General features: G+C 40.2%; 1 protein-coding gene across 1 annotated transcript; it reads right to left on the reverse strand.

The window, feature by feature from the left end:
* Positions 1-1,030: 1,030 nt before the first annotated feature.
* OTOF (otoferlin) lies at positions 1,031-215,186 on the reverse strand. Its single transcript, XM_058164751.1, has 47 exons — positions 215,108-215,186; positions 197,492-197,550; positions 156,324-156,412; positions 119,859-119,958; positions 111,572-111,753; positions 85,510-85,586; positions 82,952-83,078; positions 79,714-79,768; positions 78,227-78,358; positions 76,281-76,343; positions 73,573-73,657; positions 71,218-71,377; positions 69,136-69,322; positions 67,824-68,010; positions 66,508-66,731; positions 65,149-65,257; positions 64,493-64,676; positions 63,086-63,206; positions 62,450-62,550; positions 61,001-61,091; positions 59,343-59,459; positions 58,564-58,716; positions 57,137-57,326; positions 56,141-56,265; positions 54,367-54,501; positions 53,405-53,566; positions 51,287-51,406; positions 50,275-50,436; positions 42,016-42,178; positions 40,796-40,926; positions 32,743-32,772; positions 29,122-29,250; positions 28,076-28,078; positions 27,259-27,325; positions 26,363-26,490; positions 17,017-17,151; positions 16,030-16,167; positions 14,510-14,637; positions 13,986-14,156; positions 13,116-13,276; positions 12,321-12,463; positions 10,830-10,918; positions 8,924-9,022; positions 4,914-5,155; positions 4,318-4,496; positions 2,898-2,998; positions 1,031-1,238 (listed from the first exon to the last, which is right to left on the reverse strand). The coding sequence occupies exons 1-47, from the start codon at positions 215,184-215,186 to the stop codon at positions 1,058-1,060; spliced, it is 5,994 nt and encodes a 1,997-aa protein (XP_058020734.1). The 3' UTR covers positions 1,031-1,057.
* Between the last annotated feature and the right edge of the window lie 16,702 nt (positions 215,187-231,888).

The following is a 231,888-nucleotide window of genomic DNA, read 5'->3' on the forward strand; positions in this document are numbered from 1 at the left end:
AAAAAATGATTTAAAAAAAAAAATTAGTTGCATTCATGGAGTATAATTGTGTACACAAGTGCATATCCAAGCAACATTTCTGTAATGATTCCAGGATGCTTTTAAAGCATTGAATGTTTCAAGATTGAGCAAGAACTGCCTGCTCTTTTTATTTAATAATTAGGTTTTGAAATGTGTCAGTTTTAGTTTATTTGGGTATAACGTGCACCTCACAACAAATTTAAAGAAGGAACCAAAATGAGGAAAATAATAATCTACCTATAAACTGAACCCATAGCTTGGGGCCATTGCAGTTCACACTCTTACCACTACATTACACACTCCGACAAAACAAAATGCTTTGCTTCTTTCGTTGTCTGAAGCTAGGACGTTGCTAGCTATTTTCATGCAAAACCTTGGGAGGGCAAGCCTTCCCACTTTCCATTGCAATAAACTGTCACATGGTCAGAGGAGCAGAGGGCAATCTCTTTTCATAGTAAGGAGAAATTGCAGCATCAGATTCCAAGAAAATATGCCAAGATTTCTTAAGTAGCTGATCACTCCAAATATAATATGAAAAGGGATCCTTCGAAATTTCAGCTTTTTGGGGAGACACACTTTGTGATATCAGCAAAGGAAGAAAACAATAAAAAACAGAAAAGAAGGGAGAGATGGAATAAATGCAATCCACACAAAATGGAATCCTGGTTGTCAAGGTAATTCCATTTAAGATTAATTCATTCATGGAAGACACTGAAATTTAGGCAACAACAAATAAATGTGGGAGGGGAGGCATTAAGTTGTTGAAGAGACTGAAGGACACTGCTGAAAAAAAGAACTTACAGCAAACCTTGGAAGGGAGACAATTCTTCCTTTTTCAAGTCACAAAGCAACAATAAAGGAATTCTGGATCTGACTCCTGCTTTCAAAATCCAAAATCCAAAAAAGAAAAAAGAAAAGAAAAGAAAAAAAAGAAAAGAAAAAGAAAAGGTCCAGAAATACATAAGGAACCTACTAAACAGTAATGAAAGGCTGTTTCTGACAGTCAGGTCAGAAATGGGAGAACAGGGCAGCTGTCTCATGCTCCCAGAAGCTTCTTGACCATATAACCAGGCATGGAATAAAGGAAAAGGGCCACCATGATGAGAAGTAGAAGAGCCAGGACAATCTTGATAATGAGCCATTTGTAACGGGTACAAATGAGATATCTGATAGACTTGAGTGGGTTCAGAAACCAGATGAAGGATGTGTCTGGGCGACTGAAAAGGAAAAAAGAATAAATATTCAACTGTTGTCTACAACATACCATCCCAAGAACCCCCACTGTTCCATAGCAAATTTGCTTCTTTAAATATGTCAAAGCTACCAAAATAAGCAAGATTTGGCACCTTCTCATTTATCCTATTGTTGGCCTGATGGCGCAAGAAAATTCTTGATGAGAGGCTAAATCAAACACAACAACAAGCCTTGTTCATCACCCACCAAATACTTGACAAATCCTTTTGTATCAGTTAAGGTAAGGTACAAGGGTTAGAAACCTATCCAGACCTTGATGGCCACTATTCATTAATAACAAGCTAACAAAAAAGGTTTTATCTTTTGCAATCTTGCTTCAGAAGCCCCAGTAAAACAGCTTGTCATCCATAAATCCTTGACAGGATGTTGGGATGCATTTTTCCTAACACAAGACTCAGCCATTTGGAAGAGTGTACTAGGTTTACTCCTCAGCTTTTGGAGGGATTTTTGTGAGCTAGAGGCTTTCTGAATTTCCTTTTCTCCTCACCAAGAATTTTATTTTCTTGGATGTTTAGGACTTGAATGTTCAGTTCCATGGCTTGTTTTCAAGCCTAAAATTCCAATCTGCAACGATCTGATACAATCATCCAGAAAACTATCTCTGAACGTGCCACAACTACTCAGTCAACGACATTAGCAAACCCTCATATGTTTGGATAGAAGAACATGCATTCTACCTTGGGGAATGGCAGCATTATAATTTGCAAGCGACCTACCATCCTCACTTCAGCCAGCCTACATTTACAATGGACTTATTGTGGCATAAAATGATACTGTAAGCATGAATAGGTGGAAAAACAGAAATACCCTGGGCAAAGAAGGAAGCCTACTCAGGCCCCGAGAAGTTTCTTGACCAGATAGCCAGGCATAGAGTAAAGGAAGAGGCCAATCATAAGGAGCAAGAGAACGAGGAGAAGGATTTTCAGTAGAAGCCAACGATAGGTATGCCAGATAAAGTAGCGGATGGACTTGAGAGGGTTCAGGAACCAGATGAAGCTGGTATCTGGGCGGCTAGGGCAGGGTGGGGCAAGGAGAAGAGAGAGGCCAACAACATATAAGTAAGAGAAAAACAGGAAAACTGAATGGAGTCATGGGGAAGGACGGGTGATGACAGTAAAAAGGTAAAGGTTCCCCTCATACATATGTGCTAGTCGTTCCCGACTCTAGGGGGCGGTGCTCATCTCTGTTTCAAAGCCAAAGAGCCAGCACTGTCAGAAGACGTCTCCGTGGTCATATGGTCAGCATGACTCAACGCCAAAGGTGCACGGAACGCTGTTACCTTCCCACCAAAGGTGGTCTCTATTTTTCTACTTGCATTTTTTATGTGTTTTCGAACTGCTAGGTTGGCAGAAGCTGGGACAAGTAACCGGAGCTCACCCCATTACGCGGCACTAGGGATTTGAACCGCTGAACTGCCGACCTTTAGATCAACAAGCTCAGCGTCTTACCCATTAAGCCACTGCGTCCTTGTGATGACAGAGGCAGTCTAATTTTGCTTTCTGCCATAGTACCGTGTGTTTATAAACTCTCCCATGGCCTCCCCAATTCAGTATCCACACAGGATACAGGGTATCAGTCTGCTTGGATATCCCTGCTCCCATCATCCTTTCCCATGCACTCACTTGGGTTTTTCCAATGGGTCTGGCTCATTACGAGCCAATCCAGCTGGACATTTCTCAGCTTCCTCAGCTGTCAGCAAATGAAGCTCAGCTTCCACTTTACCCTGCAGGGGGATGAAAAGATCACAGCGAATGAACAAGGCTATGCTTTTAGATAAGATAAAGGTACAGGTGAACTCATTTGTATGATAAGAAGGATATTGTGTAGATATTTGTAGAAAGTATGGAAATGATCTTGATGGAAATATTTATTATGTATTTGTTTATAAAATCAAAGATACATGGGGAGAGGGGGGAGTCGGGGGGAAGGTTTGTTATTAATCAATCACCTCTGTTGCTCTGTTCCCCTACCAGGGCCCCCAAGCTGACTGGCAAAGCCATGTCTTTAGGCCCTTATGAAAAGATAAGAAGGTTGGGGCCAACCTCACATATTTGTTAAAATAGCCTAGCTCTATTACTAAAGCTACAAAGGGTAAACATCTCTTAAATCCACAAGCAACAATAGCAATAGCACTTAGACTTATATATCACTTCAAAGTACTTCACAGTCCTCTCTAAGTGGTTTGGAGTGTCAGCATGTTTCCCCCAACAATCTGGGTCTTCATTTTACCAATCTGGATGGAAGGTTGAATCAACCTTGAGCCGGTGAGATTTGAACTGCTGGCAGCCGGCAGTCAGAAGAAGTAGCCTGCAGTACTACATTTAACCACTATGCTACCACGGCTCTTATGAAAGCATTCATAAGTGGCTCACACACCTGCCTAATTCACAGAAATATAATATATCATATATTATTTATAATCACAGAATTATAATTACAGAAAGGGGAGGAGGTACAGCACAATGACACTTGTAAAAATCTGTTATTATAGCCCATCTCAATAAAATTAGCTTTATCCTTCCCGTGGAGAATAGGTCTGGTCTACCTAATAGCACTGACATCAAATCTTGCAAGTCTTATTATGCACCTCCAGCCCTTTCTTATATTTTTCTGAATTAGGAAATATGTTAGCCACTTACAAACGCTGTTTATTGTGGACTAAAGGTATTTTTACCATTTGTCGCTTTGGTAATAGAGCAAGTATGTCTCCAGCAAGCTCATCTCTCTACCATATTCATCCCTAACACCTACCCATCAATATGAAGAATTGGAAGGAAGCACTGAGCTATTATTATAAAGCCACACAATCCAAGGAATACTCCATAGGAATGCTATTCTATGTGAGTTGTCCTTACTTATAAGTTATTGCTTAGCCCATAATTTCCTTACAGTCTTTCTGGGCCTGTTTAGGGACTTTCCCTTTCACTTCTACAATCTAAAATAATATTTTTCCAATTGTCTTGGCTTTAGGTTTTCTCATTTCTCTCTCTCTCTCTCTCTCTCCTTTAAACAGCAATGCTAGGTCTCCCGCATTAACATTACCGTCATCTCCATTTCATCGTTCTCATTTCGAGCCAAAAAGGGCCACCAGCCCTTCACCCTCTTCTGCTTGAAGATAGAGATCATGGGCACCTCTATTTCACCAGTTCCCAGCTCCATGCTGCACTGCTTCGCTGTCTTAGCACCACGCGGGAAGCGGTTCAAGTCAAGCTCAATGCCTCCTATGGGAGTATGAAGAGAAGGGAAGAATATTGATGATTCCTTTAGCTTTGAGACAAGGGCTGCTAGAGATAAATCAGAATATGAAAATCTTCTATGTTTCTTTGGCTCAACTTTTAAGTTGAAAAGGAACATGGGATTTATAAGGCCCGCTTCTATTTTTATAGGAACATTCCAAAATACTAAAATTAATGAGTCTCAGATTAATGTATGTCATCTTCATTTTAATTGGTGCAATTTGATAAAACAAACTACTGATGACATCCCCACAGTCTTAAACTCTGCTTGTTACTTTTTCCTGAGAGGATTATCCATCATCCCCTATGCCAGCCCATCTTCAGTTTCAGTTGTATTTCTAATCCAGGAACATCTGCCTTCCAGAAGTTAAATCTGATCAGCAATCAAGGCCTCTGACATACCAAGGAAATCATCAGCAGAAAAATGATCAGCATCCCACACTTGTAATGTGAGTCGGGCTGGAATCTTGTATTCCGTTTCATCCCAGGAGAACATAGACTCTTTCTTAGAAATAACAATCTTTTCTTCAGCTGCAAGGTAGTCGAAAGGAAAGATGTAGCGCCAGTTGAAATTGCCCTCTCCTGTCAGTGAGTGGTAGTGGACATCAGTATCCTGTTTGTCTTCTTGCTGGCCCTTCAGCCACCTGCATGAAGAAAAACAAGGAAGTTGATCAGAAGAACGGATGAGATTGGAAATAAAACCAGGCATATCATTGAATGATTGAGTTCATTCTGGGTGAACTCAATCAGCAGTGGAGAGGGATGGCAAAATATCATTTGGGAAGATGGAAAGCTTTGTTTGCAGGGAGATGGAAGATACCATGAGGATGTGGCGTGAATCTACTTCTAATTTAGCACCTTCTCTATGGGTTGGACTGCAAGTCTCATCATCCACAGCCAGCAGGATAATGGCAATGACTAATGCAAACCAAATATTTTTAAAAGGAACCAGTGTAATATAGATATAATTTTAGTGAAAGAACAGATGAGCCATAAAGGAAGAAAAAAAAATCATACTCATGATTAAATGGAAAGTGCAAGAAAGAAATTCAGAAAATGTTGATATAGAGTAGCATTCCTGTAATCTCTGAAGTGGCCTATCTCACAGAGACAAAACAGACTGAGGAATAACCGATTAAAAAGTCTTCTGCTTGAGTGTGACTCCATGTTGTAAGTAACAAAAAGTAGTAGCAAAGACCTCAAAATGCAGCAATCTTTAGAAGTCCAAGTGACCCAGGGGGTACTTTGAATTACTCTGAATGAAGGCAGTCAAATTGTTATTTCACAAAATGACCGCATTGCTTAATGTGAAAGTGATTTTTAAAAATATGTTAAGTAGAATTCACACCTATTCTAAAAGATTTGGAATTGTTCTGTTAAGCAGAGAATGGAAATAGAAAGGAAGTATTTTCCGTAATTTTTCTTTCTCTTGGGTTGTCAAGAGAATGCACATGTCAAGAACATTTCCCATTAGAATTCAAGGAACAACATTCATTTGGGGATACCAGAAGTGTTCATATTTTAATTATGAAACAACCTTGCCTTTCTATACAAACAACACTCTGAACCTCCAAATAAATTCTTGGAAGCTAAAAATAATCATTTTTCAGCTTTGGCCTTGAAATGTTGTCTTTATTACCAGTGTTGAGTTTATGATGGTTTTCAGAAATGACAGTCAAACATCAGGAAATTCTGCCATGATACCAAAATTATTTCATAGATTTCCCCAGGAGTTTCATGCTGAGCATTTGCATGATTCTGCTTGATACAGCTGAAAACAGACCATGTCCTCTGTGAGGCTGATTGTTCCATTGTGGTGAGATTATTTTGCACAAATAAGAGGCTTTGCCTGACATGTCCCCAAATGATTGTCCAAAATGCTCTTCCCATCCTCCAAAGCATGCAATAGAGAAGCAAGCCGTCCTTGTTCAATGCTCCCATCCGCACAATCTCCTTGCCAAGCCAGGCCTCTGCCTTTTGACTGAGAATTGTGGTTCACAAAAAGCAGAACACTCACACTAACACTTCAATTTCCGAAAGCATGCAGAAAGGCAGAAGACAAGAACACTCCACATTCAGTCAGAAATATATATATATATATATAGCTTAGACCGGGTGGTTTGGCAGAAGTGCATCTAACTGGGAAAGTGTAAAAGTACATCTGTGAAATGTTAGGCTGTATCTTGAATGGAAGTCACGTGATTCCCCTGCTCTCTAACAATCAAATCACTGCACCATCATGAATCCCACCAGCAGAAATCTTCATAATGTTCTGCTGTACAACAGCCGACTGGGCTTTTCTATTATTCCAACGTCTGGAGGCCACATGGCATTGGGCTATGCAAATATGGAAGAGAAAATCCAAAATTACTAAGAGGAATGTTTTTTAAGTAGAAAAAAAATCTAAATAGGAATGAGTACTCCTCAAAACCCAATACTGTTTTGTGTTGTATTCGTCAAGAAAAAAAAGACCAGTATTCTCCCTCCAGGATCAGCTCATGAATTGCTTCTGAGTTACTTAGATACACAATTTATATTAAACCACTATCTGGATGCTTGTGCTTTGTTATGAAATTATGTGATCGGGCTTAAAGCCTGAAAATGTAGAATGTGTAACTCTGTAGCATCAGGGTGTGTTAATATAAGGTAATTGGAATAGAGGGGAAAGGGGAGTAGAATGTCCCAGCCCGCAGGCCAGATGAGTCATGTGCTGGCCATGCCCATGCCCGGTTTAGTGAAAACGTAGAATCAGAGTGTCTTAATATAAGAAGTCAACTGGCAGTTGGAACAGAGTTCTTTTCAGGTGGGGAGGGGGAGTAGAACGTCTAACTCCTTAGCATCAGAGTGTGTGAATATAATACTGTATATGAAATACTAATGATCTGGTCATTTCAAAAAAATCTTTCTTACCGAGCACCTAGAAGCCAAGAGGAACATACGTGCCAAATTTCAAGTTTGTAGGCTTTACCGTTCTGGAGATTTCGAGATGAGTGAGTGGTATTTGGCTTTTATATATACAGAAGATTTGCTTGGCTAACAGAAACATTTTGGATATGCCCACTTAGTTTTCTGCTATTGTTTTAGATGTTTCTGATCACTTGCCTTTTCCTATGAAGGTATCTCATAGCTGTTGAAACTAATGATCAATCTATCCCAGGATTGTTTGTCTCACTGGCATTAGCTTATCAGACAGACAGATCTCATACTTCTTCTAGGCTTCTCCCTCCTTCCTCTTTGACATCTCTTTGATTAATTCCTTTGATCATGGCTTGCAAGGGATTGTGTATCCAGTGTTTCCTACTGGCTCAGGCTTAAGTATGACTGAATGTGCATGTGCACTAGAGTACTGACAGTTCCACATATATATGTATAAAAATGTCCCTCTTGATGATCCATAAATAGAAGAACGGGGTTATATAACAAAAAGATGTCCAGTTGTTTTCTTCTCTGTATATGCCACTGATTGCTTTATCATTATGAGATTCTTTGTTTTCCTTCTACTCAGCATATCATGTGTTCATCAGTGTTCTGGTCAAACCAGTGAAACTATGCTAAAGCTCCCACGTCACATAAGAGAGATTGGCATGTGCCTAATAAAATAACTCAAGGGGTTCCTTATGTAGAGACCATCAAACAGTTTCATTTTTTAAGCAGGAGTTACTCTATGATGCACAGATTTTCCAATTACTTGTTCACATTTTTAAGCATGTACATGATGTAGTTGGATGTATGAAACGATAATTGTAAAGAGACTATTCATAGATGGGAAACAAAAGAAGTCAAAACAACAAAAATACCTTTAGATGGTCCAGAATGCTCCTAGTTCACCATAGACTTTATTTTGCTAGGGGAAATTGCTTTGAAAGCAGTTCTTTGGCTCTACCAATACTTGTACTTCCCTACTTTATGAAGAAGTATTGGTAGAGCTCATGGAACTTTATAGAGTTCTTTATGGAAAACTAGGAAAGTACACTAGGCAGATCTAAATGGTGGCACCTCCAACACAGGAATTACAAAGGATCAAAAGTAAACTTCTCTGTGCTTTCTCTTGCTCAAATAGTCCTGCCTCTTGGATGGGCTGAGTAATAAATCTTGGTCAATAACTCCTTATCATGTCTGACTTCATCATCTTCAGGATAACCTCACTGATGTTCTCAGGAATTGCCAAAAGCTCATACCGAGCTATCACGCACAGCAGACAGTGGCACACAAGTACAAAAACATACAAAACATAAGAAAGGGGCAGGACAGAGAAGCAAAGTATCCATTACTGCTGCCTGCACAGAGCAGATGCTTTGCCTATGAAACAATCAGCCATCATCTGCAGAGACCTGAGAGCCAAGCGGCACCAAAATCACAGAAAGCTCACACACAGAATACCCAACTGGCCTTGAGGGGCCGCATGTACGTACCCCCGGACAAAAATGTCACTGGATTTCTCGCCAGTGAAGTAATCATCGTCCTCCAGGACTACCTCATCAGTGTTCCAGATTATTACTCTAAGTTCATATCTGGCAAGGAGGAAGGAAGGGAGACAGGGGTGAGCAGAGGAGAGGAAGGATGGAGGTGGATCTTGAGGGTATAAGGTTGCCAAGAAAAATAACGTGCATATACTTTTAAGACATCCACCCCCACCCAGGAAGATTTGAACTGCTTGAACAAGACCATTATATCTTGGGCTTGTTTAGTTTCCTCTGGGATTCCTCAAATTCAAAGTGCCCCCTACTTCTCCAAAGAAACAGCAGATATCCTTTCAATCCAAATTTGCTTTTATTGACTAATCACAGGCCACTATATGTTTGGCAACATAGTTAGAGAGTTTGCTATTAAATAAGCTTATGTTAGTCAGAATAGGGTGGGCACCAAATGACATCCTTTTGATTTTGTCCATAACCCACCCTCTAACAAGGTAAGGTTCAAATTCCCATGCCTTGACCCAATCTGTTTTATTTTTGAGATGTTGTTCCAAAACAGTGTAATTTCCCACCAAAGTTTAAGGTGGGCATCTGGGAGAAAAAATAATTCTTATTAACACTGCTTCCTTATTAATCTGTACAGAAGTAACTGTAACATCATTAGTAATAATGATGTTCTGCGTGTATACATATACTATATATATATATATATATATATATATATATATATATATATATGTATGTATGTATGTATGTATGTATGTATGTATGTATGTATGTATGTATGTATGTATGTATATGTATATAATATAAGACTTTTGTATGTACATTATATATATATATATATATATATATATATATATATATATATATATATATATATATATATATATATATATATATATATATGTATATATATAAGACTTTTGAGTAGTCAACTTGGATAATCAACTCAAGAAGTGCCCAAGAATTCCCATCCAAAATCTCTCTAAGGTAGCATCTTGCTTCCAACAGTAGCAACCAGATGCTCATAGATAACCCATCAAGAAAAGCCTGAAGACAACTGCTCTCTGCTATCATCAAAAATGGTGATAGATGATGAATTTCACTATTCTCTCTTATTTAGGATTATCCATGCCTCCAAAACATTTAGAATAAATTGTTTATTCATTTGCAATTCATGAATCAAATGCAATTCATAAATCAGTGACCATGTTTAGCTTTCCGCATAAACTAAAAAAAGTGTGGCTTAATTTTAATAAAGGATTCATTAAAGCAGGGGTCTCCAACCTTGGTAACTTTAAGACTTGTGGACTTCAACTCCCAGAATTCCTCAGCCAACAAAGCTTAAAGTCTTAAAGTTGCCAAGGATGGAGACCCCTGCATTAAAGCATTGTCTTCTTTTTTTCTGGCTCACGAGGAAGCTTGAACAAAGATTGGAGCCACTTTAATAGATAGAAGAAAAGGCTGAACTTATACATGTGAAGCATGACAATCAATCTGTCTTGTTCCAACAGAAAAGTCATCTCCAAAGACTGTGCAGAACTTCACATCTGAATTCAAAGCAGTGCTTTGAGTTATAGGCAGGGATTCATAGTGCATGTGTAGTAATTCCTTAAACCAAATTGATCTTTTCCTGGGAAATGCATCTTTTCCTACAGAATCAGTTTTTAAAAATGCTATAAACATGTTTTTCTCTATCTATTCAATTATATATAAAAACACTGATAATTACAATTTTATCTTTTCTCTCTCTCTCCTATTTCTCAGTTCCAGTCATACATTACTCATCCTTTTGCACCTGGAGGATGTCTTGTTTCTCCAGCATGCACTGACCCCATCAGACTTAGGACTTTCCAAGTAGAATCCCACCCCCCTCACCCAAACTAGGGCAAGGCATTACTTCTTTGGTTTCCGTGGTGAGATGTCAATGGCAGGGCCTGGTGCCGGCATGTCCATCGGGAACATGTCCACCCATAACTCCAGCCGTCCCTGCAATATTGGAAAGACCCAGTTATTGGTTCCTGATGCCGCCATGGTTAACTTCTTACCACTGGATTCCATTTTCAGGCTTCCACTGCTTCTTTGTTTATCTTCTCTATTATAAACCCCTGTTCATCCCAATATTTTATAAACACAAGATTAGCCAGGTTTGAATTGTCCATTTTGAATTATGGACAGTGGAACTCTTCTTTGAAGTACATCAACTCAACTCAAAGGGAACATCCCTCCTTCATTGCTTTCTCAGTCCAGTGTAATTAGCTTTCAGAGATACATTGCTTCAGAACATAGAGGCTCTAATAAGTAAGTCACTCATATTCTACCAATCTATTCAATCAATTGGTGGCTCATGGAACACATGTGTTCTTTCAGAGAAACTTGTTACCGTAACCAAGTTCACACTCCTAATTTCCACCTTCTTGCCACTGAACAGTTGTCATATTAATACACTAATAAGCTAAACAGTGGACTCTCCTTCTGCCCAACTGATTAAAGCTGGGAAAACTGTTTCTCTAAACCAGGGGTGTCAAATTGGCAGCTGGATGTATCACACGGAGGCCACGCCCACCCCAGCTCCACGAATGGGGAAAACATTGCAAAATGTCAGGTGACAGCTAAGTGACACAGCGAGTTTGACACCCGTGCTCTAAAGGGTTACTAAGCTCTTTTACCTCTCAGCATCAAAATGAAAAGAACAAGAAGGAATAGTAGCTGTGCCAAGTAGGACTGAAGACATTTCCAGCCTACAGAATGATGTCTTTTGTATCTCTAAGGAAAAAGCTATCAAGAACTATGCCATCCAAAAGTTGATGGTAGTGCACTTTAAGATAGCTCTGAAGTGAATAACTTCAATTCCTATCCAAGCTTTGTGTAAAGCTTCCCTAATGTGTTAGCTATGCAGGATGAAGAACTGCTCCCATTTAAATCTAAAAGGACTGTACACCTCCTCCTAGGTTCAGGCCTCCAAGTCCTATGTTGTGACCAACCCTAAAGCCCATCAAAGGAGACAGTTTTATTGGATCAGTTCCTAATATTGACTCTATACATTTCATTTACAAATGAAAAAAAAGAAAGAAAGAAAGGACTCCTCTACAACCAGTGTGGACTTCTACTCATAAAAGATTATAACGGTAAACTCTTTCCAAAGCTTTTTAGAAACGCCCTTTAAATGTTGAGTATCACAACATCTTAGGACTGTCTCAACAATGATCTGATCAGACTCAGAGGTATTAAGAAATGTCATAAGTTTATGCAAGAAAGGTCTTTAGCGTAATGCTTAGACTTTATAAGAAAGAGTATAAGACACAAACAGAAGTTATAGCAGAATGCAGATACAATTGAGGTGCTAGGCCAATAGAACACTGCATGGGGAGACAACAATATTGCTAAGTACCTGTTCAATGCCTGGCTTGTCTGGGTTCAGCAATGGCCTTGTTTCCACATGCTCAGGCACTAATTTGCAGCCCACACGGGGGATTTCTTCCCAGTGGTGCAACACAGTCAGTGCCAGATGCTCATCTGTCTGCTTTTTCTGACCTGCAAGCATGGAGAACACAGCAAAGACTCGAGGCAATGAAAGAATGCAACCAAGGTTGGTTCTGTTATTTATTTATGCCTTCCTCATCCATACAGATGCTGGGCAGGGTACAAGTTCAAAAACCAAGTCACCCCATGAAAGCCAAACACAATTAAATATACCACAATAAAGGATTATATTTGAAAAAGTGTGTTTGAATAATGGGGTCCAAGTAGAATGAAAGTAATCCAAATTTTGGGTTAAGATTAATGAAAAGTTTTCACATGCATCTTCTGAAAATTAAATAAATTAGTAAAATGTTGCTTGTATTGAATAACTTAATTTTATTTATTAATCACCGAAGGAGAAAGAAGATAAAGTGAGTAACAGAAAGTTGCCTTATCTCTTTCCTTCATAACTCAAGCTACTGCATAGTCTCATTCTTGATTTAACATTTCTCTAATAATTGTGGACATTTTCAAGTATATCTTTACAGCCACAAGAGTGAAGATTTTGATTTTTGGAAGATAAACCTTTAATTCTCAGGATTCTGAATCTATGTTTACTTCTAAAGTCAATCTTTTTACAGTATAATAACACAATTTGGTTATAAAATAATACAAGGTTATGCTTCATAAACTCATACATCATGCCTTGATTTTCAGCACTTACCATTTTCATCCTCTACTTCAGTGGGGCCGGTGAAGACTCGATTGGTTACCTTCACTCTGCCTCCAGGGCCATAGTGGGGACCATCAACTTTTCCTTCTTTACAAAGCTTGAATAGGATTTGGGTAGGCTTTTGGGGGTCTCGCCACGTATTATATCCATGGCTGTGGAGAGAAAGATTGTCGGATCAAGTCCTCAGGTCTGTAAATTTGTAATCCCGCCTTTAACAGATGCTCTTTTAAAATCAGGATGCTGTTTTATAAGATTGCATTAATAAGTGGAAGAATGATTTATGACCATAGAAGTATTTCTTGATATACAAATAAAACCAAGATCTCACCTTAAATAAGTCTGGATCTGAAACACTATTCTCACTTGCACTTCTCACTACTTACCTTAGCTGACTACACATGATAGACAAAGGGGATACAGCTAATGCTTTCAACATGCAAAGCAAGTGCTTTATCTGTTGAAGTAGGGCATATGTGCCAAAATCCTATTAGATTTTAGACAGAATTTTTTTCTGTCTCTTCTATCTATCATGAGCAGTCAGTGTTGGATTAATAAGACTAACAGTATGACTTGATGAAAAGAACTTCCTTTATTCCTAAAAACATTATACGTTTGTTTCTTAAAATACTCAAACTCACATGGCAGTCTGATCAATAAGACTTCCTAAGACATAGGCAGGTTTGAAAGTCAAAGATGTGATTTATATCTTTCCAAAAATACAAATTTAATAATATTTTCTTATTAAAAGGTAGGTCCATAATTTGGGTGAGAAAGGGCTAGCTTTTGGGAGCCTCATTAGAACATTATTTTAACATTATTATTTTAACATTTTAAAATAATGAGAAAATTAACAATTCTTACAGAGCATAGTTCCAAGAAATGCCACATGTTGCTCTATGCTTGCTGTAATACCGGTTCTCCAGATCTATTTTTGTCTCACCAATCAGATCATCCGAGCCCACCAAGTCCCAATCATAAATAGCCACCGTCAACATGGATTCCATAGGGAATGTAGCCTCAATGTCAAAGGATCTATAGGGGAGGAAACAGAAACAACGGTAAATGGGATCAACTTTTCCATGAAATGGAGAGTTTTATGCAGAAACCTAAAAGACATCCTTTGGCTATTTTGAAGAAAATTTGTTCCTGAGGTATGCTTATGGCTAAAATGAGCAACAAAATGTAGAACTAAAAACAAAAACTTGGAGAATTCAGGGCTGCACTAAAGTTAGTTCATTAAACTCATGCCATTGCACATGTGCTCCTATTTTTCACGGTAGCATCTAGTAACTTGTTTTTTTTAAGTACACAAATAACATCTAAATGCCTTAACTGGCTTCCATGTAATCCTGTAGTATTTAACACTCATTCTGATTCACTCTTACTTTCCAAATACTGGGTTCAGCTGTTTAGAGATGTAATTCTCCTTGTCTTTGATATCTGTCTTTCCCAGTTTGATGACAACATAAGGGTCAGCTTTGCCATTGATGTCAGCAGGATGCAAATCAGTAGCCTGGAAGGGAAGTCAACCAACAATCAAGAGAAAAAGACTTTTAAGTGGTGGTACTTCCTATATGGCAGGAACTCCCCAAAGTGGTCAATATCAACCCTCAAGGGTTGATGGGACTATCCATTACTGTTGTGGTTGTTGTTATTTGTAGTATTTATTAAATCAGTATTTATCTAATTATATTCATATAATAAACGTTTGTGGATTAATGAACAATCTGAAACTTCACGAGGGAGCCGATGAACTGAAAAGTTTGGGATACTTTGCTCTAAAGGAACTTTTCTCAGAAAGTTTTACCTACTACTTTTAGTGTTACAAAAAGACATTTTTTAGTCTCTCAAACATATTAAATTTAGAGTTTTTAAAACCTAATTGCTTTACTGCTATTTTTAATTGTGATTTTATGCTGTTTTCATTACTCATGATAATTGCTGGTCCTGATTTTCATGTTTACTGCTTTAATAATGCATTGTCACTGAGTACACATCAGTTTGGTTTTTGGGTGATCTAGAAATTAAATCAAGTGTTAAGCTGACAAAGCAATCCTGATAGGGACACAAGGAGTTCTTCTACCTCTTTGGCTGGCCATTAGATGGAATATTTTGGGTTTCTCAAGAAGTATAGAAGTTAGAAAACAGAGGCCTAGAAAAAGTGAGTGCTGGGAAAGGAAAATCCTTAACAGTCAAACGTACCAGACTTTAGGGCACATCTGCTCTAGAATTGGAACTTCAAAATTTTGCCACCAATCAGAACATCCCTCTCTTTAGTTGGCCCAATAACCAGCTAGAACATGAACCCCACTAACAGAGCAAACATGTGTATAGGGGCCAGCAAAATAGCATACATTTATTACTCCTAAATCCTAATAGCATACATTTATTAGTCCTAGGGCCCTTTTTATTAATTTCCTTCTTCTCTCTACCACCCCCCCTCCAATTCCAATCTTATAACAATCTTAAGTATTTTCCTAATTATTCAGGGAAAGGCATAGCAACAAATCATTTTTCCTAAAATGTGGGGAGTCAGTACTCAATAACAAAGAGCAAACCAATGCTGAGACTTTCTAGATAACACATGGAAGTCCAAACAGAGGTGGGCGGCATATGAATTAACAACCAGTTCGCCCAGCACCAAAAATGTGAGCCTTCCGCACCTGCGTTTTGCTTGCACGCATGCACACAGCTTAAAAAACGCAACTAAATAGGACAGCATAGCACCAGGGTGTGTGGGCTGGCCCACCTGCAGGTTGCAACTACCAGTTTGCCCGAACTGGTCTTGACTGGGAGCAGCCCACCCCTGAGTCCAAACCTTCAGAAGAGGAAAAGTTCACCGCTCAGAGCTGGAATGGATCTGAGAACAAAATGACCTTGAAAGATGTATCTCACTTGCTCTCACCCTCACAATGTAGACCCGGACCAACACATTGATGGGATCATTGTTTGGAATTCCTTGGAACATGCCAAATGTAGGGTCATATCCAGCCTCCTTGGTGATATCATCGGGAAGAGGCACTTTATAAACACACAGGGACCCCTGGGAATGAGAAGACATAATTTTAGCCCAATTAAAAGTCCATCTAGGTTTGGACAGAGAAGGCAAGAAGTTACTAAGTTCTCTTTCCCCATCTTCTGGCAACAGCACCAGGCCCTTCTGACACTTTAAAGTTTAAACAATATAGTAGAATCAAAGTTTTTGTGACTCTAATGGAATTACATCACACTTGGGGATATTTTAAACTAAAAAAAAGATGAAATGTAATAAATAAGTAATTTGCAAAAACGTACGATTTCCACAGGAGAGCTGTATTTAAGGAGACATTATTTTTTCAGCTGTTGGAATGGTGACAAAATATTTACCTACTCAGCAAAATAGTGGGAAAAAAATATTCCTTAGTGCTAAACTAGCGTCATGACAATGAGCACATATTGCATATTTTGTTTTTGCAATCTGCAAATGCTGTGATGCAAGTTTGACTGATGGGGGTACTGGGAATGATTAGAGCAATTCCAAACAATTCTTTTATTGGCCATTTTTTCCTCTAGTGTAGACGAGAGAAATCACGCTTTTCTCTGCCCAAAGCAAATGCGAGAAGGGATGCACTGTGTATATATGGGAGAAGAAATAGCATTTCAAAGACTTGTTCTTTTCTTTAATTTGGATTAACATTCCTGATTTATCTATCTGTCTTTTCACTCATTCCATTAATCTTGCTAAATTCCCTTTATCCTTCTTTTAAAACAAGACCAGTTTAACTGAACACATTCTCTTTTCCAAGTCAAAAGAGGATTGAAATAAGTTCCTTTCTTTGCCTCTCTGGCTTGCCAATTAGTCTACCAGGATTAATGAAATTGGAAGTAAGTTTAAGTGGAATTTCACGCTCACTTTGAATCTTCCCACAATGCGATCTTCATCTGCAGAATTGTCGTCATCATCTCCAATCTTCCCACGAAGGAGGTTAAAAGTATGCAGCCAGTCCTCAAAATTATCAAACTCTGTCTCCAGTTCTTTGTGATACACCTAAGATAGTATGGAGCAAATAACATAATTTGGGCCTCTGGCTATTATGATCATATATTTTGACTTATTCAGAAGCAATAGTACTTATTGGTCAAAATTAAGATATTTTGCTAACACAGGAGGCATGATGCACAGACATGCAGGTTTTGGTATGTTCGGGTCTTTTCCCGTGTAAGATTGGAAGTATTTAGGCAATGTTTTGATGAGATCTCACTCATCATCTTCAGGCTTTGGCTTTGTTCTTATGTGAGCAAAGTGTTTACTCACGTAAGAACTTTGCTCACATAAGAACAAAGCCAAAGCCTGAAGATGATGAGTGAGATCTCATCGAAACATTGTCTAAATACTTCCAATCTTACACGGGAAAAGACCAATATATATATATATATATATATATATGTGTGTGTGTGTGTGTGTGTGTGTGTGTGTGTGTATATATATATAAAGAGAGAGAGAGAGAGAGAGAGAGAGGGAGAGAGAGAGAGAGAGAGAGAGAGAACATCTGTAAGCATACAGGAACAAAACCACCCAAATTGATGAGATCTCTTTGACCTATTTCTTTTCTCACCAGTCTGAAAGCCATAAATATTTTTATCATCATTTATGACGCAAAATATAATTGTTGCCACAAGTTTTATTTCATTTCATTTGTATCTTCTTTTCTCCCATTCTTATCGCTGATGAATAGCACCTACACAATACAGAATTCCACTATGATACTGCAGGTGTGCGTGTGTGTATTTTATTTTGCAAAAACACACTTCCTCATAAATAAAATAAAAGAATAGTGAAGCAAAGAATGTGAAAAGCTTTTAAAATGAGGTCAGCTTATTTAATCATTGCAGTACAAGTACACTGACAATCTATATTCAGTTTGGTAGCCTTTAGATGTATTTATAATTGTTGTCATCTTCAACCAGCATGACCTATCAGAACATCTGGAAAAGAAGCCTGAAAGGAAGTGAAGAAATGGATGAATAAAAGGAACTGCAACCAATTTTGCATATGATTGAAATCTCCCCAGAACTGAGATAGTTTTAGATTTAGTTTTAGAAGAAGTTTGTCATGTACCACTGAATCAAAAGCTTTACAGAAGTCTGTGTAAATTGCATCTATTGCTTTGCTTTGATCAAGATTTGTAGTCCATATGTTTTTGCAGTGAAAAAGTTGTAAATTACAGGATAATTTTTTTCTGAAACCAAATTGTTTATTAGAGAGTAGGTTGTTTGTTTCTAGGTGGAGGGTGATGGATTGGTTGATGATTGATTCCATTACTTTGCAGGTGACGCAGAATAAAGAAATTGGTCTGTAATTTTCAATAGGCTCCTTTTTTGAAGACAGGGATGACCGTGGCTAGTGACCATAGTTTGGGAAGGGAGCTGGTCCTGAAAGATTTTTCAAAGATTATGCTTAGGGGTTCTGCTACATTAGTGGAAAGTTTTTTTTAAAGAAGTATGCACATAGACCATCAGGTCCAATAGAGTATAGGTGGGAGGTTAGGTTGACATTCTTTTTCTTCAGAATTTCTGACTGTGGAATGGTAGATTTACTAGAAGACTCCTCTCTCTATGTAATGGCAGTTTTATCTCTTTTAAAATATCTTGTTCCAAGAGGACATTCAAAGGGGAAAAATATGCTCTCTCTCAGCCTGTCAACTAAGTATCACAAGGAAATAATATGGTACATAATAGACTTTTCCTTTATTTTGAAATTTTAGGAAAAGAATTAACTTATGTTGTTTGATTATATTTTTATCCTTGTAAGTGCTAGTGATGGTACTTCTGATGCAGTAATTCTAATAACACCAAGTCATGTACTGTTTTCATTTTAAGAACATGGCCATGTAATCTGGAATTTAAAAGGGTAGGCAGAAATATAAACAGCAATGAGTGATCCAGAGGTTCCCGTGTTGCATTATTGAATGATACATGAAGGAAGTTTATGGGAAATGCCTTGTCCTGAGCCACTTAGCTCAGTGCTATCTGTACTGACTCATAGCAAGTCTCCAGGATTTCGGAAGAGGGCCTTTCTCAACTAATAAATAGCAATAGCAATATCACTTAGCACTTATCTAAGCATGGCACTTAGACTTATATACCACTTCATGGTGCTTTAGAATAGAATAGAATAGAATAGAATAGAATAGAATAGAATAGAATAGAATAGAATAGAATTTTATTGGCCAAGTGTGATTGGACACACAAGGAATTTGTCTTGGTGCGTATGCTCTCAGTGTACATAAAAGAAAAGATACGTTCATCAAAGTACAACATTTACAACACAATTGATAGTCAATTTACAGCCCTCTCTAAGCGCTTTACAGAGTCAGCATATTTCCCCCAACAATCTGGCTATTCATTTTACCGACCTCAGAAGGATGGAAGGCTGAGTCAACCTTGAACCAGTCAGGATTGAATTGCCGAACTGCTGGCAGCCGGTGATCAGCAGAAGTACCCTGCAGTTCTGCACTCTAACCACTGGGCCACTGTGGCTCATAAAGGAGAGTATTTTTAGCTCAGGGTTGAAATAAAGGGTTCTTGGTGCTCTCTGAGCTTGGTTATTTTCTTGCAGATGTTTCATTACTCGAAACTGGTAACAATTGGTGACTAGTCCTGTATGTCATTAGCAGTGATGATGTTACCAATTTTGGATAACGAAACATCTGCAAGAAAACAACCAAGCACAGAGAGCACCAAGGACCCCTCTTTCTCAACTCTCTGGAGATGGAAAGAGATAGTTTTTAAAATCTTTTAAAATTTTTAATCCTTTAGAATGTGCATTAGATTAGAATTAGAAAAGACCTTTTTTTTAATAAAAAGTTTTATTTTAACATTCATATCCAATAACATATTTAATGTACCATCATATATAATTAATCGGACCTGTCCAGTCACCACCCCCTTCCTTTAACTCTCTTTCCTTCTCTACCTTCTTCTACTTTCCACGACCATCCTCCCCTTCTCTTATCTACATCCTCTCCTCCTTCCTCCCTACTCCTTTCTTCTCCCTCTTCTATCCCTCTTCCTTCCTTTCCTCTTCCTCCTCTTTTCTTTCCTACCTCCTTCTCTCTTCTACTTCCTTCCTTCCCATCATTCTGAAATGGTAGCCAGGCAGCTCCGATCTTACATTGATTATACATCTTCAATCATCTCTGTACATTAACCATCAATCCATTTTCTACCTCATCCCCCCTCCCTTTCCCTTCCCCTCCCTCCCTCCCTCCCACACCCAGAACTGAATACAGGGTATAAAACTAACAATCAAAAATTAAAATATAACACAAATCATAATCCATAATCACTCCTTAAAATCTCGACTCCCCGATCTCAGAAATTTCCAGTTGAGTTTGTATTTGTTCTTCATTAAAGTACATAGTTTTTAATATCCAACCTTCATCAATCAGTACCAAAACAACGTTCCATCTTCCAATATTCACCAAGGATTCTTCTGAAATGTCTTTCTTCCTTAAGCAGTCTCTCAAGAATAGTTCATATTTCCAACTTAATATCTTACATTTTACTGTCCAACCTCCAAAGATAAACAATAATCCATCTTTTCATATCTTTGGCATCATTTACATACATCAAATCAGATTACAAATATTATTGTTAATCCTATATTATCTCCACAATATATCAATTGTAATAATTAAAATCTTCACTTTACCTTACTTATATCAAATATTATTAAAATTACACCTATAACTTATCCAAAATATATCAGTTATAACAATTAAATTCTAGTTAACCATATAACAACATTACATCCATCTCTCAAATATAATATTTAATCCAAATTAAATTTTACTATCTACCCTCCAAAATTAAACAATATTCCATCTTCCTATTCTTTTATACCTCAAATATATCAAATAGTACCCCTAAAATTACACATTTATATCCAAAATAAATCATTTACAAAAATTAACCATAATCATATATAATAAAATTAAACATTCCCCTTATCTTCTATCTTACACATTTTCCACCATCTATTCACCATTCAACTTAACATCTATTGATAAAGGGTTCCCAATCTTTAATACATTAGTGTAGAAATCTAGTGCTTTATAAACCGTATTAAGAAAATACTTTCTTCCTTTATAATTCACTGTTAAGCCAGCTGGAATCTCCCCTCTAAAATATATCTGATGTTTCTTAAGCTCATCCACTAAAAAGGCAAATTCTTTTCTCTTTCTTAACATTTTAGGAGGAATTTCCTTCATCATTATTATATCTTGTCCTAGTATTTGAAATTTATTTTTATAAAATGCTTGCAAAATTCCATACCTAATCTTCTTATTTGTAAAATAAATAACCACATCTCTCGGTAAACACTTCTGCCTTGCCAACCAAGAATTAACACGATAAATTTTTTCAATATTAACTTCAAAATCTTCTGGTTCCACTCCATCTATCTGAGCAAAGGCCTGAATAAAAATCTCTTTCAAATTTTCTTCCTTACATTCTTTTAATCCTCTCACCCTTATAGCATATTCCATTAATTTATATTGTAATATAACCCTTTCTTCATCTGCCCTATCTACCTTAACCTGAATATCATCTATTTTATTTTCTAAATTCAAATTAATTTGAACTTCATCTATTTTCCTTTGCAAATCTAAATTAATTTGGTTAATTTCTTCCAGTCTTTCCTCTGTTTGAATACTAGATAGCAATAATGGGTTAATTGATTCCTTTAATTTTTTCATCTCCCTCCTCTGTTCTTCCACCATATCTTTAAAATCCAATATTTCTTTCTCCATTTCATCAAATTTTTGATCTATTTCTGAAAGATGAACCTCCATAAGCTCCTGTAAAAAATTCCTTAAGCCATCTTTAATATCTTCTTTCAATTTCTGTATCTGAAGTGAGGAAATTTCCAGTATTTTAGAAGTAGTTAAATCTCTTTGCTTGAAAGCCATTTTTAAACTAAGTAATACCAAGAAGGAAAGAAAAAAAAAGAAAAAGAAAAAGAAAAAAGAAAAATTCAATAAACTTTTCTTCTTAAACACTGTAATAAAAAGATAAAAAAGGATAAAAAATAAAAAATAAAAATTCCATTTAAAAAAATATATTGTTATATTCTTCTTAAAGGTTCCACGCCAGCAATTGTAATAAGCATTTCCTTAACTTTCACTTCCAATATACAAAACACCATTTACTTGCAATACACAAAATGCCATTTCCTTTCATCATCTCCAATCTTGACTACGAATACATTCTCTATCAGGGAGTTAAAATCTTGTTACAATCAAATGCTAACGCTCCAGTTTTCAGCTCTGTCCACGTTAGAGTCCTTCAGTAATCCATTTCAGTCGCGGAGATGGACGCTGCGTTTTGTTCTGCCATTTGGCAGAAGCGTTCTGGATTCTGGAGCTTTTTTTCGGGCTATAGAAGGAGCGTTCCCATCAAGCCACCAGGAATCTTCCTGGTGCTTTCCTGGGGGCTCTACTTCAGCCCGAATGCTCACCTCTCCCTCTTTGCCCGAGGGAAGAGATTTCCAAGTCGCTTGACAGCAGATTAACGCTGTCTAAGTGGCTCTACAGAATCACACGGAACTGGCGGTCTGAGATAGCCTGCCATTAACGAAGCGGAGCCACCCGGAAGTCCCAGTTTTCAGAAAAGACCTTTTTTAACGACCTTAATAAAACAATTGCAAAATTTATTTGGCAGGGGAAAAAAACTAGAATAAAAATGAAATCTCTACAAGATATGAAGAGCAGAGGAGGATTTGGATTGCCAAATTGGGAACTATATTATAGTACAGCAACACTAGTTTGGTTAAAAGATTGGATCAATTTAAAGAATAAAAGAATACTAGCCATAGAAGGCCATGACCTACAGAGAGGATGGCATGCCTTCCTGTGGGAAACAGGCCACATGAAACAACAATATTTCCACAGACATCTGATTAGAGATTCCTTAATAAACAATTGGATTAAAGTTAAAAAGAAACACTATATAAAAATCCCAATTTGGCTATCCACAATGGAAGCGATGATTCACCCAAATAATTTAGATTTGAATAAAATGCTAAAATACAAAGATCTATTAGATATTTATGGAAAATTAAAAACATTACAGGACCTCCAAGAACAAGGACTATGAGTTGACTGGTGGGCTTACCTTCAATTACAAAATCGATACAAACAAGATATAAAAGTATATGGAATATATCTTAAACTACAACAATTAGATAAAATTTTACTAGGGCCAGACAAAATATATATACCCCAAATTTATAAATATTTGCTGGAAGTAGAATTGGAAGAAGTAGTGAAAGGATGTATGATTGCATGGTGTCAAAATATTGGACATAATATAAATTTATCAGACTGGGAAAACACATGGAACCGAAATTATAAATTAACAAAATGAGCAGCATATAAAGAAAATGCATATAAAATGTTCTACTGGTGGCACCTACCCCCTTCGAGATTAGCGAAAATGTATCCCAAAATGAGCCCCATATGCTGGAAATGTAAAAATAAAGAGGGAACATATTACCATATGTGGTGGTCCTGCCCCGAATCCTGTAAATATTGGTTAAAAATTAAAGAGTGGCTACAGGAAATCACGAATGAACAATTGGATCTAGAACCGGAACTCTTTTTATTGGGGATTTTCAAAAAAAAATATGTGAAGAGTATAAAATATTTTATATTACACATATTAACTGCTGCTAGGATGGTTTGCGCTCAATGTTGGAAACAGCCATGTATACCTACACAGAAACTTGTTATACAAAAGGTCATGAACTGCGCAGAAATGGACAAACTAACGCTGAGTTTAAAAGATAAAGAGACATCTGTATTTTATAATATATGGGAACAGTGGTGTAAATGGATAGAAAGGAGATAGACAAGGATATTTAGTTACTAAGTATAAACAATAGATAAAACAAGAACACAAATACATACAATTTAATGTCTGTAATTATAGCACGGATTATTGTTATAAGAAAAACACCATAAATAGCTGTTAAGTGATGTAACCTTTTCTTTTTTTCCCTATGTTTTTAATGTAAAAAAAGTTTAATAAAATATATTTTTTTAAAAAAAGAATGCGCATTAGGGCTGGCCAGCTCTACAAGTGGAATATTATGGGCATCTTAAAGCACTCCACTTTATACTTAATGACATTCTGCAAGCCACATGGCATAAATTCTGGCCCTGCTCCCCTTTGGTGATGGTATAGCATCACAGGCATGCTCTTATTAGAGCAAAGGGATTATAAAAGGACCACTGATGAAGCCCATGATAAGAGGTGCCTATCCATTGTGCATGCACTGCTACATTTCAGCACACTTAGAATAAAGGGAGGTTTGCCGGCTAATTGTTAATTATTCTGATAGTATTAGAGGCAAACTGGCCTCTCCCAGAACACACGAGCTGAATTCTGAATGGTGCTTCACTTTGGATTCTTGTAGAGTTCCCCTTCATTTCAAAAGGACTTGAACAGAAAAAAAAATACAAAGCTAAAACATTACAGTTGAATGAAATGCTTTTCATTTAATTAGGATTAGGAATGGGAAATGCTCACCTTCATCTCGTCAATCTTCTGCTTGTTCTTCCTTTCAGGGGCATCGGGCTGTGGCTGCTGCTGTTTTTTCTTCTTGTCCTCTTTGGATAATTTGACTTTGTCTTTGGTCTTTCCTTGGGCTTTTGAGCCTTTCATAGGAGAGTCATCAAGTCTCATTTCTGAGCTCCCAGAGAAGAGCAGCAGATATGGATGGCAAGAATAAGAAGTTTGTGATAAGGAAGGCATGAGATAAAAAACAAAAAAAAATCAGCGAATGGCATGCATGAAAGCTGACAGAAAAATTAGTTAGTCAAAAGTAAAGTTTGCAATATTGATCTAGCTTCCAGCACTGAAATAATCATGCAAGCAAGCACCTTGTGCTGGTTATGAATATTCAGTGTATTCTTGGGGCCCTGTGGTTTCTTATTGGACAGACATTTCATTACCTGAACTGATAAGTATCATAAATAATTGAGTTGAAGTGAATGGATTTACAGAGGTAAAATGAGGAGCCAGATTGTTGGGGGCAGTTTGGCTATTATATGGGGGGGGGGATACTTTTTCATATTTTCTACTAATTTAAGCAGCGTTTTTCTATAAACTCCCATGAGCTCCCATATACTCCTCAGAGGAAATCTTTATATATCCTCATAAGGCTATTGTCCTTCTGTACAGTTTCTTGTGTACTTACTTGAGCACCATATATCATTCTAAATATAGGGACTTGCTAAATATTACTATGTATTGGTCTTTAATTGTTCTGTAACAGACAACCAATCAACAGGTGAGATGCTTCCTTATTAAAAGTACTGCAGTGAAAAGAATGTTTTTCCTGCTTATTGTTTGAGTTTTCTTTGTAAGGGACGAATCACAAGATCTCCTCTCCTGTTTCTTTGTCTTCCTACTTTTCAAAGATTTACCTTCAGTGGTGTCCATCTCTTCCTTCTCCTCGGCTTCTGCTGCAGCTGCCTCTTGCTGCCGAAGTAGCTAGAAAAATGAAAGTTAGCCAATGGGTGGTTAAATGTAGCATAATTTATCTTTCAACACATGGAGGGTAATCATTCATCAGATTACAGAAATACAGAGAAAGGTGAATTCAGATGCAATACTTCCTATGGCACGACAAAAATCATATCATCTCCAGACTTGGAGAGACCTATGTTTTTAATGTAAAAAAAGTTTAATAAAATATATTTTTTTAAAAAAAGAATGCGCATTAGGGCTGGCCAGCTCTACAAGTGGAATATTATGGGCATCTTAAAGCGCTCCACTTTATACTTAATGACATTCTGCAAGCCACATGGCATAAATTCTGGTCCTGCTCCCCTTTGGTGATGGTATAGCATCACAGGTATGCTCTTTATAGAGCAAAGGGATTATAAAAGGACCACTGATGAAGCCCATGATAAGAGGTGCCTATCCATTGTGCATGCACTGCTACATTTCAGCACACTTAGAATAAAGGGAGGTTTGCCTGCTAATTGTTAATTATTCTGATAGTATTAGAGGCAAACTGGCCTCTCCCAGAACACACGAGCTGAATTCTGAATGGTGCTTCACTTTGGATTCTTGTAGAGTTCCCCTTCATTTCAAAAGGACTTGAACAGAAAAAAAAATACAAAGCTAAAACATTACAGTTGAATGAAATGCTTTTCATTTAATTAGGATTAGGAATGGGAAGAGCTCACCTTCATCTCGTCAATCTTCTGCTTGTTCTTCCTTTCAGGGGCATCGGGCTGTGGCTGCTGCTGTTTTTTCTTCTTGTCCTCTTTGGATAATTTGACTTTGTCTTTGGTCTTTCCTTGGGCTTTTGAGCCTTTCATAGGAGAGTCATCAAGTCTCATCTCTGAGCTCCCAGAGAAGAGCAGCAGATATGGATGGCAAGAATAAGAAGTTTGTGATAAGGAAGGCATGAGATAAAAAACAAAAAAAATCAGCGAATGGCATGCATGAAAGCTGACAGAAAAATTAGTTAATCAAAAGTAAAGTTTGCAATATTGATCTAGCTTCCAGTGCTGAAATAATCATGCAAGCAAGCACCTTGTGCTGGTTATGAATATTCAGTGTATTCTTGGGGCCCTGTGGTTTCTTATTGGAGAGACATTTCATTACCTGAACTGATAAGTATCATAAATAATTGAGTTGAAGTGAATGGATTTACAGAGGTAAAATGAGGAGCCAGATTGTTGGGGGCAGTTTGGTTGTTATATGGGGGGGGATACTTTTTCATATTTTCTACTAATTTAAGCAGCGTTTTTCTATAAACTCTCATGAGCTCCCATATACTCCTCAGAGGAAATCTTTATATATCCTCATAAGGCTATTGTCCTTCTGTACAGTTTCTTGTGTACTTACTTGAGCACCATATATCATTCTAAATATAGGGACTTGCTAAATATTACTATGTATTGGTCTTTAATTGTTCTGTAACAGACAACCAATCAACAGGTGAGATGCTTCCTTATTAAAAGTACTGCAGTGAAAAGAATGTTTTTCCTGCTTATTGTTTGAGTTTTCTTTGTAAGGGATGAATCACAAGATCTCCTCTCCTGTTTCTTTGTCTTCCTACTTTTCAAAGATTTACCTTCAGTGGTGTCCATCTCTTCCTTCTCCTCGGCTTCTGCTGCAGCTGCCTCTTGCTGCCGAAGTAGCTAGAAAAATGAAAGTTAGCCAATGGGTGGTTAAATGTAGCATAATTTATCTTTCAACACATGGAGGGTAATCATTCATCAGATTACAGAAATACAGAGAAAGGTGAATTCAAATGCAATACTTCCTATGGCACGACAAAATTATATTATGTACCTTTGAAGAGGAAAAGGGGCATTAAGTATGTTTGTAAAGAAGATTGGAAGTATTTCTTTTTTTCTTTCTCAATTTGTACTGTTCCCATCATTTTTAGCTTTATTTTTTTCCTTCTTTTTAATTTGTTCATGTTCAACTTGTAACTTTGCAAAAATATTATTTAATTAAAAATTACACATATGCACATATACATATATGTATACATATACATACACGCACATATACAGCACATATATACAAATTTGTATCTGTAGGTCTTTGGTTATTTGGGTTTTCTCCCACGTAAAATTTCTCCCACGAAAGCTGTTCCCGACTTAATTTTCCCTCTCTGGTTGAGAGAGCAGGGGAAAGAGCAGGGGGGAGAAAGGTAGATTCCCTTAGGGGCTTTGTTTTTGTTATGCAAAGTCCTGGAAGGTCGAGTCCCTTCGAATCCCTCCTATCTCCATTATCCAGCAGGAAATTATCCTTGCAACAGCAGGAAAAGAGGAAGGTGTCCAAGTTCTGCTAACAATTGATTTCTTTTTGTGGATTTATAAGCAGGCGGAAGAAGCATGAGTGAATAATTACTGGTTTGCAAGTATTGTTGATTTCCTGACTTCCTCCTCTTTTTAAAGAGAGAAAAATTATTCTTTTTTTTTCCTTCTCTTAAAATGGCGTTTTAGACTAATAGACCAGCCTTGCTGCGAAATCGAAACTGAATGGAGACATCATCTTATTGTGTGGGATTCTGGTTTATTGGATTATATTACGTTATTTAAGTATTTCATAAGGGGATTTTTGGCAAGAACTTTGTTATGAAGGTTCTTTCAGAAGAATGGATTCGTGACTTTATACAGGATTATACAGAAAGAATGTATTTAATTACTCAAAAATACGAACTGAAACAGGATTTAAATGCAATGGATGAAGATATGATCGTGAATAAACAAGTTGATGTGAAGAAGTTTCCTTTAAATAGTTCGGATGAAATGTCAGAATTTGTGCTACAGGAGGCTGTCTCCCGAACTGAAAAAACTTATAGGTTTAATGTTTATCAAGAATTCCCTCTTTGGATTGATGGAATATATGGTAGTATTTTGTGGATCTTTGAACGTAAGGATTTACTAGGCAATATTGTGACTGACTTTTCAAAAGGCAACTGGATTTTGTTTTTCCTTGAAGAAATTTTGCTTCTCATGAAATAAGCTACTTCAGTTCATGGGTACTACAATAATATGATAAAGATTCAGATAGTTCTTCAGAATGTAGACTATGAAATCTGGAGGAAAGGGACATAATGCAATAATTTCTTTCCTAAGGAAAGAATAGTAGAAACATACCATAACCAATCTAATCTAAAAAGAAAAAAAGACTGCTTTGGGATTGTTTTTAACAATGCCTTAAAATAAATAAATTTGGAAAGGCTAAGTAAATCTCATAATCAGGAATATGGAGGTGGATTATTTTGTATGCTTTGTCCATGAAAAATGTGAGACAGGATCTCACATAGTCTTTCATTTCAGTAAGATAATATTGCCAGATGAATTACTAGATACTTCTGAGATCTTTGTTTTCTGATGTCTAAAAGAGTTCAGGGCCTACAGGCCATAATTTAAATGAGAACATTCTGAATATTTGTCCTGCTTGCCAGTGAGTTGCCCACCTTCATAGTTTCAATGGAAGCAAAATATTTGGACCACCAGTCTAGCATGCTCTCATCAGGCTCCTCATCCTCAATTTCTTCTGCATTTCCTTTCTTCTTCTTCTTCTTCTTCTCCTTCTCTTCTTCTGACTGTAGGATAGTAGAAAAGAAGTGAGAGATAGTTATGAAATGGAACATAAATTTCTGCCAAAGACTCTAGAAAGAGACATATTCAATCAAGAGAGAAAAACCCAGACACTTTGATTTTTATATCTAGTATAAAAGACTAGGTATTTGGATTTATACTGGATTTTGACGAGGATGGACTAAATTTGAATAGCTACTGTAACTCTTGGTATTGAAATTTTATAATGTGTTGTATTGTATCTTGAATAGAATATTTTTGAAAGAGTTTATGTAAGGAAGACCTGGGGGGGGAAATTATATGGTTATAGAAGCTATAAGGGAGATATTTTATGAATTGGATTGGTTTTTTATGTTTTAGTTGGTTTTAAATACTTTAGGATTAATTTGTTTTATTGATTTATATATTTTGTTATTTTTAATTCTTAATTTTCTTATTTTATATATATATATATATATATATATATATATATATATATATATATATATATATATATATATATATATATATATATATATATATATATATATATATTCTTCTTGAAGGATTGGTTGTGTTAGGAGGAAGTCAGAGCTAGAAAGGGAAAATTGGTATAATAGTTTTGGGGGAAAATTTTCTTAGCATATGTTTGTTTTATTTTTAACTATACCTTGTGCTTCATCCGGGAAGTCAGGGGGGAGGGGGGAGGGTTTAGTGAAGGGAGGGGGGTTGGGGGGAAAAAGGGGGGGAATTTTTTTTTGTAAAACGTTTTGAATAATAAAAAAAAAATTCTCCCACGTAAAATACATATAGATACAAACCTATTTATAAAAAGGAATTTGGGCCATGGCAGCAGACACTGCAATAAATCAGTTTATTTTTAACTGATTTATTGCAGTGCCTGCTGCCATGGCCCAAAATCATTTTTATATTTGTGTTTGGTTCTATATTTATTTATTTTATTTATTTATTTTGTCACACAGTATATATAAGCATAAGCATTAAATAATTATACAGTATATAAACATATATATGAGTATGTAATAACTATATTAATTGGATATAACGAAAGGAAACAATAGGACAGGAACAGTAGGCACATTTGTGCTCTTATTTTATTTTTTATTTTTTTATTTATTTATTTTGTCACAACAATATATGTAGGAATCATACAAAAGATTATATAGTATATAAACACATATATGAGTAAATATAAGGAGGTATGAGCATATATATAGGAAGAAGAAAAGAAAAACAATAGGACAGGAACGGTAGGTACGTTTGTGCGCTTATTTATTTATTTATTTATTTATTTTGTCACAACAATATATGTAGGAATCATACAAAAGATTATATAGTATATAAACATATATGGGTAAATATAAGGAGGTATAAACATATATATAGAAAGAAGAAAAGAAAAACAATAGGACAGGAACGGTAGGCACGTTTGTGCGCTTATGCACGCCCCTTATGGTCCTCTTAGGAATGGGGTGAGGTCAATAGTAGAAAGTTTTTGGATAAAGCTTTTAGGATTATGGGAAGAGACCACAGAGTCAGGTAAAGTGTTCCAAGCACTGATGATTCTGTTACAGAAGTCATATTTTCTGCAATCTAGATTAAAGCGGTTGACATTAAGTTTAAATCTATTAGTTGCTCTAGTATTATTGCAATTAAAACTGAAGTAGTCTTTAACCGGAAGGACATTACAATAGATGATTCTATGAGTTAAACTTAGGTCTTGTTGAAGGCGACGGAGTTCCAAGTTTTCTAAGCCTAGGATTTCAAGTCTGGTGGGATAAGGTATTTTATTGTTTTCAGAGGAATGGAGAACTCTTCTTGTAAAATATTTCTGGACACGTTCAATTGTATTGATGTCAGAGATGTGGTGAGGGTTCCAAACAGGCGAGCTGTATTCTAGAATTGGTCTAGCAAATGTTTTATATGCTCTGGATGTTTTATATGCTCTGCACGGCCCTTACAGACCGCTTAGGAATGGGATGAGGTCAGTGGTAGATAGTTTTTGGTTGAAGCTTTGTGGATTTTGGGAAGAGACCACAGAGTCAAGTAGTGTATTCCAAGCATTAACAATTCTGTTACAGAAGTCATATTTTCTGCAATCTAGATTAAAGCGGTTGACATTAAGTTTAAATCTATTAGTTGCTCTAGTATTATTGCAATTAAAACTGAAGTAGTCTTTAACCGGAAGGACATTACAATAGATGATTCTATGAGTTAAACTTAGGTCTTGTTGAAGGCGACGGAGTTCCAAGTTTTCTAAGCCTAGGATTTCAAGTCTGGTGGGATAAGGTATTTTATTGTTTTCAGAGGAATGGAGAACTCTTCTTGTAAAATATTTCTGGACACGTTCAATTGTATTGATGTCAGAGATGTGGTGAGGGTTCCAAACAGGCGAGCTGTATTCTAGAATTGGTCTAGCAAATGTTTTATATGCTCTGGATGTTTTATATGCTCTGCACGGCCCTTACAGACCGCTTAGGAATGGGATGAGGTCAGTGGTAGATAGTTTTTGGTTGAAGCTTTGTGGATTTTGGGAAGAGACCACAGAGTCAAGTAGTGTATTCCAAGCATTAACAACTCTATTACTGAAGTCATATTTTCTGCAATCAAGATTGGAGCGGTTAACATTAAGCTTAAATCTATTGTGTGCTTGTGTATTGTTGCAATTGAAGCTGAAGTAGTCTTCGACAGAAAGGACATTGTAATACATCATTCTATGAGTTAAACTCAGGTCATGTTGAAGGCGGTGTAGTTCTATATTTTCTAAACCCAGGATTTCAAGTCTGGTGGCATAAGGTATTTTGTATTCGGAGGAGTGGAGAACTCTTCTTGCAAAATATTTCTGGACACGTTCAATTGTATTGATGTCAGAAATGTGGTATGGGTTCCAAACAGTCAAGCTGTATTCAAGAATTCAAGAAATAAAAAAAGTAGCTATATCTCCCAAACATTTTTTCATTACACTAAAGCTGCAATTTATGATATAAGTTGAGAATTTCAAGTCTCTCTCTCTCTGTGTTTGTGTGTGCATTTGTTTGTGTGTACACTGCACAATAGCTATCAATTTGAGATACCTCTCTCTCTCTCTCTCTCTCTCTCTCTCTCTCTCTCTCTCTCTGTCTGTGTGTGTGTGTGTGTATAAGAACAAGGGACTTTGGGCAAAAACTTCCCCAAATCTTGAGGAAGCATAGTGAGAATCTATCAGTCTCAAATATTCACTGGTCTATTTTCATTATATGTATAGGCCTTCCAAGAATGGAACAATTTCAGCTTACTCCCTGAATTTAAGAAAATACTGTTACTATAAATCAGGGGTCTCCAACCTTGGCAACTTTAAGACTTGTGAACTTCAACTCCCAGAATTCCTCAGCCAGCAAGCTGGGAGTTGAAGTCCACAAGTCTTAAAGTTGCCAAGGTTGGAGACCCCTTCTATAAATTGTTTCCAGATGCCAGAGAAGATATTTTAGTGGACACATTGAAGCACAGCTGTCACTTACCACATCCACCTTCACAACAGCATCGGAATTCTGTCATTAGAGAAAGGAATGGGGAAAAACAAGGGAGAGTTAATACAATGAAGGAGAGTTCTTGCTATCTGCAGTGTACCTACTTGGACATGGGGCACAGCATCTCTGAGCAATGGAGGAAGCCCAAGCACATATCTGATACCAAACAAAAAAGGAAGGTAACGCACAGCCCAAATCAATGGAAGGAATGTTACAGATGGATGAAGAAGTTTAGAGTGCTGTTCTGTCCAGATTTTTTTTTACTAGGTCTCAAATTCATACATGCAGAATAGCTAATAGCAAATTGATTTTATTTTTATGCTTTATGTAGGATCATCAATTCATAAATCTTTTATGGCACATATAGGCAAACACTGGACCACAGATTCTCTGAAATTCTTTACCACTTGTTCTTCAGGTCCCTTGAATAGTCTTCTCCATTTGATGCCCTTCAGACGTTTTGGAACAACAGCAATTCTTCTTACCGTGATTAGGAAGTCTCTGAGTTCTGGCTTCAACACATCTGGAGGGCACCTGGTTGGGGAAAGCTATCCTGCCCCTCTCCCGCCCCTCTATTTTCTTATCATCCAGCTGTTCATCATCCACTGGGCAAAACACGCCAAACTCAAAAACACTCTGTCAGGAAGACACTCATTTTGAAAGTATGTACTGTTTCAATGCTTGCCAAAATGTTTGATTTGAAAAGCATAAAGCAAGCACTCTTCCCAGTAGGACTTTTGAAGAAGGCTCCCAAGGGGTAATATGGAAATCAAAGGTCATTCTGGGGGATGGGAAGATCTGTATTGCACAAAAGTCTTGCAAGGGGATTTAATGTTCATGAAAGTGAAAAAGAAAAAGAAAAGTTCCTCTGGTAAAGGAAATCATAAACTAGGAAAGCACATGGAGATGATCTATATGTCATACTTAATATGTCAGGACTAACAGAATACACACCCTTCCCTAAATACCAGAATAAAATTGGCTTGTCAATTCCCCCCCCCTCCCCACTTCATGCACTACATTTGTTTAAAAAAAATATGAGCATCTTTACTAATAGGTAAGCAGGAAGATCAGGCATTTCCAAGGGCGATAAACATTCTTTAAATATAATTCATGCCCACATAACACTTCGATTTAAAAAAAAACAAACCTTTGGAGAAGCCAAAGTGTCATAAATCAACAAAGGGGAAGAAGCCCAACTTTTTTGGCCCGATAGACACATTTATCATTTTGAGAACATATTGTGGGAATGCTTGCAAAGAGGCTGCTGAGATGATGGGCTTAACCAACCTGCACTCTTAAACCAGGATGCTCAATCATACTTGCTGGCCTTGGTTTTTTTCTAGACAGGTAGAGTTTTCCAAACAATATTCCATACACAGCCATCCATTATACATTTAGTCCTATAGATTTCACTTGGCTAGGAAACTCCTTTGATGGCTGGCACATCAGTTACTACTTGCTCAGAAAGCCAGTGGTTTTGAGTCCCTGACATGAATAGCAAAAAGGAGAAAAATTCAGAGAGGAAATCATTCCCTTCCATCAATTAAAAAGAATTTGCTATGCTTCAAGGCATATTCAGAACAATCTAAATTGTTTCAGACAGAGTGGTTCAGGAATTGGGACTCAAAGTTTCCTTGACTACTATAATTAAAATGCTTTTTGTCTTGTGGATCAGACCTAGTCCGCATTTCTTCAATTAATCTTGAGATAGGTTAATGAGATTATACAAAAGCAATCTTCTGAATGCTTTACTTGTCTTTCCAGATTTTTTCTCTGAAATGGAGCTTCCCACACTTTCAACTCAGTTCCCAAGACATGAGAACATGCATTTGTATTCTGCCTTTTAACGGAATGCAACAGACCAACATGTTTTTTTCATATATTCCTCTGACTAGACTCTATGGAACATGGAAGCTTTGAGCCCCTACTTTTGCCTCATTTTCAGCTGCCAGATAAACAAGACTACCTGGAGTCTTCACAAATTCTTTAATTCCCAGCACTGCTTGTACAGAATTATAGAATAACAGAGTTGGAAGGGACCCTGGAAATCTTCTAGTCCAACCCCTGCTTAAGCAGGAGATCCTATACCATTTCAGAGAAATGGTTGTCCAAACTCTTCTTGAAAACCTCCAATGATGGAGCATCTACAGTACAACTTCTGGAGGCAAGCCATTCCACTGACAATTCTAACTGTCAGGAAACTTCTCCTTAGTTCTATGTTTCTTTGTTAAGTTTCCATCCATTACTTCTTGCCTTGCCATCAGATGCTTTGGAGAATAGCTTGACTCCCTCTTTTTTGTGGCAGCCCCTTAAATATTAGAAAACTGCTATCATGTCTCCCCTAGTCCTTCTTTTCATTAATCTAGATCAGGGCTGTCAAACCTGCATCATCAAGGCATCATCACATGACATATCGGGACTTTCCTCCCCTTTGCTAAACTGAGCATGGGTGTGGCCAGCGCATGACACATCCGGCCTGCAGGCTGCGAGTTTGACAGCCCTGATCTAGATATACCCAATCCCTGCAGCCATTCTTTATATGTTTGGGTCTCCAGTCCCCTAAATCGTTCAGATTGAACGATCAGACAGGATTCCAGAAACATCTGGTAAAAAGAAAGGAGGAGGCTTATGCCTATATATTAATAGAAACTGGTGTCAAGATTTTAATATAATTTACAAATTCTGTGACAACAATTTAGAGACTCTAATTATCAACTGCAAACCTTACTATTCGCCTCGTGAATTTTCCTCATTTCTTCTAATTGCTGTTTATGTCCCACCACAAGCCTGTGTAAACAAGGCATTACGAACTCTAGCTGACCAAATCATGGAGGCTGAAGCCAAACACCCTGATTCACTGGCCATTGTTTTGGGAGATCTAAACAAGGCAAACTTAAGGAAAGAGCTACCAAAATACTTTCAGCATGTCAATTGTCCCACCAGAGGCAAGAATACTCTAGACCATTGCTACACAACACTAAAAGATGCCTATCGGTCTTTACCACGTGCAGCTCTGATCATTGCATGATTCACCTTGTACCTGCTTACAGGCAAAGACTTAAAGCCACAAAACCAATAATTAAATCAGTGAAAACCTGGACGGAGGAATCAGAATTAAAGCTACAGGCATGTTTTGACTGCACTGATTGGAATATTTTTAAAGATACCTCGGCAGACCTGCATGAACTCACAGATACTGTAACATCATATGTCAGCTTCTGTGAAGACCTATGTGTACCTACAAGGAACTTGCGAATACACAGTAACAACAAACCTTGGTTTACACCTAAACTTAAGCAGCTACGACATTCCAAAGAGGAAGCCTACAGAAAAGGTGATAAAATGCTGTACAATCAGGCCAGAAATGCACTAACAAGGGAGATAAGAGCAGCAAAAAGAAGCTACTCTGAAAAGCTAAAGAATCAGTTTTCAGCAAATGAACCAGCAAACATGTGGAAAACTCTTAAAAATATCACCGGCTATGGCAAACCTCCTTCCCAGGCTGAAGGTAATCAACAACTGGCAGATGACCTGAATGAGTTTTACTGCAGGTTTGAAAGGAAACTACAGCCACCTATCTCCACAACCCCATCTCAGACACACCAACAACAGCCAAGCCTCCTACAACTGACCCCATTTCATTGGGTTCACAACCCCTAGTGATCACAGAAAAGGAAGTGCAGGACCTATTTCACAGACAAAAGCCAGGAAAAGCTCCAGGCCCAGACAAGATAACTCCTTCTTGCTTAAAAGTCTGTGCTGACCAATTGGCCCCATCTTCACCCATATTTTCAATAAATCACTAGAGATGTGTTATGTTCCTTCTGCTTCAAACGCTCTACCATCATCCCAGTGCCAAGAAGCCCACCATCAAGGAACTGAATGACTACAGACCAGTTGCTCTAACATCTGTAGTCATGAAAACCTTTGAAAGGCTAGTGCTTTCCTACCTGAAAACCATCACGGATCCGCTGTTAGACCCTTGCAATTTGCATACCGAGCAAATAGATCAACAGATGATGCTGTTAATATGGCTCTGCACTACATCCTACAACATCTTGAGTCTCCAAAGACCTATGCAAGGGTCCTTTTTGTAGACTTTAGTTCAGCATTCAATACCATCATTCCAGAAATTCTTCTAACTAAGCTAAACCAGCTACAGGTACCGGAACAGACTTGTAAGTGGATCACAAGCTTCCTAACAAACAGGAAGCAGCAGGTGAAGCTAAGCAAGATCACATCAAATACCTGTACAATTAGCACAGGGCCCCCCCAAGGCTGTGTGCTCTCCCCACTTCTCTTCTCTCTGTATACCAATGACTGCATCTCCAATGATCCATCTGTTAAGCTACTGAAGTTCGCAGATGACACAACAGTGATTGGTCTCATTCGAGACAATGATGAATCCGCATATAGACGAGAGGTCGAACGACTAGCCTTGTGGTGCAACCAAAACAATCTGGAACTGAACACACTCAAAACCGTAGAAATGGTGGTAGACTTTAGGAGAAACCCTTCCATACTTCCACCTCTCACAATACTTGACAACACAGTATCAACAGTAGAAACCTTCAAATTTCTGGGTTCTATCATATCGCAAGATCTCAAATGGACAGCTAACATCAAAACATCATTAAAAAAGGACAACAAAGAATGTTCTTTCTGCGCCAACTCAGTAAGCTCAAACTGCCCAAGGAGCTGCTGATCCAATTCTACAGAGGAATTATTGAGTCTGTCATTTGCACCTCTATAACTGTCTGGTTCGGTTCTGCAACCCAACAAGAAAACACAGACTTCAGAGGATAATTAGAACTGCAGAAAAAATAATTGCTACCAACCTGCCTTCCATTGAGGACCTGTATACTGCACGAATCAAGAAGAGGGCCGTGAAAATATTTGCAGATCCCTCGCATCCTGGACATAAACTGTTTCAACTCCTACCCTCAAAACGACGCTATAGAGCACTGCACACCAGAACAACTAGACACAAGAACAGTTTTTTCCCGAAGGCCATCACTCTGCTAAACAAATAAGTCCCTCAACACTGTCAGACTATTTACTGAATCTGCACTACTATTAATCGTTTCATAGTTCCCATCACCAATCTCTTTCCACTTATGACTGTATGACTATAACTTGTTGCTGGCAATCCTTATGATTTATATTGATATATTGACCATCAATTGTGTTGTAAATGTTGTACCTTGATGAACGTATCTTTTCTTTTATGTACACTGAGAGCATATGCACCAAGACAAATTCCTTGTGTGTCCAATCACACTTGGCCAATAAAAATTCTAAATTCTATTCTAAACATCTTTGTTGATCTTTTCTATACTCTTTCAAGAGCACATCTTTTTTATGTTGTGGCAACCAAAACTGGATGCAGTATTCCTAGTGTGGTCTTACCAAGGCAGTATAAAGTGGTACTAACTCTTCACATGGTCTTGATACTATCCTTCTGTTGATGCGTTGATGTATTTGGAAACTGATTGCTAATTTTCCCAACTAAGATAATTAATATTAATTACATATTTGCTTTTGTTATTCATCTTAAAATAAAAACAAAAACATCCAAATTGTACATACTAAATCTAAATGGGGTTTGTTATTAAACATATTTTAAGTGGAATTGGAACATTTTGTGTGTCGTTACTGGATCTCAATTCATCAGAATGCACCTTTTGGTCTGTGGTGGATATACAGTATATTTGGAGATATTCTTGAGTCATGTTTCTGGAGCACATCTGGTAACAGTTCTGAGTTCAAAATAGTGGGTTCAATTGTTCAAAGCTCTAAATAAAAATCTTTGTGTTTTGAAATTTGGTCTGAACATTTTGTTCTATGTTGTTTTGAGCACTGTAATGTTCCCTGATTGAACTGTATTTTTTTAATTAACCCCCACTTCCCAATAAGTGAAGGATGGAGTGAAGTGCAGATGAGGAGATGTACATGCACAAAAATATCCCTTTGACATAACAAATAAATGAAGACTACTGCTTGCCTGGAAGTTAAATGTACTGCTATTTCTAAAATTGTTGCTATGAGGAGAGGTACTCTGATTTCTTTCTCAGATACTCTCTCATATGGAAAGCGTGCCCTGTGCATTTGAGTATGAGACAGAACTCTTCTTTTTCATTTTTTCCAATTGTCACATGCAAGAAGAATCATGCTTCATTGAGTTTCAGGTAGATTGTCAAAGCTAGAAAATGGCTTATTCTAATAGGGGGAATGAACCACTCACAGGTAAGAAAGAGAGAACTTGAAAAGAAAACTGCTACCCAACAGTTTTTCATAACAACATTGTTTTCTTCCATTAAAAAATAGGGAAGAAAAACTTAAGGATCACTTAAGGATGTGTTTGGGGAGCGGGAGGGGAGGCAGACTTCAATTGTGTATTATTTCCCAGGAATTCTAAGTATACAGTGTGTCATCTATATGAAAAAAAGGGTGTGGTTTGTATGCAGTATCTTTGGCCATTTCTGTAACTCCCCCGAGACTTCATAAGGGCTAGAGCTGCTCTCCATCTCAAAAAGGTACCCTTGCTTAAGAGTATAAGCCAGAGGTCTTCAAACTTGGCAGCTTTAAGGCTTGTGGACTTCAACTCCCAGAATTCTCCAGCCAACCTTAAAGCTGCCAAGTTTGGGGGCCCCTGGTATAAGCAAACAAAACACAACTGATGAATTAATATAGCAACAATTCAGAGGAACATGCACGAGATCACCACTCTTGAGAATCAGAGACCGCAGCAAGATACAACCAAAAGAATGGATCCCGTATGCAGACAACACCCTCATAATAAAAAAAAGAACAACTATAAAAAAAATATCAACATTTTCAAGGGAATAAAATTCACAAGGGAAGAAGAAAACAATGGCAAATTAGAAATGTGAATCTATTGAAAAACAATCCATACTAACCAGGTACTCCATTACCAAAATAACAATCCAGCTTTCCATAACAGGAGCTGGAGAAGACATTATTCAGATAAGTACAAAGACATCACAGTAACCCAGAACACCAGTAAAAAACAACAACAACACCAGACCAACTATACAACATCTCCCAACTAAATCGATATCCACACCTCTTTATCAAAAAGTGCTTGACTTTCAAACTGCTGCATTGCAACCAATGCAAGCAACAAAAAGGATAACCTACGTACATCAAAACTATCTCAGAAACTATCAATAGATTGTTATATCTACAAAGCATCACCACAGCACACAAATCACTGTGGTCAGCGATGGGTTTTACTACTGGTTCTGTGGGTGTGGCTTAGTGGGCGTGGCATGGCTTGATGGGCATGGCAGGGGAAGATTACTGCAAAATCCCGATTCCCTCCCGATCAGCTGGGACTCAGAAGGCAGAGAATAGATGGGGGTGGGGCCAGTCAGAGGTAGTATTTACTGGTTCTCTGAACTACTCAAAATTTCTGCTACCGGTTCTTCAAAACTGGTCAGAACCTGCTGAAACCCACCTCTGACTGTGGCATACAAATCAACTAAAGCCTCTAAATCATTTTAAGTAAACCAAAAGACCAGGCCTAGTAGCCCATGAAGAAAAATACAGAAGTGGTCTACAACAGGGGTCTCCAAACTTGGCAACTTTAAGACTTGTAGCATGGCTGGCTGAGGAATTCTGGGTATTGAAGTCTACAAGTCTTGAGACCTCTGATCTACAACATACAGTGTAAAGACTGTAACAGACTGTAGAACAGATAGGCAGAAGGCAGAGTGCATCCATGAATATCAACTACCAGTAGTAGTCAGAAGACATTATAAAAACTCCTTACTCTCACAACACATGGACAGACCCAGCCATAGTTTCTGGGAATTTGCTGAGTGTAAACTGAGCTGTAAATTACCCATAGTAATTTTCCAACAAGGACATGAGCAGAAGAAGAAAAACAAAAGACAGATGAAAAGGAGAAAACCCAGACTTCATTACTTGCATGAAAGACTGATCAGAGATTCAATCTTTTGGGTGCCATGCATCAAACCCTTTAGGACTTCTGTAACTCATCCTTGATCCCTCTTACCGCTTCCAACTTCACCATGGTCTCCATCTTCTTGATGGGAACCTCTGGCTCCATGTTAACCACAATTTCACCTGTGGGGTGAGAGTAGGGCCCCCCATTTGCAAGAGTCACATAGGCGTTCATAAGTTTAGCTGGACAGAAAATAAACAAATAGGGGAAAAATAGAGAGTGCATAATAGGCACAGGCAGGAAAGAGAAAGAGAGAGAAAGAGGGCACAGATTTATGAAATACTTTAGCATGGAAGTTGTCTGAAGATGAGATAAAGTACATAACATTGAAGAATGAAAACCTGGTTGAAAAAATGTAGAAGAAATTGTGGAGGTTTAAAAGAGAAAAAACACCTCACAATATTAAGGAGCACACACAAATATTGAATATATGGGGTCACTTTGATGGACTCATCTATCACCATTAGCTAATTTTTTGAATTCTGCTGCGTTTATCACTTGGCCAAATATTGGAATAAATTAAGTATAGCCATTATCAATAGTGCCACATATGAGATGGAGGAAGCAAAGACACAGATACACAGCATCTTCATTTCTTAAAGATAACATAAGGATGACTCTCCTAACATACTAACACTTAAAACTTTAAATAACAAAATATAATTAAATGTTCCCATAATCTGCTGTGTCTGAACAAATAAATTATATTATGTTTTGCTATTAGAGACCAATTCACATAATACGCTTAAGACAATATCTCCTAACACTCTGAATTTGCTCAATGCTATTTCAACTAAGATTAGAGTGTTGACTGAACTCATCGAGAAATCTTACCTGTTGTGAGATTTGCACATAGTCTCTTCACTATCTTGCTATCTTCATAAATCACATTTTGCCATTCACCCTCACATTTCCCATTTTCTTCTGTGCCAACAAACTATCATCTGGATTCCTTGGTGCTCTTTGAGCTTGGTTGTTTTCTTGTAGACATTTCATTACTAAGCTAGGTAACCTCATCATTACCAGTGGAATGCATTAATGAGGTTATCTAGTTTGCTAAGGAAACATCTGTAAGAAAACAACCATGCTCAGAGAGCACCAAGGACTCCACAGTTGAACCCTGAGCTACAAATATTATCTTCTATTGGTATCACATGGATACTTAGAATGTATTAATAAGTCACACTCTTGGCCAATGAGGACAACCAGCTCAACTATTGACCTTCTCCTGCCATCTATTCCCATAGCATGAAATCTTCTTCATTCCCTACCTGCTGTGCTCCAGTGCTGAGTCTTCTTATCTGGAGGTCTATAGATGAACTTCCGTAAGGAATTGACAGCATGGCTTCCCACAAGGGTGTAACGCCCAAAGGCACGGCAGTCCACCACACGAATATTGAGGGGTGGATGCAGGAGTTCATTTTCAGGCAGATCCTGAAAAGAAAAATAAATACAAGTCATACCATTTTGATCAGGTTCCGGTATTTAAGAAAAAGGCACAGAGGAAACGTAAGTGTGTTTTAAATAAAGTCTATGGATTTATCAAGCTTACTATATTGTCTATATCACTAAAATAGGCATCCTGAATGCTCCCCAGAAGTTTCGGATTTCAATTCCTATTAGTTCTAGCTAGCATGGTCAATGCCAGCAGGATGAGTGAGTTGCCTAAACATCTGGAGAACTTCAGCCTGCTAACCTTGGCTAACGCTCACTTACAATAGCTCTTAGGATTTTCAGTTTTTTCCATATATGTGTGTGTGTGTGTGTGTGTGTGTGTTTGTTTTCGTAGGTTTTCATAGGTATAGGTATTTAGCATATTTGGATCTTTTCCCATGTAATTGTACCCTATGACCATCATTTGTGTTGTAAATATTGCACCTTGATGAAGGTATCTTTTCTTTTGTGTACACTGAGAGCGTATGCACCAAGACAAATTCCTTGTGCGTCCAATCACACTTGGCCAATAAATTCTATTCTATTCTATTCTATTCTATTCTATTCTATTCTATTCTATTCTATTCTATTCTATTCTATTCTATTCTATTCTATTCTAAGGTTGAGAGTATTTTTGTGACGTTTCGATGAGATCTCACTCATCATCTTCAGGCTGGTGCTTTCGGCTTCATGCTTGTGCGAGCAAAGCGTGGTCCGAGCTGCCGTCTCTCTATAAATATTGGTGGGGAGGTGGGGAGTGTTGCTGTAAGCGGGTTGGTTGGCTCTATGGTTGCATTTTGATTGGTAGATGGAGTGGGTGTTTGCAGATTAGTCGACTGTTTTGTAGCATCCTGTGTGGGTGTGGCCCTAGTTGTGTGCCTTTTGTGTTGTAATGACCTGGTTAATGGGCTATGTGGAAACATCCTGAGTTCTGGGACATCAAAGGATAAAATCAGCAAAATTCTCCACAAACACAACATCAAGACAGCCTTCTGCACAGATCAAAAAATAGCCAACATCTTAAGAAACCCCAAAGACAAGATCCAGCTAGAAAACCAAGGAGTCTATGAAATACCATGCAAAATCTGGCCAGCCACATACATTTGACAAACTAATAGGAGAATAAATGCACGCATTGCAGAACACAAGAACACAGTCAGAAAAGAAGAAAAAACCTCCTCCCTTTTCCAGCACCTTAAAACCACAGGACATGAAATTGATTTTGAAGGAACCAAATTAATCTCCAAAACTGAACACTACAACAAGAGAATAATTATGGAAGCCATCGAAATAGAGAAACATCCCCACAACATGAACAAACATGATGACACCTCCCACCTACCAGACATCTGGAAACTAGCCTTAGTCAACAAACGAGTCCCAGCCACAAAAATTGACACCGGAACCAGGATAACACACGATGCCACCACCAATCATCCTCACCAGATTAAAACCCAAACCCATTCCACAGACAAAACACAACCACCATCCAGAAGCCAGACCATGCTGGCACCACCGGCTGCTGTGCCCCCCTCCGATCCCCACACAAAGCAAGCTGACACACACCAGGAACGCATGACAAGACCTTGGGCTCGGAGCCAAACCAAAACTCGGGATGCTGCATCACAGCCATCTGCTCAGGACATCACATAACAGAACTCCAGAGGCCACAACACCAAAGCTCAGGACATTACAACACCGCCCTGAGTCATAATAATAATAATAATAATAATAATAATAATAATAATAATAATAATAATAATAATAATAATAATAATAATAATAATAATAACCTACCACCCAGGATGCTATACAGCACAAGACTCAGGAGGTCACATTCCCAGAACTCAGGACATTTCCAGGAAGCCCATTACCACCGCAGGAGGTCACATTCCCAGAACTCAGGATGTTTCCACACAGCCCATTAACCAGGTCATTACAACACAAAAGACTAATGGGCACACAACTAGGGCCACAACCACACAGGATGCTATGAAACAACCAACTAATCTGCAAATACCCACTCCATCTACCAATTAAGATGCAACCACACAGCCAACCAACCTGCTTACAGCAACACTCCCCATCTCCCCACCAGTATTTATAGAGAGACGGCAGCTCCAATCACTCTTTGCTCACACAAGCACGAAGCCGAAAGCACCAGCCTGAAGATGATGAGTGAGACCTTGTCGAAACGTCGCCAAGATACTCTCAACATTACACAGGAAAAGACCTGAATATGCCAAGACCTATGTATGTGTGTGTGTGTGTGTGTGTGTGTGTGTGTGTGTGTATGTGTGTGTGTATTTGTAACAAAAATGATAAAATTTGGAATAGTCCAAATTCACAACATAATTGGACTTTTTAATGAGAATAGTGAAGGAAAAACACCAGACTTTTTAGGAGATAAACCACAGCAGCAGAATAGGACTATCTGTAGACTGATGCTATGGAGGCTGCTCTGACAAAGGAGTAGGGGTGAGAGAAGAAGGTTGAGGAAGATGGTAGATACCAGAGGGTAACAGGATAAAAATCTCCGGAGAAAATACCTGCTGAATTAACCTGATCAGGCCTGTACAAACAAACTCCCTCACCCTTTTACATTGCCTGACCTTGATTCAACAAGCTATTGAGGCACAAAAGAGACCTGGTTCCTTAAACTGGGAAATCTTCCTCAGAGGCATTAAAACAGTCATTATTGTGACTATTGTTGAGAAAGCAGAAGAGAAAGCTTCAGACTGCTACTTCTGAAGAGTTTACCTCTTTGGTTAAGTATGTTATTTTGAATGTTGAGTTCTTAGTTTGGATTGCTGAAAAACTCTAAAACTCTGTTCTCATTTCTAAACCCAGTTCCTGAATGCTTAAGGGACTGGGAAGAATAAGTTTCAATAGATCCTCTACAGAAGTGGGCTTCACAGAATTTAACAACTGGTTCGCCCCAGCACGGAAAATGTGAGCGCATGTGTGTGGCATGCATGCACATGGCTTGAAAAACACAGCTAAACAGGATGGCATAGCACTGGGGAGAGGGGGCAGGCCCACCTGTAGGTCACAACTACCGGTTCACCCAAACCAGTATGAACCGGCTGAATCCCACCCCGATTTCCTCTAAATCTTTGGAAAGTCCATTGTTTGTTTTCTGGTTCTCATTAGCCAGCTCTCCTCTTTTTTATGTACAAGAATCTCTGCCAGAGTGAGCTAAAATACTTTCAAACAGAATTTTGGGGATATTCAAACAGCTATCAAGAGAGGTCATCTTGTCATAGCTAACCCATATCTAACCTGGTTGAGTTGTTGATCAGCTGATCAAGTGTTTTGCCCTACGCTGAATGATACAATCTATGCCAAATATGAAGTTTGCCAAATTTTCACAAGAATTTGACATTTAGGATATGACTACACTGACTTAGATCAAATCTAAGATTTAATTATGACATCTAAATTTGGGGTGGGATGGGGAACTATTTGTTGCTGAAGGATGTGAAAGCTATTACTGTAAGATTAATGCTCCAAGACATAAAATGCATTTCTGAATCTTTTCTTTTATATATAACTGCCATTTTTAAGTATAAATATTTGCATACCACTTCTGGCAGTAAAATTATAATCAGATTCTGCATTAACAGCAAAACTCTATGCATGACTTAAGTAAATGTAAAACCTACTTATTTCTAAGGGGCCTTTGCCAGGTATGTAAAAGTAAGACTGCAGCCAAGGAGGATCAGATTCTGTGCCAAAGATGTCTATTGAATGATCAGTGTGAGCTCTGTATACAGCTGAATCTGCAACTCATCAAAACATTTTCTGCTTCCAAGACCACTTAACCAGTCTTTAGTAAATAGGTATGGGTCAGACTGATATCTGGTTAGTCTTAACATTGTTATTGCCTTGGGCATGGTTAGGCCACCAATGTCTTATGAGAAATGTACTCATATTTTTAATCTGATTTTCCCCCTACATTGTTTCAGTATTGTCAAATAAATATGTGATATCCTTGAATTACAAGTATTTTACTGTCCAGGGAGTGAGAGTGAGGGTTACACAAATGTTATACTTTTTCAATGTCATTTCACTATGGGAAAATCTTAGGAAAGATTGCAAGAGCACATGTATTCCTCATAGTCTAACATTTCAGCCTCATGGCATTTAGTATGCTCACATTACAGCAATAACACTTAGATTTATATACCGCTTCACAGTGCTTTACAGCCCTCTCTAAGCGGTTTACAGAGTTAGCATATTGCCCCCAACTATCTGTGTCCTCATTTTACCGACCTTGGAAGGATGGAAGGCTGAGTCAACCTTGAGCCTGGTGAGATTGACAAACTTCTCCTAAAACTAAAATCCTACGGCATCTCTGGACCCCTCCACAATTGGATAACAGTGTTCCTGTCTAACAGACAACAAGTAGTCAAAACAGGCAGTGCCATATCAAATCCTGTTCCTGTCAATAGCGGCGTTCCCCAAGGCAGAGTTCTTGGACCAACACTCTTTATATTATACATTAATGATCTCTGTGACCATATTAAAAGTAATTGTGTTCTCTTCGCTGACAATATCAAAATATTTAACACTACCAACAATACAGCTACCCTTCAAAAAGACCTTGACTTTGTGTCAGAATTGTCTAAAACCTGGCAACTCCAAATCTCAACCAGCAAATGCTCTGTCTTACACATTGGAAAAAAGAATCTAAACACTAAATACAAATTCAATGGACATTACCTTACAGATGACCCCCACCCTGTTAAAGACCTTGGAGTTTTCATATCCAATGATCTAAGTGCCAAAGCCCACAGCAACTACATCGCAAAAAAGGCTTTAAGAGTTGTAAACCTAATCTTACGTAGCTTCTTCTACAGAAAAACTACACTGCTAACCAGAGCTTATAAAACATTTGCTAGACAAATTCTTAAATACAGCTTGCCTGTCTGGAACCCATACCACATTTCAGACATCAATACAATTGAACATGTTCAGAAATATTTTACAAGAAGAGTTCTCCATTCCTCTGAATACAACAAAATACCTTATGCCACCAGACTTGAAATCTTGAATTTAGAAAACTTAGAACTCTGCCGCCTTCAACATGACCTGAGTTTAACTCATAGAATCATCTATTACAATGTCCTTCCTGTCAAAGACTACTTCAGCTTCAATTGCAACAATACACGAGCACACAATAGATTTAAGCTTAATGTTAACCATTCCAATCTTGATTGCAGAAAATATGACTTCTGTAACAGAGTTATTAGTACTTGGAACACACTACCTGACTCTGTGGTCTCTTCTCAAAATCCCCAAAGCTTTAACCAAAAACTATCTACTATTGACCTCACCCCATTCCTAAGAAGTCTATAAGGGGTGTGCATAAGAGCACAAACGTGCCTACCATTCTTGTCCTATTGTTTACTTTCATTATATCCAATTAATATAGTTATCACATACTTATGCTCATATATATAATATAATATAACAACAGAGTTGGAAGGGACCTTGGAGGCCTTCTAGTCCAACCCCCTGCCCAGGCAGGAAACCCTACACCATCTCAGTCAGATGGTTATCCAACATTTTCTGAAAAATTTCCAGTGTTGGAGCATTCACAACTTCTGCAGGCAAGTCGTTCCACTTATTAATTGTTCTAACTGTCAGGAAATTTCTCCTTAGTTCTAAATTGCTTTTTTCCTTGATCAGTTTCCACCCATTGCTTCTTGTTCTACCCTCAGGTGCTTTGGAGAACAGCCCGACTCCCTCTTCTTTGTAGCAACCACTGAGATATTGGAACACTGCTATCATGTCTCCCCTAGTCCTTCTTTTTATTATTTATTTTATTTATTTATTATTTAGACTTTTATACCACCCTTCTCCCAAAGGACTCAGGGCGATGTACAGCCAAGTTAAAAATATACAATATACAATATTAAAAAAACAAATTAAAATAACATATTATATAATGGCCAAAAAATTTAAAAGTTTAAATATAAAACCATCAAATTGACCCCAATAAAACACAGTACCCCAATTTAAAATATTAAAATTAAAATTTTAGAATTTTAAAATTAAGAGTTAAAAATTAAGCCAGTCCCGCTTGGATGAACAAGTACGTTTTCAATTCATGGCGAAAGGTCCGAAGATCAGGTAGTTGACGCAAACCAGGGGGAATTCATTCCAGAGGGTAGGTGCTCCTATAGAGAAGGCCCTTCCCCTTCTTCTGTGTGAGCGTACGGGTCGGTGGGAGGCATAGGGTAACAGCAGGCGGTCCCGTAAGTATCGGGCCCTAAGCCATGGAGCACTTTAAAGGTGGTAACCAACACCTTGAAGCGCACCTGAAAGACCACAGGTAGCCAGTGCAAACTGCGCAGGAGTGTTACCCGGGAGCAGCGTGTGGCTCCCTCAATCACCCGCGCAGCTGCATTCTGGACTAACTGCAGCCTCCGAGTGCACTTCAGGGGTAGCCCCATGTAGAGAGCATTACAATAATCCAGACGGGAAGTGACTAGAGCGTGAGTGACCGTGCATAAGGCATCCCGGTCAAGAAAGGGGCGCAACTGGCGAATCAGGCGAACCTGGTAAAAAGCTCTCCTGGAGACGGCCGCCAAATGATCTTCAAACGACAGCCGTCCATCCAGGAGAACGCCCAAGTTGCGCACCCTTTCTGATGGGGCCAGTGACTCGCCCCCAACAGTCAGCTGCGGTTGCAGCTGACTGTACCGGGGTGCCAGAATCCACAGCCACTCCGTCTTGGATGGATTGAGCCTGAGTCTGTTTCTCCCCATCCAGACCCGTATGGCTTCCAGGCACCGGGACAGCACTTCAACAGCTTCGTTGGGGTGGCCCGGGGTGGAGAAGTACAGCTGAGTGTCATCAGCGTACAGCTGGTAACTCACCCCAAAGCCACTGATGACCTCGCCCAATGGCTTCATATAGATGTTGAACAGGAGAGGCGAGAGAATCGACCCCTGAGGCACACCACAGGTGAGGGGCCTCACAGTCGATCTCTGCCCTCCTGTCAACACCGTCTGCGACCGGTCAGAGAGATAGGAGGAGAACCACCGATAAACAGTGCCTCTCACTCCCAAACTCTCCAACTGGTGCAGCAGGATACCATGGTCGATGGTATCGAAAGCCACTGAGAGATCGAACAGGACCAGGGCAGAGGAACAACCCCTATCCCTGGCCCTCCAGAGGTCATCCACCAACGCGACCAAAGCTGTCTCAGTGCTATATCCGGACCGGAAGCCGGACTGGAATGGGTCCAGATAGACAGCTTCATCCGGGGAAGCTGCCATTCCACCACACTCTCTACAACCTTCGCCAGAAAGCGAAGGTTGGAGACTGGACGATAATTACCCAAAACAGCTGGGTCCTAGACATACCCAGTTCCTGCAACCGTTCTTCATATGTTTTAGCCTCCAGTCCCCTAATCATCTTTGTTGCTCTTCTCTGCACTCTTTCTAGAGTCTCAACATCTTTTTTACATCGTGGCGACCAAAACTGGATGCAATATTCCAAGTGTGGCCTTACCAAGGCATTATAAAGTGGCACTAACACTTCACATATGCTTATATATTATATAGTTACTTTCATGCTTATGCTTATATATACTGTTGTGACAAATAAAATAAATAAATAAATGAATGAATAAATAAAGATTCGATCTGCCAAATTGCAGGCAGCCGGCAGTCAGCAGAAGTAGCCTGCAGTACTGCATTCTAACCACTGTGCTACCACAGCTGATAGAACATAATTTTACATGCATGGATGCAAATAATAATACAGTATATATTGGACCCCCTCAAAGTTTTAGAACTTTGTGGTTAGAATGGAGAACAGGGCCAGTATATGGTGGGAAGGAAGCCCTGGGAAAGGATAAGGATAAGGATAAGGATAAGGAGATGGACAGGACACAGGATTTCTATCTTTCCATGAGTATCAGTTGGGAGAATGCAAGAGTGGGAGTAGTAACCCATCTCATTGTGGGCATCCAAAATGATATCTACACAATGCTGGATTAGATTTTTGTTGTGATCCATCGGACCTGTCCTTTCAATTCCCTTCTTCCTTATGCTTCTTCCACGAAGACAGGAAAAACTCACCACTTCAAACCATTTGACCAAAGTGCTGAAATTGGGATTTTTCTTATAATTTTGGATTAGGGAAGACTGGACCCCTCTTCCAGCACATTCAATGTCCACTCGAGGTCTATCCACCTGGGCCAAGTTCACTCTCTTCAGGTCTCTCAATCCCCAGAACAAGATCTAGAAGGAAGTTGGATCAGAGATTAAAAAGAGGCGTCTGTTATAGTTGGGCAATTGGAAACACAAAAAAGGGTAAAGAAGCCAAGGATGCAAACAACGCAAATGCAATTAACATAAATGTTTAAGAAATATAAGAAGACAACATAAGAAATATTGCCAGGAAGCTTAAGAAGCCCCTTAAGAAACTTAACATCTAATGGATCAATTTCATCATAATGAACACTGTTGGCCTAAAACTCCTGCATGCATTGAAAGGAAAACCTCCATTTACTTTAGTTATAAAATAAGGGCTGAAATGTTAAAGGTTTCAAAAAACATTCTAAATTGTTGAAATTCTTGCTCTGATATTTGACTCACAGCTAAATTACTATTCATAAGTTTCTCATGATGCTTTTTTTCATGATTGTATATATGTAATTATATCTTCTCTCATTTTGTTTTATTTCTTGTAAAATAAAACAAAAGGCTTCATGTGGGGACATACAGTGTATATACAAAAATCTAGACAAACACAAACATACAGAAGATTGTGAATCTGTGCCCAGTAATCAACTCTGCTTTTGAAGATAAAGCCCAGAGATGTCTTCGTTCCACATAATACCTCTGACAGTTCACAAAGCCACTTAGAATTGCCTTATACGGGAGATGTACAGGATAAAAATTAATTAATTAAATAAATAAATAAATAAATAAATAAATAAATAAATAAATAAATAAATAAATAAAAGAAACAATTTTCCAAAGGGAACCACCAGTTTAGTGAGGGTGCCTATAGTATGGTCCGCTATGTGGATTTTGTGCTAAAGAGGTACTTACAAACTCCAGTAATTGTCAAAAGAATTCATATTACCTCTACTCGGTATTTGCTCAGAATGGGGCGAATCCCCAGAGGGACAGGCAAGATGGGACCCCGATCCATATCTGTGGGCCCATCGATGGGAGGCAGATCTGATTTCCCAGCGGGTCCAATCTGGAAGATATGATATGAGAGAGATTCTATTTTTTTAGCGTCTTAATCTTTGCAAGCATGATGCATCGTCTGTTGAGAAGGTAGCTTTTCATTTATAAGTTTCCTATGATTTGGGAGTCTAGACTATCTCTTACACACACACAAACACACACAGAGAGAGAGACATACACAAATACACACACACTTCTGTTCTAGGGAAATTACATTAATGCTTCTTGCTTCATTTCTAGCTAATTTAGAAAATCCAATTACGACATTTTATCTGGGACTTAAAGAAGTTAATTGAAGGATGAAAAGGACTGGTAACAAGCAATGGCATAGCTGTTACGGGAGGGGGAGGGGAAGAACAAATGATACAAAATAAAAGAAACAAGTGATAAACAATGTGGGATGCAAATAGATCCTTTGGCTAAGAGACACAAAGGCATAACAAACAAGTATTTTGTTCGATCTTAACAGCCCTAGACAATTTGAGAAGCATCTTCATTTGTAGCACAAATGATTGGTGACTGCCACAAGATCTGCCTTTCTCATTATAAGGAAGCTAAGAAAAGGGATATGAGAGAGGGACAGAGGAAGAGAGAAATAGGCAGATCCATGAAACAAACCCTAGTCTCAAGTAAAAAAGATGGAAAAGCAAATGTCCATTTTTAGAAATGAAATAACATTTCATATTTATAAGATCCTGTCCTATGAGGGTTCCATCTGTAGGGCTTATTCTATGCCAGGGGTCTCCAACCTCGGCAACTTTAAGACTGGCTGAGGAATTCTGGGAGTTGAAGTCCACAAGTCTTGAAGTTGCCAAGGTTGGAGACCCCTGCTCTATGCAATCCATCTGCAGAAAAGTTGGAGTTATCTTGATAGCAAGTATTACTTAGTTATTTTGCCTCTTGTTCTTTCACAAATGCCCTATTTCAGGGGTAGTCAACCTTTTTATACCTACCGCCCACTTCTGTATCTCTGTTAGTAGTAAAATTTTCTAACCGCCCACCGGTTCAACAGTAATGTGCCGTGTATCGTCATCTGCGCATGCCTCTCACACAGCATGGATTGGGTTTGGGGGCCCCCACTGGCTACCACCTCTGCTTGTCTGTTACAGCTGGGTGGTGTGGGGGGAGATGCACAAGCTATTCTGTGACAAGGCTCTTTTGTTTGCGGTCGCACTATAGCACCATTTAGTTTTACTTATGTTACGTGAACTAATCTTATGTGCGAGCATTGCAAATATTTTCAGAAATTTAAATTGTCACGGGGAAATGAAAATGTTTTTAAATAATGCTATTAAATTTTTTTTAAAAGTCAATTAAATTTAAAAAAGGAAAGTGCTTCAGTATCAGACAAAACCTCTAACGCCCACCATGAAAGCTGGAACGCCCACTAGTGGGCAGTAGGGACCAGGCTGACTACCACTGCCCTATTTTATCCAGAGAGACAAGTAAGTGGCTTTTGTTGTCCAAATCCACCATATTTTTAACTGAGATGAGAGGGCTAGGAAAGAATATGAAACACCACCAATAAATATCTCAGATAGGGCAGGGTACAACTTCCATTTGATTTTGGGTCCTATGCTCTTCCCTCAGCCAGAATGTTTTACACCCCAAGATTAACTCTGAAACAAATGAATTTATCTAATGAGGTTTCAAGCCCAGTGATAACAGAATAACAGAGTTGGAAGGGACCTGGAAGGTCATCTAGTCCAACCCCTTAAGCCCGATAGTATCCGTTTGTAACAGTGGTGTTTCAAAATTTTTTACTAGCGGTTCTGTGGGTGTGGCTTGGTGGGTTTGGCAAGGGAAGGATACTGCAAAATCCCCATTTCCTCCCAATCAACTGGGACTTGAGAGGCAGAGAATAGATGGGGGCGGGGCCAGTCAGAAGTTTTACTACTGGTTTTCCAAACTACTCAAAATTTCCACTACCGGTTCTCCAGAACTGGTCAGAACCTGCTGAAACCCACGTCTGATTTGTACTCTAAAATACCACACTTCATTCCATTACCTGAAGGAGTTCAAAGGCAGCCAGCAGGTCTCCAGCAGTTGAGTTACCCCGGTAGATCTGGTAATATTCCAACTGAGGCGGGAAACGTGGAGGGCAATATTCCTCATCTGACATCTTTACCACAGGTTTGGCAAATGTTCGCCCCATGAAGTCAGCCTTCCCCTAAAAAGATACAGAAATCACCATCCTAATCCTTCCCAGGGTCTCCAAAGGGCCACTCCTGAGTGCCTACCGGTTGAAAATTTTGTTCAAAAGATCAAGGCAAAGGCTATTACATCTTGATCTCCAAGGGGAAAAAAAACAGTTGATGAAAAGTTCAGGATTAAAGTAGCCAGACAAGATACTCTTTTCATCTCAGCCTCAAAAATAAATGCTTACTATTTATCTAGGAGAAATGCATATGAGGACCGCAGTGCAAGAGTGATGCTGTTTTTCATTGATGAACATTTTTAGACATACAGCAAGATCCTGGACCTGGAGTGGTGCAGCAGCCTAGAGGTGGAACTCTCACCTTACAATCAGGAGGCTGTGAGTTCAATTCTAGGTAGAGGCAGATATTTCTCTCTCTGGGTACAATGAGAATATATCTGCGGAATAAATCTCCACATTGGCGATAAGAAGGGCATCCGGCCAGTAAACACTCTGCTAGCACCATTTAGTTACCCAGACTCTACCCCACAAGGGATTATGAGGCTCTCAAAAGAAGCAAGATCCTGGCCTGAACCTGCTGCTAACTATCTAGTTTAGTTGTCTAAGAGCAATATATTACATTATATTAAGAAATGTATAATGATAATATATAATAATTGTGAATATATAATGATAATCCTGAGGGATATCAGGAGACATTCTTATTGGGGGCTTCTGAATTTATACAATACCTGTAAATAAAAAAGAACCTCTGTCTCATTTTATGGATTATGGGGACCCAATTGCCTCACTGGGCCTCAGTTTTCTCTTACCACTGTATCTTGGTCATAGATTTCAATGACAATAATGGGAGGGTCATCCCGCATCTCATGTGCTTCCCCATACAGCTCAACATTGTCAAACACCAGCAGTTGGTCCCAGGTAGGACAAAGTGTTTCGTTCAAGACCTGGAGGATGGAGATAGCAAAGAATTAAAGAGGTCCAATATCTCTTCTTCATCTCAACAAACCTTATTTTGGCTTCCATTTTACAGGATGGGTTTTTGTTTGTTAATATAAAGCAGAGATCATTCACTTTGTTTTGAATTTGAAATTTAAGGTTATTATATACCAAGCTCAGTATTCTGATCCCTTTTTCAATCAGACTTTTTTTTGGTTCACAGACAAATTGTTTTCTGTGGCCGTATCTTAATTATGGAATTCTTTCTCTAGAGAAATACAAAAGGCTTTCATAATGAGCATATCACAATACACTGAAAACATATTTACTCAAGGACACCATGTATAATTAGCTTTAATTATATGGGGAAACATCTGTAAGGAACAAAGATGTCAAACGGTCCAAAGAGAATTGAAAATGCTTGTTATGCATGGAATATTTACTGACTAGAAAACAAGTAGACAAAGAAAAAGGGGAAAGAATAGAGAAAATTGAGAAAAAGTCTTGGAACATTTTGTTGTTGTAAATATATTGTTGCTTTTTACTGTTATTTTAGATACTTTTGCATGTATAAGCGCATGCATACATAGACATATATCTTATGGCAACTCACAGTAACTATGAATTTTTATTATTTATTTATTCATTCAGCAAACTTATATGACTGTCCACTTACCATAATAACAACAATGACAACAAATACATAAGTAAGATAAAAGAAGAACACTGAGTCACTATAACAAATGCCTTATCATATATTCCACACACTCCCCCACATCACAGCAGATTCCATTCACAACTGGGGAACAAGGCAGGTCTTTTGGGTTGTCTGAATCTCTTTGAGGAGGGTATTCCATGAAGGAGGTGCTATTTCCTTGACCCAACCAGATGACATTGCTTTAGCAAAATGACACAATGAATCTACTGTGCTGAATCTAGTAGAACAGTCAAAAACCACCAGGAATATTATGGTGAAATAGGAATGGCATGCAATGCTGTATCAGAGTTGTCAATGCCGAGTGCACCATGAAACAGGGCTTCTGATTTTCATCATAGAGCAGAAGAAAGATTACATGAGAAATTATGTACAAAGAAAGAATTAGTCCTAAATTATTTATGGATTTAGAAGGATGAATGAATACAATGTTTTTATTATTTTAAAATGTTTTTAGTGTTTTAATTGTAATATATTTTTTTGAACTGTAAGCCACCCAGATTCACTGATTGAAATGGGCAGCTATAGAAATTGAATGAATGAATGAACGAACTCCCCCCAATGAATATATAGCCAATAACATGGAACAGCATCTGACACACATGTTCTGCACACCATCAGGAAACTACCAAGCAAAGGCACTCTGAAATTCTGGCAGACTGTAGTGTTGCATGGTTGCAAGAAATGTTTTGATCACACCCTTGAAGGTACCATCTCAACGTTTTTACCTTGCAGACATCCATGAAAAATTACTTAAAACAGAATTTGTACACCTTGCACTTTCCAGATGCCTCCATTATTCTAGATAGCACAGCTGTCATGTGTCTCAAATGGAGTTTATAGGAATTGTAACCCAGAATACCCGGAGGACAAAGAGTGGGAAAGGCTGACCTGCAACAACACTTCTTGAGTTCAGGCAGCTGATATCTTACCTCGGTGCATTGGCTTTGAGTGATGAAGAAAACCCTGGCAAAAGGGTCAGAAAGGCCACTGCTGTCTGCAGCAAACAAGCTCCTGGCCTGGTACATATGGGCTCGGAGCTGGAAGACTTGTTTCTCTGTGATGGAAAGGACAAAGATTATTCATTACAGAATAATGCAGAATTAGATTTGGGGGAAAAGAAAAATAATGAATGCATTTTGCAATAGGCCTTTGGCTTGTACCTGGGTCCCATTTTCAGAATTAATACCTAAAAAATCAGGCACTTTAATAACACTGACTATGTAGTCTGAGGGACGTGGTGGCTCAGTGGCTGAGCTTGTCGATCGAAAGGTCGGCAGTTCAGCGGTTCGAATCCCTAGTGCCGCGTAATGGGGTGAGCTCCCATTACTTGTCCCAGCTTCTGCCAACCTAGCAGTTCGAAAGCACGTAAAAAAATCAAATAGAAAAATAGGGACCACCTTTGGTGGGAAGGTAACAGCGTTCCGTGAGCCTTTGGCATTTAGTCATGCCGGCCACATGACCACGGAGATGACTTTAGACAGCGCTGGTTCTTCAGCTTTGAAACAGAGATGAGCACCGCCCCTAGAGTTGGGAACAACTAGCACATAAGTGTGAGGGGAATCTTTACTGTTACCTATACGTTCTCAGATATAGCCTATATTAAGCAGAGTGCCATCATTTTACTGTACATGACAAATTATGGTAGAAATGCAACAGAATACTGGAAGATGGTGCTGTGAAGTGCCAAAAAACATTGTCCCACATTCACTTAATCTAGCCTATCATTCAAGTAACATCGAAGCAGCTAATGACAAAATGAGATCCATCCCAGGGACCTCTTGAGTCTGGAACTGCTGGGGGGAACATCATTTTACTTCAGAAAATGTGTTCTAACAGATCTTCTTCCCCATTGTGTGAGAGAAGAAATCCTGTGCCTTGTGTCCCCACTCCCCATCCCACCGAAAACAAAGGGGATGTTTTCTTACTAGTATAGAGGAGGCTGATGGGTGGGAAAGTTAGGAGACTTTGTCCCGCAGGAAGTTTCTTCTCCTCAAAGCCACAGGGTAGACCACTGAGGAAATCCTTCCTCTGTTTATTGAGCCCTAGCCACAAATAAATTTCCATTTTGGCTTGTACAGTCCAGCCGGCTGGCCCAAATCCCCGTTTCCCAGGTAACTGAAAAAAGATGAGCCAAGGAAGAGAAAGATTTAACAGGTTGTGTTTTCATCATTCTATCAGAATCGTTCCCATTTATTTCTATTTTTGAGTTCTAAAACTCATAAAGTTATCACAAACACTACTATTTAATCCACAGTTTAAAAAAATACTTGCAAACCATTAAATCTACAACTGGCTGGAAATGATTGGAGCTGTAATCCAAGAATACCGGATTGATTTTTTTTTTAAAAAAATGCCTTCCACTCAATTAAGTATGTTTTAACATTTTGGGTTTATCAAATTTATATATTGTTTCAATGACTAAAATATTCTGGATTTGGAAAAACACAAATATCCAATTTTAAAACATTTTTTTTTTAACATATGGATCAGGCTTTGCCTTCCCTGCTGAATGCTGAACCAGCCTGTTGTAGCAGAAATAACTTGGATCTGTTCTTCTGAATTGCGGCAACAAACTGCAAAGTCTATGGCAGGGGTGTCAAACTCGACTTCATTGAGGGCCACATCAGGGTTGTATTTGACCTTGGAGGGCCAGCATGGGCCTCCCCAGAGTGAGCATGGCCAGCTCAGTGTCACATGTGTCAGGATGCCTGTGGTGGCCTGAGTGTTCTGCCAGTGAAAACGGGCTTTCGAGCTCCATTTTTGGCTGTGACAGCCTCCTGCACACCTCTGCCAGTGAAAATGGAGCTTATGAGGGACATGGGTGACCCCCAAAACACCACGGGCCGGTCTTTTGCTGTTTCCAGGGCAGCTCCTGGGCCTTGAGTTTGAGACCCCTGGTCTATGGAACGTTGCCTCTTTCTTTCTTTCTTTCTTTCTTTCTTTCTTTCTTTCTTTCTTTCTTTCCTTCCTTCCTTCCTTCCTTCCTTCCTTCCTTCCTTCCTTCCTTCCTTCCCTCCCTCCCTCCCTCCTTTCTTTCTTTCTTTCTTTGATATTTTTCTCAAGTTCCTAACATATTACACAATGAAGCTCTCAGCAATTCTGAGTTGTGAAAAGTTTCAGCTGAAATTCTGTTTCATACAACTGTGTTGAAAGCACAGGGCCACTTCTGCCCTTGTTGCCTTCAGACTACAGACAAGGGGGATCTGTGAATAAGGAGGATCATGATATCCTGGCAAATTTATATCCCTCGGCTATTTTTTTTCCCCACACATGCGTCTCATATCCTTCTTCTTCCCCCATCTATCGTAGAAAACGAAATGTTAGTCAGATAGAGACAAACACGCTAAGTTACCTTGAGGAAAACTGTCTTCACTTTTCCACAGTCTTTGCCTGTTTCCTCATCCACAATGGAATAGAGGATATCCTTGGAGGGGATGCGGGCATAGGCTATGCGCTTGCCGTTGCTCATCATCCAGATGAAGATCTCAGGAATGCTGTGCTGAGGCTGAAAATGACAGGCAGAAAGGAGAAAGATAGGGATTGTTGGGTATGATGAACCAAGCACCTACCCTTCATTGAACCCATTTCTTTACCCATTTCAACTGTGAATATGGGACCCTGCTAGAGATCCAAAACATTTGGGAATTGCTACTTTCCTTGTTCTGAGATGGATTTCCCACTCAGCCACCCAACCATCCCTTCGGCTTCTTTCACATGTAAATTGCTTTGCCTGGGATCACAACCTAAAAGGTTCCAAATGATCACTCTACCACTTGCTGCTTCTTATACAACAAAAACCTAGGTCAGAACCAAAGAAGCTTCTTGGGTGAGAAGAGCAAAAAAACAAAATTCAGCTGACTTTGGAAAAGCACTTTCAGGATAACCATGAGAAGGATGCCTGAGAATCTCCATAGACACTTAGATCTTCCTTCCTTCCAGCTGTCCCCATAACACGGAAGTTGCACCATCAAATCTGCAGCTATTTCCTTCCTTGATTGAAACAAAAACAGTACTGCAAGGAGCAGGCCTCTGTATGCACCTGCAGACTTAAATAATCCTTGACACCCAGGTTTAGTTAAGGTGTACATACAAAGGGGGATAAAATTATGAACGAATGAAACGTAGTCTCACCTCATCTGCAAGGAACCGCAGCTTTTGTAGGAAGTTTTGGGATTGCTTCAACTTGTCCCTGATAGTGGTCTTCTTCACCTGAGATCTCATGGTCTTAGCTTGCTGGCCCATCGTTTCCTGTATAGCAAAAGAAGAAGCAGAGAAAAAGAAATGAGGTTGAAAGACAAGAAAAAAGGCTGCAAGAATATGCATTCAGAAGTGGGTACACCTAATGTACCTGGCACACAAGACATCTGTATAAGCTAAAAAGGAATAGGACAAGAAAATCCTGCTGCTGATGTTACCTAGTCTGGTAATGAAATGTTCAGAAACTAAATTGAAAAACTTGGAGAGCAAACCACTGCCAAAATCTAATGTACCTGTGCCTACTTCTGACCACATGTAAACAATAGAGTTCTATTTTATATTCTTTATTAATATCTAAACTATCCTTAGGTTATTCTAACAGAAAAAGGTTTTAAGATTTATACAATCCAAACAGAAACCAGAGTACATGCTTAAGGAATATAATCCATGTTTTTACAGTGTATTCCTAAACATGGTTTTGCTCCATGAGCTTAATAAGACCATATTTGAGGCTTAGAATTTTCCATGATTCAGAAAGCAGCAGCATTGGTGCCTAAAATTGCTCACTGGAATACGACTGCAAAAAGGACATTGGACAGAAGTGTTCTTAATGGCTTCTCTTTATTTGCCAAATGGGCATTTTTACTCTTTATCTGGACTTTGGTGGATGAAATTGCTGATATTCTCTTTGAGTTAAAAAAGCAGATATCTAGGGTCCAAAAGTGATAACTTGCAATACTTGGGAAGTGTGAGCCTGTGGATCTCAAGAACACGGATTCAATTTTCTCCTAGGCCAGTTTTGCCATCTATAAGGTTTTCCCTGGTTAGTTAAAACTTCTGAGAAGAGGATTCATTGTGAGATGGGGGAGAGATTGTCTGCCTTGAAAGAGGTACCAGTAGGTTTCCCTTTACAATAGTCCAGCCCTGGACCCAGTGAATTAGGAGAAGTACCATATTTTTTTCCCCATTTTCCCTTCTTGGGTAAATCTGTGAAGGTGATAATAAAGCAATTTTCAGAGAACCCCAGAAAAAGTTTACTTGCCCGTAGACAGTCTGGATTCAAGGCTGGGTTCAGTTAGAAATTACACTGTTTGCCTGCATGGATAACCTATCACTGAAGTAGAGTTTAAAGAGTGATCCATCTTTGTCCTACATTTGTCAGTGGCCATCAGAACTGTTGACCATGATATCCTTTCAGGTTACCTGAAGATACTGCAAGCAACATTTTACGGTGATGGTGTTCATCACTGTGTGGATAATCCCAGCTGATAATTATGAGGGAGGATAGAGTGGGTTCTCAGGCCCTTCAATGTAGCTTCCTGGTCTATTTTATTCAATATTTATACGAGGAGGCTATCCAATGATTCTGGGTAAGGTACCATATATATGTGGATGATGCCCAGTTGTTATAAAACACCATGATTCAAATGAATCATTTATTAGAATCTCTAACCCAGTGTCTTGACAATGCACTATGAAATTTTGAAATGCACTACAAAGAAAGATTAATGAACAAACAAACGAATGAAAGAAAGAAAGAGGGGGAGGGAGGGAGGGAGGGAGGGAGGGAGGAAGGAAGGAAGGGTGCTCACCAGTTCTCGCATGCAGGATTTCAGCCTTTCCCGGTCCAGACGTGTCCTGGAGGAGTGGTTGTGATCTTTGTTGGAGAGAGACACAAATCTCCTGTGGAAAGAGGATATTGTGAAAAAGAGAGAATTGTGACCACAAAATTCAATCCTCAAACTTTTATCCTTTAATATTTGATTATTGAATAGAAAAGGGGAATCTCGCCAAATTTACTGGTGATAGAAGATGAGGGGTGTTAAGGGGGTGCATGACTAGTAAATAGAAATAAACAGGAGATGTGGAATGGGATACATACAGTACATCTTCCTTTCTGCTCTTTATCTTTCTTGGAATTTCCCTGTTTTCCCAAATGCAAGGCTGTAGTTATTATGCACCAAGGTAGCATCTACTTGTGCTCTTAGAAAACCTTGAAAATATTTTGTATTCCATAATATAAACATGCTTAATTAGGGCTTAATTAGACAATAATTTCCGTATTTTTTAGAGAGGGTCTTTTAAATAAAACTAATTTTGAAGTGGTACAATACTTTCAACATTTCAGAATGTGGTACTTAAAGCTAAAACTGAAGAGAAAGAGAGAAAGGAGAGATTAAATTTCTCTAAAGAGCCCAAATAACAAGCCATTGTTACAAGAAACACATGAAAGATGCAGTAGGTATCTTTCCTTCTTCAAGTAAATAAGTTTTAAAGCTGTGGACAATTAATTAATATTCTAGAATTTCCAGTGGGAAGCAACAGTATACAGAGCATTGGTAGTCTTTTGTTTTAGAAGCCAATATGCCTAACTGACTAACAATTCTATGTACCAGTAATTGCCAAAAGCCTTTTGACTAGATTAACAGAAATGTATAGAATGGATAGATGGATGGACAGATGGATGGATGGATGGATGGAAACTGACCACATGGACTCAAATTGCAAAGAGGCTGACTGGAACCTTGATAGGAAGGAATGATTTGGAGAAGATGAATTAAAATTCATAGATGGTTCATTGTTTGAATCCATCAAAACAAGACCAATCCAGATAATACATATTGATTTTATTACCATTAAAAAAAGTAAAAGAAAAAATTCCCCTGTCTAGTCGTGTCTGATTCTACAGTAGATAGTGGTGCTTATCACCATTTCTTAGCCAAGGAAGCCAGCATTGTCCGAAAACAATTTCCATGGTTACGAGACCACCATGACTATATGCCGAGGCACATGGAACACTATTAACCTTCCTACTGAAGTGGTACCTATTTATCTACTTGCATTTGCAGGCTTTCAACCTGGTGGGTGGGCAGGAGCTGAGGTAAATAATGGGAGCTCACTTCGCCGCTTGGTGCTCGGGTCTTGAACCAGGGCTGCCAGCTGAAAAAAGCTCAGCATCTTTAACCGCTGAGCCATCGTGGCCTAATTCCTTGGGAAGAAAGGTAGCTTCATTAGCACCCCCAATTCCCTTTCCTACTTACAGACATCCACTGCTCAGTTCTTCCAGCACTCCTCGGAGGCGGCGCTCTGGGTGCGGTTTTTCAGTCTTGATCATCTCATGTACATCATTGAGGCCTTCTTCCTAAAGGAACAGAAGTGTTTTTTCATTAGGCAAAGCTACAATGGGAAATTTGCACCTGTAATTCCGGAAGGTTGACTCAGCCTTCCATCCTTTATAAGGTAGGTAAAATGAGGACCCAGATAGTTGGGGGCAATAAGTTGACTTTGTATATAATATACAAATGGATGAAGACTATTGCTTGACATAGTGTAAGCCGCCCTGAGTCTTCGGAGAAGGGCGGGATATAAATGCAAATTAAAAAAAAGCATTTTGAGTGGTGGAGCTCTTGCCTCACAATCTGTGTGAGTTCAATTCTAGGTAGAGGCAGATATTGCTCTCTCTTGGCACAATGAGAATATATCTGCTGAACAAAACTCCGCATTGGCAACAGGGAGGGAATCCAGCAGTAAACACTCAGCTCCATTCAGTTACTCAGACTCCAACCCAAAAGGGATTATGGGGTCATTAAAAGGAGATAATGATGATTCCAGAGGCACTAAATTCCAATCCACCCCCATCTTCCTCTCATCCTCCTATTTCCCTTGCAGGAACTCACCAGCTTGTCTGCAATCTTATCAATGATATTTGAATTGTACAGACGTCGCCTCTGGTCCTGCCACCAACTCTTGATATAAATACAAGGCTTCTTGTCAAAATACGGTAAGTGAAAATAGTTCCTATAATAGCAGGAGAAAGAGTGACATACTTTCATTCAGTAACAGAATAGAGCCACGGTGGCGCAGCGGTTAGAGTGCAGTACTGCAGGCTACTTCAGCTGATCACTGGCTGCCAGCAATTTGGCAGATCGAACCTCACCAGGCTCAAGGTTGACTCAGCCTTTCAGCCTTCCAGCCTTCCACGGTGGGTAAAATGAGGACCCAGATTGTTGGAGGTAATATGCTGACTCTGTAAACCGCTTAGAGAGGGCTGTAAAGCACTATGAAGTGGTATATAAGTCTAAATGCTAGTGCTAGTACTAGAATAGCTCCCCCACCACTTTGTTAGTATTTTTCACTAATACTGGTAGTCCTCAACTTACAACATTTCATTTAGAGACTGTTCAGAGTTACAACAACACTGAAAAAAAGTGCCTTATGACTATTTTTGTTGTAGCATCCTCATGGTCATGTGACCAAAATTCAGACACTTGCCACTGACTCATATTTATGATGGTTGTAGTGCCTGGGGGTGGTGGTCATGTGATCAACTTTTGTGGTCTTCTGACAAGCAAAATGAATGGGGAAGCCAGATTCAGTTAACAACCGTGTTACTAACTTAACAACTGCAGCGATTCACTTAACAACTGTGGCAAGAAATATTGTAAAATGGGGCAAAACTCACTTAACAAATGTCTCTCTTAGTAACAGAAATTTGGGGCTCAGTTGTGGTTGTAAGTCAAAGACAAAGGATTACTGTACCTCATGAGCTACATGGAAACTGAGACAAAATATTCCAAGATCAGGTTTTTTACTAATGGAAATGGAAATGCAATAGTGACAAAGGCTTAGCACAAAAGTCTTTTGGGTTTTACCATCCCTGCTATATGGTACTGAAGATGGGGAAATGCAGTATCATTTGCCCCATCTCTGAATCAAAGAAAAGAAAACCCATGAATATATAGCTTAAAGAGCTGCGGTGGCGCAGTGGTTACAATGAAATACTACAGGCTACTTCTGCTGATCACCGGCTGCCAGAAGTTTGTTGTTCGGGTCTCACCAGGTTCAAGGTTGACTCAGCCTTTCAGCCTTCCAGCCTTCCAAGGTGGGTAAAATGAGGAACCAGTTTGTTGGGGGCAATATGCTGATCCTGTAAACTGCTTAGAGAGGGCTGTAAAGCACTGTAAAGTGGTATATAAGCCTAAGTGCTATTGCTATTGCTATTGACACCTAACCAAAGATCTATAGTCTTCCTCTTTTTAAGTAAATGTCCTTTCATATTAACAAGACCGGCCAAGCTCACTTGCCTGTCAGTAATCAATGGTTTCAGGGCTGGAGAAGTAGAGACTGAGAAAAATTCCCCGTCGATACTGGCCTCCTCATCACTGTCGTTCTGTAGCAGCTCAGATTCCTCCTCATTGCCATCCTCACCATCTTTCTTCTTCTTGATGGTGGGCCTGGACATGCCATCAATTTCATTGCCATAATTGCCTTAGGAAAAAGAAAAAGGAATCAGATTCTGTAGGATGAAGAATGGAAAGATTACACCATTTATTAGAACAACCAAGCCTATGGAGATTCTCAGTCATCCAGGTCATGGTTGTCCCAAAGGTGCTTTTCAAGAGAAAACTGGACTTTCTGGTTTTGTTTTGTTTTTTGAAGATGTTTCATTTCCCACCCAAGAACCTTCCAGTTGCCTCTTGAAAAAGCACCTTGTAGATAGCAATTCTTATTAAGGCATTACTATTGGGAAAAAAGTAGAAGTACATGTACTTAAGTTCTGTCTATTGAAGGTCAAATAGAAAGATGTGATTTTTGCATTGTTCATAATTTTACAATTATGCAAGGTCACCCTTCATGTTCAGACAGCTGGAAAAGCCAGTTCATACTTTCAATTCTGCTTGTATGGCATCGCAGAAAGCAAATCACCCCTACCCAATGCTTTAAAAAATTCTTCACAAACCTATTGTGACCTCAAAATTAATTGGTTTGTCTCCGTTCTTTCTGTCAATCATGGTAGCCTCCAGGAAGGATCCAAAGAGAAAAAACTCCTCCATCTTGCCTGTGCAGCTCTGTGGGATGGGGTGGGATATAAACACAGCAGGTTTTATGATTATGGTGAAGGACTTCAACCCAGGAAGGTGACATATTTATTTAGCTCATTGGTTAATATCATAGGTAGGAAATATGGAATCAGGGGCAGCAATAGGTCTGCAAATAATCCCTTTGATGCCCACCAATTGAAACAGGCAGTCCACCATAGGAGACATATTGTGCAGACACAAGTTCCTCCTAAGCAGGCATTTTATAATAGTATATATAGTATTACAACAATTATAATACTATATATTTATATAATTATAACAGCCTTCGGTCTGACCTAAGCATACTGCACAAAATTATCTGCTACAATGTCCTACTTGTCAATGACTACTTCAGTTTCAACCGCAATAATACACGAGTACACAATAGATACAAACTTAAGGTAAACCGCTCTAATTTGATGCAACTCAATTGCAGAAAATAAGACTTCAGTAACAGAGTGGTCAATGCCTGGAATGCAATACCTGACTCTGTGGTTACATCCCCAAACCCCCATAACTTTAACCTTAGACTGTCTACTGTTGACCTCACCCCATTCCTAACAGGTCTGTAAGGGTTGTGCATAAGTGCACCAATGTGCCTACCGTCCTGTCCTAATGTCCCCTTTTATTTGTATCCTTATCCTGTATTCATAATCATGTTTATACTTATATCTGTTATCTTACATGTTTGACAAGTAAATAAGTAAATAAAAAACAATTCTCAGCATTTTAAAGGAGTTCACCAACTCCAAAAGGTTACCTAGTAAGTTCTTTTCTTATTTGGTGGCATAGGAACGTATCAGAGATTTTGTATACACAAAGCATGCAATTTAGCAGTCAATTATTATTATTATTTTTTAAACCAATAAACTATGACTAACTGGGAATTGAGTTTAGGTCTGTGAATTCAGAGGAATCAGACCTGGAACCCCAGACATACAGCAACTCTTGGCGATATTACTGAAACACAACTCTGTTGTTTTCTTAGATCTTCTTCAACATGACAGGTCTCGGTTCACACTGAAAAACAGAGCTATTTGCAATAAAGAATTTTTTTTATTTTTTTTTTTACATTTATATCCCGCCCTTCTCCGAAGACTCAGGGCGGCTTACAGTGTGTAAGGCAATAAATAAAGAATGGACTAAAATCTATTGAAAGGAGGCTTCCCCACTAACTGTGACTGCGTGATATCCTGAGAACATAAGATATTGTAGTTATTACAACATAGGAAACATACCTCAGTGACAGGAGTTGCTAATTCAACTTGAACTTCTGTGGAACTGGTGATGTCAGGGTTGCTGGTATCCAAGATCTCTACCGCTAGACCAAGAAGCAGACGGGCTCGGAAGGAGACCCCTTCACCCAGGCCTTCATTCAAGTCCTGATGCTCATCCATCAGTGTATAGTTGCGGGTGGACCCATACATGTTTACCCAGGCAGGACCAAATGTGGGCAAGAAACCTTGCAGAGATAAGCAGAATTGGATAAATGTTCATACTGAAACAGCTTTTAACAATTCAGTTGGTTCATTTGCAACACATATTGCCATAATTGTTCTAGTACTGGCATCAACAGAAGACTAATGTCCTGTAGGTCTTCTAGCTATCTATGCTCCTCCACTATTGTTTCCTCTAGCCTTTGCAATCCTTTCTTCTTTTGGATTTTAAAAGAGGAGTTGATCTTGGTAATTTTCTGTTGCTGTATTCCCAGACCTGTCATTTACTATTTACTTAAGCCAAGTAGTTTCATTTCTTTTCCAGAATAGCAGAGTTGGACAGGACTTTGGAGGTCTTCGAATCCAACCCTCTGCTCAAGCAGGAAACTTGAGAAATGGTTTTTTAATCTTATCTTCAAAACCTCCAGTGTTAGTGAGCACCCACAATTTCTGGAGGAAGCTGTTCGGTATTAATTGTTCTATCAGAAAATTTCTCCTTAGTTCTAGGTTGCTTCTCTCCTTGATTAGTTTCCATCTATTGCTTCTTGTTCTACCCTCAGGTGCTTTGGAGAATAACTTGACTCCCTCTTCTTTGTGGCAGCCCCTGAGATCTTTGAACACTGCTATCTTGTCTCCCCTAGTCCTTCTTTTCATTAAACTAGACATACTCAGTTCCTGCAACTGTTCTTCTGTTTTAGCCTTCAGTCTTCTAATCATTTTCTTGCCTCTTCTCTTTATAGAATTGCAACATCTTTTTATATTGTGGCAACCAGAACTGGATGCAATATTCCAAGTGTGGCCTTGCCAAGGTATTATAAAGTGGTATTAACATTTCATGTGATCTTGTTGAAGGCAGTTCACCTGGACAAGGAAATGTTGTCAGAAGAGATACATTGCCAGGCTATTAGCATTGAGGGGTGCAGAGTGAGGAAGCCATGGTGGCCAAACCCACTAAATCTTTTTAAAATGCATTCTATTATAAGATATTTATGAACCTTTGTTGTAAATAGAAAAATATAACTAGATTTGGGGACAACTCATCAGAAAATGAAAAATAGGAACAAAACCATTAAGCAGGCAAATAAATAGAGGCGTCTGAATTTCTGCATCCTCCTTACCTTTGTCTCCTTCATTGGAGATCTTCCTCAGATCAATGAAATGGGTTCCAATAGCCACATCGTTGACCTTGTCAGAATCTCGGATCTGGACCTTGATCCTTTTGCAGAGAGGGGGAAACATCTCTGCAAAAACAATCTGTTCATTCCAAACAGGTTCATAGCTGCTCTTCTGAACAGACGTTTTCCCCTGGGCCATGGACATAAGATTGAAAGAATGTCAGAACTTGATGGATTAAGGCATCCATATTCTTAACGTTCTCCTACTGCTGCTCTTTCAAGATTGGTATAATTGGTATTATGGCATCTCTAAACAAGGAGGCTCTATAAAGATTTTTTTTTAGATTACAAACCCCTCACATCCTGGACATAAACTGTTTCAATTCCTACCCTCAAAACGACGCTATAGAGCACTGCACACCAGAACAACTAGACACAAGAACAGTTTTTCCCCGAAGGCCATCACTCTGCTAAACTAATAATTCCATCAACACTGTCAGACTATTTACTAAATCTGCACTACTATTAATCTTCTCATCGTTCCCATCACCCATCTCCTTCCACTTATGACTGTATGACTGTAACTTTGTTGCTTGTATCCTTACGATTTATATTTATATTGATTGTTTCCTGATTGCTTAATTGTAGCCTATGACTATCATTAAGTGTTGTAAGTGTTGCACCTTGATGAAAGTATCTTTTCTTTTATGTACACTGAGGGCATATGCACCAAGACTAACTCCTTGTGTGTCCAATCACACTTGGCCAATAAAAATTCTATTCTATTCTATTCTATTCTATTCTATTCTATTCTATTCTATTCTATTCTATTCTATTCTATTCTATTCAATTCAATTCGATTATCATTACTATTCCTTTGGCAAATGAAGAGATCTGCATGTGTAGATTCCCTTGTATTCTTGTAATAGCTTAGAAGCAAATTATTTCACACCTTCAAATGCTGACAACTTATTTTGAGACTAAATTTAAATCTGCTTTCCACAACTGTGCTGTTAGTTTGTTTCAGGTCAATTCGCATAATACCTCATCCAGCATGATCTCTGTTAAATATGTTTGGAGCGCATCAGGTTGGGAAAGGCTGCTCTAAGATACTCAGACTGAATGAAACTCCTGACTATGATTAGTTACATTTTGGTCCCTGCTAAAAATGCCAGTTCCTATGCTACATGATAACATAAATGTATTTATTTATTTATCAAATTTATCTATTTTTATTTATTTATCAAATTTATATAAAATAAACATGAATGGCTGTGAGACTTGATCCATCAAGGTCTCACTGGATATCGCATACCTTCTGTCCAGCAAAAAACACTTGGACGTAAGGATCCACCAGGTCTTTGTTTTCCCCAATGAGGGCTTTCTTCACATTGGCCATGATGCTTGTGTTCATGCGTGGAAGCCCCTCTGCCCGATAAATCTTAATGTAGAAGCGAGCCCATTGCCTTTCTGAAGGAACTCCATCTGGAAGCAGTAGGTTCCTGCAAGACACAGTAAACCAGGGATGAATGAAGACTACTAATTATATTCAAAGCAGTACTTCAGGCGGTCTAGTGGGCTTTCTCCATCAAGGAACCAGACTAAAACTATAACCTAGTTAAGAGTGTCATGAAAAGTGGGTGTGGGTCAAGACAAGCAATCTGTATACCGGAGGTGGGTTTCAGCAGGTTCTGACCAGTTCTAGAGAACTGGTAGCGGAAATTTTGAGTAGTTCAGAGAACTGGTAGTAAAAATTCTGACTGGCCGTGCCCCCATCTATTTTCTGTCTCCCAAGTCCCAGCTGATTGGGACGAAATGGGGATTTTGCAGTAACCTTCCCCTGTCACACCCATCAAGCCACACCCACAGAACCGATAGTAAAATTTTTTGAAACCCACCACTGCTGTACACCACAGAGCAAAAGTGTGTAAGAACAGGAAAGGTAACCCATGGTACCTTAGTTCCATCTTGCCTTAGTTCCTTCTTGATAGCCATGATACTGCCAGAATTGAGTTGCAAATTGTTGAAACAACATTAGAATGATTCTCTTTGATTATACTGCAGGAGCAGTTAACCAAGTTTTTAGCAGTTTTGCTGAAGATTTTTTTTTAAAAAAAAATAATCTAATAGTTTTTACTGTACAGATTTTCCTCGACTAACGACCACAATTGAGTCCAAAATTTCTGTTGCTAAGTGAGACAGTGGTTAAGTGAATTTTGCCCCATTTTATGACCTTGCTTGCCGTTTTATGACCTTTCTTTGTGTCTCTGATCACATGACCATGGGGATGCTACAAATGGCCGTAAGTGTGAAAAATGGTCATAAGTCAATTTTTTTCAGTGCCCTTTGAAGAGCCGCTAAACAAACTGTTGTAAGTCAGGTACTACTTGTATCTCTAAAATTTCAAAATTCCCCCTGAAACAAAAAAGAGAAATAAACAGTAAGCCCACCTCACCTCTGTTAATCATGTTCTGTTATTTCCTTACCATTTTGTCATGGCTAAAATTTTAATAATGATGATGGTGGTCACTCTCAGCTATGAAAAGGATTCTCCCCCTGTGCTAGAGGGGAATTTTTTTTACATAGAAGACATGAAGGAATATTTCTTAAAGTTGTTTCAACCTAGTTCAATTGCTCCTTGATTTTTAATCTTGGGAGGTTTACTTTGCTGTCTTGGTGTCAAAAGGGCAGGTTCTCAGGGCCTTAAAAGTAATATTTTCATAGTACAGATTTTCCCAGGTCCTCTTTTTTTTTTATTTAAGGTTATTTGCAAAAATCTGTCCCGCTATTTCACCAGCCTATATAAATCACAGAAACAAACAGAAAAATATGTTTAAAAAAACGTAAGTAAATTAATACAAAACTGCATGGCCAAAATAGAGCCGAGGTGGCACAGTGGTTAGAATGCAGTACTGTAGGCTACTTCAGCTGACTGCTAGCTGCAGTTCAGCAGATCGAATCTCACCAGGCTCAAGGCTGACTCAGACTTCCATCCTTCCAAGGTGGGTAAAATGAGGACCCAGATTGTTGGGGGCAATATGTTGACTCTGTAAAACCGCTTAGAGAGGGCTGTAAAAGCACTATGAAGCAGTATATAAGTGCTATTGTTATTGATATATGATATTTGAGACTGAGAATGCAAAAATCACATAAAATAAAGAAACAAATATTACAAAAGAAGGGTGGCTTTCTTGGTCGAGAGCACCCTAGAAAAGATGAAGCCAATAGATCAGTGGGGGATGACTTTGAGGAGAGACAAGGTGAGCATTTTTCCTTCTCTTAAGTTGTCAAACAGCAAACAAGATGCAGAACCCATCCAAAGTTGCCCTGGAAGAAACCATGATTGTTTAATAACATGGGGTGAAACCAATCCTGCCCAGCATCTCCTACTTCTCACCCTTCAATATCATCCTCATCTGTCTCATTAGCTTTGTGTGGTGTCTTTATATTATCTCCTTTGCCCACCACTGCAATGTCAACCTTGACGTAGCCTTTCAGCCCAGCTGTGATGTCCTCTGGGTCGGACAAGATGGCCCACTTGTGATAGAACTGATGCTCTGCAAGGAAAGGAGAAGAAAGAATTATGAGTAAGTTTGGGGCCTTTGGACAAGACTAACACCATATTTGCTGCAAAAATGCATGTCTGAAATAGAACTATAGAGGACAGCAGCATTTGCAGAATAACATTTTTTTTAAAAATCTAGTTTTATATTCCATCATATGAATGTGGTTTCCTCCAAAAGTATTGACTAGTTAAATGTAATATACAGTGTTTGGATGAATAAACTAGAATAAACATTTTAAAAGTGGAAAGCAATGCTTCTGAGAGTCCTATGGCCATGCTGGAGGGGAAGGGAGGCCACAAGAATTATACTTTTGCTGTGGTCTCACAGCTAGCTGGGACATTGATGACAGGCTACGTTAGAAGCGGATGGATCTTGTCATACTGTCAGCAGAAACTGGGATATTTAATAGCTCCCGGGAGTTCGGAACCTGGGAAACTGCACAGAAATGAGTTCTTGACAAACCATAATCTTTGAAAAAGCTTTCACGATCAGTTCCCTTCCCAAACTTTGGTCACTAGCCATGGTCATCCCAGCCTTCAAAAAAGGAGACCCCAGCCTAGTTGAAAATTACAGACCAATCTCTCTATGTTGCGTCACCTGCAAAGTAATGGAATCTATCATCAACCAATCCATTACCCTCCACCTAGAAACAAACAACCTACTCTCTAATAAACAATTTGGTTTCAGAAAAAAATTATCATGTAATTTACAACTTCTTCACTGCAAAAACATATGGACTACAAATCTTGATCAAGGCAAAGCAATAGATGCAATTTACATAGACTTCTGTAAAGCTTTTGGCTCAGTGGTACATGATAAACTTCTCCTAAAACTAAAATCCTACGGCATCTCAGGACCCCTTTACAATTGGATAACAGCTTTCCTGTCAAATAGACAACAAGTGGTCAAAATTGGCAATGCTCTATCAAATCCTGTTCCTGTCAAAAGTGGCGTTCCCCAAGGCAGCGTTCTTGGACCAACACTCTTCATATTATACATTAATGATCTCTGTGACCATATTAAAAGTAATTGTGTTCTCTTTGCTGACGATGTCAAACTATTTAACCACCAACAATACAGCTACCCTTCAAAAAGACCTTGACTTTGTATTCGAGTGGTCAAAAACTTGGCAACTCCAAATCTCAACCAGCAAATGCTCTGTCTTACACATTGGAAAAACGAACCTAAACACTAAGTACAAGCTTGATGAACATTACCTTACAGATGACCCCCATCCTGTTAAAGACCTTGGAGTTTTCATATCCAATGATCTAAGTGCTAAAGCCCACTGCAACTACATCGCAAAAAAGGCTTTAAGAGTTGTAAACGTAATCTTGCGTAGCTTCTTTTCCAAAAACACTACACTACTAACCAGAGCACATAAAACATTTGCTAGACCAATTCTTGAATACAGCTCAACTGTCTGGAACCCTCACCACATCTCTGACATCAATACAATTGAACGTGTCCAGAAATATTTTACAAGAAGAGTTCTCCACTCCTCCGAATACAACAAAATACCTTATCCCACCAGACTTGAAATTCTGGGTTTAGAAAACTTAGAACTCCGCCGCCTTTGACATGACCTGAGTTTAACTCATAGAATCATCTATTACAATGTCCTTCCTATCGAAGACTACTTCAGCTTCAATTGCAACAATACACAAGCACACAATAGATTTAAACTTAATGTTAACCTCTCCAATCTTGATTGCAGAAAATATGACTTCAGTAACAGAGTTGTTAATACTTGGAACTTACTACCTGACTCTGTGGTCTCTTCCCAAAATTCCCAAAGCTTCAACCAAAAACTGTCTACTATTGAGCTCACCCCATTCCCAAGAGGTCTATAAGGGGCATGCATAAGAGCACCAGCGTGCCTACCGTTCCTGTCCTATTGTTTCCTTTCATTATATTCAATTAATATAGTTATTACATACTTATGCTTATATATATGCTTATGTATTGTATAATTATTTCATGCTTATGCTTATATGTATTGTGAGACAAAATAAATAAATAAAAATAAAAAAAAAAATAAATAAAAATAAAGTGCCTCCCAAGCAAAATTTCCAAGACCAGAAAAAGCCAGAGGCTTCCTCTTATACAACTCTTTTTTCCACTAATCATCATTATCTTCATCATCATCATCATCGTCATCATCATCATCATCATGTATTACACACCTGGCTGGGTGTACACGGTTCCCACATCCATTTTGAAAGAACCCACCAAGGTTCCACTGCGGAGGATGTTCTTGGAGTGAATCACCTATAGGTTAACAAAACAGAGGTAATTTCAGGCACAAAGAGGACCACAGGATTGCCAAGAAATCTGCCTTGGAGTTAGAAACCACCTCCAGAATGCCTGTGGAATGAGCTCCCCAGGGAGATTTCTCTGCTTCCTCCTTAAGGCCCCCATCAGTGTAAAGCAAAGACCTTTCTTATTTTTCTGAGTGTCTGAGTATCTTTTAAATGGAATTTTTAAATATTTAACATATTCTAAAGAGAGAGAGAGAGAGTAAATAGAATAGAATTCTTTATTGACCAAGTGTGATTAGACACACAAGGAATTTGTCTTGGTGCATACGCTCTCAGTGTACACAAAAGAAAAGATACATTCGTCAAGAATCAGAAGGTACAACACTTAATGATAGTCATAGGGTACAAATAAGCAATCAAATTATATTAGGAAACAGTCAATATAAATTGTAAGGATGCAAGTAGCAAGGTTACAGTCATAAAGTCATAAGTGGGAGGAGATGGGTGATAGGAACAATGAGAAGATTAATAGTAGTGCAGACTTAGTAACTAGTTTGACAGTGTTGAGGGAATTATTTGTTTAGCAGAGTGATGGCGTTCAGGAAAAAACTGTTCTTGTGTCTAGTTGTTCTGGTGTGCGGTGCTTTATTTTGGCGGTAGGAATTGAAACAGTTTATATCTAGGATGTGAGGGGTTTGCAATTATTTTCACAGCCCTCTTTTTGACTCGTGCAGTATACAGGTCCTCAATGGAAGGCAGGTTGGTAGTAATTGTTTTTTCTGCTGTTTTAATAAGTGTCAGTAAAGCGTTAGCCCTGAAACCATTTTGCAAATCTTCAGGACTGCCACAGCAAGGCCGGTTGCAGCTGTGGGAACATGAAGGGGGAGATAGAAATAGCTGGGAGGAAAGTGTAACCAAAATAACATTCTTCCCCGTGGGAGTTAAGGACGTCCCCACCAGGTTTTGGAAGGCATGGACCAAAGACAGCTGGAGGAGGACTGTGATCTGATTGCACCATGTGATGGAGGCGTGACCTGAGGGGCTTGAACTTTGGGTTTTGATTTGGGTGGGGAAAACCTTGGGTCCTTCAGAGTCAGGTTTTCACTAGCTGTGCCAAGATGGCATTCCTAATAAAATTTTACTTTGAGGAAACTCCAGATCTCAGAGTTTTGCTTTTGTTGGGTCTGTTACTTGGAACCCTGAAAGTTTTAATCACTAAAGTCATGTGGCTAAATAAGGTAACTGTGGTTGGGATTATATTTTCCCCCCTAGTTTTCCCTATTTTAATCAATTGATTGAATGTTGATTCTATTCTATTCAATTCCGTTCCGTTCTGTTCTATTCTGTTCTGTTCCATTCGGGGTTGGTTTTACTTACCTTTACTACCGGTTCGCAGCGGGATTGTGTTTGCGCATTCACTTCGCTTTATGATGACATCCAGGTGGGTGGGCGGAGCCTCCCCCGGTTTTACTACCAGTTCACAAGAACCAGACTCAACCAGGGGCAACCCACCACTGGTTCCATTCCATTCCATTCCATTCCATTCCTCTCCACTTTCCTCCACTCCACTCCACCCGCTCCATTCCATTCCATTCCACTCTATTTCCTTGACTGAATATTTACACTGCCCACTGCCAAGTGTTCAAAACATAACTAAGTAAATAAATTATATAAAATAAATTATATGCATTTGCGAAACACTAAAATACAATCCTATTAATGTCAGCAAAGGATGTATTTCCCCAGGTGAAATGGTAATGACTCCAAGGCTGCATGTATTGCAGGCTACCAAAAAAGATAATTTCTCTAATTCTGTTAAATTATTCAGATTAAGCAAATGCTCACATTACTCTAGGGGCCACATTTCCCTCTACTTGTTTATCCTTTATTCTCTTTTTGCTAGTCTCAGGAGAGGAGCAAAGATGTTGCAGCTACACATATCTTACTAAAAAGATTTGTCATTTGAGTGCAATAATTTCAATTTACTAGTTTTACTAAATGTTCAAGACATTTACCGCTGTGCGGTAAAAATGTGATTCTAATAAATAACACCTTCAGCCATTCTACCAGGAGTATCTACAGACTGTCTGTGTTAAAAAAAAAAAGTCAAGATGGCGGCCACAATCATACAATTGAAGCCCTGGTTCTTCTGATAGGTGAACATTAATGTAAATTGAAAGGCAGTAACAATACGAGGCAATGGCAAACTATTGCTACCCACAAAGTGAGACGAATAGCAATAGCATTTAAACTTATACAGTATGCTGCTCCACAGTGCTTTACAGCATTTTCTGAGTGGTTTACAAAGTCAGCATATTGCCCCCAAAAGTCTGGGTCCTCATTTTACTGACTTCGGAAAGATAGGAGGCTGAGTCAACCTTGAACTGGTCAGGATCAAGTTCCTGGCAGTTGGCAGAGTTAGCCTACAATACTGCATTCTCACCACTGTGCTGCCAGGGCTCAATATGTAAGTCACCAGGTTACAAGCTCAGCTCAAATGATCGGTACCTTCCCCATTATTTATCCATATCTACTCTAGCTGCACCTCTGGATGTCATCTTTCTAAGTGGGAATACTTTCTTCTTCAGTTATGCTTCAGAGACTATTCCAACTGAGAGGTAAACAGTGCTCACCGATAATTTGACGATTTTATCAAACATGACATCTGGGGGAATGTGAAAGTCAAAGACAAAATACTGAAATAGAAAAAGAGAGAGAGAGAGAGAGAGAGAATTAAAAGGGTCACCAAGGTCCTTTATAGTAAAAAGATCAGTAATAAAGAATCAAATGAAAATAGTAAGTCATTTTGTTCTCTCCAGATATATTTCATTACAGTTTCATTGTTTAAAAAAATATGAACATTGGATATTTAGTCTGGCCTTTAGACAGACTAGAAGCACTGGTAGAACAAATCTAGGGATGGGATGCTAATTTGAGAAAGACATAAATATTCCCTATGTCAAGGCAGCCTCAGAGTTTTTCCTCAAAAAATGTCTGCGATGATTCTCAGTCCTCCAGGTCATAGTTGTCTCAAAGCTGGTTTTTCAAAAGGCAGCTGGACTGTTTTTTTTCCCTCTCAACAGAACCTATCCTTCCATCCTCCCACCATCCAGTCTCCAGTCAGTACCTATCCTTCCATCCCCTTGCCATCAGAACTGATGAAGTTTTTTGGATGAGAAGCAAAATGTTTACTACTTCTTCCTCAAAAAACAATCCAGTTGCCTTTTGAAAAAGCACCTTCGAGACTGGGGGGAAATGGTGAGGCTAAATAAATGTTTGTGGTACTTCTAAGCAATGAAAAAGCATGTTAATGTGAAAAAGCATGCTAATAACCCAAGAATCAAAATTAAATGAAAACAATTTTACCATTTCGTTAATGGAATTATAAATTCTTTATTTTGTGAATTGTAACCTCCTAAAATTATTATTATACTAGAAATCCAAACATTTCTCAACCAGTGGGTCCGTTCAAAATTTTGTAAGCATATCATGGGCATGAATGATTGGTTTAAGGCAGGGGTCTGTAAACTTGGCTCTTTTAAGACTTGTGGACTTCAACTCCCAGAGTTCAACTCTCTGGGAGTTGAAGTCCATAAGTCTTAAAAGAGCCAAGTTTGCAGACCCCTGGTTTAAGGTAATATAATCACTTACCAGAGGGAAAACTAATGATTTTCTCTCAAATTTGCCATCTCAACATTTTCTCTAGACAGATGAGGATATTTCCAGATTGTTACAGTCTAGTCCCCACTCCTCATCCCTATTATTTTTATTTGCTAAGAATGCTTTGGGCATACTGAACCCACAGATTATGTTGGAAACCCCAGTGCCATATAGTTCTTAAATTTTTAAATGAAAATTAGTAACATAGATAAAAAGGTAGCATCCTTGAGGGGTAGATGAAAATAAAAATCCAGCAATGCCCTAATTTTTTATTTATTTATTTATTTATTTAGTCACAACAGTATATATAAGCATAAGCATAAGCATGAAAATAACTATATATTATATAAGCATATATATATATATATAAGCATAAGTATGTAATAACTATATTAATTGGATATAATGAAAGGAAACAATAGGACAGGAAGGGTAGGTACGTTTGTGCTCTTATGAACGCCCCTTACAGACCTCTTAGGAATGGGGTGATGTCAATAGTAGACAGTTTTTGGTTAAAGCTTTGGGGATTTTGAGAAGAGACCACAGAGTCTGCCACTGGTGATAAGTAGGAAGAGCAGAAGCTTTAGCCTTGATCACATGATGTACACATTTACCTATTATCCTATCCAGTGGTGCTCTCCCTTCCCACTAATCAATTTGTTGATTTAAAGTCATAAACACGCTTATATTGGGATTTTTTCCAAGTACTGACTAAGATGCTTCAGTTCTGTGGTCTTTGTGTTAGTTTTCCCTGCCTATAAAGATAGGCAGCCCTTCAGCACTCCTGCAAAAATCAGTTTCCAAGCCTCATTGATAGCTAAGAGGAACCACTTTTTCCATATTTGTTGGGTTTTTCCTCTAACCTAAATATCCATTAAGAAGGAAATGACAGGTCAGTTGTTAGAGGTAGTGAGCTAACCTCATTATAGTAGGGGCAATTGGTTGATTCCTTCATGGAGGTGTACTTCTTCTCATCTCCCACCTCCACACACACTACAGGATCCATGTTGAGCCCCACCAGCTGCCGTGCTTCAATTACTGTGATGCTGACCTGGTGAGAGAAGAAAAAGAAACACATTGTTAGATTCATTCCCAAGGATCCATCATCTTCCTTCTACTTGTCTCTACTCATTTTCTTCCTAAAAGGAGCTATGTGCTACCTATGGGTGCTTTGCAAAAACCAGAAAGGTTTGTCAATCTGCAGTACCTTGAAAACCTTCAGAAGTTGTAGGTCACTGGAGGTTTTTATCAAAAGACTGGACACACACCTGTCTGAAATGGTATAGGGTCTCCTGCTTGAGCTGGGGTTGGACTAGAAGACCTCCAAGATCCCTTTCAGCTCTATTCTATTATTAAATGTCAATTAGCAGCAGAATGGAGAATATCGCTGCTTCACATAATATAATAAGAGTTGCAGTGGCGCAGTGGTTAGAGTACTGCAGGCTACTTCTGCTGATCACTGGCTGCCTACAGTTCGGCAGTTTGAATCTCACCAGCTCAAAGTTGACTCAGCCTTCCATCCTGCCAAGATCGGTAAAATGAGGACCCAGATTGTTGGGGGCAATAGGCTGACTCTGTAAACTGCTTAGAGAGGGCTGTAAAGCACTGTGAAGCGGTATATAAGTCTAAATGCTATTGCTATATACTATGTTAACTTAAATACTAAATACTATCTATTATATCCTCATACTATGTTAAATTGTAAGTTTATGGCAAGTTTATGCTTCAGAATATTTTTTTTTGTCACAACAGTATACACAAACATTGTCATAAATAAAAACAAGATATCATGAAAGAAATATATGTATATATAAGTAAAAACATGCAACAACTATGTTAATTTGCTATAATGAAGGGAACAATAGGACAGGAACGGTAGGCACTTTGTGCTCTTATGCACGCCCCTTATAGTCCTCTTAGGAATGGGGTGAGGTCAATAGTAGACAGTTTTTAGTTGAGGATTTTGGGATTTTGAATAGAGACTATGGAGTCAGGTAATGAGTTCCAAGCGTTAACAACTCTGTTACAGAAGTCATATTTTCTGCAATCAAGTTTGAAGCGGTTGACATTAAGTTTAAATCTATTGTTTGCTCTTGAACCAAAGCAATTACATTGATTTAATCAAGCAGGGATCTACTAAGCATGGCTTAAGCATGCTGCAATAGCACAACTTGCTTCTGAGTTGTGCTAATTGCACTAATATCACTTTCCCCCACCTGATGTGCCTTCAACAACTCCTGCTTTGGGACGTGTAAGATGCCATGAAACGTACCAATTGGTGAAAGGTGGCAATAAGGATGAATAGATATTCATGATGATGGTTAATTGGAGAAGGATTGTGGTGGTGGAGACTTTGGACTCCCATATTACTCCCATAGCACAAATGAGAGACTGGAACCATCTCACCTGGTAGTCCATCGGTCTTCCTGCACTGGGCTCCATTTTAATATCTGGCTTGGATCTTAAAAAGACCATGATAACAGAGAAAGATAATAATAACAATGACATAATAAATAACAATGTAATATTTAGTCCTTTGTGTTTATTTTATATTTATTTATTTTATTTATTTATTTATTTTATCACATTTATATACTGCCCTATCTCCCTAGGGACTCAGGGCGGTTCACAGGCGAGTAAAAAATACATATAAATACAGACTAAAATACAATTAAAAAACTTATTCTACATAGCCGAATTATTAAAAACAATATAAATAATAAAACCCATTAAAAACCAGTATAAATTTAAAATCTAATCCAGTCCTGCGCAGATGAATAAGTGTGTTTTAAGCTCGCGACGGAAGGTTCGGAGGTCCGGAAGTTGACGAAGTCCTGGGGGGAGTTCGTTCCAGAGGGTGGGAGCCCCCACAGAGAAGGCCCTTCCCCTGGGTGTCGCCAGACGGCACTGCCTAGCTGACGGCATCCTGAGGAGTCCCTCTGTGAGAGCGCACGGGTCGGTGAGAGGTATTCGGTAGCAGTAGGCGGTCCCGTAAGTAACCCGGCCCTATGCCATGGAGCGCTTTAAAGATGGTTACCAACACCTTGAAGCGCACCCGGAAGGCCACAGGTAGCCAGTGCAGTCTGCGCAGGATAGGTGTCACACGGGAGCCACGAGGGGCTCCCTCTATCACCCGCGCAGCCGCATTCTGAACTAACTGAAGCCTCCGGATGCCCCTCAAGGGGAGCCCCATGTAGAGAGCATTGCAGTAATCCAGACGAGACGTCACGAGGGTGTGAGTGACCGTGCATAAGGCATCCCGGTCTAGAAAGGCGCAACTGGCGCACCAGGCGAACCTGGTAAAAGCTCTCCTGGAGACGGCCGTCAAATGATCTTCAAAAGACAGCCGCTCATCCAGGAGGACGCCCAAGTTGCGCACCTCTCCATCGGGGCCAATGACTCGCCCCAACAGTCAGCCGTGGACTCAGCTGACTGTACCGGGATGCCGCATCCACAGCCACTCTGTCTTGGAGGGATTGAGCTTGAGCCTGTTTCTCCCCATCCAGACCCGCACGGCTTCCAAACACCGGGACAGCACTTGATAGCTTCGTTGGGGTGGCCCGTGTGAAAAGTACAGCTGGGTGTCATCAGCGTACAGCTGGTACCTCACACGAAGCCACTGATGATCTCACCCAGCGGCTTCATATAGATGTTGAACAGAAGGGGCGAGAGAATCGACCCCGCGGCACCCACAAGTGAGGCGCCTCGGGCCGACCTCTGCCCCCTGTCAACACCGTCTGCGACCGATCGGAGAGATAGGAGGAGAACCACCGATAAACGGTGCCTCCCACTCCCAATCCTCCAACCGGCGCAGCAGGATACCATGGTCGATGGTATCAAAAGCCGCTGAGAGGTCTAATAGGACCAGGGCAGAGGAACAACCCCTATCCCTGGCCCTCCAGAGATCATCCACCAACGCGACCAAAGCCGTCTCAGTGCTGTAACCGGCCGGAAACCGGACTGAACGGGTCTAGATAGACAGTTTCATCCAGGTGTAGGGGAAACTGATATGCCACCATACTCTCTACAACCTTCGCCGCTTAAGGTTGAGACCGGACGATAATTACCTAAAACAGCCGGGTCCAGGAAGGCTTCTTGAGGAGGGCCTCACCACCGCCTCTTTCAAGGCGGCCGGAAAGACTCCCTCCAACAAGGAGGCGCCAGAATCGCCTGAGCCAGCCTCGTGTCACCTCCTGAGTGGCCAGCACCAACCAGGAGGGGCACGGGTCCAGTAAACACGTGGTGGCATTCACCCTCCCCAACAACCTGTCCATGTCCTCGGGAGCCACAGGGTCAAACTCATCCCAAACAATGTCACCAAGGCCACCCTCAGACGCCCCATCTGAATCGCCGCAATTTTGGTCCAGACCGTCCCGAAGCTGAACGATTTTATCGTATAGATAACCGTTAAACTCCTCAGCACGTCCCTGTAACGGGTCATCCCGCTCCCCCTGGTGAAGGAGGGAACGAGTCACCCGAAACAGGGCGGCTGGGCGGTTATCTGCCGACGCAATGAGGGAGGAGGCGTAGCAACGCCTCGCTTCCCTCAGTGCCACTAGGTAGGTCCTATTATAGGACCTAACTAGTGTCCGATCAGCCTCTGAACGGCTAGACCTCCAGGAACTCTCTAGGCGTCTTCTCCGGCGTTTCATCCCCCTCAGCTCCTCGGAGAACCAAGGAGCCGGTTGGGATCTACGCCGGGTCAGAGGCCGCAAAGGCACGACACGGTCTAAAGCCCCAGCCGCAGCCCGTTCCCAGGCTGCGGCTAGTTCCTCGGCCGTGCCGTGAGCCAGACCCTCAGGAAACGGCCCAAGCTCCGTCCGGAACCTCTCCGGGTCCATCAGGCGCCTGGGACGGAACCAACGTAGTGGTTCCGTCTCCCTGCGGTGTTGAGTGGCGGTCAGAAAGTCCAGGCGAAGGAGAGAGTGATCTGACCATGACAAAGGTTCTGTGACTACATCTCTCAAGTCCAGATCCTTCAACCACTGACCAGAGATAAAAATCAGGTCCAGTGTGCCTCCCCCGATGTGAGTGGGGCCATCCACTACTTGAGTCAGGTCCAAGGCCGTCATGGAAGCCATGAACTCCCGAGCTGCTGTTGATGACGAACCGGAAGATATAATGTGTGGTTGGCTTCATTGTGGGTTAGCACAATCTATCTCTCATGACATGCAAATGGTGGCTTATAGTTTAGCACTATGAATACACCAGGCCAAAATCCTAACACCAACCAGAAGGAGTAATAAATGTGATGAGTCACACTGAACTTTAAGTAAAAGGTTATAAAATGTAGTTATTTGTTAATAAAGGCAGAATACAAATAAATAAAATATTTTAATAGGTTAATATTTTGCCTCTAATGTTAAGTGCCACATTTCTCACTTTTTTTCTCACACCTTTTTTACATCCTGACATGTCTAGATCTGATCTCCACTTTCTGAGTTGTCTTTCAGTGGTGAAATGCAGCTGATTCTATATGGATCGTACGACCTGGTAGCACTAGTAGTGAGAGGCTCCACCCACCTGCCTGGATGTAATCATGTCCTATTTTGACCCGCGCATGCGTGGAGGAGGCACTTGTGCTCACATTTGTGAACCAGTAGTGAAAGTAAGTGAATACCACCCCTGGTTGTCTTGTACTCACCTCTTATTAGACACATTGGTGGTCACAGCTGTGACTGATGCCAGGGAGATGGTATCTGGATCCAGGCCACCTCCAAGCCGTATTGCTTTACGGTCCAGATCTTCTGCTTCCAAGATAGCTGGTTGATCTGTCCAGGAAAGACAAGTCATAGTTAAAACTTTTGATTTGACTATAACACAAAACTTTTAACAATGGGCATCTTTCAAGAAGGGTGAGAGAAACCTGAAAAAGTATGGTGATCTGGGATCCAGTCATGGTATAATTTAGAACTGGCACTATTAAAAGTGCCTGGATGAGCATTCTCCAAACTGGATCTTCCAGATAGGTGAATCTCAGCTCTCAGAATTCACCAGCTAGCAAGGCAACGGGTGAAAATTCATACTTCTAGAACCGTGATGGCGAACCTATGGCATGGGTGTCAGAGGTGGCACACAGAGCCCTCTCTGTGGTCACGCATGCCTTCGCCAGCTGCTCTTTCGGTTTTTCTGGTGCACATATGTGCACTGGCCAGCTGGTCTTCACACATACCAGAGCACCAGAAACCTGAAGACCAGCTGACCAGCATGCGCATGCGCATCAGCCAGCTAGTCTTTGGGTTTACGGCACTCTGGTGCTTCGGCGCATGCACATGTGCACATATTCCATTTTGGGCACTCAGTGCCAAAAAGGTTTGCCATCACTGTTCTAGAGGATTCCAAGTTAAGGTGAATTGATCTAGATTGTTTTGTTTAAAAGCCATTTGCACCACATTCTCAGAGAAGTGTAGAGGCAGCAAGATATGCAATCATGAATGACAGTTTTGATACATACATGGAAGAGTCAAAAGGTACATGCGTCTTGGCCAGGCAACTGATCTAGAAATCCAATATTATGGAACATTCTTTGCTGGAAGAACAGATGGTTCCTATCCTATTGGCATTCTTTGAACTAACCAAAGCAGTGCTTTTACTGTTGGCAAAGTTTAAAATATTGAGCACTTATAAAGTTTTTGATTGTTTACTGGGGAGTTTGATAATGAAATGTTGCATTTTTTCTTGTTTATATAAGATTCCATTGTCTCCTGTCTGGAGTCCTTTTGGTTGCAACAGGCTGTATACATATTGTAAATCAGTTACTCATTCAACCAACCAGCCAACCAACCAACCAACCAACCAACCAACCAACCAACCAACCAACATGTAAACAAGTAAATATAGGAAACTGGCTTTCCTAAAATGAAATGAGCCCAGAGTTATTTGAATTCAAAGGAGTACCCATCTCTTGCACCTAGTCTGAAATTACAAATTTGCAGTCTCAGGGTATAAGCTAAATCAGCTACAGGTACCTGAACAGACTTGTAAGTTGATCACAAGCTTTCTAACAAACAGGAAGCAGCAGGTGAAGCTAAGCAGGATCACATCAGATACCTGTACAATTAGCACAGGGCCCCCCCCAAGGCTGTGAGCTCTCCCCACTTCTCTTCTATCCATATACCAATGACTGCATCTCCAACAATCCATCTACTGAAGTTCGCAGATGACACAACAGTGATCGGTCTCATTCGAGACAATGATGAATCCGCATACAGATGGGAGGTCGAACGACTAGCCTCGTGGTGCGACCGAAACAATCTGGAACTGAACACACTCAAAACCGTAGAAATGGTGGTAGACTTTAGGAGAAACCCTTCCACACTTCCACTTCTCACAATACTAGACAATACAGTATCAACAGTAGAAACCTTTAAATTTCTAGGCTCTACCATATCACAAGATCTAAAATGGACAGCTAACATCAAAAACATCATCAAAAAAGGACAACAAAGAATGTTCTTTCTACGCCAACTCAGAAAGCTCAAACTGTCCAAGGAGCTGCTGATCCAGTTCTACAGAGGAATTATTGAGTCTGTCATTTGCACCTCTATAACTGGCTGGTTCGGTTCTGCAACCCAACAAGAAAAACACAGACTTCAGAGGATAATTAGAACTGCAGAAAAAATAATTGCTACCACTCTGCCTTCCATTGAGGACCTGTAAACTGCATGAATCAAGAAGAGGGCCGTGAAAATATTTACAGATCCCTCACATCATGGACATAAACTGTTTCAACTCCTACCCTCAAAACGACACTATAGAGCACTACACACCAGAACAACTAGACACAAGAACAGTTTTTCCCCGAACGCCATCACTCTGCTAAACAAATAATTCCCTCAACACTGTCAAACTATTTACTAAATCTGTACTACTATTAATCTTCTCATCGTCCCCATCACCCATCTCCTTCCACTTATGACTGTATGACTGTAACTTTGTTGCTGGCAATCCTTATGATTTATATTGATATTGATTGTTTCCTGATTGTTTATTTGTACCCTATGGCTATCATTAAGTGTTGTACCTTATGATTCTTGACGAATGTATCTTTTCCTTTATGTACACTGAGAGCATATGCACCAAGACAAATTCCTTGTGTGTCCAATCATACTTGGCCAATAAAAATTCTATTCTATTCTATTCTAACAGGATTTTAGTAGTTCACTGGTTTGATTGAAGTTTAGGTGGTGAGCACATGCACACCTTGCTTTCGGTGATGATCATCTTTTGAGGGACGTGTTTTGCCCAACTTCATGGCTGAAAAGACTCCTCTTCCAGCTCTGTAAGCAAAGTAGAAACATTATGAACATCATCTCAGAACATAAGCCAAAAAGGGGGATCTCTTCTCCAAGAAGCAGTTGAGAGACAAACTGAGGAGAAAGACAAATAAAGGAAATAGTGAGGGAAAGGAAACAAGAAAAATATGAGTAAATGCATTACTCCTGCTTAGAATTTGTTGCAGTTTGGATTAAATCACTGAAAAGTAGTCTCAGGAAAATATAAATATATTTGATTCTTATTGAGAAGTTTTCATCCAACCAGTTTTACAAGACACACAATGGATGTTCTCTAAGCATGAGATATATTTATTGGAACTAGCAGGTATTTCAGACATATGCCATGTCCATAGTATACCCAGAGCTTCAAATGGACTGCCATTATTCAAATTGTATTGGCATGAATCTTCCTGCCCTTTAGCCATTGTGGAATCCTTGGTGTTCTCTGAGCTAGGTTTTTTGTGTGTAGATGTTACGCAAGTAGGTAGTATCCGTTATAGTGAGTGTGGGATTTGCTCCTTGTAATTTGCCCTGCCTGTGTTGGTGGGTGTGGCTTTCTCCTTGTTAGTTAACTACATAAACAAGAAGCAAACCCCATTCACAATGGCATTGATGATGTTACCTAGTTGGGTAATGAATGTCTACAAACAACCAATCAAGCTCCAAGGGCACCAAGGACTCCACAGTTCAGTCTTGAATCAGAATCAGAATAGAGCTGGAAGGGACCTTGGAGGTCTTCTAGTCCAGCCCCCTCCTCACGTAAGAGAACCTTCTATTGGACCGTTAGCCATTATTTTCCAGCTGTGCATCATCTGCATCTTGACCTCTTGAAGTATGTAGGGATCCACAAAAGCTGTAAGGCTATCACCCATTATCCTCCCCTAACTATAGTCCAAAGGTGGGGGGAAGTTAGGATTCAAACTTATTTGAGGATGAAGTCAGAAGATTTTAAGGCAAGAGGTACTTGAGTTAACATAACATAACATAACATCAGAGTTGGAAGGGACCTTGGAGGCCTTCTAGTCCAACCCCCTGCCCAGGCAGGAAACCCTACACCATCTCAGTCAGATGGTTATCCAACATTTTCTTAAAAATTTCCAGTGTTGGAGCATTCACAACTTCTGAAGGCAAGTCGTTCCACTTATTAATTGTTCTAACTGTCAGGAAATTTCTCCTTAGTTCTAAGTTGCTGAGTTATTCTTTAAACTCTTCCAACTCCAAAAATGGCCCCTCCCCCAAAAAACAGAGTAGATTTTTTTAGCTTCATTAGTTCTCGGGGATGGAAAACAGGGCTAATGCTTTTGGAAAACAGACAATTTTGGTTGTCAGCCAAGTTAGGAAAGCTGTGCAATTGGCTGGAAAGGGAGGGAGGGAAGGAGGAAGGGAGGAAGGAAGGAAGGACATTATTATTTTAAATCAAGCTTCCTCAGTCTGCTGCCTTCTATGTTGGCCATAACATATATAATCCATGGCAATTTTGCCATGAAAGAAAGTGGACATGAAATAATGGTTTTAAATTACAAGGATGTAGATTTTGGTTGGACATCTGGAAAAAAAATCTTAACAGTAAAAAATATTTTAACTGTGGAACAGACTGCCTTGGAAAGCAATATACTCCCCTTCGCTACAGTGTTCAGACAGAAGCTGAATCTGTTGAGGATGCTATAATAGTAGATTGTGGCATTATGCAACAGATTTAACTAATTGATTTCCTCAGCTCTTCCTTTCCTTACCTTGTAGGATTCTATGAAAAGAAAGTCCTGTTTATACCAAGGATTGGCAGGCTGCAGGTGCATGCAACTCCTTCTTCCCATTTCTTTGATGGTTATTTTTATTGTTATTGTTGCAATATGACCATGCACCAAAAAAAGTTCATTTCTGAAGGTAATTAAACAATTCACTTGACAAAGACTTTGGGCAGGTCTAATCCGCCTTAAATGTCACAAAAACTAAACAAACAAAACAGATCCCCAAATACCAATGAAATAAATTACACACACCAATGAAACTGTTCTATTTGTCCTTAAGTCACCGTTCTGGGTATTGTATTCCATGGCTACCCAAAACAATGCCAAATGCATTATTTGTTATGCAATGGGATCCATATACATGTCATTTTACAACTGACAGGCAGGGCTAGGCTCTCTCCAGAAAACTTTAGATTCTGAAAAGTGGAGTACTAAAGAAAAGAGGGGAGAGAAAAGCAAGGGCAGTAGGGAATGTGAAAACAAAATGAATTTCTGATGTTTAGACTTGGATCTTCTCATAGCTTCATGTTTGGAAGAAAACCTAGTAAACCTAATGGGCCTTTCACAAAGAAAAGTGCCATCAGGAATTAAACCAAAGGTTTTGTAGAAAAAAAAATGACATCAAGTATGTCTTCTAAAACTTAACATAAGGGATAACCAGGAAGATATGACTAGTTTTCGGGGATTCTATTACTGTAGTATATTAAGCAATTTTCAAGAGCTTTCCTAAGGCAGCCAGCTAGAGCACAATGAAATGCTAATTAATTAATTAATTATTAACATTCCTTTGAAACGTGAGAACATGGAAGGGGACCATTGGCCTGAATGCAATGGAAGTGATGGGTTGGGGACGCCGTTGGGTGAGCAGCAAAGAAAGGATGGGAAGGTACAATGGGATTCCAGAGGCAAAGCAAGTAGTAGAAGGCAGATTGTCACTGAGTCGGGTATTTCGAATCTCAGGTTATCGGACAACATCTATTAAAAGCAATAGCGAAACTCCGCTCTTAAAAGCGAAACTCCTTTCTTATAATTCCCAAGAGCTAAATGTAGAAGGTAATAGCTAACAGACAGACTATAATTACAATCTGCTCCTGGAATCGTCACACAGATATGAACTAAACTCAGAAAACCCCTATATTACAGTGGTCCTTATTAAGACCATATTCAACAATTTGTTTGACATTATCTGTTTGTTCGACATTGCTTGATAAAAACATTATCTTCTACACACAGGGAGCATGAAAAAGGCAGGCAAAACAGCCACTCTGTGCATTAAAGGGTGTACCAGCCAAATGCCCATCAGAGTCATTTTTTCAGAGTGATGGGCTTTACTGAAGATAAAATATATATCTAGCATCATAGATTTCGGAATAGCATGTAACATTATTTGGAACAGCAGGATCAGCTAAGCACTGTCACGGACATCATTCTCTTTAAATAGTGCCTTTGGCATACTCTTTGTATCCCCCCTGTTTTTAAAAATATAAAATGCATTTCCCCCATGCAAGTACACTTGCTTATGATCTTGTTCTAGGGTGACATCTCAAATATCCCAATAGATACTCTCCAACCCACTCATAGCAAAAACATTCCTAAAAACCTTTCAGAGATTGAAATCAAAGCAACTACTCACCTGTTCCAGGTAAAGTAGAATCAGACTTCTTTACTTGTATCTCACAATTACAATCACAAAAAGAGGGGGGGAGGGTAGTTTGAAAGGGGCAGGAAGTTACTGAGATGGGGAAAAGAGTTCCTGGTCCATTTCCTGCTCCTATACCATTTTGGGATGATTGCGTCATTGAACTCAGGCCCAGTTGCCCTCCATTTTCAGACACCACCAAAAAATAACAGCACGGAGGGGAAGGAATGGCGTAGTTAGGAAGCCAGCTGTGTTAGCAGAGAATTGATACCATCCCCTTCATGAATATTGGATGACAACACCTGAGACAGCTTGGCAAAGGCTGAATAGCAGCCATTCCAGATTTCCAGCCATGTTTTTTTTCTCCTCACAGGGCCCAAAATCATGGCCTTAGAAGAGATTTCCATGATTTAGTAACTTAGTTTGGGAGCCATTGCTTTTTAGGTCTCTGGTCTTTTTATCAATTTGCTCCATTATGCTTAAATAGATGTTTAGAAAGTACATGCTAAATTTTTGTTAAAAATCTAATCTGAGCTCTGGATTCATGCTTGGTGAAAAAAGAGCCACAAGCCTGCCAACTGTGGCTTCTTCCCTAATTCCATATGAATTTTAAGCATGGGTCTGATTATGGCTTGGAAATGAATTATTCACAGTTAAATCTGCCTTTCTAACATCAAGAAACGTTTTGAAGTAAAGAAATTATCCTAGAAAGGTCATCTATCTTGTGGTCAAAGATGAAGGAGAGATTAAAATTTAGGGCTGGTTCATAGGTTTCTAAGCTAAATAACTCGTTCACTTCTGGGTAGTTTATGAATCAGCCACTACTTGAGATGGAACAAAATCCCCAAATTCAGTGAAGATTAAGGTGGTTGGAAAGAACTTGTTCTTGGAAAGCCATTGCCAGTTAGAATGAACAATGGAAAAATATTTGATCTTGAACCTTCTTTGGATGTAGAACGCTTGCCTTATGGTGACCTTGGGAATGGAAAATGTTTACCAACTGTAGTCTACCATATTAAACTTAAAGACACAGAGGGACCCTCCCTTGGGGGTTTTCTCTGGGAAAAATGCTTGGGAAAGAGTTACGTTTTTCATCTCTTGCCAAGTTGTAGAAAGGACTGGTCAAAAAGGAGCCCTAGTGGCGCAATAGTTAGAATTGCAGTATTGCAGGCGAATTCTGCCAAAAGCCTGGAGTTTGTTCCTGACTGGCTCAAGCTTGACTCAGCCTTACATCCTTCCAAGGTTAGTAAAATGAGAACCCAGATTGTTGTGGACAATATGCTGACATTAGTCAAATGCTCAGAGAGTGTTGTAAAGTACTATGGGACAGTATATAAGTCTAGGTGCTATGTTATTGCTATAATCACATTGTCCTATCTTGACCATCTAGGTCAAATTTTAGAAAAAGAGTCATTTGATCTAGTGTGATTTTACTTGGAATAGAAAGGCATTTGGAGGGATCAAGTATTCAATCAGTCCATCAGTGGAAACTGCTATTGTATTGTGCAAAGTTGGAAAAAAAATCCCCAGTATCCATTTGTTATGAAATGTGCCCACATATAAATTAGGTAAGTAGATGGGTAGAAATGTAGGCAGGCAGATAGACAACTAGGAGTAATTGATAAGTTGAATAGAGAATCAGATAAAGATAATTTTGAGAATGGGAACAAATTAAAGCAAACATCAGCATTTCAGAGGATTTGGAAAACAAAGTGGTACTTTTTGTGACTTGGACAGTTAGCAGACTCAATCACATTTGAATAATTTTGATCCAGAGCTCACACATCCATTGTGTCCAACCAAGAACACCTATATGCTTTGCCTTGTCTTTTTATTGTGCCTTATAAATATGAAAGTTTATTATCCAATGAAACATGGTATTGGTATTCTAAAAAGCCCTCGTGACTTAGCTATGTTGTCAGAGCTGGAGCTCCCAGGTGAACAGGGACATGGTCTAATGGCTCCATTGTTGAGGTGGGCATTTTTATCCTCCTTCTCCTGACATTTGTATTTTTGCTTTTATGTTATTTATTAATAAGGGTTTTTTATATCACACATTTTTTGTTTTTATTTATTGTTCTTATTGATTTTTGTTCACTGCCAAGAATTTGTTGCCTTTGGTGAGATCGGCGGCTATATAAATTTGATTAATAAAAAAAGAATAAATGAAATGAAGCATACTGGACATATACCAGCCTTACACCTAGGTTCTGCTTCTTTGTTCTTAAAAATATGGCCTCATTATTGAACCCCCTTCTTTGCTGATAGTTATGAAGGTAACAGAATTCTATTTCAAGATGCTGTTCCCATTTCTGACCATTAACTAATGACAGAAGAAGCTGCAGAACAGAGTTTAGATGAAAGAGAGGCAGAGATTACGACAAAGAAACCTACTTTTTGTCCTTCGTCTTGCTGAAATGGGTGCGCAGAGCCAGGCAAGAAGCAAAAAGCCAAAATTTAAATAAAAAGTTAATTAAAAAACTAGCAGATATTTATAAGATAATATCAATAGAACAGCCACAAGCTTTATACATTTAAATCCCATTTTTCTTTCTTCAGGAATGTACACATTATTCTTTCAATAAGTAAAGGAGGTAAAGTTGAGTGGAAAGAATGATTATATATTGTAACCCCAAAATCTTATCTAAGCCTACAGGATATGAATTATGAAAATCCTGATGGCTGTAGATCATGGGAAAGACATAGGATTAGGGAGTGTTTCATTGGTTCCAGTTTTTGACCATGTGTATTTCTGCAGCTCAGCTCTTAAAACCCTAGTCCTCTCTCCAGAGAGTTATGCTGTGGTGATAATGGCAATATACATTTTCTTGCTACGCTCCTGAAAATGATACGACAAGTTGCAGTTTCTGTTTTTAATCTACTTCCCTAGAAATACTGTAAATCTAATTGAACCCATAGGACCTTGCTTGAGTAATCTGTGATATTACAAAGCACAGAAGCCTCCATACCAAAAACGATAAGGAAAGATGAATTCTGGTCTAGAAGGCATAATAATGAATTCTGGAGAGGGATTCTAACCACATGATAACTTCTACAGTGGGCTCCCTTTGAAGCTTCTGTTCCTTTTGTTTTAAAATTATGATTTTTTTGAATTTGATGAGTATAACACACAAAGTATGCATTGCTTTTTATTTTGTCCAAGTATAGAATCTACTTTAGAGAATTGGCAAAGAAAAATTGAGGCAGCTCATTATTCATCAAATGGAGCTGCAGAGAACAACGTTTTGAAAATTTGGGGGAAAGCTCACTGACCCACAAACTGGGAGACTACAAATCCTATGGAGGTTCTAAGAATTTAGTAACAATATTAACTATGCCAGAGTAATCAGTTATTCAAATATTGGTCAGGAACTGTAAACAAGGGTGTTCAACATTAGAGACACGGACATGCATTCTGTCATCGATTGGTTATGGTGTTTTCTGAGTATCTCTAAAATTGTCACCCAATTGTAATCTTAAACACAACCAAACTTTTAAAAACTACCAACTCTACTGACAGTGTGCCAAGGATTTGTTTTGAACTCACAACAGAGCTGTGATAAACCCAGAATACATCTAGAATGGTGGGACCAGAGTCAGAACACTTCCACTAAAATCAGTACAATCTGTTTCAAATTTGAAAAGGATCACCTTGAGACTTGAAATGTTTCAAATGAAAAACATTTTGCACAACCCAACTCAAGATGTACACCACCACCACAACTATCACCATCACCTTGCTGAGCATTAACAAAACCTTCACGTTGTCCATAGTAAACAAAGCATCCCAAATAGGGATGGGCCTTGAGCTAACTGCAAAGCCCAGAAGCCAATAATACATTTGCTAATTGGTCTCAGTCAGTGGTGGGATTTAAATAATTTAACAAGCGGTTCTCTGCCCTAATGATTTCTTCCAACAACCAGTTTGCCAACCGGCAAAGTTAACAATCGGTTCTCCCGAAGTGGTGCGACCTGGCTGAATCCCACCACTGGTCTCAGTCCATATGTACAGTCCATATGTCCTGACGTGGTTGATTTGAAAAGTTTGGCTTTTCTTCTATCAAAGCACTCACTGACATTAATTAGCCTGAAAAACGAAATCCTCGGTCTATGGAGATCACTATGAAACTAAAGCATTGTAGCTGAGGATGAGGTATTTAAGCTGAGAATTATTAGAGGAAAAGAATAGAAAGTATTAAGCTACCTGAATGGCAAATGGTGATGCTTTTTCTCTTTTCCTTTAATTTTATCTCTGAAAGTACAAATACGATTCAGAAACAATCAAGTGATTAAGAAACTATTTGCTTGAATGCAACAAGAAAAAATAACTTTCTATATGAAACTTTTGAAAGTTCCTTCTATTACTTACTTCTATTACTAGGCAAAAACATTTTTCTTGGAAAACCACAGCAAATGCACACATAGCAGATAGAAAGAGAAATACAAACATGTGAGAGGTATTACTTAAAAAAAACAAACCCCAAAAACAAAACCCATGGAGAATTATTTAAATTTGACTTCAAAATCAAAAAGTTTCTTAAGGTTAAGGTTAGGATTAGAAACATTTAATCTGGAACATCCAATTACAATTCTACGGCCATCTGTTTTCAACATCCTTTACAAGACATTAGCTCAGGCCTTTGACAAGAGCTATTTCTCTCCTTCCTTGGAACCTTGGGTCTCAGAAAGTACACGAGAATGGGGGAAAAAAAGGATAGAAAATTGGGATGTCATAGAAAGAAGGGGTCCCAAGCCACTTTGGCTCCAGCCCTATCCATAGCTTGTTTCAGCTCTATCTGTCGTGCAAATCATGCAAAACAAATTGTCTTCTGCTTTCAGACATCCAAGGTTTTAAAAAGAGCAGAGAAATGGCTCTTGCTGACCTTAAGATAGTCAGAAATTCATAATATAACTGAAATTCAAATAGCCATTTTATTTATTTATTTATTTATTTAATCATATTTATATACCATCAATGGAGTCCTTCAAATATATTCCAGTTTACCCCTGAGAATCAAAGTAGACCTCAATATAACTTTCACTTGGAAGGAAAACAGGAAGATCTCCAAAGGTCTCCAAAGCCTGCTTGATTTTAGATCTCATTAAAGGAGGAGCAGAGGAGCAGCACACACACACACACACACACACACACACACACACACACACACACACACACACATGCACAGACACACACAGAGAGAGAATGCACACACTAAAAAAAAAGGAAAGGAATTGCAGTTGAAGGGCCAACATGTACCTGGAGTTTTTGTGGTCATCCCTGTTGCACAAGAGAAGAAAGCCGGGGGAAAATACCAAAGTCGAGAGAGTTAACAGGCTATTGCAATAAGCTATATTCTACCTACCAGGAACCAATTCCTTGAGGATTCAAGAGTACATCTTCCTGCATAAGTTTTATAACAGGAACACTCAGCAGTGTAAACTAAGGGCTGGGTGGGGGGTGGTATTCCAGTCAACCTCTTGCCTGATGGACAGGACCCAGGTGGCAATCCTCAAAAGCTCTAAAGCTGGCCTCTAAAATAAGATCTTGAAGTGTAAATAATCACTTTCTGTACACATAAGAAACTTTTCAGAATCACAGCCTTTTGTTGCTCTTGCATGGTTACCCATATGGAGTTACTTATAATTTTCTAATTATTACTGTATTGATATGTTCAGAAAAACTCTAATCTCAGCTGTAGTTTTAGGAACACAGGAATAATCCCAAACTTTTTGATCAATTCTGGAATTGAGACTGGCATGAATAAAACCCCTTTTCAAAACATCGTACTGATTCTTAATATACCTGGCTACAGATTTGTACCCATTATGGTTCTTTTTCTGGAATCCTGACAGTTTGCTGGAATAGGGCACAGAAGAAAAGGAGAGAGAGAAAAAAACACCCAATTAGGATAAATGAAATTGGCAACAATAGTCATGAGAGCATTTTGCATGCAAAATGGACAAATGCTTTTGCTTCCTATAACTTATTTATCCAAATGGGGTTCTCTACAATTCAGTCAAGATTCATTTGGGAACATGGTGGACCAACTTCCATGATCATAGAAAGCCTACAGAAATATCCACAAATTCAGCTCAAGTTGATGAGAAAAACAAATATCAGGAAAAGAGCTTTTCATGGCCACTTAGAACCTTCCACTGGAAGAATGCCCTTCCTGATGGGCACTTCTAGAAAACTCCATAAACACAGATTATTACTTGGATGGTATAATTATCACAGCTGAAAATACATTCAATTTTATGAAAACTGATCCAGATCAGTTATAACAACCTAAGGTAATGATTTGAATTGATGTTTTTATTATCTTAACTTAATTATGCAACTCCAGCAGACAACAGAATTTAAAAGAGTAAGGAGGATGTTTGTCACCTTTAGAATAAATAATTGTACCTGTGCATAATTTTTCTCATTACTTCTGGTAGCTTAAGCAGTTTAAAAAGCCAATGAAAAGAACAAAAGGACAGACCAAAACATTGTCTTGGTAGCCAGTCAGTTACCTCCCAAATCAATAATTGCTGAGATATGAGAGGCTGTATAGGAGAGAATCAATGGATGGGAGACGTCTTTAACTCTTTCTTTCTACTATTACTATCCCTGGCAAATTCTTGATTATCCTTGGCAAATTTCTTTTCCCTGAATGTTTTCTCCCATTCAAATTTTGTCTTTCAGGTCCTAATTAGTGAAAGTGAAAATCTTTGCTATGTGCTATGGGATGTGGTATAAAAATATGTAAATCACTAGGAAGGAAGGATTAACCCTCCCCTTCCCATTCATTTTCTCATTATTCCTACAAGGCTTATTACAAGTAGATTTAGTCTAGAAGGACAATGTGAGGTTCTTCAATCTTTTGCCAATGCATGAAAACAAAGTAAATTGATTTTAAAAATGCTCAGAATCCTCTTCATTGATTAATTGCACCCTGAATTACAAAAAATAAACAAGCATGTCTTCCAGAGATAGTTCTGAGAGGGTCATGAATAATCAATTGGAGGAGAGACTATGCAGGTCACTTTATGTGCTCTGTTTTGTTTGATCTTTATTTTGAATTATAGGAGAAAGATGGCAGATTCCTGTCTTTTTCTGTTGCAAGGTGATTTTAACTAGGCAATTGGTGGGAGTGAAATAAGCTAACTTCATCATTCATGATTGTTTCTGTGATAATATAGGCAGATTTTCACAAATAATTTTATTTTTATCAAACCGATTCACAGTATAAACGCCATGCACACACAAATAGAAGTACAGAAAAAAGAAAATATATTAAAATTGGTATTAAACTGACAGCAGCCATATTGAACACAGAAGCCATGCAATAACAGCAACAAAAGTATGTTGTTGTCTTTCCCAAGCCTTGGAAAAGGAAACCTTTTAAGCCAAGGACTATTTTGTGTGTCTTCTGCTTATCCTCTAGTTTGCCTTCTATGGGGTATCTTTGATTAAATTCAGCACCATGGACAGAGCTTCAGAAGATAAGAGATTGGCAAGCACCAAATGTATACCAAGTGATGGCTGCATTATAAACTTGCCCAAGGAAAGAAAACATGAATAATTCAATTGGGCCAGATTGTTTTATGCTCCAGAGCTACATCCTACCTATTAATTTTTAAAAATAAACATAGATCAGGTATCATGTCCTGCTGCTGACATTTTATTGTCCTAAACATTTTACTATCCTAAAACATAAAAGAGGCCAGACATGATAAGTAAAGAAAGGAATATTGGCGGTTAGGCAGCAAAGTTTATCTTGAAATATTAATATATAAGACACGCTGGGTTGGCCCCGTTGCAAGCCTAGCCCCATGTCAAACAGGCTTAAATACAAGGAGGCCAATTTGAACACACAGGCTGTTAGGGGATTTGCCTGCACAACTGTGCCCATGACAACCCAGCTTTCTACTGAAAGAAGATTAATCGAAGGAAAGTTCAGCAAATTCTAACCTCCTTTGGGGTTTATGGATAACCTGTGCCTGTTCTCAGGAAGAGGTTCATTTTTTCTTTAGTTTTAAATATAAAGTTCTACCAAGGTATATCATCAAAGAAGATAATGGATGGTTTGGGCCACTGAAAGATAACCTTTATTAGTAACTAAAATATAGTCCTCCCTGTAAAGTCACAAATGGTTTTATAGGCCTATTAAAATGTGAATGGATATTTATTAAATTTCTTTATTATTTCTTCATTCTTTATTATAAACTACAGAACCACAATATTTTAACAAGCTGAAAATTCAGGTCTGAGATGATGGCATTTATAGACAGGGAAACACACATTCAAAGATTCTTCATAGTGTCTAATTCCAGCTAGGTTTCAATATAAAATATATTAAATATATTATTCATATTATAACCCTCTCCCCAAACCAGTAAATGTTGGAATTCTAAATTTCAATAATTTTCTCTACAAAATAGCTCTCACAAATAGAGTTCATTCATTTTCTTCTTACTGGAACTTGGGCTCATTTTCCCTAGTCCTGTCTGGTAGATATCCTTTCATCATAAAATTACCAGGGATCACTCAAAATTGCCAAATGGTGTGATATTTTTGAACTGATGAAAAAGGAAGTTATTCTTCATAAGCTCCATAATTAAGACACTAATGACTATCAGCTTGAACAACTTTAAAAGAGAAACATATTAAAATAAGGTTATAGGTGGATGGTAGTGATGGAAACTATATCTTATCTCAAAAACAGGAATAGGAGAAGAGACAAGAGGTTATGCAGAATGCAGCCCAATGTTTATTTTGCATTTTATGATTATCTGTAAAACAGATTTGTTTGTTTTATTTCTGATGGTGTTCTTTCAATAAGATAAAGATTAGAAAAATGTACAGTGCTGAACTTCTGCTAAAGAGAGCTGCTTCATAAACAGTCAAGAAAACGTAACTAGTTGTCTTTTTTCAAATTTCATGCATTGCTGCACACATCATATTTACCCTTCACAATGTTCGGCATCTTCATCCAGGCTATTCCATTTATAGACATGAATACAGAATACATGCAATTAAAACAAATTGCTCATTTGGTTAAAAAGAGAAAATATTTAATTGCTTACATATGAAAAAGAGCCACACTGAGACAGATGGATCATCACACCAACATGCTGCCATTACCCATGTAAAAGGCCCACCGTATTTTAGCTGCATTCATGCAATCTGTTCAACTTGATTACTGAATTATGATATGGGTTCACACAGTCTCTGGAACAATAGTTAAGTCAAAAGGGATGAGTTTACACCATTCACCAAGGGCTGATTCTCATGTTTCCCTACTCACATCATAGCCATGATCATGACCACGATCCAATAACAATTTCTGTATGCTGTATCCTAATGAGGTTGCTTTGGTCTCATCTACAGGCCATGACAGAAGGAGACAGAAGGAGAAATGAAGCTGGGGGAATCCATCAGTAGCTTTTCTTAACTTGTCCTGCCTTAAAATACTAGGAACATCATTTGTCACTGGCCTGATTCCAGTGGCAAAATAGGGCTAAGCAAGTAGGGAGAAGAATTTTGTAATGGATGTTGTCTGAATAGTGCACAACAGAAAAATCATTTTGTACACTAAACATGAATAGAAAGTAATTGGAAGATTTGAACGGATTTTTAAGTTCCATGATAAAATCCTTCCCTTGATATGTTATTTTTCCATAGGCAGGAGGCACTCAGGATGGGGGAGGATTCCTCTGAATAATAATTTTTCACATTTATGAAATAATTTAGCCCAAGAAATATATTGCCACTAGGATTCCTTGGAGAAAATAGCAGAGTACCAATCTAATGACAATTATTGTGTAGACCTAAGCTTAGTTGTTTGAAAGCAAGCATTTTTTCACCCATTCTTTGCATACAGAAAGCTTCTTGTGGGTGCCAGTTCAGCCCAGGTTATTTTGTTGGGTTTTGTCTTGTGAAGCTGCAAACACGATTAACACAATTATCAGATCAATTAAAGAATAAGAAGATGCGTTCACACAATGTACTTAAAAATAAGAAGTTAATTTGTTAGATTTTTGTGGCTCTGAATGTGGTGCAAATCTCACTTATTTGTTGTTTAATGTCTTATGTGAACTCCAGTAACCAATCTCAGTAAACAAGTTAAACAAGCTCAGTCCAAGACAATCTAACTTAATATGGGACTTGGTCATATATGGTTCCCACCCTAATAAAGACCGACTTACTCTGATTTTTCTTGATGAGTCTGTGATGCTGGTGGATTTGAGATTTCTTTAAACTTTTAGCTAAGCTATAATTATATATGTTATCTGCTACCCATTTACCTTTCAATTATTACTTATGTTATGTTATTCTGATGTTATTCTGAATTTATGGGATGGTGTTTCTTGTTTTGTTCTGAGGTTTTGGAGCGGGGAGGGGGGATTCTTGTACTGCAATCTATTATCAGAGGATTTTTATCTAGAAAAAGGTCCTAAAAACCCAAATAAAAGAAAGTCCTTGACTTATGACTGCTATTTACTGATTTGATTTGATTGCCCCCCCCCAACCTCAAGGCGATTCGGGGTGGTTTACATTAAAAGTAATAAAAACATAAAAATAAATATTTCTGATACAAATAAAAGTACAAATTACAATAAAAAAGATGGGGAGGGAGCAGTGGGGAAATTCAATTTTTTTTACTACTGGTTCTGTGGGCATGGCTTGGTGGGTGTGGTGTGGCTTGGTAGGGCATGACAGGGGAAGGATACTGCAATGTCTCCATTCCCACCCTACTCTGGAGCCAGCCTGTTTTTGCCCGTTCTCTGAACTACTCAAAATTTCCGATGCCGGTTCTTCAGAACCTGTCAGAACCTGCTGGCTTTCATCCCTGGGAGGGAGAGAAGGAGCAGGATTTCAGCAAGGTTGAGTTGCATGAGATTTTATGACTTTTTTTTTGATAAGGTTGTTACGTGAATCACTGCACTTGACTTCGCTGGTCAGAAGTTGCACAAGTGAAGCCACCAGATTGAAATGGACCTTGTTAAGTACATTATGGGAATAAAGTCATTCTGCAGCGCATGCCTGTCATGTACCCGGTTCCCATTTGGAACACAGATGAATTCTAAAACAATTCTCGTAGCTAGGAAGCATTGAATCCATCCGCCTTTGAGTGAAGCCTGGCATGTGTGCTATTTCGCTCTCTTGTTGTTTCCCTTCTATTCATTCCATCCCTGACCTTAAGATAGCCAACTTCCATTTAAAAAAACAGAACCCTATCAGAATTCTTTTTAGCCTTGTTTATTTGTTGAGAAAGAATGGGATGGGATGGAAGGGGGGATCCTTAAGAATTTACATAGTTTCAAGGAACTTTGTCTGCAGCCATCCACAAGGGGAATAGAAGTTGGTTCAGTCTGCCCTTTCTGGACCACCTCTCTAAGTACACAAACAACAGTTTCATTGTGGGAGAATGATGAGAAAGAGACCCTAAGGGTGAGGTTGTCTGTTCTTAAATCAGAATTGTATGCAGACATTTGCCTTGACTCCAGAAACAAATAAACATCATCTGCAAAAGGTTAAACCAAAGCTGGGAATGTAGCGTTTTGTTTGGAAGGGACATAAATAGTGTTTTTCTTTATATTTTTGTTTAGCTTCTGTAAGTTTATTTCCTGTGTTATCTCCGATGAATGAATTGAGTCCCCTCTCTGATTTCCCAGTTTAGGCTTTCCTGCCCTTAAGCCAGTGATGGCTAACCTTTTCCGGAATGAGTGCCCAAAGCACGCATGTGCGTGCGCGAATGCTTGGACGCATGCCTGAACCCCCAAAATGCAATGTGTGTTTGGCCCCTGCACATGTCCCCCCACATGTGCCCCGCCCCCATGCATGCACACATGACCTCCACATATACCCCACCCCACGCATGCACATGCGGCCCCACGCACACACCATGCTCACCATACATGCATGGCAGAGATCCAATGACCAGCTGGCCGGTGGGAGGAATGCGCGCCTGTGTGGCAGAGCTGAACTGGAGCGACAGCTCACGTGCTTACAGAGAGGGCGCTGTATGCCAACTGTGGCACACGTGTCTTAGGTTCGCCATCACGGCCTTAGGCTTACTGTTATGTTTCTGGTAGAACTTCTCTTGAGCTTGGACCCAAACTGAATAGTTCACTTCTTTCATGAATATTTTTCTGGTTTGCATGTAATTCACCCCAACCAAAACTTAGTGCTCCTTGATTGACCAACATAAAATCTGCTACCATTCTCTCTTAGTGGATTACTACCTACTAGTTACCTACCTAATCTGTATCATCAAGAGGTACCAGAGCAAGCCTCACCTACTGTCAGGCTCAAAAAAAACAAGAAAAGATTAGAAGAGGTTCTTCTAATCTAAGGAGTTTCCTATATTGTTCCTCCCACATAGACAGAAATCTTGCCAAAGAATTACTTACACTATTTCAAGGAAATACTTACACTATTTCAACATATACTTTCAGAATTTCTAAAGAGGAGCTGCTCTTTTTTCCCCGAACTCCCTAAACCTCTTTGCTTTTTGCTCCCTTGGAATGCAATCCCTTCCTGCTGGGAATTCAGATTAAATTTCTCTACATCTACTTACCATGACATCATATTGCATCATGCATGCTCTTTGGGAAGGTTTACATAGAGTTCAGCAAAAGCACACCAGAAATTTCTGCAATTATGCCCTGTTCTCATAAATAAGCCATTCAGGAAAGAAAACTACAAGTGTCTTTTTTTTTCTGTTTCTGAGATTGATTTTTTTTAAAATTTGTATTTATATCCCGCCCTTCTCCGAAGACTCAGGGCGGCTCACACTATGTTAGCAATAGTCTTCATCCTATTTGTATATTATATACAAAGTCAACTTATTGCCCCCAACAATCTGGGTCCTCATTTTACCTACCTTATAAAGGATGGAAGGCTGAGTCAACCTTGGGCCTGGTGGGACTAGAACCTGCGGTAATTGCAGGCAGCTGTGTTAATAACAGACTGTTTTACCAGTCTGAGCCACAGAGGCCCCTTAATTAATTAATTTCAGTTCAGGTGTTACTCCAAAGTAACTCTTGAGCATCTCACAATATAATAAGCAATAAAAATACAATACAGAACAAAGTAAGTTGGGATTCTTTCAACCAGCAAGGGAATTTATGAGAATTCCCTGGCTACTGTAGGTTTGCAGAATAAAAACCCAGAGAATGACTTAAATTAATATTTAAGGCAATTGCAAATGATATAAGATTACTGGAGTTTTCTTGTGGGGGGGGACACTTTGCCTCTAAGAAATCTTTCTTCAGCACAACACCCCATACTTGAGTCACTCCCAGGCATAGCTGAGCTTCATACCTGGCATTCAAAGACCCTTGGCTGATGGTATCTCCCTCACCCAGCAGTTCATCATCACTATGGTAATACAATTCATCATCTTCTTGCCTAGAATATAATGAGGGTCAAGAATACAAGAACTGTTTGTATATTATGCGGTTTTTTTAGGCACCAAGGATTGTTGTTGAGAGCAGGAACAGCAATTCTAGGATGAATGATAAATGAATGGGATAGATAAATAGCATGTCTGGGCAAATTCCCCATGAATGGGTGAAGGGTGAGAAGGCATAATGTAAGTTAATGATGTATCACTGATACATTGAGTGTCCCTCTGATTTCCCAGTTTAGGCTTTCCTGCCCTTAAGCCAGTGATGGCTAACCTTTTCCGGAATGAGTGCCCAAAGCACGCATGTGCGTGCGCGAATGCTTGGACGCATGCCTGAACCCCCAAAATGCAATGTGTGTTTGGCCCCTGCACATGTCCCCCCACATGTGCCCCGCCCCCATGCATGCACACATGACCTCCACATATACCCCACCCCACGCATGCACATGCGGCCCCACGCACACACCATGCTCACCATACATGCATGGCAGAGATCCAATGACCAGCTGGCCGGTGGGAGGAATGCGCGCCTGTGTGGCAGAGCTGAACTGGAGCGACAGCTCACGTGCTTACAGAGAGGGCGCTGTATGCCAACTGTGGCACGCGTGTCTTAGGTTCGCCATCACGGCCTTAGGCTTACTGTTATGTTTCTGGTAGAACTTCTCTTGAGCTTGGACCCAAACTGAATAGTTCACTTCTTTCATGAATATTTTTCTGGTTTGCATGTAATTCACCCCAACCAAAACTTAGTGCTCCTTGATTGACCAACATAAAATCTGCTACCATTCTCTCTTAGTGGATTACTACCTACTAGTTACCTACCTAATCTGTATCATCAAGAGGTACCAGAGCAAGCCTCACCTACTGTCAGGCTCAAAAAAACAAGAAAAGACACACTGAGGTTCTTCTAATCTAAGGAGTTTCCTATATTGTTCCTCCCACATAGACAGAAATCTTGCCAAAGAATTACTTACACTATTTCAAGGAAATACTTACACTATTTCAACATATACTTTCAGAATTTCTAAAGAGGAGCTGCTCTTTTTCCCCCGAACTCCCTAAACCTCTTTGCTTTTTGCTCCCCTGGAATGCAATCCCTTCCTGCTGGGAATTCAGATTAAATTTCTCTACATCTACTTACCATGACATCATATTGCATCGTGCATGCTCTTTGGGAAGGTTTACATAGAGTTCAGCAAAAGCACACCAGAAATTTCTGCAATTATGCCCTGTTCTCATAAATAAGCCATTCAGGAAAGAAAACTACAAGTGTCTTTTTTTTTTCTGTTTCTGAGATTGATTTTTTTTAAAATTTGTATTTATATCCCGCCCTTCTCCGAAGACTCAGGGCGGCTCACACTATGTTAGCAATAGTCTTCATCCTATTTGTATATTATATACAAAGTCAACTTATTGCCCCCAACAATCTGGGTCCTCATTTTACCTACCTTATAAAGGATGGAAGGCTGAGTCAACCTTGGGCCTGGTGGGACTAGAACCTGCGGTATTTGCAGGCAGCTGTGTTAATAACAGACTGTTTTACCAGTCTGAGCCACAGAGGCCCCTCAATTAATTAATTTCAGTTCAGGTGTTGCCCCACTCCAAAGTAACTCTTGAGCATCTCACAATATAATAAGCAATAAAAATACAATACAGAACAAAGTAAGTTGGGATTCTTTCAACCAGCAAGGGAATTTATGAGAATTCCCTGGCTACTGTAGGTTTGCAGAATAAAAACCCAGAGAATGACTTAAATTAATATTTAAGGCAATTGCAAATGATATAAGATTACTGGAGTTTTCTTGTGGTGGGGGGGACACTTTGCCTCTAAGAAATCTTTCTTCAGCACAACACCCCACACTTGAGTCACTCCCAGGCATAGCTGAGCTTCATACCTGGCATTCAAAGACCCTTGGCTGATGGTATCTCCCTCACCCAGCAGTTCATCATCACTATGGTAATACAATTCATCATCTTCTTGCCTAGAATAATGAGGGTCAAGAATACAAGAACTGTTTGTATATTATGCGGTTTTTTAGGCACCAAGGATTGTTGTTGAGAGCAGGAACAGCAATTCTAGGATGAATGATAAATGAATTGGATAGATAAATAGCATGTCTGGGCAAATTCCCCATGAATGGGTGAAGGGTGAGAAGGCATAATGTAAGTTAATGATGTATCACTGATACATTGAGTGTCCCCTCTGAACAAACTATAATTAATGTCTCATCAGCACTCAGATGCATTTCCAGTTCATACCGCAGAATACAGTATGTTACACTGTGTGTTATTGTACGCATTTGTACACCCACATATACACTTACACAGATGAATGAGATGCTTGAGACTTTCCTATTCAGTGATTTTATCTTGTTGTTACTTTTCTTACAGGAATGCAAGTTACAGCTCTTTCCTAATCAGATCGGTCCCTTGTTGTATGCCACATGGACGCTAGAGGGCATCAGCTTCAAAACTAATTCATTATAGATTCACTCTAGCTGCACAACCAGTAGATAACTTCTGTAGAAACCTTTAATGAAGCTAGCCAGAATTGACAAATATATTTTCACTCAATGGATAAAGAATGAAAAAAAAAAGTGTGTGTGTGCACGCACCCTGGGGGTGAGGGGATGAGGAGGAAATCTTTCAATGTTGGTTTGTCAAGAAATGCATAGGTTTGAAAATTAGGAGATTATATGGAGGATGGCTAGCTAATTGTTTCATTTATTGTCTAAAACAACAGAGCTTTTCATGATGCAGGCTTGTATTAATGGTGTGGAGGTAGTTCTGGGTATTTTGTTTCATAGATTCAGAAACTGCAAGAACAAAAGGTGTGAGAGAAGTTATGAAAGTTCAAAAGTTGAAATTCTTACTAGATGGTCATTTTTTGAAAAACAAACAAAATTACATTAGTAGACTCTTTCCCTTCATTTTCCTAAAAAACGTTTTTCAGATTTTGTTAGAAATGTTATGATGTTCAAGCTGGCCTTAAAAAAATTATCTTACATTTTGGAGTTTAGAACATTATTATTTTTTTAAAAAAACTAATAAACTCATTCTTTTTAATCTGAAAAAAGACAAGACTGTCCAATCCTGAAATTTCCTTTGGATGTTTTATGTTTTTACTAGCCAAGTTAACCACTATGTCAGCAGTCCACAGCTTTATGACTTGGTGGCCCAGCAGAGGGGTGTGGGGGGGGGCAGAGGAGAACTGGACCACATGAGTGATGGGCTGGCATGGACGACCGTGTGCAGTTCGATTTGCGCAACTGGCAGGCTGGCGTGCATGTGCACGCCTGCACAGCTCAACCTGAGTAAGTGGAGCTACACAGCGAATGCACGCTGGACCACAGCTCACACGGCGTGCTTGCAAATAGGCCACAGCTCAGCAGTGGCCGCAGCCCAGGGGTTGGGGACACCTGCACAAGGTCAACTCAATTTCTACCATTTCTAATAGTGAAATGCTTTATAATTTCATAAAACCTCATTTCTCTGCAATCAAAAGGCTTTTTAAAATAAATAGTAACCAAAAAAAAAGTATTACTATAACAAAGAAATAAGAAGTATTTTCTACCAAATGAGTTGGGGGGGCCCTAAAACCACATATTTGATTATTCTTCTCCCTGGGCTTGTTACTTCTGACGGTATCTAAGGAACAACTCCTGATTTCTTATGCTGCCTGACCCATTATTTCTTGGCAGCTAATGAAAAGCTCAAAATTGGTAGTCTACTGGCACGTGGTAAATGTCACCCACAATAACTACAAAACAGCCATAGACAGAGCAAATTCATATTGATGCCCGTTATCTGACAGATCATTCTGAGAAATGGTTTCCAAGCACTGTTTCCAAGCACAATACTGAGCTATTTATCATATGCCTTCTCTTGCATTTAAAATTGCTCAGTTACTCTGTAGTTTCTCTTAGCTTAGCAAAGTTTGACCTGATGAATGCTGCCCTTTCTTCTGAATAACTACTCCTAGTTTTTTGTTTTTCGGTCAGGGTTTGGAAGGAATCAAACATATATTTGAGTTTCCTAAATGAGGCTGTCAACACACACACAGTGATGCTTGTTAACACTAAGCATCGTGTTTCTGCCCAGCAACAAAACGGTTACATATTGATCTGGGTAGTTGATCTACAGCTCCTATTAGACAGTTCAAAGCCATTTCATATAACAAATTGGCTTTTTCTATGTTTTGCCTGGCCCAAGAGAAATCCTTGCTGTACTATGTACTATGTACTATGTACTATGTACTATGTACTATGTACTATGTACTATGTACTATGTACTATGTACTATGTACTATGTACTATGTACTATGTACTATGTACTATGTACTATGTTGTACTATGCTGTACTATGCTGTACTATGTTGTACTATGTAAGGTGCTCTTATTTGCAAAACAGATGGACAAAATACACCCAAAAGAATTGAAAACTGGCGACGGATATACCAGGCTTCCCTATTAGTTATGCCCAACTCTAGGGCACATAGTTCATTTCTGATTCTTGATCGACGAAGCCAGCATTATCTGAAGACAATTTCCAGTATAGCATGGCTATAAGCCAAAAGTGCACAGAATGGATAAGCAGCTAAGATAGTTCAGCCTGGGCTGAACTTGAATTTGGAACAGATTGAAATATACTGGCCACAGATGTCCTGGAGAAACTGCAAAAGGGTCAGACCAAAAGTCAATGATGTTAAAGCTCAAATTTTAGGCCTCTTCCATGAATGCAGTTCCAACATCTACAGTAGTGGCCAAAATTGTGGAAACCTTTTGGGAAAAGTATATTTTTTAAAAATAGCTGATAACACCCCTTTTTTTTTTGGAGTAGTACCATAAAATTATATATCAATGGAAAGATAATTTAATCAAGAATGTAATGCAATAACCTTTATGAAGGATTTGCTATTAGAATAGCAGTTACAGTATAAAGAAGAAAAGTGAAACACATAGAAAAAACGAGATATACAAAAATTATCATATCAGTTAATACTTAGTTGGGTAACCTTTAGCATGAATTATGGCCTGACAATGTCTTCCCATGGAGTGAACCAAATTTTTTAGTTCTGCAGCTGTTATAATATGAAACCAAGATTGAATGATTGTTTCTATTAACTAGGTTTTATTGCTAGGTCGCTTCTGACTAACAAGTTTCTTTAGTCGGCTCCATAGATTTTCAATTGCATTAAGGTTTGGACTATTCCCAGAAGTGGAATATGATTATCTTGAAACTCCCAAAAAATAGCGGTTTTATCAAACCTCAAAAATACACTTTTCCCAAAAGGTTTCCACAATTTTGGCCACTATTTAGGTTAGATGCTCTAAGACACAAAGATTACACTAGAAGTTTCTCTGGAAACTTTCTCATGTTTTCTAGATTTCCGGGAAGAAATACTAGTCATAGCTTCAATAGGTGAATAAAAGATATTGCTATAAAGGAACTAACATTACTGCCTTCCACCACCATGAATTTCACCAAGCTTTGCTGCTATTTGTTCCTGCACCTTCCATAAAGGAATATGTGAGAGACTTATATCAAAAGAAGAGAGAAACCAGTTAAAAAGGGGAATTGCTAGAGTGGAAACAATTAAGTAATTAATACAGAAATAGCATTGGCAGCATCACCATGTAGAGACCAAATAATCTATACTGTAGGTAGAACTCATTTAGTGACCACAATTTGGACCACCAATTCAGTTGTTTAGCGAAGTGGTCACTAAGTGAAATCAAAGCTGTACTTATGTTCTTACTTCAACTTTCCTTTGCTTTATAGAACCACAAAGGTTGTAAATACCAGGATTGGTTGTAAAGTTGTTTTTTCATCATCTTGTAACTACAAACTGTCACTAAACAAGGCACTCATCAATCAGATCTTTATTAAATTTATAGACCACCAAATGAGGCACTCGTTAAACAAGGACTTCCTGTACACCACTGGCTCATGAGTTTTGACTAGCAAAACAGTCCCATTTTTTTCTATGAAGGGTCATTCCTGAATATATAATGACATGCCATCTACAGTTCTTATTCATTTAAGGACTGTAGATGGCATGTGACTATATACTCAAGAATGACTCATCAGGAAAAAAAATGGGAGTGTTTGAATAAGTATATATCCAATTTATTTATTTATTTATTTATTTATTTATTTATTTATTTATTTATTTATTTATTTATTTATTTAAATTTTTATACCGCCCTTCTCCCGAAGGACTCAGGGCGGTGTACAGCCAAAGATAAAAACAGCAAGTATACAAAGTTAAAATATCAATTTAAAATACCTATTCAATAGTGGCCGAATTAAAACCGTCAGATTGACCTAACCTAAAATACCCCATATAAAATTACAAAGGATTAAAAATTTAAAATTTTAAATTTAAAAAATTTAAAAAATCTAAAAAATCTAAAAAATTTGGGGTATAAGATCAATTAATTTGCCTGAATGACAATGGTGGATGATCTCTGGAGGGCCAGGGATAGGGGTTGCTCCTCTGCCCTGGTCCTATTAGACCTCTCAGCGGCTTTCGATACCATCGACCATGGTATCCTGCTGCGCCGGTTGGAGGGATTGGGAGTGGGAGGCACCGTTTATCGGTGGTTCTCCTCCTATCTCTCCGACCGTCGCAGTCGGTGTTGACAGGGGGCAGAGGTCGACCCGAGGCGCCTCACTTGTGGGTGCCGCAGGGGTCGATTCTCTCGCCTCCTGTTTAACATCTACATGAAGCCGCTGGGTGAGATCATCAGTGGTTTCGTGAAGTATCAGCTGTATGCGGATGACACCCAGCTGTAGCTTTTTCTACACCGGACCACCCCAACGGTTATCAAGTGCTGTCCCGTGTCTGGAGGCCGACGGGTCTGGATGGGGAGAAACAGGCTCAAGCTCAATCCCGCCAAGACAGAGTGGTTGTGGATGCCGCATCCCGGTACAGTCAGCTTAATCCGCGGCTGACCATCGGTGGCGAGTCATTGGCCCCGATGGAAAGGGTCCGCAACTTAGGCGCCCTCCTGGATGAACGGCTGTCTCTAGAAGACCATTTGACGGCCGCTCCAGGAGAGCGTTCTACCAGGTTCGCCTGGTACGCCAGTTGCGCCTTTCTGGACCGGGATGCCCTATGCACGGTCACCACGCACTCGTGACGCCTCGCCTGGATTACTGCAATGCTCTCACATGGGGCTCCCTTGAAGGGCATCCGAGGCTGCAGTTAGTCCAGAATGCGCTGCGCTGGTGATAGATGGAGCCTCGTGGCTCCCGTGATAACACCCATCCTGCGCAGACTGCACTGGCTACCTGTGGCCTTCCGGTGCGCTTCAAGGTCTTGGTGACCACCTTTAAAGCGCTCCATGGCATTGGGCCGGGTTACTTACGGGACCGCCTACTGCTACCGAATACCTCTCACCGACCCGTGCGCTCTCACAGAGAGGGTCTCCTCAGGGTGCCGTCAGCAAGGCAATGTCGTCTGGCGACGCCCACGGCAAGGGCCTTCTCTGTGGGGGCTCCCACCCTTTGGAACGAACTTCCCCCCGGACTCCGCCAGCTTCCGGACCTTCGGACCTTCCGCCGCGGGCTTAAAACATATTTATTTAATTGTGCAGGACTGAGCTAGGTTTTAAATTCATGGGTTTTAATTGGGTTTTATTTGTATATTTTAATTAACGGGCTTTCAAATAAGTTTCTTAATTGTTTTTATTCTGTATTTATATTTATATGTTTTTAAATGCCTGTGAACCGCCCTGAGTCCTTCGGGAGATAGGGCGGTATATAAATACGATTAATAAATAAATAAATAAATAAATTCAATTTCTATTCAACTTTGATTTATTCAGTTTAGGCAATTTACAATAAAAAGGTAAGGGTGGGGGGGAAGCGTATATGTAAAAAATTCCTGATAACCTACTGGAAGTCTATATTGGTATTACAAAAAATAAATCAGCCATCCTATTCCAGGGAAATGAAGAAAGCGCAATCATTTAAATGTTTCTAGAAAGTCATTAAGGTGGGATCTATACATTAAGGGGGGGAACAAGTAAATGTATTATTATACTGCTTGCTTGCTTATTTAAAAGAAGAAAGGTTCCCCTTGCACATACTGTATATGCTAGTCGTTCCTGACTCTAGGAGGCGGTGCTTATCTCCGTTTCAAAGCCGAAAGCCAGCACTGTCCGATAACCTCTCCATGGTCATGTGGCTGGCATGACTAAACGCCAAAGGTGAATGGAACGCTGTTATCTTCCCACTAAAGGTGGTCCCTATTTTTCTACTTGCATTTTTTATGTGCTTTCGAACTGTTAGGTGGGCAGAAGCTGGGACAAGTAATGGGAACTCACCCTGTTACGCGGCACTAGGGATTCAAACCGCTGAACTGCCAACCTTTTGATCGACAAGCTCAGCATCTTAGCCACTGAGCCACCACGTCTCTTGCTAAATAGTACCAATTAGTTGAGCCTTGCTCAGACTAGCCTTGATCTGCAGGAGGTTGTGGAGAGGGAACCTGTTGCTGACATCAGTACTCGTAAGATACCAAGATCAATTATTTTCCTGAGACCAAAACCAGGAACATCAACATCTAAGCTGTTCAGATGCAGGAGAGTCTATGCTGAAGCATTATATTTTCATCCTATATCCCCAGTGATTCAGTTTTGGGAAGCAGATAGTCTGACCTTGAATTCAACAGACAAACTGAAATCAGGTAAGTTAGTAAATCCATTGGCAGGATTAGCAGATATAGGATACAGTTCTGGGATGTGCATTTTTCAACGGAACAGAATATCTGTAGCTCAGGGTTGTACTGTGGAGTCCTGGGTTTTCTCTGAGTTTGGTTGTTTGCTTGCAGACATTTCATTACCCAACTGGGTAACAAAATGTCTTCAAGCTCAGCTTGAAGCTCAGAGAACAAGTACTGAGCTCAGAGAACACCCAGGACTCCACAAGAGCATTTCTATTGTAGGTTGGACATTAGCAATAGCTACAACTTAGACTTATAGACCACTTTATAATGCATTACAGCCCTCTCTAAGAGTCAGCCTATTGCCCCCAACAATTTGGGTCCTCACTTTACCCATCTCGGAAGGGTGGAAGGCTGAGTCAACCTTCAGCCTGGTGGGATTCAATCTGTCAAATTGCAGGCAGCCGGCAGGCAGCAGAAGTAGCCTACAGTACTGCACTCTAGCCATTGTGCCATCGTGGAAGCCTTACCTCCGGAAGGCTTTCTCTGCAGTGCCAGTCTTGCTTGACTGCCTGTGGCTGGGAAGCAGGACATCAGTTTCATAGGGATCACCATGTGGATGGACCCTGGGACTCTCCAAGAATTCATCATCATTCCAAGCCCCAATGCTGCCATCCATGGCCTGGTACCGAATCTCAATGGAAACACTGGTCTGAAAGAAAAACAAATCACACAGTTATGAATCTCGTCCTTTACAAACATATTTTCCCAGGGGCAAGGATGGTCCCATCCAGGGGTGGTATTTACTTACTTACCCTACCGGTTCACAAATGTGACTGCACGCACCCTGTCCACACGTGTGCCCAGCCTCAAAAACGTGCCTAAATAGGATGGCATAGAACTGGGATGGGTGCAGTGGTGAAATCCAATTTTTTTTACTACCGGTTCTGTGGTCGTGGCTTGGCAGGCATGGTGTGGTGTGGTGTGGTGGTCGTGGCTTGGTAGGCGTGGCAGGGAAAGGATACTACAAAATCTCCATTCCCACCCCACTCCAGGGGAAGGATACTGCAAAATCCCCATTCCCTCCCCACTCTGGGGCCAGCCAGAGGTGGTATTTGCCAATTCTCCAAACTGCTCAAAATTTCCATTACCGGTTTTCCAGAACCTGTCAGAACCTGTTGGATTTCACCCCTGGGGCAGGTGGATGGGTGGGCGATTTCCGCTATCGATTTGAGCGAACCAGTCTGAATTGGCTGAATACCATCTTTGGTCCCATCCCCGTGGTATTCCAAAAAAGCAGATAAAACATCACTGCTCTGCAGAGCGTCATGGACTGAAACGCAGCAAGTATTACTAAGTGGGTATTTTCCTTGACAAGCAGAGGTTCCCCATGTTATTTGGGGAGTTACTGATCAATTGTTTGGATTCTGCATTTGCTGCATTTGTATTGGATTGCATATGTCACTTATATGACTGCAGCAGCATACAGATAGCCCTCAACTTGCAACCTTTCTTTTAGTGATGATTTGAAGCTACAATGGCACTGAAGAAAGTGACCTATGACTTGTTTTTCACACTTACAGTTGTGGCAGCATCGCCTGGTCACATAATCAAAATTTGGACACTTGGCAACTGGCTCATATTTATAATGCTTTCAGTGTCCCCAAGTCATGTGATCACCTTTTGCAACCTTCTGACAAAGGCGAGTCAATGGGGAATCCAGATTCACTTTACAATTTAATTTACAATGTAAGATTCACTTACAACTGTGTTACTGAAGAGTGGTTGATTTAACAGCTATGGTAAGAAAGTTCATAAAACGGGGCAGAATTCATTTAACAATCTTACTTAGCAACATGAATTTTGGGCTCAATAGTGGTCGTAAGTTGAGGTCTACCTGTATAGGTTTGAGACACACACAGGCACACACACAAACACACACACACACACACACACAATCAGTTGTTATGTGATTTCTTCCCTATTATCTAGAATAAAGAAAATGAACCCGTAATTATAATGGAGATAAGGACAATAACAAGATACTTAGGGACTGATTTTCAGCTTGAAGATTAGTATCAGTGGTGGGATTCAGCCAGTTCGCACCACTTCGGGAGAACCGGTTGTTAACTTTCTGAATAGTTTGGCAAACTGGTTGTTGGAAGAAATCATTAGGGCAGAGAACCGGTTGTTAAATTACTTGAATCCTACCACTGATTAGTATGGTTATTGAAGAGTTCACATAGCTGTTAAACATAGATCTAATGTGCAGAATAAACTGAAGGCAATCTAATACAAACAATGGAATTGATGACCTTGTGTGGCCTCTGCGTAAGACAATCTAAAACATTGGCCTGAACTTTTTAAAAAGCAACCGAAAACACTGAGAGGAAAGAAAAAGCTCTCAGGATAGCTATAGGTTGGTTGCCAGAGAATTTTTCTTTTGTAAGTAAATATTGCCAAGCAGGAAAACGCTCCTGCATATTTTTCTAACCTGTTCTCTTTTCTTCTGATGAAATGAATTTCATTTTTAACGTTTCTTTCAGTGGGTAGATATATTTTCGCAAAAGTCTCATGGATGGTGTTTTTGCACAACTCTACCTGCAAATTGGCCAAGTGATACTTTTTCTTACCATTTATAAAGCATTTCTCCAGGAATCTCCAGCTCTTTGGCTGCCATTAAAACTACATTAAAAAAAAGTAATCCCAAAGGAATTGCTCCCACTGAACTTTTTCAGAGTGGTAAATGTGGCCAATTAAGAGGACTAGAAACCGATGGGAAGATGAGTAAGAGAAAACAATAACTCCTAACCTCTGTCAATTTCTCTCACTAAACGCAAGCAAGGGAAAGTTAAAAAAAAAATCGTTAGACATCTTTGAGAATAAAGGAGAAAAACAGAGGATTCTTCTCTGAACAAAAGTGAGAACTGCAAGGCAAATTTTGACCCAATTAGGAATAGCTAGAGACCTACAACAGAACACTAAAATGTATCTTGATACATATGTACTGTGTCATGGCGGCATCTCACTTATCCAAGCTTCACAAGCTGACATCAGACATTAGCACAGGGGGAGTGGAGTATAAAGAAAGGGGAATGGAAGCCCAGGTGAGCCATCGAGAAGCTCCAGCCAGCCAAGGTCATTAGCGATATGCATAGCTGGGAACCGAGCACCTTTTTCCTGAGCAACATACAATAGCAATAGCACTTAGACTTATATACCGCTTCACAGTGCTTCACAGCCCTCTAAGCAGTTTACAGAGTCAGCCTTTTGCCCTCAACAATCTGGGTCCTCATTTTACCTACCTTGGAAGGATGGAAGGCTGAGTCAACTTTGAGCCTGGTGAGATTCGAACTGCCAAATTGCAGGCAGCCGGCAGGCAGCAGAAATAGCCTGCAGTACTGCGTTCTAACCACTGCGCCACCACAACTCTTATACAAGCATGTGATTAGATATATGCAGATAATGGAGGAGGGGGAGGGAACTTTCCTTTGTGTTGTTTGCATGGGGAAAACTCTGATTCAGCTTGTACTACTTTGGTAACCATTTAATCTTCAGTAAAGTATATGCTTGGCAAAACAAATGGCCAGGAGTCTTTCTTTGCTAGATGACTGAGTGGAATGGTTGAGATTGTGTTTTTCAAGGGTATTCTGGGAACTGAAGTCCGGATATCTTAAAATTGCCAAGGCTGAGAAAAATTAAAATGGCCAAGGGCAACATTTTATGCCTATTGGGTTGGCTCAAGCCTCACGGCATGTTTCTTTAAGGTTGGCCTTCCTAAGCATGACAACACCCTCCCTTTTGTTATGCAGTCTTCCTCTTTGGCTATAGAGTCATCAGCACTTGCTGCACCGCTATAGGGAACAGTTTGATAAAGCTCAGCATTTATGTGGCTCAAACATGGAATGCAGCAGCTGAATCATCTCAATAAATGTCAAAATATAGAGAATTTTCCCTCCTCATGTGGATACTTAGTGGAAAAAGCTCAAGGCTCCAAACCGCAGCATGATTTTCTTGCAAGCATCTGGACTTATAAACTCATGCTGACTGAGAAGTGAATACAATTCCGGTGATCAGCTGCCACATTTACTATTTAGTAACAGAAAACACTGGGAAACACACACACACACACACACACACACACACACACACACACACAATGCCGATGGATGCCACACACACACACAAACATACACACACAGAGACAGGTAGAGGTAGTCCTCGATTTACAAACAGTTCATTTAGTGGCTGTTCAAAGTTACAATGACACTGAAGGAAATGACCAATGACCGTTTTTCAGAGTTACAACTTTTGCAGTATCCCCATGGTCACGTGATCAAAATTAAGATGTTTGGCAACTGGTTCATAGTTATGATGGTTGCTATGTCCCGGGATCATGTAATCACCTTCTGCGACCTTCTGACAAGCAAAGTCAATGGGGAAATCAGATTCACTTAACAACCGGGTTACTAACTTAACAACTGCAGTGATTCACTTAACAACCCTGACAAGAAATGTTATAAAATGGGGCTAAACTCACATAACGAATGTCTCACTTAACAACAGAAATACAGGGCTCAATTGTGGTTGTAAGTCGAGGACTACCTATATAGGTATAGTGTATCATGGCAGATTATAGTCTATTCCTTCAACATGTCAATACAACCTCAATCAGCAAGTATTGAGAGTCCAACTGGCAAAGGAAAGCTCAAGACCATATTGGTTGTAAACATGCAGAAGAGGCCTTTATCCTGCAGTGGATAGGCAAAGGCTAGAATTATGATGATGATGATAGGTATAGGTATGTATATATTAGAGTGCGTATGTGTGTGTGTGTATTTGGATTTTAAAATGCGGAGAACTTCTGAGGATCTAAAACACTGGCATAGCATTTAAGAAAGAATCCTCCAATTAAGGAATATTTCATTCCGTTTTGGCCTCATTAATATATTACTTTTATCTATGTAATTGACCTTCTGGAGAGAAAAACTGAATTTGAATGTTTTAAACTATATTTTTCTGTTTAAATTCTCTAAGTATTTAGCAATAGCAATAGCAATTAGGCTTATATATCACTTCACAGTGCTTTATAGCCCTCTCTAAGTGATTTACAGAGTCAGCCGATTGCCCCCAACAATCTGGGTCCTCATTTTACCAACCTTGGAAAGTTGGAAGGCTGAGTCAACCTTGAGCCTGGTGAGATTCGAACTGGCAAATTGCAGGCAGCCAGCAGTCAGCGGAAGTAACCTGCAGTACTGTGTTCTAACCACTGTGCCACCACGGCTCTTATTTATGCATACACAGTAAGTGTCCAAGGTTTTTTTTCTTGGATTTGAAGTGGTTTTTTTTAATAAAAATAAATCATACTGTAACCAATCCGTTGAAGTGTGATGTGTGATTATTTTAAATTTAAATTGACCTAGTGATGGCAGCACTTCTGAATGGAAGCCAAATTGGTCTTCGTCTCTGCTTTGCACTGATGATTGTCACTGATGTCAGCCGGCCTATTGCAGATGGGTTAATCTAAATAGAGGTTCATTGTTGCCATATATTTCTCATTCAGATGTTTTACTGTCAATGGAGCAAGCAGCATTTTAATGGGTGATTTGGGATCATTATCTCTTAGTTGCTTTCTGCAGGGCCGCCAAGAGGATTATTAAGTGCTGGAACAAGACTAGTATGCCCCCCCGCCCCCTGTGCATGTGCACACCCCCACCGCACGCCTTCTGGGCATCAATGCGCAGCCCCACGCATGCCCCCATGCATGCACGGTCGTCGCCCCGCACACCCCTGCACCTGTGCGGTCTCCCTGCAAGCCCACCCCCCCCATACATGCATGGCAGAGACCCGCGCATGTAGGTCAAAATTCAATAAATTACATAAATAACTGTTCACTGAGTTTCAGATTAATAAGGATTATAACAAACAAGGGTTGCAAGGCAGTTTTTTTTTAATTTGAATTTATATCCCGCCCTTCTCCGAAGACTCAGGGCGACTTACATTGTGTTAAGCAACAGTCTTCATCCATTTGTATATTATATACAAAGTCAACTTATTGCCCCCCCAACAATCTGGGTCCTCATTTTACCTACCTTATAAAGGATGGAAGGCTGAGTCAACCTTGGGCCTGGTGGGACTTGAACTTGCAGTAATTGCAAGCAGTAATTGCAAGCAGCTGTGTTAATAACAGACTGCTTAGTCTGTTGAGCCACCAGAGGCCACCATAGGTTTCGCTATACACACAATGTATAGAGTATGAAGTTTATATCCAATATTGTTTTTCTTTTTAAAAATTTGATTTTGTAATTTTTTTTAAAAAAAAAATTCCCCTTCATGGGCCCCCTTTGAGCTTCATGGGTCCTGGAACAATGTGCCGGCTGAACTCCCCCCTCCCCCGCCCCACTCAGGCCTGTCTCTCTGGTCATGTCAACAAAAGCTCCAAAGGCTTCCGCTGCCATCAAAATAAAAGCTTAAAATTGCAAGCTCCGTTGCAATTCCTCCTCAGAGGATGCACCAGTGATGGGGGTGACAGAAAACAATGGAAAACAAACTAAAGCAAGAAACAATGTTTTAAACCTGAAACAGGCATCACCAAATCCACAGCTTTGCAGCCTCTCCCTAGTCTCTTTCAAATCAGTAAAGCTGATTCAATATTTTGCAAAATGACTTTCCGCTCCCAGTCTCTATTTATCTTTTCTCCAGCTAATCCCAACACTGGTCTACTGAACGACAACAGAAATAGAAATAAATAAATATATATATAGAAGGGAGGTTCCTAACTTGCTCTCCTTTTCTATGTGTGGTTCCCATGGTTACTGAATAAGGTAGTAAATTACATGCCTTGCCCAAGTATTTCTATACTGACATAAACACTGGGTGATTTTAGACATGGGTTAAAAAACTTGGATTGCTAAAATTGGGTGAATGTAAGGTCATGGTAAAAGCAATGTTTGAAAACAAAGTGTGACCAAAAAAACAAACAAACCTTGGAGCAGAAGCAAACTTCATAACACAATTTAGGAAGTAGCACACTTTTATATTACGGTACATCCTGTTGTGTATACTTACTGAAAGAGAAATTAAATATTGATTGGACAGAGGGAGAAAGAGAGTGCCCCTTGCACTATTTTGTTTTGGTTTTTTTAAAAAACCAACAATCCTCAAATGCTGGTCTTTCATGTTCTCCAATAAGTCCATTAAATTGCACCCTTGAACAGCTGGGACCTTGTGGAATGGAACTCTATGGACTATACCAGAGGTCTTCAACCTTGGCAACTTTAAGACTTATGGACTTCAACTCCTAGAATTCTGGGATTCTGGGAGTTGAAGTCCACAAGTCTTAAAGTTGCCAAGGTTGGGGACCCCTGGACTATACAGTCAGAACATTATTCTATAGCTTTTATAAAAAAAGAAAAATGATCTATGACCTTTTAAAACATTTCTTCATGACATAAGGAGGAGGTTTAGATGTGAATTTGACATTCATATGAACTGGAGCTGGGCAAAGACTTTAGCAAGCACTCCCTGAAGGGGCTTACAAACATCTGCAAGGACTGATTTGAAATCCCCAATTATTTTCATAGTTCCCTAAAGTCAACTGTATGCAACCTGTGACTTGGTTTCAGTGAGGAAAGTTTAGTGTCAGTTAAACGGTGACTCTACTTTGGGTTCAATACAGTGGTGAATTGTAAAATTTGTTACTACCGGTTCTGTGGGCGTGGCTTGGTGGCTTGGTGGCTTGGTGGCTTGGTGGGGTGGGTAATGTGGGTGGGCATGGCCAACTTTTTTTTTTACTTTAAAAACCTTTTTTACTACAACCTCTTCGGCCGAAGAGATTGTAAAAAATGCTTTTAAAAGGCTCTGACGATCCCAGCTGAGTTGCCTGATCATCAGAGGCTTTTGTTTTCTTTTAAAAGCATTTTTTTTGCCTTTAAAAGAAAAAAAAACCCTCTGACACCAGGCAACTCAGCTGGGATGGTCAGAGCCTTTTAAAAGCATTTTTTACAACCTCTTCCTCTGAAGAGGTTGTAGAAAAAATGCTTTTAAAAGGCTCTGACCATCCCAGCTGAACCGCACGATCATCAGAGGCTTTTTTTTTAACTTTTAAAAGCATTTTTTCTTCGGCCGAAGAAAAAGTTAAAAAAAAAACCCTCTGATGATCGCACAGCTCAGCTGGGCATGGGGGACGGGGCAGGGATTTTTGCTATCGGTTCTCCGAACCACCCACCGCCATCACTACCGAATAGAATGATCCAGGCTAAACCGGGAGCATTTCACCCCTGGTTCAATATAACATGAATGCATAAAGGCCAGACCAAACTGAGAAATAAGCAATTAAGATAGACTTATAAATCAACAGAGCCCTCGTGGTGCTGTGGTTAGAATCCACTATTGCAGGTTAACTCTGCCCACAGCCTGGAGTTCGATCCTGATGGGGCTTAAGGTTGATTGAGCCTTCCATCCTTCCATGATCAGGTAAAATGAGGACTAAGATTGTAGAGAGCAATATGCAAATAATGCTTACATTGTAAACTGAGTCATGGGGTGGTATATAAGCCTAAATGCTATTTCTATTGGTATTAAATTGTTCCTTTCCCATGAACAATGCAATCTCAGGACAGTCCACAAGCTTCTATCATCTCCATCCATAGGCAGTGAAAGGAGCTATGCAAAAGGCTGGATTTCGATCTGCATGCACAACTGCTTATCTAAGTATTATGGAAACACCATTGTTGGAGTAAAAAAAAAAACCCTAATCAATCAATGGACAGAATAAAAATGGCTCCACTTCCCCTTGGGTAAAACTGCAATATTTACTTGAATGGACACATTGTTGTCATCGATCAAGGTGTCCGTCACATTCAATTGTCCTTCTTCCACCACTTTCTGCAGGACCATCTGGAATATACCAACGAGTCTAGAAAGCAAGCAGAAAATACAGTGAGATTCTTAGAAAACAAATCTTGGCTAGACAAACTTCTGCATGATCGGGTTCCTGTGGGAAGAAATGGCTAGAAAAAAAAGGAGAGAAAGCGTAAACTTGCATTTGTGCGATTTCTTAAACTCTAAAGTTGGATTACCAAAGTACAATTGCTTTGTTCAGAGAAGGTGACATATGCAAATAGACTAGATTATGACTTTACACGATCACCAGGTTCACACAACATGCCAAACCAAACTATCATAGCTTATTTTAGCCTAGTCTAGTGTACTGTGGAAATCCAGTTGAAGGGCAAGCATTTTGAAGATAGGCTGGTACATAATTGTAAGTAATTAGGGACACAGGGAGCTGACTTCACTCAGGAAAGACATTTGAGTCCTCTAGCCTACATTGTCTGCTTTGACAGACAGTTACTCTCCAGGATTTCTGGCAAAGGAAGATCTTCCCCATCCCCAGCTCCCCTTTAATTGGAAATACTGAAGATTGAAAGCAGGACCTTTTGAAAATGATACAGATACTCTCCCAATGAGCTTTGCCCCATCCATATATCCAAAGAATGATTAATTTTCTATTCTCTTTGCCAACAGTTTTTAAAGGTTGCGGGTAGGAGTTATTTTCCTGTGTGAAATGCCATTGCTGAAATGATAACAACAGTGTGCACAGGGGATCCTCTTGCCACTGACATATCTTCCTCAGGCTTTTAAGGGTGAGGAACGTAAACACAGCAGGAAGCAAGTATTAGAGGAGAACAGTGAGGAGATCAGAACAGCAAAGAAATGAGCAACTAATGGTATACAATATACAAATACAGATAAATGACCCCTCAAATAAATTTTTGAAGTGAAAAGCAGCTCAGGAGGACGCTTTAGTTCACCCTGCTTTTTACTTTGAATAAATCCTCTCACGTGGTTGTTCTTAAAGGTAAAGGTTTCCCTTGCGCATGTGTGCTAGTCATTCCCGATTCTAGGGGGCGGTGCTCATCTCTGTTTCAAAGCCAGCGCTGTCCAAAAACATCTCCGTGGTCATGTGGCCGGCATGACTAAATGCCAAAGGCGCACAGAACGCTGTTACCTTCCCACCAAAGGTGGTCCCTATTTTTCTACTTGCATTTTTTACGTGCTTTCAAACTGCTAGGTTGGCAGAAGCTGGGACAAAGAACGGGAGCTCACCCCGTTACGTGGCACCAGGGATTCGAACCGCTGAACTGTCAAGCTTTCGATTGACAAGCTCAGCGTCTTAGCCCCTGAGCCACCGTGTCCCTTGTTCTTACAGAACAAGAATAAGAACTTACTTTCTGTAAATTGTTCTTACAGAAAGTTATTTGGGATGATCACAGAAGCTGAAATGAAGGATTATTCATATAAACAATTCCAACAACACAGAGAGATTCACCAGCTATAATGCAATAGCAATTCTTCCTTTTATCCCATATGCACATATGCAAATTTGGGAAGCCACAGCTAGCTATTGTGTGCAAATAGTGCTTAACTGCAATCTGCCTCAGGGAAGCTATAACTTGCATTTACAAAACTGTGTCCACCTCTGCAGACTTCCTTGTGCCACATTGCTATTTACCAGCTTCTGACTGCAATATCAGTATTTGGACATTGTGCCAGATATGATTTTGACCTTCCCCCAAAGCTAAAGTCAGAAGAAATTATACCATTAATTATAAAGAAACCCTAATTAAACATCTGTGTCTCTTTTTCTCCATCCTGCTGCACCAGCCTTGTAGCCCAGCCAGATCACTTGGTGACACCTTCTTGAGTCATTCTATCAAAGAGTGTAAGGAGCAGCCATTTGTAAGGGAAATCATTGACGGGAGCTGCAGACTGGTTCTTAAAGCACTAACAAGCCCAACTGACAAATGGATGATGATCAAGTTGCTACACTTGATGCTATGAATTGTAGCACAAGTCAAGATGTTTAAATATTTGATCCCCCCAGTTGCTAGATTCCGTCAATTGCTTAAAATTAAATCTGAGTTAAATAAACACCCATTGTTGTGTTTCCAAAGCAAGCTATCTCAAGCAAATAAACCATATTATAACTTAACACAACGACACGTCATGCAAGATGTTAAGATTTGCTGAACCCCAGACTGTTCAAGCCCATTCAGCCTATTGTGTGAACCCAACCAATCTGATTTACATCAGCATCTTTTAGGAGGCAAAAACTCTCCAGATGAATACAGTAACATTTTGGCAGTCCAAAGGGTCTTAACCTCTCCAATATGCAAAATATTTTTTTAAATCCAAAAAAGTGATTAAAATATAAGGTTTAGTCAAGCTTAATGTCCATATGGGTGCTGTTTTGCAACTGTGTGTCAGGGTTCCAACTAACACCCTGGCCCCCGAACAAAATAACTCTGAGGCATGAGGTCTTCTCAAAGAACATTTTATTAGAGCATGTCATATTGGCACGATCCTGGTGAAAACCAGATCTAAAAGTTCCCACCAATTTTCCCCTTAATTAAAAGTAAAAGTTTGTCATCAGTCACATGGTCCAATCAGCACACAGTCCAGATGTGGGATGACTTTGGTTTCTACCTCCCAACACATGACCCTGGTTCCCAGGCGAAAGAACATTGTTTTGGTTATAGCACCCCATCTATCTCTACACCCCCTCCCTATCCTTCAGCTCCAGTCTGTGTCAGCACTGAAGCTTTGAAGGAAGGAAAAACTCCAGTAGAATAGTAAGATGGCCACCATCTAGCCAGCTTCAGGGTTGACACTGTGAAGTTGATGTAATCCTGACTCTCAGCCACTCTGATTGTAAACATGGCAGTTTTTGTGATCTACTCACAAGAAATGAGAAACGGCTGTCCAGAGTGACATGGAGGATCTCAATTATCCTTCCTTTCTTCTGGAGAGATTATGCTGGCTTGGATCCAGCATCCCCCTCATAAAAGCTGCCTTGTTAGACAGAGGATAGCCAGCAACACATCATCTCATTGTGGTGCTTAGAGGAAGTGGTACCTTCTTATGTTTAACAATAACATCTGGCAACATGACTGAATGACTTGGATCAATCACGCTCTCTCTCAGCCCAACTCACCTCACTTGGTTTTTGTGGAGGAGGAAGGAGTGTGAGATATGTTTTCTGCCCCGAGTTATTTATTCAAATAATAAAGGTAGGATGAAAAAACAAGCAAACAAACATGAATGCACAATGTACTGGGCACCCATAACTTTCATAATTTACATGTAAGTTACTTGGTATCTGTATCTTTGATAAACTAATGCATATGGATTGTGAATTGGGTATATTTAGTTTATTGAAAAGAAGGACAGGGGTAACATGATAGCTATGTTTCGATATCTAAGGGGCTGCCTAAAGAAGAGGGAGTCATCCTATTCTCCAAAGCACCTGAAGGTAGGACAAGAAACAACAGATGGAAACTAATCAAGGAGAGAAACGATCTAGAACTAAGGAGAAATTTCCTGACAGTGAGAACAATTAATCAGTGGAACGACTTGCCTCCAGAAGTTGGTGCTCCAACACTGGAAGCTTTTAAGAAGAGATTGGACAACCATTTGTCTGAAATGCTATAGGGCCATGACGGTGAATCTATGGCATGCGTGCCAGAGATGGCATGCAAGCTGTTGCCCCAGTTTAGTTCCGTTGCACATGCATGCATGCCTACTGCTGGCCAGCTGGTCTTTGGATCTCTGCTGCACATATGGAGGGGTGGGGTGCATGCAAGGGATCATCATGCATGTGGGGGGGTGCATGCAGGGGGCTACATGTGTATGCGTGGGGTGGGGTGAATGCGTAGGGGCTGCACACATTGCATTTTGGGGTTAAGGGCGTGCATGAGTACATTCGGTTTGGAAAAGGTTAGCCATCACCGGTATATAGTCTCCTGCTTGAGGGGGTTGGACTACAAGACCCCAAGGGTCCCTTCCAATTGGATAAGCAATTGGTCCTTTCTCCTGCTTCCAGAGATGATATCCTTTACTTCCTTATCTTGAACTTTATCTTGTAAAACAATTTTACAGCTTTCCGTATCAGCATGTATATTCTGCTTATGTAATTCAATATTCAATATTTGCCTTATCATAAATTTTAACAATTCTAGTAATAGTATAATAATTATATTACATTGTAAAACTATTATTCACTTAGGGTATGCTTTGGAAAAGGCTCTAATGCTGGAAAAATTGGAAGCAAAAAGAAGAAGATGACTAGCAGTGAAGTGGATGGACTCAGTTACAGTGTCAATAGATCAATCATTGGAAGAACTTAAAGACCAAATTAGGGATAGATTTTCATGAACAAAATCTGTCTATGTAGTAAATAGCATCTTGATGGTATATAATGGAATAAAAAGCAACTTGATGGTATATAATCATGATTTCTATTTCTTAAAATAGGATGTAACCTTATATTCTTTGCTAGGAGCCTAAGTGACCAATGTATTTACTTGTTAATTATTGTAACTAAAGAAACCAGTTTTTGAATTTCCTCAGTCTTTGGCTTTCTTTAGAGGTGAGTTTTCTACCACCATGGAGAAGAATCTATTTGTGTGGTTGCTAAGAGGTGACACTGACTTGATGGTATATAATCAGTATTTTCTACCACACCGTACAACTCTATTCATTTCCATACAAAGGGGGTGGGGGGGGAAGCAGAGCGTGTATCAAGAATGGTTTGCAAATTAGTAGGATTACATAATAATCTTCAAAGCACCTATCAATCTGGCTCCCATTCGTATTCCAAAGACTAATGCTGAAAACTATACGTGCATTGCCAGTGAGCACAGAGTTTCACTGAGATCCCCTGAATCTTGCTACATTTGATGGGCTTATTTAAAAATCAGTTAAGTTCAATGATTCCATGTTATCCACCCTTCTATCACTCCATATTAGATATTGCTTTAAAATGCAAAATCAGGCCGTTCCGTAGCCTTAAAAGGCACATAGTCAAAAATTCTACAGGGAAACCAACAGAAAATAGGAAGGGTAATGAAAATTAAAGTCAAGAAAGGAACAATTGACAGGTAAGCATACTCAAGTTCCATATTCTCTTGAGAAACAGGGATAAGAGGGTAGAAAGATTAAAAAGAAGAAGAAAAAACCCTTGAATTTGATAGAAAGCAGGAGGGATAGCAATATTCTGGAGCGGAATTCCACAGATGGGGAGTAAAAGAGTGTGGAATTAAAAAAAAATATAACAGCTTAAAATTTTTGATACAGCAATAGGGGAGGATATGCAGTTGCTATTACTTTCAAGAAACGGAAAAACCAACATTGTCATGATAATCATCATCATGTCCTCTGCAGAAGTTCATTCATCTATCATTTGCATTGGGGAAACTGACAGGTGACAGCATTTGTTCTGCTTGTAGACAGATAAAGTAACATGTAGCCTATTAAAAAATGAACAGCTCATGTTTGCTAGTTTCATTTCACCAGCAGTACTATGAATAATGCATACACTGTGCAAGGAGGCTGGTCTGTTTCTGGTTTTTAAGGTACTGTCCATATCAGCTCATGCTAAATTTTGATAAACACTCATCTTTCTTCTTCACTGTTTCCTGCAGCTGAAATTTGACGGTCATTTAGGGCCAGCAGAGTCACAAGATCAAAAAGAATTATTCTAAGCTTACTGGAGAATTACAGAAACAGGGTGTTAAAAGGACGGATCTGACCATCAAATCCGACACTGTTTAGTCCAGAAATCTAAACTGAAGCATCCCTGGCTGATCTCTGCCTCTGCCTCTGCCTCTGCTTGAATGCAACTAACTGAGGGGATTCAGCAGCTCACGAAGAAGTTGGTCCCAGGGAAGGAACCAATTTAGGCCACAGAATCCAAGACCAAGAAAGCCTCCAGTAAAATTACTATGCAGCTTCTGCTTGAACCTATTCAGTGAAGGACAGCATATTAGCAATCTGAATGATTGGATTTACTGTCAAATATTCTTACTGTTAGGAAGGTTTTTAATTGGATTCTGCTTTTCTGAAACTTAAGTGCTCTATTTATTTCTCCCTTTTGTAACCTCAGTAACCAAGAAGACTCTTGGCTGTTAAGATCACAACAGACAGTACAATTAGTAGAGCTATAAAGAGCTTTATGGCTTAAAATCAGTACTTTGAATTGCATCTGAAAAACAATTGGAAGCCAATCCAATGACCATAGTGCAGATGTTATGTACCTCTGTTTGCTTTTCACCAGCCAATAAGAGAACTGCTATATTTTAATAACCGAATGCAGAGTTCCAATAATAGATTGGGAGGGACCTTGGGGTCTTCTAGTCCAATCACCTGCCCAAGCAGGAAACTCTATACTATTCCTGACAAAATGCTGCCCAATGTCTTCTTAAAAACCTCCAGTGAAGGAACATCCATAACTTCTGAAGGCAAACCATTCCACTGATTAACTGTTCTTGCTGTCAGAAAATTTCTCCTTAGTTCTAGGTTGGACCACTCTTTGATAAGTGTCCATCCATTGCTTCTTGCCCTGCCCTCAGGAGCTTTGGAGAATAGGCTGAGAGCCTCTCAAATATTGGAAGACAGCTATCATGTCACCCCTAGTCCTTCTCTTTACTAGACTAGATATACCCAGTTCCTGCATCTGTTCATCATATGTTTTAGCCTTCAGGCACCTAATAATCCTTGTTGCTCTACTCTGTTCTCTTTCTAGAGTCTCAACATCTTTTTATATTGTGAACTGGGTGCAGTATTCCAAGTGTGGTCTTACCAAGGCAGTATATAGCAGTACTAATATTTCATGTGATCTTGATTCTTTCCCTCCGTTAATGAAGCCCAGGATTACATTGGCTTTATTGGCAGCTGCAGCACACTTACTGTGGTTGTCCATCAGGACTCCTAGATCTCTCTTAAAGTCACTGATGTTGACCTAGACCCCAGCAGAGTCTAAACACTAAGTCAAAGCCTCTACGGCATGCCAGTGCAGTCATGGCTGAGGCAGAGATACATAACTATTAGCACTGCAAAACAAAAAGAAAGGCTTCCTATGTGACATTCTTTTAGGTATTTGAAGAATGTTATCATATGTCCCCTAAGTCAGAGGTCTCCAACCTTGGCAACTTTAAGCCTGAAGGACTTCAACTCCCAGAATTCCCCAGCCAGCTTTGCTGGCTGGGGAATTCTGGGAGTTGAAGTCCTCCAGGCTTAAAGTTGCCAAGGTTGGAAACCCCTGCCCTATGTCATGTTGAACATAGTTAAGCTTAATAATTTCTTTATTGGACAAATGTCTTTGGAGATTCTCAGTCATCCAGGTCATAGTTGTCCCAAAGGTGCTTTTTCAAGAGGAAACTGGACTTTATGTTTTTCTTTGAAGACATTTAGTTTCTCAACCAAGAACTTATTCAGCTCAGAGTGGATGGTGGGGAATGGAACGATTTATACTCCTTTCAGACAGCTGGTCATGTGCACTATTTCAGAGAGTTGTTGAGGCCACCTGGAGGTTCATCTGTGTCGTCAGGGTTACCTGAGAGAAGACTTTGCTGAAGTGAAACTATATTATGTCTAGAAGCGTTCCCACAATCTATTAAGGAATTTTCTGATTTTTAAAAAAATGAGATAAAATTAAACTGGAAAGATTTGTCCTTGACAAATTTGAGATAATATCTAATAATTACCATATTATTTTCAGCATGTTTACAAATAAAACTATGATTTATTCAGATGCTTAGCAAAGTCAGACTGGATCTTTCTTTTTCCTCTTCTTGAAGATAAGAGACTGTTTGCCATTTTCCAGTCATAATTCTCTGGGTTTTATTAAAGATAATAAAATGGATTCCCTGAGATTATCCTTCTGTCCCCCAGGATGCAGCCCATATAAGCTTTTAAATTTATTCAAAATAAAGAGGTATTTCCTGCCTATGTTTCTATCAATCACAAGTTTATTCTACCTGTTCATCTTCCTTATCACAATTTCCTGGTGAAGCGCATCCTTTTTTCCTGGGAAATTCTGAAACAAAATAGAACTGAATAATGTAGCTCTCCCTCCCTTTTTTGTTAGCATGTTTCAAACTTCACTGAGCAGGTGCTCCACTGATTCTTTTTTTTTGTTTTGTTCTGAATATACTTCAAGAAACCCTTTTATTACTATTAGTGACTTTCATCAAAGTTCATTCTAAATGCTTGCCTCTTTCTTGGTTGCTGATCTCTGCCTATGAACACTTTTCTGTTTTCAGTTTTTTATATAACATTCAGAGGTGGCATTTAGCCAGTTCGGACTGGTTCAGGTGAACTGGTAGTGGCAACTGCCAGACGCAATGTTGTCCTATTTAGCCACATTTTTGACGCCAGGCACATGCGTGGAAGGCATGCGCACGAACAAAGTGCATGTGCAGTAGGCATTTTTTGCATTGGCATCCTTCAGTCTCAAAAGACTATGGTATCGTGCTCTGGAAAGAGATCCTAAAACAGCATCTAGTGTGGCTGAAAAGGCCAATTCGAGAGTGGCAATCCCTTCCACACTGAGGGCAGATACATTCTGTCCCTGCCCAGCCCCCAGATTTCGCTGGTTCCAGGACTGCCTCTTTGCCTCAGCCTGCCGAACAAGTGTCTCTTCAAATTGAAGAAGGCCATGCTGCATCTTTAGCCTCCAAGCTGAACGATCAGAGGTCAAGGTTTCCCAGTTATTAATGTCCATTCCCAGGGCCTTTAGGTCCCTCTTGCAGATATCCTTATATCGCAGCTGTGGTCTCCCTCTGAGGCGCGTTCCCTGCACTAATTCTCCATACAGGAGATCTTTTGGAATCTGACCATCAGCCATTCTCACGACATGCCCAAGCCAGGGTAGACATCGTTGTTTCAGTAGTGTATACATGCTAGAAATTCCAGCACGTTCCAAGACTGCGCTATTTGGAACTTTGTCCTGCCAGGTGATGCCAAAAATACGTCGGAAACAGCGCATATGAAAGGTGTTCAACTTTTTCTCCTGCCGTACGTAAAGGGTCCAAGACTCACTCCAGTACAAGAGTGTGCCCAGGATGCAGGCTCTATAGACCTGGATCTTTGTATGTTCCATCAGCTTCTTATTATGCCATATTCTCTTTGTAAGCCTGGAAAATGTGGTGGCCGCTTTACCAATACGTTTTACCAATACCAAAACAATGCGCAGAACGCCTTACCAATACCAAAACAATGCGCAGAAGGCAAAAATTTGTGAAACCCACCCCTAATAATGTTGTGTTAACTCATTTAAAAAAAAAAAGGTAGGAGATTTAGGATTGCCGCCTGCACCACAAACTAGGCACAATGGACCGAGGTGAGGGCACAAAATCCCCCTACACATAACAGAACAACAGTCACCCCCTGCTTCACCTACCTGGATTAAAAAACAAGCAAGCAAACAAGTAATTTGGATTCTTTGAATTGCTATCCCACTTTGCAAATTAGAAAACTAACTTTACAGAATCAGGCAACTTAAAATTTCTGTCCTTCGCTGAAAAAGGAAAAATAAAGCATACTTTATTAGCAGAGGTACTCAAGTTGAAAACAGAAAGCGATTTAAGTTGCCCATAAACCGTAAACAAAAACATTTACATGGAAGGATAGAACAGACCAAAAGCCCATCTAGTCCAGCATCTCTTCATTTAACAATGCCCCTGGGAAGCCTCCAAGCACAACATAATTACAATAATAGCCTCCTATTCATGTTCCCTGGTAAATGATACTCAGTGGCATTCTTCCTTTGATTTCGGAAATAATTTTAATTCTTTAAAAGCATATTGTTATATGTACAACCTACTTTTTCTCTAGGAGTTTAAGGAATTGACAGGCAGGGCTCTTCTCATTTTATCCTTGCAACAACAAACCTGTAAAATAGTTTGGGCTAAGAAATAATGAGTGGAGAAAGGTTCTCTAGGGAGCCCCAAGATCAAATTGGAAGCCATAAATCTGGTTTCTGAATCTCTTGTTGCTTTGCCCTGCTGGCTCTTGACCATGCTGGATATGTAGGGTCCTTGGTGCTCTCTGAGCTTGGTGGTTCTCTTGCAGATGTTTCATTACCAATCTAGGAAACATTATCAGTGCTGGCTAACCAGAAATAATAGCAACTGACACACATCTCCTCCATTAATCTGTCTAACATTCTTTTATATTGGTTTCAATCATGTGACAATCAATTCTATGGTTCCATTCTGACCCAGCTCCCCGAACACGACAAACCCTCTGAAGTTAAATCGATGATTCTTTTATCAGGAGCAGCCCTGGCAAAAACTTTCTATTTCATCACAGACTAACAAGGAGATGAATAGTTGTCTGCCACATCTGTTCATCTCTGCCCCCTGACTTTTATCCCCAGAGTTAGGGTAGGGCTTTGCTAGCAGTGATGACTTTTCCTTCCCAAGGATCAGCCCACAGATTTCCACTGCTCTCCTTTCCTCTGGCATCTGCACATCCGCATATCAGGCACTGGACCCAGCGGTTCCTCCTCGTCCTAATCAGCCACCCCCAGACCTGAGGGCTGTTGACTCTCCATCTGAGGGCTGATAGATGGCCCAGGCTCTGTCTCTGCCAGCTCCATTCCTCTTCCCTCTCTGAGCTCTCAGGTTGCCTTGATCCTGACCTTGACTCCCATGCCTCCTCATCTGATTCGGCTGCTGGAGGGGCCAGAGGCTGACAGGCCACAACAGGTTCTACTACGTGCTCTGTGAAAGATTTTATTCCATCAGTCCTGAATAAACTTTGCTGGATAAGGCTGAGGATCTGATAGAGCTTTATTCCATTTCCATCAGTAACCAGCTAGTTGTTTTTTTTTAAAAAATGGCAGAAATAGCAGGCCATGTTGGACAAAATCAATTTCCTGCTGTTTCCATCGGGAACCTGATGGCGCCGCTGGACCTCTGGGAACTCAGCTAAGTCTTGCGCCTCCCGGTTATGGTCAGCTGTGGGTTCAAATAATGAGTGGAGAAAGGTTCTCTAGGAGCCCCAAGATCAAATTGGAAGCCATAAATCTGGTTTCTGAATCTCTTGTTGCTTTGCCCTGCTAGCCAACTTGGGCCGTCCCCATAGTTGCGGGCCCACACTTCGCCTATGCCCATTTCTCTGTTTTTCCAGTTCCCCTTGTAACCCTCTGGTGTAATGGGATTCAAACGTCAAGTGGGCACCGGAGTTTCCGCCCCATCAATAATTCGCTGGGCTTCTGCCTGTAGCAGTGCTGGGGTTCTATGCTGAACGGCCAGAAAGAAATCTATCTTTGTTTGCCAGTCACCTGGCTTGAGCCTGACACGCCTCCTTAGCGCCCGGACGGAACGCCTGCAAGGCCATTCGACAGGGTGGAAAGGCGCAGAGAGGGCATGTCGGATGCCCTCATCTGCCAAGTATTCTCAAACTGGGCTGCCGTGAATTGCGGGCCGTTGTCGGATACCAGAGTGTCAGGCAACCCGTGGGTTGCAGGTGAGGGCTGCGATTACTGCCTCGGCTGTCATGGATTTCATGAGAATGATCTCCAACCATTTAGAGAATGCGCCGACAACCACTAGGAAGGTTTGGCCGTGGAAGGGCCAGCAAAATCAATGTGGATTCTTGACCAGGGCCCTTGGGGTTTTTCCCAATCCCTGACTGGGGCCGTTGGGGGTAGAGGTCTGGACTCTTGGCAAGCCTGGCATTTTCCTACCCTCTCAGCAATTTCTGAGTCCATTAGTGGCCACCACACATAGCTTCTTGCTAGCCCCTTCATCCTTACGATCCCTGGGTGACCTCGTGGAGGAGGTCCATTTCCCTCAATTTATCCGGGATTACCACCGATCACCCCATAACAGGCACCCCTTGAGCCGAGAGTTCCCTCACGTTTTACAAATTCCTTAATACGCTCGCCCGGCGCAGCGGGCCACCCTCTTTGTACCCAACCGAGTACAGTCCTTAACATAATGTCCCGGTATGATGCCCGAGCCACTTCCTTAGATGTGACTGGGCCAGAGTCCAAAGAGTCAATTAGCAGGATGGGCGTCCCCGGAGTGGGGTCTTCGATCGCCCCTGGTAGTGGGCATCTGCTTAAAGCGTCCGCATGCCCCACTTCTTTTCCCGGTCGATGCTGCAGCTTGTAGGAATAAGCGGCTAAGAAGATAGTCCATCGGGTCAATCGTGGCAAAAGTGCCACAGGCGTTGGGCGGTCGCCAGCCAGTATCCCTAACAGCGGTCTATGGTCAGTAACAATTTCAAAGTCTCTCCCAAAAACGTATTCGTGAAACTTTTTTACCCCTGACACAATGGCTAGCGCTTCCTTATCCAACTGGCTATAGTTCCTCTCTGTGGAGGACATCGTTCTGGAGTAGAAGGCTATAGGGGCTTCTGTGCCGTTTGGAAGTCTGTGGCTGAGCACAGCCCCCACCCCGTAAGGGGAGGCATAAACCAGTACTAATGGCAATGAGCTATACTGGATCAGCAGGCTATCGCTTGAGAGCAGGTTTTTACTGCTTCAAAGCCCTAGCTTCCGACTTTCCCCAAGACCAAACAGTATTTTTCCCAGAAGCTTATGCAGCGGTTCAGCAACGGTCGCTTTGTTTTTAAAAGACCGTAAAATTCACTAGCCCCAGGAATGCCTGTAGCTCTGTTTTGTTTTTGGGCGCTGGAGCCTTTCTGATTGCCTTGACCTTGCTCTCAGTGGGTGAATTTTTCTTGTCTATTCGTAGCCCAAGAACTCATGATTCTACCCCTATCTGGCATTTGTTCACTTTAACCTTTAGTCCGCTGACCGAAAATGCCCAGAACTTTTCTCAAACGCTCCCCAATTCCTCTAAATTTTCGCTGATATCAATACATCATCAAGTAGGGAACTACCCTGGGAGCCCTTGCAGAAGTCGCTCCATTAAATTTTGAACAGCCCGGTGCCACACTCACCCCAAATTGTAATCGGGTACACTTGAAAGCACCCTGTGAGTTACAATCGCTTGGGCTTCGTGTTGGCGCTCACGGGCAGTTGTTGATAGGCTTGAGCTAAGTCTAACTTTGCAAAGACTTGCCCTTGCCCCAATGAGTGCAGCAAGTGTTGCACCACGGGAACCGGGTAAGCGCTTTTCTGTAAGGCTTTGTTTAATGTCGCCTTGTAGTCAGCGCAGATTCTAACTGACCCATCTGGTTTTACTGGGTGACGATTGGTGTCTCCCACTTTGCGTGATCGACTGGCACCAGAATCCCTGATTTATGAGCTTATCTAGCTCCTTGTCAATCTTAGGTTTCAGGGCAAAAGGGACACTCCTTGCCTTTAACCTAATGGGGGCTACCTGGGGGTCTAAGTTGAAGGAAATAGGGGTTCCCTTGTACTTGCCCAGGCAGTCCTTGAAGACATCTTCGAACTCGCTCATGAGTATGTCTTTCAGGTTACAGTCACTTGTAGATGCCAGTCACCCCATGCCCAGTGCACGAAACCAGTCTAGTCCCAACAACCAGGCAGGGTCCCTTCGACGATCGTGATGGGCAGGGTCTTCTTGTGTGGTCCGACTCGACTGGACGGAGGTGGTCCTCTAACAGGGATGCGATTCCCTTGGTAGTCGTGGACTCAGAGCCGTTGTGTTTGCAGGTGGCGCTCATGACTGATGGCAGTGACTTCGCCAAAGTGTCCCAGGACATGATGGTGATCGCTGACCCGTGTCCACTTCGAGTCGGCACCGCACTCCTTCTATTTTGGCTTGGTGAAGATCTTCTTCTCCACCGGGTTGAGGCGCGCCTATGACCACCGTCGTTTGGTATTGAAGTTCGCGCCTTTTTGTTTGAGCCAATCACGGGTCGCCTTGCCGATCCCGCGCCTGATTGGCCGATTTGAATTTTCGGCGGAAGGTTGGGGAGCTCGACAGACTTGAGCTAGGTGCCCTTCTTCTCGTACGCCGACATGTAGCGCCTTGAACTTGCAGCGTTGGCGCTGGTGTTGACCTCCGCAACTTCCGATTCGTCCCGGTCTTCTTTGCCGTTCTCGGTTCGGCAAACCCTTCCTCATCCTCACCGCCGGATTCGGTCTGGATCTCTCTGGTGCACCGGGTTGACTTTGTGCTCGCCTTTGGTGTGAGTGGCTTTTGCAGGGTCTCCGCTTGGGTGGACATTTCATGCGCTCTGGCTTCGCCCAGGCGTTTGCCAGCGCAGATTGCTTTTCGATAGCAGCCGCCTCGCAAACGCATGTCTCTGACCCCTGATGAGTTGCTCAGCAGCACCTCGCCAGGTCTCGGTACCCACAGTCTTTGGAGGCTTTCCGCAGGGCGGCCATGTAGTCGCCATGGATTCGCCTCTCTGCTGTCGGCCTCCAAATTCAAAACGCCGCACGATTTGGACGGCGTTCGCGAAATGGTTTTTAGCAGGGTTTGCAGAGTTTGCCACGATACCGATTGTACCGGCGTTGGCTCTGCCAGGGCTTCCGCGATGTCGATGACCTCGGACCGCAGTGGCTCAAGAAGTATGCCCTTTATGTTGTCTGAACTCCTTGCAGTTCGCTTGTTTAGAAAGCTCAAACGGGTCATGTACGCCCCATTTCTCTCTGGCTGGGTCAAACGGCGCGGGCGGAGTGTAACTGGCCATCTCCGCGTTTCTGCCCTGTGTTTGCTGGGTTCGGTTCTTCCGTGCTTCAGCTCGGTTCTGGTGCTCCTTAGCCTCGATATCCCACCTTCGTCGTCAGTGTTAAGTTCGGGAAGTAACGAGGCTGGAGACCAGGGTAGTGACAACAGCTCTTTAATATAGGGTGAACCCAGCAACCTGGCTGGGGAAAAACCTCTCCTTATATACTGTTTAACCGGCGGCTTCAACCAATCAGCAACGTGCTTGTTTCCCGCCAAAATATTTAAAGATACATAACAAAAACAATGCACAGAACACCTTATCAATACCAAAACAATGCGCAGAACGCCTTACCAATACCAAAACAATGCGCAGAAGGCAAAAAATTGTGAAACCCACCCCTAATAATGTTGTGTTAACTCATTTTAAAAAAAAAGGTAGGAGATTTAGGATTGCCGCCTGCACCACAAACTAGGCACAATGGACCGAGGTGAGGGCACAAAATCCCCCTACACATAACAGAACAACAGTCACCCCCTGCTTCACCTACCTGGATTAAAAAACAAGCAAGCAAACAAGTAATTTGGATTCTTTGAATTGCTATCCCACTTTGCAAATTAGAAAACTAACTTTACAGAATCAGGCAACTTAAAATTTCTGTCCTTCGCTGAAAAAGGAAAAACAAAGCATACTTTATTAGCAGAGGTACTCAAGTTGAAAACAGAAAGCGATTTAAGTTGCCCATAAACCGTAAACAAAAACATTTACATGGAAGGATAGAACAGACCAAAAGCCCATCTAGTCCAGCATCTCTTCATTTAACAATGCCCCTGGGAAGCCTCCAAGCACAACATAATTACAATAATAGCCTCCTATTCATGTTCCCTGGTAAATGATACTCAGTGGCGTTCTTCCTTTGATTTCGGAAATAATTTTAATTCTTTAAAAGCATATTGTTATATGTACAACCTACTTTTTCTCTAGGAGTTTAAGGAATTGACAGGCAGGGCTCTTCTCATTTTATCCTTGCAACAACAAACCTGTAAAATAGTTTGGGCTAAGAAATAATGAGTGGAGAAAGGTTCTCTAGGGAGCTCCAAGATCAAATTGGAAGCCATAAATCTGGTTTCTGAATCTCTTGTTGCTTTGCCCTGCTGGCTCTTGACCATGCTGGATATTTAGGGTCCTTGGTGCTCTCTGAGCTTGGTGGTTCTCTTGCAGATGTTTCATTACCAATCTAGGAAACATTATCAGTGCTGGCTAACCAGAAATAATAGCTACTGACACACATCTCCTCCATTAATCTGTCTAACATTCTTTTATATTGGTTTCAATCATGTGACAATCAATTCTATGGTTCCATTCTGACCCAGCTCCCCAAACACGACAAATCCTCTGAAGTTAAATCGATGATTCTTTTATCAGGAGCAGCCCTGGCAAAAACTTTCTATTTCATCAAAGACTAACAAGGAGATGAATAGTTGTCTGCCACATCTGTTCATCTCTGCCCCCTGACTTTTATCCCCAGAGTTAGGGTAGGGCTTTGCTAGCAGTGATGACTTTTCCTTCCCAAGGATCAGCCCACAGATTTCCACTGCTCTCCTTTCCTCTGGCATCTGCACATCCGCATATCAGGCACTGGACCCAGCGGTTCCTCCTCTTCCTAATCAGCCACCCCCAGACCTGAGGGCTGTTGACTCTCCATCTGAGGGCTGATAGATGGCCCAGGCTCTGTCTCTGCCAGCTCCATTCCTCTTCCCTCTCTGAGCTCTCAGGTTGCCTTGATCCTGACCTTGACTCCCATTCCTCCTCATCTGATTCGGCTGCTGGAGGGGCCAGAGGCTGACAGGCCACAACAGGTTCTACTACGTGCTCTGTGAAAGATTTTATTCCATCAGTCCTGAATAAACTTTGCTGGATAAGGCTGAGGATCTGATAGAGCTTTATTCCATTTCCATCAGTAACCAGCTAGTTGTTGTTTTTTAAAAAATGGCAGAAATAGCAGGCCATGTTGGACAAAATCAATTTCCTGCTGTTTCTCCTACATCAATTATTTTCCAGAGATGTACTTCTTCTGGCTCTGATGGTTTTGTTTAATTTTCTTTATCGATTAAGAGATGTGGATAGAATTCTTTCCGCCCTGAATTTATATTCTAATAGCAACAGCATTTAGACTAATATACCACCCTATAGTGCAATCACTGGGCAGTTTACAGCACTTGCTGGACAGTTTATAATGTAAGCATTATTTTCATATTGTCCTCAACAATTTGAGTCCTCATTTTACTAATTTTTCAGAAATGGTTTGCCATTGCCTTGGCCCCAATTATGGTCACTAAAAGAAGATCACAGAACACAGCATGTTCCTAAATCACTGCCAACAAATGTACATATCTGCTTGGTTTAGCTGGGCACCTGGGATGACTTTCAGATCTGTGGTGACCCTACTGGGAGTGTATATTCTTGGTATACACTCTTGATGTTATTTGCTCATCCTCCCACCATGATTGCAGGATTTGGGGTTGGGGAATAAATATTAGAAAAGTAGTATAAATTCAATATACTGACCAAACTTCTTTAATTTTAAAACATATTAAAATATTTCCACTTTCATTCTGTCTTTCCTTACAAAAGGTCCCCTTTTCTCCTCAGAGATTTGTTTTGTAAAATTACAATTCTACTCTACATTTAGCCAGGAACAAAAAAGCATATAGACTTTATATTGTTGATCTTAAAATATTAATAAGTTCTTTACAGTTCCTTTTTTATTCAGCTTTTACGCTGAAAAGCTATAAGTAACAAACTCAAGGAGATTAGGCTGGAGAAAGGTATGGTAGAAGTGAATATATAGGGAAGTAGAAATAGCTGCATAGAATTGTGTGAAGGCAGCACACAAATGTTTATAAATACATATTTTGAATTTTAAACCAGATATTTACAGATGGCAGAAAAATAACTTTTTTTTAAAGTGCAGGTACTCTATAAAACAGAATTTTCCTTGTGTAGTTTACAACAAAAATATGTTAGTGTGAGGAGAGTAATAAATTATTTTTTAGTATAAAAATGTAAACTGACGTGGGAAGAGTGAGCAGGAATAGGATGGTCATTTGGGGATTTGACTGCTGCTTTTATGTAATATTATTGAGAATCTTTCCCCATTAAATGCTGTCCGCCTACAGTTGGTTGGTAAAACTATTTTTTTCTTTTAATGACCCTGTAATCCCTTGTATTGGGGTGGAGTCAGGGCAACTGAATAGACCTTGAGCGTTTACTGGCTGGATGCCCTCCCTGATGGCTACCCGGAATTCACAGGAGAAAATAACTCATTGTGCTCAAAGAGAGAAATATCTGCCACTACCTAGGATCAAACTTACAGCCTCCTGATTGTGAGGCGAGAGCTCCACCTCCAGGTCACCATGCCACTTAGCGGTGTGGCAGAGCTATACCAGTATGAAATTTGCTGCTCAAATGCAGCTCTTCATCTTCATCAGTTCAAATTTGACTTCCTCCAACCTAACAGGGAACAAATCTTTTTCTAGATCTTGTTATTGCCATTGGAAGATGTTAACTTTATTAGAAAACAATATACTTTAACAATAATTCAGCTAAGAAGGTAAACCTGTCACACTCTGAGATGAGATGAGATGAGCTGGGATGAGATGAGATGAGATAAAGGCAATGTCCAAGGTTGGGGTAGAAAAAAAATACATTGCCAGCACATATTTGTATCATGATTAGGTTCAAGTGAAGAACAATGCAATGCTTAACGCAGTGGTGATATTTAGCTGGTTCTAACTGGTTCGGGCGAATCGGTAGCGGAGGCCTCATTTTTGATGCTCATCACGCCCCGTTTTTGACGCTCTGAGTGCACATGCTCACATTTGAGAACTGGTAGTGAAGGTAAGTGAATACCACCCCTGGATTAATGTATTAATGTAATTAAGATTCCACAGAGACTACTTCATATTAATAGGGGAGGATCCTACTTCCACTAATCATAAATATCTGATATCTGCTGTATTAGAGCTATGCTTTTGGGGTAATAGTTCAATTTGCATTTTCATTAGGAAATGACAAGTACTATCTCTCTAGATTCTAGATTCATAAGATCCAGTATTGTCTTAAAAGCTTTGCTGGCTGAGGGACTCTAGGAGTTGAAGTCCACAAGTCTTAAAGGGACCAAGGTTGGAGACCCCTGCCTTAGGACATGAAATTGTGACTAAGTACAATAATTTAACAGAGTATATGGTCCCATTCCAGTCTTGAAGAGGACCCCAAAGGCACAACAAGAGAAGACCAGTTATTACAAATATTCCTCGACTTACAACATTTCACTTAGTGACTGTTCAAAGTTACAACATCACTGAAAAAAAGTGACTTATGACCGTTTTTCACACTTAAGACCACCGCAGCATCCCCATGGCCACCTGATCAATGGCCAGCCGATCTATATTTGGATGCTGGCAATTGGTTCATATTTATGACGGTTGCAGTGTCCCAGGGCCATGTGATCACCTTTTGTGATTTATTTTTTTTGACAAGCAAAGTCAATGGGAAAGCAAGATGCACTTAACAACCCTGTTACTAATTTAACAATTGCAGCCATTCCCTTAACAACTGTCTGATTCTGCAATAGAAATTTTGGGCTCCGTTATGGTTGTAAGTTGAGGGCTAACTATATTTACAGCATCAAAAGAAACTTTTTCTAATTCGCTTCAGCAAGGCTAGAAATAAAGTGAAGCTTACAATTTGATGATAGGTTTCTTGTGTTGCATTGGATAGTTTAATTATAGGGTATTTTTCCCCCACTAAACCATATTGACCATCATTTGTGTTGTAAATGTTGTACCCCGATGAACGTATCTTTTCTTTTATGTACACTGAGAGCATATGCACCAAGACAAATTCCTTGTGTGTCCAATCACACTTGGCCAATAGAAATTCTATTCTATTCTATTCTATTCTATTCTATTCTATTCTATTCTATTCTATTCTATTCTATTCTATTCTATTCTTTAGACATCATCAGAATCAGAATAGAGCTGGAAGGGACCTTGGAGGTCTTATTTATTTATTTATTTATTTATTTATTTATTTATTTATTTATTTATTTATTTATTTATTTTATTTTGTCACAACAATATATGTAGGTATCATACAAAAAGATTATACAGTAAATAAACACATATATGGGTAAATATAAGGAGGTATAAGCATATATATAGGAAGAAGAAAAGAAAAACAATAGGACAGGAACGGTAGGCACGTTTGTGCGCTTATGCACGCCCCTTATGGCCCTCTTAGGAATGGGGTGAGGTCAATAGTAGAAAGTTTTTGGATAAACTTTTAGGATTATGGGAAGAGACCACAGAGTCAGGTAAAGTATTCCAAGCACTGATGATTCTGTTACAGAAGTCGTATTTTCTGCAATCTAGATTAAAGCGGTTTACATTAAGTTTAAATCTATTAGTTGCTCTAGTATTATTGCAATTAAAGCTGAAGTAGTCTTTAACAGACTGTCCAGTCTCTTCTTAAAAACCTCCAGTGATGAAGCTCCCACAAGTTCTGAAGGCAAAGCTGTTCCACTTGTTAATTCTCCTCACTGTTAGGAAGTTTCTCCTTAATTCCAGGTAGCTTCTCTCCTTGGTTAGTTTCCATCCATTGTTTCTTGTCCTGCCTTCTGGTGCTTTGGAAAATAAATTGACCCTCTCTTCTTTGTGGCATGTTAAATCATTAGCCAAGGCTTTATACTCTTATAGGCAGGGTTCACAAAACATTTCAAATTAAGCACATTATGGCCTAGAACAGGGGTGTCAAACGCATGTCGTCACGACAGTGTCACATGACGTATTGGGACTTTTTCCCCCTTCGCTAAACCAGTCATGGGCGTGGCCAGTGTGCGATTGCATCCGGCCCGTGGCCTGTGAGTTTGACAGCCCTGGCCTAGAATGACATTTTTTCCCTAGAATATCACCAAAATACTTCTCCCATGCTTCATCACATGGGGCATATGGAACCATTAAACAATCAAATAACCAAACCAAAGACAGATGTCTTTACCAGGTGGTTTTCTGTCTGGAATTGTAACCCCTGGGCATAAATTTCAGGTTTTGATTAAAAGTCTGGCCAGTTTATTTTCCTCCAAGCTTGAGATTGACTCATCTACACCAGAGTCCCAACTCATGCTGCTACTTCAGGTGGGTCATCCTAACTTATTTCTACAAGACATATTTTATTTATCTTTTTTATTAAATTTGTTTGCTGCCCATCTCACTGCAATATTGCCAAGCAAAAAGGCTGCAATATGGGTGGAAACAAATGAGGAAGATTTTGTATCTCTACTTCCATCTCTGTCTTCCACCTCTTCCATTTTAGCCCTGCAATTTCTACCAAAGCTGATGCTGTAAAGGTAAAGGTAAAAGTTCCCCTCGCACATATGTGCTAGTCGTTCCCGACTCTAGGGGGCAGTGCTCATCTCCATTTCAAAGCCGAAGAGCCAGCGCTGTCCGAAGACGTCTCCGTGGTCATGTGGCCGGCATGACTCAACACCAAAGGCGCACGGAACGCTGTTACCTTCCCACCAAAGATGGTCCCTATTTTTTCTACTTGCATTTTTACGTGCTTTCGAAACTGCTAGGTTGGCAGAAGCTGGGACAAGTAACGGGAGCTCACCCCGTTACACGGCAGCACTAGGGATTCGCACCGTTGAGCTGCCGATCTTTCGATCGACAAGCTCAAGGTCCTAGCCCCTGAGCCACCGCGTCCCATGATGCTGAGGTATAGCCAATTTTTATCTGAAACCCGCTGAGCTCATGCAACATAAAAATATTGTACGGGATGGGTCTGTGATTACTGATCTATGGATTAAACAAAATCATTGCTCTAGGAACATTTCTAGTTAACACTCTAACCTTGGTGCAGTCTCCAACCCCCATTTCACACTAGCTTCTTCCTGAGCTAGATTCTTACACCAGAGCTGAGGATGGATTGTTTTAATTAACTTTGCTTATCAGCCATTACAACTGTAGGGAATTCTGATGAGGTTGAAAAGCCTGTTTTTCTGCTTGTTTGGCTCACAGCAGGAAGGGTCAAATTCCTTGAAGAAAAACAATTGAGCTGTGCCATCACTTCAACAAGAAAGGCTCAGCATATTTTTTGAGGGAGGCAATATCTTTCTCAAATATGGGCTATGATCGCGTCTACCACCAATGATCTGTAGAACAGTATTGTGTTCTCGTGTAGTACCATCATCTCAGGGGAAAATATCGTCAAAGCGTGCACCACCAAGCTATCATCTGGAGAAACTGTTAAGACATTAAAGAAAAGGGGATTGAAAATGAAAAACCTTTTGTTTTTGTTGTGGTCCGCCAGCAGCCTGCAGAGCTGGCAGTGGAGTCGGACAGTGAGGAGGCTGGGGAGGATGATGGGCCAGTCCTGGAGTCAAGGGAAGGTTCGGACGAGGGTTCTGTGTCGGCGGCAGGAATGGGGTCTGGGCCACCTGAGAGCGATGCACTGACTCCGGAGCCTCCAGAGGAGGACAGCAGAAAGGAAGAGGAACAGGAGGAGCCTGTTCCCAGTGCACACATGCGAAGAGCTGCCAGAAGGCAAGAGCAGCTAAAACAAAAAAGACAATTCGGGAGTAAGGCCAGGAGATGATTGGCCCCTCCCATAAGGCTTAAAAGAGCAGCAACGGCTCTTGGGTTCTTTGTAGGAAAGCAATTGTTTCTTGGGGTAAAGAACAGTTATTAGCTAGGATGCTACTACTGAAAAATGGCCATAGCTCCTCATCTGACCGGAAGACAGAAGCACTCATAAGATGGCTCCTGATAAGGTCGTCAAGACTCATATAGATCAGGGGTGTTGTGTCTTGTCCGCTCTCACCGCAGCCGGGGTCTGCTTATCTGCTCCCGAACACGGAGGAATGTATGCCTCCCGGCCCCAGTTCTGGCTCCATGCCCAGACAAGCTGCAGAGGAGGGGGCACCTCCCGGTCCCAGCCCTGGCTCCATGCCCAGGCAAACGGAGCAGCTAGACCCCTCCCCCTCCTCCACAGCATGTGAGCCTGAGGAAAGTTTACTTCCAACAACAGCTGATTGGAGTGACCCTCGCATCAGAAGATTGGATAGGCGGAGGCAACAGAAGGAAGGGAGGGGCAGGCCTTAATGAGTGCTGAGTCATGGAGCCACACCCCATGGCCTATATAAAGGATCTGCTTTCTGGCAGTCTCTGAGTCAGGCAAAGTCGAACTTATCTTGCTGAAGTCACTTACTGGTCTCCTGCCTGCTCTGAGGACTTTGCTAGGACTTTGGGCAGAGCTGCAGAGGCAAGCCTGATTCGGATTTCCCTGACCCGGCCGTCAGCGGAGGAGTGGGACACGACAAGGGGTCTCCAACCTTGGCCACTTTAAGACTTGTGGATTTCAACTCCCAGAATTCCTCAGCCAGCAAAGCTCTTGCAGTTGAATTTCACAAGTCTTAAAGTGACTAAGGTTGGAGACCCCTGATATAGATCATATCCACCAGCTCAAGAAGACTCACCATCTGAAGCAGGAAAAACTCACAGGAAAAACTCAGACAACAACTTGAAAATTCAGAGCCAATTCAGAGAAGGGAAACTAGAGAGATTATGACTATACAGAGTGAATTTTTATGGAGTGATTAAAAATAAATATAGTACATATAGTGCCACTCAGTGGCCTGACTAGTTTAGGGATATTTCCCCCACAACTTTGGTTAGAGCAGGGGTCTCCAACCTTGGTCCCTTTAAGACTTGTGGACTTCAACTCCCAGAGTTCCTCAGCCAGCTTTGCTCCACAAGTCTTAAAGGGACCAAGGTTGGAGACCCCTGGGTTAGAGTATCCTAACACAGAGGACTACCGTAGCAAGTAAGCGCAGCAAGTTATGAAACCGTTAAAGAAGATGTTTAGATATCTAAGGAAGTTAGGCTAGCACTGTCCAAATACCCTGATACTCTGGTGACAGTAATGCACCCTTGATCACTTGGGAAGCTACTGTAATATCTACCGTATTATCTTCTAGATGGGCTTTCTTTGGAAGCTAGGACTGGTACAACATCCAGACTGCTACTCAGCAAACAATCCTTGCTTTGAGGTGGCCATGTCAATTGCCTGTCGAATTCCAGTTCCAATTCAAAGTGCTGTGAATCAAAGCCCATTATGGCAGCACATTAAGATGTATCAGATTAACAGAGTTGGAAGGGACCTTATAGGTCATCTAGTCCAACCCCCCACTCAAGCAGGAGACCCTACACCATTTCTGATAAATGGCAGTCCAATCTCTTCTTGAAAGCCTCCAGTGATAAAACTCCCACAACCTCCAAAGGCAACTTCTGTTCCATTGGTTGATTATTCTCACTGTCAGAAAATTTATTTCTAGGTTGAATCTCTCCTTGATCAGTTTCCATTTGTTATTTATTGTCTGGCCTTCGGGTGCCTTGGAAAATAGCTCTACCCCTCTCTGTGGCAGCCCCACAAGTATTGGAACACTACTAACATGTCTCCCCAGGTCCTTTTCTTCACTAGACTAGCTATGCCCAGTTCCTGTAACTGTTCTTCATATGTTTTAGTCTCCAGTCCTCTAATCATCCTGGTTGCTCTTCTCTGCACTTTTTCTTATATCAAGGATAGTCTTGGAAAGTATGCTTCTACTGGTTTGATCTGAACACTAAGATAAAAATACTATTATCAATATCCACCTTGTGAGAAATTAAGGAGTAAGAAAAAGGATTTTTTTGTAAAAATCCCCATGTTATGGAACATATTTTCCCCTAGAGGTTCAATTGTCTATAGCTATGTTTCTCAACCCCAGCAAGTTTAAGACACACGGACTTCAACTCCCAGATGCCAGCTGGGGAATTCTGGGAGTTGATGTTCACACAACTTAAACTTGCTGAAGTTGAGGAACACTGGCTGATGGCCTCCTTTTGATCTGAGAGACCCTAAAAACTGTCTTGTTCCAGGTAACCTTTGGGCTCTAGGAAACAAGAGGTCCACCATGTAATTTTTGTTACTACTATAATGATTTTCATGAAATTAATTAGTACTGGATTATTTTAAATTGAGATAGTATGCCTTGCTTTGCTTGCATAGACTGCTCGGAATCAGTCAGATTAGGAAGGTTTATAAATAATTGAGGCTTCGTTTCTCTTGTTCCAAAGCATAGGACATAGAAAACCAATTTAAGTTAAAAGAAGGCAGATACTGAACAAACGACAAGAAAGATTTTCTAATGCTAAGAGCAGTTTGATCATGACCCAGAAACAGAGTTGGGTCTGTCACTTGGGGATGCTCTAATTTGCATTTCTGCACTGAACAGTAGACTCAGTGGCCTAAATTATTTATTTTTAAAAGAAGCACTGCCATTTATATGCAGTTCAGGTTCAATTATGTTCTGTATGTCTCACAGGTATTAGAAAAATGAAAAATAACACACACACACACCCCAAACTAATAATAACAGGACACCTCCCTATCTACCTAAAGCAGGGTGTCAAACTGGTGGCCATGAGTCAGATGCGTCACGTGCCGGCCACACCCACCCTGGCTCTGTAAAGGCAAAAAAAAAATGTTGTGATATGTCACGTGACACGATCGAGTTTGATACCTGTTACCTAAAGGAACAAAAGGACACAAGGTTGATCACCTATACAGGGCGAGAACTTGCTGTACTGTCAGTTCCAACTTATATTATTCTAAGGATTCCCATTTCAAGTGGGAGGAACATCTGGGCATCCTCAACCCCATCTCTTTTCCTCACTTATTATCTCCTTCTAGCACTCATGGTTCACTTATTTAGAGCAGCTGGCTACCTCTGCCTCTAGGCTGCAAGAAATCACCATCCTTAAATGAGCACACAGGGGAGGACCAGACAGAACAGTCTTCTGTATCAAGCTACAATCATATCACAATGCATCCTCAAAGTACATATGAGCTAGCCAGCCAGCTGTGTCAGCTTTGCAGGTAGTCCAGATAAGAAGCACATCCAGAAATACTAAATCTACATTTATTGTAAGATTACTTTAGCAGGATCTCACAAATTTCAAAGCACATCTCTACCCTCCCTCACCTTTACAGTCCAAGAACTGGGGAGGACCCCAGAGGTGGGTTTCAGCAGGTTCTGGAGAACCGGTAGTGGAAATTTTGAGTAGTTTGGAGAACCGGTAAATACCACCTCTGACTGGCCCTGCCCCCATCTATTCTCTGCCTCCCAAGTCCCAGCTGATTGGGACGAGATGGGGATTTTGCAGTAACCTTCCCCTGGAGTAGGGACAGAATGGAGATTTTACAGTATCCTCTCCCTGCTACGCCCACCAAGCCACGCCCACCAAGCCACGTCACGCCCACCAAGCCACAGTAAACAAATTTGAAACCCACCACTGGAGGACCCTTTCTGAGACATCTGCTATGCCTATATGTGAGCTCAGCTGTCCATTGTCTGGCCATTGTCTAGTCTATGTTCATCTGTCCACCTGTCCCAAAAATCATTCCTACATATCATTACAAGCTGCATGTTTTAAGAACTATTAAGGCTACTACTCTAAGTGAGGGCTAGGAAAGCAATAGGTGGGCATTCGATTCCTATTCACCTTCTGTCCCTTTCTGCCCTCAATGCAGCTGCTTTATTTCATTTAACAGCAGGCCCAGCTGAAGCTGCAGAAAATAAAACCAGCACTTCCAGTTGAACCTACAGCATGTAAAGTCAGTCAAAGTATTGATGTAATCCATCTGCATCCTTCGGTTAGCAATTTTCAGACAGTTCTGGACCATTTAAAATTTCCTGGACATTTCTAAAAGCAGCCATCTAAAACAGATGGCACAAACCCACCAGCACAAGAACCCTTGTTTGTACTTCTTTCAATTGCTGCAGTAAATTTGACATCTGATTGTTATATCAACTGGTTTCCAACAAATCAGAAGCCCCGCAGTTCTTTAGAGGTATTAAGATAGGTGGTTTGCATAAACAATATTGTGTGTGTGTGTGTGTATGTCGATCAAATAATAAACAAAGTATAAAAAAATAATAAGAGGTACCAAAAACCAACTTTCACATTTTACACACACACAACACAACTGACTCACACACAATGTAAAAGCAGCTGCACTTCACACTTCACATAGCCACAAAAAGCTCAAAAACCAACTTTCATACTTTACACACACACAACACAACACACACACACACAATACCACATACAGCTTTCTGAGATTTTGTACACCAAATCTCAGAAAGCTGCACAAATATTTTATGTTATTATTAAGGTTTGTGGACTTCAATTCCCAAAATTCCTCAGCTAGGAAAGCCAGCCAGCATTAATCACTCAGTGATGAAATAGATTAGCTAAATTAGATTAGTTCTGTCTGGTGCTGAAAATGAAACTTAGGGCTTTCCGGCTGCGAAAAAAGCCATGAGGTCGATCAGTAATCAGGTAAGTATCTTAGACTCTTTTAAAATGAGTTTTTCTACATATTTTCTACAGAAAACATGTTTTTTAAGGTTCTGCTGATGAGGAACTCAGGTGAGATCTCCAGAGTAGCCTTTAATTATTTTTTTTTAAGTTTAAAGGCTCTGCCGATCTCAGCTGAGGGGTGGGATCCTCAAAGACTTTTTTTTACTTTTAAAGGCATGTTTCGGCTGAAGCAAAACCTTCTCTTAAAAGTAAAAAAAAAACAACCCTCTGCTGATGGTGGGGCTCAGCAGAGGCAGGGGCCGGGGCCAGGGATTTTTGCTACCGGTCCTCCGAACCAGCAGCTACCGAATCGCGCGAGCCGGTCTGATCCGGGAGCATTTCACCCCTGATGTAGATGTAGATGTATACTGAAGTTTTAAGAGCGATATAAAATTGTTTCAGGGAAAATGCACTGGGATTTTTCAATGTTACATAGCTGCATTCAAGAGGGGGGGGAAAGCAGTGTCTTTAGGAAAAATGAGACTCAATCTTCCAGCCTGCTCCTGATGCTGTTTAGCAATTTGCAGATGCTTAATATGCAATCATTCCCCTCCCCCACAACTAACATTTATTTCCACACTACAGCTCTTGCCTCACAATCAGGAGGCTGTGAGTTCGATCCTAGGTATATCCCAGATATTTCTCTCTCTGGGCACACTGAGAATATAGCTGCTGAACAAAACTCTGCATTGGCAACAGGAAGGGCATCTGGCCATTAAATCACTCTGCTATCTCCATTCAGTTGACCAGACTCCACCCTGCAAGAGATTATGGGGTTGTTAAATGAAGATGATGATTAGGTACAAATCCAAGATCTCTTCTAGTTTTGTTCAACTTCTTCCCCCAGGAGCTTGTCCTAATGCTGCTTCTGTCAAAACTGTTCATTTCAGTACATTTTCTAGCTGACAAGCACCAAATTCTTTTACTGGAACTCTCCATGATTCTGTTATCTTCTTAGCAGCCTAGAGCATTGATGTCAGTTCTGATTTATAGTTTTTCAGCTGATCCTACACATTTTCTTCTCAGAAACTTTATGACATCACTTTTGCTTGGTTTTCTACCTCCAGCAGATATTCCCAATCAGCCTTCATTCAGTTTATACTGCCTTTATATCGTACTAGAAATATTAATATATAGATAAGCAAATAATATAGAGATTGAGGTAATCATGATTAAGGGATACATGCAGTTTCAGATGTTATCATGAACCAAATAATTACGCAAACTCTGGTGGACACGATATCAATGACTCACCATGAAAACTGACTTTTATATTTCATGAAATCATACTTGGCAAATGATTTTTTTTCCAGTACAGGAAAGTGCCAGAACGTAAGGTACAAGTGGCTGTTTCCTTAGCATGATTTTCCTTTTTAAGCAACCAAGAGTGTTTGGGGGTGGGGGAGAAGGAAAATTATGTAACAATATCATTTTCTCTGCCTTCCTTGGGACAGGCAAACCTGGCTATGTCTGCAGGTTAAAAGTTTAGGAAAGTTTTGCCCTCTTAGGCTCAGTACCTGGCTGGAGTAAAATGTGATCATATTGCTATCTAATTAGCCATAAGCTGCTCAGTGTCCAGGGGAGGAATATAAAGGCTCCATCACAAAGCTGTACAATGAAAAGTCAGAGGAGGCTGCATCAATAATTCAGCCCAAGTCAGCATTGAGTGTCATTCCTTTATCTCTGGCTCCTTCTGGTAAGCAGATAGCCCTTATCAAGAAACTTCTATTCAGCATGATACACCCATCCGTGCTCTGGATGCAAAAAGATGCTGGATGAAATGGAATGTGCTTCTTGCATCTTTATGGGAAAAAGTAATTTCTCATATCTCATTTTGGCTTTATCAGCTATGATTCTTTCCTTGGGAGAAAATTAATAGCTTACAAACCCTGATTAAAAGCGCATAACCATTTTGGAGCAAGATATCTGCTCCTAAAGAACATTTGGAGGAGTACCTAATTTTGCTTCTTATGACTTACATCAGTGCAAATACAGTTTTCAATGCTCTTGTGGCTTTAAAAGAATAAGGGTAATCTAGAGCATTGAACTATACACAAAAACAGCAAAGTTCACTTACAGGCTGGCTTTTCATAACACAATAACCTGGGTTAAACCATTTTCTTGGCTTGTACAGCAAATTGAATATTTAATAAGATGGGTTTTACACAATGCACTAACTATTAAAAATGAATACAAATCACTAGGACCTGATGGATTACATCCCAGAGTTCTAAAGGATCTGGCAGATGTCATCTCAGAACCACTACACCACATCTTTCAAAAATCCTGAAACACCGGGGAACTACCAGAGGACTGGAAAAGAGCTGATGTGGTTCCCATCTTCAAAAAAGGGAAAGAAATAGACCCAGGAAACTACAGACCAATCAACCTAACATCAATATCCTGGAAGATACTGGAAAAGATAATAAAAAACAGATCTGCCAACACCTAGAAACGAGTAAAGTAATAACTAGCAGCCAGCATGGGTTTGTTAAAACAGATCATGCCAAACCAATCTTATTTCATTCCTCAACATAGTGACTAAATTAGTAGATAAGTGAAATACTGTGGACATAATATACTTAGACTTCAGCAAGGCATTCGACAAAGTAGACTACAACCTACTTCTTTGTAAACTAGAAAAAAGTGGGATAACTTCACCACCAGATGGATTCGCAACTGGCTGAAAAACCATACTCAACGAGTAATCCGAGTAGTCCTTAATGGGACTACATGGAGAGAAGTAAGCCACAAGGTTCCGTCTTAGGCCCAGTACTCTTCAATATCTTCATAAACGACTTGGATGAGGGAATATAAGGGGAACTTACCAAATTTGCAGATGATACTAAGCTGGAAGAAATAGCTAGCACCCTAGAAGATAGGCTCAAGATCCAGATTGCAGATTTGAACACTGGGCCCGATCTAACAAAATGAAATTCTATGTAGAGAAAAATAAAGTCCTACACTTAGGTAATAAAAACCAAAATTACACATATAAACTGCGGGAAACCAGGCTTAATAACAGTGACTGTGAGAGGGATCTTGGAGTTTTAGTGAACAATCAGCTAAATATGAGCCAACAGTATGCAGCGGCAGGCAAAAGAGAAAAAAAGCCAATGCAATCCCAAATTGCATTAATAATGCAATCAAGATCAAGTGAAGTACTAATACCACTCTATATAGCCCTAGTAAGACCACACCTATACTGCATCCAGTTTTGGTCACTACACTATAAAAAGATGTTGAGACTCTAGAAAAAGTGCAGAGGAGAGCAATCAGGATGATTAGGGGACTGGAGATGAAAACGTATGAAGAACGGTTACAGGAACTGGGCATGGCTAGTCTAGTGAAGAGAAGGACCAGGGGAGACATGATAGCAGTCTTCCAATATTTGAGGAGTTGCCACAGAGAGGAGGAGGTCAAGCTATTTGCCAAAGCACCTGAAGGCCAGACAAGGAATAATGGATGGTAACTGATCAAGGAGAAATTTAACCTAGAAATGAGGAGGAACTTTCTGACAATGAGAACAATCAACCAATGGAAAAGCTTGCCTTCAAAAGTTGTGGGAGCTTCATCACTTGAGACTTTCAAGAAAAGATTGGACTGCCATTTGTCAGAAACGGTGTAGGGTCTCCTGCTTGAGCGGGGGGTTGGACTAGATGACCTATAAGGTCCCTTCCATCTCTGTTAATCTGTTAAAAAAAACCTGATCAAATTTGAAACTACTCAAATGTTGGAATATTGTATGAATATAGCAACCAGACCTTTAACTGATATAATGCAGCATTTTAGTATTTCTTGGACTTATCTACTCAAGTGGGAGGGTTGGGGGAAAAGAAGATTTTGAAAATTCTTCCATATATCTATATTTATTGCCATCATTCTGTAAAAACACACTCATATCAAATCATATAAGATTTGGATCTGTCTTCTGCCCAGTGTCTGACATATTGAATCCCACATACAAAAATATTCGTTATACTTCAACACATTAGTTAGAACAATTAATCAGTGGAAGAACTTGCCTCCAGAAGTTGTAAATCCTCCAACACTGGAAGTTTTTAAGAGGAGAATGGATAACCATTTGCCTTAAATGGTATAGGGCTTCCTGCCTGAGCAGGGGGTTGGACTAGAAGACCTCATAGGTCCCTTCCAACTCTGCTATTCTATTCTATTCTATTCTATTCTATTCTATTCTATTCTATTCTACATCAACAAGGCTACTCTACTAGGGAATTTTTGATAAACTCTCGTTCTGATAATTAAAGCTGCAAGACATGGGCTGCAAAAATTAGGATGATCGCCAGGTTGCAGCAAAGAAATGCAGGCAATTCTTTCCTGTCATCGAGTTGGTTGCTTGGATTTTTGCAGCTCAAATATGACACCCCCACTGTATTAGAAAATAAGATGTTATACTTATAATTTATGGTAATCTATCTATCTATCTTGCCAGGTTCCCAGCTGGAGTCACATGGGACTTTGTTTCTGGACTGACATACATGGCTGAAGTGTGGGTTTGAATTCTAAATTAGCTTTGATATGCACTTGGTCTTTGAAGAGAGACTTCTAATCAGCAATTCTGACCCATCTGCACAGTGTTCCCATCTAGCATTTGTCTGTTCACCAGTGCACACACTTTATGATATGGTTTATTTCCAAGGTTTACCTTAAGATTAGAAAGCAGGGAATCTTTTGAATTCAAACAACAGGTTGCTTAAAAATAATAATCAAGCACTTTGCACTTTAACAGGCTGCAAATGGAATGCAGTAGATAAGAAGAAGTTCCAACCAAACCAGGAGACAAAAATCGTTGTAGTGGAACAGACAGGTGTCAAAAACTGAAGTTTTTTAACAGGCCCAATATGCCATAATATATATAGCCCTCACTTTAGCTGCCCACAAGCCAAGAGGTCTATCAATGTTTCATTGTTTGAGATTGCCAAACAGTTTGGTGGTTTTTGAACACACGAGGTATTAGCAACTCCTTAAAAGTATGAAAACAATGCCTGATTGATTTTTGGAAGCTATAAGAGAATTCAGAATGCAAGTCCTCTGCCCTCTTCTATGGCTACAATACTCTGTTATTCCTTCCTTCTATGGTAATCCTTCTATGGATTTTTATTCATAAAATTCAAAATATTAAAACAAACATGTGCAAATTGTATGCAAATTGGCAAGTATGCAAACTGACACAGTAATTTGAGGAGTATACTCATCCTTATTACAGTCAATACAGTCAATACTACAGCTTATAAGCACAATAAGATCAGTGGTAAAATAATGGACCAAAGAGCGCTTTGAATTAAGAACTATTTAATACCTATCGATAATGGAAATTTTTTTACCTATTGTTCTTTTATATCTCTAATATGATTTTAACTAGCAATTTATATAATTTAAAATAAAATAACTGTAATGGTAGATGACATCTTGTACCAAACAAGACCTCTGGCCGTCCAACTTGGAACTGTTAGATTGCAGTCTTCTGTTTGGCTATGCTGCTTCAAATAATCTCGCCTCTCATTTTATTGGCTCGACCATAATCCATGGATAAAATTCATGCTCAGTACATATGCAGAAAGTCTCAGGATTTAACTCTTCAATCCGTTCTTATATCACAGGTTAAAAGAACCAGGCAGTAATGAATATGGAAACATTTTCTACTTTGAAAACCACTATCACTGAGTTAAATAATCAGTATACAGATAAGATGTTAGCAGTTTATGCTGTGCAATTAGCTTAGAGATCTGAAAAAAATGGACCCTAAATTACTTAAAAGCAAGCAAAGTATATATTATTATACCATTGAGATATCAATTCTTAATGTCTGGACTGAAAGAAAAGAAACTTTAGATCAGGATTTATTACTCCCAGAGGTCTTCAAGTCCTTCACATTTTAAATTAACTTTGGGAACAGGGAGATACTTTTTATAGCATGTCAGTGCCTTTCATAGACCCATGAAAGCTACAGACCCTCTATGTCAGCATAATTATGGCTGTGCAAGCCCATACTCAACCAGGTTTAATAATGTGTGCCTTTCGTTGTAGACTGATGCTTCAAATATAATTATACCCTTTTCACAATCCTTAAAGGGTTCATTGTAGCAGTTTAGCTTAATTTTCCAGAACGGGTTGAATTCAAACCAAGAAATAAGTTTGAAGTAGACTTAGAACTACATGGATAAAGACCCTACTGAAATGGTGAGAAAAATAAGGTTCTACATTTAGGCAAGAAAAACCAGATGCATAGGTATAGAATAAGCAGTACCTGGTTCAATAGTAGTAACTATGAAAGGAATCATCACTTAAATATGAGCCAGCAAGTGTGCTGCAGTTGCCAAAAAAAGCCGATGCAGTTCTAGGCTGCATTAAGAAACTGAAAGAATCAAGATCACACGAAGCGTTCATATCACTATCTAATATCTTGGTAAGACTGCATTTGGAATATTGCATACAGTTTTAATTGCCACAATATAAAAAAAGATGTTAAGACTCTAGAAAGAATGCAGGGAAGAACAACAAAAATGATTAGGGGACTGCAAGCTAAAACATGAAGAATGGTTGCAGGAATTGAATATATTTAGATTAATGAAAAGAAGGACTGGGGTGATATGATAGTAGTGTTTCAATATCTAAGGGGCTGCCACAAAGAAGAGGGGGTCAACCTATTCTCCAAAGCACCAGAAGTCAGGACAAGAAGCAATGGATGGAAACTAAGCAAGGAGAGAAGCAACCTAGAACTAAGAAATTTCCTGACAGTTAGGACAATTAATCAGTGGAATGACTTGCTTTCAAAAGTTGTGGGTACTCTAACATGGAGGATTGGACAACCATTTGTCTGAAATGGTATAGGGTTTCCTGCTTGAGCAGGGGGTTGGAATAGAAGATCTCCAAGGTCCCTTCCAATTCTGTTATTCTGCTATACACATAACAGATAAGTTATCCTTATACGCAGAGTTTCCAAAAGGGTTATATCCAAATTGCATTAACAGTCTAATTAGGGTTAAAATTTCTAGTTCTGTTAGTAAATTATTACTATTTCAAGGTTACACAATTAACTTTGCTCTAACCAAATCTCCTGCATGTTGTACCACCCTATACTAGAAATTATGTGCAATTCTGTGGAAAACTGGTCAAAATCACCATCACATTTATTTAATGTGTTTTCTTAAATAATAATTTTGTTTAAACAAGTTGTTACTAGTTTTGTGTACGATGGGCAGCAGAAGAACCCAGTTATTGTATTATTTATGCATGGTGAAATTCATCTAATCTAGTATATCATGCTATACAGGTTTTAAATCAATATGATCCAGCAAGAAAAAGAACAAGAAAGGAATATTTGTTATACCTAGCATCTTCATATAGAACTGGAACAGTTTCCTGTATAAACCCAAGTATAGCTACTACTCATTACTGCTGATTCATTAACATAGATGAGTAAGTGTATGATAACTGTCCACCATAACTACTCTAGCCAAATGCTGGTGCCTGTTTGACCTCCATATTTGAAGGTCCATAATCCTGCCTGGAGAATTGATTTCACATTGTACTACAAATGTCGCAGAATAACACTGTACTATGGAAACCATTAGTTGTCACATCCCAATGGATTCTCCTGGCAATAGGAAATCCTAGAATTTTCTACAGATAGAAAATCACATCTCCCAAATATTTTCTCAATTTTAATGCTATTCCACTTTTATTTTGACCTAGCAAATGTGTCTTGGCAAGAGTTATAGGCCATGTTCAGTTAGGGATGACCGGATTACACTGTCCTATAGTTTGGACTAAGCATTAGGCTTAGTCCAGGTTCATCTAAAGATTAATAATGGAATATTATACTTTAACCAAATCCAACAGGCCCCCTATTATATTCTGACAGGTTTATTACAAATCAGGATTAAGACTTTTAAGGCCCAGGATCACAAGTGTTCCCCACCTCTACCTTTACAGCCTTAAAAGTTACCTCCAGTTACATCTGCTGAAAATCGCTGGCACAAGGTTTGATATTGAGACTGGAAAAACATAATTTTACTGTAAACCAGTGGTTCTCAACCTTTATAGTGCTGTGACCCCTTTAATACAATTCCCCACGATGTGGCAACCTCAACCGTAAAATTATTTTCGCAGCGATCTCAGCGCACCTCAGCAGCCACAGAAGGGGAAAAAAGTAGCAAACTGTTTTTTTGAATTTATCGCGCCTGAAACCGTATTGGCTAGCAATCTGAACTGCTTGCTATTGCCTTGAGGATGGAGGCATTAAAGCGGAGACTCCTCCCCTATTAAGTTTATCGCACCTGAAGCCAGATTAGGCTAGCGATTGGGAGTGACTGCTTGTGGAGTCAACCATTGGAGCACAATTCTTCGACTCACAAGTATACTTCCCATATTTCCGATGGTCTTAGACGACCCCTGGCAAATTGTCATTCGACCCCCAACGGAGTCGCGACCCACAGGTTGGGAACCGCTGCTGTAAACCCAGTAAAATTGTAAGCTACTGATAGCCTTAGTAAATTTTTCAGCTATCAGAAGGTACCCATCCCTATTATATATGTACTCAGATTGTATTTGTCAGGACTGGTACTCTCTGCATTAGACAGGATAAAGTGGTTGCTTAGGCAGCAAATGTTGAATTATATGAAATGGGTAAAGTGCTGGAAGACAATAGCAATAGCAATAGCAATAGCACTAGCACTTAGACGTATATACTGCTCCACGGTGCTTTACAGTCCTCTCTGAGAAGTTTACAGAGTCAGCAAATTCCCCCCAACAATCTGGGCCCTCATTTTACCCACCTCGGAAGGATGGAAGCCTGAGTCAAACTTGGGCCGGTGAGATTCAAACTGCTGGCAGTTGGCAGAATTAGCCTGCAATACAGCATTCTTATCACTCACCACACACAATGCTTTTGGTGCCACAACAGGTCTTTGGATTCTCTCAGTGTAGCAAAACTATGGTATAGCTATGTTATACCATAGTTTTCAAGATCACCTATCTATATACAAATGTTTTCCCACTTCTCTTAAAGAAGGGTGTTGTGATAGGTCTAATGTACTGTATTTTTCGGAGTATAAGACACACCTTTTCCTCCGAAAAAGAGGGTGAAAATCTGGGTGCGAACGGAGCTTCAGAAAAGAAGCTCCCAAACAGAGCTTCAGAGGCTTTTTTTCACCTCTGGGATCAGCTGATTGGGGGTATTCCGGGAGGCCAATCCACCTGCCAATCAGCTTTTTTCTTATTTTCCTCCCCAAAAACTAAGGTGCGTCTTACACTCTGAAAAACACAGTATATGGGTACAAAATGCTGAAAATATTAGAATGGCTGTAGAAATGCTATCTTCCATGGATCACCTTTCTAAGATAGGTCAAAGAAGACAGATTCAAATGTGTCCTAGTTAGCATTGTGCATCACTTACCTGTTGGAGAAGACCTTGCTGTAGTTAAACACCTGAATCTCCAGCATCTCATTGACATCAATGCTGCTTGCGATGGGCCATCGGAATGTCTACAAAAACAAGAAGACAATTGGCATGCTAATACACATTTCTTAGATATTCAAGGTACCTATTTCCACCCTGAGCTTTCTCAGCACCATGTATGTGTTGCTCTTCTATAAAAATACAAATAAAATATATCATTTAAAGCAGAGGTCTTCAAACATGGCAGCTTTAAGACTTGTGGACCAATTCCCAGAATTATGGGAGTTGAAGTCCACAAGTCTTAAAGCTGCCAACTTTGAAGACCTCTGATTTAGAGTTTACTATCTGGAATTACTATTAAATTAAATAGTAAATTATTATTAAATTATTTAATTAAATTCTTAATTATCATGAGAAATGGCTCAAAAATTGAAGTAGCATTCAGTGCTTTAGGATTTCTTTTCTCCAAGAAAGATCTCATGGGAATTCTTCAGAATAAAAAATAAAATGTTTGGGTTTGCTTGGAAGTCATAATCATCAGAGATGATGAATATCCATCACTGAGAAGAACCCTATGCTTTTTTGAATTGTCAACATTGCTGGAAAACTTTATCCTGAACCTGAGAAACTTCAAAGATATATAGATAAAGAATGCAAGAAGCTGAATTGATCGAGGAGTTGCCTTTTAAATATCTTAGTTTTTTTCACATAGTTTTGTTAAGACTATAATTAGTCTAATTTAATAGATATTAATTGTTTTTGTTTGTTTAATTGTCATATATGTTAGAAACATGCCTGTGGAATTCCTTAAAACATTTAATTATACGGTGGTAAAAAAGATGATAGACTACACGGATTGTTCTTACAGTTTTTTCAGCATGCCATACACTAATTGACAGTTTTCTTCACATAAACTCTACTTTCTACTCACAAGGCATTTCAATTTCAGTGAAGAGAAAGGCTCTGTGCTGCTCCTTTTCAGGGTGTAACTTTTAAAAATACATTTTTGAACAGAGTCTTTTCATGAGAAACAGCATGTTATCAATTAACAAATAAACAATACATAATAATTATAATTATTGCAGAAGAGAAGGTTGAGGATTGTTAGCTGTCTTCAAATACCTGAAGAGCTGTCATGCTGTAAACTTATTCTTGAATGAATTCTCATTTCCTCCAGAAGGTAAGACTAAAACTAATGGTATGAAATTTCAAGGCCATAGATCAGATACTAGGAAGAACAGTGTCAGCTTTAGAAGCCATATTAGGCCGGAAGCTTCCATGCTGTCACTTTCTCATTTGTGGGAAACTAGGAGGGGGGATTTAGTAGAGGGGTTGTCTTTAGACATAAAAGCATTCTTCCTGTCGGTCAAGGTCAGGCCGATCCTACATCTGGAGTGGTTAGAGTGCTGTCTCGAGATGGGACAGATGGTGATTGGAGCATGTTATCAACTGAGGAATGAGGGGATGGTCTGGTTTTTTTTGATTTATTGAGGGAAAACCTGAACCTCTCAGATTCGGGTTTCCCCAGATGTGCCAGTTTACTTATTCTAGTAAATAGAACTTTGAAAAATGCTTGCTTCAGAGTTTTTACTTGGAGTTGGGATTTTTTCTGGAACGCTGACAAATAGTCAATTAGTAGAATAGTTAGCTTATGGAATGATTTCTTCCATTTTGCTGGAGGTTTTAAATAGAGACTGGGAAGTCATTTGTTTGAAATGGTGTAGTGAATCCTGCAGTGTGAGAGGAATTGAACTTGACGACCATTTTCAATGCTATGATTCTATATAACTCTAGGTCAGTTCTCATAAATTTAAAGACAAATAAAATAGCCTGGATATCCTTTCCCGGCACACAGGCTTATTCATCTGCTTATATGGTTTGATTTATTATTATAGTTTTACAATATCTTTCTATTAAAAATGTCAATGGGGCTTTAAAGCAAATAATTAAAAGACAACAAGGCTATAAACCAATAAATAAGCAAGGTTAAAAACAATGCCAGAAGCAATCACGTATACTGAATACTCATCACAATGAAAGAAGTTGGGTGCTGTGAAGGCAATAGTAATGTGACCAGATGCAACTTTCCAGGAGAGAGGTTTTATAAGCAGGATATAGAAGCCCATCTCCCTGTTAATAATGACCTTGCTCAGATAAAGTCAATACTTTCAAATTTCTAGGTTCTACCATATTGCGACATCTAAAATGGACAGCTAACATCAAAAACATCCTCAAAAAAGGACAACAAAGAATGTTCTTTCTGCGCCAACTCAGAAAGCTCAAACTGCCCAAGGAGCTGCTAATCCAGTTCTACAGAGAAATTATTGAGTCTGTTGTAATGTATTTTGAACTTTGAGAGGGAATTTTGGGCGGGAAAATTGCACGTTGCTGATTGGTTGAAGCCTCAACCAAAAGAGTATTTAAAGAGGGGTTTTTGCCGGTTGTGCTTGCTGGGGTCACAATAAATCAAAGAGCTGTTGTCACTCACTGGTCTCCTGCCTCTTCATTGCCCGAACTTAACATTGGCGACGAGGATGGGATGTTGAGGCAGTCAGATCGAAAAAAGAGCTGACGGAACCAGGAATTCGAAAAACCCAGCCAGTTCTCGAAGGCGGAAAATAGCGATGTCCAGCTACACGCCGCCAGAGCCATTTGACCCAGCAAAGGAGAAATGGGGGTCGTACATGGCTTGTTTCGAGTGCTTCCTCGAAGCAAACGAACTACAGGGAGTCTCGGATAATCGGAAGCGAGCGTACTTCCTGAGCCACTGCGGTCCAGAGGTCTTCGATACGGCGGAGTCACTCTCAGAGCCAACGCCGGTACAATCGGTACCGTGGCAGACACTTCAAACAACACTTTGAGCGCAGTACGCACCGGTACCCTCAAAGTTCGTCCAACGGTTCGAGTTGAGGCAACGGGTATAGCGAGAGCGCGAATCAATAAGCGTGTACATGGCCGCATTGAGGAAAGCCGCAAACCACTGTGAGTACAGAGATTTGGAGGATTCCTTACTCGAACAACTCATTTGTGGGGTCAGGGACATCAGACTACAAAGGCGGCTGCTGTCTAAAAGCAACCTGACTTTAGCGATAGCCCTGGATGAAGCCAGAGCTCACGAGATGTCCACCAAAGCGGCGGAGACCTTGCAAAAGCCAAACGCGCAGGGTGCCGGGAAAAGACTACACCGGTCCACAGCGAGGAAGTCCAGGCCGAGTTGGAAGGTGAGGAAGAGGAAGAGGTGTTCCACACCGGGAGGCTGGAGAGAGGTGATCGGGACGAATGTGTGAGTTGTGGGGGGCAACACCAACGGCAAAACTGCAGATTCAAGGACACGGTTTGTCGGCGGTGTGAAAAAAAAGGACACATAGCTCGGGCCTGCCGAGCCCCCCAACCTTCCCGCCAAAAATTCAAACCGACCAATCAGAGCGCGGGAGCAGCGAAGCGGCCCGGGATTGGTCCATTTAAAAAGGGCGCGAAGTTAAACCAGACCACTGTGAGAGTGGGCCACGCATCGACACGACTAGAGAAAAAAATATTTACCCAAGTCTACATTGAAGGGGTGCAGTGCCCAATGGAAGTAGACACAGGGTCGTCAATCACAATTATGTCCTGGGACACCATTGTGAGAGACCTGCCAGCCATCGCAAAACGTCAGCTACAAACCCAGAAACTGAGAGTGCAGGACTACCAAGGGAATCGGATCCCTGTTCGAGGAGTCACATCCGTCCAAGTCAAATATGGACAATTCAAAAAGACCCTGCCAATCACCATAGTAAACGGAACTCTACCGAGCTTGCTAGGGCTGGACTGGTTCCGAGCTTTGGGCATGGGAGTGACCGGGGTCCACAGGAGCGACGTCATCCTCAGAGACGAACTACTGAAAGAGTTCGAGGACGTTTTCAAGGATTGCCTGGGCAAGTACGTGGGGAACCCTATTTCTTTCAACCTTGACCCCCAAGTCGCCCCCATCTGGTTAAAGGCTAGGAGGGTTCCATTCACCCTAAAGCCCAAAATTGACCGAGAATTAGACAAGCTAGTAAGCCAGGGAATACTAGTCCCCGTCGATCATGCAAAATGGGAGACACCCATAGTAACCCCAGTCAAACCGGACGGATTGGTCCGGATTTGCGCTGACTACAAAGCAACGCTTAACAAAGCATTGCAGAAAAGTGCATACCCCGTTCCAGTGGTACAACATTTGCTGCACTCATTAGGGCAAGGGCAGGTCTTCGCCAAACTCGATTTGGCCCAAACCTACCAGCAGCTACCTGTAGATAGCAGCATGGCTGAGGTGCAGACAATTGTCACGCACCGCAGGGCTTTCAAATGTACGCGACTCCAGTTCGGAGTTAGCGTGGCCCCAGGGCTCTTCCAGAACCTAATGGAGCGATTATTACAGGGCCTACCAGGAGTGGTACCATACTTCGACGATGTATTGGTATCAGCTGAAAACTTAGAAGAACTCGGGGTAAAACTAAGGAAGGTGTTGGGCATTTTTAGGTCTGCTGGGCTTAAAGTTAAGCTCAACAAATGCCACATTGGGGTGAAATCTGTAGAATTCCTAGGATACCGAATAGACAGGGAAGGGATCCACCCCACGGAGAGCAAGGTACGGGCCATTAGAAAGGCCCCAGCCCCAAAAAATAAAACAGAATTACAGGCATTCTTGGGGCTTGTTAATTTCTATGCGGTATTCTTGAAGAATAAAGCAACAGTAGCCGAACTGCTACACAAGTTGCTAGCAAAGAAAGCTGTGTGGTCCTGGGGCAGAGAAGAGGCTAGAGCATTTGAGGAGGTAAAAAACCTTTTGTTCAGCAATAGCCTCCTCATCCAGTACAATGGCACGTTGCCACTAGTGCTAGTTTGCGATGCTTCACCATATGGGGTGGGGGCGGTGCTCAGCCATAGGTTACCGAATGGAACAGAAGCCCCTATAGCGTATTATTCCCGGACGATGTCCTCTGCGGAAAGGAACTACAGCCAGCTAGATAGGGAAGCGTTGGCCATAGTCTCCGGGGTTAAGAAATTCCACGAATACTTGTTCGGGCGAGATTTCGAGATAGTCACGGACCACAGACCCCTTCTAGGACTCTTAGCGGGTGACCGCCCAACACCCGTGGCACTTTCTCCCAGGCTGACCCGATGGACTATTTTCCTAGCGGCATACTCCTACAAATTGCTCCACCGCCCAGGAAAAGACTTAGGGCATGCGGACGCTCTGAGCAGATGCCCTTTACCAGAGACAATTGAAGACCCCACCCCGGGGACACCCATCTTGCTAATTGACTCTTTGGACTCTGGCCCAGTCACATCCAAGCAGGTGGCTAGGGCATCTTACAGGGACATTACAATACGGACTGTAATCGGTTGGGTGCAAAGGGGTTGGCCCGCTGCGCTGGGCGGCGTTCAAAGACTTTGAAAACGATCAGAACTGTCTGTTCAAGGGGTGTCTGTTATGGGGGATAGGGTAGTTATCCCAGAAAAATTACGCGAAAATGTGTTGGAACTGTTGCATGTGGGCCACCCAGGGATTGTGAGGATGAAGAGTTTAGCGAGGAGTTATGTATGGTGGCCCTTAATGGATAAGGACATCAGTGACAGGGTAGGGAAATGCCAATCCTGCCAAGAGTCGAGGTCGCTACCCCCTACAGCCCCAGTTAGAGAGTGGGAGAAACCCCAGGGGCCATGGTCCAGGATTCACATAGATTTTGCGGGGCCATTCCATGGGCAGACCTTTTTAATTGTAGTAGATGCCTACTCAAAATGGTTAGAAATCATCCTCATGAAAAGCACAACGGCCGAAGCAGTAATAACAGTCCTAAGGCATCTATTCGTAACACACGACCTGCCCGACACCCTAGTCTCTGACAACGGCCCGCAATTCACGGCAAACCAGTTTGAGGGGTATTTAGCGGGAGAGGGCATCAGACATGTCCTCTCGGCGCCTTTCCACCCGGCGACGAACGAACTTGCAGAACGTTTCGTCCGGAGCACCAAGGAAGCGTTATCTAGGATAAGTCCAGGTGACTGGCAAACGAAAATAGACACTTTCCTGGCCGTCCAACATAGGACCCCTTGTGTAGCAACTGGCCGCAGCCCAGCAGAACTCTTAATGGGCAGGAAACTCAGGTGCCCACTAGACCGACTAAACCCAACTTATACCCCAGACGGGTACAAGGGTATTCAAGGAAAAACCAGGGAAATGACAGTGGGTGACCCAGTATGGGCACACAACTATAGCGAGGGCCCAACATGGTTAAAGGGGGAAATTCTGGGCATAACCGGACCCAAATCATACGTAGTAGACATGGAGGACGGCCGGGTATGGAAACGCCACATAGACCAGTTAAGAAAACGTATACCAAACAAACTAGAAACCAAACAACCAGGCCCTGACTACCAATTGTTTGAATCTGCAGCTGACTCAAACCTGAGGCGAGCGGAGGACTTATCTGATTCCGATGAAGTCCAGCGACGCCAACCGGTTCCTCCTGAAGGCAACAGGAACGACTCAGCCAATAATCCAGGGCCGGACAGCCTAGAGGAGGAGCTGGGAGGAACAAACAGTCCCTCCGACCAGCTCGACTCTCTCCCAGAGAATGAACTGCGCAGGTCAGAAAGAGTTAGGAGACGCCCTGTTTACCTGCGTGACTACGTAGAGAAATAGCATGTAAATATTATGTAAATAGAGGTACAAAGCGTTCTGGGAGGGAAAGAGTGTAATGTATTTTGAACTTTGAGAGGGAATTTTGGGCGGGAAAATTGCACGTTGCTGATTGGTTGAAGCCTCAACCAAAAGAGTATTTAAAGAGGGGTTTTTGCCAGTTGTGCTTGCTGGAGTCACAATAAACTAAAGAGCTGTTGTCACTCACTGGTCTCCTGCCTCTTCATTGCCTGAACTTAACATCTGTCATCTGCACCTCTATAACTGTCAGGTTTGGTTCTGCAACCCAACAAGACAGACACAGACTTCAGAGGATAATCAGAACTGCAAAAAAAACAATGGCTACCAACCTGACTTCCATTGAGGACCTGTATACTGCACGAATCAAAAAGAAGGCTCTGAAAATACTTACAGATACCTCACATCCTGGACACAAACTGTTTCAACTCCTACTGTTGTGTCTGCGCCCCCCGAGCCGGGCCTGCTGCCAGAAAGTGACTTGGACAGTGAGGGGGAAGGACCATCAGGACTTACCTCGGGAGCACCAGCTTGCCTGGCTCAGCTCCAGGAGCCAGAAACAGGCCAGGTGGAAGAGATAACGAGGCCTTCATCCCCTGAATCTTCCCCCCCCACCAGGCCACACCTGCAGACCCAGCTGACTCAATCAGGCTTGGTTTTGTAGGCAGGAGAGGAGGGAACAACAGAAGCAAGGGTGGGGCAGGCCTAGGAAGTGCTGAGTCATGGAGCCACACCCCACAGGATATAAAAGGCAGCCAGAGCTGCTGTGTCTCTTTGTAACAGGCAAATCCACTGATTAAGAGCTGAAGTTTGTTTCTAGGTGACTCACCAGCCTCGTGGAAGATAACAGAGGTTCTTGGCAGACGCTGGCTATTCTGCTGCCAGAGCTGATAGTGACGGCTAATTAAGCCATCATTCAGACGGAGGCGAGGGAGGACAGAACACCTACCCTCAAAATGATGCTATAGAGCAGGGGTCTCCAACCTGGGCAACTTTAAGACTTGTGGACTTCAACTCCCAGAGTTCCTGAGCCAGCAAAGTTGGCTGAGGAACTCTGGGAGTTGAAGTCCACAAGTCTTAAAGTTGCCAAGCTTGGAGACCTCTGATATAGAGCACCGCACCAGAACAACTAGACACAAGAACAGTTTTTCCCCGAATGCCATCACTCTGCTAAACAAATAATTCCCTCAACACTGTCAAACTATTTACTAAATCTGCACTACTATTAATCTTCTCATCGTTCCCATCACCCATCTTCTTCCACTTATGACTGTAACTTTGTTGCTAGTGTCCTTACAATTTATACTGTAATTGATTGTTTCCTGATTGCTTAATTGTAGCCTATGATTATCATTAAGTGTTGTATCATTAAGTGTTAAATTTGTACCCTATGACTATCATTAAGTGTTGTAAGTATTGTACCTTGATGAAGGTATCTTTTCTTTTATGTACACTGAGCATATGCACCAAGACAAGTTCCTTGTGTGTCCAATCACACTTGGCCAATAATAAATATATAAATTACATTTTCTATTTTTTTCCTATTTTCTACCTTTTGGATAAAGGTATCCAAAAGGCTTCCTTATAATTCTGTCTCATCCTTCAGAGCAAGTAGTCCTTTTTACTCTCTGTCTGAATGATGGCTGGGAATGAGAGCACTATAATTCAATCCATTTGGACAGCATCAACACTGCTGTCTACCTGAGTGTATGATTAGGTGGGAGAAGATGCTCATTTTGGAGAACAAGGATCACTCATCTGATTGAGGGGTTCAAAAAGTAATACCTACATGGGCTTTCAGAACCCCGCAAAATGTTACAATCTTGTATTTGGATTATTTGTCATGAAGAGGCTCTTTGTCTTTTCAACCACCCTTTTATGAACTGTTTGCACTTTCTCTTTCATAATACAGGTATGAGTGGATTGACTGTTAAATCACACTGGACAAAATGCAAGGAGGGAGAGGGGGAGAGAATGAGGGAGAGAGAATGAGGGAGAGAGGGAGGGAGAGAGAGAGAGAGAGAGAGAGAGAGAGAGAGAGACTCAGAACAATATCCGTTCAGTGTCTGTTTTAAATTCAATTCCTAGTTCTTCCTACACTTATAAGAGATCTCACTTGCATTGCTTTGAGAAAGATCCAAGATCAATATTAAGCAGCATCTAGATTTTGCCTTTTTGTTTAAAGGTAACAGTGAGTGAGAAAGCCCCTCAGCAGGTGGCAGCAGCTGGCCAATTTTGTCTGGGTTTGGAAGCTAAACAAAGTCATGCTTGGTTAATACTCAGAAAAGTATCCAGCAGGAAATCTTAAGATTACAGGCCGGCTGAGAAATCAAAAAACATTCCAAAGGAAGACAATGTCAAACTACTTAAATATTTTTGTCAAGAAAACAACATGGGTTTTTTGTTCAACGATAGGGTTTTAAATGGAAAAGACTTTTCTCTGCCTGGATTTGGCAAAGCACCTGCTGGTTGAAGGAAATAAGCAAATAAAAATGTAGCACATGCAAAAGGTTGAGTTTATAGGATTTCAAGGAAAAGCCAGGAAGACAAAAAGCATTTGAAACACTGTAGATCAGGGGTGTCAAACTCGATTTCATTGAGGGCCGCAACAGGGTTGTGTTTGACCTTGGGGGGCCAGGCTGAGTGTGGCCAGCCTGGCCATGCCCAGCTATATGTCACTCCTGTCAGGGGCATTTGTGGTGGCCCAAATGATCTGTCAGCGAAAACGGGCTCCTGACCTCCATTTTCACTGGCAGAGGGTTGCAGGGGGCTGTGTCAGCCAAAAACGGAGCTCAGGAGCCCGTTTTCACTGGCTGTAGCACTGCGGGCCAATCTTTTGCTGTTTCCAGGGCAGCCCATGGGCCAGGTCCAGCCCCCGGGCCTTGTGTTTGACAACCCTGCTGTAGAGCAGGCCAAAGTTGGGCAGGCCAATGGTCTTGAACTGGAGGAAAGCAAGTTCTTACATTCCAGGATATGTAAGATTCATGCATCTAATCATTGTATAAGCATGCTTTGGCAAAGTCTTGCTAGCCATTAGCCTCATTAACTCTTTTTAAAAAATATATTTTCATTACATCATCTTTGTCTTATTATCAGCCTACTGTAGAAAAACCTAAACTGTTTTTTATCTATTCCAACTTAGAAGTGGTACTTTTTTATTTTCCCCCAAGTGAGCCTTACGATAATAAATAAATACCCCATAAGTGATGATGTTGTTGATGTCCAGGAGAGGAGCTGGGATTTCCTTGGCTTTTCTGCAGGAAGACATCTCTCCCTCAATCAGGGCAAAATAGAACCATAAAGTAAAACCATCTATGGCTATTTGGGGTTGATTTGGTATCTACTGGAGAGACTGGACATATTTTACTTTTCTTCTTGTCCTTGCAGTGCTGCTGAAGAAGGGATTGGATGGAGTTCATTTTATATCTTATTTTTTTCCTATGTCAATCATTGAGAGTTTTTCTTTTACTGTGATGGCTTACAAATAAACCAAACAAATAAAAGTAGAGTCATTTTTTAAATTTCCACAACATAGAAATTGAATGAATGAATGCATGAATGAATGACCGAACAAACAAACAAACAAATGAATGAACGGCAGTCTAGTAAGATAGTCCAGTAGGAAGCATGACAAATGAACTAATATTACATTATTATAGGGTTACATTTACAGAATTTTGCAAATCTGAAAGTATATTTCACTCCCACTGCCTTTACAGCCAACAAAATTATAGAGAGGGTCCCTTCTAAGACATTTGCCACATCTACATTGCTTTTGCAGGCTAAGGTGCCTCTTATCCCATAGCTCCCTGGCTGTGGCTCTCTTCTCTCAAGGTCGTTTCCTTATAGATTACAATGGGTAAAAGTGTTGGAGGGGAGGCCTGCCTAGAAAAGGTGCGCTAGAGTTATAGGAAGGAAAACAGGTTATCCCTGGAGAAAAGAGAAGGGATGAAATATGAAGAAGGCAGCAGGGCCAATAAACAAAACTGAGAAGATGACACACTTTGGTACCAGTGAAACACAGCAGGCAGAAGCTGCAATGTATTCAAGGATTCACTTGAACCCCTTTCCCAGATGGTGCATACCAGAAAAACTGATGCCATTCTATTAGAATAGAATAGAATAGAATAGAATAGAATAGAATAGAATAGAATAGAATAGAATAGAATAGAATAGAATAGAATTTTTTATTGGCCAAGTGTGATTGGACATACAAGGAATCTGTTTTGGTGCGTATGCTCTCAGTGTACATAAAAGAAAAGATACGTTCATCAAGGTACAACATTTACAACACAAATTTATTTTATTTATTTATTAAATGATGGTCATAAGGATTGCCAGCTCTATTTGCACTCTATTAAGAGTGACAGTTTGTTTTCCCAGCCTCAAAACATCTGGTTCTCAACATTCTTCTTTAGAGTTGACACTCAACATTCTTCCATCCTAATTGGTGGTTAGCCTTTTTCATTCTCATAAACACCACCCATCCCAGATTATATTCTCATGCTTCACAGTAACAGTCAAGTCAAGGCTGTCAAAAGCAATCTACCAGCTGCAGCCTGTTGTTGTCACTGCAAATATTTGTTTGCAAGTCAAGCTATAATCCTGCTGTGATTACAAAGAAAGGTTAAAAGGAGATCAAAACATTGCTTTGCCATGTAATAGAAAGCTTGAACTTTTCATTATGTCAACTTCAGTGAGTATATCCAGTTTCAAGATCAATGGCATACTCTCAGTGGAATGCACATTGAGGAGTCTTCTTTTCCTTTTACACCAAAATGAGGATCGGATTCTAAATTCTACTTCTGAATTCAATTTATAAACTCAACAGGGAAAAATGCACGTGATTATATGCATATTCTTCCTGAATAAGAGAATATTGTACTTCATTTTTCCAGTATGCCTACTTAAGGCCCACTGTTTCCTAATATAATGCATACTGTTCTTTCACAAAATACACTTTTGTTAATGGTTTTTCAAATTGCAAACCGCTTCAAAAGCTCAGGACATTTCATTAGGCATGTGAACTCATTTCATTTTAAAATTTATTTATTTGATTTAAGTATATCCCACTTTTTCTTCAACAGCTCAGTGTCAGAGTTCCAAGTAATATGCCCATAATGAACAAAATTCTGAGGCAGGTAGATTCCTCAAAGAATAGTTTATTTGGATATATCATATTCGCACAGCCTGCTGAAAACCAACTCTGAGTGTTCCTGCAATTTTCATCTAATTAAAAGTAAAAGTTTTCTCCCTTCCCCAATCAGTCAGTCACATGGTCCAATCAAAGTGCCGTCCAGTTGCCTGGTAACTTCACTCCTCCTCTGTCTGACAACCTGTGTGAATGTTCTTGGTTCCCAGGAGAAAATGTTTTGTTTTGGCTACAAAACCCCATCTATCTCCAACGTGGCAACACTGAAGCCTTAAAATGACCTCAGTCAGGTCAGCTTTAGAGTTGACACTCAGAAGACTTCCACAGGGATCTCCCTGCACTTGTGAACATAATAACTATCGAAGTGGATTATGCTGAGAGAGAAGGACTAGTTCAAAAGTCAAAAACTGAACTTCCATAGCTAAGGGTGTACTTGAACCTGAGTCTCTCTGTTCCTACTTTAACCATTACAGGCTAGACCTCCAATTTACAACCATAATTGGGATCAGAATTTCTATTGCTAAGCGAGGTGGTTATTAAATGAGTCACACCTGATTTTACAACCTTTTTGCCCCAGTTGTTAAGTGAATGACTGCAGTTGTTAAGTGAATCATGTGGTCATTAAGTAAATATGGCTTCCTTCCTTGATTTTATTTATGAGAAGCCACCTGAGAAAGTTGCAAATGGTTGCTCGGTGCCCAAATTTTGATCATGTGATCATGGGGTTGCTGCAGTGTTATAAGTGTGAAGACCAGTCGTAATTCACTTTTTTCAGTGCAATTATAACTTTGAATGGTTGTTAAATGGATGGTTGTAAGTTGAGGAATATCTGTATACTATAGAAGCTCTCTTTAGCTTATTTGTAAGCTTCAGGTGAAACAAACTAGGTTCATTTATGCACATTTTTATCCACCACTTTTGGCTCTTTACACATCTTACAAGCAGAATTGCAACACTTTCTACCACCCTTCCCTTTTCCAAATAATTTCACCCCAAACTCCGACGTCTAAATCTGAAATGGGAAAGATAACAAAAGACAATAGTAAGAATTACATGTTAACAAATACAGTTGCCCAGAATTGATCAATATAGTCTTCTCCATCCTATTTACATTCAGTTGTGTTTGACTATAATTCCCTAATCCAGGGGTGTCCAAACTTGGTCCCTTTAAGACTTGTGGACTTCAATTCCCAGAGTTCCTCAACCAGCTTTGCTGGCTGAGGGACTCTGGGAGTTGAAGTCCACAAGTCTTAAAGGGACCAAGTTTGGACACCCCTGCCCTAATCCATAGGCAGCATGGGAATTTAAATCTAACAAACTACACGTCTGGGAGTTACTTTAAAACAGGGGTCTCCAACCTTGGCAACTTTAAGACTTGTGGACTTTAAATCCCAGAATTCTCTGGGAGTTGAAGTCCACAAGTCTTAAAGTTGCCAAGTTATTTTTAAACTAAGCTGACATTGAGGAATGAGAAGTGATTTCATTCACAATATAATTCACCCATTGTGCTAAATCATGGTTTATGTAACTTGTTTTATTGAACAAATCTCAGTTGGTTTAGTTTTTTTTTTATTATTATTATTATTTGAATTTATATCCCGCCCTACTCTGAAGACTCAGGGCGGCTTACAATGTGTTAAGCAATAGTCTTCATCCATTTGTATATTATATACAAAGTCAACTTTTATTGCCCCCAACAATCTGGGTCCTCATTTTACCTACCTTATAAAGGATGGAAGGCTGAGTCAACCTTGGGCCTGGTGGGACTTGAACTTGCAGTAATTGCAAGCAGCTGTGTTAATAACAGACAGACTTAGTCTGCTGAGCCACCAGACTAAGTTTGTACCACATAGCCATAAGGCCATTGCTTACCAGCTTTGATGGTGGATTCATAATAACAAGACCAATCCGTGTTATAGATTAATGCTGTTTGTGACTCCAGCCATTGTAAGCTTTCATTCTTTCCCCAGTAGCAAGGAATGCCACAAATCATTAAACAAACAAACAAGCAATGATAACTTGAAAATAAAATCAGTTTGCTTTATATACATAAAAAGTGAACACTGATAAAAATAAACATCGTCGTAGACTCTCCTTTTGTTTTTAAACTTGTCTTGGCTTTTGTACCAGAAAGCATGGCTTCTTAATGCTGCACTAACACTAAAATGAAGCAGCTTGGGTGGTAGCTATCAAAGAACATTGAGATTGAATGCTTGCAAATAACAAAGGTTTCAGTTGGCTGCTAAGTTACGCAGTCTGACAATACACACCTTTAGCAAGGATGGTTTGGATAAGGGGATTTTATGTATAATTGTTATAAGAAAAGGTAAAGATTAAATTCCTGCAACAAAATAATCTAAATTACTGGCAAAAAAAAAGAAAAGATTCACAGTTCTTCTGGAACAAAGCAAATAATGTACTGTATAAGAAATAAGAGTGTTGGTTTCCATGGCTATTTATTGGTGAAAATGATGCTATTTATATAACATGATATATTTTTCTAAAACCTGGAATTTGCTAAATAGTTTCCAACATTGAGAGGCAGAGAAATAAGAACCTAACAGGAGCTGTACAAGCCAAAGGTTGATATTTGTTTAATATATGCTTTCTAAATTGGTAGAATTATCAGCTATAGCCTTAGCTGATTAATTGGTAGCTGCACTTTTAATAAATTCAGCATGTAGCAACATTACTCTTTTCAAGGCAAATTGTCTACTCTGACAGCCGGAACAGAGTAGCTAAAATATTACAGGATATTTGTTTGAAGTTCAATAGCGTAACAGTACGATTACCCACTATAAACCTATGCTAATCCTGTTGTTCAGGAATCCTGAACTTGCTTCCTGTCATTCAGGATACTGCTTATAAGCGCTATGTGCTTAGAGCTCAAAGTATTGTTAGAGACACCACACATCCACTTCACCATCTGTTTCTGTTGCTCCCCCCTGGGAGGAATTTTTGAACTATTTCTAGAAGGACTTCCAGATTCTAGAACAGCTTTGTTTCCTATGTCATCCATCTGGTAAACTTGCAAGATTCGTTTCTCTCGCCATGTCCATGTATACATCCAAACTAGACTGTGCTGTTTCTCCGTGTCATATAATATATGTGGGTATATGCATAATTTTGTATTTATTTACTTATCTATTCATTTTGTCATGTTTATGTAGTGTATATTAGAGGGGGAGACCCTTTGAGAACTGTATGCAACGAAATTTCATTTTAATGTATGCCGATTAGTGTACATCCAGTGGGGGGTTGCTACCGGTTCTCCCCGGTTCTGGAGAGCCGGTAGTGGAAATGTTGATGTGAGAGTGAACCGGTTCGCTCCGACCGTCAGCTGGGCCCTCCCGCCCACCCCTGCGCTATACCTACCTTTATTCCTTCATTTTTAGCCCAACCGAAAGGCGCAGCAGAGCGGATTGCCATGCCTCAGCTGTTCAGCAATTCAATGCACGTGTGCAAAGCAAACCAGTGCTAACACCAGTTAGAACCCACCACTGATATATTCAAAGTGACAATAAAGTTATTTCAAAGTCAAAGTCTACTCTCTGCATATCTAAAATTAATATAAATAAGAAAACTGTCTCTGGAAAAGGATGAGAGAAAACAATTATGTGAATTATTCTTTGCCTTTCTTTGTAAATAAGAGGATTATTCTAATTCTAGAGCAGGGGTGGGTGTCAAACTCTGGCCTGCAGGGTTCTTAGATCTGACCCATGGAGCCGCCCTGGAAATAGCAAAGGACTGGCCCGCGGTATCTCTGCCAGCAAAAAGAGAACTTGGGCGGGCCATGTGCAACCCTCCTGGGCTCCGTTTTCACTGGCAGAGGATTGCAGGAGGATCCCTCCAGCTCCACCTGAGCCACCACAGGTGCCCCCTGACACAAGTGACATGAAGCTGACTGTGCCCACCCCGGCCATGCCCACCTGCCCATGCCCCCCCGCCCCCCCCACCCCGAGGTCAAACACAACCCCGATGTGGCCTTCAATGAAATCGAGTTTGACACCTCTGCTCCAGAGATTTGTAAAAACAGCTTTGTTACTTAACAAAGACTTTTAAAAAATTACGTAAATAAAATGGTGAGTGCTAACATGCTTGTTTCTTCATATAGCCGAAGGAATCTGATATCTGACTTTGGGATTTTGAAACACATTTACTTGTAAGAAATAGTTTAACCATCAGTTTAAAAATATTGTAGATAAAGGAATAATTAAAAGCTGTATCAATCTGTCTGTATCTTTACTGCTATCCCCCCAAATCTGACATGATTCATATGAAATATAAATTCAGGCGTGGGGGGCTGGGACTGCATCTCCTATACTTCCTCCCCCCTCTCCCTCTGCAAGGGGCCATATCATTTTTCTCAGAGCATCTGCTAAATGTGCAAACTACATGTTGTTAAGTGAGAAAATGGATGAATTGATTTGGCTCAGTTACAGCCTTTCTTTTTGCTGCTTTTTCGTAAACGCAGTCAAATAAAAAGAAGGTGAATCTCTGTTGTTCTCATGAGCCCAAACCACAAAGTTCAATACCTCTTGGCTGAAAACTAATTTCCCCTTTTCAAGTATTTCTGGCAGATCTAAATGTTAAAGAAATGGTGTGAATATCCACAGAGGTGGCAGCTTCTAACCTTGGCTAACCTTGGAAAAGCTAAACACAGTTAGTTTAGGGTGGAAGAGGTCCAGAAATTTCAGTACTGAAAACAAAACAAAACAAAATAAAAAACCTTACATGGAAGGTGACAATTGAAAACCATTTCTGGACTGTTGTCAAGAAAATAATATGAATACATCCAGGCAATCACTAGAAACTGAGCTTATGTTGAGAGACTTTTCACTTTTTATGGAACAACTACCACTTTCCAATTATGGTGCTATATGAGAAGAAGGGATGCGGTGGCTCAGTGGCTAAGATGCGGAGCTTGTCAATCGAAAGGTTGGCAGTTCAACGGTTCAAATCCCTAGTGCTGCGTAACGGGGTGAGCTCCCGTTACTTGTCCCAGCTTCTGCCAACCTAGCAATTCGAAAACACCTAAAAATGCAAGTAGAAAAATAGGGACCACCTTTGGTGGGAAGGTAACAGCATTCCATGCACCTTTAGCATTTAGTCATGCCAGCCACATGACCACGGAGATGTCTTTGGCAGCACTGGCTCTTCGGCTTTGAAACGGAGATGAGCAGTGCCCTCTAGAGTCAGGAACGACTAGCATATATGTGCTAGGGGAACCTTTACCTTTACCTTCTGAGAAGAATGGAGGATGGAAAATGTATTTTAAACAATTGATAATGCCTCTTAGCTACAGAAAAGCCACAGAAACACTGGGAGGTGCTTCCCTCCAGAATATTTTGGAGAAGGAAGCGCATGATGCAAGATGGGCAGAACCAGTTCACATACAGGCAGCATCATGATTTTCCATTTGGAAAGTGGTGGAAGGTTGGATCAAGGTTTCCCTGACTATGTCTATATTTTCTGGGTCTATGACTTATGTTCCAGTACTGCAATTATGCCTTTCCTACTGCTAAATGGCAATGCTATTTTTTAGACATTATACCATCAGAGTTTGGCAACTTAACTGGAAAGAACCCCAGGTTCTCAAATTCTGCTTTCATGAAGCTACAGCACAGTACATATATTTTACACTCCTATCAAATATACTTTTTAAAAAGATGAATCTTTGTAAAGAAATTAGCCCGATGATCATGAATATTGGAGGAGGGGGGGAAATATTCTGAGTGGGGCAAATAAGAGTAAAATGCAAGACCACAATTTTTGGAATTCTTGTTCAGGTTTTTTTTTAAATATTCTTCATACTTAACCAGACAAAATACTGACAAATGCTTAAACCAATTACTGTCTTCATAGCAGTGAAAAGCTGTGAGAACAAAGGGCTGCATCATTGTCATATATTCACTCTATATTGGAGAAAATGCTGAAGTATGCTCAAGCAAATGTAGCATTCTTGGTGCATTAGCAGAGCTGTGTTTCCAATCTGTTGTCTTCATTAAGAGAAAATAAAGCAGAAAAGTAGGAAAATCATGAACTGATTGTGAAAGAAGGCAACAACATCTAAATAACCTTTAAAATAGGCCTGTTCAAACTGCAACCTGCAGGGTGCATGCGGCCCTATACTGCTAATGATGCAGCCCCCAAGGTTGTAAACTGTTAACAAGTAACTGTTAAGAAGCCTGCTATTAGAACACAGTAGCCTGCAATTACTGCAGGTTCAAGCCCGGCCCAAGGTTGACTCAGCCTTCCATCCTTTATAAGGTAGGTAAAATGAGGACCCAGATTGTTGGGGGGGCAATAAGTTGACTTTGTAAAAAATATACAAATAGAATGAGACTATTGCCTTATACACTGTAAGCCGCCCTGAGTCTTCGGAGAAGGGCGGGATATAAATGTAAACAAAACAACAACAACAAAAAAACATTATTATGCGATTATTAAAGGGCTGTGGTGGTGCAGTGGTTAGAATGCAGTACTGCAGGCTACTTCTACTGACTGCCGGCTGACTGCAATTTGGCAGTTCGAATCTCACCAGGCTCAAAGTTGATTCATCCTTCCATCCTTCCGAGGCAGGTAAAATAAGGACTCAGACTGTTGGGGGCAATATGCTGACTCTAAACCACAGGGCTGTAAAAGCACTGTGAAGCAGTATATAAGTATGTGCTATTTATATATATATAGGTAAAGGTAAAGGTTCCCCTCGCACATATGTGCTAGTCATTCCCGACTCTAGGGGGTGGTACTCATCTCCATTTCAAAGCCGAAGAGCCAGCATCGTCCGAAGATATCTCCGTGGTCATGTGGCCGGCATGACTAAATGCCAAAGGCGCACGGAACTCTGTAACCTTCCCACCAAAGATGATCCCTATTTTTTTACTTGCATTTTTTACGTGCTTTCAAACTGCTAGGTTGGGACAAGTAACAGGAGCTGACCCCGTTACGCAGCACTAGGGATTCGAACCGCTGAACTGCCGACCTTTCAATTGACAAGCTCAGTGTCTTAACCACTGAGCCACCGTGTCCCTCATTTATACATATATATCACATATCTATATATATATTAGCTATATTATATGCAGCCCAAGACAATTCGTCTTCACTTAAAGCCAAAAGGTGGACACCCGTGCTTTAAAATTTTAAAACAATAGTAAACATTTATGACCAATTCCCATGAACCTATGTCTGAAAAAAAACCATGCATGCTTAATGTGTTGAACAACAACTCCCATCATCCCCAACTGTAGTTCTGCCTGAGAGTGTTGGAAAGACTTAGTATGTATCTACAGCTTGCATCAATAACTTTGGTAAACAATGATGACATTTGTCAACAACATCATAAATAAAGTAGGAGTGTATACTTCAGGAAAAAAAGGAATCCCATCTAGTTATCCCAAGGGACTGGAGCAGCTTTCAGAAGCAATTAGACTTCTTTTGAAGCCATTTACAAGTTGCTCATAAGTTCTTCTAAAGATACAACATGCAGAAGCTTTCATTTTCAGCAGCATGCATTAAACGTGATATGAGAAATAACTGCACCATTAACTGGGATGCTTCCATCAAATTCAGCGTAAGAATCTGCAATTAATCAGCCTGGCAAAAATCTATCAGAAGAAAACTGAAACTTCCTCCATGATTGTAGTGCTTGTAGTGAAGGTCATCTGAAGCTAAGAGGCCCCTGTGGAATTATTACACTCAATTATTATATAAACACACAGAAAAGTGGAGGGGAACAGAAGTGAGCTCCAAACAACCAATTTTATATATATATGTACAACACAGCCAACCAATCAGCTTGCAACAGCTAGGCCTGCAATTCAAAAAACACCCCCACACACCAGTATTTATAGAGAAACAGCAGTTAAAATCCATACTTTGCTCACATAAGAACAAAGCCAAAGCCTGAATACGTTGCCTAAATACTTCCAATCTTACACGGGAAAAGACCCGAACATACCAAAGCCAGCCTACATACATACATACATACATACATACATACATACATACATACATACATATATATATATATATATGTAGATCTTTGGTTATTCGGGTTTTCTCCCGCGTAAAATTGGAAGTGTCTTGGCGACGTTTCAACGAAGTCTCATTCGTCATCTTCAGGCTTCAGCTTCGTGCTTCTGGGAGCAATGTGTGATTGCAGCTGTTTCTTCCTTTTTAACTGCCAGTGGGGGTTTGAACTGATTGGGTGGGAGCTTGGCTGTGCTCTGATTGGATGGGGGTTTTTTTGTGCTCTGATTGGATGGGGGTGTGTCCTGTTTGGGTGGGGGCTTGAGTCTGAGTTGCAGGGGGGTTTGAGCTGGTGAGCTGCACTGCTGCTGTTTGGCTTCGTGTTCGTGTTCGTGCTACATCTTCATAGTGGGTGTCAGTCTGCTGCATGTATGGATTGGAGGGGTTTGAAATGGCTAATGTTGCAGCTGCGGTCTGGCTTCTGGTCCTTGGTCGTGCTTCCTGATCAGTGTGGGTTTGGATCTGCTTTCTGGGTGGATGTGTGGTGGTGACATCCTGTGTGGACCTCATGAGTGTAGGTCTGGTGTCATTCCTCGTGTTAAGGACTCGTTTGTCAATAAGGGCGGGTTTCCAAATGGCTGGTAGGCGGGAGGTATCATCTCGTTTGTTCATGCTGTGTGGGCGTTTTTCTATCTCGATGGCTTCTCTGATTATTCTGTTGTTAAAGTGTTCAGGGTGTAGGGGTCTCACCTGTCATTGCCAACCTCTACATTTGGGGTCTCACCTGTCATTGCCAACCTCTACATGAAACACTTTGAAACCCAAGCACTAGAAAAATCTGATCACAAACCCAAACTCTGGCTCAGATACGTAGATGACACCTTCATAATCTGGCCACACGGGAAAGAAAAACTTGACAACTTCCTCACACACCTCAATAGCCTACACCCCAAAATACAGTTCACCATGGAAACAGAAGTTAACAACCAACTTCCCTTCCTAGATGTCTTAGTCTACAAGAAACCCAATGGCTCCCTAGGACACACCATCTACCAGAAGAAAACACACACAAACCGCTATCTGCATGCACTCTCACACCACCACCCAGCACAGATCAACTCCGTAGCCAAGACACTCATCTCTAGAACAAAACACTTAGGTGACGAACAACACCTAAAAACTGAACTACACACTCTCACAAATGTACTAACATCCAATGGATTCCAGAGAAATAAGATTACCAAACTAATCCAAAAAGAACCCCCCACTAAAATCCAAGACAGAGAACAAGAAAACGGCACAGCCCTCCTCCCATATATAAAAGGCACCACAGACAGAATCAGCAAGATCCTCCACAAACATAACATCAAGACAGCATTCTGCACAAACCAAAAAATATCCACCATCCTAAGAAATCCCAAAGACAAAATTGAGTTAGAAAATCAAGGAGTATATGAAATCCCATGCACCGCCTGCCCCACCACATACATCGAACAAACCAACAGAAGAATAAGTGCACGCATTGAAGAACACAAGAACTCAGTCAAAAAAGAGGAACCAACTTCTTCCCTGGTCCAACACCTTAAAGCCACAGGACACGATATTGACTTTAAAAAGACCAGAACTATCGCCAAAACTGAACACTTTAACAATACCTCCCGCTTACTGGCCATTTGGAAACCCGCCCTTATTGACAAACGAGTCCCTAACACGAGACCCACCAGACCCACACTCACGAGGTCCACACAGGATGTCACCACCACACATCCACCCAGAAAGCAGACCCAAACTCACACTGATCAGGAAGCACGACCAAGGACCAGAAGCCAGACCGCAGCTGCAACATTAGCCATTTCAAACCCCTCCAATCCATACATACAGCAGACAGACATCCACTATGAAGACGTAGCACGACCACAAACACGAAGCTAAACAGCAGCAATGCAACTCACCAGCTCAAATTCCCCTGCAACTCAGATTAATCTGAGCACAACCAAGCCCCCACCCAAACAGGACACACCCCCAGCCAATCAGAGCACAAAAAAAACCCCATCCAATCAGAGCACAGCCAAGCTCCCACCCAATCAGTTCAAACCCTCACTAGCAGTTAAAAAGGAAGAAACAGCTGCAATCACACATTGCTCCCAGAAGCACGAAGCTGAAGCCAGAAGATGACGAATGAGATTTCGTCGAAACGTCGCCAAGACACTTCCAATTTTACGCGGGAGAAAACCCGAATAACCAAAGACCTACATACAAACACCCGCGAAAACCTCAGAAAATATATATATATATATGTGTGTGTGTGTGTGTGTGTGTATGTATATATATATATATATATAGGTCTTTGGTTGTTCGGGTTTTCTCCCGTGTAAAATTGGAAGTGTCTTGGCGACGTTTCGACGAAGTCTCATTCGTCATCTTCAGGCTTCAGCTTCGTGCTTCTGGGAGCAATGTGTGATCGCAGCTGTTTCTTCCTTTTAACTGCTAGTGGGGGTTTGAACTGATTGAGTGGGAGCTTGGCTGTGCTCTGATTGGATGGGGGTTTTTCTGTGCTCTGATTGGATGGGGGTGTGTCATGTGTTGGTGGGGGCTTGGTTGTGCTCAGTCTAGTCTGTGCTGCAGGGGGATTTGAGCTGGTGAGCTGCATAGCTGTTGTTTGGCTTTGTGGTCGTGCTACATCTTCATAGTGGGTGTCAGTCTGCTGCATGAATGGATTGGAGGTGTTTGAAATGGCTAATGTTGCAGCTGCGGTCTGGCTTCTGGTCCTTGGTCGTGCTTCATGATCAGTGTGGGTTTGGGTCTGCTTTCTGGGTGGATGTGCGGTGGTGACATCCTGTGTGGACCTTGTGAGTGTGGGTCTGGTGTCATTCCTCGTGTTAGGGACTCGTTTGTCAATAAGGGCGGGTTTCCAAATGGCTGGTAGGCGGGAGGTGTCATCTCATTTGTTCATGCTGTGTGGGCGTTTTTCTATCTCAATGGCTTCTCTGATTATTCTGTTGTTAAAGTGTTCAGTTTTGGCAATAGTTCTGGTCTTTTTAAAGTCAATATCATGTCCTGTGACTTTAAAGTGTTGGACCAGGGAAGAAGTTGGTTCCTCTTTTTTGAATGAGTTCTTGTGTTCTTCAATGCGTGCACTTATTCTTCTGTTGGTTTGTCCAATGTATGTGGTGGGGCAGGCGAAGAAACAGCTGCGATCACACATTGCTCCCAGAAGCACGAAGCTGAAGCCTGAAGATGACGAATGAGACTTCGTCGAAACGTCGCCAAGACACTTCCAATTTTACACGGGAGAAAACCCGAACAACCAAAGACCTATATACAAACACCCGTGAAAACCTCAGAAAACAAATATATATATAGGTCCAGAACAAAAGGTCCAGAACAAAGATACATGAATATTATATATTGGGAGACATTATTCTCCAACTGTAGTAAAATGTACATTTTTAGTCAAATCAGTGTGGCTTCTGCATGGAAATTAAAACAGAATATTTCATAGAAAATCCCAAAATATCTATTCTCCGTGTGCCTTATTTTATGTTCTCCACCATCAGAAAGTGTGGTTATAGTTTCTCCATGATATCTTGGAAGAACCAAATCACATAGCTCTGAAGATTAGCTTCATTCTATACTCCAGGGTTTGGCCTCTCTTAATAGATGATTATACCATACAACACATTCCTTCTGCTTGACAGGAGCACCAGAAATGACAATAGATGGACCCTCTTTGCCCAAAAACATACCTTTCATTGACCCAATCTCTTAATTGGCTGTTGTTTATTTTTCTTAGCAACATCAACTAATTCTGTTTAAATATTTATTTCACATTTACTGGGTAGTCTAAGGATCCCAGAACCCTCTAGCCTTTAGACGTCAGTCATGGGATGCAACAAGTAACCTAATTTTCTGTGAATTAGGCACATATTTTTATATTTTGTACGTGTAGGTTTTTAAACATTGTCTTTGTATGTATTGTGCGCTGCCCAGTTACCTACTTAAGATGGGTAGCTGTAGATGCTTTCTAAATAACTATTGTTTTGATTAGCAGATTTCAAGTTTTAGCTGGCATACCAAACAACTACAATGGCAACATACTTTCTGGTTATTTCCTGGCTCTTCTGAATTCTTTCTCTCATATTCCCAAATCTGCAGATATTTGACTCCTGCTATGGGTGGAAAGTCACCATATTCAATCATCCAGGAATGAAATCCAGCAGGTTCGGACAGGTTCTGGAGAACCGGTAGTGGAAATTTTGAGTAGTTCAGAGAACCAGCAAATACCACCTCTGGCTGGCCCCAGAGTGAGGTGGGAATGGAGATTTTGCAATATCCTTCCCCTGGAGTGGGGAGGGAATGGGGATTTTGCAGTATCCTTCCTCTGCCATGCCCACCAAGCCACATCATGCCCACCAAGCCATGCCCACAGAACCAGTAGTAACAAAATTTGGATTTCACCACTGAAATCTCAGATTTCCACAACACCTATGGTGTCACTTAATGGTTTCCAAGAATTCCCAAGGTATATTGCTCAGGCCAGCATTCTGCAATGGCTCTTCTCCCCCAGAATGGTATTGTTTTTTAATCCTATTTTTGATATAATATAGTGGTACTACTGGTAGTAGTACTTGGTGGTACTAGTATACTAGTATTCGGTAATCAGTATGTTCTAAGATTTGAGTAATAGTCTCATACCAGGATAAATACCAAAGAGCTTTATTAAGCATAACTTAAGAAAGCTACAAAATAAATGCACACCACATATCTATCCTACTTCTCCAGACCCTCTAAATCAGGGGTGTCAAACTCAAGGCCCACGGGCCCAATCCGGCCCACGGGGTCCTTAAATCTGGCCAGTGGGAGTAGCCTGGAAATAGCAAAAGACCAGCCCGTGGTGCCTCTGGCAGCCAAGACGGGGCACCTGGATGGCCTCCTGCAGCACTTTACCAGCCAAAACAGAGCCACACGAGTCACACGAGCTGGCAGGGTGTTGCAGGAGGTATCCATCCCATCTCCCTTCCCCCCGACAGGCCTTTGGAGGAGAACTACAATGCTGATCCAGCCCTCAAAGAAATCCAGTTTGACACCCCTGCTCTAAGTCCAACTAGCTAGTGTGTAGTGTCTTCCTGAATCTTCTGGTCTACACTAAAATTCAAAATACTTGGAATATCTTGCCATCTTTATACTTTCCATAACATAGGGGACATAACTATGCAAATCGTATTTTTTGCCGGGCGCTTGGATAAAACCCAATTCTTTGAATAACTACCAAGGACATTCCAATTAAGATATTGTCCTTGGCATTCATGTACCTATTATTCCCATTCCAGATACGAGAAGGAACGTTATCTATTTGTATCAAGAGATCATACGGATGCAAAGTTCAAAATATAAATGTAGAATCGAAGAGGATTTTAAAGTGGGTATTTAGTGAAAAGCAAGTTATAATTTTATAAGGCTTATTATGTAACCCTTTTGTGAATTCAAGTGTAAAGAATTTAGAAAACGTTATATATGCAGAGAGAAAAAGTGGATCACGGCATGATGCCTTCACATCATTTCTTCTTAAATAATGCTGCATACCTCTAAAAATAAACCAGGGAGAGAAATGGAAAATCCCAGCTCCACCAAGTGTATATTATGACTACATCTATTGCTTTCCAGAATTGTTCAGGATGACTTCAGCAGAATCCCCACCTCTGCAGCAAACATACTCAACCATGTCACAAACACAGATGCCTTAGCAGTCAGACTTCTCAAAGAAAATGCCTCGGAACTATCCAACTACTAATCCAGTACTCTGTAACAGAATCTGGGATCCTCGGTAGGCAAATGTGGCATCAATGTGTCCTCTATTTAGGTTTGCAACAAGCCTGCTGACAAACAATAAGTCATGTATGATTTTCAACAGATCAAGCATGCATATTCCCTGAGGCTCTAGGATTGAATGCAGAACTCAAACTCTGGATGTGTTCTCCAGGAAGCTCCTTCGAAAGTTGCCTTTAAACAAGTGTTGTGACCCAGGCCCAAATAGTTATTACCAGACACAATCAGTCCTAAACAAACATATTTGATTAGAACAGCTGAGAATTACTTCATTCTCAGCTTAGTCCAAATTAAGTCCAAAACAAAGTCCTTCAGAAACAGTCCTTCGGCCTTATCACAAACCTTTGTCTTCTTTGGCCTGCTGCCAAAGGCTTTTCTTGGCAAGAACCCCACGAAGTTCAGAAACAGGAGACAAGAAACAATTGTAGCAACGTTTCTTTCCTACAAAGAACCCAAGAGCTGTTGGTGCTCTTTTAAATCTTATGGGAGGGGCCAATCATCTCCTGGCATTACTCCCGAGTCGTCCTTTTTGCTTTAGCTGCTCTTGCCTTCTGGCAGCTCTTCACATGTGTGCACTAGGAACAGGCTCCTCCTGTTCCTTTCTGCTGTCCGCCTCTGGAGGCTCCGGAGTCCATGCATCGTTCCCAGATGGCCATCTCTGCCTCCAACACAGAGCCCTCATCCGGGCCTTCCCCTGACTCCAGGACTGACCATTTGTCCTCCCCAGCCTCCTCACTGTCTGACTCCACTGCCAGCTATGCAGGCTGCTGGTGGACCACAACAGCAAGCCAGAATTATTTGTTTTGGGTATTTTTGATGGGGAAATAGGTAAAAAAACTACAATATATAATGTTACATATATTAACGGCAAGCAGAATCGTCTTCGCGCAGAATTGGAAACAGGCTAATACTCCTCAAGATCAAATGATAATAAGGAAAATCTATGAATGTGCAGAAATGGTTAGACTGTCTATGGAAATGAAAGAGAGAAAAGAAACCGAGTACTACCAAATTTGTAATAGATGGTATACCCGGCTTGAGAATAAGTGTAAATCTTAAGGCATAAATTGTAAAAAGTATAATATATAATGTAAAATCTATAAAAATATATATAATATTGATGATCAAATGATTGTTTGTGAGTAGATATTACTGTAATTTAAACAATGGTATAACATAGGATAGTGATGTATAGAAATAAAATTTCTGTAAATATGATTGTTACAAAGGATATTAATACCGATATGGAAAATCTGTAACAAGTGTAAATTTGTGTTTTGTGTTTTAAATGTTGAAAAATTTAATAATTTTTTTTTTTAAAGTTACTTCCAGCAAAAGATGTTAATGTAGCAGGAGGGTGGAATTGCTCGATATATGGGGAGCAATCTAAATGTTTGAAATTAATTAACAACATGCATGTAGATGAAGTGAAGTGCAGTTTAATTTTTTAACCAAGTCCAGGGCCCCACTGTCTTCTTTGCACTGCTCCACCTATAGGCATCCCATTTAATTGATTATATATTTTATTTATTAAACGAATATATCTAGATGCCCAACTCATACTTAGCTGTCCTTGGGCAGCATTTAACAAATTTTAAAAATCCATCCTATAACAAATGGACAAAGGTGACTCATGGCCCCCAAAGTTGCCTGGCCCTGGTAGTGAGGTTGGCCTTTGCCTGTAATGAGAAATCATCTTTATGAGAAAGCTTCACTTTTCAGTGGTGAATACCCACATTTTTCTGGAACCATAACATACAGAAAGGCAACAGAAAACAAAGCCACTCTGGTGTTATGGCTGGCACAGGCTGGCATAGTGCCTGCTACCCACAGCAAAGTAAAACACAGAAAACCAGCTGGCATCTCCCTAGTAACAACCCATGCCTTCAAACAAGATATGTTTTTTTATAAATTGAGAGTATAATGATGTTTAATGTTAAGGGTGCTTCCAGCATCACTTCTTACATTAACAAGTAAGAAAAAACCTTCATGCTGCTCCTTCACCTTTGCTTTCTTAATTATTCCTAATAAGAAAAAAGACAGAAGAAGTCATAGGGAAAGCACAAGAGGAACAGAAGAAAGGATAGAGCTTTGTAAAAATTTAGGAAAGAAATGAAACTATCGCTACGTGACAAAAGTCTTTCCTGGGACATACTTTTTTCCAGGTGTTATGTTCGGGCAATGAAGAGGCAGGAGACGATACAAGTGACAACAGCTCTTTGATTTATTGTGATCCCAGCAAGCAACAACAGGCAAAACCCCTCTTTAAATAGTAATTTGGCTGAGGCATCAGCCAATCAGCAACGTGCATTTTCCCGCCCAAATTTCCCTCCTAAAATTCAAATACATTACACCAGGTGGCTTTTTTTTTTATTTTGTGATCTTCTAGTTGAGCTACTCTGAACACAAATAAAAATACTGGAAGACAAAGAAATCTAGCATCCAATACAGGATAGATAGTGCCACCGTACCCCTCTATATCTCTTCAGTCTACAGAGCCTTCTGCAACAGAACATAGCAATCAGTGGTGGGTAGCTACCAGTTCGCCCTGGATTGGACGAACCCATAGTGGCAGTGACAGGAGGCTCCGCCCACCCTCGTGGATGTCTCTGCGCATGTGCAGAAGCATCGCGCGCCCACAAGTGAACCGGTAGCAAATGAAATTGAAACCCACTACTGATAGCAATGCACTGTTAAAGTAAAGGTAAAGGTTCCCCTCGCACATACGTGCTAGTCGCTGCCGACTCTAGGGGGCGGTGCTCATCTCCGTTTCAAAGCCGAAGAGCCAGCGCTGTCCGAAGACGTCTCCATGGTCATGTGGCCGGCATGGCTCAACGCCAAAGGCACACAGAACGCTGTTACCTTCCCACCAAAGGTGGTCCCTATTTTTTCTACTTGCATTTTTACATGCTTTCGAAACTGCTAGGTTGGCAGAAGCTGGGACAAGTAATGGGAGCTCACCCCGTTATACGGCAGCACTAGGGATTCAAACTGCCAAGCTGCCGACCTTTCGATCGACAAGCTCAACGTCCTAGCCCCTGAGCCACCGCGTCCCTTTAATGCACTGTTACAACCCTATTTTAAAAACACTCCCAGGAAAATAGGTGCATTTTATTTGTGTCAATTTCTCTCTAACCTCCAACCCTTCTTCCAAATTAAAAGGGCCTTTCATTTCATTCTTCCCTCTCTAGCGGTATCACTGGAGGGCTTATCTTTTCTGGCTCAACAATATAACTACCATTTGGCATATGGTCAAAAGGAATTGTTTGCTCCTGCTTTAGTAAGTGTTATTACAATTGTAATTGAAGCTGGTGTGGGTCCAAACACAACACACACATTTATGGATACAAACACAACACACACACTGTACATGGTCTCTAGGGAAATGATTTATTTACTGCAATTGATTAAAAACATCCATTAGGGTGTTTTCTCTGACATGTTCCATTAGCATTGTTTAATCACACAACTTTCGTTTGCTATTCACTATTAAGAGGCAAGAATCGGGGTCCTTTAATTCTTTGGTGTAGTGCAGGATACCTACAAAGGTTAGTCTGGTTTGCAGAAAGATATTGAACCATATTCCAGGGATCATGTGTACATGTGAATACTGTAGATCAGGCGTCTTCAACCTTGGCAACTTTAAGCCTGGAAGACTTCAACTCCCAGAATTCCCCAGCCAGCAAAGCTTAAAGTTGCCAAGGTTGGAGACCCCTGCTCTAGAATAGAATAGAATAGAATTTATTTATTGGCCAAGTGTGATTGGACACACAAGGAATTTGTCTTGGTGCATATGCTCTCAGTGTACATAAAAGAAAAGATACGTTCATCAAGGTACAACATTTACAACACAAATGATGGTCAATATATCAATATAAATCATAAGGATTGCCAGCAACAAAGTTACAGTCATACAGTCATAAGTGGAAAGAGATTGGTGATGGGAACGATGAGAAGATTAATCGTAGTGCAGATTTAGTAAATAGTTTGACAGTGTTGAGGGAATTAATTGTTTAGCAGAGTGATGGCCTTTGGGGAAAAACTGTTCTTGTGTCTAGTTGTTCTGGTGTGCAGTGCTCTATAGCATCGTTTTAAGGGTAGGAGTTGAAACAGTTTATGTCCTGGATGTGAGGGATCTGTAAATATTTTCACGGCCCTCTTCTTGATTCGTGCAGTATACAGGTCCTCAATGGAAGGCAGGTTGGTAGCAATTATTTTATTATTTTACTACAAGAAGTCGTTGGGTTTTACTTAATAAGAGGACATTGGGTTTTATTTATTGGCTTGGAACAGTGGTTAGAATCAGTGGTGGGATCCTTTGCTGGCTGGGGAATTCTGGGAGTTGAAGTCCTCCGGGTTTAACGTTGCCAAGGTTGGAGACCCCTGCTGTAGATGGTTTCCATTTTTAGATAGTTTCCAAAATGTAACTAGTATGTCTGAATCTGTTAATAGAATGCAGCAATTTTATTACCACATATGAAATCTGAAGGCATATGACAATCCTGCTGTATTCTACCATGTCATATGCATAGATATATTGCTTAAACAAGGTTCTCAAGAAAAGAACTCATGCTGTACTTCACTTCCACAGAGTTATCCTGAGGGGTTATATTTCAGCTTGATTTTGTTTCCTTCATGGTGACTGCAGCTCAGCATTAACAACTGGCTTAATTGTGACAACATAAATGTAGTAAAGCACAGTATGTGTCATCATGTTTTGGAAATTTAGCCATTAGTTAGCATATTGTATAAACAAAACAATTGTGGCTTATTAACCTAAGCTTTAGTATGATGGTATGATTCCAGCCCTTTATGTTTTCTGTTGAAAATCCAAAAGCAGTTTTCCAAGGCTGAAGATCAGTACAGAGTGATGAAGATTTAACACCACAGACAATACATCTATCATTCAAAACGACCTTGATCATCTAACCGCTTGGTCTAAAACTTGGCAGCTCCAAATCTCAACCAGCAAATGCTCAGTCTTACATATAGGAAAAAAGAACCCAAACACTAAGTACATACTAGATGGACATTACCTTACAGATGACCCCCACCCCGTCAAAGATCTTGGAGTTTTCATGTCAAATGATCTAAGTGCCAAAGCCCACTGCAACTACACAGCAAAAAAAGCTCTAAGAGTTGTAAACCTAATCTTGCGTAGCTTCTTTTCCAAAAACACCACACTACTAACCAGAGCATATAAAACATTTGCTAGACCAATTCTAGAATACAGCTCGCCTGTCTGGAACCCTCACCACATCTCTGACATCAATACAATTGAACGTGTCCAGAAATATTTTACAAGAAGAGTTCTCCATTCCTCAGAAAACAATAAAATACCTTATCCCACCAGACTTGAAATCCTAGGCTTAGAAAACTTGGAACTCCGTCACCTTCGACAAGACCTAAGTTTAACTCACAGAATCATCTATTGTAATGTCCTTCCTGTTAAAGACTACTTTAGCTTTAATTGCAATAATACTAGAGCAACCAATAGATTTAAACTTAATGTCAACCGCTTTAATCTAGATTGCAGAAAATATGACTTCTGTAACGGAATCATCAGTGCTTGGAATACTTTACCTGACTCTGTGGTCTCTTCTCATAATTCTAAAAGCTTTAACCAAAAACTTTCTACTATTGACCTCACCCCATTCCTAAGAGGACCATAAGGGGCGTGCATAAGCGCACAAACGTGCCTACTGTTCCTGTCCTATTGTTTTTCTTTTCTTCTTCTTCTTATATATATATATATATATATATATATATATATATATATATATATATATATATATGCTTATACCTCCTTATATTTACTCATATATGTGTTTATATACTATATAATCTTTTTGTATGATACCTACATATATTGTTGTGACAAAATGAATAAATAAATAAATAAATAGAAGAAGGCTGGGGGAGTATAAAGAAAGAAAACAATATAGATTATCTAAAAAGTAGCGTATATCTTAGTGTGTGTATTAGGAACAGTGGGGGAAATTCTATCAAAAGTAAAAAAGAAATATTCCAATTATCCAAGTGGTGATTTCTTTACAGATAGACACAACAAGAGTTCTTGCTTCTGAAAAAGTTTAACAATTATATGAGTTTATATACCCGAAAGAGCCTCCTAAAGTCAAACTCTCAGTTGCTTGGCAACTAGCAGGCAGCAGAGTTTAAAAGGATTAACTGAGAAACCTAAGAAGCCACCTCCAATTAATTCATGAGCTAATGTAAGTTTCCTTATATTAACGAAATAAACAATAATCCAATCAGGTCTATAACAGGTCAGCACTGTCACTGTCAGCCTCTGCATGCTGCTTTTATTGTTTTATGACCTCCATGTGACACCTGAGGGAGAAGTAGATTGGACACAACTGTCTGACCTTTGGAGGGAGGAGGGATTTATGTGGGAACATGTATGTGTAAGACACACCTATTATTCAGAACTTGCTTTACTTCATTGCAATCAGTTCATTCTCAGTAAAAGATACCTTTCTCTACAAACAATAGAGTTGGGGTTTTTCTTTCTTGAGTTTTGAAAGGAGGCAAACCTGACAGTCACACTAAAACCTCACTGTAGTAAGGAGGCCAAAAGAACAAAACTCTTTTCATCCCAGGAGTTACAACCTGTCCCCCATGAAAAAATCCCATTTTTCAAAGACCAGAATCACCTTGTAAATATGAATAACCTCTAATGAACCTAGATCTCCATCATTTATAATGTCCTCTACTTCTTTCTAAATTCAGTCATGCACTGATATTCTCTTTTTTGCATGCCAGATTTGCCAGTTCAAAAAAGCAGTTTCAATAAGGGTTAGAAGTCTTGAGAATTACTCCATGCTACTGTCTGCTATAAAATTTCAAAACTTGTTGCATCTCCTTTGGGCAATCAAGTGACAATAGAAAACAGAAGCTTTCTGCACCAATAAGTATTTACTATCATCTCACATGACATGAGAATAGAGTTAGAGAAACCTAAAAGTAAAGATTCATATGTTTGAGTGCATAGTTTTGATTCTAACTCCCAATCTATGAAATTCTCCTCTAAATGGTTAAGAACATCTATTATGTTTTACTGAGGCAACCAGAATACGCCCATTATAATGTAGGAGATAACTTCTGGATTCAGAGTTTGGAGAATGACAGGCACCCAGTCAACTAGGAGTTTCATGAATGAATCTCTGTTTGAGTCTCATGAATGATTTAGGACAGGGGTCTCCAACCTTGGTCCCTTTAAGACTTGTGGACTTCAACTCCCAGAGTCCCTCAGCCAGCAAAGCTGGCTGAGGAACTCTGGGAGATGAAGTCCACAAGTCTTAAAGGGACCAAGGTTGGAGATCCCTGATTTAGGATCTTTCTCTGCCCAAGCTGACTCACTATGGGGATAAAATTAGGGAACATACTCATGTTCACAGAAGAAAAGCAAAATATACAATAACACTGTGTTATTTTTCTTGTATTTTCTACAATTCATAGAGATTATTTTTGCTGGCACCAACACTCTTATTTCTAAGATTTACTCAAGAATAACAAAGCACTTTCCATTTCTTGAAATGGTTTTAATTGAAGAAATGACATGTTGTCTTGGTTTAAGGCTCTCTGGCCACAACTGTGGTACACCAAGGCAGCCTCTAATTCTCACAGCTGTGCGAATCTTTATTGGACTGTATCCCAGCAGGCAAATGTTCATTCTGTTTGATCCCATCATGTGGATTTATTGACCTGATATTCAGTGCTTAGAATAAAGAATTGGATTTAAAACATGTTTGAACGTTAAGAGGCAAAGAACTTTCCTTGACACTCGTTTTCACAAGATACCTTTATACCCTTATTGGCATTTCCTGTACCTTCAATTCATTATTAAAATTTTAGAATGGCTGAAAGGATATTTCCTATACTTCTAATTTGGTAGTACAAAGCCTTTTATTCCACTCCAATTAAATATTCAGGGATACTTTACCTTATACATTTTCATAAAAAGGTTTCAGAATATTCAGCAAACATCTGCTTCGCAGGTATGGTATATATTAATCTCTTTTGTACTGATTTTCAAAATTCTGCCTTCTCCATGGCACAATTAATTCTAAGATACATCCTCAACTCAGTTTCAGCAATAGGACATTATGGCATTTGCTACTTGTCAAAGAATGTTCTTCAAACCTTTATTCCTAGCTGTTCTGACCTAGGCTCCCTTAAAAAGCAGAAAGCAGAGTCTTGGTCCCGGTAAAACCTCTTTTATTTACATCACTGTGAATTGTGAGGGGCCGGGATAGCTCAGGCAATTGTTATTAGAACACAGAGCCTGCAATTACTGCAGGTTCGAGCCCGGCCCAAGGTTGACTCAGCCTTCCACCCTTTATAAGGTAGGTAAAATGAGGACCCAGATTGTTGGGGGGGCAATAAGTTGACTTTGTAAAAAAAAAATATACAAATAGAATGAGACTATTGCCTTATACACTGTAAGCCGCCCTGAGTCTTCGGAGAAGGGCGGGGTATAAATGTAAAAAAAAACAAAAAACTTTTATTCACAGTCAGTAAGGCTTGTCCAAACAATTTTTCAAAGGAATATTTATCAACACACCTTATCTCACTTGGCAAGCTGCCACGTAACTTGTTTCCAAACGCAGTACAAGGCAAAACTTGGCACAGAGTCTCTCAGAGTCACAGAACGAATTAATTGTTTCCTGCAAAAGCCCACTCCCCATTCACTCTTCTTTTGTTTCCTATGGGAGGAGCCAATTACCTCCAAGTGTGGCTTTACTCCCAAGTCAACCCTGATTTCTGAGTTGTTCTTGTCTTCTGGCAGCTCTGTGCATGCGCACACTGGGAATGGGCTCCAGCTGTTCCTCTGTCTCACTGCTGTCTAGCTCCTCTCTGCAGACCCCTTCTCCAAGCTTTCCCCAGCCCCCAGGACTGGCCCATGTTCCTCCCCAACCTCCTCACTGTCCGACTCTGCTGCCAGCTCCACTGGCCACCAGTGGGCCACAACACTAGCCTTATTTAAATATTTAACTCAGTCAAGAACTGCAGATATTTCATACACAAGGGTCTGCTGTAAAACGATGGTAAGCAACGAAAGACAAAAACACACCTCAAATAAAGCAATTAATTGTTGGTGTGTATTCTTTGTCAATCTTTGGTCTAAGAGTGGCAGAAATGTCTAATATAGTTCATGGTTTTGTCCAGACACTTTTCATCCAAGTATCTCATATACAATTTGAAGATTACTAGCTTCAAAGAGTTTGATCTGTTGTAAAACACAGTGGGACTAATATTTTAAATAATCTGATTATGCTTTTACACATTGGATGAAACAAATCAGAAAGCCCCGTTTGGGTCTAGTGTCAATTAAGATAAGTAAATCTGACAAAAAAGGACAATGGAAATGATCCCATGGGGCATTATAAAAATCTAATTAAGACTCTGAGAACAAAGACTACATCAGACCTATGCTCACGTTTCCCAAAAAGTCAATCTACTTATCTGTGTATTTTCTTTCTCCTGTACTGTAAAATGAAGCAATCTAACAGAAAAAAAATCTTTTATACGAATCTCACAAATCACTCATTGTCCTTGGATTTTAAGTAGAAGGCAGCCAAGTCCCCATTTAAACTTTTTAAATTTTATGTACATTATAAAATGTATATAACACATTTTAAGCATTTTAAAATGGTTATCTCATACTGTTTAAAAGTTCCTTGATATATTCCTTATCCTCAAAGAGAATTGGCCATTGAAATAAGCTGAACTCAAAATTAGTTTGTAAAGTATGCAAAGCACGGGTGCTATTCCGCAGGTTCTGAATATTTCCAGCGGAAATTTTGCGTAGTTCAGAGAACTGGCAAATGCCACCTTCTGCCGGGCCCCAGAGTGGGGTGGGAATGGAGATTTTGTAGTACCCTTCCAGTGGAGTGGGGACGGAATGGGTATTTTGCAACATCCTTCCCCTGGAGTGTGGAGGGAATGGGGATTTTGCAATATCCTTTCCCTGGAGTGGAGTGGGAATGGAAATTTTGCAATATCCATCCCCAGCCACGCCTACCAAGCCATGCCCACCAAGCCACACCACACCCACCTAGCCATGCCCACAGAACCGGTAGTAAAAAATTTGAATTCCACCACGGATGCAAAGCCAAATATAGAGGAATACATACATTCTGCCTAAGCATGTAACCCTTTCAAAGAAAGTCCAAAGATGATGACATTAGTGGAACATGGATGAAACACTTAAGGATAATACACCTTCGCTGGCAATACCCATCCTAGTTTGCTTCTTAACCACAGCTGACTGGGTTTATACAGTGTATTAAACTGTAAATTGTATGTATTTGCAAACCATAATTGCTAAATTTCTACAATACACCAAAGGCAAATAAATCACTTTATAATTCAGCATGACTTGTTTAATTTAATGACCACTGTAGATCCCCAAGCTGAGAAACAAACATTTTTTTTGTAAAAAGTTTTTTATTGCTTTATACACAAACACATAATACATCAGTCATTCCGTATGTCATCTTGGTGTTTCTTCAGTGACTTCTTGTTGTTGTTATTCCTCCTCTCTCCTTTTTTACAACACCACTCCCACAATACAGCATTTTATTATTTTATTATTATTTATTATTATTTATTTGATTTTTATACCACCCTTCTCCCTTCTCTTATTTAATTATTCAATTATTTATCTATATCTATTTTCTAACCAATGATAAAATTGTCCCCATATCTAAAAATATTCTGTATCTTCTCTTTCTTTAATTATCAAAGTTAATCTGTTCATTTCTGCACATTCTAAGATTTTTTTAATCACTTCCCCTTCCAAAGGGATTTTCTCTGCTTTCCATCTTTGCGCAAATACTATCCTTGCTGCAGTTATTACATGTATAATCAAATATATATTTTCTTTACTAATTTGCTGAGAAACAAACTTGAACATCCCAGGATATGTGAACTAACTCAGATTAAAGGTAAAGGTAAAGGTTCCCCTCGCACATACGTGCTAGTTGTTGCTGACTCTAGGGGGCGGTGCTCATCTCCGTTTCAAAGCTGAAGAGCCAGCGCTGTCTGAAGACATCTCCGTGGTCATGTGGCCGGCATGACTCAACGCCAAAGGCACACAGAACGCTGTTACCTTCCCACCAAAGGTGGTCCCTATTTTTTCTACTTGCATTTTTACGTGCTTTCGAAACTGCTAGGTTGGCAGAAGCTGGGACAAGTAACGGGAGCTCACCCCGTTACATGGCAGCACTAGGGATTCGAACTGCTGAGCTGCCGACCTTTCGATTGACAGATTAGTTCACAGCTATTTGGGACCTCTGAAAAGGCTTCATAGAAAGACAATGGAAGAAATGGAAGATGATTTCATATGAGAAAACTGTAGGGCGATAATTTCCCATGCAACACCTTGCCCTGCATTTGTACCTAGTCAAAGCACTGACATGTAATCAAATTCCTCCTTCCAAACATTGGTTCTGAAGAGTGCAGAGCTGAGTACAATTCACAAAGAAAAGAAACTCAATGTGAAGTGTGGGAGGGAAAGGGAGAGAAAGAAAAGAGGGAAAAGGAAAATGTAGGTGGGGAAGAGAGTGTCTATACCCTGAGCATTTTAATGGGTATGTTATGAGAGGGAGACTGTTATGTAAGGCTTGCAGCACCCATGGTTTATGTAACAACAGAGGAAGAGACAGCGTTGCAGATTTAGGGGGATAAGTGGTGAGAGCAGCACCTAAGAAATTCTCTACGACTTCACAGGCAGTTTATGATTACAAACAAAGCATACACTGAGTCGAGGGATAAGTAAGATTGCCTTAGGCATCATCTCAGGATTATATCCAGAATGTAAACAAAGAAACTTCTTTGCAGCATAAACAGCTTATATTGCTATACATAACTCCAGGCAGCTCATGTATAGCAGAACATTAAAATGCAGGACTTCCAGGTAAAAAGAATGTAATACATTCAATAGTGACTTGAACCAAGGGTGGCTTTTTTTTTGCTGTAGAATAAGATTAGCAATTCGGATGCATAAACACAAGGCAGCCATAAACACTTACCACCTACATCCCTCCTCAAAACATTAGTTAAAAAACACACACACACACACAAAACTAATGACTGAAACTTCACAAGAACCTATGGGAGTCTCATAAAATGAGTGATCTCATGAGTAATTTTGGAAGGCGATTCCAAGCCATTGTGCAATGGTGAGATCACAGAAGAGCAATTAGAACTGGAAATAGTTGCTGGCCGCAGAGATCAACATAGATGTCCACAGAGGGATCAAGAGAGAAATGACAAAGGCAGTATTGCACCAAACTCTACTCCTTTTATAATGTGCTATGATGTGGCAAGCAAATATAAAAGGCACCAAAGCTGACATTGTGATAATGAGACATTGCTTTGATGAAACGCTGTATTTCCAAAGAATAGCAGGTCCTGGCCAAATTTGGTTTGTGTTGGAAAAAGGCTAACCAGAACTGGATCCTCTTAGAACTTGGTAGAAAACTGCCAGAAAATCCTGAAGCTAAGAGCTAGGCAGGGAAGTAAAACAACAACAAAATACACACACTCAGAAGAAGGCAATGGAAACAGCATTTCCATTTTGCTACCAGTAAAACTTTGTGAACAAGTTCAGGAGCCATGAGGACTTGATTTATGAAATATCTACCATTTTATATATCTCACAGGATGGTGCCTCTCCCATTGGAAATTAAAGACTGATATGACTTTTATACTACAAACCAGCACAAACCTTTATACTACAAACCTTGGGTCACAGACCCTCTGAACCTCTTTTTAGCTGGGAATCTCATTCACTGCTTCCTGAATTCTCAATCCTGCCCAATCCTTCTCAACCGAAGGCACTGGGATCAGGCTGGGCAATGGGGAAGTTGCAGAGAAGCTACACTTCATTCTTCTTACTTCATTTAGGATGACTAATATTACTGCTCATATATTGGCAAAGTGGGGGTGGAAGACTGACACCCAGAGAGTTCTGTCATTTTTCAAAGTGATTTCTAACAATCAATGAATTAGCATATTGTACAACTTGATATATTTAAAATATATGCTTTGTGCTTTGGAACTGTAATGATCCAAACAGGTTAAAGTAAATCAACTGTGGAAACTAAAAATCAGTTAATTCACCAAATATTATTGTAAAATACCCCCCAGGCCCAGAGGCATAGAGTTACAATATATGCTTTTTATTCAGATTCCTATTTTTGCTGGAGGTTAAGAGCGAAAAAGTTTAAAATCTATGTATTTATTTATTTAATCATACTTGCATAGCAGCCCATCTCACAGGAAAAGACTCATAGAGTTGGACGTTGTGACTGAGATCATCAAGTCCAACCATTTGCAAAACTATATTCTGCAAAGCGCTCTTATCATTCGTGCATAATTTCTGACCTTTAATCAGACTCTGCTTTCTTGTAAATGTAAATCCATTATTCAGTATCGTGCACTGTGGAACAATAAAGAACAGGTCTTGACCTTCTGTGTGACATCCTTTCAAGAGTGCTATCATGTTCCTTCTTGGTCTTGTCTTCCCTTGGCTAAATGTACTTAGCACCTTCGATCTCTCCTCATAGAACTCAATCTCTAGTCAACTGAGCACTTCTGAAAGGATGGTGCCCGTAACTTCACACAGTATTCAAAGGTGGTTCTGAGCAAAATAGGTTTCAGTAGAATGATTTCTCCTGAGGATTTGTAAATACATTTGTTACAGCCACATCACACTGCTAGCCCATATTCAGTTTGTAATCTCAATTTTTTTTCAAGAAGCAATTGGACTTTCTGGTTTTTTTCTTTGAAGACATTTCGCTTCTCATCCAAGAAGCTTCTTCTTCTTCAAAAAAAAAGCACCTTTGGGACAACCATGACCTGGTACTAGTACTTCTGGATGTGCTTCTTGCCTAAATTGCCTCACAAGATTGAAAGGAATAGATGAGGACACTGGTTCTCAACCTTTTCTTCACCACAGACCCTGCTTTAAATACTTTAAATACTAATCCAGTGGTTCTCAACCTGTCATCTGCAGACTACTGGGGGGGGGGCATGATGTCATCAAAGGAGGTCCACAAAGGCTTGAAGAAATATTATGATTTACATCTTGGGGGATCCATGACCACAAAAGGTATTTAAATGGGGTCTGTGGTAAAGAAAAGATTGAGAACCACTGCCCTAATCTATTCCTTTCAGTTTTGTGAGATAATTCAGGCAAGAAACACATCCAGAAGTATTAGCTCTAACTTTATTGTAAGGTTATATGAACAGAATAATGCATGTCTGAAAGTACTTTTCTCCCTCTTCATTTTTACAGTCCAAAAAACCAAGGAAGAGCCCTAGTTTTAATTTTGATTAGTTTGTTGGGGTTTAGCACACTCCATTTAATTGAAGAAAATGGGTTATTCAATTATCAATTTAAACATCTGGATAATACCTGTTGTGGCCTGTCGGCCGCTGGCCCCTTCAGCAGCCAAATCAGAGGAGGAGGAGGTGTGGGAATCAGGATCAGCATCAAGGCAACCTGACAGCTCCAAGGGGGAAGTGAGAATGGAACTGGCAGAAACAGAGAGACAGAGGCAGAGCCTGGGCTGTCTATCAGCCCTTAGATGGAGAGTAAACAGCCCCCAGGTCTGGAGATGGCTGATGAGGAAGAGGAGGAACAGCTGGCCCCAGTGCCTGACATGCAGATGCGCAGTGGAAAGCCATGGGCCAATCCTTGGGAAGGAAGAGCCACTGCTACTAGTGAAGCTCCACCCTAGCTCTGGGGATAAAAGGCAGGGAGCAGAGATGAATAGATGTAGCAGACAACTATTCATCTTCCGGATGGACAGACTTCTTAGCCTGTGGTGAGAGAGAAGCTGTTTGCCAGGCTGCCAGCACTCCTAATAAAGGAATCTTTGAATTAATTTCAGAGGTTTTGTCGTGTTTGGGGAGCTGGGTCAGAAGAATATCTTCCTACTGAAGTATACTTCTTGAATAAATCCTTTTTTTTTTAGCTTGCCAGAATCATTTAAGGAAATGGGGTTTTTTTCTTGATTATAGCAGCCGTTTTATAAGTGGGGAAGTCCTTCTTTCACTGTAGCCACTTTTATCCACACCCTAGTCTCTGTATATGCCAATTGGTGCAAAAATGTTGGAGACCCCTAAGGATGCAACCTTTCAAGCTAACAACGATATACACACTGTGTCTCGTATCCTTAGATCTACTATATGTAGACTGAAATCATCTGGATGATCACTAGATGGCAGCAAAGAATCTTAATTTTCTATATTCCTTTGTCACATCTAGTGATTGCTGGAGTTCTTCAAGATCAGATCTTGTAGATATACAAGACTGTTTGTTTGTTGTTTATTTATCATATCCATCATAGTCTCCCATCTCACAAGAGAGTGACTTGCCTATGAGCACAATTGCCAAAACAGAATACAGAGTGGCTTGTTTGCGGGTCTGAAGTAGTGGGAGAATACAAAGGTGCCACAATTCATAACCTTTCTCCAATTCAGAAATTCCTTCCTTACCTCATCAAATGAAGCTTCATTCTCACAGTTCTCAAGCACTCGAGTGTAGAATGAGAGACCTGCAAAATCCAAAGAGAAAATTATTTTTAATATTAATAAAATGCTGCAGAAATACAAAGCTGATCGTTAGAGCAAAAGAAGGGCATCTAAAAGGACTGTGTCATATTTTATATGCAGGTGGATAAGGTAGAATTAATTTATCAGGTGGATATGTTTTTCATGCAATTAATTATCTGCATAGAAGCCAATGCAACAATAGGAATTGTCAAGTCGTACATTTGTTCTAAGTCAGGGGGAAAAGCTGGAATTCTCCATTATCTGTGGCTTCTATTATTCGGATGACAAACAGGAGATCTCACACCAGCCATAAAGCCTAATAGTCACTGGTTACATTTACATAATATATTTTATATGGTTACTGAATAACATTATCCTGCTTATGGATTTGCATGATATATTTACTGTAAGAATGAAAAAAACACATGGGCTATTTTTGTCTGACATACTAGGATACATACAGGAAAGTAAGATTATCCCTAACCAAGCGTAGCTTGTTACACGCATGCAGCAGCTAAGTTTTCAACTGATCTCATTAAACATTAAGATTGTCTTACTCTTCTTCAATGTACATAACCTCATTGTAACATCCTGAATTTTATGATGAAATGATTTATTTTGTCACTTTAAACCCAGTCAGTCTCATTACTTAATTCCAAAGCAGAGTTGTAAGCCTAAAAATATACACAAAATCTCTTCAAATATAGATAATTTTATAATCCTCGGTCATATTAATTTGTCACTTACTAAATTTACATTCTTCCTTTCCTCCAAGAGCTCAAGGTGATTTCTATGGGGATCCCTCTTCAATTTACCTATGCAACAATAAACCCATGAAGCAGCTTGGGCTGAGAGAGACTGACTGGCCTAAAGTTCCCCAGTATATTTTCATAATTAAGGCGGGGGGACTTCAGCCTGGATCTTCCGAGTCTTTGAATAATAGTTTAGTCACTACACTATACTAGTTATACCTGCCACTTTATTTTATCATAAAATAAATGCACAGCTATTATGGATGCTCACTTTATTTAGATTTTCCAAGACAATATTGGTCAGAAAAACATCAGCTGAAGGATTCTTATAACAGGGCAAACAGCACTGAGCCATATGGACAGTTCCTTATCTGAATGTCCTCTAGATGTGTTTGATATAGTGCCCATAACTCTCAGTAATCTAGGACATGGGTTAGTGTTTGCCACTTCTGGAGGGCCACTAATAGAATAGAATAGAATTTTTTGTTGGCCAAGTGTGATTGGACACACAAGGAATTTGTCTTGGTTCATATGTTCTCAGTGTACATAAAAGAAAAGATAGCTTATCAAGGTACAACACTTAATGATAGTCATAGGGTACAAATTTAACACTTAATGATACAACACTTAATGATAGTCATAGGCTACAAATAAGCAATCAGGAAACAATAATAAGGAAGGCTAAAGAAATTTTCTGGAGGATCCATACACAAAATGGAACCATAAAATCATAGCATTGGAAGCGAGCTTAGAAGTCTTCTAGTACAACCTCCTTCTCAAGGCAGGAGTCCTTATGTCATTCCAATACTGGAAGTTTTTAAGAAGAGATTGGACAACCATTTGACTGAAATGGTATAGGGTTTCCTGCCTGAGCAGGGGGTTGGACTAAAAGACCTCCTAGGTCCCTTCCAACTCTTCTCTTCTCTTCTCTTCTCTTCTCTTCTCTTCTCTTCTCTTCTCTTCTCTTCTCTTCTCTTCTCTTCTCTTCTCTTCCTTTTCCTTTTCCTTTTCCTTTTCCTTATTCTATTCTATTCATTCCATCCCATCCCATCCCATCCTATCCCAGACAAATGGCATCTAATATTTTCTTGAAAACTTCCAGTAATGGAGCACCCATAACTCCATGAGGCAAGCTTCTTCCACTGATTAAACATTCTAACTATCAGGAAATTCCTCCTTATTCCCAGGGTGAATCTCCCCCTGATCCATTGCTTCTTGTCCTACCCTCGGGTGCTTTGGAGAATAAATTGACCCTCCACTCCATTCTCTTTGATCAGCCTTCAAGTATTGGAAGACTGCTGTCAGGTCTCCTAAGCCTTCTTTGTTTGGCTCTCCCCCCCCCATTCCTCATACTGAAGTATTATTATTCAAGCTTGCTGAGACTCCTCACTTTATTAAGAGTAATACAGAGTGATCCTCCCTCAGTGCGTTAACTATTGTAAATCAGATGAGACTTATGGATGGCATTTGGACTTTTCTGTAAGATTTGTGTATACTGATTTTCCCATTGGTGGTAATTTTTTTGTATTCATTTCATCTCCAGCCTATTTGATTAATTTATTTGCTGGAGGGAAAGAAAACATTAAACAAAGGAGCCTAAATGTACAATGGTGAGAGCCTTAAAAAAACCTGACCCATCAAACACCTTATGAAGGGAGTAAAACTATCAAAGAAATTGTTAATCCTGGAATGACACATACAAGGAAAGATGATAACATGGAATTTACTTTTCATCCACCCTTTTCTTTGATCGCTACTTTTTCAATTTAGCAATAGAGGAAAATGTTATTAAAATGCTAAAATATATAGCCCCAATTCCCAATGAACCTCCGCAGAAAGCTAGTGGGCCTATTATTAAATCTGCCTCCTTCTAGAAATAAAATATGCTTATTTTCAATTTTATTGTGTTGTGTAACATAGTGTTTGTTGAATTTGCTGTTGTTAATTACTTTTTCTCTCAGTTTAAAATTCAAATATAGCTAGAGAGATTATAAAATAGGAAACCCCGATAATTGCACCATAGGATTGCAATCACAGTTTCACTTATATAGGATTTGGGTAATTAAAAAAGGAAAATTATTACTTCACTAGGTTCAGGCAATCATCTCCTCATTTACAGATATAGATCCACTCTCTGGGAGCACTTGTGCTGGTTGAAGCAAAGAAACCTAATCTCTCAATTAGGTTTTCAATCACTTCTCTATAGTGGTATAGAGAATAACCCCTGGTATTGTTGTAGGTCAGGGATCTGCAACCTTAAACACTCAAAAGAGCCATTTGGACCCATTTTCCATAGAAAAGAAAACACCAGGAGCCACAAAACCCTTCCTATGCCTGACTATTTCTTGAGTGGCCACAAAACTAGTGTATGTAGTTGAATTAAATCTTCTGTTTTCTTCTGAAACTTCTATTTTCTTGGATTTATCCATGGTTGGCCTACCAGGGGTTGAAAAGCTCAATAAATCGTGTGCCAGTGGGTGTCACAAATTGGCGGTTGTGACACATATTTTGAGTGACAGGGAACTGTAGCAGAGGGGTGAAAGAGCCACATGCGGCTCCAGAGCCACAGGTTGCTGACCCCTGTTGTAGGTGTTGTCAGTAATAGTAATACTGAACCTGTCTCAATAATTTCAAGCAATATGGGTAGCCCTCAACTTACGACCTCTTGTTTCCAAGTTATAAGAGCACTGGAAAAAATGACTTATAACAGATCCTCACACTTATGACTCTTGTCGCATCCCCATGGTCACATGATCAAAATTCGGGTGCTTGGCAACCAGCATGTATTTACGATGGTTGTCGCATCCTGGTGTCACATGATCAATCAGTAGCTGGCTTACGACAAGCAAAGTCAGTGGAGGAAGACGGATTTGCTTAATGCTGCATGATCTACTTAAGAACTGCAGTGATTCACTTAACAACCGTGGCCAAAAGGTTGAGATTTACATACTTAGTAATTTGGGGGGGAGAGAAAGAGTGGTTATGAGGGCCTCTTTAGAAACTGGATTGATGAAACAACCAAGGCATGGTTACCATATCATTGAGAAGGAACCAGGTTTTTTTCCATTTCTCTTCCTCTTCTTAAAATATCCCTCTTTGAAATTCCTATGGGGATGTTTTAATAATGCTTTTTTATTATTCCATTCATCCTGCTTGAAGATCACTTCGACATGTGTTTTCTGTTCTGAATGTGCAGCTGAGTGTTTCTGATCCCTACCTCTAGGGAGGAAGCCAGAATGGTTACATCAGAAGGACAAAGGTGCCAAGTTCTCCAGTGAAAATCTAGGGCTCTCTTTAAATCCCACATTTAATCCACCCTCATCCCAATAATCTCCTCCTGTATATTACCTTGGTAAATTGATAAAAGCTTTATAATGCTTAAAAGAAGCAGTGTCCCAGGAGAAAAGGAAGGCCTGGCCCAGTCAGAAGGAATCCCGGCATTGAATTAATATGCATTTGTGAATTACATATGAAAAAGATGATCAATGACTTCATTGCCGTGGATCGATTTCAGCAATTTAGTACTGTTGAAAGGAACCTAGATTAAGCAGCAAAATGAAACACACACACCAACAACTCTGGCTATTTCCAGACAGCTCCATACAGTATGCAATATTCAAAGTGCATTATGTGATTTCATCAGGAGTGTCATGTTTTGGTCATAAACCTATCTTTGAGCTTCCTTTTGCCTGTTTGGAATAATTTGTTTAGACAAAAAGACCTGGAAAAACATTCTGACAGAGGATTTTCTCAAGGGCAGCAGCGAAGTCCTCTCCTTTCTCCTTTCCTTGTTCCCCACTGAAAACTATCTTGAGTTATATATAAAATTAGGTGAAACCCCGGTGTTGCCTGGGGTTTATTTATCCCAATCCTGTATTAGACAGGGAATAGCCTTGCACGTGATTATCTGCATTAGCAGGCATCTCCCCCAACAACTTGCCCTCTTTGCTTGAAGCTGAGGGCCTAAAAAAAAAAAAAAAAGCAAACATCCTAGGGGCCTAGGGTGTTTTGGTTTTTTTGAAGAACCAATCCCCCTTACCAGAGGGAGCCCCCTTGTGGAGTACTGTGAAGCCGTTACCATGGCAACTCCACTGTGCTGTACAGTAGAAGTCATTTTAAGGCACAACAGGCTGTATCTTAACAGAACTTGAATCCAAAATGCACGCTATCACTGTCAAAAGCACTGTGATTTGACACTGTAGATATAATTCATTCCTTTTCATTTCAGTTTTCCTGGCACTAATGCAGAAAGCTTGTCACCACCACCATGCCTTTTGGAATTGATTTTAGAATTTCTTCTTCCAGGAATCTTGATTTCCCTCATTCCTGCAGAGCCCCATCTGCTCTTTTTCATCTCACTGTGGATTGCACTTAATAAAGAAATATAGAGATGACATCTCCATTTAAAGTTAAAATTCACCTCTACTGAAAATTCCCTACCTCAGCACTTTCCTTCAGGTTATATTTTATAACAATGATTTATTTTATTTTTAGTTTTTATCCTACCTTTATTATTTTTATAAATAACTCGAGGTGGCAAACATCTAATTCTCCTTCCTCCTCCTCTTCCTCCTCCTCCTCCTCTGTTTCCCACAACAACAACCCTGTGAGGTGAGGTGAGCTGAGAGAAAATGACTGGCTCAAAGTCACCCAGCTGGCTTTCATGCCTAAGCAGGGACTCTAACTCACAGTCTCCTGGTTTCTAGCTGGGTGCCTTATCCACTAGACGCTGGCTGAGGAATCCTGGGAGTTGAAGTCCACAAGTCTTAAAAAAGCCAAGTTTGCAGACCCTGCACTAGACTAATGATCAGTTACATAATTAAGTATTGAGAAGAAGGGACCAGGAACATATTGGTTGTTACAAAAAGTGTTGTAACACTGATCAGTTGAGATGTAGCTGCATATATTATTTTGATTCTCATGGGGGCCATATTGAATTTGGTGTCAAATACACAAGCTACCTTATAACTACTTTCACTGGCACTGTAAGGTTTCTTGTGCAGCATTTAGTCTAGTTGGTCAGCCAGCTAGATTAGGTGACAAGACTCACATGTGCATGCCAGCTACAATGAATGATGTAACATATAAATGTGATGATAAATAAATAATTAAAAAAAAAGCTACTGAGGAAACAATCATCCCTCTTTTTGAACTCTTTTAAGTTTAGCTACGATGTAGCTAAACTTAAGCAGCTACGTCGTTCCAAAGAGGAAGCCTACAGAAAAGGTGATAAAATGCTGTACAATCAGGCCAGAAATGTATTAACAAGGGAGATCAGAGCATAAAAAAAAGCTACTCTGAAAAGCTAAAGAATCAGTTCTCAACAAATGAACCAGTAAACATGTGGAAAACTCTTAAAAATATCACCGGTTACAGCAAACCTCCTTCCCAGGCTGAAGGAAATCAGCAATTGGCAGATGACCTGAATGTGTTTTACTGCAGGTTTGAAAGGAAACTACAGCCACCTATCTCCACAACCCCCATCTCAGACACACCAACAACAGCCAAGCCTCCTACAACTGAACCCTATCCCATTCGGTTCACAACCCCTAGTGATCACAGAAAAGGAAGTGCAAGACCTATTTCACAGACAAAAGCCAGGAAAAGCTCCAGGCCCAGACAAGATAACTCCTTCTTGCTTAAAAGTCTGTGCTGACCAATTGGCCCCCATCTTCACCCATATCTTCAATAAATCACTAGAGATGTGCTAAGTTCCTTCTTGCTTCAAACGCTCTACTATCATCCCAGTGCCAAAGAAGCCCAAGGAACTGAATGATTACAGACCAGTTGCTCTAACATCTGTAGTCATGAAAACCTTTGAAAGGCTAGTGCTGTCCCACTTGCAAACCATCACGGATCCGCTGTTAGACCCCTTGCAATTTGCATACCGAGCAAATAGATCAACAGATGAAGCTGTTAATATGGCTCTGCACTACATCCTACAGCATCTTGAATCTCCAAAGACTTACACGAGGGTCCTCTTTGTAGACTTTAATTCAGCATTCAGCACCATCATTCCAGACATTCTTCTAACTAAGCTAAACCAGCTAAAGATACCTGAACACACTTGTAAGTGGATCATAAGCTTCCTAACAAACAGGAAGCAGCAGGTGAAGCTAAGCAGAACCACATCAGATACCTGTACAATGATGAATCCACATACAGACGGGAGGTTGAACAATGAGCCTCGTGTTTGGACCGGAACAATCTGGAACTGAACACACTCAAAACCATAGAAATAGCGATAGACTTTAGGAGAAACCCTTTCATACTTCCACCTCTTACAATACTAAACAACACAGTATCAACAGTAGAGACCTTCAAATTTCTAGGTTCTATCATATCGCAAGATCTAAAATGGACAGTTAACATCAAAAACGTCATCAAAAAAGGACAACAAAGAATGTTCTTTCTGCGCCAACTCAGAAAGCTCAAACTGCTCAAGGAGCTGCTGATATAGTTCTATAGAGAAATTATTGAGTCTGTCATCTGCACCTCTATAACTGTCTGGTTTGGTTCTGCAACCCAACAAGAAAGACACAGACTTCAGAGGATAATTAGAACTGCAGAAAAAACAATTGCTACCAACCTGCCCTCCACTGAGGACCTATATGCTGCAAGAGTCAAGAAGAGGGCTGTGAAAATATTTACAGACCCCTCACATCCTGGACATAAACTGTTTCAACTCCTACCCTCAAAATGACACTACAGAGCACGGCACACCAGAACAACTAGACACAAGAACAGTTTCTTCCCAAATGCCATCACTCTGCTAAACAATTCCCTCAACACTGTCAAACTATTTATTAAATCTGCACTACCATTATTCTTCTCATCGTTCCCATTGCCCATCTCCTTCCACTTATGACTGTATGACTGTAACTTTGTTGCTTGTATCCTTATGATTTATATTGATATTGATTGTATTCTGATTGCTTATTTGTACCCTATGACTACAGGGACACAGTGGCTCAGGGGCTAGGACGTTGAGCTTGTCGATCGAAAGGTCGGCAGTTTGGCAGTTCGAATCCCTAGTGCTGCCGTTTAACAGGGTGAGCTCCCATTATTAGTCCCAGCTTCTGCCAACATAGCAATTTCAAAAGCACATAAAAATGCAAGTAGAAAAAATAGGGACCACCTTTGGTGGGAAGGTAACAGCGTTCCGTGTGCCTTTAGCATTGAGTCATGCCGGCCACATGACCATGGAGACGTCTTTGGACAGCGCTGGCTCTTTGGCTTTGAAACGGAGATGAGTACCGCCCCCTAGAGTCAGCAACGACTAGCACATATATGCGAGGGGAACCTTTACCTTTACCTTTTACCTTATCCTATGGCTATCATTAAGTGTTTTGTCTTAGAATTCTTGATGAAGGTATCTTTTCTTTTATGTACACTGAGAGCATATGTATCAAGACAAATTCCTTGTGTGTCCAATTACACTTGGCCAATAAAAATTCTATTCTATTCTATTCTATTCTATTCTATTCTATTCTATTCTATTCTATTCTATTCTATTCTATTCTATTCTATTCTATTCTAATACTTTAATACAAAGTAATACTTAATACTTTGTAAGACCTGTTTCCTTTCCTCTTCTGGAAACTTTGTTCCATCAGAAAGGCCCTGTCCTCCTCCAGGGCTCCTTTGCACAAATATTCCTGTAGTAAAGGTCATCTCAATTGGCTTCCCATTCAGACTAGACAGCTCTTCTTTATGGAGGTTGTTTGGCCTGTCAGCCCTTCAAGGTAAGAAAGGGAAGGAAAGAAGCAGCATGGATTCCAGAAATGCTTTTTATTGAGGGTGAAGGTTTGTTCTCTAAACTTGTGGGTTGGTTGCCAAATGTTTCATTACCAGGCTAGGTAACCTCTTCAGCGGAGTTTAAGGGTTCCCCTAAACTCCGCTAAAGATGTTATCTAACCTGGTAATTTATTCTTATTTATTTTTATTTGTCAAGCATGTATGAGAAAATAAGTATAAGTATAAACATAACATATAAACATATAAGTATAAACAGGTATAAGTATAAACATAAGAAATGAGTATGAATAAATGGGAGCAGTAGGACAGGGACAATAGGCACATTGGTGCGCTGATGCACGCCCCCTTACAGACCTCTTAGGAATGGGATAAGGTCCACGGTAGACAGTTTAAGGTTAAAGTTGGGGGTTTGAGGATGTAACAACAGAGTCAGGTAGTGCATTCCAGGCATTGACCACTCTGTTGCTGAAGTCAAATTTTCTGCAATCGAGTTTGGAGCAGTTTATCTTGAGTTTGTATCTATTGTTTGCCCATGTATTGTTGCGGTTGAAGCTGAAGTAGTCATTGACAGGTAGGCTGTTGTAGCAGACAATTTTGTGTACTAAGCTTAGGTCAGACCTTAGATGGTGTAGTTCTAGGTTGTCCAGGCCCAAAATTTCAAGCCTGGTGGCATAGGGTTTCCTATTGTGAGAAGAGAAGTGGAGTACTCTTCTTGTGAAATACCTCTGGACTCGTTCAATTGTATTAATGTCCGATAAACAGTGTTTAGCTGTTTAACCAACCCACAAGCTGGGAGAACGAACCTTCACCCTCATCCTACACCAAAGTTACAGATATTCGCCACTATTGCAATGTTTTTTATTGTCGCAGGGCAACATAACCAAATCTTGAAAGCCTCTTTGCCCCATCTTATACTGAAGAAACTCAAGATAGAATTGAATTGCTTTCTCACCCTTTCCATTTTCTCAGGACTGAGTAATCTTTTCTCCTACTACAGCTCTTCAGTGGTCCCTGTCCCCTTTCCCAAGACCATCTCTACACACTTTCACAAGACTTATTTATTTGTTTGTTTGTTTATTTGAAATTATATTGCCGCCTATTCGCTCATGGTGACTCATAGACAGCCTTAAGCAAGTACGTTTTAGTGGGTGTTCTCTTGATTTGATATATGAAATATTGTTTGGAACTGTACTTTTTCCCTCTCTGTTCTTAATCATTTGTATTTTACACTTGGAGGTTTTATGATTTGTAGCTGCTGTTTCCTTGTGAGCAACGTACATTTTGGTGCAGAGAAATAGCCTGGAGCAGCTATACCAGAAAGACATCCCAGTTCTACAATTTGGGGCCTTTAATCACCTCCCAACTTTCCCAACCCCCTCCAGGTTTCATTTCTTTCAAGAAAACTTAAGTAAAAAGGATTGCTCTTTTTTTTTTTTTAAAGGAAAAGAAGCACTAACTGGGAATTGTTCAGTTATAGAACAAACTACAATCCAGGACCAATCTTTATTTTTTTATGAATGCCTGAAGCATTCTAAGAGAACAAAAATGGATGATTCTTGCAATCAAATGCTGCTTTTTGAAGATACTCAAGAAATATTCTGAAGCTAGTGGTATAAAAGTGAACATGCAGTAGGAGTTTTGCCCCTTATATTCGTTGATATTGGTTGTTCTTAGGATAGTATTTAAGCCTGACTTTGCATCTGCCTAGGTCAGGGGTGTCAAACTCAAGGCTCGCGAGCTGGATCCAGCCCTCAGGGTGCTTAGATCTGGCCCGTGGAGCCGCCGTGGAAATAGTGATGGTGCCACTGCCGTGCAATCCTCCTGGGCTGTGTATTCACTGGCAGAGGGCTGCAAGAGGATCTCCCCAGCCCTGCCCGGGCCACCACAGGTGCCCCCTGACATGAGTGATGTCAAGCTGGCCCTGCCCACCCTGTCCACATCCACCCTGACCATGCCCATCTCCCCCTCCAAGGTCATTATTTTTTTCCAATAATTGGGAATGTGTGTGTTTCAATGTTAGGGGCATCCAAAGCCTGACTGATTATATGACATCAAGTCATTGTCAACTCTTAACGACCAATACATAGGTTTTTTCCATGATGATCTATCACTAAGTTAGTGTTGTGGTCCGCCAGCAGCCTGCGAAGCTGGCAGTGGAGTCAGACAGTGAGGAGGCTGGGGAGGACAATGGGCCAGTCCTGGAGTCAGGGGAAGATCCAAACAAAAGGTCTGCGTTGGAGGCAGAGATGGAGCCAGGACCATCTGAAAGGAATGCACGGACTCCAGAGCTTCCAGAGGCGGGCAGCAGAGAGGCAGAGGAACAGGAGGAGCCTGTTCCTAGTGCACGCATGTGAAGAGCTGCCAGAAGGCAAGAGCAGCTAAAACAAAAAAGAAAACTCGGGAGTAAGGCCAGGAGATGATTGGCTCCTCCCATAAGGCTTAAAAGAGCAGCAACGGCTCTTGGGTTCTTTGTAGGAAAGCAACGTAGCTGCAATTGTTTATCTCCAGTTTCTGAACTTCGTGGGGTTCTTGCCAAGAAAAGCCTTTGGCAGCATGCCAAAGAAGACAAAGGTTTGTGATATGGCCGAAGGACTTTTTCTGAAGGACTTTGTTTTGGACTTAATTTGGACGAAGCTGAGAATGAAGTAATTCTCAGCTGTTCTAATAAAATATGTTTGTTTAGGATTGATTGTATCTGGTACTAACGACTTGGGCCTCGGTCACAACACTTGACCCTTCAGCTCTTCCAACTGCGCCCCCATTGCCACTGTAAATAAATCCATCCACCTTGCAGCTGGTTGCCCTCTTCTCTTTCCTTGTACCTTTCCCAGCATTGAAATTTTTTCCAGAAAGCTTGGACTTTGTATATTTGTATATTGAAGTAGGATAATTTGAGCTTGGTCCTTTGTGCCGGAAGTGAGAACACTGGGTTCATTTGATACATTGATTTGTTTTCTTGGCTCTGTAAAGCAGGGGTCTCCAACCTTGGCAACTTTAAGCCTGGTGGACTTCAACTCTCAGAATGCCCCAGCCAGCAAAGCTGGCTGGGAAATTCTGGAAGTTGAAGTCCACCAGGCTTAAAGTTGCCAAGGTTGGAGACCCCTGCTGTAGAGTATTCCCCAAAATTTTCTCCAAAACCAAAGTTTAAAATAGCTGCAACTATGTGGTTGAAGCCCTGCCACTTCATTACACGTGTAACAATGCTATAGCATAGTGTGCAAAAATGGCACTGGACTTTATAGTCATTGTTTAACAGAAGTTAAATATTTCAGGATTATGCTGAGTTAAGGATGGTTGCCTTCAGACTTCATAATTTCTTTATGTGTGATGACCTATCAGAAGACCTCCATTTCAACCTATTTTTCAAAGTCAGTTCTCAGTCTAAATAAAGTTTGACTATATGCAGTCAAATCCTTTTCGGAAAATCAGAATTTAATTTTCAGATCAGGAATCTTGTTTTATTCCTATAACTTTTGGGAAAGGATCTTTGGCAAGTCCCATTTGGATCGCATACAGCGATTTCTCCATCATCGAATTGGATTCACTTTAATGAATTACAAAAGAAAAGCTAGTATGCTATTCTTTCAGCAGGTTGATCAAATTTCACTTGCAGAGGTTTCCAGTTGCAGAGAGTAAGCCATTTAGTCTTTTGCAGGGGAAAAAATTCCAGATCCAACAAGTTGTACAGCACCTTAAAATCAAAATAATACGAATTCTTGTTTCCAGTGCTTTGGAATTCTTATCCAATGCTTTGGAATCTGAGCCAATATATTGTCATCATCGTCAAAAAAATCCCCATCTCTAATATCTAATATTTTCTTTTTGCAAAACTTTTCTCTTTTTTTTTGGTGCCAAAACAGACATATTGTTCAAAGCCTGTATCTTTCTTCCAAGATTTACTGTTGTTTTTTTACAAAAATTACAACAAAAAGATCGCAATGGAATAATTATTGTCTATGTGTATATGTGTCTTTGCTCAAACATTTTCCCTGATGAATTTTCCTCTGTACATGAAATATAGGTCTATGGAAAGTAATTTTAGTGAAAAATCTCCTAAAGGGAAAATTAGTTAAAATGATCCTGACAATATTACTGCAGCCAGTTTCCAGTAATCTGCAAACTAGATGTGACTGGCAAATATATACATTCAACTGCGTCCAGCAGATTAACCTCCATAATTTTTTGTATTATTACTTGGAGCTGCAGAAATTAAAAGGCTATTGTGGCAACCCTGAAAGGGGTATAAGCAAGAGCCATTGTGAAAACAAGGTTCTACTCCTGGTGATGTCTTGGACATATCTATGTACTTTTCTTGGCAACAATTCAGACATGGTTTACAATTGTTTGCTTCCAGGATGTGTTTTTAAAATTCTCAATCTAGTCTCCATTCTGGTATATTTTGGGCAATCTCCTGTCCAAGGACTAACCAGATCTGGCTTGGCTGAACTTCTGAAATCAATCAAGGTTACTGCCACCTATCTAGGTAAGTCATGTGAATTCTGTTAAGCTCCTCACAAAGACTGATTTAAAGGGACTTCAATAGTAAATAAGAGAAAGAAATGAACACGTTTTGAGTCTTGGACCTCTGCTGTTTCTTGTTCTAACAATTTGTCTGGAATTGAAGCTGGGAAAGAAATAAGTGTCTATTCTGACCAACTTGCAGAGACCTAGGGCACTTGAAGGAAAGGATCTAGTAGGGCCCTTTCATGCACATTTTTAATGCTAAACTAATATTTATTTTATTTATTTTATCTTTTTAATTTCTCCCTTTTTCATGATCACGTTTACCAGGGCAAATGGTACACAGAATTAATTTCTATAATTCTATAATACATTGTTTATTATGTGTAAATATTTATGCCATTCTTCTATAAAACCTCTAAGTTTGCAGCTTAATAATATTACATACATGCATTCAGAAAATTAAAAAAAAACCACATGCCCTCCAGAACACCTCCTCTCTAGCAGCCAATACCCAGACAAATAGGAACTTAACACCAAACGATCAAGCAGAAAACAATGCTTCAATCAAGGAACTACAAAGGAGAAAACCACATGCCCACCAACACTGGCAAGTCAAGCAACTGTATAGAAACCAGAGCAAATCCCACACTCTCTTGAACTGATGATATAACCTAGTTGGGTGATGACACATCTGCAAGCAACAGCCAATCTCAGAGAGCACCAAGAACTCCACAAAAAATAAACATAAGTAAAATCGCATACAATAGTATATGCATATGATGTTTGGACCTGTCGTTGTTATTGTATAGCATCAAAAATAGTTCCAGGAGAGGAGAGGAGAGAAGAAAGTAGGTAGGATGAAAGGAGTGAGGGAAAGGAGTGAGAAGGAGATGAAAGGATTGCTGTGAAAAGGAAAAGATGAAATGGAAGAAAGGCAACCCCGAATATATTTGAATATATTAGGATAAAAATGGAAATCGTTTAAAAAAAAAGAATGAAAGAGACTGAACATGAATAAAAATGGAGAAATTAGAACTTGAGGGCAAAAGAAGATGTGACTTAATAAAATGAGCAAGGAAATATTAGGAAATGAATAAAAACTATGAAAAAGGAATATTTTGGCAAAAACTGTAACTAAGTAAAATATATTTGAATATATTGAATTGTATAAGATATGATATGGCCAATACTCTGTTCATAAATCATGTATGTGTGTAGGGGGGGGAAACTAAAAAAATCAATAAAAACTTGTTCTAAAAAAAATAGTTCCAGGGATATTTCCTGTAGAGGGGCATTCCCCACTGCATTTGGGATAGCTCTTGTGGACTTCAACTCCCAGCTTTGCTGGCTGAGGAATTCTGGGAGTTGAAGTCCACAAGTCTTAAAGTTGCCAAGGTTAGAGATCCCAGATCTAGATGATAATAACTTTGGTAATTGGTTCTTTGCCTGAGACACCACATGTCATGGTTTGGTGGCTTTTAATTTCCAACTTTTGGTACCATTGGCAGAATCTCCCACGGTAGGTTGATTGGTCCCAAAACTTGGAAAACCCTTGCTAGTTTCTTATTTATTTAACCAGATGGCATTATATCACATGGACAAGACAAGTCACTTTTCCTTTTACTCTCCAGCACAACTTTCCAGATTAAACTGTCTATTCAGGATAGATTGTTGTAGGATTTTCTTGATCTAGCCCTGAATTCTCTGTGTACCATTTGCCCTGGTAAATGTGATCGTGAAAAAGGGAGAACCTCTGGACATATCCAGAACGTCCTCCCTTATCTTTGATAACAGAGAAGCAGAGGACAGCATTTCAAGGCAAAAAAATTTCAAGGATTTCATGCCACAAGATGATTTCTATCCTCTATAAACCACAGGGAGCAGCTGCATTTTCTGAATGGTGCAATATACCTCAAACCTCTGGATTTTTTCCAAGGATGAGGAGTGTTCCACTTAATCTCATGGTACTAAGTCATGTGCAACAATCATTTGTGGGAGAGCTTCAGATTGGACTGCAGTAAAATCTGACAAGAGTAGCCTAAGGGGGGAGGCTAGGTTCCAAAATTCAAGATGCTTTAAAAAAAAAAGAACTGGAAAAAATGTATTTTAAATCAGCATCAATATTATAAAAAGTTCTGTCTAAGTATTAGAACTAGAACTTCACCCTGTCCTCATATGTAATAAGTGTGCCATTGTGCATTACAGATGCTGTTTCCAAGTTGGCATTGACCTTAGATGTAGGGGGCAATGTAAATTGCAGCTGCTTTTGTCTTTTATTAAAGAAAAACGTCCTTGAAGCCTGTGCCCAGAATTGATATTGGGCATTTAAGAACCACTCATATATATATATACACAGTGCATGCACCATTTTTTTGAAATAGGAGATATAAAAACATCGTTTTTTGTTTGTTATATCTTCTTGTTTTTAAAAAAATAAAAAGTATTTTAATTACAAAAAAAAACAACATTCCCATCATACCAACCATCTATTTCAAAAATCCTTTTTAAAAAGTGTGATAAAAAGCCATCCATTTTTAGCAGTTAAGATTAAAATATGTGTTAAGAAATATTCCTTAAACCCATATGGTTGCATTCTCTTTCTTTTTTTTTTCATCAATTGTTTTCATTCTAATTCTTTTCTTTCTCCCAAGTTTTATTTCTGCTCAAAGTTGGAAGGGGGAGAAAGGTTGGTCCTTATAATGAATTAGGGCAGCAGATGTGTTGATTGGAACTGATGTGGGGTCTAAGGAGACAATTTAAGTAGCAGTGTTCCAGTCAAATACGCTCAGGATCTAATCCAACATGTCTAATTCAATTTATCAGAAAGCCACCAGGTTGTGTGTCGGGCATAATATTTCTATTCTAAGATGCACGCTTAGCTCTGTTTGGAAATTTTGCTAGGCTTTCCACATATTCTTGTCTGCTGCTTGACCTGACCTGAGATAGTTTACAGATAAATATATTCTTATTCTCAAACTCTTGGATACAAGGATAAGCTAGTGTAGAAGTTAGACAACTATCAAGAAATGAGGGCTGGATTTCTTTAACTCTAGTGACCCAAAGATAGTTTAGGTATCTTCAGAAAAACAAGTTAATTTTTCTTTTTAGTTGATGAAGTCCATGCATTATTTTCTCTTATGGCTGGTTCTGAATTTCAGAAAACAAACACCTGAAAATGCAAACCTTTTCAATTTTAAGTCCAGGATGTTTTCCGTGTGAGAAGAACAATCTTATTTGATATCTCAGCAATAATACTTATGACATTCTTTGCTCATTTGTTGTCATGTATACTAAATGTACACTCTATGGAGGTGACATGCAGTAGCTGTGATTCTGATAAAACATATAAATTGAAAAAAGTCAGGTCAGCTACAAATCATAGACCATTTCTCCAGCAATCATTTCTCCAGTAATCATTTATACTGTCCTTCAGTATAATTCAACCTTTATTCTGCCAATGTAACAGGCACAAGGGCAGGTGTTATATTGTCTCAGTGATGTTTAGGTGATGCTAGAATGTGCTATAAATGATTAATGGAAAGCAAGTATACCATAACTTTAGTCAAGCCAATCATTCTAAGTTCAGCTGTAACTCCACTCCCCTTGAAAACATGAAGTTAAGATCAAAAGGTTTACATTTTGCAAATCAGCATTAGTGCGAGGACTAACTTTCTGCAGTGCTGTATAAAAACAATGTGGATTGTTATATGTAGTGAGCACTCAGTAGAGAACAGTGGCAACGTGTATCTTTCAATGCTGTGTGCATACACTCAAAGCAATACTTTGTATGCCAGGGGTTCCAGGTTCAACCCTGGCATCTCCAGCAAAAGCTGAGAAAGCCCCCTGCTCAAAATGGGGAAGTGTCAGGATCTGACAAAATGCTGCTGGGGGGGGGGGCGACTTGCTTGTTACCCCATCACAACCTTCCACCCTTGCTACCGCCATCAGAAAGAGTAGCTCATTTTAAAAACCTTGCCATGTCTGAAACATTGCAGAAATGCAGGAGTGTGTCACATGTTACACATTTTCAAAGCATGTGGCATTTCAATGGATTTGAAGTTCTTATTGGCACTTTTCTTCTTCCTGTCTGTCCTCATTCAAAAGCTCAAAAATTTCTACTTGTGTAATGGCAAACACAATCGTTCCTTGAATAAGAAAATAAACCACAGTTAACAATAACATAGTAACTCAGTCCCCAGATCTTAACTGGAGGGGGAAAACTTTGGTTTGGAACCTCTGAGGGTTCTTCAGACATGGCTCCAAATTTGAGGAGCTGCATCACCAGGGCTCTTGCCAACTCCAGAACCTGCCAGTCAAACAACAACAGCCACAACTCCAAGAAGCTTTAGCCCAGGCAAAAATGTTGGGAGCATGAGCTATTGTTTTCCAGAATGAAGCCGCCCAAGCGCTTGGGGAGTGAGAGCATCCTTCCCCAGAGTCATGCCCTTGTTCTGCAGGGTTGAGGCTCCTCTGCAGAGAACTTTCCCTTCCCTGGGACATGCAGACCTGCACACAAACAGGCAGCTATCTTGCAGCATCACACAGAGTGCCTCTGCTGCAGGCTACACAACTGAGGGCAATGTACCTCTGAACGCCACCTTGGCTATCCTGTCCGCTTTGCCTCTTAGGTTGGTGACCCTCTTCAAACGCATGATCAAGGCCATGGTGGGCCGGTGACGGGGAATGCCCTCTGCTGTTGTTGCTACAACCTGGCAAGGAAAGGCAATGGGCACAACGTTTGGAGCAGATGTGGGGGATCCAGCCGGGCTGCCTTCAGAGCTGTGTCACCCTCCTCTTCTCTTTGCCTGCTAAGCCTCGGTGTAGCTCTTCAGCTGGAGAGCGACCTCCTCCCATCCCGGTCCAGATCAGGAGCTGGTAAACCGGAGCCGCTGTGCCAGTTGGGCTGCCTGGGGAGCAGCAAAGTGACTGCTGGCTCTCAATTATTCAGGAGCTGTCGCTGGAAAGTCCCGCTCGGCGCTCTCTACACGCTGCCCGGGCTGGTCTCTTGTTCCAGGCAGGACTCTCCCCATCCTTCCGCCGCCTTTAGCAGGGGGAGAAAGAGGATGCTAAACCTGGGGTCGCTTCACGACGCCTCTCCTACCCAAAGCAACGTGACTTTTGCCTGGGGGAGCCAAGAGAACGGAGGAGCATCCCTCCACCACTCGGGCTCTGGCAGGGGCTGAAGCTACGGCTGGCGTGCCTTAACTGCTTCACTGCTGAGTCGTCCCCCCACCCAACCCCACCCCCTCAAAGGAGTACCAAGCGGGGCTCGCGCGAGGGACTGAAGGTAGATCGGGTTGGGAGGGGGTCTCAGCTTCCCTTCTCAGGCTGCTCCCCCCACCACCAGCAGCCGATTTCTGCATCGGAAAGGCAGGCAAGCAGTCGGAGGTTTCAATCCAAGCTCCTAAACCGAACCTCTTTCGCTCTCGATCCGTCCACACGTTAAAATCTCGACCCCGTAGATCCTCTTTGCACACCCTGTGCAAAGGATAAAAGCAAAGGGCTCGGTTAGTGGTTTTTATCGTGAAGATCTTAGGACGATCGCCGTTCTGCGTTTGCATTTGGGGTCCAACCCAGGACCTCCGGGGGGGGGATTCACAAAGAGGGAAAAGAACTGCCCCCCCTTACCTGTTCCCAGCATGCAAACTCAGAGACAGAACAGAGAAGGTATCCCTTAATGGTCTGGATTGAATCTAAAACCATTTAAATATCGAGAGTTGCCCAAATAGCACATTACTACATGGAAGAAAAGAATAGAAAAAACAAGGAGTAAGTTTGTCCATTCTTATCTCCTTCCATTTTACAACTGAAAGGCACTTGAGAGTGATGGCTAGTTTAAAGTGTTAGTCTAGTCTAGTGCTAGAAAAGGTCAGATTTCCTTCTACACTTGGCTAGGAGAGGTTAATTTTGGGCTACCTATTCCTCTTTTCACATGCTTTTTCTCTTCTCTCATTCTCAGCCTGACCTACCTAACAAGGTTTGTGTGGGAAAAGTTAGAGAAAAGAGCACTTTGTGCAGCATATATGAATGCTTGTGGCAATATTTGTTTGTTGGCAATATATGGACATTTTTTTATGCCGGTTATGATACTTCCTTGGGTGTGAACTTGAATGCCCTGGAACAAAGGCTAGCATTGAGGAGTATGGATCTGAAGTGTAATGTATGAATGATCAAGATAATTGATTGTGAATAATTAAACATTACAACTAAGTGATTAAAAAAACCCACAGCTAGATGAATTTGTGTACTTCGTTAGGATGAAGTGATTTTAAGAAATAAAAATACTGATAGAAAGATAGGTATATTTGTTTGCCATAAGCAGTGAAAATGGCTTCTGCCTGTCTATGGCGATTCTCAGTCATCCAGGTCATGGTTGCCCCAAGAGGTGCTTTTCCAAAAGGCAACTGCACTTTGTATTTCTTTGAAGACGTTTCACTTCTCTTCCATAAGCTTCTTTAGTTCTTCTTTGGAAACATCTTCAAAGAAAAACAAAGAAAATCCAGCTACCTTTTGAAAAAGCACCTTTGGCTTCTGCCCACTTTATTGTATTGGAAACAGGAGTTGAATATTTCAGGGGAAGCCCCCTGAATCAATGGGAAGGGGTTCCTTAAGACAGGGGTCTCCAATTTTGGCAACTTTAAGACTTGTGGACTTCAACTCCCAGAGTTCCTCAGCCAGCAAGTCTTAAAGTTGACAAGGTTGGCGACACCTGCCTTAAGACATATGAGTAGCAAGAGAAGAGATGGGATCTAAAAAGTTCAGGTTCTGAATAGATCTAGATCAGGGATCTCCAACCTTGTCAACTTTAAGACTTGTGGATTTCAACTCCCAAAATTCCTCAGCCAGCAAAGCTGTTGAAGTCCACAAGTCTTAAAGTTGACAAGGTTGGAGACCCCTGATCTAGATTGAATGCAAACCTTTCCAGCTTTTCCTGCAAAAGAATATCATGGTAGAGGCAGAAACATTTTGGGGAAGTAGTGCAGAGTAAAAATGTGAAAGAAGTATGTTAAGGTGGTTTGGTTGTATATTATGTAGAATAAATGAAGTTTTATTTGTTTATGAATGTATAAAAGAAGACTGAATAAGTCAAGTGGACGGGAAAGACTGGGCAGTTGTGGCTGGGTGGAGTTAATGAGATACTCAAAAACTGACAGAGGTGACATTAAAGTCTCCTAGAGTCACCTTGAATAAATTTGTTTAATAAATAAATAAATAAATAATAATAGAGTTGGAAGGGACCTTGGAGGTCTTGTAGTCCAACCCCTTGCCCAGGCAGGAAACCGTACATCGCTTCAGACAAATGGTTATCCAACATCTTCTTAAAAATCTCCAGTGTTGGAGCATTCACAACTTCTGCAGGCAAGTCGTTCCACTTATTAATTGTTCTAACAGTCAGGAAATTTCTCCTTAGTTCTAAGTTGCTTCTCTCCTTGATCAGTTTTCACCCATTGCTTCTTGTTCTATCCTCAGGTGCTTTGGAGAATAGCTTGACTCCCTCTTGTTTGTGGCAGCCCCTGAGACATTGAAACACTGCTATCATGTCTCCCCTAGTCCTTCTTTTCATTAAACTAGATATACCCAGTTCCTGCAACCGTTCTTCATATGTTTTAGCCTCCAGTCCCCTAATCATCTTTGTTGCTCTTCTCTGCACTCTTTCTAGAGTCTTATAAAATAATAAGGCAGTGTATGGAAATGGTAGAACCAAATGCACTGATTGGGGAACTCTGGGAACTGAAGTCCAACTGAAGTTAAAGTTGCTAAGGTAGAAAAACATTATCCTTAACTGGAGAAAAAAAAATTATCTGAGCATCTGATTCCTGGGGCTTCAAGGTACACAAAGTCCATGACATACCACCATTTGTTTAGTGACCACTCCAAGTTACAATGGCACTGAAAAAAGTGATTTATGACCATTGCAGCATCCCCATGGTCATGTGATCAAAATTCAAGTGATTGGCAATTGACATGCATTTACATTGGTTGTATTGACCTGGCGTCACGTGATCACCTTTGCAACCTTCCCAGCTGGCTTCTGACAAGCAAAGTCAATGGGGGAAGCCAGGTTTACTTAATGATCACATGATTCACTTAACAACTGCTGTGATTCTCTTAACACCTGTGGCGAAAAGGTCTGGAATAGGTGTGTGAGTCACTTAACTGTCTTGCTTATCAAGGGAAACGTTGAGCTCAATTGTGGCCGTAAGTCAAGGACTACCTGTTCTGGAAAAAAATGTACTTTCCAGGGTACCACCAGACATCCACAAACAATTGTGTAGATAACCACCCCCACAACTCTACTGTTCACTCCCCACTCCACCCTGGAAAGGGCTTATCTGTTGCTGCTCAACTGTTCACAACTGTTGCACTGTTCTGCAGACATATGGAAGTACAACACTGAAAAAGAGTGTTGATTATGTTCTTCCTTGCTTCTGTGCCCCCTCTTTTTCATTGCTTTGCATGTGCATGTGCAGCCATATTCATTGTGAGAAGTTTAGCTAATGGTAGCAGCGGGGCTTTGGAACTCAAAAGAGGCTGAATTATTTTTCTGCTGCGTATCACAAGTTGCTTTGGTCCAATAGATCCGTAAGATTTGTTGCAGACTTAAAGAAGAGGTCTAGGGCAGAGGTGGGTTTCAGCAGGTTCTGACCGGTTCTGGAGAACCGGTAGCGGAAATTTTGAGTAGTTCGGAGAACCGGTAGTAAAAATTCTGACTGGCCCCGCCCCCATCTATTCTCTGCCTCCCAAGTCCCAGCTGACCGGGAGGAAATAGGGATTTTGCAGTAACCTTCCCCGGGAGTGGGGTAGGAATGGAGATTTTACAGTATCCTTCCCTTCCCCTGCACCAAGCCACGCCCACCAAGCCATGCCACGCCCACCAAGCCACACCCACAGAACCGGTAGCAAAAAAATTTGAAACCCACCACTGGTCCAGAGTCTTGTTCTTGATGTGAACCCAGCCACAAATTAGTAAGTGATGAGAACAATAACAAAAACCAGGCTGAAAAACCAGTCCCTAAGCTAACAGGGTGTCCCTGGCCCAGCAAAACTGATTTTTTTATTTATTTATTTTATTTATTATTTAAATTTGTATACCGCCCTTCTCCCGAAGGACTCAGGGCGGTTTACAGCCAAGTAAAAATACATAATACACAATTAAAATATAATTAAAAAAACTTATTAAATTGGCCAGAATTAAAATTTAGAAATAAAACCCATTAAAAACCCATAAACTTAAAAAACTAACCCAGTCCAGCGCAGGTGAATAAGTGAGTTTTAAGCTCGCGGCGAAAGGTTCGGAGGTCCGGAAGTTGACGAAGTCCTGGGGGGAGTTCGTTTCAGAGGGCGGGAGCCCCCACAGAGAAGGCCCTTCCCCTGGGCGTCGCCAGACGACACTGTCGCGCCGACGGCACCCTGAGGAGTCCCTCTCTGTGAGAGCGCACGGGTCGGTGAGAGGTATTCGGTAGCAGGGGTCGGTGAGAGGTATTCGGTAGCAGCAGGCGGTCCCGTAAGTAACCCGGCCCTATGCCATGGAGCGCTTTAAAGACGTTCACCAACACCTTGAAGCGCACCCGGAAGGCCACAGGTAGCCAGTGCAGTCTGCGCAGGATAGGTGTCACTCGGGAGCCACGAGGGGCTCCCTCTATCACCCGCGCAGCTGCTGATTCTGCGGATTCTTTTCTTTCTTGAATTGCAAATAAAAAGAAATGTTTTATAGTTGGGAGAAGCCATCTGGATATGCTCACAGACGTAGAAGCTCATCTTTTCTTTTTAACTACATCCATCCAGCATCTTTAGAGAATACCCAGAAGTTAGTGTGCAAGAATTATGGAGAATTATAGTAATTATGGAGTGTATGGAGAATTAATGCAGGGAAAGCACCTCAGAGGGAGACCACAGCTGCAATATAAGGATATCAGCAAGAGGGACCTAAAGGCCCTGGGAATGGACATTAACAACTGGGAAACCTTGACCTCCGATTGTTCAGCTTGGAGGCTAAAGATGCAGCATGTCTTTCTCCAATTCGAAGAGACACTTGTTCAGCAGGCTGAGGCAAAGAGCCAGTCCCGGAACCAGTGAAATCTGGGGGCTGGGCAGGGGACAGAATGTATCTGCCCTCCGTGTGGAAGGGATTGCCACTCTTGAATTGGCCTTTTTAGTCACACTAGATGCTGTTTTACGACCTCTTTCCAGAGCACAATACCATAGTCTTTTGAGACTGAAGGATGCCAATACAGTGTACAAGGCAGCAAACTGTTCTTGATACACAAGACACAAGTTCCTCCTCAGCCAGAGGCCTCCAGGAACATTTATCTTTACCCACACCATCTGAAAATTGTAATCCAACAGATTTGGAAGATGTCTATCTGGGAAAGGCTGTTGTAAAGACAACATTTCTGCACAGCTAGGGAAGAAATGCCCATGGATGCTAACAAGTTTCTCATTCCATTTTTGAAACGAGGAAAACCTGGATGGTTTGGGCTCCCAACATTTAGGAAAGAATTCCTTGGATGGGAAATTTTTATTATTATTATTATTATTATTATTATTATTATTATTATTATTATTATTATTATTATTATTATTACAATTACAATTACAACAACAACAATAATAATAATAATAATAATAATAATAATAATAATAATAATAATAATAATAATAATATCAGAGTTGGAAGGGACCTTGGAGGTCTTCTAGTCCAACCCCCTGCCCAGGCAGGAAACCCTACACCATTACCTACATTTTGGATGATTGCTTGTCATCTTTTGTTAATTTTTTAGCAGTTGTGAATAATCCAGGCTAGGTATTCTGCCACATGCTATATTTTTCTTAGTTGATTTAACAGCTTCGGGAATATAAGCAAAGGAAAGATGTTGCATTCACATTAATTCTCAAATGTTTCCCACCTCCACCAGACCGGCTGGTGAAGTTATACAAGACATACCGTATGCAAAGATAATTTAGAAAATAAAACATTAGCCATGATTCCTGCAGTAGCTGATCTAGACATAACTTCCCCTGCATTTGGCTCCTGAAGGAGAGCTACTCTCGTAAATATGAACATAGCCAGTTTTCTCTGCAACTGCTTGTAGAGGCTATGTCTTCCTCTCTCCTTCTCTTTTAGCCAGTTTTCAACATTCAAAGTTGACTCAATATCTTCTGCGCTAAAAGCAAACCACTTTCCATTTCAATTAGAATTCTATTGTCAGCCTGCAACCCTTGGAGGACAAATTCTGCTTTGCAAAATGGCAAAGATGTGCAGCATTTTCACAATCAAAATAAGGATATAGGAGGAAGCATTAATTCTTTCCAAAGCTGAAAAGGGTTACTGGAGTTTCCTGAAGGTCAATCTATTATCACCACAACAAACATTAAACCACACATGTCTGAAGGATTAAATGTGAATTTGGGGCTGTTCCACATATGAACTGCTAATGGCAGTTTGTAGATGCCTCATCAGGAGTATTTGGAGGACATGGATGGATGACATCATCTTCAGGTCACCCCTGAACTTCTAAGAGTGCTTCATGAAGTTTTCTTTCTCTAGTTTTAAAGTGAGCTCATTCTAGATTCTTTGGGCAGAAGCCATGCAGTGCAGTCCATCTGTGGTGCCTAATATTGCAATAGATTAAGGGGCAGGTGCTTTTCTTGATCACTTGCATTGCTGTGGATATGCTTTCCCTTGCATCCTGGTCTCCTGATATTCACCTCTTGGTAGTGAGAAAATGAAGGCTCTCTCCCAGTGCGCCCAAAAGTCACCTCCTATCTTCTCTGGCCAACTCTGACAGATCTGGCAGTAGATCCCCAAGGTGGGAGGGGAGAGAATCATTCTTCAAGAGGCAGTTTTCTTATATAATAAAGATATTTGTGTCAGGGGAAGGGAGGGCTAATCAGCAAGTCTGTGGGTGGAATTTTGAGATCTTCGATTGTAGTGCATAATCTATGGATGGGGACTGTTGGCACAAATTCAAAAAAATTCCCTCTACCTGTGAATTAAATACCATACTGTCTCATCTGCTGATGGGAGAAGGAGGGCAACTTTAAAGGAAGGAAGAAAGCAGGGGAGAAAATATTCTGTTGCCTGGCGTTGTCTGATCCCATACAAAAATCAACCGGTGAGATAGGAGAACTGGCAGCAATTGAGTTGTTCTCACCCAGGTTCTCTCCTCTCTATGTGGGGGCAGAGCAGGAGAAAGGGGAGACAAGGCTAATTGGGTATTTTTGATAGCCGCTGCCTTGGTATTAAATGTTCAGTAGCCTCATGGGGTGGTGGTGGAAGAGTGACTGCCGCTTCCTGAGTGAGGGAAGTAGGAAAGGTAAGCCACTAACTAGCAGCTGCTCTCATGCATGTAGGGAACCCAATCTTGGGAGGGTGGGGTTTCAAGTACTATATTCAAAATCCCAATTTCCTCCCCTTCCTTTTCTTCTCTTATCAGAATGGCAGTGTTAGAAGAAATATCCAGGACCAGTTCCAGGTGGGAATAAAATGGAGGCTGACTGAAAAAAGAAGGATTGTTTATTGGTGAACAAAACCAACACACACACAGCGTGCAGTTCTGGGACAGCTGACCAACCAACTGGGTGAGTGGAAGGGTTCTTATATGGTTCTGTAATTTTGAAGTTTAGGATTTGTGCAATATGAGCTTTGTATTCTGAAATGGCGTTGGGTAATTCTTATCGTAGCTGATGGCTATGTCCTGGGTTAGATTTTTGGGTGAGGGGCTGCTATCTCTAATCCTATCACTCTGCTTTTGTTAGCTGTTGAAATTGCTGTAAGGGGTTTCGAAATATCCAGTCTTGAATGGACTTCTGCCGGCAGCATTTGCTTTGCTTATGAATGGAGTCATCTAGATAGTTGGCTTCCTCTTGCAATAAGCTGCTTGTCTCCTTAAATTGCCGGTATCTGCAGTTAGCTTCTTGTGACAATGTTTTCTTTGAGCATCTGGCTGGAATGTGGAAAATTGCTTCAGGCAATTTTTTTTTTATTAGCGTCTTGGTCTTTTCCCTTTTCCGAGGCTTTTCCTTATGGCTAATATTTTATTTGGGATAAATAAAATTATTTGGGGGGGGGGTTGATTTCTTTTTACAGCAGGAAGTGGGAAGGAGACAAGTGTGGAAGAAAGCTCTTTTACTGCCTGATGTTCAGTTTTTTTTATTTATTTATTTTGTCACAACAGTATATATAAGCATGAGCATGAAATAACTATAAGATATATAAGCATATATATAAGCATAAGTATGTAATAACTATATGAAATTTGTATACAATCAAAGGAACATTAGGACAGGAACGGTAGGCACGTTGGTGCTCTTATGCACGCCCCTTATAGACTTCTTAGGAATGGGGTGAGCTCGATAGTAAATAGTTTTTGGTTAAAGCTTTGGGGATTTTGGGAACAGACCACAAAGTCAGGTAGTGCATTCCAGGCATTAACAACTCTGTTACTGAAGTCATATTTTCTGCAATCAAGATTGGAGCGGTTCACATTAAGCTTAAATCTATTGTGTGCTCGTGTATTGTTGTGATTGAAGCTGAAGTAGTCTTCAGCAGGAAGGACATTGTAACAGATGATTCTATGAGTTAGACTCAGATCATGTCGAAGGGGGCGGAGTTCTAAATTTTCTAAATCCAGGATTTCAAGTCTGGTGGCATAAGGTATTTTGTTGTAATTAGAGGAGTGGATCAGAGAACTGACTGCTGAAGGCCAGTAAGTGAAGACATTCCTCATTGTATTTCTGTCTTTCTCTTCTGGTGCATATCAGACCTGTATCCTGCTTCATCGTTGAGGCACAATACGGATCAGTATACTATGCATGCGACATAATTTCTGCTGGTTCTCAAAGTAGATGGCAGCACTTTAATATTGCCCATGTGGAAAAGCCCTTAGAGGGACTAAATTGGAACTATGTGGAAGGTAAAAAGTCCTCCACGGAGTGATGGATTGCATCTCCCTGGATTCCTCACCATTGACCATGCTTAATAGGATTGCTGGGAGTTGTAGTTTGTCATCTCTTATATTCCAAACCTAGAGTGGAAGTACAAGAAATTCAAAATAACCATCGGTTGGAATTGGTATTTCTTGGCTTTTACTAAGCCAAGTTTAATTTTATCAAACTTTCCATAAACTAAAAGATCTAAATCTAAACACTGCAGCTTAATGCAGGCTTAAATATCAGCGTTGAATATGAGCACGTTTCCCTGAAATCAGTAGGGCATTCAAAATGTGAACAGGGTCGGGATGTAATGCAAAATGGCAAAGGGCCAATTTTACAGCAGCAGGACCAAAATATAGCAGAGGAAGCAACAAATCATGATGGACTTTTGACATTGAGAACAATCAATGGAACAGTTTGCCTTCAGAAGTTGTGGGAGCTTCATCACTGGAGGCTTTCAAGAAGAGACTGGGCTGCCATCTTTCAGAAATGGTGTAGGAGCTCCTCTTGGGCATTAATTAATTAATTATTTATGAGATCTAATTACCAGCTCGCAGTGGAGCCTGGTGGAACTATTTGGTGTTGACTGACTCTTCTGTCCATTGAAGAGAGTGGTGCTTGACTCTAAAGTACCTATTGCCACCCAGTAAATTGGGTAATGTTTCATTATGGTTTATTGAGAGGCTGAGCTTGGATGAGGGCCCTTTCAGTACATAATGCTTAATTGGATCAGCTCAAAACCTAGAGGAAGTAGGGAGCAGCACAGTATATACCAGAATGCTTTTCTGCCACCTCTAGGACTGGTGGATAATATTTTAATATGGCTGCCTGAATACTCTTCATTTCTATCAACCCATAAATAGTTTCATTTAACTTAACTTGTGCGCTTCATTAAACAGATGCTAGTTTGCTCCCTCGGCAGTTCTTCTATCATAAGCGGAATTTACAGGGAAGAAACACTCAAGAGATTGATTTCATAATGTGCTTAATTTGGTTTCTGAATTAACCTGAGGTCTGGATGGGGCTAAAATAATTAATCAATTGGGCAGAACTTCCGGAAGTCTAAAATATTATGAAACATGTATTCTAAAACCTCATTAAATTGGGATCTAGAGAATTCCTGTCAATGTTTGGGAAAAATGAGTCAGTGGAGCACTTTCTGCTCCACTCTCAATTCTACCCTAATTCTTGGTTTAGATTTATCATCCAGATCATTTAGACATATATGACACCTAGTTGCTTTGGGAGATAGAGACTCTCTAAGGTCACATTTTAGTTGCCAAATTCAGTCTCTTAGCAACAGGGATTTGCTCTGTGACTATAATTCCATAGCATTAATTTGAGCAAAATATCTCAAGGGAGGGTTGGAATGTGTAAATATTGATTTTGATAAATGTATTATATTTGTATTACTGTATATTATGTTGTTTTAACCTTAGATTTTTATTTTAGGTATTTTGACCGCATTCTGACTTAAGACTTTAATTTTAATTTATTTTTTCATAAGGATCTATTATCATATATAGCAATGGATTTGAATTAAACCATATTAAGCCACCTTTGGCATATATAGGTAGTCCTTAACTTACAACAGTTCATTAGTGACTCTTCAAAGTTACAATGGCATTGAAAAATGTGTCTTATGACCGTTTTTCAGTTAAGACCTTTGCTCCATGATCATGTGATCAAAATTCAGATGCTTGGCAACTGGTTCATATTTATGACCGTTGCTGTGTCTCAAGGTTTTGTGATCATCTTTTGCGACCTTCTGACAAGCAGTCACTTAACAACTGGTTACTAACTTATCAGTTGCAGTGATTCACTTAACAACTGTGGCAGGAAAAGTCGTAAAATGGGACAAAACTCACTTAACAAATATCTCACTTAACAACAGAAATTTTGGACTCAATTGTGGTCTTAAGTTGAGGACTACCTGTATTGTATATTGTATGTTATTCTCCAGCTGAACTTCAAATGTCTGTTTAGATCTTAAACTAAGTTTTGAAATAAACTTGAATAAAGCAAACTTTCAATATAGACTATATCCTAAAAAAAATACTATTGACATAGTTTAGATTGGAAACTTGCTTTACGGCATTCATGTGTCATAGACATAGAGTTCCCCATCTCTGAAACTTTCTACTTGTAGGAGATAACTTTTTTCTGAAGCTAAAAGCAGCAATTCTGGCCTGGAAATGTTTTCTCTGTCGCATTTTAAACACTAGAAAATACATCTTGGAAAAAATATAGCAACTGACATGATGATGGGCTTATTTGATTGCCTAATCTGCTGGAGATTTTTGAGATGTGTTCATCCTATTGATTATGTGGCATTTGACTCTGCTGAGACTTAGGCTGTGAAGTCTTAGGAAACATATATTGTTCATAATAGCATTCTGGATTATTAAATTCATACAATTATTAAATTCATACAATACACACACACACACACACACACACACACACAAATACACACACACACACACACATATGAAACATATACATATACACACACACACATACACATATGAAACAAAGAAATAAAAAACAAAGAAATAAAAGTTAAGTAAAGATGACAGAACTGGAATGGAAACAAGAAACAAGAAGGGCATCCGGAGGCTGCAGTTGGTCCAGAATGCAGCGGCGCGGGTGATAGAGGGAGCCCCTCGTGGCTCCCGAGTGACACCTATCCTGCGCAGGCTGCACTGGCTACCTGTGGCCTTCCGGGTGCGCTTCAAGGTGTTGGTGAACGTCTTTAAAGCGCTCCATGGCATAGGGCCGGGTTACTTACGGGACCGCCTGCTGCTACCGAATACCTCTCACCGACCCGTGCGCTCTCACAGAGAGGGACTCCTTGGGGTGCCGTCGGCGCGACAGTGTCGTCTGGCGACACCCAGGGGAAGGGCCTTCTCTGTGGGGGCTCCCACCCTCTGGAACGAACTCCCCCCAGGACTTCGTCAACTTCCGGACCTCGAACCTTTCGCATGAGCTCAAAACTCACTTATTTATTTGCGCTGGACTGGGTTAGTTTTTTTATGGGTTTTTTAATGGGTTTTATTGATGGGTTTTTTAATGGGTTTTATTATTTGCTAAATTTTAATTGCGGCCAAATTGAATAAGTTTTTTAGTGGGATTTTAATAGTATTTATTTTGTAATAGGACTGTTTATTTTATCTGGCTGTAAACCGCCCTGAGTCCTTCGGGAGAAGGGCGGTATAAAAATTTAAATAATAAATAAATAAAATAAATAAACCCAAGGGGCCTAAAGGCCTGGAAGAAGAGCCAGGTCTTAAAGCCCTTTTCAAACACCAGAAGGATGCCGGCCATTCAGATCTCCTGGGAACCTCATTCCAGATGGCAAACACTGTTACAGGGGAGACGAGCTTTCAGGGTTCAAATAGATGGCAATCTTTAACTGAAGGAACCCAAAGCTCCAAACTTGCCACATCAAATCAGCCAAGCACATATTATGCAAGTTAGATAGCCCACTGAAGTAACCAGGTCCTATGCCATAGCTAGGTAGGTAGATAGGCAGGCAGTCAGATTTTTCAACACATTTATATATCTATTTGGATGCTTTATATTGCTCTCCAACTCATAATAAGAATTTTACCTCCTGATGCATTAGCTAGAAACCCTGAAGGATTTGAAATTGTCTTGCAAATAGAAATTTGATTAGGTTGAACTGTAATCACTATTTTACAAAACCTAAAAGAATAACCAAATTCTTCTGGTCTAAATAGAAAGGTGGGATCCAATGCATCTAGAAAGCAACAAGTTGGTGAAGGCTATCATCTCTTCCAGCTATGACAAAAGTCGATTTTTAAAAACATTCAAACAAAATGAATTGGCTTATACTGCTTGGAAAACCAATGCTAACTAGGAACTTTCTCACTTATGCCTAACATAGTGTAATCGTGTTTTGGCAACATTTCCCCCCTCCTGTGTCCTCATGATGTTGCCTTTGTTTTGTACTCAATCTGTGAGTAAACTCATTTTCAGTTTGTCCTTAGATGTACTGATGGTAAAGTTGAGTTTTTATTTGTTTGATCAACTTGTAGGCTTTCTCAATCATTGAAATAAGTCTAGACAGATTACACCATATTGATGTTAAAATAACAGCTTATAAATAAGGACAATCAACCATACAGCAATAATAAATGCAGTGTATTGTGGGGAAGAAACTCATCTGATCATAACCAAAGACCAAAATACACTATTGGGGAGTAGATCACCTCTTCCTAATTCAAAGTCTATTAAAAGTGCCAGATTTTTAGTTTTGTGAAAACATAATAAGATCAGGGCCATGTAGAGTTCAGGAACAATTCTATTCTGTATGACAGGTGTAACCAAGAAAAAGCCACACATATTATTTTATTATTATTTTCTTTAAGTTGATCCTATTCTATCAGATGCATACATACCACAGTAGTCCCTTTTGGGATAAGCAATTCTGTGCAAAAAAAAAAAAAAGCCAATCAAGACATGAGAAAAGAATAAAGAAAAAAACCATCAAGCTAACCATTACCAATTTAATGCAAGTTCAAACTACATTATAAGGAATCAGTGGACAATCTCTCACTTCTCACTACCTTCCGAATAAAACATAGAGAAATCAGTATACAATATAAAAAAAAAATCAAGAGAAAATGCCATTTAAATAAGGGCCAAAGTGTATAGAGATAGATGCAACAAAATACTTTTTATTAACATGCATGTTGCACAGTTACAGGGATCATTGGGTCCCTGTTCAAAAGCATGTGAAAGAAGGCTGCATATTATGGGGTATACGTCCTCAGAAGTGTTATAGAGGGATGATAAACAGTGTAAACAAGATGTATATATTTCTGATACATTTATATGACAAATCTTTTATTCTACTCTTTTTATTCTATCTTTTTTTTCAGTATGTAGTAGTTTTTACAGTTGTAAAAATAATCTTTAATAAAATTACTATAAAAAGGAAATTTCTGTCTGGGTACCAGTCCTTTCTTCAGTTTGGCACTGTTCATCAGGCACCTGTCTAGATGCAGGTTATCACAGCACCTGATTGGTGGATTCCCCATGTTGATTCCTCCCATCCAGGTGTGGAAAAGAAGCATCTCTTCTCACTTTCGTTTCCATGGGCGAGTCTTTGAAAACGTATGCTTTGAATGAAACTTTTTTATAAGAGTTCTCCACATGCTCAGCATATCCACCGGTGGACCAGTTTTACATCTTTTTTTAATGCCTCTGGGCTAAAAAGAGAAACCGACAGAGAACCTGTCAATTTCACATAGGTTAAAAAAAAGAAGAAAATCTAGTCTTTCTATAGCTCAATCAGGGAGGGAGGGAACAGAAAAAATCCGGAGCTATCATTTGCCTTTTTGGTATGTATGTATGTATGTATGTATGTATATATGTATGTAATTGATAGGCTCCGCCCATTTTCTTTGGTTTCATTGGATACATTGGTTTCACCTAGAGAGGAACTATGAAGCAAAACCAGTGCTTCATACCATCTATAACAGAAGCCACATAATGCCTGACACCCAATTCACAAAACACTCAGGTTCAGGACTTATGTGCGCTTGTTTCTATCATTAGATGCAAACTTTCAAAAAAATGGCCATGGAGTGAACAAAGGGGAGGGTTTGTGCTGGCAACTCCATACAGTACAGTATCCAAAAGGAATGTAGATGTTGCCCGGATCAGAAAATGCACAGCAAATAAGAAAAGCTGATGGCAAGTTGTTGTCCTGCCAGGACAAGGGGAAGCTGAGAATAACATATTCTGTTCAAGACTCCTTTGTGAGATTGCTGAAGCATTAGCTTGGTGAGTGTCTTGAAGGTCTTCCCCCTCCCCCAATTTTTAACTTTGATTATTCTATTCTTGTTTTAACTGCCTCCTTTAACTGAAATATTATATTTTATACGTTTTAAAATGTATACCGTCCAGATAATTTATGTATCTATAGCGAGAGCCCTGGTGGCACAGTGGTTAGAATGCAGTATTGTTGGCAAACTCTGCCCACAGCCTGGAGTTTGATCCTGACGGGGCTCAAGGTTGACTCAGCTATTAATCCTTCTGAGGCTGGTAAAATGAGGACCCAAATTGTTGGGGTAATATGCAACTAATACTGACATTGTAAACCACCCAGAGAGTGATGTAAAGACCTATGGGACAATATATAAGTCTAAATATTATTGCTGTGTGTGTGTGTGTACACACAGGCATACACACACGCACACACAGAGATTTATATTTATAAAGTGTTTTGTGGGTCATGAGGAATAACCAAAGGATTTATAAATCAGAGGTGTTAGGAAGTAAATATTAATAAATTTTATACGATTTTCTCCCATATATCTGGGATTGCCGTATCATTTCCAACTCCATGCACATTTACTGCATAAAGTAGTAAATCTCAGTGGATTTACAAACATGCACAGGCATGACACTGTCAATAGCAGTCTGAAAGTGCTTTAGCTCAGCTGTTATGGTCAGGATTAATCTTTTGTGCTTTGAAAAGGGAGCTATCACATTCCATACATATCTACTTCACATCAGCACATGGAGTCCTCAAGGGCTGAGCATCACAGAATACAATGAAGTAATCTAGCTTCTACTTCTAAAATATTAATATTTCAAATTTTGTGATTGGGGAGAATGGGGCAAGCGTCATATTTAATCTGGCTGAAAAGCCATGATGCATATACTGGTGGAAGAATATAATACAATGAAAGAAAGTTAAATGAATGCTAAGAAAATTGCCTGTCAGATTTTTCATTTTCCCAAAGAAGCAGAAAATACTCATACAAAGCTCTATGAAGATTTAATGAGATAAGAAAAATAGATTTCATGAACCATTTTTTTGATTGCCCATTTCTAAAAATATTGCAGAAATAATGCCTGATGTGTTTTCAGAGGAGAGGACATAAGTATTCTTATATGAGGGAGTCTCCTTTGTTGTGTACAATTTATGGAAACCTTGGTTGTGCAATCCAGGCATAACACAGCTTCATCTTTTCCACCCTCACAAATACAGGTAGTTCTCACTTAATGACCACAATTGAGCCCAAAATTTATTTTGCTAAATGAGAATTTTGTTAAGTGAGTTTTGCTCCATTTTACGACTTTTCTTTTTTCTTTTTTTTCTTTTTATTTATTTATTTGTCGAGTACGTATTAGATAATATATATAAGTAAAAGCATGAATTGAATACATAAAAGGAATACAATTAAAGGGAACATTAGGACAGGGACGGTAGGCACGCTGCTGCTCTTATGCACACCCCATACAGACCTCTTAGGAATGGGGTGAGGTCAAAAGTAGCCAGTCTAAGGTTAAAATTTTGGGGGTTTGGGGATGAAACCACAGAGTCAGGTAGTGCAATCCAGGCATTGACCTCTCTGTTGCTGAAGTCATATTTACACCAATCGAGTTTGGTGT

The sequence above is a fragment of the Ahaetulla prasina genome, chromosome 1 (assembly GCF_028640845.1).
Source record: "Ahaetulla prasina isolate Xishuangbanna chromosome 1, ASM2864084v1, whole genome shotgun sequence".
Classification (NCBI taxonomy): Eukaryota; Metazoa; Chordata; class Lepidosauria; order Squamata; family Colubridae; genus Ahaetulla; species Ahaetulla prasina.

What these genes read in the sequence shown, in the direction of transcription:
- OTOF (XM_058164751.1), bottom strand. Translation starts at nt 215,186, where the DNA reads ATGGCCTTGATCATGCGTTTGAAGAGGGTCACCAACCTAAGAGGCAAA. An exon ending in CATCAGCCTCCTCTATACTA is followed by an intron (nt 56,266 to 57,136) that starts GTAAGAAAACAT and finishes TTTCCATCACAG; the next exon opens with AGAAACAAGTCTTCCAGCTC. An exon ending in TCCGGGTCTACATTGTGAGG is followed by an intron (nt 14,638 to 16,029) that starts GTGAGAGCAAGT and finishes CTTCCCTTCCAG; the next exon opens with GCTACTGATTTGCATCCTGC.